General features: G+C 39.9%; 12 protein-coding genes and 1 long non-coding RNA gene across 17 annotated transcripts in view; 8 read left to right on the forward strand and 5 right to left on the reverse strand.

Moving 5' to 3' along the window:
- The first annotated feature begins 52,481 nt into the window (after window positions 1–52,481).
- Window positions 52,482–58,829, forward strand: LOC127369551 (regulator of G-protein signaling 20). Of its 4 annotated transcripts, none has more exons than XM_051411031.1 (5): window positions 52,482–52,643; window positions 53,853–54,013; window positions 56,516–56,599; window positions 56,710–56,944; window positions 57,898–58,829. In XM_051411031.1, the coding sequence occupies exons 1-5, from the start codon at window positions 52,545–52,547 to the stop codon at window positions 58,084–58,086; spliced, it is 768 nt and encodes a 255-aa protein (XP_051266991.1). In that variant the 5' UTR covers window positions 52,482–52,544; the 3' UTR covers window positions 58,087–58,829. The 4 variants fall into 4 exon arrangements, with proteins under 4 accessions (XP_051266991.1, XP_051266994.1, XP_051266992.1 ...); XM_051411034.1 differs by having other exon boundaries at window positions 52,616–52,635; XM_051411032.1 differs by lacking the exon at window positions 52,482–52,643 and adding an exon at window positions 53,116–53,309.
- A 657-nt stretch (window positions 58,830–59,486) lies between these two features.
- On the reverse strand, window positions 59,487–62,930 carry lypla1 (lysophospholipase 1). Its single transcript, XM_051411035.1, has 9 exons — window positions 62,591–62,930; window positions 62,397–62,428; window positions 62,202–62,267; window positions 61,980–62,027; window positions 61,818–61,888; window positions 61,624–61,697; window positions 60,475–60,576; window positions 60,004–60,180; window positions 59,487–59,908 (listed from the first exon to the last, which is right to left on the reverse strand). The coding sequence occupies exons 1-9, from the start codon at window positions 62,657–62,659 to the stop codon at window positions 59,849–59,851; spliced, it is 699 nt and encodes a 232-aa protein (XP_051266995.1). The 5' UTR covers window positions 62,660–62,930; the 3' UTR covers window positions 59,487–59,848.
- Window positions 62,931–63,406: 476 nt separating this feature from the next.
- On the forward strand, window positions 63,407–66,280 carry mrpl15 (mitochondrial ribosomal protein L15). Its single transcript, XM_051411202.1, has 5 exons — window positions 63,407–63,581; window positions 63,694–63,851; window positions 64,746–64,911; window positions 65,605–65,728; window positions 65,816–66,280. Exons 1-5 carry the CDS (start codon window positions 63,477–63,479, stop codon window positions 66,151–66,153), a joined length of 891 nt encoding a protein of 296 aa, XP_051267162.1. The 5' UTR covers window positions 63,407–63,476; the 3' UTR covers window positions 66,154–66,280.
- Window positions 66,281–72,428: 6,148 nt separating this feature from the next.
- sox32 (SRY-box transcription factor 32) lies at window positions 72,429–73,902 on the forward strand. The gene is made up of 2 exons (XM_051410792.1): window positions 72,429–72,798; window positions 73,064–73,902. Exons 1-2 carry the CDS (start codon window positions 72,498–72,500, stop codon window positions 73,744–73,746), a joined length of 984 nt encoding a protein of 327 aa, XP_051266752.1. The 5' UTR covers window positions 72,429–72,497; the 3' UTR covers window positions 73,747–73,902.
- A 23,525-nt stretch (window positions 73,903–97,427) lies between these two features.
- sox17 (SRY-box transcription factor 17) lies at window positions 97,428–99,538 on the forward strand. The gene is made up of 2 exons (XM_051411217.1): window positions 97,428–97,919; window positions 98,284–99,538. Exons 1-2 carry the CDS (start codon window positions 97,622–97,624, stop codon window positions 99,177–99,179), a joined length of 1,194 nt encoding a protein of 397 aa, XP_051267177.1. The 5' UTR covers window positions 97,428–97,621; the 3' UTR covers window positions 99,180–99,538.
- A 14,444-nt stretch (window positions 99,539–113,982) lies between these two features.
- Window positions 113,983–117,500, forward strand: LOC127369662 (oxygen-regulated protein 1). The gene is made up of 4 exons (XM_051411230.1): window positions 113,983–114,050; window positions 115,116–115,770; window positions 116,493–116,640; window positions 117,041–117,500. Exons 1-4 carry the CDS (start codon window positions 114,010–114,012, stop codon window positions 117,418–117,420), a joined length of 1,224 nt encoding a protein of 407 aa, XP_051267190.1. The 5' UTR covers window positions 113,983–114,009; the 3' UTR covers window positions 117,421–117,500.
- An 8,170-nt stretch (window positions 117,501–125,670) lies between these two features.
- On the reverse strand, window positions 125,671–137,454 carry LOC127369345 (uncharacterized). The gene is given in 11 exon segments (XM_051410604.1): window positions 125,671–127,172; window positions 127,279–127,463; window positions 127,587–127,730; window positions 128,261–128,350; window positions 129,010–129,141; window positions 129,409–129,517; window positions 129,619–129,694; window positions 130,022–130,121; window positions 130,213–130,671; window positions 130,673–136,640; window positions 137,346–137,454. Coding segments are annotated over 10 exon segments (7,431 nt in total). The 5' UTR covers window position 136,640; window positions 137,346–137,454; the 3' UTR covers window positions 125,671–127,003.
- A 1,808-nt stretch (window positions 137,455–139,262) lies between these two features.
- On the reverse strand, window positions 139,263–156,858 carry vps41 (VPS41 subunit of HOPS complex). Its single transcript, XM_051411043.1, has 28 exons — window positions 156,642–156,858; window positions 156,253–156,291; window positions 152,000–152,107; window positions 150,450–150,527; window positions 148,471–148,545; window positions 147,398–147,460; window positions 147,212–147,277; window positions 145,440–145,559; window positions 145,216–145,362; window positions 145,042–145,108; window positions 144,454–144,551; window positions 144,233–144,362; window positions 143,983–144,098; window positions 143,768–143,886; window positions 143,328–143,409; window positions 143,138–143,230; window positions 142,905–143,032; window positions 142,507–142,651; window positions 142,317–142,358; window positions 142,174–142,224; window positions 141,944–142,081; window positions 141,812–141,866; window positions 141,582–141,722; window positions 141,313–141,449; window positions 140,028–140,127; window positions 139,878–139,922; window positions 139,714–139,793; window positions 139,263–139,610 (listed from the first exon to the last, which is right to left on the reverse strand). Exons 1-28 carry the CDS (start codon window positions 156,660–156,662, stop codon window positions 139,530–139,532), a joined length of 2,565 nt encoding a protein of 854 aa, XP_051267003.1. The 5' UTR covers window positions 156,663–156,858; the 3' UTR covers window positions 139,263–139,529.
- Window positions 156,859–156,965: 107 nt separating this feature from the next.
- Window positions 156,966–233,550, forward strand: pou6f2 (POU class 6 homeobox 2). 2 transcript variants are annotated; one of them, XM_051411233.1, is made up of 11 exons: window positions 156,966–157,159; window positions 159,630–159,732; window positions 165,636–165,823; window positions 179,669–179,766; window positions 185,194–185,413; window positions 200,598–200,929; window positions 213,450–213,581; window positions 218,821–219,030; window positions 220,904–221,045; window positions 224,731–224,899; window positions 229,846–233,550. In XM_051411233.1, the coding sequence occupies exons 2-11, from the start codon at window positions 159,719–159,721 to the stop codon at window positions 230,351–230,353; spliced, it is 2,013 nt and encodes a 670-aa protein (XP_051267193.1). In that variant the 5' UTR covers window positions 156,966–157,159; window positions 159,630–159,718; the 3' UTR covers window positions 230,354–233,550. The 2 variants fall into 2 exon arrangements, with proteins under 2 accessions (XP_051267193.1, XP_051267194.1); XM_051411234.1 differs by lacking the exons at window positions 156,966–157,159; window positions 159,630–159,732 and adding an exon at window positions 164,527–164,701.
- LOC127369667 (uncharacterized) lies at window positions 185,323–191,817 on the reverse strand. The gene is made up of 3 exons (XR_007886096.1): window positions 191,674–191,817; window positions 189,714–189,803; window positions 185,323–185,406 (listed from the first exon to the last, which is right to left on the reverse strand). It is a non-coding gene; the product is annotated as an uncharacterized LOC127369667 (long non-coding RNA).
- An 11,828-nt stretch (window positions 233,551–245,378) lies between the features above and the next one.
- On the forward strand, window positions 245,379–247,838 carry otulina (OTU deubiquitinase with linear linkage specificity a). The gene is made up of 3 exons (XM_051411204.1): window positions 245,379–245,622; window positions 246,045–246,166; window positions 247,199–247,838. The coding sequence occupies exons 1-3, from the start codon at window positions 245,509–245,511 to the stop codon at window positions 247,620–247,622; spliced, it is 660 nt and encodes a 219-aa protein (XP_051267164.1). The 5' UTR covers window positions 245,379–245,508; the 3' UTR covers window positions 247,623–247,838.
- Window positions 247,724–261,149, forward strand: LOC127369811 (uncharacterized). The gene is made up of 13 exons (XM_051411547.1): window positions 247,724–247,739; window positions 248,671–248,867; window positions 248,977–249,036; window positions 249,479–249,777; window positions 250,728–251,420; window positions 252,963–253,160; window positions 253,454–253,777; window positions 255,152–255,216; window positions 255,420–255,526; window positions 255,640–255,783; window positions 256,483–256,614; window positions 258,165–258,434; window positions 258,975–261,149. The coding sequence occupies exons 1-13, from the start codon at window positions 247,724–247,726 to the stop codon at window positions 259,179–259,181; spliced, it is 2,712 nt and encodes a 903-aa protein (XP_051267507.1). The 3' UTR covers window positions 259,182–261,149.
- Window positions 261,150–261,560: 411 nt separating this feature from the next.
- The window catches only part of ankha (ANKH inorganic pyrophosphate transport regulator a), a 13,496-nt gene continuing 2,323 nt past the window's right edge, over window positions 261,561–272,733 (reverse strand). Inside the window, exons 3-12 of the mRNA XM_051410468.1 lie at window positions 272,675–272,733; window positions 272,335–272,418; window positions 272,046–272,216; window positions 271,697–271,831; window positions 270,877–270,969; window positions 270,687–270,779; window positions 266,374–266,503; window positions 266,110–266,233; window positions 265,752–265,851; window positions 261,561–262,506 (exon numbers count right to left, since the gene is read on the reverse strand). The exon at window positions 272,675–272,733 is cut by the window's right edge and continues 60 nt beyond it. Coding sequence (XP_051266428.1) covers window positions 262,378–262,506; window positions 265,752–265,851; window positions 266,110–266,233; window positions 266,374–266,503; window positions 270,687–270,779; window positions 270,877–270,969; window positions 271,697–271,831; window positions 272,046–272,216; window positions 272,335–272,418; window positions 272,675–272,733 — 1,118 coding nt within the window. The 3' untranslated portion in view covers window positions 261,561–262,377. The remainder of the gene's footprint in view (window positions 262,507–265,751; window positions 265,852–266,109; window positions 266,234–266,373; window positions 266,504–270,686; window positions 270,780–270,876; window positions 270,970–271,696; window positions 271,832–272,045; window positions 272,217–272,334; window positions 272,419–272,674) is intronic.

Consider the following 272,733-nt stretch of genomic DNA (forward strand, 5'->3'; position numbering starts at 1 on the left):
ATAACCAGCAAAATGATAAAAGTGAAGTGATAAAACAATAAAATAAATAAAATACAATAATTAATTAAATAGATAAGAAGCAATAACTAAGTAAAATTAGTAACTTTAGAATAAGATGTCGCAGATTTATTTGTTTTTTGATCAAATAAAAGGAATATATGTATTCATGTATGTAATATATACAACATTAATAATTAACATGAACATAAATATTTCCTTATTGGTTGTAATAATGATTTATGATAATTTTGGTCTTTTTTCACCGTTATTAATGTGAAAAAATGGCTGTTTTTGCAATTATTTATTATTTTTATACATAGAGAATTGTGTTTGTGCCCTAAACAATGAGCAAGTATGTCAACAGTTGTTTACTGTTACCTTATTCTGTCAAAGTAAGGATTATTCTTATCAGTTCTGTTTTGTTCGTCATGTTGTATTTAATTACATTATATCATATTCTTTAGTTGTATCAAAGACTTTAAGGCTGCACTGACTCCAGGGTCACATGAAACAATCAGACTAAAAATAATTAACTTACAAATGTTTACATTCGATGCATTAGGGCGATGCTTTGTGTGAATATTATGCAACAGAGATTTATAGAGTATCAGAACGTGACTCATCCTCAGCATGTCATCGGTTGGCGAACTAACCGATCTACTACAGTGAGACTAATGTCTGGAGATATAAAAAGGTCTCATTTGCTGATACCTCAAGGCCCCTCGGGAACTCATGGATCTGCGAGCTTCTGTCAGTAATTATGGTGAATATAAGGAGAAAAACCAATGAAAAGTCAAAAGTCATTACTGCAGCAAGAAAATTATTTAAACAGTTTTGCTGCCGACTTAAACTAAGTAATGAATGAGCTCATTTCTGTGCCGCTGCTTTCACTAAAAAAATTTTAATAGCTGGAAATGTCAGCAATCGGGTCAATTACTTGGAGCTCAAGTCAAGTTAAGGAAATTGAAAAGTCTCCACAGATATATATTTTCTTAACCCTAATTGTTGTTAATTTTGTTAGAACCAGTAACTTTCAACACATTTCTTAAGCTTATGAGCCAATGTGATCATGCAGCGAGTTTATATTCTCCTGAAGCTAGAAACCGGAGAGCTGATCTTTGAGTGCGCTGCATGTTAATTAGACAACTTCCTTTTAGTGTGACAGCTCAAAATTTTCTGGCTCCACAAAGTCATTACTTCATTTGTCTTCCATGGAGTGGCTGGTCCACTGTGCCAACAGCAGACTTTCCTTTATTTTAGTGGCACAAGTAATACAGACTGAACCTGGCTGGGGCTCAGAATAAAAATGTGAATTCTTGAAAAAGGAAGAAAAAACAACACAGCCTCCACTTGGTCAAAGTACAGTGTTAGAGCATCCCCAGTGTCCCTTTGAGGAGAGGAAAATGAAACTGGGAAAACTGCTTCTCACCCAGTGAATCCTGGAATAGGCTACAGTCCTGAATAGAAATGAGCTGGTATAAAAAATTTATTGAATGAAGGAAGACAAATGAAGTCAGAAGAAGGGAAGAAACTTTTACATTATGTTGAGTTTGGGTAGTTTGTCTTGTGCAATTATCCATCTGCTGCATACAGACAGTTGATGATAATAATAATAATAATAATAATAATTCTGCCTGTCATCACAGGTTGCAGGTTGAACTAAGAGTCTTATGGCACCTTAACATCACCTGTGTTGTGTTGCAGAATATAAGCTAGCATATAGAAGAAATAATTAATATATTAAATCACTATACAGTCAACAGAGTGTTATTTGTGCTGCAGACATGCCTGAAAACTGACCCTCTGGCAGGATTATTGAAGGGAGGGTTGGGATTAGATTATTTGGGGCTAGCACATTAAATCAGCGCATCTAGGCCGACTACATGTGTTGAATGCAGCCTACAGCGTTACAGCAGTATAACTGTTATATGTATAACTTTGTCCTGGAGTAGCTAAGTAGGCCTAACATTTCTGCAACTTGAGATGTCAGTTTATTCCTGAAAGATCATAATGACTATAACAAGCAGCAGTTTCAGCATTTAACAGCATTGCACATGAGAGAATGTGACTATATAAACGGTCACATGGCTGTTTAAGGCCTCACGTGATGCAGCAGGTATGAACAGAAGGTCTCTGTTGGGTGCTGATGATCAGATTGTACCCAATTATAAAGATTTTTTTAATTAGAAAACAACTAATAGAAATAAATTATGTTAATTATCATAAGGAAGCAAACTGGAGGAGAGAGGGGCAAAATGCAGAACTGTATTTCATTCATTCATTTAATCAATTTATATTACAATAACAATTATTTTCAAATATATATATATATATACATATACATATATATGTCTTGAACTGAATATTTCACTAGCCAGAGGGCTAGAGGCTGGCTAAAAATACATTTTCAGTAGTTGTTCACTTCCCCTCGACACTTGCCCTCAGGGGAATCCCCACTGCGACTGTAAGTGTTGTTCCATTTGTCTCAAAAACTGAATTGAACTCGGTGACATCGACCCTCTGCGGGCTGAGTTGAATGATGGCCACTCCAGATGTGTATATCACCCACAGTGCATTGCAGTTGTGCATCTGGTGCAGTGATTAGATGATATAATGTATGTCTGGTTATTTTGTTTACTTAATCAATTCACATTAATGCTCTCATGCTCTCAGTGACAATGCCAGTGTAGTGTTTCTTTATTCAATGTTTACCATGTTTACCGTCTTAGTTTGTGTGGTAGCGTGATAACGTTTGAGAAAGTCAAGTTATTAAAATGTATCTTACGGGGGACATGCATGTCTGTAAATTTCACTTTGTTGTTGTTTTACTTAAAACCCACAAATGTCAACCTCCCGTTGGCTCTAGAGGAAGTCATTAGGCTTGTCATAGCAATCCATATAATAGTTATTAAGATATTTGGGACCATAACAGTGGACCACAGTGCCGTCCTCAGAGCCACGCTCCTAGCATTGGTGACAGTTATATAACAGGTCAACATGAGTTTAATTTTCAAATCTTAGACGTTGTTGTTGTAGAACTAGATCTTTGCTTTAATCTTTACTGTAGACCTCTGCTGTAATCATCTGCACACATCTGTCCGGGGATGAGTTGCAGAGCAGTGGTTCGACAAAGAGACCTTCCTTTATCCAAACAAATCCAATTCAAACTCTGTGTTGGCAAACATCCAGCTGAAGTGTCACTGAATCTGTACCACTTCCAGGACCTTGGCTCTCCCAACAAGCCCTGACCTCTGACCCCCAATGCAGAGGGGCAAGGTCAAGATAATTTCACCTTAGGAATCAATACAACATCACATTAATAACTTTAAATTCAATCCTTTCCTCCACGAAGACTAATACTCTGCTGAGCTTAAGGAAAGTACTTGTTTCTATGCGAACAGACACAATGTCTCTCTGTAAGTGAATATCCACAGAGAGGGATTAAATAGATTTAGAAGAAGATTACTTTGAAAGTCTGTGCTCACCAACGAGCAGCGTCAGACGCGACTCGCGCTATTTAGAGAGTGAATACAGAAAACCTGATTTGTAGCACAAATGTTTTGAAATTCCACCATCCTACAATGTTTACAAATCAAAATAAACACAAAATGCAATAAATATTCTTAATAGCTTCTTTCAGCATGACAGCTCCAACTTATTGATATTTTTAAACCCGAGTACCAAGACTCAGTGGTGTGAAAACGCTTTGATCCAGGTCTGACGGGAGGGATAATTTATCTTGCTGTTTACTAATGTTCAACACTGATGATGATATTCACAGTTTGCTCATAATTTGCAGCTTTTGCGTGTGGGAGTCCGGTGGAGTATCTTTCACAGCTTCGTCCGAACTCACAGGCATGAAAGGACAGATGGACGACCTAACGTGGTTTTTTTGCGCTTTGTTTCAGCCCGCGCAGAGACGTGAGTGGGTCAAAAAGGGCTCTTGGATCTAATTTAAGTTTCTGTCTTTGAAATTATGTAAGCAGAGTGATGAATTTACATTTTGCTGCCCTGATTTGTTTTTTTTTGTGTGTGTGTAAAAGGATTTCTGAGACATACCAATTAAAGTATGGAAACCCTTTCCCAAAAAGAGACAGAAAGAGACTTGAGATTGACAGAAAAGGAAGAATTGCAAGAAAAATGCAATTACTGTTCTCTGCAAAAAAGTCACACAAAGTCTGTCAAAAGTTTATAGCCCTGCTTGTTAATGTCCTTAGGCCATTACTGCACGCTCACGCCCACAAACCATCCTCATTTTTGTTTAATCAAAACCTCACCGTGCTTCTGCATCTTCTTCGTCATTAAAACGTGGATATTATGTATTGAATATTGATAGTTTTTCTTCATTCCTCCAGCCGACTGTGTTTTGTTTTGTGTTTTGTTTTTCTAAATCACCACTAACAGTAATAGCTGTTGTCACTATTTGACACCTGGTAACACCTCAGCTCTCTCTTTTGTGTGTGCTTTGTATGGAATGAATAAGCATCTATCTACAGTGCTTCACCTGGTAAAACGATGCAGAGACGGAAAATGTGTAGGTTCACAGAGCAGCTATTCTCAGCTGGAGGTTTTCCCTGCAGGATTAAGACAGTATATGTGGGAAACTGAGCATGTTGTTCTTGCTGTTGTAGAGAGTTCCTCCCAACATGGAGTAGGTAGTAATCCATTTTTGTGTTATTGGAAAAAATACTCCAAGGTTGAAACTCACATAAATTGTGTCTTGCAAGCTGTGTTCTTCCATCTAAGCAGTTCATTTCAAGGATGCGATCACACTGATCTGTCAGAGTGCTCTGAAATATAGCGGAGACTGTTGCTCCAAACCTGTTTTTTTTTATATAGAATTTGAATACACGTCTCATTGATTCAACTTGTTAAACAATGGGTCTCATTTGCCAAACACATCAGCAAGTAAAAACTCTGTGTTTGTTTGCAGAAATGGACACAAAAGTCTGGAAAAGCCTGATTCGTTATTGTCCAGCAGGGTTAGGATTAGCCAGGATTTTAGAAATACTGAGGTCATGAGTCCAAATTTGTCCACAGGAAATGTTTGACTTGCAACTTGCAAAGAAACAAAACACTTTCATGAACAAGGAAAATGAGGTAGTTTCCACAAGTATCCCAAAAGGATGTATTTACATTCAAGTGGCAAAGTCATCGCTGTTCAATTCCTGTTTGCTACCAACAGTCAACATTGGTTTCTTCTAACCATGACTGGTCACTCCTTAACCTTATGTACTTATTTTAAAGTCCAGATGAAACCTTTAACCTTTTAGGATTACATACCATATACCATACGTCATGTTGTAACCCCATTTAACAAAGTATGTCAAAAAATGTGCAGAAAAATCTATTTCTTTGTATTTTTTCAAAATGTGATGTGTGCTTATGTAAGCATGAACCAATCAATTTCAACCAATGACTGTTCCAATGATTCACCCATCAATCAGTCTTCAACTTTTAGCCATACAGAACTAAGATAGATTAGTTAGCCAGCTAGAAACAGCGTGGCTCTCTACCGGAGCTCACTGATTACTGTACAAAAGCACAACTTTATCAGTGATTTGGGTCTCCCAGTGAACACAACCTCCAAGACAGACGCACGGCAGTTTGACGACAGCGGTCCCGAGGTGATTTACAGAGTTTCAGGATGAACGTGTTGGTAATAATTGCCACTAACGGTAATGTTGGGTGTCGTTAGCTACCCTCTGTACTTTATTCCCTGACGTCAAACTGGCCTCCATCAGCGACGGATGCTGCATTGGGTCCCGGTCTGGCCAAAGAGTAGAGATATTACGTTAGTAAGTTATTTTTTTTAAGTCCAAACCTTTACCAAAGCATCACATCATGAAACAATTATTTTTCAGATGTAATGTGTATTATGGAAAGCACAGAAAAATGATGGCGTCAGATGTAACAGGCTGTTACAAGCAACACATTTTGATGTTTAATTTGGAGGACTTGCTGTCGTTAACTATTCAATTTTCATGTTATTTCCTTTAACAAGCCTGTCTCCTTTAAATTACATTCATATTGTTTTTGCAATTACATTTTGATGGCAAATGTGATTGCTGCCTGCATAATGTTCACAGGCATTACCTCAGATATGAAAATGCTGCTATTTTTACTGCACTGAAGTAAAGAGGAGGTTTGGACGAGGAGGCGGAGAACTGTGTCACCAGACGCCTACATGTGGTCAGGTTTAGGCAGAATTATAACCACAAGATTGTAGTATTGGTTAAAGTTTAATAAGGTAAACAGTTCACACTTCATCATATCCTAACTTTAAAGTGTCTTGCAGGAACATACCCATAAAATAGTCTTCTCATGCTTTAGCTGGAGGGAAACCAATGAAATACAGTACAGTGCAGATATGTTCACAACATATTTTGTGACTTGCCACAAACGTTAATTAATAACATTTTGTCATTATGTTGATAACACATTGCAAATTAGTATGATATAAACATAATTTCTAGGAGGTTGCCTTACATGATTGCTGTCTTTAATTGTGTGTCAAAGCCATCTCCACGCTGCCAGGAGTAGTTGACAGAAACCCAAAATATCTTTTAATAACATGATTTTGTTTTAATTAAAAAACTTCTAAAGGAAAGATACTTACTCGGCTTTAAAGTACCAGTTTACAGGATTTAGTGACATCTAATGGAGAAGTTTCAGATTGCAACTAACTGAACACAGCTGGCATCTGTGTTTGACAACCTGTATTCAAACTCACAAAGAATGGGAAAGCCCCAATATAGTAGTAACAGAAAGACAATGATTTCTATATTCAGATGTTTATAGATTAATTTAAACATTCCTATGATTATTATATAAACTTTCTGCTAATAGATCCTCCGAAATGTTACACACTGGACCTTTGAAAATATTTAGCAGAATTTATTGAATGTAAACTCCAAACACAGATATTTTGATCTGGTTTTAGCTGTTCAAATGTGAGGATTTTTTGCTTTTCTTTGTCATATATGATAGTAGGCAAAAATGTCTTTGAGTTTTGGACTGTCGGTTAGACAAAACAAGCTATTTGTAGTTGCCACTTTGGCTAAATTGTGATGGCCGATTTTACTGCTTTTTATAAATGAATAAATGTATTTATCAAGGAAAATAAATGTAAAAAAAAAATCACATTTTCATCATTAGTTACAATCGTTAGTCTACCCCAATCCTTAAATTCTCATAAAACACAGAGGGTATGAAACTCTGGTATCCTCTGTAGAAGTTGTAGCCCTGAACTCTTTACAATAACTGAATCACAGACACTACTCGTTGAAAAATCATGATGTAACAAGAAAAATTGGTTAGATTATTTTATATATAATATATTATGCTTTGCTATATTATTTATTAGCTTAGCATAATATAAAAAAAACAGAAGGAGAGTTCTACTGTCAAATTTCAGTGGCTTGAAAAAGCCTTGAAAATGGAATTTACTATCATATTTCCTGATCACACACAGATATGTGAATGCAACAAAAGTCCCCTTTAATGCACACTCATACTGTACTGTAGGTGTTTATGTGATCCACCTTGAGGTATGGAGCCAGCAGGGCACACTGTTTTTGATCAATGACCCGGAGGAGCAGCCGATCAGCTCCAAAAATGCTGAATGTGCACTGTGAGTGAGTGGGACATTTACAATCAATGGCCGAGGGATTGCGCTGCTCACAGTCGGTCCTCTACATCAAAGAGAGAGAGAGGACCAAAGTTGGAGAATATAGGGGTTGATGTAGTGAAAAAGTTGGAGACGGAGGCAGGAGTGATGGAAGGTTTGGGAAGAGGCCAGAAACGATGAGGTAGGTGAGGACGAGAGACTTTTACTGACAGAGAAAAATCATTACTCATAATCTTTGTGCCCGGACGTAAATTAAAGCCCTAACTTTTATAAAAAAAATTACTTTATGTTAGATTTGCTGAAACTTTCACTATATCCAGACAGGAGAACATGAGACAGATAATCTGTGATAAAAATCATTTTAGTGCTCCTAATAACATTTGAATCTGAAAAAGAAAACAACCGATCACAGACGAGAGAGGTTGTTTGTAGAGTCTAATTTCCAGGTCGTCAAGTATCAACGCTTTTTGTTGCTGGCTTGAAGACGAATTCTTACATAACGGTTCTTTAAGACTGAATCTTGACAATTTTATATACTGTAACATTATACTCAACCATACAGAACAACTTGTTTTAAAGGGGAATTCTGGTTTATTATCACCTGGGTCATATATTTGATGTTCTATAATAATAATGATATTGTACAGAGTAAGTTAATTCTGAGATCTGGGAACATAACTACATTGTTTAAATTATGATTTTTTTGGGGGGAACTCACAATAAAACACATAAAACATGTTTAAAGTTGAGGCAGCAGTGGACGAGATATGACTCCTACAATGAATGCAACAATGAAACCTCCCCTGCCTCCTAAATGCCCACTGGGCTGGCTGGTTATTTCTTTATTGTTATTTTCATTTGCTTGAACTATCATGAAAAACATCCATTACTGATTCACATGAACAGTACCTAATGTAAAGTATCAGAAGCATACTGTTTGCTGCAAAAAAAATATTACAAACCTGTTTTTTAAACATTTTTCAGTGAATAAAATAGTGAATGATGAAAAGTTCTCATGTGAATATAATGATATTTAAAAACAAATCAAGAGACAGATCACAAACCCACTGGAGCCTGATATTACACAGAGAAACATCAACACTGTGTAGAAATCTTCTCACAGCGGCAGACATGCTCTCTGTACTGAATGATTTGCCCCTCGGTCTTAAAACTTGTTTAGCACTGGCAGCTAGTATGGAAGCTCCCTGCAGACCCAGCTGTGTTCGCTGAGTGTTTCACTAAAGCCTTTATGCATTCTGTCAAATATAATCCCGATCCATTCTGCAGCAAGGACTGTGCCTCCCACAGTGCGAGGTGTCCCGGCCCCTCCTCTGCACGTCCTCCATGGTGCATTGAAGCTCCTCTCTGTGATCTTCCACCAATAGTCAGCAGGGGAACAGCCGGCTTTTTTGATGGATGCCTGCGACTTAATGAGAAGTTAGAGCTGTCAATAGACACGATCAATAGGCATGGCGAGGCATATCTCAGCAGCTTCACTTCACAAACCCCCTCGATTCAGAGCCATGTAGTTGTACCCCCCATGCACATGTAAATACATGCATTCATACACATACAGAGCTCTCAGCAGACTTGGCCTTGATTACTGTGAAACTGAATACATCAATGGACATGTGGGTTTAAAGCCAATGCACCATAGTGAAATCTAATTTGGTGCATAACAGGAGGTTTCTATATTTGTGTTTCTCTTATATTACCGGTTCCCAGCCCTTTTTCCTTTCCCCTTTTCTATCATTTATTAAACTGGTTACCCTTATTAAGTGACATATTTTATGGATCATTTATATTATATTAAAAACTGTACAATTAACCAAAACAGTGAACTCAGTCACTGCAAGAAGTTTGTGTAAAATTAGTGAATTTTAAGCAGATTATTTCAATCATACAGACAAATTCTGTGTTTTCCTTTTAAGTCAGATTTCCGTACACCCCTAAAATCAAAAAGACCTTGCAACCCCCTCCCCATGAAGCTTTGGCAACCACTAGTGAAGGCCCTGACCTCCAGGTTTTAGAATCACTGACTTACAGAAAGGTTCTTGTTTTTTTTTGTTTTTTTTACTGTTTTCCACTGGGAAAGTAGAAGCTGGCCAAATTCCCAACAGACGTTTACTTTTTATGCATGCCATTTGAACAGCTGAGGAGTGATACTGGCAAGGTCCTGTGCTTTCTCTGTTGGGAATATGCTGTTAATGTTCACAGGAGGCCGTCTCGTTATGTCTCTTTTTCGTGGCTCCAGATGGGAAATGTCCAGACTGTCAGAACTCAGAGCAAAAAATCTGACAGAAAAAAAGATCACTTATTTAATGAACAATTTTGTGTGCTGGCCAAAAAAAGAAATGGCGTCAGTATCAAAAACGCTGTTTGAGAACGTCATAGTGTGTGCCTTAACTGCAGAACATGTCTTCAATTAAAACAAACACTCACAGAAATGAATTACCTCAGTCACAATACAGGACTTGCTGATGTGTTATGTGACATACTGGAACACATGGTGTCTTTTTGCATTTGGCATCAGGTGCGTATTCGTGCTCTGTTTGGGTTTCTATGAAGATTCAAGTGGTGGAAACAGATGGTAAAATTATTGAAAACATCAGTCACAGAGAAATAACCTTGGCTCTTTAGCATTCATCACATTTATTGGTTAATCATTTCCCCAAACAAACCGGAAACATGATTGTGATTACCAATCTCCCAACGCAGACATTAATATATGCAGCAAAAGAAATCCGAAGCAGTTTTTCCAAGAAGGATGACACTAATTACAACTAGCTCTGTGACCTGTAGACATGTTTTTATTACCAGTTTACAAGGCCTTTAATGGTTTAACATCCCCAGCTGACTCCTTCTCCTTCTACACACCAACCACTTAGACCTTGTAGGTCATCAAGTACTGAGGTATTGAACGCAACCTGTGTAATGGGCTGCTCATATGTGATACACAACAAAATGTAGACTCACCTTTTTAATCTTGTTTGCTTGGTACTTATTTTTATTTAATTCTATGTATCACTTTTGATTTTGTATGTATCATTATTGGGATTTTGTTGTTGTTGTTGTTGTCAAAAACTTTCATATATTTATCAATGACAAGGATACACGCAACATCCATACAACAAAACTTGACAATACGAGGGAGAACCACTGAGACAAAAGCAACATGATAACTGCAAAGCCAATCTAGTACAAAGAGATAGCTCTGCACAATTACTACCTCTCAGAGAAAATGAAATAATTACAACACAACAAACTTGCTTCTGTTAAAATTGGGAATGGACGACTCTGTTCAGCAATATCGCATCTTTTAATTTAAGAGAAAAACAAACGTATATTAAGCTTTTTCATGTGTAAACAGATACAATCTTAACATTGAAATATAATATTGAAATGTGTATTATTATTTTCTGCAGTCTGAAAGCCTGACCTGTCATGCCACCACTGCTTGATACTGTTCTCTATATTAAACTTGTTCCACATGCCAAGTTCCACATAAAGATGATGCTCAGATGACTGCCTGAAATAATGATGTCTGTCTGAAAAGAGCAACTCTCTGGTGTGGTGACATTTCTTGTAACAAGTAAGACAAGACAAACAATTATTTCTTGTAGCCACCCTTCATATATTTGGGCAGTGAAGTGTCATGCATGGCTGAATATGAAACAATAAGGGCAAATAGAAGGACCCTTGGTACACAGCACTCACACAGCATGTAATTGTTGTTGTGTTTAGTGACAGTTGCAGCTTGAAAACTGGACTGCAGATTCATAATTTGGGTTTATGCTGAAGATGAAAAGAGGCTGTCCACATCCTTTCCAAAGCTCTGTGCTTCCACGGCAGATCCACACTGACACTCGTCTGAGATGTTACAAAAATAAATGGTGCGGGGCACTATTCAAAACATTATAGGGAACAATCAGAGGAAACCGGTGGTGCAAGTTGGATTTTTTTAAAACAGAGCTGTCAAACATAATCAAATGAAACTGCCTTCACTGACAATGAAACTGGGTCCAATAGCTTTTTTCTTACTTTTGACAACATTCACTCACTTCACACAATGATTGGCCAGCTGTGTGACTTCTCCTGTGTATAAATGAATGCAACACCATGAACGCCTCAAAATAAAGACTGTCTGACAATGGGTGAGTTTACATCCACTTATTTGTTATGGGCATTTCAAACACCTGAGTGGAAACATGAAAGGTTTTTGGTAAAAAAACAAACAAAAAAAAAAAAACGTTATTACGCTCAGCTGAGGTGGAAAACTTGATCAAGAAAAGCAAAATGTGACAAAGTGCAATTAATAAATCATGAAATACGGAACATGTGACTTAGATATCCACTGAAGCTTTCACTCGGGGGAGATCAGAACATCAGATCTATACAGGAATGAGGAAACTGTAACATTCTTCAAATGAATACATGCCAACAAACCTAAATGCCATATTTCCAATAAGCTTTTCACATTTTCCACCATTTGAGGTTCGACTTCTCTTTAAATTTCGTCTTTTAGTTGCCCTTTCTTCTTCTCCAATGGTTTAATAGCAACCGAACAATTACCGCCACCAAATCTTTACCTTGATGCGTTCAACTCTCTTTGACATTCAGCCCCAGATATTAATAACAGGGGAGAGACTGACCAACTGTTTAGGTTAAATTGCTGAGAATTTCCCGCAGTTTTTATAATTGCCAATCTTCTTCCCTCCATTGCCACAGTCTGATCTGCCCACCTGCTACGAGACATATCATTTATAGGTCAGACACATGCATCCGGCGCAGTGTGTTCTGTTTTTTTCCTATTTTTTAGGGTGCATGTGTGCATCAGAGCAGCTCCCTCCCTCATCTACAGATGGGTTCACACAGTCACTGACACACCAGACAGATGGAGGTGGTGATGTGGTCTGTAGGGTGCATGGTGAATCACTTGCTGCTCAGTTGCATCCAAGTTTCCATGACATCCTAGCAGTCACACCAGAGTGAGTGGTGACCTTTTAGAAATGATTATTACAATAGACGCTCTGCTAATTGGCGCTTACACCGTAAATGGATACAAGATTCTGACTTTATAAAATTTGTAGGAGAACACATTGATTTCTACTTCTTAATAAATACAGATCAAACAACTGCAGCCATTAGGTGGGAAGCTTTTAAAGCATATATTAGAGGACAAATGATAAGCTTCACCAGCTCTAAATGTAACAAATTCAAACAAACAATGAATGAATTAGACACTAAAATAAGAGAATTAGAGAGAGAAGTTATCATAGATGATTCAACAAAAAAAAAAAAAAACAGGAATTACTGACCCTTAAGGCTAAATACGAGGAGCTTTCTATGCTTAAGGCCGAAGATGGTTTAATAAGATTGAAACAAACTTTTATGATCAGGGTGAAAAGCCGTGTAAACTGCTAGCTTGGCAGATAAAGAAACTTGAATCTGACAGAGCCATTAATATAATTAGGAACGAACAAGGAGAATTATCTACGGATCCCACAGAAATTAATATCACCTTTGTCTCATATTATAAAACCCTTTAAAAATCTGACAGCCCACTAGACCTGGTAAACCAAAATAGTTTCCTGGATGGATTGGTCTTTCCCTGTATTTCTGAGGGTACAAAAACTGAATTGGAGAGGGAATTAAATTTGAATGACATCTCTAACACCATTACAAACATAAGAGGAGGTAAGGCTTCGGGTCCAGACGGGCTTCCGATAGATATTTACAAGTTATTTAAAGCAAAATTAATAGCCCCATTATTAGATGTTTATTTGGAATCTTTTAAAACAGGATGCCTCCCTGCTTCATTACGTAGTTCTCTGATCACTCTTATTCTAAAACCAGGCAAAGTGTCAACCGAAAGCAGTTCTTACAGACCCATATCACTTTTAAATTCTGATTCAAAGATTATAGCTAAGGTTCTGGCTATGAGACTGGAGAGGGTTCTACCAGCCATTATACATGTAGACCAGAATGGTTTTGTGCAAAATTGTCAGGGGTTCCACAATGTGAGGAGAGTTCTTAATATAATCCACAAATGTGACGAGTCCCCTGATATTATCACTCGACGCGGAAAAGGCGTTCGACCGAGTCGAATGGCCCTATCTACTCGAGGTGCTTAAGCGTTTTGGATTTGGTGATTACTTTCATAGATGGGTTGAAATTTTACTTGTTGATTTCTGACTTCTGCAATGGTATCTACTAATAACCTCATCTCTCAGCCTTTTGAGTTATTTCGAGGCACAAGGCAAGGGTCACCAATTTCACCTCTACTATTTGTAATAGCCATGAAACCTTTAGCAATAGCGATTAGATCACAACCCTCAATCCATGGTATTAGGATATGGTACACAATAAAGCAATGTAAGCTGATACTATTGTGTTTTTATCACATCTTGCAGAATCAATACCATCTCTCTTGGAGTTGTTCAATCAATTTGGTGGTATCTCTGGGTTCAAAGTGAACGAAGAAAAGTCATCTATTATGTTTTTAAATGTAAACAAGAGGAAGAAACCAGTAGTATCCCACCCATTTGTGAATGCCACAGAGGGATTTAAATATTTGGGCATCAGAATAACTCCAAAGATAAGTAATCTTAGCTCAGCCAATTATGAGCCCATAGTAGTAGAGGTGTCAGAAGAGATAACTAGGTGGACAACACTGCCGCTCTCTTTACTGGGAAGAATAAACAAAGTAAAGATGACTATATTACCTAAATTTTTATAGATTTTTCAGTCACTTCCGCTGGCCCCTCCTGCTTCCTTTTTTTCCTAAGACCAGAAAGCTTCTTTCTAATTTCATCTGGAACAATAGGAAGCCAAGACTCAGACTCTCCCTCTTATATTTACCTTATGATAGGGGAGGGCTACAATTGCCAAATCTAGAATGGTATTATTGGGCTGCTCAGTTGAGGACAACAATATTTTGGTTTTCGAAAGATGTTTTCTTGCCCTGGTTAGAAATTGAAAAACTGTCCTCAAAAGGTTTGTCATTGAATAGCTATCTATACTCAGCATCTTTTAAAACATTAAAGAAAAGTACTACTAATCCTTTTGTAAAAAACACTATTGTTGTTTGGCATGAAGTACAAAAAAATGTTGGATGACTCTCCAGGGTTGTCCTGTTTCTCCCCAATCTGGGGTAATGAACACTTCGCCCCGGCTAAGAATGACATGGGTTTTAAGGCATGGTGGAATAAGGGCATAGTGAAACTACAGGATGTATATGAGGATTATACTCTAATGTCATTCAATGAGTTAAAGGAAAAGTTTGATATACCGCAGAAACACTTCTTTAAGTATTTACAACTTAGAAGTTTTATTCTGGAACACTTAAACAATTCAGTGCAACAACCTCCATTCTCCATCTTAGAAACACATGTTACAAAAAATGGTTTCGGTAGAAGACTGGTCTCCCGGTTTTATAACATGTTGGTTGAAAACCATAAGGAAAACTCTGATAGTAAAAGACAGGAGTGGATACGTGACTTACAAGAAGATATTTCACTTATTGAATGGAGTAAAATATGTTTAAAAACACACACTCAAACCATCAGCACTCGATTGAGAATGATACAATTTAATTGGACAATGCGGACATACATCTCCCCTGTACAATTTAATAAATTTGATCCTAATATACTTGATCTATGTTATAAGTGTAATAGTCACCATGGTACATTATATCACTCATCAGCTCGTGAAGAAGAGACCTATAAATGAAAAGAACAAAATAAATAATCCATAAATTCGAGCTCAGAAACAAACGTCAATAAACAAAACTCAAATGTGAAAATGAGATTAGCACAGTTTTATCATGCCTGCACCATAATTATTGCTTTATAATGTGGCTGCTTAATAATTAATGCTCTATAACACATGCTTTAAGAGTAAATGTGTGTTTGTTGGAGGTGGCTCATAGTTCATCACCAAATGAATCGCCCCGTCAGAGGAATTAACATGATAAATCACTCTGACGCTGTGCTTGTGAGGCTGCGGGCTGTTTTTCCATTCTGCACTTAATAACTTACGGCTGGAGTAGCACTGATTTGACTTTACATTTTATAATAGAGGCACTGAGGCTAATGCTGCTGTGCATTAGGCCAAGAGAATAAGTGTGATCAGCCTGAAAAAGCTTTTGTGTTGCCACGTTATTAATATGGTTTCATCAACACCTCTGTTGATGCACTGAAGCTTTCGGGGCATTATCTGCGACACTGAAACATATTAGTAAGAGTCTGTGACATTGTGCTGCTGGGTGTTAATGGCTCCATTACAGTAGATCAGTTACCTGGGAGAAAATGAATGCAATTTTAATATTTGTCCTGATATGTCCTCAAACCTGAGGGAAACAGCTATGTAATCAGAAATAAGAAAAAAAACAAACAAACACTTTATTATTTTCAGGTGTTTTTACCAGCTTGGTAACTGGAAAACCAACAAAGATATTCCTTTAATGTTGCTCTTATTGTTGTGAATGATGTTCTGGTGCAGAGTTTGTTTTCAGCATGGTACTGTTACTGCACAACATGAACTACAGGACTTTTTTTTAGCTTGTGTCGTGGCTCTAGGGAAGGCAGTGTTGGCAGTGTTGGTCCAGACTTAAAGCTCTATATTGGATTAAATGCCACTAGAGTAATGGGAAGAGTTATTTTGAGCACCCCTGGTTCTCGAATTAAAAGTTCCATTTATTTGTCAACCCGGCCTCTGCTTCAAAATATATCGCTGTAGGTATCTTTCTAGGGTTATTTCTGGACGTGCACACCGTCAAAGTCAGCTGACGTACTGTAATGAGGTAGAAAGTCCACATATGGAGGTGGTGGGGTGGATGGATGGCTCAAACAATCATTGGACCCAGGAGACCACCGTTCATGTCCTGGGTGAAACCAACCGTAAACATTCTTTGAAGTAATATATGTAAGTTACGTCAGGTATGTCACATAATTTCGGTTGTATTCATGTACTTAAATGACATCCTGTACGTTATTTATGATCTTTTCTTAATCCTAACCGAGTATTTTTTGTGGCTAATCCTAACCAAACTACACCCGTTTCACGTTATGTTGCTTTATTTTGAAAGAGCCAGAAATGACAGTGACACAACATTTAAGCTATCGAAGGGCTACTGACCAAGCTGCAGTATTTGACGAGTTGGGAGTGAAAGCATGTTGCATTTATTCCCACAGACAATGCTTCGTGACTCACAGTTGGTGCCCTTCTCTGTGCTGGACGGACATGAAACTCTTCCTGTTGAATCATCGGTACAAAAAGAAATGAACAACTGCTTTAGAAAATATCCGGTTCTTTAATGAAACAGTTGAAAGTACAAGCATGTGTACGTAAAAACTTTGGTTGGTGCATTTCAGCAAAAAATACCCGATCACACATAATGTTGTCATGTGTGCTGCTAATGGTCGGTAGAATCACACTGGTGAAACAAACTTCAGGTTTATAGCAACATTTTGGCACCAGAACATTGTTAAAAACAATTAGTTTGAAGAATACCAGAGGGTTGAATCATTAATTTAATGAAGTGAATGAATTAGGGTGTAATATTGTCCTGGTGTATGTATTCAAGGGTTAATGAATCTCTCTAGTTATTTTGTAAATTAGGCACAAGTGCAAAGTTGCTTCCAACTTCCCAAATTTGAACATACAAAAAAACTGCAACTGTGCTATAAAGCTACAGGATGTTTTTCAGACACATACTTATGTTCTCTGGCTGTGCTACCATCAAAACTTAGAATACTTACACACAATGAAGCAAACCTAATGATCCATCCCCCCCCATATGGATCATTAAAGTTTGAATCCAGAAGCATACAATGCTGGAAACTGACATTTCCAAATGTGACTTCAGTCATTTCCTCTCATTCATTAGACAGCTGCTTCTGGGAAACTGCGGGGAACTGGACAGGCAAATATTAATACATATATCTCGGCAGAGGAGGATGTTAAAGGTGTTGGAAGTGCATTTCTATTAAGTCCTGCCAGCAGCACCTAAATTATCAGACCATAAAGACAGGCAGCGGCACTGTGAAGGCTGGTTTGGCGTGTAGCTATAGATTCATGCTCAGCTTTACAACCACTAAAATCAGAGCAGAGTGACAGAAGCTCATTGATTGCCATATGGAAAGCAAGAGTGCACTACATTTGGTTTAAATGGTGCATTGCGAATGAATAATTTTAACTGGTTACAGCACACAGAGAAGTCTAAGTCAGACGGCTCATGCCTTACTAGTACCAATTAAGAAGCACCTTGAGCTACAGCTTAATGAAGTACCTAGTGTAATACAAATAGCCTGTGTAGTGTAGAGTTGTCACATGAAGTTTGACCATGAACAAACCTTTTTCTCCCCAGCACCAAAAAAGTGCTTTGATCCTAAAAGCTCTGCAAATGACAGGCTCATTAAATGCACTGCACACTTTGTATGCAGCTTCTCAGCCAGAACAATATTTTAAAACAACTAACCAGGAGAAACTAGTTACAGGCTGCTTTTGTATTCAAAAATCAACCTCTTCAATATAGCAAAAAATGCTTTTAGTGTGTTGTTTTTATATTTCTGTACCAAACACTCTAATGTACATTTAAAAATGGATGTTTTCTGCTTTTTCTCAAATGATCCCTGAAGGGAAATCCTTTCTGATTAGTCTCAGAGTGCGATGGAGCTTTTAGGCGTTCGGCGTCTTCATTGTCAGCGGGCTGTGAACCAGACCTGTACACGTGATTGAAGAGTCAACCTGCTGCCTTTGCAAACTCTCCCCGCAGGGCTGTCAGACCAAAACCCAATTTGAGCCCCATTTCTGTCATTTGTAACCAGAGAGCCATCCTACATCCTCATAATCCTCTATCTGAGCTCCGTATATGACACTGATAAATCAGACTGAACTGCTTCAGCCACATTGAGACAAATTAAGGTTGGAGGTATTATGAAATGTCCATTGTCAAGATGACTTTCTCCTGACCTCATGTTTATCTGTCCAGCTGAGCCAGATCACCACAAGTAAGGCGAGGACTGAGGAACATAAGGCACCAGTGATGGAAGGTCACATATGTGGTGTTTGAGACAGAACTGAAATTAATTAAAAAGCTAAGTATATATACAGTATATATTGTCTATTTTCACCCCCTCTGGTCAGCTTGGTGCAGCATGTGAATGGGTATATTTTATATTCTCTAAGGTGTTTTGTGAGCAAACTGGTGAATGATGAATGCATTCAAATTAGATGGAGATTACAAGAAAGGCATTAGACAGAGAAAAGAAGCACTGAATAGAAGCACTGGTTTTTGAAGGTAATCACGGCCAGCAGGATATTTGCAGCAGAAGGAATAACAGCAGTTAAATTATTCATTTCAAGTACTGCCTTTATGTATGTGTACGCTCAATCTGACAAGGCATACACTCTGAAAGCATGACGGCAATGTCAGACTGGAGAGATCCAATATTTACCTGACATCAATATTCAAAAGAAGATGGATGATAATTCAATATGAGAAGATTTCAGACTTAACTGCTTCTATTTTTTGGCAGTGCAGCTCATCAACACAGTGCAATGCAGAAATACTCTGTGTACACATGAAAACATTGGTGCACATTAAAACTTGATCTGTGTTATATTAGTTGCTTTATTTCAGCAGATAACCATTAAGCTTCAGACTTATTCAGCTTCAAAAGGGGGCAGAACCTTGGCTGCAATCTTATCAAACCATGGATGTATAAAAACTGGAGTCTGTGTCTACGATGGCGCCTCTTAAAGTTGCTAATTGACCCTTCCTAAGTCCCGTCACTTTTGGATCCTCCTGTGCTCCTTTGTTTCTGTACTCAGATATGCTATATGCCGTCTATGTTGACAGGACAACCACATTTTAAGTCACATCCTCACGTGTTAAGTTAACTTATGTTACCAAAATGCGATCATCAATTGTTAGCTTGTTCGTAGCTAACTTAAGGTGTGATTATACGTCGCTTTTATCTTTAAACCATCTTTAAAATGTGGTTGTCTTTTCAACACAGACGAGCGGATCACATAGCATATCTGAGTACAGGATCGGAGAAAGTTGACCGAGGCTTGTTCAACTTTAATTGGAGCACAGAGCAAAAAGGGGCGGGACTTAGGGAGGCACATATGAATGACTTTCAAATGTTAGTGGGCCGAATGCATCACATTTTGGTTATATGAAGTCATTTTCGGGTGTTTGTGGCATGTATTTATTGTTTTATAAGTTTTCTTTTTCTAATGGTTGTAATAGCAAAAGTCTGTTTGAGGCGGTGCGTGTCGGGATCCTACTCTACAATATAATAAGTGCGACTACTCAAAACCTCAAGAAGTGCGTCCGGCTTTGAAGTCAATTTGAAATAGTGGTCAAACTTTGTAATGACAGCTGTATCCAGTTCCCACTTAATACATCCATGTGGCCACTATGCCAGAATCACCCCTGCGCTGTCCCTGAGGCTTGGCTCCAACGGTTTACTCAAGTACTGTACTTAAACAAATTAGAGGTACTTTACTTCAGTCAAATAGGCAAATCATGTGCTTTTTACTACAGTACAGTTTTCTTACAGCTGTAGTTAAACATTTTCATCCCTTTCCTGACCAGTGAAAACCCCAAATGTGGTGATTTTGAGTGTTAAACTGTATGGTATTAAAAGAGAGGGTAATTAAATAATTTCATTACCGAAATGGATGAATAACCATAATTTTAAAACATGAGCATGATAAATAATTTCATCCATATTAGTGAGGCTCTAGTTATGGCCTAATTAACCAGATTTCTCTGCAAAGTATAGAATATTTACCGATCAGCCCCATACGCAGCAAACTGTGATGCACTGTGTGTGACTGATACCTTTCTATTTGAACCAGCATTAACCTTTTCAGCCATTTGAGCTGCAGTAGCTCGTCTGTCTCCGGTTATTTTCTTTCCTTGGACCACTTTTGATAAGTACTGACCACTGCAGACCGGGAATACCCCACAAGAGCTGCATTTTTGGAGATGCTATGACCCAGTCGTCTAGCCATCACAATTTGGCCCTTGTCAAAGTCGCTTAAATCCTCACCCTGCCCATTTTTCCTGCTTCTAACACATCAACTTTGAGGACAAAATGTTCACTTGCTGCCTAATATATCCCACCCACTGACAGGTGCCACGATAACCAGATAATCAGTGCAATTCACTTCAAAAGACAGTGGTCATAATGTTACGGCTGATCGGTGTATGTCCTTTTTCGTTTCAAAATCATGATGTCTTTTTTGCTACTAATCTTTTTTTTGCTACTGCAACAGTGATTAAAATTATCAACTATAATTGATCACGCTGTCTTGTTATCTACAATCTACCTGTTTAAAAGCTGCAGAACAATGTGACTCCTCCAGAGCATAAAAGCAACACCCAGCCGCCCAACAACCGACTGATCTCAGGAGGGGAGGAGGAAGAGGAGAAAGAACAGATCATTCCCCTGTGAAATGTTCTTTGAAGCTACAACAGAAGGATGAAGCAGTGGCCTCACGGGAATCCCCACTGCAGTGTCCTATACATTTATTTCACTTTTCATCCAGGAATACAGGGAGGGTGAGAGTGAGACATTACCTTTTTTCTTCCACAGAGTGAGACCCTGCTCATTTTTTAACTTCACGTCCCCTCTGGGTTAAGTTAAATTGTTATTTTTGCTCCTGACAGGAAGCCTTAAATCTAGTCATAATGGACAGTCACGATGTGATAAATCATACTAAAAGCGAACACATAGTCACTTCTCTTAGAAACAGAGTTCTCTGGGGCATCCTAAAGCCAAATCAGTTTCTCAGTTCAAGGAGAGCAAATTTTCAAATTCACAGCCTTAAATTGTGCAAACAGATTACATTTAGACCACACTGTGTCTCTTCATCTGAGTCAAAATGGACAAAGACATGAGGCAAACAACATATTTAGAGCAGCAGTACCTCTTAAAAGACCTCTTTTAAAGACAAAAGTACAAAAAGTACAAGCACAAACATCCACGGCTGTGAAGTAATCAGCGTGCTCCAGCTCTCCTTTGTTCTCTGCAAGTTCTTTGCTCACTTCTCTCTCCCCGTGCTACTGAAACTTCCAGGCACTTCTCAGGAGGCTGGAAAAGTGTTCATTTTGATCTAGTTGGTAATATTTGGAGTCATTTTCCGCAGTGTTCCTTTCTAAAGCCCAGCTGCTCCGACAATTAAATCTAAACATGGATTCGACACATCAGCTGCATCTGCTGCTGAGCGGTGAGGAGTTTGGCTCCAATAGTCCTGGCTCTCATCTGGTCGTTCACTGCTCCAACCATCATTGCAGAGAGTGCTTCTGGAGGATGATAGCATGGTGTGCCAATGTGAACAGAGAGACTGAAGGAGGGTCTGAATACAGCGGAGAAGGATTAAAAGATTTGAAAAAGGTGACATCAAAACTTTTTTTTCACAGATGTCAGAAAATAGTTAAAAATAAAAATGTTCAGAGTCTAAAGTGTAAATCTGGGGAGGCTCAATTTAAACATTTGAGTATTTACTGCAAAACATATGCTGGTCATGAACTGTAGGGCATGAAATTGTTCACAGTCACTGGACAGAAATACTGTATGTGTAAAAGCCAAGCATTTAAACAGTACTGTGAGGTATAAACCTATCCAAACATTTTGGCAGGCACACTTGTGGAGTCCTTCTAGATAACCAAATGGATTATCGTCTGAGATCCTGACTCATTGTCTGCCTTGTTCTGGCTGATACTAAAGCCTGCTGCTGAATAGGGGAGAGCAATTTTGTTACAGAATCGACTTCCACAAAGACCTTTGGGATAATGGGAAACCTGAAATAATCAACAACCTGGCTAGTCTACACACAAATGGCCTGTTTTCATCACGTCCTGGGTTCAGGTCAGGACGAGGTCTATTTTTAATCACTCTGCTGGTCACCTTTCATTAAGGCCGAAATCATAATCACAGACCGGCCTGAACAACCTCGGTGAGTCTGATAGCCCTGATGAACCTCCACTGCACAGTCCACCTCTGCTGTGTTGCAGAATACACATAATATATATATATATATATATATATATATATTTAAATATATGATCTGATCACAATTCTGTATATGTGAGGATCAAATTCATCTCTGTATCTTGTACCACGTAGATGCCTGTAGTTCATGCGTGCTTTAGTGTATGTTATAGGTCTAGTGTGTGATTTCTGTTGGTGCTAGTCATTGTGTCATCACCTTGTCGTGTACAATATTACACTACCAAACTTTAAAAAGAAAACACACCGTTGGTCTCACACAATGAACGTTCACAGTCTGTGTTCGCTCTGCTCAGTGTTTATTTGCTACCCGCAGTGGAGCCGTCACATCGCGTTCTTATTCGGGGATGAGTGTGTGGCAGTTTTGGTTCACGTGACTGTAGCTTTAAGGTGGGACGCGTCAACGCCTTTATCATTCTTACTGATATGACGAGTTTGGTGACTTCAACCAGAACAGACCTATAATGAGTCTGGGTTTGTGTACAGGGCCTTTAATTCTAAATAATTTAACCAAATGTATATTTTGTTAATTTCAACCGTTTTAACCAGAGAGCACCAAAATTAAGATATTTTTTTAGGTACCTTTAGAGCTCCGTTCCCATTTGGTGCCGAGCAGCAAACTAAGTGGAGACTTTTAGAGACTTCTTGTGGTTAATCCATCACTGTGAATAAACCGCAGTGGTGTAATTACTTTGCTTTCAAAAGGAGCCGACCATGCTGAGAAGCATGACAAGACACTTTTTTACTTCAGCTGTCTAAACCCTTCTCTGATTTTCATAGTTTTGTGTCCAAAATAAATCTAATAGCAAATACTATAATCTGATTAAAGCACTGGAAAATGATCTACAGCCGTGTGAGGCAGTGAGGTAATGGAGGGAAAGAGCAAAAACTAGAGTCGCGCTGGAAATGTATTTCAGGAAGACATCGCATGTCAGGGGAAGGAGATAAAAGCTGAGCTAAAACAAAGACTCACTAAGACCATAAACAGAGGAAGGTGCAGGAGATAAAATAAAGTGTTTTTAATTCACATTTTCAGTTTGCACATCAGATCTGTGGGGAGCGATGATCAGACTGAAACTTTTCCTCAAATGAATACATTAGGCAAACAATACTTTTTCCACAGTTTGCAAACTGCTGGGAATTAGTGGGAAAAAGTGTTTAAAGGGAATTCCTGCAGTGTTGAAATTTAGATGGTGCTCTTTTAATTATGTCATCGTGTTGAGCCATCTTCTTCTACAATGGTTTAATGACACCTAAGGGGAGGTTTAGCACCACCAGTTGTTTATCTCGATGAAGCAACGCATAATATTTGCATTACAGTTGTGGAAACGCATTAATTTGCATTTACTTCTGCCAAATTTCTGGAAATTCTGTTAAAATTTGCACCACATTTGGTTGATAAACCTGACTATATTTAACAGCATGTGTTAGGATAGAAATGAATACTTGTGCTCCACTGAGTGCACCAGCCAATTTGACATTAAAAAACAGGAAGTCAACAAAAACTTGTTTTGCTTAAGCAGCAAAATGAAGTGAATGGCTTAAAATTAGATTAGCTGAAACCAAAGTGAAGTCCTCCACACATGATGACCACCAGAGCAATTAGATTAGCAGAGTGAAGAGGTAAGAGTGGCTCATTGTGTCATTAGTCATCAACAAAATAAACCAACAGGTGACTTTTTTTTAACCAATTAACATTTCTAACTCCAGTGCCCAGAAAATGTCAGTAAACATTGACTCAGTTAACACATTTTAATGGTAATGCTGTTTCCTTGAACTGTTCATCAAATAAACTTGTGTCCTCAGATATTTTATCATACTCTTGTTAAAAAGGACTCCTAGAGAAATTCAAGTTAATTCCATTTTTATTCACTTCCACGTGAAATCTATTCCACCAGGTTTAAAGTTACACACTTAAAGCAAAGAGGAGGGGAGTTGTATAATATATTCAACGTCTATCTTTGGTGGTATGTCAGATAGTGCCAGTGGTACAGTAGGTGCACACTGTATCTACACTGCAACATCAATCACAAACTGAGCTATGAATAGTACAGTGAAAACTAAAACACCAGAAGTCATTACAGATGCATGTTTCACAGCATATTCATAAGACATTTCTGCACAATATGACTAACTCCGTATATGTGAGCAATCGGGGCAGATGTGAGTGAGCGAGTGGGGTGGAGACTGATCAGAGTACCAGGTGCAGCCCATGAGGATGAGGAGCCACACCTGTTGCCAATTAGGCTCTTTGTATATTTGTTGGTGGAGTACTGACGGCAGGAAGACATGTAATCATACACCTGAAAGCATTAAACGCCGTCGACTAAAGTGTTGCACTGACAGCGCAGATTTGATTTTGTTTTGTTAATTGATTTGTGTTGAGCAAAGAGCTGCAGGTGCTAATCAGGATGCCTTTTTCTCACAGTTTTCCTGTTTGGAAGTTAAACATTTGGCACTTTTTAGAAGTTTTTCTGCAATTATTCTTTATTTAACTTTGATGGAATAAAATGATTTATCAACTGGCTTTGGCTTTTGATCAACCTGATTGACTTTAGAGTATTTATGTAAATAGTTTTACCATCACACGTCCATGACCTCACTTAAATATCACGTCTCATTTGACTGCATGCAACATTAGCTTATATTAGTGAACCGCAATGTGAAGTTGAATTACCATAAACCTTGAGTTAAAAGCAGGGTCCCAATTAGAGGCAGGGCCACTTTAGTAGCCTGGTGTGTCCACATATTTCCTCAAATAAAAGCAGGTCTCAATTAGAGGCCTTGGATTCTCAAAAAAGTCTTTGGATGTATAAATTGTCTACACAAATATAAAAGTCTTAAACTTTTGTCAATATGGATGTGAAACACATTAAATGAGTTAGATTCTCCACAATTGAATCATTCAGTTCATTTTATGGAAACTGTGAGCACCAGTGAGCAAGAGTTTTGTACAAAAAGAATTAAATGCCTCTCCCATATAGATGCCTGTTCCTAATAAAGGCAGGTTGAGTTCAGCGATTGTACCAAATAAAAGCCCGGGCTATTGAAGACGTAGAGTAAACAGGTTTTGAAATGAAGGGTATAAAAAAAAAGGAGTAACTCTTTTAAAGGTCCAATAGTTTCCTATAATTTCTAACTGTAAATTCATAGAAACCTAAAAAAAAAAAAAAAAGGATTATCTTCTTAAAGCAGCAACAAGGAACTTTTATTTTATTTTATTCTGGCGGTCCCTGTGAACCAAAAGCATTTCAAGGGGAACCCAACAGGACTCCATACAGAGGCATCAATATTCAACTGAGGCTGTTTCATAGGCAGTTAAAAACTCCTTGTAGTAGGTTTAAGTAACAGGAGAACTTGGTAAACATGTCAGTGTGTACCAAGTGAGAGTGTTAACGATGATTGAACCTGGGTATTTGTAGCATATATAACAATAGATTTCACCTCTTGACCCTCAGTGATGCTCCGAGTGGGAGGAGGATGGCAGCTTAAGTCTGCGCACGTGTCTTTTGACTTTTTGCACCAGTTTGATAATAATCAATCACAGGGACATGACATGATAGCAGGTATGATGGTCACCATTTTGATTTAGCATGTTAGCTTGCTAACATTTGCAATTAGTACAACTGAGACTGATGAGTGCCATTTGTCTTTCAAGGAGACAAATTACAAATTCAACCAATGTCTGTTTGATATTTCAGTTCTTTCCTTGAAATATCCTTGAAAATTATTCAGAATTTGTGGTTCCATAAAAATAAAACATTAAAAAACAAAACTGCGCCCGATTTATTGGCCTAATTACAAAGTGCTTCATTTTAAACTCCAGCTGCCTCATTCAGTTTTCAGGAAAAAAATATTTATACAGTAAACTGATGTTAATGCACAAGTAATTTTTTGTGACATTTAAAAAAATAGATCCATTTTAATGAAGCTGAAAGTCAAGGTCACATCATCTTGGCTGCATCCTGGCTCCATAATTCTGATCTATAATTTCAATTTGAAGCAGAAGGTTGAAGTCGAACATCACACACGGAGGGATCAAATGTAAATCACTTGGATTTCCATCAGGGAGAGAGGGACAGATGGGCTGGCTTATTCAAAGATATGTGATGTTTTTATCATCTCATGTGGTCGAGAAAAGACTTCATCACCGGTTTCCAGAGGACGTAAAGATGATTTTGAGATTAAAATATAAAAACTAAAGGTGTGTTTTCACTTTAATATGTACATATGTTACATAATACAGTTAAATTTCTTATGACAAACAATTAAGATATTTTAATTAATGTATTTATCCCTCCTAAAGTCATTTCAGATGTATTTCATCTTCATGGAGGCAGATGTTCCTCCGATTCGTTGCCGTTCACACTTCTACCAGCATGCGTGACACACTTGCCCCTATTCTTAACTATGACGAACCAACCAAAACATCACATCCCACACAGTAACACATGCAATCAGTCGGAGGCCAGAGGTGAATTGGAGACAGCAGGCATTACTCTTACTAATAAGCCCTGTCAAAGTGGAACACACCACGCATCCATCAGCAAGTGACAAACCTGCCTACCTTGAATGTCTGAAACAAGCAGGACGATGTCTGTTAAAATAAATGGTCTCTTAAGGAATAAAGTTTCTCTCAGTTACTGCTGAGTTTGAGTCACCTGAGATATTCTGTGATATTGGAGTTGATCCGTCTGCACACGACTCCCCACAAATGCTCAGAATGGACTGAAATAACATCGCATCGAGTCCCTCATCCTGTCATAGTGCGTCTTTCCAGGGGATTAATTGATCCTCATTTGGTTCAAAGCCTAAAACACAAAAACTTTGGACTATTTCATATTTTATTGTTGTGTAACACTGAATCTGAAAAACCTGATCAACAAAAAGACTTTAAATTATTAATGGACTATATTATTAGTACACTAAATGTTTTAAAAACTCATGACGACATTTATATAATCATATATAACACGTATAGTATAAATATAATACATATATAATTATACATTTTATGTTGTTTTATCTGTTAAGCATTTAAAAGCATAAACTTTTTATATTATTATATGTTTCTAAACTTCTGTTCAGTCACTCATTTAGCCATATAAAAATTTACAGCTAGTTACAACTATACGCATATTGTGTTGTATGAAATTAATTTATTATATATCGTTTAGTATAGGGATTAAAATGTATCTTCTATTTTAATGATCCTGAACTTTACATGTTACAGCAGCTAAAGAGGTAGGTAAAGGAACTAAAATATAAAACATAACAAAATAAAAAACCTAAAAAGCAATAGACTTAATATACATTTGACCATGTATGAGTTGTGTATTATGCAAACATCTGTGTACAAATTAATTCCAAATACATTAATTTACATGTGAATCATCCATTCAGCATTTTAAATTTACATTTTAAACATGTTTTAACCATAATAATCAGAAGATAAAGAGACTGTCATGTGTGGAGGTTGTTGGGGATCACAGAAAATGTCAACGATTGTCTTCTTTTAATATGGAGATGTCCACACTGCTCCGGTACACCTAACACATGACAGCTTGTTTGATATTTTCATTATTGACGTTTTTCGTAAACAGGATCCTTGTTTAGGTTCTTGAGGATGAACAGGAGGGCCATGTTTACTGCATCCTCTACAGACCTGTTGGCTCTGTAGTTGTACCATTGACAGTGTACATCGAGCAACCATTACATTATTACCACCTGGGCCCCCTGGGGGTCATAATGTTATGCAGCCCCATACCAACAAACTGTGATGCACTGTGTGTTCTGACTCTTTTCTATCAGAACCTGCATGAACTTTTTCAGCAGTTTGAGCTACAGTAGCTCGTCTGTTGGATCGGACCACACGGGCCAGCTTTTGCTCCCCACGTGCATCAATGAGCCTTGTTTCAGGTTCACTAGTTTTCCTTCCTTGGACCACTTTTGATAGGTACTGACCACTGCAGACCTTTGATGATTAAGCAGGGTTTGCTTTAGGTTGTGGCTACCTTGTGATTGACCGGTTATTCTCAGTGAGTCTGTCCAGCCATCGCACAAAACTCACTGTCAAACTAGTGCTGATTGAATATGAATCAAGATTTGGTAAATAGTAAATGGGCCTGTATTTGTATAGCGCCTTTCTAGTCTTCTGACCACTCAAAGCGCTTTTACACTACGTGCCATATTCACCCTTACACACATTCACACAGTGATGGCAAAGCCCATCGGACAGGAACTCATTTGTGTACGTTCACACACTGATGACACAGCATCGGGAGCAATTTGTGGTTTAGTATCTTGCTCAAGGATACTTCGACATGCGGCAGGGAGGAGCTGGGGATCGAACCAACAACCTTCTGATTAGTGGATGACACTCGTTTCACAAATATATTTCAGTGCACTGTATATCTGTAATATGAGATTGTGTGTGTGACCAGGCGAGCTGCCATTGTTTCCTGCTACGGACAAGTCCAAACTGCACAGCTCAACTCGCAGTACATCACCTCCGCTGGTTCCGACAAACTGTCGACAAACTTCATTACGGTACTCCACAAACCAATGGGTGAAGTCACGATAGAGTTGAACCACAGGACTGACTTCATACCACAGAGGTCAGGGCGGCAGGTCTTAAGTTACTGAGGCCTGAGCGCCTTGGTTGGAGGTTTTGATGCAGGCTGGGACGTGGCATGTCTCCAGTGAAGTGATGAAGATGTCAATGAACACTGGAGACAGCTGATCTGCACAGTGCTTTCACAGAGTGTGATCCAGTTCTGCCTTTATTTGATAGATGTTACCTGAATAATGTTTATATATTGAGTGTCAATGATGAGCCTCAACAAATACCCGATGTGGCTGCATGCATGATGTGGACAGCTGACATTTTGAAAGATATTGAGTTGTAAACATCAATTTCAGGCTATGTTCGGATGAGAATTCATGTGGATCACCTGCTGTCAGAAAACAACAATAATTGAGCAAATAACTCATCCAGTCAGGTCCAGGCAGACGGGCAAAACATAGTGTCTTGTCAGTAAAAACACATCAATAATGATGCTAATATCCTTCTTGCTCATCCATGCTTCAGAGATTGGATCTATAAATCCATTCGTCTGTATTCAAACCAAACAAGTGGAAAGTGCTGAGGTCTGCATCCTCAGTTATTTATTGATTTTATAATTTAATTATCAAATTTTTATTCTTTTTCAGGGTCAAACTCAGAGATTCTGTGATACATTGCATGAGCTCGAACTATGAATTATTTATGAGCATCAGCACTATTGTTCGCCATCAACCTGCTTCATATTTCTGAAGACCTTGTGGGGCCAGAGGCTGCTCAGACTGGTCTTTAGGCTAATGGAGGTGACGACCAGCAGGTACCACCATACTAATGGTCATCAGCCTGACAGGCAGCCCGCTAATAGGGGCTGTATCCCTCGTCAAGATACCTGACTGACCTTACATGCTTTGAACTACATGCCTGAGGCAATTATAGGATCGTTTAGTCCAAAGTCTCTGGAAAACATTTATCACCCAGAAACACACTTTCAGTGCCTCAGGAGTTCACGTATGGGTTTAGATCAGCGTGAGTCATCATTAAAAACATCATCACTGATTTAATTGACAAGAAGGTAAAGAAGTTTTCTGGATAGCGTCGTGATCCCTGAACGTTATTGTGATGATGTATTTCAGAGAGCTGTGTCAGTTCTCAGTTCAGGGACCTGAATCATATATATTCAAGCAGAGAGCAGCGCGTCAGAGGTAAGTGGAAGCCAGCTCTGTATGATTGAAGTGCCAGCATCTCCATGACGTTTATTAACCCTTTGGATCAGCTCAAATAATAAAATATGTGTTGGAGTGGTTTAAAAATTGGATCAGAATGTGAGATTAAGAATCAAATTATCAGATTGGGTTTGTAAATGTGATAAAAATTAATTGTCATAAAACAGATTAAACATTACACATTTATCACCAAGGAAATAAACAAATGCACACAAATTAAAATATGGACATGTAGAAACACAAAACTAACAAGTTTAACTGTAAACATCATATAAAATAAACAGTTTCTTATTACGGTGTTACATGAAAATGAAACATGACACTAAGTGAAACGTTAAAATCATGATATTTTACGGTAAACACAATATTACTATATATATTTGGCCCTTTTTGTGTCTTCTTGTGTGCTGTGTGATTCACCTGAGGGCCCGGTGTGTTCCCAGGTTATTTAATCCCGGTTGCGGTGCAGCTCTCTCTCTTTCACAGTCTGCTCTGCTGGCCTTGGTACATCCTCTCCTCTCCCTATAGGTACCCGTTTGTTTGCTTTAGTGTGTCATAAGTTTATCCTTATGCCATTACATCAACACTCTACACCTTAATAATCCTAATTTTGACCAACTTGGTTCAATATAAGATCTTGTTGTTTAACCTTTATTGTGGCCTAAGAGCTGGGTCGTAACAGTACTCACTAAAATACAAAAATATATTTAAAGTATATAACTAAAGTTTGTACTCCTCTTCAGATTTAAAAGTACCATATCTTTTATCCTTGACTGTATTTTGACCTTGTATTATACCTACGCTCTCTCTCTCTCTCTCTCTCTAACAAGGTAGATGGAATAAAAAGTCTTGTTCAGTCACATATAAACACTCAAAAACCGTCGGCCAAGTTAAAAAGCAACTTAATGTAATAGGCAAAGTGTCTGGAAAGGCAGACAGGAGAGGAAGAGTAGCTGGGATGGCTCATTAAACAATGAGGCAAGGAAAGAAGTTGGGAGGTTTTCAATGAGGGTTATTGGGGAACAGGAAGCAGGTGCACTGGTGGGTGTTGGGATCAGTTGACTGGAACCTGCGGGAACCCTGAGGTCAACTTCTGGTCAGATGTGAAACAGTGCCGATAGGTGACTGGCAGACAAATCAGACAGGAGGGGAAAAAAAAAAAAACACTCTTCTCACTCCTTATTTGTTCTACAAGCAGAGGAACTCCTGATTGACTCCAAAAAGTTACAGCTGCAGGTTTCTTCTTCAGGCTCTTTCACTCTGACTGCTACAACATTAATCAATTCCTTTTAAATGACCTCATCAATCACAGGCAACCCACAACCAATAACACAGGTGTAACAATCTGTCTTCAGACTGGGAGGTGAACTGTTAGTCTATATGAGGATTGTTTGTTTTGTGTTTTCCCTTTTCTAAAGTGCTGTATTATAGTTATAGAAAGTGTCTGCTGATGATGGACGTGTTTGTGCTCGCCTCAGCTGATATATACAGTGGACACGAGTGGAGTAACCGCCTGTATTAGTCCTGAATAAAGGGTCCAGTGTGTAACATTTAGGATGATCTATTGGCAGAAATTGAATATAATAAATGTGTTTTTGTATGTGTGTATAATCACCTGGATATAGGAATTGTTATGTTTTTGTTACCTTAGAATGAGCCATTTATATCTACAGATGTCCCCTTTCCTGGAGTCCTCAATGATGAAAACTGCCATGTTTCTACGGACAAACCAAGCCCTGGCTCTAGACAGAGGTGCTCATGTTTTCATGATGTTTTATAACTAAGTTCGGAAACAAAGACCACGCCCTGCAATCACCTCATTTCCGCTCAATCTTACTTAAGCACACCTTATCTGTTCACTCCCTCCTTGACTCATTTTCCACATCCCTCCCACCCAAACCCTTTCTTTTTCTCTCCCTCTCTTATTCAAATACAGAAACCACTGGGGCTCTCTACAAGAGATACGAAGAGACAGCTTCCCCACTCAGTGTCTCGCAACCCACTCAGTTCCCTCTTACATCACGCCAAACCCCTCCATCCATTCATCCATCTGCCAACCGACCTTCATTCCTCCGACCGTCATTCCTCGACCCTACCTCCATCCCTCATCCCTTCACCCTTGACCCCTCAGTATACCACATTGGTTCACATTTGTTCATTATGTGTAATAAACTTTTCTTATTTCATACATTCGATGGTGTGGTCGTTGTTAGTGAAACGCCTTTACGCAACCATCACACTAAAAAGTAGGGATGTCACGTGAACGAATAATTCGGTACAATACTTTTGATTCATTGTTGAGTTATATGTATATATTCTTTAGTGTGTTGTTGCTACTACCTTTTTTTAAACTTATGTGAAGTGTGTTTGAGTTTCTAGAAAAGTTTAATATTTATTATTATTATTACCAAGTTGATGTCAATGTTTTGAAAACAATACTTGTTTTTCTACAGTACTGTAAGTAGCATACGTACCAGGGAATCAATTAATCAATCAAGTCTAGTTGATTGCAGAGAAACACAGACAGACGCTGTATGGCGTAGATACAGCGTTTATTAAGAGTGAACACATCAGCTGGTGCAGATGTCATTTGGTACCATGTTGGTTTTCTATTGCTTAACAACGAGCCTCGTCCACACGTGGCTTCTCAGCTGTACACAGAAGGAATCAAACAGTTGTTTGCTGCTAAAGTAAGGTTTCAAGTTTCATATATATAGCCTTTAAATAGATTTAGTTTTACAGCTTCTCTTCTAATAAAACTACACTATAACAAAGTGGACCAGGAGAGCTTTAGCAGTAAATAAGGTCTGATAACTTACTTTTGTGTTCTTTTATTCAGTGTCAAGCGTCTGCCCCACAAAATCAACATCACTCAGGACAAACGTTGGCTTCACTGCAAATGAGGATTTGTTTGTGTTTTTATCTCCTACAAATACTACTGTAAGTGCTGGGTTAATGTGTGCACTAACCTGTACACAGCATACATTAAAGTCCCTGGGGCATTTGCTTAAACTCAATTTCAGACTGAGAGGCAGCTAAACAGCATTTACATTTACCCTTCTCTATACCTTGTTATGTGTGTATTCTCCCCAGCCTGCAGCTCTTGTAATGTCAGCACCAACTATTGAAGTTATGCTCTGTTGAAAGGCCCTAATGAAAACAAGTTATCACAGAGAACTACAGAGAACTTACCTGAAGGTTGTTCACTGGATCAGGCAGAATCCAGAACGACCAAGCTCAGGAAAACTATGAATCGCAAACTGAAAATAAGAAACACAAGCAATAAAGCTAAAGCTGTGATTTTAGATGTACACACTGTAAGTTTCTGTCATATTTTGGAATGAAATCAAGTTTTTATGGGAGGGTTTGTGATCCCATGTTTCTGTTCAATTTACAGTTAAATGTTTTTATTCTACTGGTTAGAGTTGAGCTTGTACTCCTCGATGCTCCTGGGTTTGAAATTGTGGCTTGAGCAGGGCCTTAGGGAGTTTGCATGTTCTCCCTGTGTTTGCGTGGGTTTCCCCCACCATCACAACATGTGTATTATTTCTGTATAAATTCTCCAATCGGTGCCTTTGACCAAGGCACTAAGCTTAGATTTGGAGTTGGTCCCCAGGTGCAACACAGTGATTGTCCTCCAAGTCTTGGGGAAGGGTCAAACACAGAGAATTAATTTCCCTATGGGGATCAATCAATAACTTAACTTCCGATCAACCTATATCAATTAATGCTTAAATGATCAACTTCAGATTGAAGTAAGTAGTTCAAGCTGTAGCTTTTAACAGATGAAATTAACCTCAAAATAAACAGGTATAAATATTTAGTAGAAACTATTATATATGTAAAGTCTGAACTTATAAGCTAATGCATCTTGCTCCACATCTCTTGTGTTTCAAAAGGCTGGTAAAATGAACACATTCCTACTTTAACTTATTGTTTGTTGTAGAATTAATGAAGGTATAAAATATAGCAAAAATATATGTTTGTTTGTGTCTAGTCTGAAAACTCTCATAAAAGTACATTATTCACATCGTATAAACTACGCTTGTTTGTTCAGGGTTGGTCTCAGAGGGCTGCTGCACCCCCTCAGTTCTTTAAATGAAGTCATTAATGTCGGATTGATTTCCTGTGTTTGAAGTATGGCCACTGCAAAAGGAGACTAAGCTTAATTATTCAAATATACAAAAAATCTGAATTATTCAAACCCTGGCTGATTCATACACTGCTGGTCTGATTGTAAATGGATTCACCATAAAAAATATCTCAATCAACAGCAGATTATTTATTGGTTTCTGATGATAAACTCTTCAGATCTTTACAAAGAAGCATAATCTCCCAGTGCTGGTTTACAGTAATACTGAAAATTGCTTTTTTTCCCCCCTTCCTACACTGTGTAATATTTTTTCTGCCCCAGAAGTTATCGGCAGCAAAAATCCTATTTACTGTTTACCTTTTCCTACTGCACTGTTACCTTTGAGGGCTGAAGTGTGCTCTGGAAGATGAACCGGCTCCGGGTAATTGGTTACCTCTTCCAGGATATTACAAGGGACAAACATCCAGAATCCACCAAGGTGAATCCCTTTGCAAAGTAAAATCAATGCTTCCACAGCAAAACACAGCAAAGACGGTTTATATATAATCAATAAACTGTGTTCTGGCTTTCTTTCTTTCTTTCTTTCTTTCTTTCTTTCTTTCTTTCTTTCTTTCACGCTTTAATTACCTCATCTCTATCTGCCCTGCCTTGGGCTCCAATGGGATCCCACTCAGTTACTGTCAGTCATGTCATGTCAGCTCATTTGGAAGTGATTGAAGCCGACATCCTAGGTGTGCTGGACCGAATGGCCTTTCCCTCGCACAGCGGAGAAGAAAATCAAACAGCTGCCACAGTGCAGGAGGAGAGAGGCTTTAAACGGATCAGATAACCACACTTGCAGGCAGAGGTCACATCAATCGACCTAATCTCCCAGGGGACATCAGGAGGGGTTTGACAAATGTTAATTAGAAGCTTTTTTTGTGTGTCTTAATTGTCTTTTAAAGAGGATGCTTTGATGATTATGGCTCAATTCATCACATAGCCCTGCAACCTTTTGATGGGCGCTGCTCCAAAAATGATGTGCTAATTTCAAATCAACCACAAGATTAAACATTCACCAAATTCAATATACAGACGTGTATTGATGGCATCTGTTTAATAATAGCTACAAAACTAAACTAAAATGTTAAATTGTGAGCACAAAGTGGAGAATAATGAAACATTATGTAAGTTTTCTACAATAAAACAACAGCTTCAAATCATTTTAATGCTACACTGAACTGTAATAAAGTGACTGGTGCCTCTGTCATTCCCACTCTGTACCCTGTACGCCTTTTGGTTTTGGGTTGTGTAACGCGTCACACACCACCAACCATGTCACTGATTTTGGTAGAGTGGTGCCGGCATTGTGCCAGAAGGCAAGCGGCCAATGTGACAGGGCAATGCAGCTTCTAGGTCATAGCTAACTGCAGAGGGGAAGAGACCTTAGAGGACGACAGGGTAAAACTAAGTAAAGGAAAGAGAGGCCGCCGGACAAGAGTAAATCTCAGAATGCTGTTCTTCTTGCTGTTGGACTAGTTGGTAATATTAGCTGCTTGCTATGTACTTGCTTGATGTTTGGATGTGTTAGCAAAGTGATCGACTGGCTAGTTTTTGATCATAAGTAATGTAATCATAACTAATGCATGTGTACATTTGTCTATATTTACTTCAGTGGTATTGCAGCCAATACCGAATCTTAATGTTGCTTTAAGAAAGAACAACAACAACTTATTTTAGTTGTGTCAAATGTTCACACAGTTCCTCTGAGGACTTTTCCTAAAAAAGAAGTTCAGTCAGATATCGTTGGTGCTTTCCTTTGTGCAGGATTGATCAGTGTGGTAATCTGTGCAGCACGGTGAACCTGCCAGAGGGCAAAGGTAAGTTCAGAGGATCAAAATATATAAAAAAGGGCCGTCCACTCATCATCAACTCTTTGAAGACATTTGGTTACCTTTTCTGTCTGTTACTCAACCAGGAAGTCTTTTTTAATACAGCTGCATTCAAAGCAACTTAAGCTTCAATAATATGTGCTTTGATCCAGTTTAAATCTGATAATTAACATGATTTTTTTGTGTGTTTTTAAAAGAAAATCTGCCAATTAAGGTCCGATAGATACGTGGGAAGAAGAAATCTGTGGGGCTTTCCATAACATTAAATATAGTTGTTAGTCGTTAACAGGTTAATAAATCAATAGATCTGTGAAAGGAGCTCACTCAGACACAGAACAGAGCTAACAGAGACAGTTCATAACATTTCGTTTTGAACTTGTTTCATGAAACTCGTCGTCCAGCCAGAAAGCAAATGAGTTCCAGAGACTTTGATCACAAACCTAATTAATTACAATTATATTTGACTTCAGGCTAAATAGATTGGTTGCCGTTTTTTCAAAGTGGTAAATATTTTAGATGGTTCTCCCCCTCACAGCTCACACTCTTCCTCCCCCTCCATCCCTTCAGCGAGGCGAGTATGTGTGAAGTCTGGTGTTCAGCAATTTATACTTCTCCCAAAAACTCCTCTCTTTGCCTGTGCCCACTCTCCCACACACCACCACGGATCAGATGTGTCTTGATTTCAGGAGCTCGTCTGGGATACATCCACACTGGTCTGCTCACAAACTCCAAAATATAGACCCTGCTCAGCGGGGGAGGAAGTTTTCAGATCCTTTCCTCAAGTAAAAGTGGTAATACTATACATTATACTATTATATGTAGTATAACTCATCAATTGAGGCATATGTTTAAGACAGGTCAGCAACATTTACAGTAAAAAGAGCAGTATCTGTATGGCAGCGGTGTTGGTTGTGAAAGCAAACAAATCTGTCCATGAACTATTAAATTCTCTATTTTCCTATCTGGAATCCATAGCTAGCCTATACAGCGGGTAAAATAAGAATTGAACACGTCACCATTTTTCACCAGATATCGGTAACAACCCAATCCACACGTGCAAAAAAACCCAAATAAATCATTTCAGAAATTAAAGTTATGTGTAATAAAATGGAATGACACCGGGAAAAAGTATTGAACACGCTTACTGAAATTTATTTAATACTTTGTACAAAAGCCTTTGTTGGTAATGACAGCTTCAAGATGCCTCCTGTATGGAGAAACTAGTCACATGCATTGCTCAGGTGTGATTTTGGCCCAGTCTTCTGCACAAAAAGTCTTCAAATCTTGAGGTTTCCGTAGGCCCCTTCTATGAACTCTGATCTTTAGTTCTTTCCATAGATTTTCTATTGGATTCAAGTCAGGTGATTGGCTGGGCCATTCTAGCAGCTTTATTTTCTTTCTGTGAGAGTTTCCTTGGCTGTGTGTTTGGGATCATTGTCTTGCAGAAATTAACTAACGTTATCTTTCAACCATAATGTGTGCTACCAAACAAAGACACATACTCTCCACTAGAGCCGCTGACGGCCGCCGACTCCAATGTGCTTCTCCATGCTCCCCTTGGCTGCACTGTCAGAAACTTCTGAGAGTTAACGTAAATATGACGTAACAACGTACACGTCCCAAACAGATAAGATCACAACAATAACATGTCTTCATAAACCACCCTTGTTCGTCTTCATACAATATGTTGGGAAGTTGCAGTAAATATCAATACAATATGTTCTATCCCTTTGTGTTGTGTCTCTCCTTCGTCTGTTCAGATAACTGAACATTTTGTGAGTCTCAAGGCATTGTCAGCCTTTATATCTCATTTGTAAATGCTTAATAAGCCATAGATAGTGCTCACTTTAGATAAGCTCGTGCAAAATACTTAATTAACGAGTAGTAAGTGCTTTGTAACTGTGAATTCCTGCATTAATCACTGTTTATAGGCCATCATTAGAAAATGAATTTGTTGTGAGTTTTATAGAACATCTGCTAACACAGTCACTAATCATTAATACATGTCTGAATAGTGGATGTGCAAGTGCATGCAGAAATGTACAGTACAATGGAGAGTAAAACATTTATAACTGTGATTATAAACCACATAGTAATGAGTATTTACAGCAGAATCATGCTTTATAAATGATGAATTCAGTATTTACTAATCCATAACTAATGTGCTTATCAATGATGAATAAAACATTTTTAACTGTGTTTATAAACTACATACTAATGTGTATTCATGCGTTATAAATGATGAATTCATTATTTATTCATGCTTAACTAATGCTTAATAGTGTGTACTCATTATAAAGTGTTACCGATGCATATTCATTTTCTCTCAATCAGTTAAGTGACTAATCATTCCAGCTGTACAGAAAGTTGTCTGTGACCTGTTTAACTACATCCCATCGCTGCCCCTGCTGCCCGATATATACGTTTGTCTGTGAGGGATCATTCGTGTAGTGTCCACTGAGAACGGGACAACTTTTGTGGATTTTAAATGTATTATTAGCTTTAACTGACTCCAGGCAGAGGTAAAAAATTTGATTACAGCTGCAATAATGACAGACGTCTTTACGTTACATAACATTTACCAGACTTGTAGGTACACAGCTGTCATAAAGCAATGGTGATTTGTTCTGAACTGCATACATCTTCTGTCTCTCTCTCTCTGTCATTACTTTCTAAGATGTAATCCTGACATGGCTGCAATTATTTCTCTACTTTGATGTAAATGGTCTCAGATAGGCCTGCCTGCATGTTCGACTTGATTGAAAGACAAGGCAGTAAGAGCAATTTAAATGACAAACTGGGCTTTGTATAGGTACAGACTAAAGGGGAAGATTTTGGTGTGACTCACCGCCTGGAAATGATGTGGGACAAAACTCAACCCATCACAGTCAAGAGAGAGATGCCTGATATAGCTCATCAAAGCACAGCTCATCAAACGGATTCAACTGACAGAAAGGACTCAGAATCACAAAGACAACAGAAGATCAAAGACACCCTGATTACAGGTTTAAGATATCAAAGATTTGAATTAGAGTGCCATTGGTGATATTTCCGTACTGATACAACACGTGTTAAGTAACAGACTAAAAATGGAAAAGGTAAACTCTGCTCAGGGGAAGTCAACTTTGCTCGAGTCACAAGTTTGTCAATTTTTAACATTTTGACAGAATAATATTTAAATTAGATCAAACTTCTATCAATATCTCTTCAGTTAAATGGAAGAAAATAGTATTCAAGTTCTTGTCCGGAGTTAGAAATGTGAAGTCAAACATCAATTCAAGGTTTTAAGGTGGATTAGCTGCACTATCATGGCCATTTGCAGTGACTTCCTGAAGGGGAAGGAGGTTTCCAGGCAAACAGCGGCTTTTGTTTTTGTACAAATATTATTATTTGAAGGAATCAGAATATAAAATTTTTTTATTCCGCAAACTGCAAGTTAATATTAATATTTTAAACTAGTTGCATAATCACTATAAACTGATATAAAATAAATAAATACTATTATTAAAATAGATATTTATCGAATGGTCGATTGCACAAGAAACAAATTGGTTACAGTTTGTTTAAGCTTCCCACTGTATGGTGGTATATGGAACATAAATATCATATGGTAAATTAAAAAAGGGTATACTTGGTTCATCAGCATTATGTGTTAGTATGCTTAAATTTGCTAATTAGCACTGATAACAAATGTCATTAGTTTCGTAGTTATGTGGTTATAATCAAAAGTATTGGACAGAATTGGTCGGATGCAAAGTCGAGAGATCACCCAAAAAAGATCTCTAGCCAGTGTTTGGTTTGTCCGTTTATCGTCTACTGTAGAAACATGTCGGACTCTGGAGATAACAACAGCTCATTCTAAGTTAACGAAAACACAATAATTCATATTTTAAGCTGATTATACAAAATGAAAACAAACTCATGAATATTATATTCCATTAATGCCAATAAATCCTCCTAAATGTTTCACATTGCATCTCTAAATAGTCCACTGTCTCTCTCTTTCAGCCGTTTGAGGGCAAGTTTATCAAGTCTACAAAACAACTTTTATCTTTTATTGCACTTTACAACATTACAACATTTCTCAAAACTCTAATTACATTCAACCTGGAACAAACTTCACTTCTCTATTATTGTATTTATTTTCCATTTTGTGCCTCTCTTCACCTTGTTTTGATTGATGTTTTCATATTGTATTTAGACATAATATTCGGTGGGAACATCAAGGTGGTCTTAATGGGATTTTGCCTAATAAACAACTAAATCTAATATTATTTCTGCTCTGCTGTTGTGGGATATTTTGACTGGTTTTATTTGTCAATATGAATGATGAATTCTGCTTTATTATGCCGCTTTGACTTTTAATTTTTCAAAACTTCATAACTGAACAGTGAAAAATTGCGAGTCAGTGATTTTCATTTTGGTGATCTCTTGAGGTTTATAACTTCTAGATTATAACTCTCTCTCTCTCACACACATACACACACACACACACACACACACACACACACACTGTCAGTCAAAGACAATATACACCCAAAAGCAGATTTGATAACAGTCAGAGGATTTCTCCAAGGATGATGTATAAAACCAGCATAGCTGCTGGAATCTCATTAAATTAGATTATTCTCCTCTTCTATTTTATAGCTCCTATTAAACCCAGAGCAGTAAAATCAGTGAGTGGACGTAATAATTGGTCCTACACTAACATCCCTCCTGGCTGTTGCAGTATTTTTAGACACTTGGTCCCAACAGGTATGTAAAACAGATCTGACAGTCATCAGACCAGATCTGCTCTGACAGCTCCTCAGCCTTTCCCAGGTGTGCTGGATTTATTACAGGGAGATTTGGATCATCATTCCCACGCATGACTGGGTTAAAAAAGGACTGGTGACAATAATGATGGTGCATCAGGAGAGACAGATTCATTTTTAAAAAACATAAATCATGAATCTGAGAAATTCAATGACAGCATGCTCATTTCAAGCTAAAATGGTTACATCTAGGCAAAATGTCAAATCTATTTCAAATTAAAATGTCTGAATGTTGATATTCAGTTTGTTTATATTAGGTTTACTGCACAGAGCGAAGCATGAATAGTGTAAAAGGGCCATATTTTATTAAACATGTGTATGCTGAACATAAGTCTGCATGCACAGTCAGCAAGGCTCAACATTGCAATAATATCTGCAGTTGAGCAGGTTTAATGGTAACTGTGTTCACCATTGTAGTCAGTACATGCTAATATTTGCCAACTACCACTAAACATAAAGCACAGGATGTTAGGAAGTCATTAGTGCTGCAGGTATTTAGTCATAAACCAAAGTATTGGACACTGGATGTAAAATTAAGTGATCCCCAGAGTGATTACAGTTCATCCTGAGGGTGACGTCAATGTCTGCACCATATTATATGACAACCTCTCCATTAGTTTTTGAGACATTTCACCCCAAACCATGAATGTCAACTTCCTGGTGGAGCTAAAGGAAGTCAGAAGATGACTATAGTTGTTAGGATATATTATCAGGGAACCACGAATGTATGTACAACATGTCAATCCATTCAGTAGATGTTGAGATATTCCCAGCAGAATCTTTTTTTTTTTTGCACACATACAAATAATTTGACTCTGGTTTCATGTTGCTCTCACACAGGAAGAGGCATGCATACTTGTTTCTGTAGCATGTTACTTTATATACATAGGTGGATATGACAGTATGTACAGTATACATAGATTTGTGTTCTATATATTGTCAATTTACAAATCCTCTTCCATTGAACTGCATGCTTTCTCTTGTCCTGAATAGTGTTTATTAAATGGAAAACCAATATATGTGTTTCCAGGTGATGATTCTGGTGTTTAGTTTAAAGTAATAAAACCATAAAATTAAGAAGAAGGCAGAGAAAATACTGTATAATGTACTGTGAAGAAGGCCGCGGTCCTCCATTTATACTGGTGTGCAGCAGGCAAATATTTTTGGACATGATTGTGGCATTTCCTTGGGCAAAATGTCTCAGCTTTAGTCACACTGTGGATATTGTAAACACGAGAAAAGACTCTGAAAGATGCACTCTGTGGGAAGAAATCTTGGCTGCTTTGATTAAAAAAAAACACCTCTCCACCTCCTCTGTTTCGTAATGTGCTAACTTTTCATTTATATATCGCCTTTGTTACTTCTGCTTATGGCTCCTGCTAATTAAACATTAAGAAATGTGATATGCAGCAACAAGATCTTTGATCTCTTCCGTCAATGTTCACAGCTGTGCTTTATGTTTGAACATGAAGAAAACATCTCGTCTAGTAGCAAAACTGTGTAATTATCTTCCTTTCTTAACACCTTTTAATAATAGATAGGCAGGCTTCTACATTGGTTTCTGCATTGATGCACGCACTAGATATAAAACAATGGGTCATAAACACATTTCATATTCATTTGATTGCTTTTGAATGAAGATAATTGGAAGGCCAAAGACCAAGACGGGATTAGTAACCCTCTTAACCTCCTTTCAAACAAAAAGAAAAGTCGGAAGTATTCTTTTGACTCACATCTGCATTTATTTCTTGAGCCGATCTCCAACGCTGATTCATCTGCTTAAATGACTTGAGCATACAAAAAGGCTGCCCTCGCTCTCGCTCACAGCTCAATCAGACGGTTATTCAACTGAACAGAGACCGAACAGCCAGAGGATTATAAAAGAGCGAGGTCTCACATCAGTGGCTGCCAGCATATGTGGTCAGTGCTACCTTTCATTAACCTCTGTAAATAATGTTAAAAAGAGGATTGTACTAACTCCTCTTATCCCAGCTCAAACATTGAACATTTGATTTTCCTGATGAATCACAAACAGTTTGAACCAGAAGAGGATTCCCGTGGTTACGCCATCATCTTTTCCAAATCACCAGTAACACAAATGTGGTGACAAAAGCTATCAGCATATTTTTAAGCTTTCAAGTCTTTATGAAATCAAAGAGTCACTAAGTGCGTTTCCATCCAGCTTTTTTCCAATTTGTGCCTAAAAATCCTTCCAGAAAAAAGAGCCAAAATACCACAAATAAGTTGTACGCTTGGCTGAGGTGGTAAAAGACTATTAGCATGCGCCCAACTCCTAATATTTGCATAACAGTAGTGGGTGGAAAACTTGGCATTTTATTCAGCTGCTTTTCTGGAAATTTCTGCTAAATTTGGATGGAAACTTGGCTAATGATCAACTCACAATTGATGCAGTAGTCAGTACCTATCAAAAGTGGTTCAAGGGAGGAAAAGCGGTGAACCGGAGACAGGGTCATGGGGGGCCGAGGCTCAATGCTGCACGTGGGGAGTGAAGGCTGCCCCGTGTGGTCCGATCCAACAGACGAGCTACTGTAGCTCAAACTGCTGAAAAGGTTAAAGCTGGTTCTGATAGAAAGGTGTCAGAACACACAGTGCAGTATGATTTAGAAACTTGAAGCCACCAGTGCACAGAAACCTAAAATGGACTTTACAGTGAAGTAGGAGACATCTTGTGTCCAGCAGCAAAACTTTAGAAATAAACAAAATATGCATTTTCATAAATTCTGGGATTTTTAATAAGGTAGAAGGAGTAGATGTAAGGATTTTTAATGTATCCTTTATAGTATAATTTCTTTGTGGGGGAAAAACATACATCAATTATTGTTCTAAGTAGACTATTATGTCTGGAGGGGATCTCTAAGTGAATCATCTCTTTTATCTCTGGAAAAGACAAAGCCATTTCATGTCATCAGTAAAAGAAACTTCCTTTCTACAATTGATATCATTCTGTAAATAAAAATATGGAGATCTAAAAATAGTAATTAACCGTAAACAGTGGTTAGCAAAGATCTTGAGTGACATTTAAGTTTTGAAGTCCTGGAGAGAGTAAAAACGGTGCCTCGAGAAATAAACATCCTATTTCTGCAATTAGAATCAAAAATCAAAAGAAAGACATTTTACACTGAATATGAATCACCATGACTCACTGTGCAGGATAAAAACCACAACAAACAACTAAAGAATCGTGGCTTTGGACATCTCGTTGCAAAAAAGTACTAAAGCAGATTCTGCATCCATAAATAGAATTGACTCCCGAGCAGCTGTGAAGTTATCCAGTAAGCCACATTGCAGGCTCATACTATAAAACACTGCAGCACAAAAGCTCTTTCCACTCCACCACCTTCACCCAGCCACCTTCCCTGTTAATACCTCTCTTTGGAACAATTCATTTACCTCTCCAACCTCTTGATAATGAAGGAAAATTGATTCAAACGACAGCAAAAGAGCGGACTCCCTCTTTGGGGAGCTTTAAAGTTGACAAATAACTCGTCCATTTGTGCTATTTTTGGAGCAAGCTGGGATTCAAAGGAGCTTGGGATTCAACAGAGAGCTAAAGAGGGAAGGAAAATGATACTTTTACCTAGATGTTATATTTATAAAAAAACATTTCTGTCATTAAAGCCATTTGTTGCTGTTGCCATGTAGAGGTGATGGAGTAAATGACCCATTGCATGTGTGTGGGCATGTATCTGCCACCCGGAGGCCTCCTGCTCCTTTTGTCATAAACAAACTGCTGAAAATAAAAGGAAAATGCCAAATGGTGTTAGCTGTGAATTACCTACTGTGCTGTGGGCGCTCGTGATGATGCAACCCGGCAGCTCTCCAGGCGGCAGAATAAAGGATCGTACAGCGACTGAGTGCAGGAGGGACTTTGCTTCCAGCATTAAAGGATGGTACAGACATACAGTGCCAAAACACATTTGGTAAAAAACTAAGCTAAGACTGGAATCTGGCGGTTTTACTTTATAGTTCAAAATATTGTGCCACAGAAATTTACCAGTTTCTTAGAAAACAGGATGAATTTGCAGGATTTGCATTGTGAATTACTTGATTTATTTATTTATAAATATTAATGCATATTCATACATGATGAACAACAACAACCTAGCAAAACACATGAACATTTTTTAACTATTATGGGTTTTAAATAAAGTAAAGTTTGTATGAGACAGATCAGTAGATTGCATTGCTCTTGCAGCCTGTGCAGAAAGCAGAGTACAGTATCTGCATTTTTAAGCATTATTCAGGTTCAATGGCAAAGATATTTTTGGTACAATAAAGGCATAAAAATGAAGGCATTACAACACATTTATATCCATATTTCTATTTGATATCGAGCCTGAAAACTTCCATACTGCTCTTTCCCTTTGTAGGGCAGCATATGAAATATAGCTACTATAGCTACTGGGGAAATGAAGGTAACACGTGCAGCTTCTGGTAACACAGGAGGCAGTTTAACATCTACTATATCTCTCTCCGGCAATGAATGAAGAAGATGGATCCCTGACAAATCCTAAAATATGAAACCAACTGGCATGAAGTAGTTGGAAGGACAGACACCATTCTTTTTATTGCCTTAGTGCAGCAGTATATCAGCAAGCCATCACTGTCCAATTATTTTGGAGGAACACGTTCCATTTCTCCCACCCTTCATTTTATTCCTGAGAGATTTCTAATTAGTTGCAGTATTTTCCAAGTCGCTGTCTGCAGGAGACGGGTTAAGCCTTGAAACAGAGTAATGGATGTGGAAGAACATTAAACCTTTACCGGCTTCCAGATAGACGTTAAATACGGTTTCAGTTTCCCAGGTGTTTGAAGAAAAAAAATCAAAGAATCAGCGAGACCAGCTTTTTCCAATTTTGTATTTTCACGTGTTTCCCCTTTAGACTTCCTGTGGACGCTGGTGCTGTTTGGCAGCGAATGAGACGTGAATATGATGTTACTCCAGCCCTCGTCACTCCATTACCTGCTCTCTGTGCTTCTCATTACAGCCTCTTCCCCTGGGAGTGCAGACACCACATGCACTCTGACTGCAGGGCTATTGTGTTAGATTATGCTAATGTCAGGTGTTCCTGTTAGTGTTCTCCCCTGAGTGTATGTACTGTACAAGAAAATAGCACTTTAAATACTTAGAGGGGACAAAAGCAGTTGACGGAGCATCTAAAATCACATCATATAAGTTATTGGATGTATGTTATTAGTCCTCCACAGAAAATCTGAATAATGGATTGAATTTATCTAAACACTAGGACTGGATTATGTAAAACATGTTGATTAATTTAGTGCTTGTGCAAAATCTATAGATTACGATTGGACTGTATGTTGAATGATTTGAGTTCAAGTGCTTTTGGTCTGGAGCGATGCTTTATAGTAAAGGAAATCTTAATGCATGATATTTGATATCAGGGTTCTTCAGCCACTTGGTTTAGGCCTGAAATTAATTAGTGTCTACTCATGAAATATTATGAATATATATATTACCTTAGTGTGGACGTTTCTAAAGCCTGAAGAGGTAAAAGTAATAAGTGTTTCATAAAGATTAAGCCAAACTTCAGAAGAAAATTAGATAAACATAAGAGATTTTTTTTCACTTCCCTCAGATTTATCTTCCCCAGGTTGGGAAATTCTGCTTTAGACAATGTTTCAGACTGTGTGGCAACAGTTGGTGGAAGACCATTTCCTGTTTCAACACAACAATGCCCCTGTGCACAAAGCCACAGAAAATAGTTTTCCCAGTCTGGTGTGGAAGAACTTAACCGGCCTGATCCCAGAAGCTCAACTCCATCCAGCACCAGCTGTCAGCCAGGCTTCATCGGCCGACATCAGCAATCGACCTCATCAATACTCATGTGGCTGAATGACAGAAAGTTCCTGCAGCCAGATTCAGAAATGTGGTGGAAAACCTTCACAGGGGAGTGGATGCTGTTATTGCAGCAGATGAATGTCACATAAGGGTGTAATGATTGGTTGTCCACATGTTACTTTGTTACTCTACAACATACACTATGCATGTAGAAATACAGTACAAGTCTGCGAGCAGGGATCTAGCAGGTCTAGGAAGCTTTATTCACTATGCATGCAGGAGGAGCACATATTGTACAAAAGGAAGTCAGGAAACATACATTTTTAATCCAAGTCCTGAATGAAAAATAAAAGTTTAATGCTCTTCTGCAAATCCTAGAAAGGTAATATTCATCATCGTGACTCCACCTCCCTGCTGCAAAGAATCATATGCATGATGTTCACTGAGTGTCTGTCACAGCATATTGCTTTCCCCCAACAAACTGCAAACAAATAACTCCTTGAAAATGACAGCTGTAACCAGAACTTTGGACATCGACGGGGGTCCTGAAGGAAAACAAATTATGACAAATGAAAGTGAATTAAGCTGAATGATGTCGCCCCTCTGTTGAGGCGTATGCAGATGGCATTTGTCTGTTTCTCTCTCCGGCAAGCAAATGACAATACATATAGTATAGTCGCTTGCAGCTGGTTGAAATCATTGCAAAGCAATTTCCCCCAGTTTGAAAGCTTTGCTCTGAGTTAAATTGGATATCAGCTGCAATTCATTGATGGTGGCAAAATTATTTCTAAATGTGTATTGAAGTTTAAATTGGAAAAAAAACTGCCCCTGATCAATAAACGATTATGATGAGTCATTTTAAGTTAAGCTTGACTCGATTAAATGCTGAATGCAATTTTAATTTGAGGTTTGTTTAATAATTCAAAGGCAGCAGGGTCTTATAATGACTAATCAAAAACTGTGCCTACTTGCAGTTACACTTAACTTTAACTCTATTTAGGGTAAATTAACACTTAAAGCACCTTTAATCAATATTTTAGAATAAAAAAGCATCATATCACAATAAGAAAACAATGTGATAATGATAAAGATTTCTCTCATAGCTGCTCTCTTCACCTTTACGGAGCTTTATAGTGAGTTTCAGCTCATTTTGTAGCTTTCTGGATGCATATTTAATGTTTTATTCACTCACCACTCTGATTATGTTGTTTTTATGTGCAGCAGGAAGCTTTTCACAGTAGAAAAAGCTCTTAAAAACCACTGTACACTGACAGGACAGCTGACAGTTAGAGACTAGCTGGTGAACATAGTGGAGCTCTGAGCAGCTGAGAGGTGCTAGTAGGTGTATATTGTTACCTTTGGACACAGCTAGGTTAGTTGCTTCGCCGTTTTCAGGCTTTAAGCTCAGCTAAGCCAACCATCTGCTGCCTGTAGCTTTGTATTTAACGGACATTACAGTGGAAGTGGTAGAGTCTTCTCATCTAACAAGAATACGTGTATTTTCACAAAATGTCAAACTATTCCTTTAACAGTCAATTTAGTTAGCAGAACGCAGGAGTTGCTGGTCCACTGCTGCCTCGGTCAGTGTGTTCGCGTTCTTGTGTGACTTTGGTGTTTTAATGTGTTATTTTGAATCTGAACTGTTGTTATTTGCTGCAAATCGAGGCGGCACTAACCAGCAAACTCCCGTGTTCTGCTAACTAAATTGACTGTTTTGTAAAAAGGGGTCTGGTGGCTTTGAAGACAGCATCTTCTACGTAACAGTAGCCAGTATTAGCTCAGTTGTCCTGGAGGGTGAAGTGGAAGTATATTTTTTAAATACATAAACACTTTATTAATATATGTTCGATATAAAAGCACAGGAGAAATTATAAATTATTGAGGAAAAAGTAATAAACCATGATTTTATTGTTCATGTGCTGCTTATAAATTCTGAATAAAGATGTTTAAAATAAAGTGCACATCAAATATCTGGACCGTCACTATAACTTTTTTGTCCTTCCTATCTCTCCCGTGGTTAATGACCTGCTTCTGCTGAGTCAGACTGATACAACTGGTTTGGAAAGGGTAAAAAAAATCTCTCAGTCAGACCGTATGCTTCAACAGTGTAAGTGATTTATCTGAGGACATATCCAGATGTCCTCACCTCTCACTGTGTTGTGCAGCAGAGCCCCTTGGTGCCTCCCATCTTACTCAGATATCCAACAGTCGAGCACGGCCAAGTTATGGAGTATAAGAGGAAGCATTTAATCAACTGCATAAAAAATGAAGAGGAGTCATTACAGCGGAAACCTCTGTGGCTCTGCGATAAACTCTGGAGGGAGGCTCACACTGTGCAACGCAAAAAAAAAAAAAAAAGAGTGAAAACCGATTGCTTTTGAGCCTCAAACTCATTAAAAGATTTTCACTCACTGCCAAAAGCAGGAATAATGACTAGTAATGAATCCAGCTCCAGACTGGGAAAATGGGAAACATAATAACTGGAGTGAATGTAACTGCACATATCCACTGAGTTGTAAACGGCCCGAGCAGACAGCCCGGTTGGCTGATTTACAGAATGTGTTCTGGAAGGCTGGATCTTCTTTCGTCCAAGGATGCGAGCTCTGAAACTGATACCGTATTGAATTTTAGAAAACGATACACATACAGTAGAGCTAGATTTGCTGACAATATATATAGGTGAAAAGATTAAAAGATTCACACGTGTGCTTATATGTTTCAGGGATAGATTACACCATCTCTTCAGGGAGCAAGGGGTCCATTTAAGAGGCAATTCCTTTCAAAGATTTCTACGGATACGAGATGTATGATTTATTATAAAGGCTTTGAGAGGGCGACTTCTCTGTATATTGCATTTGTTTTATAGCTCACACACGCACAAAGTGGAAGGCGATGGATATTCCTCCTCTGCCGCAATCACCATTTAGCATATTTCCAATGGCGTATTTGCAACTTCAGCTGCAGACGGGTAAATCTTGTTCAACAATATGTGCTGTGCAGTGAACTCTGGGAGCAGGAATTAGAAAATGTATTCAATTTGATTAGTTTTCCTCCTCTATGTGTGTGTGGAAGATAGTAGATATGTATATATGTATGTGGCTGCACTGCAGTGAGATACAGAAGTTCTGCTTTGGTCAGATTATCCAGAGTTATAACACTGAACTAACACTTTCATGGAGGGATAGCTGCTGTCTGTGACTACAAACAAACAGCATCTAAAATGAATTTAACACTTTTAATTAGTGATCAGTTTACTCGTGTAGAAGGGATCTTGGGGGGTTTTTGACAAAATGAGGAGTTTTACATACATAAATTAAACATGACCGGTTATTTAAGGCTGAGTCTGATATTTTGAACTCAGTGTATTTAAAGTTTTGGCTTCTTTTTTTGGTGATAAACAAATTTAATCAAACAGCATTTCAGTAGCGGAAGAAGATCTTTCACTTGAGTAAATGTAAAAATACTCTACAGAGGACAAACATAAAGTACTGGTTCTGCAGAATTACATATGATATACAGTAGATTCTCATATATTACCTTATGAGATTGTAGCCTGTTGTATTTATAGTTGCAGGTGGTTGAGTTGGAGCTAATTTTAACCGTTTTGTCACCTCCAGAGGGTCACAGAATAAAACAGACAGGTTGTGAGATGATTAATCGGGTATAAAGGTTTATGTATTAAATCTATACACACTTATTTGTTGCCATTATTAAATCAATATTACCTCTTAAAAACGTCCTCTTTTAGAAGCAGAGGTCTAAAATAAACAACAAAAGTCCAGAGAAAAGCTAAAACAATTAGACGATTAATCCATTAGTCAATATACAGGAAATTAATCAATAAGTCACTTTTTAAGGCAACAAAAGGCAAAGAAAAGTGAATATTTGCTTCTTTTTCTCTGTTTTATACCCAAATATCTTTGGACTGTTGCACTGTGGGAATCTTTCATGATTTGCTGACATTGTTTATACAAACGATCAATAAGTTAATCAAGAAAATAATCCTTACATTAATCAATAATGGAAATAATTATTATGTGTTGTGAGATCATTAATCTGTTGGAGAAAGTTAATTTTGGTTGCCATGTGAGAAGTTTAAAGGTTGAATGTCTCTTTGATGTAACCTCATAAACAACTGAAGTGGGACAAGGGGCCAAATATAACTTAAAAATAACTACTAACGATGGCTGTCAAATAAATGTAGTAGAAAACTGACTACAATGGAAAAACTTACTTAACATAAAGTAACTTGTAACTGGTTAATACTGACGACTCTATATTATTAAACATCAGCGAGAAGATTGGCTATTTAAGTTATTCTTAATGCCTGCCACTGTGTTGGATTCCCCTTGAAATCAATGAAACGAAGCAGCGTAAACACTACCGCTTTTGTCCACAGGGGCCGCCAGAATCAACACAAAAAGAAAGTTTCTTGTTGCTGCTTTATAGTCTCAATAAATGTCCACCACAGCAGCATTTAGACTGTGTAGGCAGATAAACTTGACCAGAAAAGAAAAGAAAAAAGAAATAGAATAGGTTTCATTTATTATTCATAAATAAATAAATAATCTGAAACACTTTTGCCGGTTCTTTAGAAATGTCTAAGAGAGGTGGAGTTCACTAAGGAGGAGCTCATTCGATCCATTTCTCCAGCCCTGCGGGGAGCCCGAGAGCACCACACTGGCTCACCTCCACACACACACACACACACACACACACACACACACACACACACACACACACACACAGAGAGAGAGAGAGAGAGAGAGTCCTGAAGGCCAAACAGAGACCATGCAGTGTTTTTGGTTTATAATTCAGTTTGAAGAATCTCTGTTTTCTTAACACTCACATCATCACTTGTTTTCTTCATCCTTTTATCTGGGCCCCAGCAAAAAGCCCCCCCCCCCAAATATGCGTGTTTAAACGGATCGCTACTGCCCTCTGGTGGACGCATGCGCTACTGGCTCTCCAGGGTCTCATGAGGGGGAGCTGTAGATGCAGATGCGGGGAATTTGGGGTTTCCAGATGTTTGGATGAATTATTCAGAGCCTCGGCGTCCAGAACTTCTTCCCATCTACCCAAGTAAAGTTTAAAAGGAATGCATTTCCAAAAAAACTGACAGCTTGACATCCAGGAATCATGAAGCTGCGTTGCAATATTGATACATTCCTGAATCGTTATGCTGTTTTATGAATGATCCCTCATAAGGGTTTAATTGTGGGAGCAAAAAATAGGTACTTTCATCACAATTTATTGGAAAATGAACCCCAGTACCTGAAAGTGCATTTATAATACAACAACAACTTATCTCCAAACGGAGAGTTACAGATCAGTAATCAATAATCTAATATCTAAACATCATCTGTGCATCTATGCGATCGTCTGTCAGCCTCCGTCTGTGCAGAAGAGGCCATTGCTGTAACAGACCGCGCGCACATTGTGTCCTGGCCGTAAACGCACGGGCGCAGAAAAATCTTTTCACACTTTGCAGGAGACGCATGCGCGTAGAGGAAAAACCAACTGGTTTGTGTCAAGTCGAGGCAGACGGATGTGATCGAGCCAAAAATCACCTGTATTCTGGCATTCATGGTGACACAGTGAGTACACGTTTATGTTTGACTGTTCGTGACAGTGAAGGCCTCTCAGGGATCAGCGTGAACCCTCGCGTTTGTGCATTTGTTTAAGGGGGGAGAGAGATGGGAGAGAGGATGTGGGGGGTTAAGGCGGATGAATTTCAGGATCCAGTGAGGCTGGGGCATCTTCATGTGGATATTCCAGCAAGCAGAAATAGTCAGGATTCATCTTCATGTTGTGATCTGCCACCAAAATGATAAAAATCATCAAATATTTGCAGATCTGCTGCTTTTTTTTTTTTTTTTTTTTTTTTGCTGCTGCTTTGCTTTGAAAGAAAGAATCTTCAGACTGTAAATTATCAGCTCATCTGATCAAATAATTTCATTATGTTTCTATAAATGGCTGCATGCTGCTTGCTTTCAGGGGGCTTGTCTTGAATCGACCATCGTGTGTGTGTGTGTGTGTGTGTGTGTGTGTGTGTGTGTGTGTGTGTGTGTGTGTGGCATCCTCCCGTGGATGCGACTGATGGATGCGATTGCTGCGGTCCAACAGTAACGCCTTGTCGCTATCATTACTGCTCATCCCTCATAGACACACAGAGAGAGAGGAAGAGGAGAGGAGAGAGGAGGAGGGCGGTTGTTGCTCATCACAATTTGGTTTTGTTACATTCAGCATGATCCAACAGACCGGTAGGACATTTGCCATTGGCTTTTTACGAGCAATTTGCATGGCTGATATATGAGCACCTAAACGCACCATACGTCTCGTTTCTTAATTCTAAAAATAAATAAATAAATAAAAAATAATGTCGATTTATTGACGTTGCATTGCACAGAAGTTGACCCCACGCATCATGGTCGTGAAGTGGCCGCACATTCCGCAGGACCTTCCGATACTGTTGGTTGAATTTGGTAATAATCATTAACAGGATGTGCGATTGCTTTATCGATCAGGTTTAATTCATTCTCTCTTCTTTTAGAGGAGGGGCGGGTGGGGGGGGGGGCTTCCTGGGTCTGCACGGCTCCTGTCAGATCTTTAATCTCTTGTGATTTCTTGCATCTTGTGATTGTGTGTGTGTGTGTGTGTGTGTGTGTGTGTGTGTGTGTGTGTGTGTGTTGATGTTCCATCTTAATGCGGTAATAATCTTCCAGTAAACCCCCCACCCCCTACCCTAACCACCTAACCCACCCTCCTCCCCGGCCTCCTCTCACTGTGGGTCTTTCTCCTCGCAGTCCATGGGCTCAGAGCGGGTGGAGATGCGTAAGAGACAGATGCAGGTTCATGAGGAAGCAGCTGCCAGTGTCCTCCAAGCGCGCCACAGAATGGGAAACACCCCCACCAACGCCTCAAACGCCTGCTGCTTCTGCTGGTGCTGCTGCTGTAGCTGCTCCTGGTAATAACACAGCTTCTTCCCACACAGCAGGGCTGGAGACAGGGAGATATGTGGTCTAAGGCTCCTTTACCGTCTCCAGCGAAGCCTTCTGAATGTCTGTTTTCTCCTGGAGAGAGGTTGAAATGATGCTGCTGCTCATTTGCTACCCATTCATCCATTATAGATAGCTGCTTGTTCTTCATTTGTCAGTGTTACCTCTTTTAGAGAGTACAAATACCTTTTTCTTCTGATTTATATAAGGTTATATAACTGCTGTACCATGTTTCTGAGGATAAATGCCCCTGTTTAAGAACCAGAGGCCCAGAGAAGAGCTGGAAATAGTTAATATGCAGGAAATTAAAAAGCAATAATTCAAACATGTCACTTTTTAAGGCAAGAAATGGCAAAATTAACAAATCAAATGTGAATATTTGCTCCTTTTTCTCTGTTTTAAACCCCAAATATCTCTGCGCTGTTGGACAAATTAAGGCACTGTGGGAATCTTTCGTGATTTTCTGACATTTTTTAGACAAAACAATCAATCAGTTAATCAAGGAAATAATCCGCAGATGAATCGATGATGGAAATAATCTTTAATTGCTGCCCTAGTCTACATACTTTTGTTGAGTCTTGCGTTCATGCTTTGGAAAATGTTGGCAGTAAATTAGATTTAGAGTTTACGCTGGTGGAACATTTGCAACACGTGTGAGTTTAATGATGTATTTAATCAGAGGAATTCTGTAGGCAGAAATTTGGTTTTCCAGATTTGTAATTTCTTCTTTTTTCTTCTTCTTTAAAAGTCCAGCGGGAAATCACACATTATGTACTGGACACTTACTAAATATAATGTGACACAGCAGCATACTGCATCATTTTATAACACGAAGATCTCCCTCTAGGCCTCATTTAGTAGTAGCAGCTCAATAGCGGATACGACTCCCTTGCTTGCTTCCTTGCTTCCGTCCTCCCACCCATTCAACAACACCGCAGCCCACGCCATCATCCCAGAAAAACAGAAACACAGTGGTCCTGTGACCCGCACTGGATCTCATTGGACGGAGGCCTCAGGGGTTTTAATCTGTTTTGGACTCATCAACCGTTTACTTGTGCTTCCTCTGAGAACAGCCAACCTGTTGTGTGCAGAACATGGCCATGTTAATTCACTCCACTGGGGATGAGTAATACGTTTTGTCTCTACATCTGTATCAATTCCATCTAATTGTTGCACAGCTACAACAGCCACATTCCCAGATGGGATGGCTCACAGTGGACTCTCACCTGAGCCAATTAGTCCGCGGCCAGCTGCTACATCAGGTGTTGGGGACATTTTAATTACGCACTGGAGATCCCCACAGGATGATGTGGACAGTTGACACACTTAACTATTTACGCCAGCGTTCCCAACGTTCCCAGTAGATTCATCTTGAATCTTCTGTAGGTCTTCTGTTATTTCAAACATGGAACAAACAACGTATTTGATTGATTGTTTCGCTGTAGTTGATATGCGACAATGTTGTTTCTGGGGCTGTTTTCATGGTTCGGGCTACATTCGAGTTTGACATTTTGGAAAAGGCTAAGTTCCTGAGGCTTTGTTGGGTGCAGAAGGCGCCCGGAGAAGTGTTATTTTTACTCTGTAATTTTGTATAGATAAATTAAACGAGATATAACATGTTAATACTGAGCTTTAGAGGCGCTGGTAGGCGTATTTTGTTACATTTGGACAGGGCCAGTCTAGGCTAACTCCAAAAGACAAAAAACATTTTCCAACCAGGCTGTAAACATGTTTATTTCTGCTGTAAAGTTGGGCATTTTAATCTCCAGCCTCAAGTGGCCGTTAAAGGAACTGCAGTATTTTGTTATTTCCGTGCCAGCCACAGAAGTTTACAGCTTGGTTGGCTCTGATTTCATACAGACATGAGAGCGTGATAAAGCTTCTCATCTCTCTCGCAGCAAGGATGCACACAAACGCATTTCCTTAATTGTCAAACTGTTCCTTCACAGGAAATCTTACATCTATAGTTTGCAATGATGTTTTGGACAATAACATGCTCCAGTAGTTTGGGGGAAGGTCTTTCCTGTTTCAACCTGACAATGACCCTGTGTGCAAAGTCTGATCTGTTTTTTGGGAGCTGAAAAACCTCACTGGCCTGAGTCCTGACATCAACGTACCCAACATCTCTTGGATGAAATGTAACATCAACTGTGAGTCAGGAACCCAAAATCAGTGCCCAACCTTCAGAGAAGAGTTATATATGTATATTAATACCAAAGGTTTAAGAATGAGTAGCTCAAACATCACATAAGAGTTTAATGTCCGTTGTCCACATACTTTTGGCCATTAAGTGTGATTTCATGTTCTAACCCACTGTATTATTTTTAGTAAGGAAAGGGTGACATTAAATGACTTGAGTTACTTTAAATGTTCTGTTTTAGTATCCTGGTGCCAAGTCAAACCTGGGTGACGAGCTATTTATGGCCTGTTGTTCGAAGCAAAACCAGTTTCTTTGTGTTTTTTCCCTCCAGTTTGACTGTTAGGAGTGAGGATGAGACAATACAGAGGTCCCCTTTTGAGCACAGGACAGAGGGAACCACTAACTGTGAAGAAAGGTAATGGCACTGTGACCCTTCCAAGAACCAGTCTTTTTATATGAAGTGCCATTACTGAGAGAATTAAATAACAATGAACCAATATGTGCGCTGTTCTTTTTACTTTTAAGCCCAAAGCCTACTCTGGATGACGCTCGCTCCTGGTCAATGTCTTTTGAGAAGGTGATGAAAAGTGCAGCGGGTCGCGGCTGCTTCAGGCAGTTCCTGCGGACGGAGTTCAGCGAGGAGAACATGATGTTCTGGCTCGCCTGCGAGGAGCTCAAAAAGGAGACCAACAAGACTGTGGTGGAGGAGAAAGTCCGTCAAATATACGAGGACTTCATCTCAATCCTTTCCCCTAAAGAGGTGAGCCGCCAAGGTTACAATAATTACAGTGCTGAAATTATTAGAATAATAGTCGATCGACAGATAATCAATCATCAACTAATTAAACAATCTAATTATAATGAAGTAAGTCATTAATCAAGGAAAAATGCTTTCTGGTGTCAGGTCCTTAAATGTGAGGACGTGCTGCTTTTCTCTTTTTTATATCAGTGTGCATTTAATGTGTTTGGGGGACTGTTTAAAGACATTATCTGAGGCTTTAGGAAATTGTGGTAACCATTTTCCAGTATTGTCTGACATCTTACAGACCTAACAAGATTAAAATAATAATTTAGGACTGAAATTAATTCTCATGATGGGTTAGGGTGAATTTGTTTTGTTCATACAATGTCAGAAAAAAAGAAGACATCTTCAAATTGATTGTTAACTGTCTGATCAACAGTCCAAAATCCCCAAAATATTCATTTAAAACTATAGTTTAGAGGCTCTGGTGGAGATACAGTAAGTGCTCTTGTGATCCTTCAGTGGCCCTGATAATTGTTAGGTGCTATGCCAGTAGTCCGAAAAATGTCCCATCGGGCCGAATGCTGACAGGTAGTTATTTTGAAAACAAACGGGCCATTGCTCCGAAGGCCCGTTGTTCCGAAAATACACACTCTGGTATCACCAACTTATGTAAGTAACTTAACTTACTTATAACTAATCTACTTATTTTAACCCAAATATAACTAAGATAAAAGGCCTTTGGAGCAGCAGGGCTGTCGGAAAAATCAACTTTCGGGTCCAACGATCAGTCCCCAATCACAGTCTAGCTAAACCTGATGATGCAATCAGGAGGAGGGCAGAAAATGAGCATTCAGATACCCTTTAATTTATTATTGGTGAAGAAACTGATCAATCAACTCTACACTTTTATCTCTACACGACGTGTTTGCATTTAACCGAGCTGCAACAATCTGCTTCATCTTCTCCAGGTCAGCTTGGATTCTCGCGTTCGAGAGGTGATAAACCGGAACATGCTGGAGCCGACCTCGCACACGTTCGAGGACGCTCAGCAGCAGATCTACACGCTGATGCAGAGAGACTCGTACCCCCGCTACATAAACTCAACTGCGTACACAGATCTGCTGAAGAGCCTGGAGGAGCCTCCCCCTGAGCCATAGACTCTCCACTGCCACACACTTAGCTTTTCAAAATGGCGCATGCGTCCCACCCGAAGGAGTTTTGTGTTCCTGCTGGAGTCCTGCTATTTAGAGAAAAGACAAGACAGGAAAATGAACACTACTTAAAAACCGGTCTTTATCCAGCTGTAACTGCTGTTTATTTACCCATGATTAGCTTACCAAAATACTTGGAGCAAACAAGAACAAATGCTACATGCAGCATCAGTTACTTGTTCGAAAACATATCTATATTTTTATATATTCCCTAGCGCTTGACATTGCACTTTTCTACCTTGTTTAATGAGGGAACGCATGTATCTGTGAGCACTGCATTTGTATTTAGGTATATTGTGAGCCTTAATGCATATCCAGTTCTTGTAGAAACTAGTAGGTTTTATTTAACAGTAACTTAAGAAGAAGGAAAGTGCCTTGGAATAAGATCTTCTACACTAGCACCTTTGGTCTAACATGAATGGTGCGACAATGACTTCATACGTTGGTGCTTTCAGCTCTTCTCAAAGATTAAAGTTTTTACAACTCAACGAGCTGATACCCGGAAATAGATCTTGTCTGTGTGTTTCAATACTGTGATATTAGTCATATTATATTTAATTTAAACAAAACAGGGAAAAAGAAACTGAATACATGACCATGACCACTGATATATTTGTGTATTTAAAAAGGAATTTGTGTGAAATAGCTATTTGAATTCTCACAAATTTAATAAAGCACAATCGTATGTTGTTCTTGCTGTTGTATGTTGTCAACATTCACGTAATATTCTTTCATATGGTACATGTAAAATGTTTTATATTTGCATATTATGCTGCTTTAATATTAAACTTTTAAAGGGGACCTATTAAGCTTTACCCCCGGGAGTTGGCCAGTCAGATAATAGAGGTAAGCCTTAAAGAGACAGGAGCTAAAAACAGCTTCAGAGAGCTGCATAAAGGGTCCGTATAAGATAAATAAGGAGTTTGTTGAACTGTGAATCATGGAGAATAGAAATATACAGCTGGAAATTAGCATAATATGTCCCATTTAATGTTATTTTTGCATAATGTGCTTTGTTTGAAAATGCTTTATGTTAAGATTTTGTGTAACTAATGAGATATTCTGCAGATTAGGGCTGCAAAAAATAATTATTCCCATTAAAATTAGCTTTTTTTTTTTCAATTCTTGTCAAAAATACTGAAAAATCTCCATCACATGTTACAACAAAGCCAAAATGTTACAATTACAATCATTTAAAAAAGCGAATTTGAGAAGCTGGAAGAAACAAATGTTTGTTTTTTTCTTGCTAAAATGCCTTAATTAAATGTGTTAATTAACCAACTAATAAACCTGTTTCAGCACTACAACACAGAGGCTACATTAATAAAAAATAAAATAAAAGAACATTTAACAACAGGCCATTTATTGTGAGATAGTCGGTATTAAACCATTTAGCCCTAGTCATTCCAATACATACGTTTCCCGCAGGAAATGGCTTGTCTCAATGACAAATATCTTAACAATCAAGCAACTAATGTTACTCTACTGTAACACTGAGTACTGGTGTGTGGCTCCAGGTCAGGATGCAGCCTCGTTTACAGTCATGCCTGCCCCGGGCTACCGTGTAGCCCCAGTCCTGTCTGGCTCTAAGAGTAGCAGCGTGGTTTTGTTGTCAAGTAAGTCAGTGGTTCCTCAAGGAGTCCCCTCACTGGAGTCAAGCCCAAAGGACTCGGATGTTGCTGTGCGGTCGTGCGTCTACTCCCGAAGTTCACTCGTCGCTGATGGCGGGAAGCTGCTTCTCTATGAATCGTTTAACATCCACCATTTCCTGCACGGATACAAAATAAGACATACATATATATTTATTTAATACAGGACGCAACTGGAGCTCCAGAGTCAACTTGTTCCCACCCATAAACTGACCTCTGGACAGGCGCTGTGAGGTAGACCTCGGTACGACTTGAAGGTGATGTTGGACGGATTGATGAGGCTTTTCATCTTCTCTGCTGTCTGGGTGCCAAACATAAAGGGGACCAGGGGGTCCGAATCCCCGTGGCATTGTAGGACATGCATGTCCTTGTTAGCACTGTTGGCGGAGGCCTGAGAATAGAAGAGATTAGGATTATTTTTATTATCTGATTATGACAGATTATGTCTTGGCTATGGGATATTCCGAAACCATAATTCAATTAAAAGAATAGTTAACAATAAAGTGAACATTAGGGGGGCCGCAGTTTTGAGGAATTACAAGATGGAACATTTAAATTTCAGATAAAATTATGAATCCGAGCTTTCAGCTGAACAATTCCTTTAAATGTACGTTTTAGTATTTACTGAACTTCTTCATTAGTGAATTTAATTTGCAATTTGTGTCGTGTTTTATTTATTTTTTACCTGAGGGAAGGACTTGCGGAGAGGGAGCCAGCAGCTGAGAGCGACCACACCAGCTATCTTCTGCTGGGTTGTCAAAGCCGTGTAGAGAGACAGTGCTCCACCCTGGAAAACACAAACAAACACATTTTGTACAAAAATACTCATCAAATATCTCCTGTGCCTATTATTAACGGACAAAAGGGCCTAAAAAAGAATCAGCATCCAAAGAATGGAGGTAATTTCAGGTTCCTATTGCATGAAAACAAACACATTTACTTATTCTTTTGTGATTTAACTCATTTGAAAAGTGTCCATCTGTTATTAAATGCTCACATCTTCTGGTGTGTGTGTGTGTGTGTGTGTGTGTGTGTGTGTGTGGGGGGGTGTGTCGCTGCTCAAACTGCACAGAGTGATAGTGACAGCTGATCCGTTGAATCACAGATTGATAGTGAAATTAGTAGTGTGGGGGGGGGGACTATTTCTTGGCCACGCACAGCAAACTTCCTAGAGTCTCTGCTGGTTGCCTGGCAACCGCTTTAGAGCCAAGAAACAGTCCTGCACATAAACCAGCGTAGAAACTGGTGAAATGGTGAATTGGTCGGCCTTTTTACACTTTGTGCGAATCACACAAACGAGATATAACACGTTAATAGTCGGCCTAAGAGGTGCCAGTGGACGAGAGCCAGGCTAGTTGTAGCTTGCTGGTTTTGCTTGAATGTGACACACCATTTCTGCCCAGTTCCCCTCATTAGATTGTGTTATATTCATGTGCTGTACGTTAAATAACTTAAGTGGGTTGTGGACATTCCTTCAACTATTATAAACAGTCACACTCACAGTTATTTATCAGTATTAACAACTGTAATCTCTTCAGATTTTGTGTTTCTTCTTTACAATTACCCATTTTCTTCTACGAATACTAGGGTAAACGTGTTTTTTGGAGCATTTAATTACCAGTCCTGTTTTTGTTTTGTTTTTTAAAATTGTATACATTAATATTTTAGAGCTCTGCCCCTTGAGAAAGCACTTGTGTGTGTGTGTGTGTGTGTGTGTGTGTGTGTGTGTGTATCTGTTGGGTTTGGTTATTCAAATGCATTATGTACACGAGCAGAGAATCACAAGAGAAAACAGTGTTATGTAACACATAATCTGCGTACATGCCACACTGACCTGTGAAAATCCACCCAGGATAATTCTGTGTGAAGGTATCCCATTCTTCACTTCTTGGTCTATCAAGGCTTTAACTGTGGGAAAAAAAAAAGACTTTAAGAAGCTCTTTAAGCAACAAACAAAGAGGCAGCAGATTCCTAATGCCACATTTAACAAAGTTAAAATGAATTATATATATACATATACAGACATACTGTTCTCTGAAGCTCTTTTAATTCCAGTCTCATCTTCATCTGCATCTGGGCTCAACCCGTAGATATCAAACCTAATACACAAGAGAAAATAACACTCATTATGCATGCAACAACCACCTTGTTTATTAATATATATATATGTTCAAATACTGTGACACTTACCAAGAAGGCATGGACATCCTCATGTTCAAGGAAACAGGCATGGTGGGACTGTAATAATGCACAAAACATATAAATGTTGATTTTACACCCTTTCAAATTATAATGGACGATGAAAAACTATATAAGCACTATAAATGAGGTGTTTTCAGACTTTTTTAAAAGACTTTCCCAACACTTGCAGACATCCCCTGTTATAATATTATATCTGCTGTGAATGCTTACGCGTGTGGACAGATGTATTTCACATGTGGTAGCCGGATGCCTGCGAAAGCTTCTGCCCATCCATGCCTGTCACATTGGACACAATCAAAACCTGCTTTAAATACAAGTGCATTGATCTCTTAAGAGCTTAGAGAGATTGACTGATACAGTTCTGCATTACCAAACGAGAAATAAAAACACATTTTCTTGACGTACCCCGTATCACCAAGGCCGTGCAGAAATATCACCTGTAAATAAAAACAAGGCAGGTACAGGCTTTTCTTTTAATACATCACATCTGGGTACTTATTGGAGCCTACACCTGCTTTATTTTTTTATTTTATTTATTTATTTATTTTTTTTTGGTCTAACTTTAACTACAAGACGTCAGTGTTGTCAGGTTAACTCACCGCTGCAGTGGCTTTACGGGCAGCAGGCACAATGGCAGGTAAAGGCGCTGACATGTTATTGCCGCACATACAGCGCAGAGGCAAAGATGTGTGAGGACAAGTTCGATACCAGCGCCAATCGGTGTCGATCTTGGTCCCTAAACCAAACCAAAACCGGCTGAAGGACAAGTGTGGACCGCAGTACTGGAGGTGAAGGTGCCTCCGCCGCTCGTACTACCGCTGCTGGTCGTGAATTTCTTTCTGGGAAGTTGAATTTTGTGGAAGAAGATAACACACACCGCCGGGTCACACTAACTTCACTCGTCGGAAGCGGCCGACAACGCTCGGTGGCCCCGCCCCCATGCCGCTCCGCGATTGGCTGGCGTTCGGAGTTCCGTTTGAAATACAAGGCAGCGATTGGTTGGTTGACGTGTCAGTGAGCGCCGCTTTAATCACGGTTAAATCCTCACGCCTCGGCATCTCAGGAAAACAGAGAATTCAGTCATATAACAACACAACTATAACGTTATACCACACATTTTATATGTATGGATTCAATTAAACATTTAATTAAACACCTTTGACACATTTTAAGGGGCAACCGCTTTTTTTTATTTGCCTTAATTACTGATTAAACTTTATATAACTATGTGTAATAGCTTTCCCACCTGTATTATACTCATATCTAATGACAATCACAAAAAAAAACCCGACATAAAAGGCTTCACAGCTCAATATCACACGCAATACCTTTTTTTTTTTTTTATATTTTTTTTTTGACGGTCGTGCTTTTATTTTGAAAACATCGCCGAACTAACAAGAAGCCCTTCCGCTCACCTCGATCACGTGACCCCCCCCTCCGTGTCCTTGCTGTGTTTGACACGTGAGCGGTCAGCCACAGAAAAACATGTCTTTCCCCAAAAAACCTGGAGGTAAAGCCCTGGATGTGTTACAGAGTCTGCCGCGGATCACTTTAGCCAACCTGCGGCCTGAACCCGGAGCCAAACAGCTGGTAGGCTCTTTTAAAACTGTCGTAGCTTTTCTTTTAGCAGCTAACAGAGCTACAGTTACAGGATACAAATGCTAAACCCTGTTTTTTTTTTTTGTTGTTTATTTAATTGTAGGAGAGGAGGAGGGGCAGAGGACAGCATGGGGGCAACAGAAGCGGCCGAGGGCATAAAGGAGAGCGGCAGAGAGGCACCCGGCCTCGGCTGGGGTTTGAGGGGGGTCAGACTCCCTTTTACCTCGCCATTCCGAAATACGGCTACAATGAAGGACACAGGTAAAAGCTGATCACTCCACCTCTCGAAGTGAACCGTAATCTGTAGTCTGTTATGTCGCCTGTCTGGTGAGCGAAGTGTTAAAACAGATTATGGATTACCAAGTTACCATTAAAGTGCTTGCAGAAAGTGACACCCTCTATGGTTTCCTCCTGTTGTCTCTGTCACAACACAGCCAGTGCATTCCTCTCATAGGCATTTAAACTGAGAATGGCCACTTCACTAATATTTGGGTGTTTATCACTACTACATCTGGGGGTCACACTCATATTCATAGCACTTGTAGTAGGAAGGAAGACTCCTAATTGTTCTTTTTCTCATATTAAAGGTCCAGTGTGTAACATTTAGGAATATAATGTTATTAAGAAGTGTTTTTATTAGTGTAAAATCACCTGAAAGTCACAAATCGTTTTTGTTATCGTAGAATGAGCAGGTCACCTTCTGTTGCATGTTAGCCCCAAACCATGGCTTTACATGGGGCTGTTGTGTGCTTTGCAGCCACCGTAGTTTTTCCTTCGCACTTGGAAAGTCAGGGGGGAAGCGAGTGTGTTGCTCTGTGCAACTGCACCACTAGATGCCACTAAATCCTACACACTGGAGCTTTAAGTGACACAGAAGAGCCAAAGGTACATTTCCATACCAGGATGTTCTGCTGCAACATTTCAGTCAGCTGCTCATAAATAAATAAATGAACCAACAACATACAGATATAATAGTGTCTAGGAGTGAGTGTAGTGTCTCTGCTGGTGCTGAACTTTCTACTGCATTTAAAATATGAAAGAAGTTTGTTTATCCTAAAGGAAATTAGTATTTTGTAGTTGTCGTACGGAGGGTTTTTGGTGATCACAGATTCATACTTTAACCAATAACAACAATGTTTGTGTGCTCTTCCTCAGCCGCCGTCCTCAGTACCAGCCTCTGTCGTTGAAACGGCTGCAATACCTGATTGATCTGGGTCGAGTGGACACGACCCAGCCCATAGACCTGACCCAGCTGGTCAATGCCAGAGGAGTGACAGTCCAGCCTCTGAAGAGGGACTTTGGAGTCCAGCTCATTGACGAGGTATCCGCTGCACGATCAAAGCACGTCGTTGATCGTGGACTTTTTCACACCGTGTGTTAGAGAGTTGTTCTCTCATCAACACTCCAGTTACTAGTTTCTGTCAACGCGAAACAACATTAGAGGAAAGATTTGGCTTATATTTAGGTTAAATAGGGAAACAGTGTTATTTTTGTTGAAAATTTGATTTTCTGGAGGCTGAATGTTGTACAATAAAACTTAAATATAATATAAGTGGGTGTTGAAGATAGATAGAGGGACTAGTAATTTTTTTGTGCTCCATGTTTAATGTTAAATGAGGCTTCAGAAATGTATTTACAAATGTGATCAGCTCAAAAAACATACTACTGTGTCCAAAGTGTTACAGCAAACATACATACATATCATCAGTAAAGCTTTCCCATTTGCTTTCTTATTACAATAAACATCCAGGTTATATAACTCCTATGAAACTACAAGGAAAGGACAAATGAATGACAGCAGATTAGGGATTTGGAGAGGGGGAAAAAAACAACTCAATTTAAAGTGTTTTGTTTTAATTCTGTTGCTCTTGTATCATCTTGTGCCAGTAGATGGCACCACATAACAATGTTGTCATACTGTCACAGATCAAGGTGTTGTTTTTTGACCCCTGTTTTTTTTTTCCCCTCCCTGCTCTGCCACAAGTTCACCCTTCATGTGCTTTCTCTGTTCCAGGGTGCAGATATCTTTGCAGCAAAAATCAACATTGAGGTTCAGAGAGCCTCTGAAGGAGCTATAGCTGCTATTGAGAGGAACGGAGGGGTCATCACTACCAGTTTCTATGATCCTATAAGTCTCGGTAACTCATGAATTATCCCCCACATTATAGCATCCATCTTGTGTATTTTAGATCATACTAAGAATATATTCTCTTGTTTTCTTGCAGGGATTCTCATCAAGCCTGTCCCATTCTTCTTGCGTGGGCAGCCTATCCCGAAGCGAATGCTACCAGGGGAGGATATGGTCCTGTATTACCAAGATGCTGAAAAACGGGGTTACTTGGCAAACCTGGAGAAGATCCAGCAGGCCCGGCTAGCCCTGGCACAGAAGTATGGATATATTTTGCCAGACATTTCAAAGGACGAACTGTATCACATGCTCTCCATGAGGAAGGATGTTCGACAGATCTTCTTTGGCCTCTCTCCAGGCTGGGTCGTTAACATGCCGGAGAAGAAGATTTTGAAACCCACTGATGAGAAACTGCTGAAATATTACAGTTCATAGGTGTGAGGCAAAGTAAAATCAATGCTTATGTATGCCAAAAGTACCTCGAAATGTGTGTAAAAAATTAAAAAAAGAAAGGCTTGACATGTTTCCATTTGATATTAAAACTGAATTAAGAATGATTAAACGTTATCTGGACATCTACATTTTTAAATACACTAATCACCAGAAGGAATTTGGTGCTATAAGTTTTACACAATATATTCATGACATAAGTTACAACCACGAGTGTTTCTTTGCTTTTGCTTGAGTGTCTGACGTCTGACGGCCTCGTGTCGGAACACAACTGGCCCGTGCGGCATGATGGAAGGAACGTGAACTGTAACAGGTGAGCGGGAAATAAGGAAAATAAGATAACTCAAAGAATGAAAACAGGAAACAGATGCCTAGTGATGTGTGTTACTTGTGAAATGGGTTGCCTAGGCCCTAGAAGGGGAGTTTGAAATTAGTCATAGGCAGCTGTATCCTGGTATGGACGTTCAAAAGGTCCCTCTCCCTCACCTTCCCCCTCCCCAACCCCTCTTGGAGTACAATCACAGGCAAACACATACATACAACTTTGCCTGGTTGTGCTTTAGAGGTGATGCCACGGAGAAATGTTTACACTTCGATATCCAAGGAAATCCCTGTGATTTAATCTTGACGTACTGTTTATCACCCATCTTTCTAATATCCACACTTTCACTTTAGAGTTTACACATTTCCAGTCTTTCTTTTATATAATGTACAATCTCATTAAGATGTTGAGATATTACAATCAACGCTTTATGGCGATTTACCCGCAGCCCGAACCAGAACGTACTCCTGTAGGTTTTGGTTGGATAATGGCCCCTACTTGTATTTGACCTCTCCATTACGCTCATGTTTATTTTTTGAAGTCAAAATGGCACACTCGCTATAAATAACTTGGTATTTTACGCAGATATTGTCTTAAGGGACGCTGCCATAGAATTTCTGCTGGTATAAAAACACTTTATCAAAGGAAGCATATGTTTGTGTGTGTGTGTGTGTGTGTGTGTGTGGTGTGTGTGTGTAAGACTGCAAGCATTGTGTTCCTATACAAAGTCCCCTCTGCTGGGTTACTTACTGGTAGACAGGTCCCAATTATGCAGGAATAAAAAGAAAAGTGACAAGAAAATAAATGATGCATCAAACTGTGAGTTAAACAGATTTTATAAAGTCAGTTTTTGCATTAAATTAAAGACAAACTGCCTTTTTTTAAAGGTGAATTTCTTACAGTATTTGTAAATTTCATAATTTGTTACCATGGAAGACAAAGGTCACACTTTGATGATTTTGCTTGTGGTTCCCTGAGTGTTTTCCTGAATCTCAAGTATCCAATAAACTACACAAGTAGTGGATACGTACACAGTCGGCCCTGCCAGGAAAACCAGCCCAAATCCTTACAGCATAATACTTTAAATAAATCACGCCACAGGAAAGAAACAGCACAATCATTGTTTATGGCAGAACTACAGTGCTTATCTTCAAAGCAGCAGATCCTTTTGAATTTGTATCAGGTCTCAGACGAGCAAAGGAGAGAATAAGAGTGAGCTCACACAGGCGACTGTGAATGTGTGGCTGCAGAAAAGTTTGCATAAAAGAAAAGCAGAAATCAAATCAAGTATTTAAGAATCATTCACTTTGGCTAAAAAGATTTGTTAGTCTGTTTTTGGGGAAGCATTTTATCTCTGGTTTCTTCTCCAAATAATCTAATGTCTGAGTCTAACCAGTTCACACTATTTAATTAAACCTTCAAGCAGTGAATTGCTGGAGCTGAGCAGGCTGGATTGTTTTGGTTATCTGCTGCCTTGAATGAGCCGTTTAAGACAGACACAGATATCATGGTGTCTCACAGGTCTCAGTCCATCTAATAATTAGGGTTAATTACAGCTAAATACAAGGGCTCTTCCACCTCTGTCTGCTGAGGGGAGACGTGTGGATCTGGTCTTGGATCAAGGTCAGGCTTATACATGGACTGTAAGGGGGGGGGGTTTGGAGTCCAATAACACCCAGAACTATCTGGACAATAAAATCCTTGGGAAGTCCTCAGATAAGACTCTTATCAGTAGCAGAATACAATTCCTAATTTACAAAGAATAAGGCTAGTTTTCTTTTTCTTTTTCAGCGTGAGTGGAGCTTTGCCTCGTTAGTCAGTCTCACTCTGAGCGAGCCTGTCTGATAGACAAATGAAATGAAATACAATTAGAGAGCAGTTTGACGAGAATGTAAAAAGGAGCCAGACGGAGGATTCGATGGGTGTTTTCTCAAATGAATCAAAATTCTGACTAAGGGCACATCGTTAGTCTTTTGTCGGCTGAATGATTATTCAAATTGGATTTTAGAGCTGCGATTAATGATTGTTTTCATTAGATTAACTGATTTGTTTGTCTATAAAATGTCAGAAAATATACATTTTTAAAGGCCCATCAAAAGTCCTTTACACATATTGATAGTAAAAAGTCATTTAAATTACTTTTTTTGTTTTTTTGTTTACTAATGTCATGTTCAAAGACAACAAATATGATGAATTTACAACAATTACAGCAGAGGAAAGCAGTAAATCTTCCCACTGTGAGACACAGTTATTAGTGAATGTTTGACATTTGTGCTTGATAAACGTGATAAATGATTAATCGGCTGTCAAAACCGGTTGCCAGTTTTTCAATCGATCAACTAAAAGATGCCACTCTTGTCCCTTCTCAGTTCTGAGTTCTGGTCATTGCACCACCTGGGCTTGAGCTGTGTTTGAAGTCTGGCTCAACCTTGGGCCCTGTTATCTCCGCTCAGAGGTGGGGGCATCATTGTGTTCTGCTAATGAGGCTACATTAAGCCTGTCTACACCAGGGGGCATGTAATCCTCTCAGCTGGCCTGACGTAAGGCCGGGCAGGGCGCTGTTTACACGGGGAGTGTGGAGGCTAGCACTCAGGACCCCGGGGCCACGAGTCTATGCTGGTTGAATCTGCTCAAACACGTGATTAAGAAGTAGAGGTGGAGAGAGAAGAGGGGGGGGGGGGGACACAGACCACTGCATAGAATGGTGTCTGAGTCTTGACAGAGTATATCTTGATGCTGGCCTGCTGTGCCCATACAATACAACACAATGCAATACAGTCCCTCGCTGCGAAGATCATGGTCACCTGACACAACAGCATTATATCCCCTTCACACCTTCCAGCTATGAAACAATGCAGCTCTTTATGAATGAACCACTGTAAGGAAAGTCGGTGGGTTGGCACTGAAGCGACTGAGGGCAGGTTTGGAATACAGTGCTTCATTATCGAAGGCCTCCTGCTTTACACTCCTGTGGTTTTTCTTCTAGTTTGCCGTTGGATAGACGTCTCCAAGTGAGAAAATCTTGCACTAAACATCCATAAATGTGAGAAAACAAGAGCTCGGAGTTAAAAATCTGCAGTCCGCACCTCGAAAGGGTGAGTTCAGGTGATCCAGCTCCCAGCAAACCATCCTTTTTTATGTATCATATCAGGGTCACGCATAAGTGCTCCAAATTCAGCCGATATTCAACCCCAAACGTCATCCAGAGTGGTCAAGAATCCCACGAGGGCCTTTTTTTTTGTAAATCCTGCTCAGGTCTTCGGTGCTCAGCTCTACCTGTGCCAGTCTGACCATCACTGATCCAAAGTGAAGGAGGAGAGGAGTGTCCCATATATAAGTTCTGTCCAATACAATGGCACATTGTGATCAGAAAGCCACTGAGGACAATCCCTATTGAGAAAAAGCACAGTGCCCATTCAGCTTGTTTGGCTGTGGGACAATGCAATGATACCCTACTGTCACCTCATAGATTAGGATTCATTAATAGAGCTGGAATAAAGGAAAAATAAAATAAATAAATACACATTTAAATGATCCTGGTGGTAAATTAACGCACAGAAAAACCTAATAAAACTTTATAATCCAGATATTAACACTGTCTAATATTTAGCCAGCTCAATTCACAGCTAAGCTCAGCCGAAACTGACGTTATTGTATTCACGCTGCGTCGTTCAAGCTAATTGATTAAATCCATTAGTGCTTCTCACAGCGCAATGGCGCGTGCGTCCCGTTTGACACCGCGGATGTGGATTCAACCTCTAAACCTGACAACATGGGAAGAAGAGGACCCCCCCTGCACACCCCCTCCTCCTCATCCTCCTCCTCTCTCACCCTCCTTTACCAAATACCAACAAAATATACATTAATGTGGATGAATAAATCTCTTTTACCTCTTTAAAACGTGTTTAAAAATGTCTTTGATTGATTTCCTGAGACGTTATCTCTCCAAGCCACATGCCTCTCTATCAGTTTCGACTGATACCAGGTTTTTTTTATTTGCCAAAGGGAGATGAGGAGCACAGTTTAAAAAAAAGAGCATACACCTTAATCAATTCTGTTACTGGATCTGCCAATGTCAGAGTATTGATCCGGCTTTTTGATTAAGATATGAAGCTCCATTTAGGCCTGATTTTGCAGGGTTATAAGTCCAAAAAATGCTCCCAGTGATGAGTTTAAAGTCTTATAAGTGGAGGGTTTTTCCTTGTGTATTAACCCTATCTGGCCCCATACCATAATACACACACACACACACACACACACACACACACACACACACACACACTCACAGTATTTACAGTTTAAAGGCCGGCACAGGTGCAGGTATTCCTCAGCCAGTCCGTGTATTGCAGATGTAAAGTCGCCGCTGGCACCATAATGGCATCTATTGTCTGTGTAATGTTTGTAAGACAGATATTCATTGAAACCACACAGAGGGGAAGCGAGCACCTGTAATGGCATCCTATTATATTAAAGTGGGATCACACGCCTTATAAGAGTTTCTGGAGAGATCATTAATGGCGGATACACAACGTTTAAAATCACTTTATTTTTTATTTATTTAATTTTTTGCAGCTTTTTATGGTTTAATATTTATATAATATGCTTGCTGTGCTTTTTTTTTAATATCACTATAATGTTGCAGTGATCTGTTGGCTTTCATAGCTTTATCTGCTTTATATGTAGGCTGTCTTATGCTTTGTGTCACAATAATAAAGCCATTATTTCCCATTAACACGTGTTTCAATGCTCAGAAATACGTTTATTCTCAACTGCATGGCATTTAATTCAAGATTTCCTGAAACTAAAACATTACTATAATATAAATAATTCCCAAATAACTGTGTCTGTCTACGAGAGAGAATGAAAGCCTCTTATAAATTCTAATTTCTTATAATATTTATAGGATAATTTAACCTTTTTTAATGTCTATTCGAGCTGTATTCTTGTAAATCAACAAATAAACTGACAGGCTGACAGAGACAACCATCCTGCTATAGTTTCTGTGAGTCTCAATCTCCGCTGCAGTTTTGACTCATTTCAATACACTTTTGTCTCTTTGATTTAGCTCTTCTGTTTCCTTTTGGGAAGTCAGACAGTTTATTTTTGGGGTGTATTATTCTCAGGTTTTTAATTCAAACCAGTTCAGTAAGAAATAAGCTATTTTAGTGTTATTCTGATGTCCTAATGGTGAGCTCATCACGCTCCTTTGTGCACACCTATCAGGGTTTTTTTTTCTTTTTTGTTGTGTGTTGAGCAAATATTTGTGCGCGGCAATCGTGTAATAAACGCGCCTTGATCATGTGTGTTTCAGTCCTGTAAAATGTACTTTGATAGAGACAGTGGATGGCCGATAAGATCTGAGAGCCACAATGTAATTAGTAACCAGCCCTGCCTCCTGAAAACTTTGATGTTCTCCTATCAATACCCTGCCTGCCTTTCAGGACCTATTGATTAGATTCCATTTCTCTCCAATAGGCAAAGCTGTAATTTGATTTTCCTAATATGGTTTTTAACAGAATCAAGACTGAAACCAGATTCCTTCAATTTAAAGAGACAGTCACACATGTCAGAGGCTTGATATCTATGCACAAATATATATATATAAATATAAAAGGTTCATAAACACAACCCACTGTTAAAATATTGGTCTGGAACAATAAAAAAAAGTAATATATGATCTAAATGTGCAGCTTATACAAATATATGTGTAAATCTGATAACATGGTGGCTTATTCAGTTAAATCTGGAGAATAAATTACATTATATAACATCTTAGTTGTATATTATGACTCATGACTCTTCCCATCTGAAGTTTCGTGGGGTCGTTGATTGGGGCGTCAGATGGGCCTATCACCGACCCGACAAAACACCTGGAATTCACACCTTAAATCCACTCCTCCCTGGCCTCCTATTGGTGGAGCGCCCGCATATAGCCGTCACTCTGCATCACCAGGAGTATGACAGCGGCCTGCAGCCGAGCCAAAACCACCAATCACCATCCGTAACCATGCGTTTCAGCCACGAACCCGCCGCTTTCCAGCTTTGCGCAAACGTGTTCGAAGGCGAAGACTCGGGCTCCGCAGACGGGGAGCAGATGACCGACGTGCGCTCGCCGTGTTCGGGGCCCTCCAGCCCGCTGTCCGTGAACTCGGACTCCAGCTGCACCAGCCCCGAGGCCAAGTCTGCCTCAGCACAGCAGAGGGTCAGGAGGCCCCTGAACGCCTTCATCATCTGGACTAAAGAGGAGCGCCGGCGGCTGGCGCATCTTAACCCAGACCTGGAGAACACGGATCTGAGCAAAATACTCGGTAAGACTTTGATTTACAGCCTAAATGATGATAATAGGACCAGTTGTTGATAGTTAATTGGAGATCTTGGAATGTTCCCTGCTAAACATATTAGAAATGTTTAATGTTTGTAGTTTTGTAATGTCTAATAAGGGGGAAACCTCAATAGTTCAAATGGATCTAGCATATAAAGTTTCAATCATAGCCCCAGAATATCTGATTATGTAAGTTTTTATTAGCTGTCATTGGTCAGTGGCAGATCATTAACCCCACTGTGCTCCTGCAGGAAAAACCTGGAAGGCCATGTCTCTGGCGGAGAAGCGTCCGTACATGCAGGAGGCCGAGCGCCTGAGGGTCCAGCACACCATCGACCACCCCAACTACAAGTACAGGCCCCGCAGGAGGAAGCAGCTGAAGAAGAGCTCCAAACCTCCGGGTGCAGAGGCCTCCTCTTCCCTCCCCTCGCTCTGCAGCCCGGGCTTCACGGCGCCCTACAACCTCACCTACCTGCTCCAGAACCAGCAGCAACACTACCCAAGCACCCCTGCTTTCCCACACTCCCCAGCTCACTTCACCCCTTTGCACAGCAGCTACTCAAACACTCCAGTTTATCCAGACGCGGCAGCAGACTCTTACCCAAACAAACCTGAGGTGTACCCGAACCCGCCTGCGTACCCTGCAGAGCCTCATATGTACTTTGGAGATCAGCATTGGCACATGCAGTATGGTTTCTCCGGCTCTGTTGGTCCCCATGTGGATCAGGGGGAGTCCAGGGTCTACGGGGGCCTGCTGTGTCCGGCTGGGCCCTCTTTAGAGTTTTACCTGGAACAGGTTCAGCTGGACATGCTGTACGATCTGGACCGCAGTGAGTTCGAACAGTACCTGGGTCCGACCCCTCACAGGCCTGAGTCAGTGGATCCCAGCAGCTATCAGCAGAGCAGCCACAGAGAGGGACGCTCGCTGTCTTGAAACTACTAAAACTGTATTTATTTAAATTATTTCAGCGTGTCATTTAATGACTGCTGGAAGTGTATATTGTGCATTTTGTTTTTGACAAGTTGTGTTCTTAAATACTTGTGTACTGTCCTACAATGTAATTAATGTATCAATAAATAATTAATTCAACTTACAATGTTCATGTCCTTGTTAATATAAAAAAAAATTTAAATTAACAGATTAAAACAATTAGAAATCCCTTTTATTTGTATATAACAGGTATTAAAAAGCCACTTAAGTGATTTAGAATCACACTTTCATAAAGGTCAATGCAGGGTCAAAAGTATACAGACTTTGGTTTTGAGGCTGCAAGAACACTGCATCCTACATTATGGCAACTTTTTGCAAATCTTATTGTTAGACTCTTCATGCAAATGTCCAAAAACCTCAACACCTTTAAATTTGACTTTTGACTGGTATCATCAGGGGTTATTTCAGGTTGAAACTGTCCTCTTTTGGAATCATTTTTATGTTTTTATTAATTAACTTTTTATATTATTGTTTTTATTTTGCATCCTGGGAGTTCACATACCGTTGAATTCTCAGCTGCACACTTCTAACCATAAAAAATCATAAAAAACTATAAATATATATTTTTGTTTAAGATTTTGACAACAGTTAGTCTCCCTAGTCAGCATTCATAAGCATAAACATGTAATAAATGATTTACAACACGTTATAATGTACTTGTGAGCAGACATACACGTTTATTAATTGTAATATAAATGTTTTTTAACTTGTCGACAATTCCTCCAGTGGGATTGGGGAAGTGCCTGCTGGTGTATAAACAGATAATGAATGACAATAAACAAAGTTATAATCATATATATATATTCATAAAGACTGAACAATATCCTTATATCTGCTGACAACTACATTATAATGTTATAAACTATTTATTCTATGTTTATATACTGCTTATAAATGGCACTTGCAGTAAAGTTGAACCAGAATCTTTGTGATTCTTCCCAGTTTCGAGTTGTTTTTTCCTCATAAGACTTTACGGTTATTGTATGGAACAAGGAATAAAAAAGCTCCACATTAAACCACATTAAACAGACTCCTCCTGACAAGTAAACTGATCTCGACGTCCACAACCGCCCTCCCCCGTTAAGATGACTGTGAATTATGTTAAATATCTGTTACATTAGACAATGTTGGAGCTATACTGCCCACCCTTTGGCAGAAGCCAAACTGTTGACACACTGTTTTATCTCCATCCTCATGTCTTTCTTGGCTCAGAGAGGGAAGTAGGGTGGGCGCCAGGGGCATAAACTTCCCAACTTCCTGTTTCATTTTAAAACATTTCACAAAGGCTCTAAAAATATGCCTAAAAATCGACATATCTCCAAACTCATTCGACTTTGGCTGCCAAATGTTTACCCATTTAGGAAAATGTTTACTTCCCTGTGCTGTATTTTCTGTGTCAGAGCCTCGAGGTTGAACTCTGTCCGGGACAGATATGAGATTGAGGCCCTTCAACATGTCAGGTGCTCCAAGGACGAAACCCTCCAATGCTCCCACACAGTAAAAAATAATGGGAACTTTTATTATTTAGCATTTCTTACTATAAATATATAAAAATACATTCGTTTTTCAACTGAACACACAGGTTTTTAATTATAAAGACTCTGGGATGTTCATTTAAAGTACACATTTATTATTTATCAGCATAGATTTATTTACAAATCTGTTTTTATGGACAAAAGCAATAAATAAAACCCAATTTTATATATAACATAACTAAGAAACATATTTAAAATATAAATAAATGTGAAATTTTTAATACAAACCTGCACAGTGTCAATCAGTTTCTTTTCTAACACACCTAAAAACCTTTTAGCGGTGGTGAACATGATGGATAAACACAACAAAAAGTCTGATAATATGCAGAACGATCTTTGTAAGAACAGACCAGACCTGCTTGTCAACAACAAAATGAAGCTTTCTGTACAGTTTAATCTGAACACAAAGTTTGCACCATATTCACTGATCAGATTGACGTCTGTCAGTGTTCACCTTCTCTCATCGTACTTTAATCTGTTTAAATAAGTGTCACTAATATCAGAAGTTTCACCTCAATAATGAAAAAAATCCCAAAAAGTCCAAATATTGTGAGTGATTTATTCATTTCAACAAATATACAATTATATAAAAACATTTGTTTTTTATTGTATTTACCACAATATATAATCAGAAAAGTATCTTCTTTATCCTTAAAGATTTATTGGTTTGTTGGTATGTTTTTTAAAATCATTACAGACTTTTTGGTGATATGAATTTACATAATTCTATAAATAAATAAATATGATGACCTCTGAAAAAGAAAACCATAAACAGGTCACATGCTGAGATGGATTTTTCTGCCCTTAACTTCCTAAAAATGTCATGTTTCTAAAAACCGCAGAGCATTTTGGGGGATTTCTGGGCTTGACACACTTCAACCAGCTGCCAGAGACGTCACTATCGGCTTGATTTCTTTAAGATAATAAGATTAGGATGTCACAACTTGAACTCCATCAAACAGTAGAGAGGACAGCAGCGTCTTTTAATGAGTCGGCAGAGAGAAATGTTGTGAGTCAGTGATGGAAATCAGATCTCGAGGTGTTGGGAGGAAATGAACGAGCCGAGGGAAGGATGACCTCGCTTGGACGAGGGAGCAGAAGAGCTGATTAGGAAAGTGAAGGGCTGCTGCAATCCAACGCCACCTGAATGAGCGGAAGAAATCTGACGTCAGTTCAATTCCCAAGACAATGTTACAAAACACACTGCAATGTGAAATGCAGAAATGTACTGCACTGCCAAATAATAACGTAAAATACACGTGACAATATGGAAATATTACTGGTTTATGTACTATCAGTCCCTGTTTTCCCTCTTTTAGTAGCTTGAACTCAAAGCTGTTAGTTCAACTTGTTGTTTTTCTCAAACTATGGCCCCTCAGCAACAATTAATGACCACTCGCAGGAACTTCCTGAAGGAAAAACAACGGGATGATATCAGTGCTTCAGGTGAAAATATCGTCAACAATAAACAGTGATGGAAATGGCAGCTGGACAAATCAGATATCTTTGTTACATTTATGAAACATGATTTGACAAATATTTATAATGCTGTGTTTTAACAGACTTCTGGTTTATTAGATAATATAAAAAACAACTGAAAGTGAACGTGGAAGAGGTTAGATTTTAGGGGCGCCCTGGTAGCTCACCTGGCCGAGTGTGGACCACATATCAAGTCCTCACTGCAGGGGTCCTGGTTTGAGTCTGCTTGCCCCCCTTTTGCTGCACATAATTCCTCTCTCTCTGTCTCTCTCTCTCTCTCTCTCTCTCTCCCCCCCTCCATTTCCTTTCTCTCTACTGAGCTGTCAAATAATATCCTTGCAAGGCAGCTGGACTTGCCAGGCTTCAATCTATGTGACCAAACTACAGTGGTACCAGCTCAATCAGCGACCTTTGAAGCAAGACTGGAGAGTATTTCTTTATTTAAATAAGAATAAAGATAAGCATTGAAGGCTTTTCTCGATGGTAAGTTTGCCACTGATAGATGGTGATTTACAGATGGTTCATCCAATCACCTGCTGAGTAAAGTGCATGCATGAACAGTTTCTTTTAAAAAGAAAGAAATACATCAAGATTTGTTTGTTTTTGTCTCTTTATCTGAATTACTAGTGGCTAAATGTTCTGAAGATGTAATTTGTTATTAAAACATAATCAAAATGACACTCTCAGGCCTTTCCCCAGATGTTTTAAAGGACCAGTGTGAAGGTTTTAGTGGCGTCTAGCGATGAAGTTACAGATTCCAACTAACTGAACACTGCTCGTGCCTGTATTTGGCTACTTGGGAATAAGAGCGGGTGGTAAAGGTGTGTGAAGGAGAAAACCCTATTTACAGCCAGTGTTTTGGTTTGTCCGTTCTGGGCTACTGTAGAAACATGGTGGATTCTTGGAAGGCGACCGGCACCGTCTGTAGATAAAAATGACTCATTCTATGGTAACAAAAACACAACAGTTCTTATTTTCAACTGATTACACACAAATGAAAACATACCTATAAATATTATATTACATTTCTATGTCACACTGGACCTTTAAGTGCAATAAGCACAAAAGAAATATAAACTGTTCATAGATTAAATGTCTTGTGAGTTCATGTCATCTCAATCCAGAGTTTATTTTTGTGAATGGATGCCTGCATCAGAAATCTGCTGGAAAGCTCACAGAGGCATGTTTGAGCTTATCACCGCCGAAGAATGTGAAGAATCTCAACATGTCAAACACGCTGTAATTCAGAGGAAACATTCCTCAGCCATAAAATACTTTCCTCGTTAGAGATTAAATATGTAAATATGCCAACTCTGTGTGGGTCTAATATTGACAGGCCACATAACTGGAGTTTATATTAAACCCTAAAATAGATTTGAGCTCTCTCACCTGTAACATTCTTGAGATTTTAGGAGCCATAATTAGGTTCTTCTTGTCTTCCCTCCTGCATGAAGGTCATCAATAGTTTCCTGTCCTGAGTGCAGTTTGGGTAAATTCGGGGCTGCTGTCTGCAGATAATGCTCATCCTAGTATTCTCCTGTAGGGAGGTCTGTCTCTCTGCAGCTCAGGAGGAAACTCAAACAGGAAGAGCACTGCGCTAAGATTCTCCACAGTTTCTTATCCTAAAGAAATAATGAGGCAAAGTGACTGGAAAATGTAATTCCATAACAACCTTGAGGCGTTCCCACGAGCTCAGGCTCATAAGAACAGAGGAAGTTAAATGTGTCTGTCTGATCACTTCATTATGTCAGTCTGCTCAACCTCTAATCAAGCACTAATTGGGCCTATCAGATTACTATAACCTCATCAGGCAAGTTTGCGTCTTCAGCAGTTGTGTTACTTCAGGGGTTCAGACATGTGCAGACTCAAGACTCTTTCACTTGAACTACTTTTCCAAGAAGAAATAATCCCTGTGAAGACCTTCAGTAACATTGTTTCTGGACATATTATATTTAATATTCTGTCTTTTGCATCAATAACTAAATTACCCTCCACTGTATTCATTCTAATCCCAGAGATTAATTAAACAAAAACTACTGAAACCAGGTGGAGAAAGTATTTAGTTTATTTTATTTTCAGTAAAAAGAACAAATACTGAACTGTAAAAATACTCTGCATTGATAATAATTCTTAAATTAAAGTAAGTATTATTAGCTAAATATACTTGATGCAGCTTCACGCCTCTGTGAGAATACATTATTATTATGTAACTAAATTAGTATTGTTAGTATAAGTAGTGTTTTATTGTTGTAGTGTGTCCTGGTGGAGCTACTTTTAACTACTTTGCTTGTTTAGTGTATAATAACACATATAATTAATCTGCAGTATAATATTCTCTGCTAAAATGTGTATGCACCATAAACAATATTAAATTCACCTCCACTGACAGCAGAAATCCCAGAAGTGGATATCTTAAAACCTGCCCCAAAATAAAACTAAAAACCATCTGCACTGCTAGATATCAATTTGGGTGAACTAACCCTTTAAATGCTTTGTCTTTAGTTATACTTTAAAGCCTTAAATGAGAAGGAGGAGATCTTATTCTGGTGGGCAGAAAGAAAGTGACAAAGAGCAACTGTTTTTTTTGTGTGTGTGGTTATTATGATGTCAGCCGCGTTTCCAGCCAAGAGACAGACAGTCGGTGACCGCCAGACAGATGATTACTGTAACAGGGTCCGACAGACACACTGAAGAGAATAGAGCAGTTGGGTGTGTCCCCGTGACCTGCTGGGCAGATACAATACTCTATCAGAGTCTCTTAGCAAAGAGACTAACGCCTGTCAACAAACACTCAGAGGATGATTAACACAAACACAATCCTCAAACTGGAGCGGAAGTGTTTGTGTCTGGGTTGTTTTTATATTTCTCTTTAGTATTTATTGTGACATAAAACTGTACATTTGTGGAGGTATTTTAACACGACAAACGCCCTCATCAGAATAAAACGCTGCGTGTTGTTCAGAGTCATTCCTACCAGATTATATTTTATGTGGAAATTACGTCACAGCTTCTTCCTCAGTGTCTTCTGGTGCTTTATGACTCAGTCTGTGAGTATGTCCATGAGTTTATCAGTAATGTGTGTGTGTGTGTGTGTGTGAGTGTGTGTGTGTGTGTGTGTGATATGAGAGTGTGTGTAATTGTTTTTGGATACTGATTAAATGATCATCCGCATACAGTGCTGAGACGCACCTATCAGAGCTTTTTCAGGACCGAATTGTATTTTAATTTACCGTTATTTGGTCACTGCTCCCTTTTCACTGGAATAAAACAACACAGCTTTAATGTGGGAAGTAAACTCCTCCTATGTACTCCTCACTCGCTAGTGTTGCTATTCAAGCTTTCTCTTCTCACAGTACACAAAATACATGACATATTTAATACTCTTTAGACATAGGTAAACAAAATCAGCTTTTCATTTCTGTCCAGCAACTGTTATTTTTACCATCTGAAATGTAAATAAATTAAGACTTTATTAGCTCTAAAACACTGTTTCTGGCTGACGTTTTAATTTATTTCTCACCTTAAAATGAGAAACCTGTAAAATGGGTTTTAAATATGGCAACATACATGATATCATGCTAAAAGTCTGAGGCTAAAGTTGGCATCCTCACATGTAGTAGATGTGGAGATAAAGAAATTAGCATTGTTAGCAATATTTTAAGTATCATAGGAAAAATGTAAGATCATATTGTTATTTTGTTCCTGTTTACATACTCAAGAAAGTGATTATTTGTGCTTTATTGTTTGTTTCAAGAGAAAAGTCCAGGATGAGGAGGACTAACTGATGCTTTTATCAAATGTAATGCTGGCTCGTGTAACGTTGGTATGATTATCTGGAATGTAAACCTTCCCTAATCCAATAAAGAGCACGGCAGAGCCACTACGTTAGTATAAACTCTCACAGCATCCAGGTCCGGTTCCCCCAATACGGGGAAATACTCACAAAATAATGACGTTATACTACTCGGCCTTGGAAATAATGCTATATTGTCATATAGGCAGAAAGCTAATTAGCCTTGCTAATGATTGCAGCTTAGAGCAGATAAACACACCGTTTAATCCGTTCTTTACACGTTTGCTCTGTGTTTTAGGTTTTAGGACGCATAGAAAAACAGTAACCACCCTCGACACTTTATAAATGCCACAATTTTGCTCTTAATACAAGCTGATGGACGCCACTTCAACGTGGAGAAAGCTTGATCTGCTGTGTGCTTAATTATGGTTGCAAAGCTATGACCGGACAATCACTGTTTAGTTGAATAGTTGGGTATGTTTTCACAGCTGTTAACAGTATATACAAGGTCGGTTAAGATCATTATTATTAATTGTAATTATAGCTTGTGTTAACGTGTTTTTTCATATTATGTTTATTAGACTGCGGGGGTCACTGAAGAGGTAAAATAATCAAAATAAATAAAACCTAATGCCGCTTTTTCAAATTTACATGTAATGTGAAGACGTGTGTGTTTGTATGTAACTTCCTATCATTTCCATACAGTGACACCACCAGCGTTACTGTGTTAAGATTACAGTCGATCCATCCCCTCAGTGTCTTCATCCGCCTTCCTCTGCCTTGTCAGTGGGCACCTGTTAGTTTGTGTTGAGGTGGCGTCTTTAACACCTCCGCTGATTGACTTAGCAGGCTAAAAGCCTAACAGCTCACCAGGCCCCTCAGCAGGTAGCGGACTGTGTGCACGCAGCAGGCTGGTGGCACCTGAGGGCCACGCATTGTGTGCTAAGCTGCTGCTGTAAAATCACTTTGGTTATAGTGCTCTGATATGGAGGTTACAGTGGGAAAAAAATAACTGAATTTAACAATCTTCACAGTTAGAACCCCCGCAAGGATTCCCAAGATGGGTCGTGAGATGGTTAACATGACAGGAAAGCAGAAAAGAACAGGTTTCTTCACAAAAGATTGTGTTTTATTCTTCAGAATTGCTTCTAATTTTTGCTTTTCTTATTTTCTATATTACAATAAAACAATGAAACTGTCTTTTGGTTGAGACATATGAAACAGGTGATGCTGGGTCACAAGCTTTGTTCAAAGGAATCACAAGGTAAAAAGGATGGGAACCAGTGCAGTGCTGATGTGTTTGCAGCCTACATCAAGTCACAATTACATCCTAAAACCAAGTCTGTGAGCCTCAGTTAAACAGGTTTGAGATAAAGTAATGAAGTCCAATTCAGGAGAAAAATGAGCATTGTATTCCAAATTTGATTATCTGTATTCCTTAACGCCATCTTCCAACTAACTTCCAACTAATTAACCCCATGGACATTTGAGAATAACTGCACAGGTTCCTTAAGATGTTACTGGTGGTTAAAATTTTCTTTTTGCAAACATATTAAGATTTGCAGGAAAAAGCTGGTTCAACACCCAGAAGATAAATGTGGCTCAAAATACACTACATAAGCCCAACATGTCAGAAAAGTGGTTTTGATTTCAGGCTCTGGCCCTGGCAGGTAACTCAGAGTAAACATTATTTGGTTTGATTGGCAGGTTATTGTTGAGTCTGTGTGGGTGTTGAGGAAGGTGGGACCTTCTCTCAGGACGTAGCCTCACTTCCCTCGCTCAGAGGCTCTCAGGAGGAGAGCAGTGTGCCTTTTAACTTTTTTATTTGTGCTGTGTTTGTTAAGGCCACATTCCCTGAGCCTGGCCTGCAACTTGTGTTATTCTTCCTGTGCTGTTTGCCCCACTCGCAGCTGGAAGGACAGGAAAACCGATCTGGAAAAGTACTTCATGTATGTCATCGGTGATTACAGGACGGCAGCACCCGCCTGTGCCTGGTATTGGCAGCCTCATGCCCGGGACTCATAGGGGCAGGGGCAGGCCTGAATAACACTGTCCCATGGGGGCAACCCCACACGCCCCTCCTCACTCAAGGCCTCGTTTCTGCTTCCATGCAAGGAACTCTGTGAGTCCTGCAGCCCTGTCAGCACTCTTCCTGTGGAGAAACTGTAGAGGAAGCTCCACCAGGCAGCCTGAGGTGGCCAGAAACCGCCACAACTTTCAATTTCTTTCTTTTATCTTTCCAGACTCTGCATAAACTGACCAAGTTACATTACAAACAAGAGTCTTGTGTTTAAAATCTTACTGAAAGTGAGACCATGTAACTTTTACTGAAGAGTGGCTACAAGAGACATTTGCAGGATAATAATACATGCTAAAACATAACTGTAGTACAAGTGAGTCATAAAGTGAACTGAGTCAGTAATTCCCATTACATAGCAACAGCTACCTGTCATACCAGCCCAAGTAAGGATGTAGGGGTAAAACCTTTGAGCATGTTTCATTTCTCATGAATACAAGTTCACTATTTAAAAGAGAAAATAATGTTTTATTTCTTCTTTTAAAAGTGACACAGTTTCTCTTTAAAGATCCAGTGTGTAACATTTAGGAGGATCTGTTGGATGAAAATATGAATTGTTATGTCAGAACGAGACGTTTTTTAGTTGAACCGTCCAGTACCGACAAACCCAAAACTGGCTCTAGATGGGGTCGGCTCCCTGATGCTTGGATGCAGAGGGTGAAGCCAGTAGGTTGCAATCCGCAACTAAACCGCTAGACGCCACTAAATCCTACACACTGGACCTTTAAGTAAAGGTATTATCATCAAACTGTACTGAAGTATCCAAAGTAAAAGTGATTACTGGATTATTTATCACCTATCCCAAAAGATAAAAGATAAAACCTATTCCCTACAGAATTATGAGAATCTTTAAAGAAGATAGAATAAGGGGTGCTCTAAAATCAACCTGCTGACTTCTATTAAAAAAGGTTTAAATGGTGTCAACGCAATAAAAGATATTCAGACTCTTCAGACACTTATTTTAAGATAATTGGGGAAACTTAATTGGTAAAAATGAGATTTTGCAGTGTATCTAGCAGTGCAGTAAAGTACAATATTTCCTTCTGTACGAGTGACTCAAAACTGTACATGAGTACTTAATTACTTTCCACCTTGAGTTATAAATGTTTGATTACATCAGATGCAACATATTCTCACAGATCCCCTTTTCATTGCTTCCTCTTTCCTCCGCTGCCACTTTTCCCAGGCAGAGGACCTAGAAGAGCAATCTAGGGGGATCAGGAATGACAAGGCAGTCCGGCCTCCCATTGTATGTGAGCGTTTACTCAGCATGGAAGAGCAAGGACAGTGAGGCTACAAGAATACAATAGGCTCATATTTATTTACTGCTTAGTGGCAGCAAGGGAGACCCCCCTAATAGCTGATAGCAACTTCACAGTAATAGACCTCTAATAAAGACCTCAGAGGGCAAGTAGAGGCCAGACTCTCTGGCTCTGTGCTGGGTAAAGGTATTTTGAAACGCCATTTAAAACACGATCAGCGAAATATTAAATCTGTTAACAAGACATGATTTTCTTCCCCGTTATTATATCATAATTATGAACTTTTAGTAACACAGTTTTCACCGAATGTACTGAACAGTTAGGGTTAAGAAAAGCTTTAAAAAACACAGATTGCATTTAAAATGTTCTTTTATTTATATCAGATGACATTCTTCCACACTGAGAACAATGCTACAATCACTGTTTCAGGATATTTCCCCACACAATCTGTGAATATATTACTGTCTATATATTGGAAACTGCTACCTTGCTTTATCATGGCCTCAAAAAGAGATCTCACAGGTCTGAAAGCAGCTCTCGTATTATTTTAAATAATATTTTTTTTGCATTTTACTTACAGTATTCCGAAAAAAAGAGGCAACCAGAAAACATGGCAAAGGAAAAAAATATAGTAATTTGATCCTGTAGAGAAAAATATATGTATACAGTACATTTATGTGCATGAGTATATATGTGTTTGTGTATGTGCAGATACTCTAGCCAGCAGCTTTAATCTTGTAACTAAAGGTGGGATTATGGAGGCATCTTGTCTTCTGTGTATTTTATCTAATAAAGTGTTTAAGAGCCTTAACAAGCTCTCTTTTTTTATGCTCAAGCCCCAGACCTCTAACTCTGGAGTTTATCATAGGAATGTTAGAATTAGTGATATTGTATATGACATACATGTGTGCAGATAGTGGGCAGCAAGGTCTTGTGTGTAATGCCTCTGAGCTCCAGTGGAGGGCTCCCTCTGTTGTACTGAGTCCATAATCCATCTGTAAATCACAGTAAAGCAGAAGTTCTGGATAAAATATGAACTTACATTTATTTTGTAATGTCAGATTCATTTCCCTGAAAACTCCACATGCAGAATAAAAAATACTGCACATACATACCCTCACAGTATTTTGGTCTAAAGGTCAAATCCCACAGTTTATATCCAGCTGATCTGTTATTTTTACAGCACAACCTGACACAGGCTTGACCATCATTCACACTTGTTTCCTTCCACGTTGTAATCTGACTGAGAAATGCCTGGAAATCGACCAAACCAGCGCCGACTATCTGACCTACATGACCGAGCCCCGAGCTGCCAGAAAATTAATTTTTCCGAGAGGCATTATGAGAGAGTGATGTATTGGTTGCCTTGATGCCTTGTGGGTGTAATTGTGAGAGCAGGGCTGAAGTTGAGTGGCTTTGATGCCCCGTCCGTCCCCTCCTCCAATCCCTGAGTTTCAGAGATTAACTCAGACACTGGATTAAAATCTCAAAATAGAGAAATCCTTTTTAGATGAACCGATTGATTAAAAAGGGGGAAAAGATGAGTGTGTGGTGGAACTGAGCCGCTGATATTCTCACCTGGGAGTTCTCCAGTGGTGAAAGTCAACTTGGAGCTCAGTGAAAACTCACCCAACCGTTTCAGACAGTTGATGCTTATAGTTGAAGTTAAGTTAAGAAACTTTTTGTGAGCTTGCATCTCCAATACTTGTACTTCACTGCGCGTCATTTGTCACTCGGGGATCGATTTGTCACCATTTTGGAAAATAGGTGTATCCGCTTTCTTGCTGAGATTCAGCTGAGGAGATATCACTGTCATATCTATGCATCAGAAACTACAGCCAGCAACTTATTTTAGCTTAGCATAAAGGCTGAAAACAGAGGGAAACAGCTAGTCAAGCAAACATGTCTACCCCTAAAGCTTACTAATGAACATATCGTGTTTTATTCAAACAAAAATAAACTGGTTTTATAGATTAAATAAAAAACATATAATTAGTTAAGTTGTCTCTTTTCCCTGTTTCCTCACTTTATGCTAAGCTAAGCTAACAGCTGGCTATGGCATTTTTATTGTACAGACATGAGAGAGGCATCTATCGTCTCTATGTCTCATTTAACTCTGCAAAAAATGTGTACTTCCCAAAAGTGTTTTTTCTCTGTGTTTTTCATGAATTTTGCCCACCAACAAATGTAGCTGTTAACAGCGGTGGTGCATTTTAAAAACCTTTTTCGGGTTCTTACAGTTTCATAATTGCATTTAGGTTTTTTATCTTTGGTATTTGCATGTGTGGTATTTACACACAGGGGCACACAGTTATTCACAAACCTCCGCTAGATTTCAACATAAAAAGAAACCAAAACCATCAATGAAACTACAAGACAACATCAACAAGGAACAGACACAAAACAAAATGCACAACAAATATCAATACCTGGTGCATGCTCAAACACAAACCTGCCTCCTCATGCACAGTTCAGTGTCAATAAACCCATTGAGCTCCCACTTGCTTTTAGCTGCTCTTTCATTTTGAACCATAACTGTTTGTTGCAGATTTGAGGGAAAGTAACAGATCTACATTTTCTTCTTGCTATACTGCTGGGTCTGGTGTTAACAGACAAAAGCCTGATGCTTGATATCGTCATTATTGTGTAGCCTGTTTGATTGCGGGAAGCAGGTGTATGTGAGTGTGGCCTTTCAGACCAAATTTAGTCATCCACTCACTTCCCCCTGGACCCCAGGTTCCCTCTGCGTTTCCCAGCAGAGCTCAGCCCTCCCTCCCGCCTGCAAGCATGAAACACAGTGCAGAGAGTTTATATCCAAACACCACATAAAACTGTATGTATATAGGATTTGAATGCATTTGCTAGGGTTTTTATTTTTAAAATGTCTTGTTTTTGCTGCTCCACTCTCCTCTCCTACATCTCTCTCTGCCCTCATCCCTCCGTCTCCCCTCTCTCCTTCCAGACCTAAGCTCTCTTCCTTCCTGCCCTCTCACAGCTTCCTGCTCCGGCTCTTATCACTCCAGAAAACGTGACACAGCCTCAGCCCAGTCAAACTAACACTAACCTCTGTAGTCCCCCTTTTCCTTGGCCATCACTGCCTTAAATGGAAGTATTCTGGCCCCTCTGGGGTCTAGGTGCCTGCAGGGGGGTGAGGGGATATCACAGAGGCCATGTCACCCATCTGGGCCAAATCTGTTAATGGACTTATTTATTATAAACAACATAGCCTGTACTTCACAGCCTACAGAGGAACAATAAACCTGAAGTGGCCAGGCGTGTTTTTATTTATGTATTTATTTATCTGAGAGGAAACCGTGGGTACATTGGGACATTATCAACTCATTCTCCTCCGAGGGGTTTTCCTCTGAGCTGAGGAAATCGTCAGCTTTGATTTACTCTGTAAATCTGTGCCTTATAATACAGCAGCAGGAGATCGCAAGAGGCTGTGAAGTCTGGTTTGTGGCGAAAATGTGCAGAATCATGCTCGAGCTGATGTAAACCCCTTGAATTTTCACGAACATCTTTAAGAAACAAGAAGAATTCCTTATTTCTGCTTTTGCCACCATGATGCAGCACAAATAAATGATCAAAATCTTCCTCTGCTTGGTGGATTTTTCTCAACATGTCACCTCTTTTTTAATAAACCCCCCCCCCTCTCACAGCGTGTAGTAGCATCTTGAGTAACATTATGGCTTGTAGACTTTATTTATTGTTGTTCTATGACACTGCTGCCAGATACAGGTCTGCTAAGGCATGATAGAGCCTGTGTTATTGTATGGCCACAAGGCCATCTGATAAGGCCCCATGCTCCACAGCCTGCAGCGATAACGCATGTTTTGGATGGTATCGAGCCAAAAAAGCTGAACCTGCCGCTGCACAGAATGCAACAATTACTGCAAAGTTCAAAGTCCACACTACGGGCATTGATCAGAATATCTGGATGCCATTTTTCAGCTGCGGAGAGCGTTCCTTTGGGTCTCCATTGTTTCACACACTGCAGCATGTCAGCATAGGTAACAGGCTTTTGTCTGGATGCAGTTAGTGATGATATCAGGAGGGACTTTCCCTGAGTTTCCTGATAGGAGCTTTTCCCATGTTATCATATAGGAATAGTCACAGGAGGGAATGCCGATCAGCTGACATTGATTGCAAAAATGTAACTGGTAGGAAAACACAACATAGAAGCTTTAAATCAGTTTTTCATTTGTTTTAATGTAATTAAATAATGCCATTTAGTCATTTAAGCATGAGTAATAATGTATTTCCAACACAGGCCTATAATAGTTGGACATTTTGGGAAATACATTATTTCTGTTAGACAACTAGATCGATACCACTCTCATGTCTGTGTGCTAAGTATGGAGCCAAGAGGCTTTAGCTTAGCATAAACCTTAGCTTGGCCACGCATTATGTTTTAGTTATCGATCCATTTCAATACTTTCACTTTCAATAACCTACGTTCCTCGACTACAGCGTCAAACTTACCCACTGACAAACTTGTAGTAAGCCACTGGTTGCATGGCACACCTCAGGAATTACAGAAACAAACATTACAGAAATGACATCCTGTCATCAATGCTCCGTACCACCACACCATATTAGTTCACATCCCATGTGAACAGTTAACCCGAAATAAATGTGTTAGCAAACTATTACCTATTTAGTCTCCTTACAGACACAGAGCAACATTAACATTCATTTGTTAGCTAGCATGTTATGGTTTTGTTGTGGTCCACTATATAACCTAGTGTAAAACCACAACTTGACTTATGTGTATGTGTGTACAATGTGTGAGCAATAGAGGTGCTGGTGGAAGGAACCATACTAGCTGTTTCCTCCTGTTTCAAGGCTTTATGCTAAGATAAACTAACAAGCTGCTGGCAGTAACATCTGATTTCTCATGCAGACACGAGTGCGGTATAAATCTCTCATCTGCATGTAAGCGATTATTTACTTAATAGCATATTTACTAAAATGTACTCCTTTGTTGAGGCTGCAGGGCAGGCTTTGGTGCAGTACAACCTCAGGTAGGGAGTGAGTAGATATTGATGATCCACACCATTGTGTGTAAATGAACTGAGGAGATAATCTCCATCAGATGAACTCAGACACTGAGAGGTTTAGTCAAACACAGGAACTCCTTGAAGTGGAAGATAGGCCAGATATGTGAGATAATGTATTGATAAAATGCTCCCAGGGCCGTACATTTCACTGTGAAATGACTGATTGTAGTCAAAACAGCGACAAGGTTTCATCTTAATGGAGTATTTTTAGAACATGATAATATCAGCCCTCGTGTTGTTCTCAAAAAGGAAATTTAAAAAAAGGTGAAAGCAAGATTTTCACACCTGAGGGTTGACTTCTATTTCCCCGATTCCATTGCTAACTTGACACCAGCCCGTCTTGTGATTTAGCTAATTTAATGGGGCATTAATTTGACGAGAAAAAAAACTATTTAACAAGAAATTCTGTGTGTGTGATTAAAGGTTGGTCAGTTATTCCTATCAATGCTGCTTGTTTCTATACAGCATTAGTGTAAAGGGAACAACGTTGGGAGGAAGCACTCACACACACAGTGCATTTCCTCCATAAAACCACAGCTGTGTGAAAACAACATGGTGCATTCCTCAGCCATTTCTCTCACTTTAACACAATAAAGGACGGCAGGGTCTGCGGAGTGCACCGTGGCCTCTAATGTACCTGCACCAGAGTTTAAAGAAGACTCAAGTTTGTGCCCGTTGTGCAGTTAACTTTTGCAATGACAGCATGATTATAAAAAAAAAAGTTACATCATTAATGCGGAGCGTAAAGATCAGAGCTGATATGGAAAAACTGTTTTAAGGAGCTTTTAACCGCAGTCCATTAAAGGAGAAGTTGCTGCGTCTATGAGGAAGTTCCAGCCATGAGTTTTGGAGTATTTGTTCTGTAATCTCCAGAAATGACGGCGCATTATTTCACTGTGAGAAAAAAACAATAAAAAGTCCAATGTAAACCAAGTCTTATGATTTTGTTTTCCACCGCAGCTCGGGATGAGTTTTGTGATCTTTTCTCTTATCTTCTGTCTGTGCAGCTCCCTTGCTTACCTCTATTGATCCAGATTCTTGCTAGGTGCGATGCCACTGATCACACACGCTATTATTGATCGACATTGGGCCGACACGGCGTCCAGTTAGCACCCCTCGGGGGTATCAGCGTTTTGTTCTGTGGCGACGCTTTAGCGCCTCGACAAGGCAAAGGCCACACATGAAAGGATACAGAGTGTTTGAGCGACCGAAGGAATCAATTCACGCCCTGATTGTCATATACAAAGGCCTCACTGTCTCTCCCCTCATTTCTAAAAAACATAGTCTAGAGAGTTTGATCAGTAATTAACTCATCACGAAGGCATCAAACACTGATTTTAAAGTCTAGATGTTGATACTGATTTCCATTTCTTGACAGTGAAAGCGCAGTCTCTTCAACCTGCATCTTCACGCTGCTGCAAAACAGATTAGATGAATTGAGGGACTTCTTTGGGCGGAGGGGTCAAAGGCAGGTCAAGTTGTGGACGGCAGTATTTATGTGGCTGGTGGCTGTCAGGAAAACAATAATGCAGCTTGGAGATAATCTATCATTTGTTCTCTCACCAATTCTTATGAAGCAATTCCTTATTTTACCATACAAAGACTACAAGTAAACTGCAGGAAAAACTGACTTTGGTGTTTATCTGTTTGGCTGGCTAAAAGTATTGTTGGCACGTAAGTGAGCTAGTTATTGTTTAGGAATATAATATCATCCCTTTGATGGTACAAAAATCAAATAAGTGGTTTATTATACACCTGTGATTTGTTTTCTAATGTCTGAAAGCATTTGTGGTTTTGTTCCCTTTAAAAAGAGCTTAAAAAAAGTTATTTCAGGCTCAAACTCATGTGTCAAGGACAGAAAGAAAAGAAAGACCCGAAATAGACAAGTCTTATCAGTTTGGGAATGGTCATAGCACCAGTAGGAACAATGCCGTGTCGAGATGGGAGCTGGGGTTGACCCTAATAATGCGACTGCTCCGTCAAGGAACCTGGAGAACAGGAAGCCCACCGTACCTCTGTCTTCATGGATAAAGTCATAAAAATGATAAACATGGGTCTCGACTAGCCTCCGTCAGGACAATGTGCTGGTCACCGGTGGGGAGGATTAGGGTCGGGCCAGTAAAAGTGAAGAGATGAAAGAGCTGCTCTCCCGTGTGGCTGACCTCCCTGTTCATTTCACTGAGGAAACCTGGGTTTCCCCTTCCCCCCCCACCCCGCTTACTAATGGCGATTCATCAGTCAATCAAGACCTTCTATTAATAGATTTTCTTCTCCCTGCGGTGCTGCTATAAAGAAGTGGGAACCCAGTTACAAATGAGTGAAAGTCACCCTGAGAGCAAGGGGGTGGAGTTAAAGGTTAAGTCAGTACGACTTGGATCTTCTTTTTAAAGGTTTGGCTAATGTTTCTATTGGTTAGAATAACACGGATGATCAAATAGGATGATCAAATAGGTGTTAAACAAACCCCCAGGTTAGCTAAACAGTAAAATAATGACCTAAACTTTTATTGTAAACATCCGTCACAGTCTACAGACTTCCTGTTTGACCTTAGACTTACTTTACTTGCCACAGTGCACCAATGTTGTAATGTGCTATGCTCAAATTAAGTGATTTAGATCATTGTTTGCCCAAAATATGTCCCATTGGACCGAGAGTCACTGCTCCAAAGGCCTTTTTTTCCCGAAAATACACACTGTACCTTGTGTTTTTTGTCCTTAATATGTTTGACATGCAGGAAAGAACAACGTCAGGTGACCTTCGTTGGGTGGCCTTCCTTTGTCGTTATGTTAACGATGAAAAACATGCGGTTTGGTTAGGTTTAGGTATCAAAACTACTTGGTTATGTTGAGAAAAAGATCATGGTTTGGGTTAAAATAAGTACGTACGTTGTGTATAAGTAAGTGATGCCAGAGTGTGTATTTTCATTTACCTTGGTTAAAGTCATTGTTTGACCTTTAGTGAAATAAACTTCACTACACCATTCTCGTGTCTGGAAGCTAAATGTGAAGCTTCATCCTTTAGAGGGTTAGCTTAGCTCAGCATAACTCAGTGCAGAGGGAACAGAATATACCTAACAACATCTATAAAGCTCACTAATTAACACATTACATCTCGCTTGTTCAGTCTGTGCAAAAACCAAAGTGTAAAATCTATTTGAGGTTGGCAGATTGTAGCTCCTCCCCCGTTTCCTGTCTTTATGCTAAGCTAAGCTAACAGGCTGAAGGCTGAAGTTTCATAGTTAGTGTGCAGATTGTATCACCAGCTTCCTTTAGCAAAGGCCCGGAGTTCCCATATTGCAAAATAAAAAAACCAACATTTGTGACATTTTCTCATAAACCATGATTTATGGTAATAAAACCAAAGCTTTTTTATATTTTATAAATAGAAATATGTATTCACAATTGACTCTTCTTATGTTTGAAGCCACAGACACTCAAAGCCTAACACGATATCCTTGACATCATAATTTTGTATTTCTGTATCCTCTAAGTCGCCTGAGTGAAACTACGGCACTATGGATGTTCTCAGGAAAGAGACTTTGATTATTTTACTTGTTGCTTCCGTTTTATTGTTGGCCGACCCCTGGCAGCTTGCAAACCCCGAGGTCACCACAACTTGTGGCGAAAGGTTTCCAAACATCCTCATGTTAGCATGACTAAAGGCATATTTAAGATTTGTCTTGGACCCGGCCTTCAGTAAAACAGACAGAGAATGAGGGCGAGACGAGAAGATAAGACGGATGCGCTCATCTCCAAACTGAGCAGCAGAGACAAACAAGAAATAGTTTTGTCATCAGAGCATCTTCATGAGGCGGGGGCAGGATGGTGCCGCAGAGGGGTGCAGGGTTGAAGATGTCCTCTTTGCTCAACGTGGAATGAACCGGCCAATAAACACAACAGGGTCGAGCAGATTCCCACCTGATTCCCAGCAGATCCTTGACAGATTAACGCCTCTAGAACAATGAGACGAGAGTGGAGACGGCTTCCTCTGTGTCCCTGCTTGTCTGCGGCAGACAACATCCCAGTGCTACCCTTTCTGCAGGGTTGTGGTGTGTGTGCTCCCGGGCAAGGAAACTTTCCCAGCAATCCCATGGGGGAGGGGGAAAACTATACCACCAAAAACACACATAAACATCTGCGTGCTCATGTGAGTGAGGCAATGGCGTGATCTTTTTTCTTTTTGCGTCATTTGCCAGAATTTCAAGTCCCCAATTTCTGTGACCAAAGAGGGACCCGGGGAAAGAACATTACCAAACACAGACTCTCACATCCTTTATGTGAGTGTAATTTAACCACCAACCTGTGGATGATCTCTCATATCTGCAATCTCCCTCGTGGGGTAATTTTCAGGTTACTAAACATCTATTTGGTTCTCAACAGGCTTTGACTGACAGATAAAGGCAGAATAGAAACAAATTTTAAATTCATGAGTGACATTATGAGTGTTGAAACTGGAAGTGTTCCAGCTTCTGGAAGAAAAAAAAAGGTGTGATTTCTATTTAGAGAATCAATCTCAGACAAGACGTTTCTTCCCTCCTTTCTCTCCTGCACACCTGTTCTGTGCTCCCCTCCTTAACCTCCTCGTTCTCTCCTCCTGATGAGCCCCTTCCCCCATCCTGAAACACCTCCTGCTCTCCAGAGCAGGTGTTGGAGGAAGTCATAGGCTAATCAGACAATCTAAACAATCACTATCTCACCACTGATAGTGGCAAATCTACACAATTCCAGTTGGGTCCAAGATTGTATACTTTACATGACACAGAACTATATCCTGGGTTTGATGTAGACTATCGGACTATTTTTGATCAATAGACCCTTTTAAAGGCTGTATTACATTGTTTTAAAAGTATGGAGAGGCCATATTTATGCAGTTTTCCTCAGCCCTAAGAACATTTTAGTGTTCTCATTGAGCTCATTGTTTTGGGCCTACAACTTTTTTTTTCAGCTTCACCGCTCTTATTAGCGTTGTTTCCCTTCGAAGGCAGGAAAAAAACCTCTGATAAACCCACCTTACACTACCTGCCCAGCATAAAGTGGCAGACAGACACAGTTAGCTACTAGCTAGTGAACATAGTGGAGCATTTAGGAGCTCAAAAGCAAGATATTTCCCTCAGGTTGGTGGAGACCAAAAGCAGAGCTAAAAGAGGGTGAATATTGGACTTACAATCTCCAAATGAATGTCTGCAGGATGAGTAAATGGTCAACTGTCTGCTGACATGTTAGCCATATCAAATGTTTAATAAGTTAATTGTTTAGTCTATAAAATGTCACAAATTGTGAAAAATGCTCATTGGCAATGAGTTTTTATCTCAGCATCTTCAAATGACTTGCTTTGTCCCGCCAGCAGCAGTCGACCAGTCAAATTCAAATTAACTTAAATCAACGATGACATGAGACAGAAAAATGAGACACTTGCAAATGTTTGGTATTTATTCATGATAAATGGCTTAAAGGTCCAACATTTAGGGAATCTATTGGCAGTTTATTAGGGTATTATCACCTGAAAAAAGGAATTGTTATGTTTTTGTTACCTTAGAATGAGCATTTTATATCAACAGACGCCACGGGTCGCCTTTCATGGACGCCTGAATGGACAAACCAAATACTGGCTCTAAATAGGGCCTTTAAATGATCAACTGATTAATTTTTAATAATAGAAGAAGCTGGAGACGTGTAAGATTTAAAGAATAGGGCAGAATACCCAAACATTTGCCGCTAATTAGCAGAGTATTGTTTAAACTCAGAACACTTTGCCCTTCTGTGTCTTTGTCCAGCTCAGGCCTTCGCAGCTCGAGTGGCTCAGGGGATCAGTGCAGAGTGCTAACATATATATATCTTCCGTCCCTGTGATTTAAACTAACACCACTGCCACGCAGCTCAGCACAAAGGAGCCAGCAAACACATTGTGCAATTCCCAAGAAAGCCACCCACAGACATTTATACAGCAAGACTGGCGACCAGCAGCTCAACTGCGTTTCAGAACTCACTTGGAAGGCGGACAGTTTGTGCTGCTACGCCAAGGACAGGAAGTGCTTGCAGAGGGACAGGAAGTGCTCACCGCTGCAGTAGCCGAGGCTGGAACTGAGATAATGCCATTGTGTAAGCAAGCCAAGTGACCTCTCCCTGAGCGCAGAGTCCAGAGGCTGGCGTCGAGAGCCCTGTCCCCCACCCAGCCCCAGACTCCCTAGGCACGGGGTGGGGGACTTGGTAGAGGGACAGGGGGAGGAATGGAGGGAGGAGGAGGGAGGAGGAGGGGGAGTATGAGGCGTGTCACCTCCCCTCCACTCCTTTGGGTTGACTCTGAACCTCACCTTGTAGAGGAAATGTGGCTACGACTCCAGACTTTATGACTTCTCCCATCAAAAGCCAGGATTTTTCACTCCCACAAAGTTAGTGAGAGAGAGAGAGAGAGAGAGGTGGCCAAGGCACACTCATAACCCACGCCCATGTCAACACACACACACACACACACACACACACACACACACACACACACACAGAGAGTCTCTCTTTCTCCACTCTCTTAGGATCGGAGGGGGAAAAACCTTATCAAGTCATCAGCGGTAAAATAGATGATGACAGTATTATAGTCCAGATCCTGTCCCATGCAGCGTTTGTCTGGACCTCCATTCCAAAACACCCTCCCACCAAACCCCCTAGAGGGTCACCCAGCGTGCTCTGGAGTCCCCGCTGGTGTCTGCACAGGGCACTAAAAGGTTGCATAAGCATCTCTCATATTTCTGTCAGCCGCTTTTGACGTGTCAGAGGGACCGTAACCCACAACGAGATGGGAACGGACCGAGAAAAGACGGAGCTGACAGGTTGAGGTCTGCTGGCTCTGATAAGAACCCCTGCAGCCTGTTGGTGATGTTTGGATTTCTGGCTTCAACAGGGGGGCTTCATTCTCCGCTACATAAACACTCTAAGTCTGGATATTTGAGGTGCAACAGGTTGCTTTAACCTTTCCCCCCCCTCCTGTATCACCGTCCTAGTCCGGCACAGCTGCTCCAAAAACAAGGAAACACATTCTCACACATTTCTGTAGCTTGCACGTGTGTCGTAGAGTTAATAGAGTTTATATTTGACTACGGGCTGATGTCATCTACACATACACCAGTATGAAGTATGAATGCTGCTCAGGGAAGCGTTCCAAAAGTTTCACCTCAAACTCAGGGTGAAACTGCTGTTGTCAAGTCTCAGGGAAGGATATTATTTTAGGTTTGAAGGCAGACTTATAAAGGATTATAAAGCATACAGTAAAGCAAATGAGCATCTAATGAGGGGAAAATAATTAGATTGAGACACAATAGTTCAGGTATTTGAAGTGACATGCGCTTTAAAGCTTTGTTGAAAGAGGCATAATAGCTGGGAATCAAATCCTGAGCACAAAAAAATAATCAATTATTATTTTTAGTCATCACAGACTTGGCATTATTTCCACTATGTACCTCTTTTATTTAATTCCTGTACAAATAAGCTGAGACAAAGGTATTTGGGCATTTGTCCAGACATTATCAGTTCTCATAAATGTGATACTGAAAAAAGTGTTTTACCCCCCCAGCTTAATCAATCCGCTGTTTGTTTAGTTCATTAACATCCCAGACCGACGTCTAGTCGGGTAAAGACAGTGTATCCACTTGAGAATCTGTTTTGACATTTGAACGCCACACCAGTATCACATAACATTTTACAGGTTTGAGTCAGACACTTGATCACTTTACAGCTATGTGATGGGTGTTTATTTAAGCTTTCTCCACTCGCACTGATTTCGCTTTTTAGGACATTTAAATCCTCAATTAGCGCCTTTTTTGTCCTTCTCATTAGGCTGCAATCAAAGAAAAGTCTCCATCGAGACGACCGTGCGTAAAAGTGGCGAATGAGGGAGCCATTAACTCCACGCGTAAACCTGATATTCAAGATTTAACACAGTTAAACTCCCCCAATACACAGACTGACGATCAAGTGTATTGATGTCTGAGCATTAGTGTCAGTCTAATGCAAGGGTGAGAATTAAAACTGGACCGTGTGGTTGTCCAAATAAACGTTATTGTGGATTAAATATTCCACCAGTTTCACCTCTTTACTTCAAAATAAAGAAATATACACACATTGTTGCTCTAAAGTCTGGAATTACATCTTAAGTGTTTAATGTCGCTATAAAAAATAATTCAATGTTTAAATCAATGTTATCTTCACATGAGCATATATTCTTATCAGGTAAACTTAGTTTTGCATCTATTTGAAATCTCACAGCTCTCTCCTCAGAGGGTCTCAGCTCTTCACACACAAGGGTCGGAGGCGGGGTGCTCGAAACTTTTTTACACCTTTGTAGTAGTGGGCACTCCCACCACATGGTGATTGGCTGCCTGTGAGTTTATAGCGCACCAACCTTCACATCCAGCGCTGAGTACTCGGTATCGTTCAGTCCACAAGACTCCTGGAAGTGGCCAATGGATGTGACTAATTATTTTCCATTCCAGCTTGAAAGCCAGAAATCTTGTTAAGTTATTATTATTTTTTCCTTTAAATCTATCTGGTCTCAGTGGTAGTGTGTTGTCGCCTCTGCGAGCTGTCCGGTGGCTCTCCAAAAAACCTCCCTGCTGGACAGAGATGAGTAGTCCCGATGCGGGTTACGCCAGCGACGATCAGACCCAGGCAAGGTGTACGATGTCAGTCATGATGCCTGGAATGGGACACTGCCAGTGGGCCGACCCTATCAGTCCTCTTGGGGACACCAAAGTGAAAAACGAGCCGTGCGCCTCCAGCTCCGGCAGCCAGAATCGCGGGAAGAGCGAGCCGCGGATCCGACGGCCCATGAACGCGTTTATGGTCTGGGCAAAGGATGAGCGCAAGAGACTGGCGCAGCAAAATCCGGACCTGCACAACGCCGAGCTGAGCAAAATGTTGGGTAAGTAATTTTATTTAATCAATCCCATGTTGCTCGCCTATTTGCCAAGTCTGTACATGTTATTATAGAGAGCTGTAACATCATTGTTACTGAATTTTAGGAGCCTGTAATTTGAATTTCATGTTTTTATTCTGCTAAAAAACACATGAATAGTTACTTATCAGTCAGTGCATTCATTGTTTAGGCAGCAGGTGGTGTTACTATGTCATTAAAAGTTACTGTGTCTGAGTTAAGCTGCACATGTAACCTGAAAAACCTGTCCATGCCCCCTAAAATGGCAACAAGCTATTTTTGTGTGCATCATCAGACTGCGTACAGTATCTGCTGACATATCATTGATGTGCACTGTCCTCTTGACCTGCAGGGAAATCGTGGAAAGCCCTTCCTGTCACAGAAAAGCAGCCCTTTGTGGAGGAGGCCGAGCGGCTGCGGGTTCAGCACATGCAGGATCACCCCAACTACAAGTACCGGCCCCGGCGCCGGAAGCAGGTGAAGAGGATTAAGAGGCTGGACTCTGGTTTTCTAGTGCACGGTGTGTCCGATCACCAGGCCCAGTCGATGTCCGGGGACGGCAGAGTGTGTGTGGAGAGCCTGGGCCTGGGCTACCACGAGCACGGCTTCCAGCTTCCTCCACAGCCGCTCAGCCACTACCGAGATGCTCAGGCTCTCGGAGGCCCCTCTTATGAAACCTACAACCTCCCAACCCCTGACACCTCTCCTCTGGACGCTGTAGAGTCAGACTCCATGTTTTTCCCTCCACATTCACAAGAGGACTGCCACATGATGCCTGCGTACGCTTACCACTCCCAGGTGGCAGAGTACCAGCCCCAGGACCCCCTCTCCAACCACCACAGCAATCCCATCCTGCACCGACACCCCACCTCGGCTCCAGAGCAGCCTGCCACCCTTCCCCCTTCCTACATGGGATGCCCCAACCCTCTGGCCATGTATTACACCCAGCACTGCAGTCCCAGCCACCCCAAGCGGCATCCTGGTGGGGCAGGACAGCTCTCCCCCCCTCCTGACTCCCACCCTCACTCAGCAGACAGCGTGGAGCAGATGCACCACTCTGAGCTGCTAGCCGAGGTGGACCGCAGCGAGTTCGAGCAGTATTTGAGTTCCTCTTCGGCGCGTGCGGACATGACAGGCTTGCCGTACGGGCCACATGAGGCTGGCATGCAAGGACCTGAAAGCCTCATATCATCGGTGCTGTCAGACGCCAGCACAGCTGTGTATTACTGTAGCTACAACAACTCCTAACCTCCTGCCCAGCCTGTTACCCCGCTGCAAGGACACTTGATCTGACCTCAAATCTCTGTAGCTAAATTTGAAACAAAAATGTTTTTGTTTTGTTTTTTTAAATTTGTTTTTCACTGCTAGCACAGAAGGTCCATGAGATTTTAAAAGGAAGCTTTGAAGAAGACTGTTGTACTGTATCTGTCTAAGAAAAGAATATTTTACACTGGTTTTAACTTTTTCCTTCCACCCTTGCAGGGATATGAATTCATTTTGTGATAATAAATATTGTACAGTCACTATTTTAAAGTTTATGTATATACTGAAGGTGGTTTTTTTTTTATACTTTTTGCACTTTCGAGAAATAAATTTTTGCAAATAGACTCATCCTCTCTTGTATTTATTATTCCACATTCTTTTGACAAAAATTCACTTTTTCAGATGTTTTTCCACGTGGCGCAGCATTACCGTTCATTCAGTGTTTTGTATTACATGGCACTATCTCTGTTAGTTTTTCCCACTTCCACATGGAGCTGAATGGGCTCCCAGAAGCACCAGTTGCTCACCTGGAAGCAGGGCAGCGACCCGGCATCCTGGCCCGGACAGAGTGGAGGTAATCTCTGTCTGCGTTACACATGGCGCCTTGTTTTCGCAGCATGGGAGCACAGTTTATGCTCCGGACATCCTGCCTCTAAATGATTTAGTCCCTTCTGATTAATGCTTGGGGTCATTAGAATTCACTGTGGTCTACTACACCTCTGTTAAACAATGGTGACACTTTATTTTGTGTATTTTCACAGTTGAACAGGAGGTGTATTTCAACATCCATCCACCCGCTATGTATAATAACACAGCAATGACATCAGGTTTTATTTCTGTGGGTACACTGATATACCCTGTGGTATATTTATATTTATAAACACCAGTCTGATGCTTCCTCATATATCAAATTTATCAGGTAAAAATCCTTAAGAGATCAGACCGAACCTTGAGGATAATTCATGGTATTTATAGCTGAGAAAGAGTCCCATTTTATAAATAGAGATTTCCCCTATTTTAAAAGGAAGAGGTTCTTCTCTGAGGGGTCAATCACCCTGACCCCACGATCCATTTTTAGCTCTTCAGAGGAAACATGTTCCAGAGGTGTATATGTTCATGTGCTTTGTTCATGCTGAATGTTTTTTAAATATTCTCTTATGTAGGAGAAGTAGTGGTTGAACCTCAAGGTAAATATTACTTGTTCTTCCCACGGTCGCAATAATGATGTCAGCTCTTGATGAAGTCAAGAAAATCTAAAAGAAATTAAACATTTTTGAGTCCAAACAAGTATGTCTCATATGTATAAAGTGTTGTCATGTCTTCTTTACTTCCCTCGTACCCAAACCTGACGTATTTCCCTTCAGGCCGTGCAGAACAATCCACTGTAATTGGTGTGAATGTGTTTAAATTCAGTCTGCAGCTGAGTGCCAGGTTTATCCTCCCTGTTGTTACAGCTAATGGGTGCATAACAACAGGCTCAGGCCACGATCCCCGAGGCATCAGCAGAGTGGGTGGGAGTCACCTGCACAGACTTAGGGAGAGGCAGACCCCCCATGTCAGCCTGTGATATTATCTCCTCTCGCTAATTGATCTGGGCTAATTGACGAGGAAGAAGCTCACTGAGTGAATATGGCTTTTTTTCAAGGTTTATCTTAAGGACACAGGAAGAAAGAATAAGATAAAGTTTTATTTATCCCTGGAGAGAATATTAGGTGTCGAAGCAGAAACAGAAAAATAATGAATGAAACACAGGAGGGGTTCAGGTAAGAGTACAGAACAGAAAAATAAAGTATCTTGATAATATTTATATGAGTTTATGACTTTAACTGGTGTGGGAGGAAAATACTCATGATTGTTGTTTTTTAGTTGAATTTAATGTATTTTACTGTTTAAATGTAAAGTGAGTATCTGGAGACCAAAAAAAACAAACAAACAAACAACAAAATCCATCCCCACATTCAAGGACTCAAAGGTTTTATTTGTTACATGTATTGAAGTGGGGCTACTCTTAAGACTAGTGTGACAAATAAGAGTTAGAAAAAAAGAAATATAAAGGTTAATTTGTCACAATTTAATTAAAGCACCATATATAGAAATATAAAGAGTAATGTAACTCAGTTCTTTAAATACAATACAGTTTGTGTTTTCTTCTGTTGATATTTTCATACAGTTTCATATAATGTATACAGTACAATATAGGTACTTGTATTTTAGTCATGCAATCATATTGTCTGCATTAATAATGTCAGACAAAAACAGTAAAGTAAAGTAAATATACATGTTTATATATAGAATATACAGTACACGTTTCCCTTAACGTCACTTTTTCCATATGAATCCTGATGAGAAAATAAATATTGTTTTTATTTTGTGTGTCTGTGTTTAAAGTTATTGACAGTATTTACATTTGTAAGCAGCACTAAGTTGTTTCCAGGCAAAAGCAAGACATTCAGTCAGCAGAGAGAGCACAGCTCAAAGCTCAGGAAATCAGGGCTTTCATGGTGTTCCCATTGCTGAGGTAGTGTGTGTGTGTGTGTGTGTGTGTGTGTGTGTGTGTGTGTGTGTGTGTGTGTGTGTGTGTGTGTGTGTGTGTGTGTGTGTGTGTCCTGGGGCCTTGCTGCCAGCAGTCTGCAGAGAGCCACTCAGAGATTACAGCAGGACGGTCGGCTACATTAACACAGCAGCACTTAATCATGGCACTGCCCTAATCTCATCTCAGGTAGCTGCCTTTCACAAACACGCCGACAAACGCGGCTTCATTTACCCACAAAAGCCAGTCACTGTTTTACTTCATTCAGCCTCCAATCAACCATCAATGTCGGCTTCATTTGACCGACTCAGGTGCAAAAACTAGTGAAGCTCAGTTTAGAGGGTTTATTCTAATGTGACGTGTGGTTAAATTCCCTGTACATCCCAAATAAACACAGAACATACAGATACTACACGCCCTCTATTTGATTCTCTTTCTCGTAACTTTATGCCATTCAGAAACAAGGAGAGCACAAAAAAGTGAATTGATTTTAAAATGTGGGATGCAGTAGAGACTGATTGCTCCATACGATCACTTCTGGAAAAGAGGATCTACACTAAAAGGCAGCGCTCATTAAAGAAAGAATAAACAAGGGCCAGAAGGGGTTTTCCACAAATTGGCAAACCCACATCTGCTCACATTTATAGCTAATAACTAATCAAAGGTTAAGTAAATGATTTATTAAGCATTAATAAAGCCTTTAATTACAACTTAAAACCTCTTTTGTGCCTAATTAGAAAGTGGTGCACAGTTAATGTTATTTATCAAGGGTGTTGATAAATGTTTGGTATTATTATAAACTGAATATCTTCGTGGTTTGAAATGGACCAAAAAAAAGAACTTTGGGCTCTTTTATTTGATCAGATGTAAAATAATGGTTAGTTCAAGCCTTAAACTCAAATTATAAGGACATTCAGCAAAAAAATCAATCATAAAAGTCAAGATATTTAGTGCGTGTTCATGTATTCTTTGCATTAACGGCAACAGCACAGGCTTCGTCTCAAGTTACTATGACAACAAAACACACGTGCCTATAAGACAACCTCAAAAAAAATCTGCATGTTGTGTTTGAAGAGTAATGCACACACATAAATAAAAAAATGTAAAAAGCTACGTCGAGGTGAAGGTTCTAGTTTCGGACACAGAGAGGCTGCGAGGGCCCAAACTGATTAAGTCATTGATAGCAGATTGCAAATACAGCATGTGAGACAGCTGCAGGAGAGGGTGTGTCTCTTGTCTAAAGCAGGGCTGGTTGCTCATAATCCCAGGCATATGCTGTCCCTCTCTGGCCCGCTTTTATGGTCTCTGCCTGTCACACCACCGTCCAGTTGTGCTCCCACTATATATAGTGGATCCAGTCAATCTCCACTCGACGCTGTGACTCAATAGTTTATTTTCCTCCTGATTCCAGTTCTGCTTTTGTCACACGTGCGGTTATAAATAGTTGATAAATTGAACAGGTACCCCCCCACACACACACACTTTTTGTGGCAAGATGTCAGCTGCTGCGTCAAACTTCACAGGGATTATTCACAAATGGTTTTTGAAGTATTTTTATTGCACCGAAAGCTATAGTACAGTAACATAAGGTGCAACACGATTTAACAGCTTTGCATCAGAGAACACGTTGTTCATTTCAGATGTAAAAATCTTAATTCTTGGGTTCATACTGAATGGTGGTTTAGATTCTGTGTTGTTTATCTCTGCACTTTTTGTGCTTTATTGTATTGCTAATTGATTTTAAGTGATTAGTACCCTGCTGGGATGATTAACCACACCTGCCACCATACTTTTGTTGCATGGAGTAAGTGTCAATCTGCCACAAAAAAGGTTCCCGTCCTAAAGCACAACTCAAGTTTTAGAACTTTTAGAAATCTGGGACTTTTTTTTTTTCCAAAAGCATCATAAAATGAGTGAAACATACATTTTATCATCAGTGTTATCTAAAACACATAACAAACAAAGCCATCAAACCAACTCATAGCAAATTAAATTAAAAATGTACCTGAACAAGACACATAACACATAGAAATTGTTGATTTTTGGTTAAATTCTGTCTCATTTAAGGCTTTACAGTGTAGTTCTATGTACGATATGTATGTAATTTAGATTTGTACCAAACATTAACAGACAATATATTTAGTATGAATTCTAAAATACAAGTGAGGTTGTATAAAATAAGTTTTAGGAAGAGTTGCAGCCATAAAAATCTACTGATATATTCATTTTCACACTTCACACAAATGGCCCATATGTTTGCTATAGCTTACAACATTTAATCTAACTTGAATTTATTAAAGGATAAAGTGTGAAAAACTGAATAAATGTTTAAAACCAAATGTAATTTACTATCAACAAAATACGTTATAGTGAAAGAAAAAGTGTAAAATTTAAAGAAGATATCAAGTTGCGACACAAATTAATGCAAGAAGAGAAAGAGAAGCGAGGCCTGATTATAAAATGTGTGTCTGGTGCCAGAGGACATTTTTCAAGCTGGCTGGCACATTTGTTTCAAAGTCAGGAATTGAGTCAGGGAGCTGAATCAACTCCAGGCCTCTCCTGATCAGCTCAGTGCTCCTCGTTCTTTTGTTTGAATCCCCTTGTGGCATCCAGGACAATTTTTAGCTCATGTCCAGGCGGGCGGGTAGTATAAGATGACTACATCAGCAGTCAGTTTCCTCTCCACTGTGTTTTTCTTTTGGGAGGCTTGAAGGTGTTGGCAGAGCAGACCTACAGTCACATTTTGGTCTCTTTAAGTCTTGTGTCCCCCTGTTACGGGGTTGAGTGTTGGCTCTGGACTTCCCTTCCTAGGAAACATAAGGAAAGTGAGCAATGCTGTAGCGAAGGACACAGTGCACTGTGACTAACTAACCAGAATGACTAATGAGACTTTATAGCTATTACCAAGGAAAAAGCAATGAATTCTTTGACTCTATTTTTTTTTAACAACAATTTTAATATGTTCTTTTAATACAAAAATATACTATTAAGACTATTTGAGCCTGCTGTAACACCTCAACACAATTTGAGAGTGCATCCAAAACTAGATGGCAAACATTAAAATGGTTGAAATGTATAGCTAAAAGAAATGAATAAATTGTTGAATAAGTTAGATAAAAGTAATGTATGTGAATGGATGCTGAAGTAATGGATAAAACTATTTAATAACCAAGATACAGAACCACTGATTAACTGATTAAAGATTGAATTGATTAAAACTGAATGAATTCAGTGGCAGTAACGTGGCCCACTCAGAGGCTCAGCTGAGGTGCGGTTCAGAAGATAAATGCGGACCATTGTCTGTCCGTGTTTTTGTCTTTCTGGGGATCGTTGAATCTTTCAGAGAGCACCTGTCCCCACTTCCTGGTTCCGATGACTCCTGTTTGCTCCATCTATGAAAGATTGGCTGGGAACATCCTCTATCCGAGAGGAAGCCATGCTCTGTGAAATTCACACCACCACTCGCACCATTTTGGGAATCACCGGTAGGATTTCCTAAAAAAATAAAAATACATAAAAATATAGTCTAAATAAAGATGGGAGAGGGCAGAGTGTCATGACCCGGGTCAACTATTCTTTGTTGTCTCATTGTATTTGTGTGAATGAGTCTGTATGTGCATGTTTGTGAGCACAATTCTTCTTATTGTCATTCAATAAAAACACTATATGTGCAGATTTTGTGTTCATTATATAGTAGATGAATTACATTTCACCATGTTTGTGTAAGCTTCTGTTTGCTGTTATTTAGATTTTAAGTGAACTTAATGTTTAATTGTTGAACAGTTTCTCCATCTCTAGGTCAGGATGTTGTTTTATAAGAGATAATGGGAAATTTTGTATTGATATTCACTTAATATACAGTTTTTCTTTAATAAAATAATGAATTAAATTGTAATTTCTGTTGCTCCATCCTTTAAAAAGTCTTAAAGTCCAACATCCCAAATTTACATGACGACTTCCACACTCACTGATTTCTGGTTTTATGAGAATTTTGGGACCTAAAATGTATGTAAAAAACGTTGAATAAAACCTAGTTGCGGTATAATATTTTTAGATACGTGTTTAAATTGAGTGAACCATACAGCCAGAACAATGTCTAGACACTGTTTGGTATTTTTCTTTTTCAATAACACAATCAGTCTGAAAGCTGTCTCTTAGACAGGAAGTGTATTTGTGCGCATGTTATTGGATTATGAACTTCAAACAAATATCAAACACATTTCTACTGAAGCAACAAACAGTCTACTTCCAGTTCCCCAAAAGCTGACAGCGTGTTCCTCCCACTTGCAGGTCCTGTCTCCTCTTTGTGGGCCTGCCTTGTCAGTAACAGATAACAATCTGTAACGCAATCGTACTCTCAAATGTTTCGTGCTTTTAAATATCTGAAAACTGAAATTCTGATTTAATGTATTTTTCTTGATTTTGAAAGTTGCTGGTTTCCAGATGCAGTAAAAGAGGTCAGTTGCACTGTCGGTTGTTGCCACCAGGGGTCAGCTGTGCACAGGACTACATGAAGCTCACTGTCAAATTAAACCTTCACCAGGTGTGGGTCTGTAAAAATAAAATAAAGAATAATGTAATAATTGACTGGCAGTGTGGTAAAAATAGAATAAAAATGTTTTTCTAATCAGGATGATATGTAAACTCTAAAATCGTGGATAATTAATATAATAAAAACATCATATTATTAGATTTACTGGTCTTTTTCTTTTGGCCCTGTTGGTAAATTAAATATATAATTTTTTAAATGTGCAATAAAGTTAATCTATTATTCCTTAAATGTTGGTTTATTGTTGAAAATAACCAGTTATACTGTAAAATGTATGAAAACGTGTACAAAGTCTGATTTATCAGCTAAGAATTTTGATTAGATTAATAGATTAATCATTTAAAGGGATATGTTTCTTGCATGATTGACTAATCATTGCGTAACCATTGATTATACAATATTATGTCCCTTTCCTGGAATACAATATTGACCTTTGGTGGGAATCATGAATAGACCTTGACTTTTTCTCAGTAAAAACCATGTTTACTCCAACCATAACAGCTTCTTTTTGCATTTACAAAACAAACTACTGCTCTAACCACATGACATTATTTCATAACACTGTGTAAGTGCATCAAACAGCAAGCAAAGTCAGTCCTTGGAAAAATGTAAGAGACTGAGGGAAGGTGAGAGCATGTGAGCCTGCTGTGAGTCCCATATGGATCCAGGTGAGGTGACGTGGTCCAGTAATCCCTGACAGAAGTCCTGCTGTGCAGTCACGCACCGGCGGGTATTTCAGGCTCCAGCTTCAGCCATTAGTTGTAGTGTGGGGGGGGGGGATCATAAACAACAACTGTAAGTTATCATAAACAACAACTGTATCATAATTACATAAGAGGGGGTTCATAAAATGTCATAATGTGTGAACAGCGAGCAGAGGTGGATCTGGAGGAAGAAGGTGGAGGCTTTAAGGGGTAAAATATATGCTGATTTAAGTGAAAGCAATGAAATATGTCAATATTTGCTTGGAAAAGTCCCCAAATGTAGATATTTGAGCTCAAAAACATTATATTATAGTGGCACATTAGTAAAGCATTAAATAGAAATATCTAAAAGTGGTGTTAGAAATCAATAAATTGTTTTATTTACAAATCTTCTAAAATTATTCCTTTATAATTGAACTTAAGCTTTAAAATATGGCCATGACAGATCATTACATTATATGTGTTAATTTCTGTTTTTTTAAATGTGTATACTGTGTCGAATTTGACAGCATTTGACACAAAATTTGAAGTTTGTGGAAAATGTGCAGATTGTCTAATAATATATATACATATACTGTATAAAACAAAACTTCATGTCAGTTTAGAAATACAAATGAATTCTGGAAATGTTTATAAGATTAATATTTTCTATTGTTTCTGATGAACAAAGAGAAACACCATGCTTATAAAATGCATTATGTATAGCTTTGTTATGTCTTATTTTGACATAGACATGGTTGTAGGACCCCTTACAAAGGTTTAAAATAACATTAGTTAAATAATAACATTATTATATTGCCGTACGACTTGCACAGATGTTATAGTAAGGCTCATATAATGTAATAACCAGTAATTATTAGCACAAAACACAATGCTTTTCTTCCTGCAGAGGTCCTCTCCTGTGTTTTGTTAATGTAATATCTAAAATATTGAGGTGTGTGTGTGTGTGTGTATCTGGACGGGTGTGTATACATACTTGAGCTGCTTCTGATTATTGTCTGATGACCCTTTAGTGGCTCCATCTACGGTGAGGACGTGAGCAATACTGTCGGCTATGACTGGGATTCCCAACAATATAAAACACTCTTTATTTAGTCACAGAAACGTGGAGAAAAGTCCTCTGAACGTTGTACAATTTTGTGATATCATCAAAGCTATGTTTCCAGGTTTTGTCCTCTGTTTTCCTGAACGTTGTAAAAAGAAAATCAGAGGGAGATTGTAGCTGTAAAATTCATGGGTGGATTGTAGTATTGTTACATTTATAATCTGTACTGATGATCTGTAACGTTTCCCTTTACGACTATTTCTGTCCACTTTGTTGTGTGAATATATGAGCTACCCTCCCAGACATAATAATGATTATTTCTTATTTAAAAAATCTATATTAACCCAAATATTCAACATGCAAATCCTCAGCAAGTAAGTAGGTAAATTCTGCAAATTAAAACGATTTATTTTGAAAGGGTGTCTTGCAGCATCCTCCAGCAGCTCACAGTTGTCCACATTATACATGCAACCATCACAAAACCAAGATTACAGCAGCAATACTGTGAATGTAATTTCTTTCAGTTAACACAATTCAACAGCTGAACTGGAAAGAGAAGTTGAATTTCTTTTTTTAGCTCGAAGCAAAAGTACAATACGTGATTTAAATATTAGTGAAGTAGAAAAAGAGTCACAACAACAGCTACTTTGTCACTGTGAAAGTGACGGTAACTTACAACAGAGTAAAGGACAATAAAGACATGTTGTGGCATGTTTTTTAAGTGTTATAGGGCTGTAAGACATTTAAATGTCTTACAGCAACCTTTTTTATATTGATATTAATATTTAAAAACATCCTACCGATCAATCTCTGTGATCTTCCTCAAACTTAGTGCCCAATCTTTCTTCACAGGAGGGGGCTTCCTCACAGATTTCCTTTACCACTGAAAGATAAATATAATTCCTCATCTGGCCATAACTGTTAGTTAATCAGTAGTAGTTGAGTATAATAATTAATCTTTTTAAAAAAAGTATCAACATAACTTAATAAAAAACAACTATGAGGATATGAATAAAGCCAACACGGGTACATTTCACCTATACAGAATTCCCTTATGGTATATATGCATACAATGGACACCATCTCCATTGAAATTGATGGAGGCGCTAACCTGTTTGTGAACCCTGTACAGCAGGAACACTGATCTTTAACAGCCCACAGAGACGAGTCAAACAGTGGGCGACTCAGATTCACCACATCCTTTTGTTGTCGGGTTGAGCGAATGTCAAGGCCAGCTCAATAAGTCTTTATCTTGGCTCTTGTGTGTGTGTGTCTGTGTGTGTGTGTGTGTGTGTGTGTGTGTGTGTGTGTGTGTGTGTGAGCCAGCCAGTGTATATGAATAAAAGAGAGAGGAGAAATAATGACTACGTGCACATTCCTGTGTGAATGCCCACTGGTAAATGTGTGCATGTATGAATGTGTGTGTGCTTGCAAAACAGTACAGTGCATGTGCTGTTTGCAGCAGTCTGGAAAGTCCATTTGTGCGGCGGTCAGGATGCCAGTGTCTCACACAGGGAGGCCGCCTGTCTCGCCCTCTCCACTCCACTCAGCTCTGTCGCTCAGTGACTGACCCTTAATCAGAGGAAGGTTGTCTGATGCGAGCACAGACGGATAAATCACTCCTCACCCCGGGCTGCTATCTGGGCCGCGTGTAGCCAGGTTGTCCCGTCAGCGGACTGGCTCTCCGCCCGGGCCCTCCAAAGCTAACAGCCATGTGGTATTGAGCCCTTTGGTGAGGAGGACCCTGCCTGCCTCTGCCCCCTGGAGAATAATAGTCCACATTCTGTGCATATCTGTATTTAATAGCTGTTCAGAGGCTTGCTTGTTGATATACTGTATCATCACAATCTGCTGACATTCAAAAGACACCGACTTGCATTGTTTTTTGTTTGTAGTATGCCACTTTGTTTCCTTCATATGTTTATTTTTTAATTTCACATTGTCCTGTTCCTGTAGCCTTCATGATGTTGTAATGTAATGTTTTTTTTTTTTATTATTATCTGTGTTTTTATTGTCAATACTAAAATATACTGGATATATACTGATAAATGTTTTGGGTGATTTTAGTAACTATACTACTATATAATAAATGTAGTGGAGACAACAAAGTACAACAGGCTATATTTCCCTCTATAGTGGAGTAAAAGGTAGCATAAAATATTATATATATAAATACATATATAAGTATTCTCTTAAAACTTAAAAAGATCTGTGTATATGTATGCCAGTTAGTTGAGGCTAACAGTTAGCTAATGTTAGTTAATTACTTAACCAACTAATGTTTTAACAGTAGACATTTTCAACCTCTCTTATTATTGAAATATGGGAAGTCAGATAATAAATAAACAAGTCTACAGTTTTATAAATAAAAAATCTATTAAAAAAAAGTTATATTTATTCAAGAAATGGTTATATAATGTACAATTACTCTAAATTATTGTTAATTCCTGCTAACACTTCTTAAAAACATAGAACTAAGCAACATATTTTATGGTTAATTCATATTACATTCAAAACTGTTCAATTAACCCAAACAGTGAACTCAGTAACTGCAAGAAGTTTATGTAAAACAAGTGATTTGGATGAATTTTGAGCAGCTTATTTTCCTGTTTAGGGAACTTTTTATGTTCTTTGTCTGTATGATGTATTCTTTTTTATAATTTTTAACAATCATACAGATTTAATATGCTTCTTTTCTTGACAAATTCAGTGTTTTCTTGTCCCTGATGCTTGGCCATTGTTCTATTAGACGTTTTTCATGAACCTTTCTACACATAAGTGAACCAAATGCTGAGATATAGGTCTGTATATGTTCTGTATTGTTGTCTTACACCCCTTTAAAGGCTGGGAGGCGCTGTTATATGTAAGCTGTAAACCTTTTCTTTGTATCTGTATTGTTCTTATTTCTTAGATTGCAGAGAAATTGTACTTTTTTTTAAGGATACTTATATAACGTATATAGGAATACTTTATCTTAAAGTACCCCAATACTTCAAAACATGCTCAGGTACTTTCCACCGCTGGCAATAACCAACACTTTTTTTAATGTTTGCCATCGAACAATTAAAGCAGATGCCGTTGAGAGAAGAAAGAGACTAAGAAAGCGAAAATAATGTGCAAACAATCAGCCCAAGCCCCTGATCGTAATTACCAAAGAATTGTGGTCAGTTTGAGTGCAACCTAATTGAATAATGGTCATATCAGTGAACAAGTGGGAGTGTGGAGTGATTTACCGCACAGAGAAGCGTGCTTATCTTTCCCTCTGTCCCATGCAGGAAACACTGGGATGTCACCAGGCAGATTAAAAGCTTGGCACAGCTGATACGGAGCGCTCAAAATGGATGGGGTGGGGACCTCTGACTGCTGTGTGAGGGGTTTTGTAGGGGAGGAGACAGGCGGTGGTGTGACCTTATGAGTCCTGTTTGGCAGGGATTCATTCAAAATCTGGGAATTCCACTGGAAGTTAGGAGGGGAAAAAAGATGTAACATCATGTAACTTGAATGGAATTTTGAATAGTAAGCATATCTTTGGCTCGGCGTCTGCCAAGCCATGTTTTTTTTTTTTTTTGAGCTCACATTAAACTTGCCCTCAAAGGAAAACTGGAATTGACCAACATTCCTCTATATGTTTAGGAATTCTGTAAGAATGGAGGGTTTTTTTGGGTGCAAGAAAAGTAAAAAAAAAAGAGATAATATATGCAGGATCAGCTGCCTTGCTTTTTAATCAGAGTGAATGTTTAAAAGAACTGCTGTTGTTCACAGTGCAGCTGTATCGCTCATAATTGAATTCCTGACAGCTGCAATGTTTGGAATTTTAACCAGTTCTTACGAGGGCCCACTAAAACGAGCCGGGCGTTTTAGCTACGGAGGCTAAACGTGGCACAACATCAGAGCAAACCTGCTGTCATTTTCTATGTAGCCACCAATGTATTTCTGCCCTTTTAAGCCGGGCGCTGACTGGGGCTAGCTAGAGAGACTCTTTGCCTCTCGAATTGAGGCAATATATGCAGACTGAAGAGAGGTGCTTGATGGGAACACAGGCAGACAGATCTGGAGGAGCAGCTGCACGGAGGACGCTGGGCCAAATATAGAAAGGGGACAAGGGCCAAAACATATCACACATTTTTTCCCATTAACAGCATAGGTTTGAATCTAACTTGGCGCCAATTAGTTGCACTATAGGCGCAAAGGATTTAAAAATAGAGCATGGCAGGGGTGACAATACACCCGGAACGCAGAGACAGATATCTCTGTCATGGTGGCGTGTGATTTCACGTGTAATCATGTGAAGGAAAAATAACAGTATTCATATCGCCAGCTGGTTCGTTATAACTCTGTGACGTGGAAGGTTATGTGACAAATGGAGCTTCAGACATTTGTTGCTATTACCTGTCATGCTACTTTGAGTGCGGGGCCTCAGCTCGGGGGGGGCTATTTTCATTCTGATTTTGGTATGTGTGGCAGGATCTGTGCCGCTGTATCAGTGCGACCAGCCGTTTTTTCCTTTCCATTTTTAACAGCTTGGTTTCAACATTTTCTTGTCTCTTATCTCTAGAGTGAAGGGCTGGAATGAGGGGCATGCAGGCTTCGGGCCTACCTGTTTACTCTGAGGGCTTCCTCCATTGTCCCCCAACCCCCCCCCCACCAGTTTCCTTTGAAGGATTTTTCACATTTTTGTGCTCGTTGTTGTTTTGGGAACAGGTCATGAGCTAGGCACATGGGGCATTCCTGAATCTCTGTCTGGTCAGGCTCAGCAGGAATTCTTTCCTACCGCACATATCGTCTCTTTGGTACACACCTGAGATATTTTTACAGCCGTAAACTAAAGAGTATAACAGAGTGTCATCACTTTATCCTTTTATACTGAGCTGAAACCTGATAACTTTTATATATTCCCTTGATTCCCTAACTTCAGCCTCCGGTTTACTGTGGAATGAAGTTATCCGTTGTTGACTTAATCCCTTTCGCTACAGAAATAGCCTCAGTTTTGGTAACTGTTATGCAACTCGTGATATGGTTAAGCATATACATGACCGGCTAATACCCTCAGTAATACAGTTCAACCTAATCTACTGGACTCCACTACCCTTCTAAATGTAATTGTATTTCTAGGACGAGCGTGTGTATTTTTGTCGGCACTGTAAGACTGTCAACATGTGTTTGCTATTAAAGGAATGTTAAGGAATGATATTTTTAAATGTCTTTTTTTATACTAAGATGTACTGTCTGTGGTTAGATCACAGTCTCAATCTCCAAAAACAACTCTCTGATATAACTTCTTTGTCCATCAATCTGATTTCTCATTATTGATAGGTGCTGAGGTAAATGTTCACTCCTCTCAAGCGCCTTCCTCAAAGGGTCCTGCTAATGGAGAGGCCCTTAATCCTTATTATCTAAAGAGGTCCTCAATGAGATTACACACCCTGCACGAATATTACAACTGGACAACAATTTACCATCTGCTGCTCTCATTTTAATTCGTATAACCTTCTGCAGGTGCGGGTTGTGCTCTTATTTAGGCCTTAAAAAAAAAGCTAAACACAAGTACAAAAACATTAAAAGATGCTTTGCTGTACGTTGATATAAAATCACTATAAAAACTAGTGTCAATTAAATGTCCTTTAAGAACACAAAAAGAAGGTTTTGAGAGTGAAATATTTTCATTTTTCACTTGAATCTCATTGTAAGAGTGTTTTTATTTATTTATTCATTTAGTTTTTGCTCTGTACAAATGTGCTTCAGGTCTATTTAACATATAATTAAAGAGTCTCAGGTCCTTATCCCACCTCTTCGCCCTGCTATAACAGCTCTACATCCAACTGTGTGACACACCTTTCTGAAGAGGATTTCCAAGCACTGCACTTGCAGTGGAGATTAACTTTGTGCAAAGATTAAGCAAATTAACCATGATGGAGTCTCCCGAAATAAACTGTTGCTGTCCAGTTAGTTCAACAGCAGTCATCATGTAGAGCACGGAATAACATTTCATGGATCCTTTCAAAGCGGTTGGGAATTTTATGATGCCGACGTAGGTGAGTTCACTTAAAAATCTGGCAATTTTGTTGTGTATGCATTCACTGCGTTGAACTTGTTTACTGCCTCCAGTTATAATCTGTGGTTATGTGTTACACCGGCATTAGAAAGCCCATAAACATACATTTGAACTAGATCTGTTTTATTAACAGTTACTACAAATATTTCATCCTGAATGTGAAATAAATAATAATCTAATGTTTGTATATTGTCAAATAATACCAAAACTGCTACTACTACTAACCACCAATACTAAATAATACATCTGAAATGGCTTTGATCAACTTTTAAAATTTAATATGACATTTTTTTTATCACATTTAATAAAATCTGTTTTAATGAATAATGTTCTATAATTTATCACTTAGATTTTCATGTGAAATTCACAAAAATGTAGCTATTCAATGTCTAAAAAATCTATATTTGAATGTTTTGAGACCAGTTATCTAATACAACAGACGACTTCTGTTTCATAAAGTATATCAATTCAATTCTATGTCAATGTATGCATTTACTATATTAAAAGCTTAATACTGAAGTCTGGTATAAAAGTATTTATATAACCTTATGATTATGATAAAATAAATACTGGGTACAGTAAATACTAGCGACAGAGAATAATCTGTCAAACATTTCTGTATCGCTTTTTTCTGTATCTGTATCATCTGTGTTGTTGAAACTCAGGTAATGCTATTCATGTGGCAGGTTTCCTAGAATCGAGGTCATGTTACCTCATGGCCACAGTCGTACGAAGTAAACAACATATGTTCGTAAGACGTCATTCAGCTGTTTATACATTATACATTACTTAGGTTGTCTTGAACATGTTGTTATGTTTGTGTGTCAACCCAACTGCAGAAACCCTTTTCATTGTATATTTATAAAATTAAAGATTATTGTTTACAGTTAATTGATTCTGAGGAGAAAGCTTTTCTGATAAGGAATAAAAAAAAACGCTTGTTATTTCACCATTTGCTTTGTCATTTATTATACAGAACTTCAACTTCAACTCTGTGTTTCTACTAAATATCTAATTCTTTATCTTTTTCTCCCCTTTCAGCAAATCAACAATGATAAATGAGATGGGCCTTTTGAGGATCCTCCCTGATCAGTCATCAGGGAGTGGACACTCCTGTGGCACCCCACGCCACCCAAGCATCATCGACCCAATTCTATCAAAGCGCGTCTGCTTCTACAAAAGTGGAGACCCTCAGTTCAATGGTCTGCGCATGGTCATCAACAACCGCACCTTTAAAACATTTGATGCGCTCCTGGACAGTCTCTCTAAAAAGGTTCCCCTGCCGTTTGGGGTGAGGAACATTACCACTCCCCGGGGGGTTCATGCAGTCTATACTTTGGATGAACTGGAGGATGGGAAATCCTACATCTGCTCTGACAGCCGTAAGGTAAAACCTATCAACCTGGCCATGGCGAGGAAGAAGCCGCCGCCCTGGTACCATGCCAGGCCTGTTAGCTCCCGCCGTCGGACTGTACAGCAGGCCAGGTTTTTCCCCGGCCAGAACATCCACAAGAACGAACTGGTGGTTGTGCGCACACCGAAGAGGCTACTGGTTTTTCGCAATGGTGACCCTACCGTAAAACACACTGTGGTGGTTCACAAGAGGACTACGCCGACTTTTCAGTCCATCCTGGAATATATTTCAGAGCTGCTGCTGTTTCATGTGGTGAAATTACACACATCTGATGGCAGACGTGTGAGTGTTCTCCTCTGTCAATGCAACATGGAATACAATTAGTTTCCCAAAAAAAACAGGATTTTACAAGCACTATAGAGTGACAAGTTACTAAAAAAAACACTACACAGTAACTTCAAATGCAGAGAAACCAAAGAAAACTGAAAGCATGTTGTAGAGATTAACAAACTGAATGATAGAGCCATTCGAGCCCAAACTGATATCTAAAAGCACACAGCACACTCCATGACCGTATTATTACATCATAGTTTTATATATTAAGACTATATTTGAAAAGATAGGTCGACCATTTTCTATTTTAAAATCCTTCAAGGATACATGGACATTCCCCTAATGTTCAGATACAATGCGAGTGTATATAAGTTTAGGTTTTGGTAGGTGTTAGTTATAAAAGACTGGTTTAAACCTTGTCTGTAAATAACCGTCATGAGGAGAGAAAGTGTTAAGCTCCTTTAGCAACTCACCCTAATACATAGAAAGGCATTCTGGGACACTGTATTGTAAGGCATGTAAATTCAGTTAATTATTTAAAAAGATAATTTAATCTTGTCAGACATATTGGTACATGCATTTCATTTGCAATTATGTATAATTACTCCCTAACATATTTGGATTCTGGGTTTAATTTTTTTTTTTCTATTCTACCTATTATATCTAGTGCTAACACAGTGAAATGTTATTAGAGTGATAAAAACCTTATTTTTTTCTACTCTCTTCTGCAGGTGGATGGTCTTGCAGGCTTGATACTGTGTTCTGGCATCGTAGTGGCTGCAGGCAGGGAACCATTCAGGTCTGCAAACTACAATGCACAGAAATCACCAGCTCCAACATTGTTGCCTACCAAACGAATGGGTCGCAGAAAACTAAACCGTAAGTTTATATAAGAATAATTTTTTTGATGGATCTCTATACAATCCTTTTGTTTTATTTAGTTGATGAGAACATTCTCATTAATGGACCCGTAACTGTATGACACATACGGTGTGTAGTAATCTACCTGCTCTCATGGGATGAAGATTGGGAAAGTGCTGAGGCAGTGATATTATGCATAATACCGTGGATGACCTACATGCACTGTCTATGTGGCTGTCAACTATTCTTCATGAGTTGTAAATAGTTCTACTATCTTTCTAACTTTTGTTTTTTCTCTTTATTATCCTTTCATGCTTCCTGGATTTCCTCTTCAATCCTTGCCTGAAATATTTGGACATTTTGTACTTACATCTCTACCCTTTTTATACCTGAATGGCTCTTTTAACCTACTGAAAAGGTAAAAAGAAGTCTCTATCATACACTTCGAGGTCAAGAAAATTCTCCCCGTCATCTGAGAGGTACATCGTGAATCAGATCCATGACTCCATTGCAGAGAGTTCATGCGACCTACCCAGTAACCCCACAAACTCTATTGAATTGGAGTTGGGTCATAAATTAAAGTCAGTAGCAGAAACTGAGGGTGACACCTGCCCTGATGATGGAGCTGGAGGGCAGGACAGCTTGCTGCCCACAGACGACGACATTGAGAAGTCCTTTCGAGTAAACCAAGATGGTAGCATGACAGTGGAGATGAGGGTGCGGCTTACAATTAAAGGAAGAGGAAACCATCCATTGGACGACCACCCTGACACGCTCAAGTGTAGCCAATCAGCTTAATGCGAGCTGTTTACCGGAGTCTGAGGCAGAACAGGAGATCGGCTCTCTAAAATCAGACTCACTGGATTTACAAAGTCCTGCTGCCTCCATCGACACCATCAACAAGGATAAAACTGAAGATAACAATGACGAAGATCCACCATCACTGGGCAACGGAGCTTTCAGTGAGAGTAACAATGAAGAAGATTATGTCAAAGCTCAGACGGACGTGACATCCCCTAGTAGAGCTCCTACACCAGGGCACAAGCAAATTAGAAAAAAACAAGCCTCTATGGAGAGCATAAAATCAGTGATGGCAGAGGGGATTCAAGAAGGTATGTTTGATTCTTACTCCTACAGACAACAGACAGAACATGGAGCCATGACAGAGAAGTATTGCATGGTCAAACAGAGTAGCACTAAACCAGTGCCCAAACCTAGACAATTTTGCTCTGTGGATTCCTACAATGTAAACAGCAGAAATGTATCCACATTCAAATCTGAGATGACTGAAATGCTACAGATTGAATCCAGCGGAGAGGAGGTCACTGAAACTGTCCTACACATATATGAACAGCAGACCTGCCAGGATAATTTCTTTGCAAACCTTTGTGCACAGGGTATGTCTGCTCCCGGGGTTCCGTTTTGCAGGCCAGCTACCTCAGGAACTGGACAGTTCTCCAATAATGAGTTTGAACCCGAGCTCTGGAGACCATCAACAGCTTCTGAATCAATAAGCATCTGGAGGGCTGAGAGCATGTCAGTAACATCTGATTTAACATTGCCCTCACTGAAGACTGGTGCAGTTCAAGCAACAAAAGCTCAGCAACGATTCCCAAAGCCCACTAAAGGCAAAGACAAGACCCACCAAAGAGAGGTCAATATCGATAAGAGAATATCCTCGAAACCCAAAGTGATCAACAAACGCCTTCATCGGGTTAAGTCACCAGGGAAAAGACAAAAAGAAAATTCTTCAGAAGCAACCGAGAACCGTAAGAAAGCAAAAACTTTCTCCAGTGCTGGGTTCATTAAGAAAATTTATGGGAATAAGTCTATATCAGCAAAAAGCACGATGAAGCTTAGAAAGGGACCAACACAAAATGCATATGGGGATGTTACGACAAAGAACTCACAACAGTGGGATAATACAATAAAATGTATTCTCAAAGACCCAGATATACCATCAGCACAGAAAGAAAATACAAATGAGATGGTTTCTGAATGTTGCGGGCTGAATGTTGCCCCCAATGAATTAAGCCAACCACGGGCAATACTGACACGTCAGACATCAGTGCATCAGGAGAAAAAGAACAAAAACGAGTCCTATGATGTGAATGAAAGCATGTCACTGCCTCCTTTTAACTCGTCTAGCTCTGTTACTAATGAATATGTGGAAAACTGGCTAGAGAAAGCCCATCTTAACCCCACAGCCTTGCCAGAGGAGGACAGTAAAAAATCTGAAGCAGTTAATCTTGTACAGACAGGAAATGGCAGGCGTGGAAAGTCTGAAAATGAGGATGGCTTGATGATTGTGGCAGAGAAGGTAAAGTGTTCGGAGGAAACATCAGAAATACAAACATGTCAAACTCTCAAAACTAACCTACTGCCTGAGAATGTGCAAGGAGGTTCTGTCAAACAAAGAATCAAATCTTTTGAAAACAAATCAAGTCCATCAATGGAGAAAACCACAGTCAATCAGCAAGTCGCCCCTAGTCATACAACCACTACAAACACAGAAAACTACAATAGTTTAGCTCAGAATAATATAGATGAAATAAAGCCTCTCTCAAATAGTTACTGTTCTGAAACGATTCCACAAACAAGTAAGATCTCAACAGAAATGCCACCAGGCAGTGAAGTGGAAAATAAATCAAGTTCAATCAAAATCTCACTTCAAAAAGCAACACCTTCCAATACGCTTTCAATGGAGCTACCACCACCACCACCTGCTGAAAACACAGAGCTATCCAACAATGAATATTGTGTGATGGATGCATCCTCAGTGGTCAGCAGCCCATTATACAGGTTATCATCAATGAGCAGTCAAATGACAGATAATCATCCATCACCCATCAGTCCTAAATCTGACAAGGCCGTTTCACCTACAGACCACACAATGGAAATGACAACATCAATTCAGACTGACATTCCTTCCACACAGGGGGAAGCACCATTACCAAGAACTCCATCTATTAAAAGGGCCCCTTTGGTCAGTAATCTGTCCCTTGACAGGAAAATGTCTCTCAGAAAGGCTCATCTGGATAAATATACATTATGTAGTGATGCCACTTCAGAGACAACCACATCAACTACTCCCATCAACATAGTGGCTGATAATGTGTTGCCAAAAAGCAACTGTCCAACAGGGACACAACAGCCCAGGGAAATGCCGCCAGAAGAAAGACAGCAATCAAACAGCATGTTAGATTTGAAATATAGTCTGTCATGTTGTACTTCTCCTACTCCTGCTAGTTTAACATCTGAAGAGAGAATGTCATCAGCCAGTATTCCATCAAGTGAGGCTCCAACACCGAGTGATCTTTCATTTAAAGAGACAAAAACAAATGAAACAGCACTTTTAACTCAAAAAGAGGCATCATCACCCAAACCCTTGGTGAAAAAGGTAAAAATTATGAGCAGTCCATCTCCAGAGAGAAAACCCCAACCGAAGAAATTCTCTTCTGAGCTTCCTCATTACTCTCCAAAATTATCAGCAATACATAATCACCCTCCAGATAAAACTGTGTCACCAAATATTGGAATACAAAAACATGCAACAGCAAATGCTAGCCCCTCCACTGAGAGAAAGCACACACTTTACAAACCTAAATTTCAAAAGAGACATTCTCCATATTCTCAGTCTCTGGACATGGTGTCACCGCCTGTCAGACGCAAGTCAAATAGAAAGTTGCTCTCTAGTAATATCTCCTCAGGCTCAGACAATTCATCAGAGCCGATAACTAAGACACAAAGGAACACATCATCTGAAACAAAGCATCTACAAACACCACAGTCAATAAAACCAGCAACTGAACTGGACAAGCCACTAACTTCTCACACTCTTATGCCATTGGAAGCTGAACAGAGTGATGACAATAAGGTGAATAAGACAGATGACCTTATAACAGCAGGTCAAGACAAATCCATGACAGAAACACAAATAATGCCACAGCCATTAACAATCGCAAATCAGCCAAACATGAAACCCGTGCTTGAGGAGATTTGCTACTCAATAAAGTCAATTAGACAAATTACACAGAACAAACGTCCATCATGTCTAGAAAGGTCCAACAGCCTGCCTGACTTCTCTTCTCATGTGGCCTCTACATTTGGCTCATCATCTAAAGCTCTCCTTGCTTTCTTGTCCGTCATGACCCTAAAGGAAGGCATAACTAACCAAAATATGGATGAGCTGAATGCAAACAATGTCAGCTGCGCTGAAGCTTTAAAAATGATTGATTCTCTCAGAGAAATTGCAAGCATTGAGGATTCCCACAAGTTAAAAGTTAGTTTGTCAAATTTACAGAAGTCAGCTTCAAAGCAGCTCCTTCAAAGTTGGAAGGGCTTTCAGGAACTCAGTGACAAATGTCGAAGCTCAACACCAAAGAGTTCAGAGCAAGGACACATAACCGAGGCAAGTCCTGAAAGCGACTGTGACATTGATGAAAATGTTATTGATGAGATCATGGATAACCTTGACATACCTGATAAGCTCAAGGAGGAATTGGCCTCTCTTTCAGTGGGTGTCAAAAGTGACAATGAGGAAGAGATGTCTGCCAGGATTATTGAGAAAGTGGAACTGTCACCCGAAGATAACGGTAATGCCAAGATATCCCATTTCTCGACAGAAGATGCTGTTAATGGGAGGGATGTCACTCAAGATGAGAAAGCTAATGTTGATGTGAGCTCCATCATTAAAAAATTTACAGACATTTACCAACCAAAACAATCCAGCATGGGTAGTATAACAGAGAAGCACAACCCTAAAGACAAGGACAGCAAATATGGGCAGAATGGTGTGGCCACATGTCCACCAGCTGAACCAAATGATGAACAGATACCTGACAAAAGGCAGCTTTACAGTGCAGTACAGTTGGTAAAAGAGAATGGGGAGGGTATGCACTCATGTAGCGATGCAGGAAGTCCAGAAAGTCAGGGAGAACAAAATCAGCAGCAATGCCACGATGAAGACAAATCAAACATGAATGGAGTGGTCAGCAGCAAGAAAAAACTTGAACAAGACAGTTGTACCTCTGAGGTAAAGGAGCCAGACATGGAAAGTAATCAGCTGCAGATGCATAGTGAGGAAAGCCTGAGTATCCCTGAGAATGAGCATACCCATGATGACGAGTCAGATTTAGAAAAGGAAGGGCAGAACATGTCGAGTGCCAATAAAGATTCAGAGCAGAAAGTAAGCCGTGAACCAAGAGTATCTAGCTCAGAAGCAGGCGAGCAACAAAGTTCAGAAGAGGAACCAGAAGTTGAATGTGAGGGGATACAACAGGAGAATGGAGAAAGTGATGACTTGTCCAACCCTGAAAGTCACTCTGAGGAGGAAGAGGACAAGCAAACAAGTTCCAATTACTATGCCGAACTGAGTGTAAAAGGGAACGAAAGAATATCCAGACCAGATAGTCAAAACAAGTCTTTGTCAGTGGAAGAGCAACCAGAAGTTGAATGTAAGGAACTAGGCAACAAAGAGGCTCTGTCTAACCCTGCAAGTCCATCTAACTCAGAAAAAGAAGAGCAGGGTCAAGCAGGCTGTATCGGACTGAAAGTCAGTATTGACGAAAGCACATGTAACTCAGATGTGGATGAGCCATCTTCAGAGGAAGAACAGCCTGAGGCACAATGTAAAAAACTGAAGGTTATCATAGAGGAAAGCTTGTCTGGCAATACGGAAGAGCAGGAGAGTGCGGAGGAGGAAGAACACCTTGAAGATATCCCAGATCAAACAAAACTACGTAAAGAGTTACAGGCTTTGATAGAAGAGACGGATGAGGACAAGGTCAGCTCAGACGATGAGGACACACATGCTGATAAAATTTGGGATAAGACAAAGAGTCAGGATATTGTAGAGGGAGATCTAAGCAATTTAATAGAAAATCAGGATCCATGCACCAAAAAAGAGAATAGCAGTTTCAGATTTAATACAGATGAGGATAGTGGGAATGACCACAGCAGCTGTGAAGAACATGTAGAGGTAGAGCAACCAAAAGTCGAAGATGAACAGATAAGCAGCTCAGTTGAAGAAGAATTAAGCTACTATGAAAAAGAGTCCTGCTCAGAGGAAGAACATACTGACGTGGACAGATACACAGAAGAGAGCCATACAGAATATCAGGAAGCTCCTGCATTGGAAACACTGTGTAAAGTTACAAAATGTGAAAAGGCTGTGGAAGAACTCAGAAATCAATCTGAAGAAATAATATCCCAATCTATCGCACAGAGAGTAACTCTTCTGAAAAAGCAGGTTGCTGATGCCCAGAAGAAGAAAAATACAACAGAAAGTTCTCTCATGAGGCATTTTTCACCAGGAAATGCTCCTCCTGAGACGGATGTTGAGGATTCACCCTCTGAATTGCCCACATCTGAGTCGGCTCTCAGCAGCCGATCAGCTCCTCAGTCATCATTGTCTTTCAGCTATGATTCCAGTGGTGTTATAACCACAGAGCCTGAGGGCAACAGGGTCAGATCCATCAGGGAAATGTTCCTGGCAAAGAGTGCCTCAGATATCCAGCACGGACACAAACGTTTTCCAAGCCCAAAGATATCAGAGCGGTCCGAGTTAAGAGCAGAGACCTCAGCTAGTGGTGGGTATCAGTCTCAGACTTCAAGTGAGTTGTCTAGCGGCGAAGATGATTCCTCACGCAAATCTATCACTAAAGGCTTTGTGAGAAGAACAATTGAAAGGCTTTATGGCAAGAAAGATTCAAATCATGATGAGGAAGAAAGTGAAAGGCCCCCATCTGCGCAAAAACAGAAAAAGAAAGAAGATTCAAGCATTTTCTCTCCCTTCCACATAGCCCGGTCCAAAGCAGTGTCTGAGCTGTCTTACTTCAATTCCACTAATGCGCTGGGCACCTTAAGTGAAGCAACACGATGCATTGCTTTTAATGCACAAGTCGGGCCTGAAGACAGCATCCCTATTGATAACAGACGTTGGCTCCTTAGAGAGAACACGCTGATTAGAAAGTCTGTTTCAGACCCAGTTGGAATAAACAAAACCTTCACAAACTCTCCTCAAGGCGAAGGAGCGTGTGAGGATACGGAAGAGAAAACCTCATATTCCCATGCAAGCACAAAGTCTGAACTGGAAGACAAGAAGTCATTTTCAAGGAAGTGCACCTACTTTTCTTTGCCCCATGCTAGTGACTCAGACGCATGTCAGGATGACATGAGCACAGTTAGCAAGGGCAGCGCGAATGGTGACAGCGTCACAGATACAAAGGACAATTCAGAGGACACTAAAATGTGGGCAGAGAGGAATGGCGGGCTTCCTGGTCTTGGTGTTACTGACTTTAAAATGATGGATAACAAAGTGCACCCGCTGACTGAACTTCCGCCTGATGGTGAGGTTGTAGTTGCGCAGCCTGGGAGAGGTCAGGGTGTTATGAACAGAAGGCTTCAGGAGCCTGATATGTTGGACTTACTGTACAATTTTTGTGGTCAGAATTGTCCCATCCTGTGAGGGCAATTCTTTTAGCTATATAACACAATCACAAAACAAGGACTAAGGACTTTTTTTGTCTAAATAACTGTACATTGTTGGGCTACAGTATAATATATTGTCTTTGGTGCCTACATTTTGATGTTGCCATAGCCTTGGCATAATACACTATCATATGTCAATCCATTTGAGGTAACTGCCGAATGTGTAACAATGTGTCTCAGATGCACAAGCCAATGGATCAACCTTTCATCAACCTTTATATTTTATTATGTATGTTAAGAGCTTGTGATCGATTTGTCAGTTTATGCTCCTTGTTTATTGTAAAATTAGTGAATGTGTTTTTGTTACATCTTGATTGTGTATTTGCCATGCACACTCCAGAGCAGCTCTTTCTTCTTATAGGTTGCCTGTCAACAGAACAAGTACCCAGAGCATTACTGTAATCTTGTTTTAAAACTCTTAAAACCAATCAAGTCCCCTGCAGATGTCAGGCAACAAGGCCAATCCCCACCGCACTGAGTGAACGGGGTCAGTTTGTGGTCGCAGCTCGTGGTCGCAGCTCAAGGTTAGCAGAGTTCAGGTTAAAAAAATAAACTGATTATGACACAGGTTGTATGCAGATTGTTTAAATTGTCAGTAATTGCTCAATGTGGTGCTCAATTTAACGTAATTTTGTATATTGTCTAAATTGTAAATAAGACATTTGATTTTCACTAAGTAACCATAGAATAACACATATTTATAATAGCCTGACCTTTATAATTAGGATAAATGGTTTTCAATGTGGCAGCTGTAACAATTCTGTTAAAACTGATATGGAAGAATAAAATTGTATTTACAAATGTTGGTTTTCTCTTTTCCTTTGTAATAATGTGTTTCCAGAATAAATTCTGTCCAAATCATCTCCATGGTTCCTGGATTGGATTGAAAATACCAGTGCATTTAGTCTCACAGGGAAAACCAGATGATCGAGACTTATCCTAGTGTCAGTAAAAGTCAAAAGGCCAAGGTGACGGTTGCGTTGAAGATACCTTAGGAAGCTCAACTCAGTTGTTTTCTCCTGCTGATCAGTATCAGATCTCTGAGGAGGAGCGGAGGCCTCTTGTTTTCTCACTCTCCGTCTGAGGAAGTATCCATGTTGTTCTAAGGTTGTTTTGTTTCTCAGAAGTTGCCATCGAGTTGGCCCGTGTTGTGACAGGAGTGTCGAGGAATGCACTAAGAAGGGAGTGTTTACATCTGCAACTACAAAGAGAAAACGTGACAGCCAGAGAATTCCCACATTTGACATCTTTCACATCTCAAACGTGTACATACATTTGCTGTTAATAACTGCAATTTATATATATTTTTTTAGAATTTAACATTATCTAGGTAAAGAATATTTTTATGTAAAACTAAAGCATGGTAAAATCTTCTAAATATGACTGACACACAAATGTTTACAACAACAGTGTCCACTAGATGGCATTAGTGAACAACACAACAATGACTGGAGAGGGTCAATATGTGGTAAAGGGGTCACTAGTAGGTTTACAAGCCTAGCTCAGCACATAATCAATTACTGTGTCTTCCAAGAAAGGAAACCAATGACGCAAAAAAAAGTTTTAAACTGTTTATTATTTAAATAAATATTTACACAACAGCTTCGTATAAATCAAAGTTCTTTTTCTTACACAACACATCTTTCTAAAAGCAACTGTTTAACAAGAAGGAAGGAGAAAATAAGGGATGGATTACAATGATACTGTAAATCTGTGTTGAGAGAGGCAGAGATTCATCTCACCCCCTCCCCCTGTAGATCACTGATTTAACACCTGAGCCTTAAGACCTTGCTCATCTTTCATTATACATTTTGTTATAGTATGCATTAATCTACATGATAATTTGATATACATTTTAATTTGTTGTTACTAAGGAATAGGAGGATGATACTCTACACTAACTCATTAAAAAGCCATAACGTATGGCTAGAAAAAAAGAAAATTAAAACAAATCGGCATCTTAAGTCACACATTATTCATTCAGGCACAAACAAAGCAATAGACAGCCTCGGTGAAATTAAAATACATCACTCATACAGTATAGGCTACAATGCCCTGCTAAATGGTGTACAGTATATGGCTCAGCTTGGAAAACTAAACATTTCAGGCAAGGTGATCTAAGAAAATTAGAGCACACAATTAATGCCCAAGCTACAGTTCTAACCCACATCTCCTCAATAAGACTGCAGGAATGAGTCCCTCTGGTTAAATCACCTGGTTTAGATGAAATGTTGCAATAACTATAATGACAATAAAGACAGTGAAATCATGGGGACTGATGTGGAAAACCTTCGACCTTTAACGCCAAGCAGAGACCTTTGAGCATTATCCATGTTGCTTAAACAACAGTTTGAGACTCTGGCAGCATCACTGTAACTGTAAAGAGATGAGCATGGAAAAAAACCAAAACAATGTACACATAGTTTACCACAGCATTTAAGTGAAAAACATTAAAACAAAAATGAGGACAAAACTCTAAAATAACTTTTATTTAACGCAGTCGGTTGATTTTATGCTTCTCAGGGATTTAAAAGAAACAACGAAAATGCTCTTTGTTTTCTATTGCTGTCAGGTCATGCATGTAAACTCCATACGTCTAATAAAACCAATTGTTTACTTAAAAATTGTATAAAGAAAATACTCTTTTTTTTTCAAAATACTATTCAGGGAGGGATTAAAGGGTGAATTAATAACATTTTTCAACAACACCTTGTTGTTTTCATCCTGAGATTTAAACCAATGTGTGTCCTCTCCAAGGAGTAATTTTACAGTTTTTTTTTTAAATTGTTATGCAAATACAGATTCTGCATCAGACACTGTTTAGTGATAGTGCGTCCTGTTGTTCAGTGAGCATCTTGGTTAAATCCATTGTTACCTTTCCTGAAGACTGTCATACTGCACCCGTTTTGGGCTGGGACGAGTGTGTTCCACTCACAAAGTTATAAACCAAAAACTGAGAAGTGCCAAAATATTTTGTGGCAAAGAGTTTCCCATCAGGAGTGGGGTCGGAGAAAGCGATCTCATCTTTGCTCAGGTATGAACCGTATATGAAGTTGTTCCTGCGCAAGAAAACAAAAACAAAACAAAAAAATCAATGTCAGTTATGTTCAATTTGTTTTGAGATGATATGACATAAAATCTTGGTTGCTTTGAAGACACACTGACCTGAGGCACTCGAGCATGCGCGAGGCGATGCCCTGGCGTCTCATCATGCTGACGACCCAGATGCGGCTGATGCCACAGATGGCTGGCTCCGGCGTTGTGGAGCAGCACCAAGCTCTCTGACGCTCAAACATCACCTTCTCTCCCTCTGAACCGTCTGGTACGGGCTCCTCAATCACCCTGAACCCCTGTGGAGATTCACACGGCTCACTATACTGATGCTGTCTGTTCTTGGTTTGTTTTTACATTAAACTAAAATATATCTGTGAGGACAAATATCTCATGGCTGATATTAGATTGCAGTCTCTTACCTCTTGTATGTGCTCTGCTATAAGGCATCCACCCACTTTCTTGTCATTGGAGATGAAGAGGAAGGTCTTGGTCTGAGAGGGACACTTGGTCTCCACCTGCTGGAAGCCGAGGTCATTGTCCACCATCTCCCTGATCTCCTCAACCTGAGAAACAAACAGTTGCATGACTGGGTAATATGTATTCAGACCTTTGGACAGACTAGATTATGACAGTTTGCCATTTGAATGATATCATATGTGTACCAGACTGCAGTTTATGTTTGCACAATGTTTTACATAAGCTGACTATAAAATTCAGATTTACAGTCGTTTATATGAGTTACTGCATATCACAGACTGTGGCTGTACTGTGATACAAAACGGGACACTAGTCGCCATCGTATTGTCTTTAATTTGATTGCTGATAGTGTTGTCCTCCGTGACTTTAACACCAGTGTAACTTAAATATTTATTAAGCCCAAACTCACCAATTTATCATCTGACAACTTACAACCTCTTTTCTTCAACCCCTGATAAAGGCTCTAAAGCATTAAGTATATTTAGAACAAAAAACAGTGTTTCTTTTACTATTCTAATTTTTCTGAGGGATCATAGCAATTAGTGTACATAACAAAAAAAAATATTTCTTTAGTGGGGCTGCATCAGTGATGTCGTCTTTGGTGTAAAGGTCGTACCTTCTTCAGAGCATATTTGGGATCATCTGGCAGGACAAGAATGATCTTCCCATCAGGATACTCTCCCAGAATCCTCTCTTTTTTCCATCCCTGAAAAAAAAAAGAAGAGAAATAATGGAGCATTTAAGTAAGAGAAAGCAGCATTTTTCCATCTCAATGAAGCATTCGTGTTCTTTATTTGCTATATATGTAGTAACGTAGTAGTAACCTCCTATGTGCTCTACATTACAGTTAAAACTGCAACAGATTGTTCTACTTTTTCTTAATTCATATGGCTGTATAGCTACATTTGACACTTGTTTGCACTATATATAATAGTATATATAATAACTTTATGAGACAAAGTTCTGTTGATTAACTTTAATGGTGTTGAGAATCAGAACAAATCTGTAAGATATGCTTCCGAGCCAATACTGAGGAGGCACCCACTCACACTGACACCTGCAGTATCATCTCTTGCTGAATGTACCACACTGCAGTCGGACTCAAACTCATGGCCATTTATTTGGTATGCATCGAAGTTCATGTTCTTATGTGTCCAAATAAACTAACTAACTCACTCAACTGAACAAAAACTAACCAGGCTACAGTTCAAATGAACTACTCAACACACGCTCGGTGTGAATGCTCGCTCTGTGTATTTTTAGGAAAAGCGTGGAACAATCTGTGTATTGCCCTGATGAGTCAATATTGTGAGACAGTAGGCAGGACAAATAATAGACGTGTAATTTAAGGAAACTTCCTCTCACCACATATTTGACAGCGCTGATGAACTGGTTGTGGAAGAGTAAATGTTGAGATTCATCTTCAGGGTTGGCAGCAGAGTAGAGCATCCCACACACACCGCAGGCCACTGCTCCAAAATGCTTCTGTCCTGCATCCTACGAGACAAAGAAAAAACAGCTTCTTACCACTCCTTACATCGAAATACAGCCTACAGATGGATATAAGGAATTTATTCAGCTAATCCTCAGCGATGTTGAACAGCACAGAAGGCCTCAACCTGCAATGTCTTTACTTGATATACTTCCTCTTTACAACAGCAACTTAAAGTCCGACCTCCAGTTTACTTGCAATACAACATACTGATGATAGTCTGAAGGGCTCGGATGCACAGGATTCCTGACATTTAAAAGGAATTCACTCACAATAATGGTTTGGGTGCCATCTTTGTCAGCATCCTTTAGCTTCTTGACTTCTTTTTGCAGACAGGCATCAGAGAGAGGAGCCCCACCATCTTGTGGCTTTGCTGCTCTGCTATGATACAAACACACATCATATTAGTTCAGGTTTCTATTGACACAAGGAAAAACAAGTCAAATTACTTGAAAAACGGCCATTAGGATGAAACTTCTTACTCTTGACAAGGTTTTTCTGATGTCTTCTCGGCCGCCTTCAATGTGTCTGTCTTAATCCCTGGAGACAGAGCGCTGACTGTAAGAAAAGGTACGACTCTTACACAGTTTTGTACAGGCAGTCAAAGTTGTTTTTGAACACTTTACACTACCTCCATTTTATAACACATAAACACAAATAATAACACAGTGACATGATGAAAATCAAGAACATAAATTAAATTCTTTAACTAGCAACTGTGCCATGATATTCAACAGATTTCTTGATAATTCATAATTGCATTTCTGACATAGTGGAATGTTTTCCTCTTAGATTTCATAATCTTGAAGAGTGAATCAGTCCTGTATTTAGTAATATCACAACATGACAGACGTTTACATAAATCATATGCAAATAAATACATACCTGCAGGCTTTTCTTCACACTGCTGAGTGTCATCAGACACTTTCGAGCTCACTGCAGAGGCAATCGAAGAGGTGGAAGCTGTAAGCGGATCAGCTGCATCCTACATAAGAAAGAGAGAAGGGGTAAGTAACATCTTTAATAACATTGCAGTTTGTGACACATATTATTGCATAATTTGTTTTTAAAGTTACCTTGCATTTGAGGTCTAGTGATGGTGATGGATTTATGGTTTTCTGAGACGTTGAACCAACATTGGCCTTCGGAGCAGCAGGCTTCGTCTCAGATGTGGTTGCACCGGCAGGATGAGATGATGCTGAAGTAGACTGCTTGAGCTGAGCACTTCCACTACCAGTAGGCCTTAACTGAGGTGAAGCAGAAGCAGCTGGTTTGGACTGACCTGGAGCCGGGGAAGCTTTTGACTGAGGTGTCATCAAAACAGGAGGCTTTAACGGAGCTTTAGCTGAAGGAGCAGCTTTGGAAGAGGCAGCGGCAGCAGCTGTGGCCTTTGTCTGCGCTGTTGTTGTAACGGCAGGCTTTGTCTGCGCTGTAGCTGCACCAGTGTGCTTTGACTGACCTGAGATCTGTCCAGCAGGTGTGGTTGGAGCTTTAAGTTTTGCCTGGTTGGAAAGTGGTGATGAAACTGGGAGTTTAGATTGAGCTGAGGGATTTAACTGAACGTTCGGTCGTGCTCCCCTGCGTGGGCCTTGACTGAGGACCGGGTCTTGTCGGAGTCACTGGTAAGGGGTCATCATCTAGCTCAAAGTCATCAAAGGAATACTTGGGTCTGGGTCTGTATGGCTTGTACTCAACAGGCTTCTGTTTCTGAGCATTAAGCCCGTTGGGCATGGGAGGGGGTACGGCTGGGAGGGTCCTCTTGGCTGCTGATCTGGTAACTTTTGGGGCTGGCCCCGGAGAAGGGGTTGCTTTAGGAGTCTGAGCCTTACTTTGCCTTGTAGATTTACGGGTTTCTGTATTGGGAGGCCCAGTTTTGGAGGCTTCAGTTTTGGTAGGTTCGGGTTTAGTGGGTTCGGTTTTGACAGGTTCGGGTTTAGTGGGTTCGGTTTGGGAGGTTTCTGTTTTAGTGGGTTCAGCCTTAGGAGTTTCAACCTTGGGAACTTCTGCTTTCGGTGTTGCAGGCTTGCTAGTTGATGCGGGACTTGGGAGAGGGGATTTAGATGGACTGGCCGCAGTTGGAGGAGCCGTGGTCACGGGACTCATTGAAAATGGAGAGGATGCAGACAGGGGTCCTTGCCAGTCTAGGTCTGAAAACATCTGATTTGCTTGGTCAGATTTAAGTTTCTTTACACGTGCCCAAGACATCTTCTCTCTCTGAAGTTCAACCTGTCTCAGTCTTTGATATCTAGTTAGCTTCTTTTTCTCATGGGCCTTCAGTGGCACTGAAACCTGTGTGATGAAGAAACGCCTCTTTTGGGGCTCTGCAGCAGGCTTTGCCTCGACTGAATCAGCTGTTGAAGGCTGGGCCACAGATGCCTCCTCAGCAGGGGTCACCGAAGCGGAGCACCCTTCTGGTCCAGCAGGAGTAGCAACATTAACAGTGTCGGCATCCTTCGTGTTAACAGGTGGACTTTCCTTCTTGCTGGCTTCGCTCTTGGCTGCCGCCTCTGCTGCTGCAGTTGCTGCTGCTGCTGCTGCAGCCGCCGCCGCCACCGCCGCTGCTTGTTTTTCTTCCTCTATCCTCTTCAGCAACATGCTATCTGTGGCAATGTCCTCTGCGATTTCCTGACACAGGGCTAACAGGTTCAGCTGCTGTCTGTTTGCTGTTCTCTTAGACGCTGCAGCCTTTTGCTCAGCCAGAGCTGCCAGACGGGCTTTGGTTCTGGCCTGCGTGTTCATTTCTTGTTTCTTGGGTTTTTCTGCTTGCTGTCCTTTTTTATCATCTCCAGCCTTTTCGGCTGAGTTGTTTTGGTTCAAGCTGGTCCCACAAGTGTCATCTTTATTTTTCTCATTAACCTTTTCCTCTGAGGTTTCAGGAGGGACTGCCTCAGGCGTTTCCTGTGGTTTTTCTATTATGGTAATGTCACTATCTTCATCATTCTCTTCCTCCGCTACAACAATCTCACGACCTATCTCTATATCCTCCAGAATCTGCACTTCTGGTAGGTCCAAGTTTCCCTCTGCGTTCTCTACCGCCAGTGCATTACAGTCTTCATTTATGACTTGAACATGAGAGCTTACCATATCAGTCTCTGAGGTATTAACATCCATCATGTCAGATGATGGCTGCTGACAATGGTCAGAATTTTGGATAACTTCAACACTTTCCACAGCTGAAATTTCTGTCTCAAGCCTGGTCCCCTGATCTAATCCCTCACTTGAATTGGTCACTGTAGCATCTTTGACCTCGCCGGTTGTCTGACATTGCTGCACTTCTGCCTCAGTGAACGCGGCTTGTTGGGAACTGTTTAAAATCCTTTGATTTTCCACTTCACCTGCCAGTGCACTGTCTGGATTCACCTGCTCTGAAAGCGAGACCGACAACCCTGATTCGGCTGCTGCTTGAGTGACAATATCAAAGTGAATTTCACTCTGTGGGACCGGTTCCAAGATCACAAACTCCTCAGATGTACTATCTGGTATTTCAACTTCACTGGTGGCTGTAGTTGTTGTCACGGTGACATCTGCGACCTCCTGAAGCCCAGTGTCCTCCTGCACCTGTTCGGAAAACTCTGTGGCACTGACGCAGTCTGGATACCCATTACTTTCACTTTTTTCTGTCACATCTTCTGACTGGCCATCTGGCGTGCTGATGTCATCGCTAGAGCTGATCACAGCAACTTGTTTCACATCCACACTCTGCTCCAACTGTGCAGAGACACAACTATCTGGCACACTGATGGTTTGTACTTCCATTTCAACTCCTTGGCTGTCTGAGACACTAATTTGTTGTTCAACACTTTCCTCTTTTTCCAGCTGTTGGTTACAAATTTCTCTGTTTTCTTCATTAGTAGATGAATCTCCTTCCATCTGCTGGCTCTCCGGGTTCTGCAGGTCTAATAAAGACACACCATCGTGGTCCAGTGCTGCTGTAGAAATATCTCTATCATCACTACTCTCTGGACTACTAATAGGCTCATACACTACCTGGTGTTCAGGAATCTCAACCTCTGACTGATTAACCGTCTTAATCTGCTCCTCTGAAGCCTGAATTACAATATCAATGTCATCTGGTTGGCCGCAAACAAAAACTATTACTTCATTGCTTCCAGTTCCTTCTCTTTGTCCAATATTACTGACCGTTTTGTCAGCCTTATCAGATGTGATTGAAATGATTGCAACTTCTTCTTCGACCTCATTCATCACTTGCCTCCCAGTTTCCTCTTCTAATGCAGAATCTGCCCTTTCTATTGATCCACTTATTACATCCATATCCGCTTGAATATGCTCTGCACTATGCTCCGTCTGCTTGTTTTCATTATCCTTACTTTCGGAATTAGCCATTGGAAGAGGTTTGTGGATTTCATTTGATAAGGCCATACGGGGTGCATTGACTTCCCCCATCCCTTGGTTTTGCTGTTCGGTTGTAGGGGCCGCATTAGAAATCTCTTCTGCCGTTATTGTAGTTTCCATATTTATCTGAACCTCTGGAACATCAACACATTCAGCAGTGTGCTTGTCTTCATCGTCCTTACTCTCACAACTTGCAGTCACAAGATCTTTTTGAACTCCTGTGTTGAGTTCACTGACCTCCAGGCTCCCCGGGCTTTGTATTTCCACTGTAGATGGTGGACTAGAAACTTCCTCTGGTGTTGTTGTTGTTTGCACATCCATTTCTACTTGATTCTCAGTAGCACCCACACATGTTGCGCTACCCTCGTCCTTGTTTTCTTCACTCTCATTATTGGCAATGCTAAAATCTTTCTGTACTTCAATGTCTGCAGTGAGTCCATTGATCTCCTGACCTCTCTGGTTTTGTGTTTCTACTGTTGTTGTTGGATCAGAAATCTCCTCTGGTGTTGCCTCCATCTGCAAATCCATTTCTCTTTTATTCTCAGTTGCACTCACACATTCAGTGACATTTCCATTATTCTCAAGAGTCTGAATCATTAGATCTTCTTGTACTTTTTCAGATATGTCTGTTGCAGGTTCAGTGACTTCTTGGCTCTTCTGGACCTGTGTTTCTACTGTAGGTGCAATGTTAGAAATCTCCTCTGGCGTTGTCGTCTGCATGTCCACTTCAACCCTGCTCTGACAATTTGCAACCAGATGTGTCTGTACTTTATGGGATATGTCTGTGGTGCGTTCACTGGCTTCTGGGCACTCCTGGCTTTGTACTTCCATTGTAGAAGCAGGATGAGAAATCTCTGATGCCACTGTAGTGTGCCCCTCACGTCCACTAGTACATTCAAAGTCCACCTCGTCTTCATTTTCAATCGTTACATCTTGATGAGCGTCAGTAGATATGTCTGTGGTAAGTTCACTGACTTCCTGGCTGCTGTGGCTTTTCACTGTAGGTGCTGGGTTAGAAATCTCTAATGTCAGTGTCTGCATTTCCACTTTGTTCTGACTCTCTGGTCCACTCGCGTTCACCTCGTCTTCATTTTCCATGATTTTAGAATTTACCACACCATCGTCATTAAATTGTGTAGATATGTCTGAAACATGTTCACTCACTTCTTGGCTTTGTATTTCCACTGCAACGCCGTGATTAGAAATCTCCTGCTGTTCATCTCCTGACATTGCTGAAGCCTGTCTATCCACTTTGATTGCAGTGGCACATTCAAAGTTCGTCCCCTCTTCTTTTTCTATACTTGAAGGAATTTCTTTGACTTCAACAGGCATTACTGTAGTGTGGTCATTTACTTTGTGGTTCTCCTGGTTTTGCGTATCCTCTTTAGGTGCTGAGTCAGACCTCTCCTCTGATGTTATTTTAGTCTGCATGTCCATGTCTACCTCACCCTCTGAGACTGTGACACTATCAGAGAGCACCTCTCTTTGATTTTGCTCATGAACAGCCTCACGATCTGGCGTCAGTATTTCAGTACAGCTGTCAGTCGTCTTGTCTGTCACCTCTCGGCTCAGCTGTAGCTCTGCTAAAGGGCCAGGACCAGCGACATTCTGGGTTGACAGGAACTCGACATCTTTCTTTTCACTTTCTTCAAGCTTTACTTCAGACTTCCTGGCGAGTTTGTTCACACCGTCACAGGAGTTGGTAATTGTATCTTGCACTTCATGGCTCACTCGATCCTGCAGGTGTTCAGATTTCGATTGCTCTTTGAAGGTAACTTGAATTTTGAAACTGAGGTCTGTTTGAGTTTCTGGATTGCCAACAGACTCGGTTGCTGTTATGTTTTCCTCAGTCTGAATCTCTGGATTACTGTCCGCTACCAGGATCTCTTCTGGTGCAGAGTTTGTTTGGTTTGGCAATGCTTTATCTTCTATACCTACATCGCTACGGCCTGCGGAGATACCGGCTGCTTCAATCACTCCCTGCACTTTATGCTCTCCTTCCACACCTTTACATTTTATATCCAGCTTTATCTCCTCAGAAACAGACGCTGGGGTCTCCTTTGTTTCAATTTTACTGCTCACATCTGTCTGACTTCTACGAGTTGAGTCTGTCCTTTCATCTGTCTGTGCTTCACCTTCGGAGCCTGGATTTAGCTCTCCAGAATGAGAATATAGTGTTTCCATTGACAAAGCTAGTGTCTCATTATCTACATCCTTTTGGCTTTTGATGAACTCTGCAGCGTCCTTCTTTTCATTTTCTGCCTCAGATGTGATGCAAGGTGTATCTGAAGCTGTTGCAGCACAGTCTAAAATTTCTCTGCGTGATGCTAATGCTTCATTATCTAAGAGCTTTTGGCTTTCTACATTTTTAAATTCCCCCTGTTTACTGTCATCAGCTGCAAATTCGTTGCTAGCATTTGCACTCCCTGGGTCAGAGACTAAAGTCTCCTTCGAGTCTGCTTGTGTTGCATCAAGCGAAATTTCTGGTCTCTCTTGTTCAGTGACAGATTCGGCTTTATCGTCCTGATTAGCATCACTCAAGCTTTGAATACTTGACGAATCTGAAAATCTACCATAATTGTGGTCCATCTGAACAGGATCTGTAAGTGCAGACGGGGATCCTTGGCTCATCTCCTGGGGGTCCGAAGACGACTCCTCAGCCTTGCGCTTAGCCTTGACTCGATTTGAATATTTTCTGATGCAGCGGGCCTTGTCGCCGTCGCCCCTCTCTCTAAAGAGGTCAGTCTTACCACCATCACTGCTCAACTCATCCTCGGACTCCGTGGAGGCCGTTCGCTTCAGGGAAGATTTGGAGTTAGCTATCTGCGAGGGAGCTTCTCCGCAGGAGGCACTTGTGGCTTTCAGGAGCTTGGCTTTGTTGACAGGTGGGTCAGAAATGGTTTTGCTGGAATCCTTTGGAGGAGAACTCTGTTTGGATGACTTGGCTGGTTTATTTCCCCCTTCCACCGAGGCAGACAACTTTTTCTTAGTCCGCGGGGCTGCTGTATTTTCTCGCGTATTTCCTGTTTTAAGGGACCTATTATTGGCAGCTGGTGCAGTTTTGGATGGCAGAGCCTCCCCATCCTCATCCAACTTCCTCATCTTGGGCTGAGAATCATGAGGAGCTGGTCCTCTCTTTGGGGCTGGCATTCTGTACAACATACAAAACACACACACACACACAAAAAAAAATAGAGTTATCACAGCAAGTAATAAACAAATAAAAAGACAGAACAACCGCAACTTAATCTTTAAATTACTACTTAATAAAGTTGGCTACGAGTAACAACCCTCCCTGCAGTTATCTCTTTTCCTCGTAGGTGTAGTAATGTGACCACACATCCAAACGACAAGACAAATAACATATCCACTAAGTAAATTAGTACGAACTACAACTCTTGCCTGCTTCCCCCCCCCTCCTCTAACTAATAAGCAACAAGGCTGGCTAACGCTTGGACACAAACAGGGACAAATCGCAGTTAAACTCGGCGGCTAGCGAGTCACACAATGTACGATCCGACATCCACTCACTCATTCGCCGTCTACATAAACGACCTTAAAGGCTGCCTCGGCGGCGGACGGAGGTTGTTGTCACCAGGAGTTGTGCGGACAGAAACAACAAACGGTCAGTTAGCTAGCTTTCTCACACACACACACACATACACACACACACACACATATATACACACACACAGATACACACTGTGGCTATGTGCTAACAGCTAGCAGCAGCCAACTCGCAACAACTGAGCGAGCCGAGAGTCTCTCGTTGTCAGCGGAAACAGCAGCCAGGCAACCGGAGCGCGGAGAGAAGAGAGGAAGGGTAAAGGTGGAGACGGTCGTCAGTGTAACTCACTTTGATGTTTTCTTTTTCAACAACAGCTGTTTTATTTTTTTTTTTTTGTTTTTTTTTTTTTTTTTTCCTCTCTCTCTCTCTCTGTGTGAATAAAAATTAACTGTACTTCCGGAGAGAGACGGCGGATGTGACGTGGCAAGCCCTCGAGTCACACGCTGAGAAATCGAGATTTGTTAAGTTTTGTGGTTTTTTATTTATTTATTTATTTATTTATTTATGGGAGCTTATTTGACACAGCTTTCTCAAAATATAACTTATATTTATATAACAAAAGTTTCTTAATTTATTATCTCGTTATTTTTTTGAGATTCTAAGTCAAAATATCGAGAAAACTTCTAATTATTCTGAGATACTTGAGATGCTGAGTCATTATTTTAAGATGCTATGTCATTATTTTAAGCTGCTTAGTCATTATTTTAAGATACTAAGTCATTATTTTAAGATGCTAAGTCATTATTTTAAGCTGCTTAGTCATTAATTTAAGATGCTAAGTCATTATTTTAAGATGCTAAGTCATTATTTTGAGATGCTAAGTCATTATTTTGAGATGCTTAGTCATTAATTTAAGATACTAAGTCATTTTTTTGAGATACTAAGTCATTATTTTGAGATGCTAAGTCAATATCCTGAGAAATTTTCTCATGATTTTGGGATCAAAAAGTCAAAATATTAACAACGTTTCTCATTATTCTGAGATAAGTCATTATTTTGAGATGCTTAGTCATTATTTTGAAATGCTTAGTCATTATTTTGAGATGCTTAGTCATCATTTTGAGATGCTTAGTCGTTATTTTGAGATGCTAAGTCATTGTTTTGGGATGCTTAGTCATTATTTTGAGATGCTAAGTCAAAATATTAAGAAAGTTTCTCATTGATTTGAGATGCTAAGTCAATATTCATATTCATACCATTATTTTGGGATACTAAGTCAAAATATTGAGTTTTTCATTATTTCGAGGTGTTAAGTCATCATTTTGAAATGCTGAGTCAGAAATACTTTATTGATACCGTTGGAAATCTGTTGAAATTTGTCAAAATATTGATAAAAGCTTCTCATTATAATGATTTACACATTTTATTTTTTCTGCCACATTGGTGGAAATGGGTTTTCATATTAGGGGTATTTTACTTTATTTATTTATCAGAGACAAACAAAACACACTAATGGTTGTAATGTAAATGTGCCAGATTTAAACTAAGTTAAAAGTGACTAATAACCAATATACAGACTAAAAGGCAAAACACAGACTGCATGTAAAATATATTTTGAATAAACAACCTTCTTTACGTTTTTCATTTAATATTTTGTGTGATTATGACAAACACATTTACAAAATACTTTAACTTTACACGTTTTTAATTCTACATACACACCATAAGGAAATGAATATAAAAGCTCAGTGAAGACCAAGAGGTCATTAAACTTTTACCTTTTCTAAGATTAAAATGGCTCTGATGAATAGAAACACTCTCTGGTATGTTTCCACTGATTTAAATGAGTACATTACAGTGCAGATGCCAGGAAGTCTCCAAGACTCCATACATCAAATATAATATAGTGTCAGCTCAACAACAACCCTCCCATTAGCCGATATATACCCACCACACTGCCAAAGCTTACACAGAGTTGAGTGTATGGCTCTTCTCCATTTTCCAACACACGTATCAAGAAACTGAGACACTCCAAGGTCTTCTAACCTGAGCGACAGTCTGAATTGTCTCACGATGCCCCTCTTGAGTCATTCAACAGATGATTTAACAGTGATTCAGCAGTTTCAGATACACATTTCACTACTTTTTAAACAACTTCTGAGCAGGCTTTTAAATAAATTCTTCTTTAATTGATTGATTTGACAGGATGGTCTTTAAAGTGGGTTATAGAGAAGATATGCATAATTATCACACACAAACCACGAGCAGTTTTTATGCGATTTTATTTTTCAAACGTTGCAGACATTTCATCACCAAATCACATTAGCGGAACAAGTACAGCACTTTATAGTTGTTAGATGTAAATATACAGAGATAATCCAATGGAAATGTTTTGCATTTTTGCTCGTGTACAGTTTACTGACCGCGGGGAAAGTGATATTCATTGATCAATGCACTGACAGCAAAGGGAAAGCAACAGTGGGGAGGGGAGGGGAAGCTTCAGTAATAACATTGTGAGTGCAAACATTAGCGTTACTTTTTCATCTCCAGGATTCCACTTCCTGGTCCGCGCCGCTTCGCACTGCAGATGTTACAAAACTGAACCCCGGGAATCTGAAACGGGAAGGAGGGAAAAGATAGAGGAGTCTCAACGTATGAGTTAAAATAGAATAGAGACTGGAGAAACATGACACAGACTACAGGGAGGTTTTCTTACTGTTCCTGAAGATGGTAAACATTCCTTGTGAAACATGTGTCTGCAGTGAAACACCACCACGCTGAAGGGTTTGGCCATGTCTGAAACACAGGCGTGACGAATTTATAGCTTTCAAATGCAAAACAGAGTTAAAATACTTGCATACAACTGCATAGAAAACCCACCTGATGGTAAAATTGTGGCATGACACGATTCGCAAATGTTCTCCTCTGAAAAGAAAACCAACATAAGTTACAGTGGTCTTGTATAATTACAGTTTAAAAATGACTTCTCCGTTGCTTCTGCTTCATGAACGCAAAGAAAAGTGTACCTACCGTCGACCCGGACTCCTTTCATCTGTGTTCGGTGCATCTTCTGGAGCAGAGAGAGGGAGTCGGCCACCAGGATCTTCTTACATCCTTCCCTCAAAAGAATCTTAGAAGCAGGAAAACAAAGAGTTGGTTAATAAAGAAAACAACATGATGAATAGCTCTTAAATTAAGTTCAATGTCTCATTATTTCCCCTGCTTAAATCACCCTAATTATTTCTAAATGGAGCTACAGAGGTTATACAATCCACACATGAATAGCGAAATTAGGTTACATAGCAAAATCATTGCTCCCCCAGTATGAAAAAATATATTTGACCCTTTTATTATACTTGTGTATTAAAGGACCAATGTGTAGGATTCAGTCTTCTAAATGTGTAGGAGAAACTACGGTGGCTGCGAAAACTCACAAACGTTCCCCATCTAAGACCAGTGTTTAGTTTGTCTGTTCTGGGCTACTGTAACATGGCAGATTTGCCATTTTCCCACTCCCTCGGTAGATAAAAACGACTCATTTAAGGTAACAAAAACACAATGATTCTTATATTCAGGTGACTACAGATCCCCAACGGCCGTCACTCTGACAAACAATTAACTCCAGACACACAGTGTCAGGAACAATCCCTGTGCAATAACCCTGGGACTCTAACATCTACTGCACCTGTAAACTATTTATTAATTTTCTTCATTGTTGAAATTCTATAATTCAAACACATCTACCCATACTGGGGCTGGCTATATATACACTGTCATATCCACCTACCTCATGTATATAACTGTATAACTGTATAACTATATAAATGTGTAACTATACATAGGACAACAAACCCAACAAAATAGACATTAACTTCTGTTTGTTTATGCTGTTAGTCTGTGTATGTACATTGAGAGAGTCAGATCCCTTGTATGTGTGCACATACCTGGCCAATAAAAGTGATGTTTCTGATTCTATACACTAATTGAAACATACCAATGAATATTATCTTCAATTTCTGCCAATAGTTCATCCTAAATGTTACACACTTGACCTTTAATACAGTGAGAAATGTTCAGTAAACTCCATTCCTTCAAAAGAAAGCCTTTAAATCTTTTGCTCCACTTACACTGAACCTGCAGCAGCAGGATACAGAACAGAATCATTGATTTCAAAGTATTAATGCAACCCCCAACTGACTGTACTGTTACCTAAGTCGAACAAGAGAAACTCTTTAAACTGATTTTATTCCTTCATCATAGAAGACTTCAAGTGTAAAAAAAAAAAGTAAGATAATCTTAGTGAAACATATCTAACCTGTAGATTGTAGTCCTGGAGGATTTTTACAAGTGAATCTCTGAGGTTTGGGATCTCCATGCCCTCTTTAATGCGATGGATGAGCAGGATCGGATCCACATGGGTACCAATGTTATTAAGGAGGCCAGTGATGAATGCTGGGGACCCAACAGTAGACAGACAGAAACAAAGGGATAATATGAAAGTGAGAATATGACAAAGACAGACAGAATCAAATGAAGGACAAGCAGAGGATTAGAAAAACAAGTCAATAGGAGGCTGAATCATACGTGGTTTGTCAATAGAGTAAGAGATGAGATCCTCCCAGAGCTCTGCATCGTCCTGTTCTTTGGCAAACTCTATGGCCTTGTCCACGTCCTCCAGCTCCTCCATGATCATCTGCAGAGCTCGTCTGCAGTTCCCCATCCTGCCTGGGGGGACACACTAGCTGGATTAGTTTGCTTTTAATCATTTAAAGCACGCTTAAAAGTAGGAAAACAGACCTTAACTAACAACTTACTGAGCAGGAAGACAGTCTCCTCTACAAAGTTCCTCTGCTGACAAACCTCAAGAGCCTGAGAGGAAAAGACAGAAAAGTCTTGTAGCTTCTGGAAACTTGGATGTGCGGTAGGATGACATGTAAGAATTGTACCTTTTCGAGAGGGCAGTGCGTGCTGTCTCTCAGGAAAGGTAAGAGATTCGGCCGGTCATATTCGGCATACAGGACAATCTGTCTCTCGTGGTATTTCTGGCCTTTGTGGTGGTCCCGTTTGAACAATTTATGGAGGTACTGTGGGGAAAAAGGATGAGTCAAATCACTTCTGAATTCAATTTTGAGAGTTAATGTGATTTATATTTAAAGTTACACATATCTTAACTCACCACATGCAGAAGCTCGGGCCTGTCTGCTAATTCTTCCACCACCCTGTCCGTCTGTGAGCACAGAGAAGAGAACCAGGATCAGCGGGCAGGAGGTTTTAATCAGATCTTTTAATGAAAAACTAACAGACGTGAGGTGCACTTACTGATAACTTGTCTTCATTGTCGAGCAGCATGTCAACAGCTTTCTGACAAGGTAAATTTAAAGTAAATGTCAGTCAAACGGGGAAAACAAATCGGATTACGATGCTGCTGGTCTTTCTTTGATTGTCTTTCTTAAAAAAGAAAGTAAACATGGCAATAAAATGTGTTTTCAGTCCATTATCAGGCTTTTACCTCTTTGTCAAAGTCCATGAGGAGTACAATCTTGTCCTCTATGGAAGAGAAAAGGTTGTGTTTGTGGATCAGCTGGTAAACGTCTTTATGCCTCAGTCTCAGGTAGATCTCTAAGGCTCTGTCGTACCGCTGGTCGTATGTGTACCTGCAACAGCATCAAACACCAACAAGTTACTTTATACAGGTTGACTTTCTGTCAGTTTCTTCAAGTCATTGGAAGTATTAATTCTTCAGTGAATACATATCTGCATGCAAATATTGTGCAACCGAGCATTGTTTTATCTCCAGTCTAGATCCTAAAACTAAATACGTGATACTGAATTCCATACAAATGTGTATAAGATGTTGAGATACAAACTATTTATTCAATTGGTGCAGTAATGCACGTGTTCACTCACAGTTCAGCCAACGTGGTGAGCAAGGTTCTGTTAGTGGGGTCCCTCTTCAGGTGGTCGGTGACCGCCTGAACAATCGCCATGTTATTATAAAGCTCTCCAGGCCATTCACGGATCAGTGTGGCAAAACCCTTTTTTGGTGGACAGCACAGGAAGTGGGACAAACCATTAGCTTACGACCAACCAGCGGACACTAGATTTGTCACAGGATGTCAAGACTATCGGGGACAAAGTACCTCATAATCAGTTTTGAGAAATTCATGCAAGATCATTTCATAGATGGCCGGTCTGAGGCGCAGATCCCCTCTGGGTAAGTACTGACTGATGGCCTGAAATCAGATAGCGGAGGACCAATATTGATGAGAGACTGATACTGGAATAAAAAAAAAGAGAGACAACACTTCTGAACCAGAGTCCCCGACCTACCTTCAACTGTCCGATGGTCTTGAACCTGTATACTTCATTTTCCCACAGTTCCATGTTTTTCCCAAGCACCTTTTGACACTTCCTGAATTTAGAAAAAGTCATTAACATACAGTATATAAACTATATGGTCTTTGTGCTTAAAAGTTAGTTGGTGGATTTAAGCTCCACTTACTGGTTAAAGCTCTGGACAAAGTTAGTAAGTTTTCTATAGTATTTCTAGTTGAATGTGTATTGCATACTTAATATCCACACTTGGGTCTGTATCATAGATAATTAAAATCTTATCTTATCTGTTCAGTAACCCTTGACAAAATAATGACATTTTTCATTGCAATAAATTGGGATTATATTGAAGAGTTTTCCCTCTTTCGACAACTTTAAATGAATATTTGAATATCCCACACACACACACACACACACACACAGAACATCAACCCTACCTCGCAGCATTATCATAGTCTCCTTTCTCCACTAAGTGGTTGATGTAAGCCATCCCAATTTTCTGAACGTCGTGCCTCTTGATGTTTTTGAAGCTGATCTCTGCAGCCATCAGTGCCTCCTGTCACAGTGAAACCACATTAACAGGACACACAGTTAAAACTATAATTGTTCACTGTAACCTTTTGCAGCGTTCATAAAACTCGACAGCACAAACCTCATATTTCTTCTTTTCAAGCAGCCAATCGATGTGGTCATCTTGGTCTCGCTCCTTGGCCACAACGATGTCTTTGGGACTGATGATGTAGAAGAGCGACTCTCCCTCAGAATGCTCTGTTAATGAAAATACATTTATGCCTCCGCGTATTGCGCATTACAGCTGACATTTGATAGTCGATGCATAATGAAATCAGAGCGCAGTAAATGGCTGCGTGACATTTCTCCGAGGGCTGTTTTTATAGTCTCACCGAGGCGGTAGTCTCTGCACTCATTGTCTTGGAAGTTGCGCACGGTCAGCGCGTCTGAAGAGATCTCCTCGCAGCCTTCAGGGAGAGGCTGGATGATGTCGAGACGAGGCCGCGCACGGAAATCCTCATCCTGCAAATACACACACAATGAGTAAAAAAAAAACATTTTCTACCACATTTGCCCCGTTAATATGTACGTTAAAGAAGTGGCCATTAATTACCATGTGATCAGAGTTCTCCTTCACAAAGTACAGGGTGACGAGCTGATCTGCCAGCGGCGCCAGACCGCTGATGAAGAACTCGGTCTCAAATGCAGACACTGTTTGGGAAAAGACACAGAAACCAAAACAAAGAGGATCAAAGATACAATCTTCTTCTTAAAGTGCATTTAATCCATTTGTAACTTAATATTGATATTCTATATCCTGAACTGCCATGGCTACCATTTAGACTTCACACAACCAGAATGTGAGGTCCTCTTCTACTGTCCTCTTCTGCTACTCTCTGTTGATCACTCACACAAATTCCAGCGCATTTATCACAGTAGGCCGATGAAATGACTGGCATCCAGATTAATAACCCTTTTATTGTATAACTTACCTTGAGTTAAGTTATTTTTTCTAAGTGTCATCTAGTTTTATTCTCGCTTTACTTTGTATTTCATTTCACTATAATGGTTAGCTGTTCTGCCTTCATGTTTCAAAGCACTTTGTATTGCTTTTGTTTTCATAAAACCTTTGTTGCAACCTTTGTTCATAAATAAAGTTTATTATCAAATAGTTTATTAGAATGTGCGGTGTATTTTATACCTATTTCCACATAGCGGCTGGGCAGATCTCTCATCTCAGTAGGATTTCGCTCTTTCACAACACAAATCTGAGGAGAAATAAGAAAATACAGAAAGTTTGGAAAAACTGGAATCTAGTATCTGTAATGTCAATCTTATCAATAATAATCAATTTAAATAGAAAAGTAGCAAAAACCTTAATGGAAGTCCCCCAGCCAACAATGAGAGTGGTGTTGTCTTTCCAACACAGGCTGCATGGGTACATGTCAGGCCTCAGACTGACATTATCCCGCAGCACATTTGTGATCCGCTGTTTTGTACTGATATCATAGATTTTGACGCCCTAGAAGAAACCAAACATTCAGCATTTTCACAATCAGTACAGTACTTTTTTATTGACGTCTCTGACAGATCACTCACCACATTGTTGGCCCAGGCAATGAGGTTAGCTCTCCACTGGATATTAGTGATTGAGCCCTCGCCTTCATGGAGAACAGACGTCTTCCAGCGGTTCAACCAGTTTCTTTCGTACAGGAGCAGCTTTGGGAAAAGAAAACAGGAACATATTAAATACTGCGCAGTTTTCATCTCAGCACCTCAAGGAGTGCAGTTGTGCAACCCCGCCTACAGAGGGCAGTAGATGAACAGCACATTACACAGGAGCAGCCAGGCAGGAGCTGTGTCTGGAGAAAAGGGAGAAACAGCCTTATAGATTTAACTTAAACTGTTGGGAACTTTCTCATTCACACTGCAAATGATGAAGTAAAACCTGACTTTGGTTCTTATATGAAGATCTTAATTCCACTTCAGAGCATTTGCGCACAAAGACAATGAAGACAGATTGTTCATTAGACTCCGTCTAAGTGAGAAAGCTTCACATTAGCTTCACATTCAGCAGTGGGAGAAGTAATTTTACAGTTTCACACGGTCGACGTAATTTGCAAGTAGAAGATGGTGTGAAAGCCATAAAGAAAGGGTTGAAAACTTGATGCATTACAAGCTTGATTTCATACATCCCTCTTACTTATATCATAATGGCTACACGGCACTTATTGTAGTCTCTGTGAGTGGTGTAAAGTATAGAAACAACTATTTAAATTATTTAAATTAAACATTATGTTTTCATGCTATGTATATTTACCTCTCAGAGAGGTGTGGAAGCTCAGTGCGAGTGTGTTTTTAACCACAATGCACTGTGGCACCAAGGTGGTCACAGAACTATTTTATAAATTGCAGTTTAATGTTCAGGCCTTGTATTGTACATGCTGTAGAGGACAAAGCCTGTCATTCACATTCCCTGCATTGTTACTGTCTTTACTATATAAACTGATACAACCCCCCCCCCAAAAAAGGTGCATAATATTACCAAGGATACCGAGAGAAGGTTGTATCGGCTCTTTAATTCAGCAGTTGGGCTATGTTAATAAACCGTTTGCTTTACAAAGAGATGATATGACAAAAGAACTGTGGAGACAAAATTGAATTTCCTTTGACAGGATGTGGCTCCCGTTGAGGCTTATTGATTTTCATCACAGGCACATTGTGGAGGCCTTCACAACTTGGAACTGAGAGGAATCAGCGGCAATTGAAAGAAAATGGCAAAGTAACACTAACAATGGGGTTTCATAAAAAAGTTGTTTTTCCTCACCCCTGTTGTATAAATGTCAGTATACTTTATTTATGGATAGTTCTGCAATGACGCTACTTCCGAGCGGTTTATAGTTGTGGGCAGTAATTGGCGTGTGGTAATAGGTAGCTGGTTTTACTTCCAAAACACAAAATGACAAGTCTAATGTCTACGATGCTTTTCACCTTCCGTTGTGACATACCTACCAGAGACAACTTTCAGGAGAGAGATCACTGTATGCGCCCGGAAATCATAAGACTATGTACCCTCTTGATAATGACATCTACTTGCTGTGCTTGTGAAGCATTGCCTTTCAAACACTGTTGAGCGAACAGCACTTTGTGAAAATGGGCAGCTCTCCCGAGAGCACTCCAGCAAAGAGACAAGAAAGTAAGAGCCTTTCACACCAGACAAAGACCTGTACATCGGCTTCAGCTGAGCCAAAGTGAGGAGGTTTGCAGGATTAGGTTTCACCCGGACACAATCAGGATGAATTATTGTGGCAGGAAATGTCTAAAACTGTATATAATGACAGCACGAGTAAAAAAGTGCGACTCAAACCTACCTTGTTGCCCCCAGTGACAAACTGTTTGTAGTTTGATCTTGTGAACTGTGGGTGTAAAGCCACCACCTGCAAAACAATACATGACAGGCAGATTAGACTACATAGGTTTTACTGTTCTGGAGAGTCCACATTTGCAGGTAATAGCCGGCAGATGAATGCTAAGACACTATTTTGATAAGAACTTACTTTGATGGGACAGTCAAAGTTCTCATGGAAGCCCTCTCTTGTATAGAGACCAAACACTTGCACCTGGAACAGAGATGAGACGGCAAGAACGGCAAGCAAAGGTGAATAACTCAAAATTTCTCCTTTAATTGCTGCCTCTGCAACTATCTGAGGCCAGCGGGGGGAATTGTGGTCAGAAAAGACTTTGATTGGCTCCCTACTTCTCCGCTGGGTCACCAATTAGTGGACAAGTTGATTCTTTGAACCCTGCAGGGTTTAGAAACAGGAGTCCTCATATTGGACTCAGTTGGCTACAACAAACTCTAATGTACCATTAGAGTCCATGACACCCAGTCTCTCTTCATCTAAAGGCTCCAAAAAAAAAAAAAGGCATTTTTTAAAAAGTAGGGGAATAATATAAAACTCTGATTCAATCTCTTCTTTGGAACCGCACCAGCGATTAAGGATTAAGTTAGATTTTTAAAGGATTAACAGCCAACTGAATTGGTTGAGGGCAAACAATTGCTGTAGCATTGATTTTAATTGTCTGCTCCACTTTTTGTGTGACAAGATCTTGTTTTTTTTTTTTTTGCCACCAGAGTGCTAGAAGTGAGTGGGGGGGGGGGGGATATCAGAGAGCATATCTTGACTGCGAAATCCATGAAGGATGGTGGTAATGATGAGAAGAGACAAGATAACAGCAAGGTGGAGAACATGGGAGAGGGTATCCATAGACGGCTGATGGCTGACTGACAGCTCAACGGATCTGAGTGCAAGCCTTCTTTCCCCTACTCTTCAAAATTGGTACAAGCTTTTTATAAATTCTTGCATCATGAAAAAAATATGGGTTTATGTGTAGATATGGTGACGATAAAACTTCAGGTTAATGCTCCGACTGTGGGAATAACTGCAGTCGAAAAAATCCACTACCAAGTTCCACATCATTAGCATAAAGCCGAAGACTGATAAGATGACTTTTATATGAAACTGAGGATGAATTATGAAAGATGAGAAACACTGATTGGTGATTTTATTTTTTTCTTGCTGCAGGCCCAAGGATCAGTAACCGGCGCTGATGAGTAGAGAGATCTCACCTTCCCATCCTCGGAGCAGATGCCCACATGCTCTCCACTTTCATCCAGACTGATCTGGTTGATCTTCACTGAACTCTGCGGAGACACAATATCAAGGCATCTTTTTTTAGAGGCGGGCGAATATCTTTGTGGCCGGTAAAATGTTGCTGGATGACATTTTACCCCACTAAGTGAAATGCCAGAAAAAGCGGAAGGCAAAAAAAATTTGAGTATGTAATGGATGCATAGTCCCATATGTGTCAATGCACAGAGCGTGGCATTAACACGGTGAAGGTTAGGGGGTCCCAATTCACCGCTGATGCTTTCATGACACTATAGCAGCTCTTTAGATAAAAGGATCAACAAAATGGCATAAATTAGAGCAAATGTTACTTACAAACCATCCCTAAAGGGTTGACTGTGCCTCTGTGTAGACTAAAGGAGAAAAAGTTCTTTACTTATCATATATTTACACTTTCTCCAGCTTCACCTTGTTATCTTATTCTGGCTTTTCACTTAAAAAAGGGCCAGTGTGTAAGATTTAGTGGCATCTAGCTGCATAGTTGCAGACTGTAACTCCCTTGCTTCACTCTCCTCTTTTAGGTGCAACAGAGAAAGTACAGTGGCTCCTAAATGTGCAAAAAATGCTCCAATCTAGAGCCAGTGTTTGGTTTGGGCTACTGTAGGAACACGGTGGTCTCCATGAAAGGCGACCAGTAGATAAAAACATGGAATTCTAAGGTAACAAAAACATAATAATTCTTAATTTATTGTTTAGGTGTTTATACACTAATAAAAACATACCTGTGAATATTATATTCAATCTCTGCCAATAGATCCTCTTAAATGTTACACACTGGACCTTTCATTCTGACTACTTAATGTTGAAACAACGTCACAAATCCATCAGTCAGAGCTCAGCGGTGTCTCTTCTATTCAGGGAAACACCTTCCTTGTTTCTTTCAGGCAATGACTGATAAACTGGCAGTAAGTTCTTTAGGTGAGTAGCACTTGAATCAATGTGCTCAGCAGGGTCACTACAGTTAGAAGCACGAGTGCAGGTAAATTAATGTAAAACGGCCCTTTTGTGTCAGTCAAATCAGCCTTGATTACTGATTTTTTTCTTTTGACTTGCAAATTAGATTATTGCTCCGAACTCATTCCCTTTGGGTCAAGTGAGCAGAAATGTATGGGGGAATGTAAAATTGTGGGACTATATCAGACTGCTGCTTATAAATCCAACACATTGTAAAGGTCTCCTTGTGCATACAGGATCTAAAATCAGGATCAGTGTCCCCAAGGAACTCTCATTCTGCTCATTGTGGTTAAAAAGTGCTTCTGCGATGTTTTTGAGAAGAATCTGACAATACAATCCAAACATGAGGAGTGGTAAAAGGTTGGTGGTCGTTTGACATTTTGGGAATATTATTTGCTTTATTGCAAGGAGTTAAATGAGAAGATCGATTAATCACTAGGCTACAGCCAGCAGCTGATTCGCCTACCTCAGCTTCAAAAACTGCAAGTAAGCACAAGATAGTGAATAAGCATATTTCCAAAAATTTCAAACTAGTCCTTTAACGCTCACATTTATCAGAGGAGGGAGGAACATTACTTACATCTCTTGAGGCACATATCAGTACAGAAAGTTAGGTAATAGGATACATTTATAATGAAACACATAATTATATAAAAACTCCAATTCAAGAGAAGGTTTATTATTCGTTTGGTAATACATAAAGACAACTAAACGTAAAGAAAACTACTATATAAACTATGTTTTAGGCTAAACGCTAATGCTAGAATGTCAACATGCTCACAATGACAATGTTAAAGTTAATGCTAATGTCAAATAAATATAATATTGTTAAACAGGTCTAATGTTTACCTGTTGAGCATGCTAGCATGCTAGCATTTGATAATTAGCATTTACCACAAAGTCTTTATCATTATTTATTTAATGGCTAAAATCATTATATTGTAAAGGATTTTAATGTACTCACAATTTCAAACTTCTGAGTTACATTTCCTTGGATGTCCAGCAGGAACACCTTTCCAAAATGGGTGCCCAGGGCGAGGAACTGCAAAGGGATAAATGTAATGTAAATCAAACCAGAACACACTTGAAACAAATTCAAGATTTTGGAAGAAATCTTGTGCTGATGAAGGCTGTGGAAGGGGATAAAAAAAAAAAAATACTTTGTGGAGCTGGAGCGACATGGGCAGAGTGGGGATTGGGTGAGCTTGGAGGCAAAACTGTGAAATTGCAGGGGGTGGAAAAGCCCTATTTATTAAAGCATACAGTGTGAAATGGCATTTTTTTTTCTTAAATTAAAATGCTTAAGCATAATAAATGCACTGTACATCTGACTTCTTCCCATGCTCCCCAATCACCTCCCTGCCCAGCACAGAGCTATTATTTCTGCTGAGCAGCAACTGGTTTCTGTGTTTTGTGCTTCAACAAAAGTGCATGTGTGAATGTGTGCGTGTGTGTGTGTGTGTGTGTGTGTGCGCGTGAGTCCACCGGGACAAAAAAATTATAGAAACAGGGGGCTTTTGGCATTAGATTAAGTGTGTGTTCTTCCACCCCAGCCTCTGCTCCATGCCCTCCTCCTAATCCCCCTCCCTTCTAGACCAGCATGTGGATGTGCGGCGAGCCCACCATGCTTCAGTGCAGTCTATAATGAAATGCTTATATTTACAGGCACAGCTGAGCATGTCAGACAGAGCCCCTGCAATCTCCCCAAATAAAATAACCAAAAATAAATAAATAAAGGGTTCAACCTTGTGAGGCGGAGCGACTTTTAAAGGGATTTATCAGAATGGAATTGTTCAAATGAAATTCCGATTCAGACACTTAAAATATGAGGCAACATAAGGCAATATGTGCTGTCGGTGGCTTTAAGGTTGTGGGAGTTTGCCGCGGCGGAAGGGGGGGGGGCTGGTGTGACCACACAGGTAGCTGGATGGCAGAAGGTACACAAGCTACAGAAATCCCAGGAAGAAAGACAGTCAGATCAAATTTAGAATTTCAGCAAAGCAATGTCTCTCGCTGTGGCACAGTTGTTATTTTGAGGTTAAAAAAAAAAGAGGGTGTGGGAGGAGGGAGGGGTCCAAATCCTCAAAGTAAAAATAAATAAATGAAAATCAATAGCGGTTAATAAAACATCAGGTGAGGAGACATAACTGGTCGTGACTTTTGCTCTGCTCAGGCGTGCATGTGTGCTGCTGGTGCCACAACGACTAACCATCTCGCCGAGAGTGGCCCTCTTAAAAATATCAACATTCGACAAAACAGACAGAGAGGAGCGGAAAAAAATACGTATGTGTGGGAATAAAAGGAGGGGAAGACAATGGCGACTGGTGCCTTTTGATGCACCTCCCTGAGAGGAGGGGAAGGTGAGAAAAGAATGGGCTGCCTTTACAGATTGAACAGAGGGGATGAAAACCAACTTTGAAGAGGACATCTCTCAAATGTACAGAAACATTGTACTTGAGATGGGTGGACTTCAGAGCTGAAATGCCCTTGTGGGTGGAAGATTATAACCTCTACCTTGTCATGGACGGTCATGCAGCTGGCTGCATCCTTCTGCAGGATTTCTGTCACCCCATTGGAGAGCCTCTCGTACTTCAGCTTGGGCTCCTCCTCGCTGTCCTCCTCCTGGTGGAGAAAGTAAACTTTTATTGTTTAAAAGGTGTTCATTACAACAGCAAAGTGTCCTCTCACAAATGTTATAGTTCACAATGTTTTATGAAAGTCCTCCTGAAATGTCCACCTCATGTCATTTAAATCCTGTACTGTCTTAAAATACAAGGTTAAAGGGAGTGACAATGTGCTACTCAACTTAAAGGTACCCTGTAGAGTTTCTGACCACTAGTGGTGGTTTGGAGCAATGTTTGCGAGTGGAGGTCCCTGTTTTGTTTGTTTGTTTGTTTGTTGTTGTTGAGGACGCGAGAGCCAAGATTACTTTCTACAATTGCCTTCACAATATTCCTGCTGAGAGATGGTGGCAGTAACATGCCAAAAAAACGAACCAGCAAAGGCAGTGGGGACGAAGACTGCCAGCTAGTAAACATGATTAAATAATTCCTGATTTTAAATACTTGAAAAATCTACTGTGTAAGAAGGAAATACATCATCTGTGTGTCGAGGATAATGTTGGTTTCTAACTACATGATACATTTGTCAATAGAATTTAGTAAAACTATAACACGCTATCATCTCAATGCTAAAGCAGCGGACGAACAAGTTATGACTCAGCCCTACACGGTGATGTATTTTAAGATATATGAGCCAATCTGTGCAGAAAGTAAAATATCAGACCATCTTCATTTAACTTGAACAGAAAAACAAAACGAATGTGCTGATCAATTAATTAATCATTTTGTCTATAAAGTGTAAAAAAAAAAAGGCATTTTAATATCTGAGAACCCAACCCAAGGGTTTAAAACCTAAATATATTTAGTTAACTATCATAACTGACAAAGAAACGTATCTAAGCCTCACATTTGAAAAATTATAAAATTATAAAACAATTATCAAAATAGTTGCCGCACAATTTTCTGTTGATCAACTCATTGTTTCAGCTCTACATTCACTAAAACATATAATACTACTGTATAAAACAGATGACAAACAGGGGGTCCTTCATAATCTTCTGCAGCATTCCTTCAACAACCTGCAGCAAAAAGCAATAAGTAACAAATACCTTTCGGGAAGCTGATTTTACATCCACAATGCTCAACATCATGTCGGTGAGCAAGAGACTGAACCCAGCAGGAACACACTAATGGCCCAATTCTACACATATTCTGGCCTCTTCAAAGAAATTCATATGTCCTGCATGTGTGTATCAGGAGATATATGCACAAAGACAAATTTCCATTACCTATCCATGAAATGCGGCATTAAGTTATTTTTTCATGAGACTGTTCATCCCCCAGTGACATACATGAATTTAGTCATTTCATAAAGCAAACTTAAGGTATTCTACTGTGTTACTCTTTCCAGCGTGAGCCAACATTTGCGGCCAGTCACAGCCTGAATATTACTCATAATTCAGTTTATAACCAATGCTGCACAGTCTCTGGCTGCCCAGAGGGTGCATCAACTCAAAACATTGTCTGCCATTATGTGCTACTGGGTTGGAGGTGGGGGACAATAGCGTGGAAAAAATGTTATTTTCAAAAACAATCCTTTCCCACTCAACAACGCCATATCTAGGCTATTTCCTGTGTATTCTGGTTGTGAGATTTCTGATGCGAGGGCATTTGTCACGGGTTTCCAAGGTGTATCAAACAACAAAGGCAAACTTCATTCCCCAGAGAGCAACTACCTATTTTAAAACTTTTGCCATCTCTTGTAAGTTGCCTTCTGTTTTGTCAACTACTGAGCTGGTCTTTGTGTTCTAACCATTTTCGCCATATTCTTTGCCCATTGCCTTTAGTTAATACACAGGCTGAACCAAGCCTTCTGTCTACAGTAAGGACAACATTTTGCTTTCAAATACACACTGAGGACCACACTACCTTTATCATTTAGGATGACAAAGGAGGACATCTCCTCTTCAATTTTAAGAAGAAATACTGAATCATCCTGCCACCCACCCCTCTATTTGTTTCTGTCTCAAACACAATGTACACATGAGTGACAATATAAAAAAGAGGAATGTAGGTACCTTTGTGTTATTCTTTAATTTTCTACCTATCGTTTGTGCTTTTTAGGACAATAGTTATTATATAAAAGCATATTCTATGACATAATTTCTTTTAAGTTGATCTGGCCTTTGTGTTGTAACCATTTGTGCCATATTATTTACCTGTTGGCAGTTGAGATACAACAGGCCGTAAAGGAAGAGTGAACTACTTACAAATTTACATTAAGGTTAAACAGGAGGACATGCTTCCTTATACATTAGGAAATAAATTAATCCAGTCCTCCACCCACCTCAGCACATTTCTCTGAGGTTTAGAAAAAGGGCTGCACAATTAATAGAAATATTATTGAAATTGCAATACGGCCAAGTGCAATATGTAAATCACAAGAGCTGTAATGTTTTGATAAAGGTAAAATGTGTGACAAAACAGCCTTATAGTGAAGTACTGTAGTGCTACAGAGGGGCACTGGTCTACAAAGCTCTCCAGATTTAAGACAACATGTCACAAATCTCACATCATCATGATTTTAATAGTTGTTGTTTTTTGTGAAAATTCAATTTGTGATGCAAAACTGATCAAATATGAACAAAATATCTGTCAAAATAATCACAATGTGATGTGTTTTACCACATCTCATTGGCCTTAAAAAAACCTTCCCCCTGTGAATAATGTAATTTAAGAGAAAAAAAAAATACTGATTCAAGCAGTCACAGACGACACTTCATTTTAGAGCTGTGCCAGCGATGAAGAAAGGTCTGGCTGAACCCATTATGATTCTGGTATGGGGGGGGACAAAACATTTTTTTTGGCTTGTTTGTGTTTCTTTAAACCAATCACAATCGTCCTGGGTGGCAGTAAGCCCAGGATGCAGCATCGGAGTTAAAATAGTATCGGAAGATAGCGGAAGGGGAGGAGACCTATACCAAAAACCTAGTTCAGTACTGGCTGATGATTCTCATGTCCAGTATGAATGTGTAAAGGTAAATCTGATGAATTTGTTTCAGTGTTAAAGTGATGAAGAGGAGGTGCAATAAGTCTGTTACCTTATCATGTGTCCGCTGCTGCGAGAGGTTTGATCCAGTGCACTCCAGACTTAAAATAAAACCTCTTCCCTTGACTACGTGAATGGTTCAGGGATCAAAACAAAACAAGCAAGACACAAAGACCAAAAAAAAACACTCACAACCACTCTTATCACTGTATTTATGTCAAATCAGACTAGTCTGGCCAAATTACAAAGGTAGTGAAGGGCATGTCACTGACTTTTAGGACAATTTTTTATCCAGCTCATTTCTTCTGTGAGTGTTGAGCACACAGACTCCTCAGTGCCTTTATCCAGTGAGGATGCTGTCAATCAGCAGCAGCAGACACTGAGCAAGCTACATTATATTGCAGCCTTCGAAGTAAATAATCAGCTGCCACTTGGAGGAGACACACAATTTCATTCCCTGGCGCTTGTTTCCCTGTGAGTGCTTATGTCCGACAGTACCAGACACACTGCGGACAGACAGAAAACAGGATGTAGGAGCTCTTTCTATTTGCAAGCCCAGAATTTACTCCTTTACCTCCTGCTCACTCTTAACTGCGTTCTTCTGAGAGGTGCAAGCGTCCGCTGCAGCCTCGCCCTGATATTTCATTCTATCCTCAGCTTCCTATAAAGACAAACTCCTTCCTTCCTTCCTTGCCAGGCTGATGTGTAAAGCTATATTTTATTTAGCCTACTTGTGATTCTCAGAAGCACAAGTGTACTGTAACGTGCCCGAGCTCAGTCATAATATTGATGGATCTGGAAAGGTATCTGTAATTCATGAGTGTTTGACACCTCTCAAAACCTGACAAAGATCCTTCTGGGATCAAGCTGGGTTGATAAAGGCTGGCTATGTATTACAGTCCTTTCAGTAGGCAGTCAGCTTTATTTGAGTTCAAAAATCACCCATGCTTGACAGAAGTATGCACACCTCTGTCAACAGCAATATGTTGCTGTTGATGCATTTCTAAATCGACATACTGGTGCAACGGCATGACATTTTAAGGTGTAATTTCTCTTTTACCTCTATATAAAACCTCCTTTTCACAGTTTTTTCTTGTTGTTGTTGTTGTTGTTGTTGTAGGAGAAAAAGCACAAACAGACATTAATGTGTTTCTTACCTCAGACTCATCTGTGAATTCCTCACTCTGTTTCCTGCCCTGTAGGAAGAGACATTTTGAATGGGATTGCAGCAATCTGACACTACATGTTTCTTCGTATATTTAAGCACCACAGCATACAGTAGTGGCACACTGCAAGCTTGCGTGCATTGGAATATAATCTACCTCAAACACAGCCTGTGGAGATGCTACTATAATATCTGATTTTAAAATCAATGTAAAGCTATATTCACGTCACACACGCACAATACACTGTTAAATAACAAGTTGCATTACATGAAAAGGCAGCTGACACTATCAACAGATCCCAATTCGTGTTTATTTTGATGTTTACACGCATATAAACACCAACATTAGCCAACTAGCTGACGTTAGCATGCAGTGCTTACCTGCTCCTCCACTTCCGCCATTGTTATTAAGCTGTATCCAAGGGCAACCGTTATACTATGTCACTACGCGTTCAGATAATCACATGTTAAACCTGCGCAACAATTAGGTCTACTTAAAATATCTTAAAAAATACCCACTATAGACGTTTTTTAATTTATGTTTGTTATCGCAGCTTCCTCCCTCTGTCACAAGTTAAATCACATGACTGGGACGCAGCCGTGAGGCATTATGGGTGTTGGAGTCTTTGCCGACAGAGAGTCGACACACCAACCGTCGAAAAGGCGAGTTTGTGACAGTAATTAACGTTAAAGAGCAGCAGACTTTAGATAAATGTGTGTTTTTACCGTCGTATTTACATTCGGCGAAAGCTTTAACGACTTTTAAACTATTTTTTTTTTACGATTTATGAACTTTATTTTTTCACTTGTGCTCGTATTTGAGACGTTAACTGGCAAAGTTATGGAAAAGTGGCTTTTCTCAACACCAGCTCAAGAGACTTATAAGTCTCAAAGTACAGGTAGGATGTTTTCTACACCACATATCATATTTCACAGAGGTTTTATTACTTCATTTTAAACAATTAATCCAATAAATTAACATTTCCAAGTGGATAAAACAGTTGATGGTGGTGGAAGAAGTGTCAGGTTGCATAACATGGGAAAACACCTGCATGTAGTGTCTGGGAACAAGTCCAGATACATAAAATAATGGATTAATAAGGGTGTAATCTTTGTTTTAGAGTAACTAACTACTAATAATAACTGTTATAAAAAGTATCTCCAAATATATTATCAAAAGTGCATTGTTATATGGCTCTTTGAGTAAAGAAAAGACCTTTCAGTATGTATAATATCATAAAAATACAACCTCAGATCACTGTGATTTAACTCTTTTATGGAAACTAAACGTCCCTGAACTCTTGGCAGAGGAAATGTGGTCCAGACTCTTAATAAATTCCTCACTCCAAATACAATATTACATAGATACTACAATATAAAACATTAAAATAGACATTTATCCATCCATTTCTCATGTATTCTTTAAATGCACTCTGGTTTGAAGTTGCTTTATTGCTTTATTTTAAGCTTTAACAGAGTTGTAATGCTGAATCCACTGACAATGATCTCAAACTTATGTGTCTTATTGGCAAATATCACATCCATAAGGCTATAACGCTTCCAACCACAGCTATTCATCTTTTCTTGTGTTGAACTACAATATCTATTGGACTGTTTCTAATTATTAACAAAGGGGGAAGCTATAAAATCTCTAAAATAAACGGAAAATGAATAGATAAAACAATAAAACAACTGTTATATATGTTCTTTCTTTTTGTTGTTATGTCTAATTGGTTAATGGTGGTGGGTTAAAATCCATTGAAATACCTGTACAATATAGTGGATAAGGATTACATTTAAAGCCTTATTCTGTATTATTTCTGTTTTTTCTACTGCCCCATCTCCACTGGGGGCGCTTTTTTCATCTTTCATTCATCTCGTTGTACTGCCCCTCCAACCCATCTTCAACCTGCTGGCTTCTGTAGTCTTTTCCTGAGTTTTGTTCCACACAGAAATTAATGGGAAGTTAATTTCGTTGTTTTTTAAGAACAGAAACAGGAACCATACAGCAGAAATTCAGGTACAAGCTACAAAAGTATAGTGAAAGCTGATGATGATGATGATGATGATGATGATAAATGGCGATAAATGGCACTGTTTCTCTTCTTATTGCTTGCACATCCACAGGACTATCAGGGGCTTATTTTAGATCAGAAGTGCCCAAATGTTTTCCCTTAGAGGCACAAACCTGAGACATAATGGTAAAAAAGTAAACACTGTTGTATTATACAGATGATGAATGGCACTAGGATCCCAATTTACCTCAATTGACTGGATTCCTGCGTGTGTCCCTCTGTCCCAGAGCTCAGATTATAAATAATAAATAAATTCGGGTCCTGCATATTTAAAGAAAATCTGATTATAAACATTATACAGCTGTTTATATTATATATACATTTAAATTATCTTATCTTTGGGCCGCTTTCTGTGCCACCTTAAAGTGAGTACTGGCCTCAGCCTGGCCATCCTTGTAAGTAAAAGTAACTAAATACCTTTAAGTTACTCAAATACAGTTTTTTAAGTACTTTTGTGGTGTTTTACTTGAGTATTTTCTACAATTCAGTGAGATACATTTCATACTTTCTACCCCACTATGTTTATCTAAGAGCTTGTTACTGCTTACTTTGCAGATTCATATTTCCCATAAACAACTTATAATAAGCTCATGAAATACAATGTATTGTTAGAATGAACTACTGTACATAAAGTAGTTCATAACTGCACCACCCCAGCCGGCCACAACATTACAATACTACGCATAAATGTATCCAGTAGTAAAGATAGATATATAATGAAACATCCCCGTTGATAATCCTGATCCATAATGCAAATTTAAGTACATTTTACTGGTAATAGGCTACTTTAATACTTTTATTAGTAGTTTGAATGCAGGACTTTCATTTGTAATGGAGTATTTTTTACATATTGCAACTTCTATTAAAATCAATGATCTGAATACTGCTTCCAACCACTGAACAGTACAGTAATATTAAGTCCTGCATTATTATAAGTAGCCTATTATTGGCAAAATATACATGCAACAGTGTTTCAGCTGGTCAAGGTAAAGCTCATTTTCACAGTACATTATATATTATATATTTTTTTAACCTGATCAAGCTTTATATGTAAAATCTGCTTGTGCAAACTGTAAGATACAGTAAATAAGGTGGCCTTAAAAGTACAATATTCCCCTTTAAAGATGTAGAAGGATACATTTTCTATGCAGTACTTGAATAAATGTACTTATTGGTTTCCACCACTTGATAAACAAAATCCCTCTGTATCAAAGACACATTCAAATGTATCTGGAAGTCTGTGTTCGTGCTGTTAAAGAAAGTCAGTTATCTTATTGGTTTTGTATATTTCCAGACATTCCTGGACTCCAATGAATCCCTCCGATACTAGTCGACTCTCCTGGTCCCGCTTCCCCCCGCTGACAGCTGCTTGCCAGAGTCCAGATGAATGCCAAAAGGTATGATTTGCCTCTTCTTTATTGAGATTGTCTCACACCCCCATCTTGCCTCATCCATCCTCAGGAGAATCCTAATGCACTGATACCAAGGGGGAATAATTTTTTTTTCTTTACAATCTACTTAGCAATGATTTATTGATTGCGGCTTCCACCCTCACAGAGAATTACCGATCCTTTTTGGGAAATCAGATTTTCACACCTTTTGTGAGTGTGTATGTGGCGCGGGGTCTCCAGAGACAGTGTGAGGGGGGGACTGACTTTGAGGAGCAGCGGTGTGTGAATCTCTGCGGTGTCACTCCTCTCGTATGTGCCCAACGGATGGCCCTGTGATTCTCTGCTGCTCTCTCTATAGTTTTGCATTATTTATCGGTTGATAAATACAGTGTCCGAGCTCCATTTCAATATGTTTTCATCCCCTTTCAAAACCTATAAAAAACACGATTCGCCCCCACTCTCATATCATAAGCACGCAGGAGCCCCTCTAAGCATTTCATAGGAGAAGAAAAAAAAAGAGGAAAATAATAAAAACAACCCCTTGCCCTCATAGGAGGAGTCAGATTAGTGTGCTGAAAGCTTTGATGCTCCAGAATGTCAGCTCCGTGGATCGATCTAGCAAAAAACACACACACACCTGACCAATCAGAGGCATCTGTCTGTTGTGGACCTGCTGGGCACCGTGGTTTACAAGCTTCAAAGAGCTCCTTTTAATACACTGCTTTGATAGCCCTCAGCCTTCACTGACCCGCCGACCGTCCACTGGGGAGCATTTTAGCTTTAGTGGAGTAGAGACGGATAACTGCTGATCATATTAATGAGTATGCAAAATAAAATAAAAAATCACCTCAAATCTTGACTACTCATACTACAGGCCTGCTATTCCAAAAGACTGTATGCAGAGAGACAGCTAGTACTAATAGATACAATAATACAAACTAACAGAAATTATTAATAGCACTTGTTTACATCTGCATGCATGGAGGTGGTTTTAGTGAAATTGGCACTGAACTACACAAAGATCCATTTACCATGAGAGAGCACAGTTTGGTTAATAACCCTAAGGGGGAGACAAATCATCATCTACCATACCACATTAGCCACTGAGGTCTTGGGATTATTTCCCAATACAGTAGGGTAAAACAACAGAGCAGTTATTAATTATTGTTAGGATTTATATCTTCAAATAAAATTGCATTTTTGTTTGTTTTGAGTTGCTCTAAAGTGCAGTTAAATCAACATTATAGTTTGGAGGAGGGAAATATTTCTTCTTAAAACACCAGTATGTTTGTCTTATTTTAACATACAGTCATTTTGTGGTGTAAAACATTCCTTAACTACATATTAGAGCTCAATAAACCTTCATTTTACATTTAGTTTCAGATTCATTCCTGGTAAACTAAATAAAGGAGTGAGTGAAAAGGTGACACATTGAACTCATTTTACAGTGGGATTGAAAGCAGTTTTCTTCTGGCCAATATCAGATATTAATTTTGGCATTCCTTGCATTACTCAGGTCATTACGATTGCATTACAAGAAATGCGAACTCATTAGGTTCCTGCAGAAAAACAAGTCAGCTAATGACTGTATGCATTTATTGCTTTTAAGCCAGTAGGCCACAGAGACCAGTGATAATGAGCTTTGAAAGAAAAAAAAGCTGCCGTAGATTGATTGCAGACAATAAACGATTTGTGTACTGATGATTTTTGTATTTGTACTTGGAATACATTTGTTATCTCATGAAGTCATGTAACCTTGACAGGGTAAACACATGATCTGACGATGATGCATTACGTTGAGACTGTTTGTACGAACATAGGAAGCCTGAACGAGAAGTCTGACACATGATGAGTTGTATTTTGGGTAGGTTTTAAACCTTATTGTTATCTAGTTCAGGGTCACAGGTGTGCTAAAGCCTGTCCCAGCATGCACTGGGTACAAGGAAAATGGACATACTAATACAGAGCAGGTTTACAATATGAGAAAGAGAAAATTAAGTATATACAAAACATCAGTGCTAAAAATTGTTCGAGTGTGTTGTTGTTGTGTTCTTCCTGCAGAAAGGAGAGGCAGCAAGGGGAAGCTGCAAAATTACACTAATTGTAGCTGGTGGTGAGACAGGTTGAGGAAGATATTGGAAAACAAAAAAGTAACTATATTGAATCTTTTTCGTTTTGTTTGTGAAGTTTTATTGTCACTGGCAGCTTGTGTGAGAGAAAGTTTTATAAGTGCTATGTAGGGCTGCAGCTAACAGTCATTTCTATAGTTGATCAATCTTATTTTCTCAATTAATCGATGAATTAATTTGTCCAGGTAATAGTGAAAAAAGCCTGTTATAATAATCCACTCATCCATCGCAAGGTGACATATTCATCTTACTTGTTTTATTTGAGAGTCCAAAATACATGTCGTATACAACATCAAAAGTATCTCACGTAGCAAATGTCTTAAAAAATACCTAAAGCGACTCATGGATTAATCAAGTAGTCATTAAATCTCTGCTGGTGTGTAGCTGGACCCTCTTCAGCTACTTCTGTGGCCTTACTTTTGTCTTCACCATATAACTACAACATCATTGTAACATCAAACTATTAATAATTTACCCAGCAGTTTGAAGGGTGTGTGTCAGTGGATGTAGTGCGTACTTTCCCCCCGTTAGTACTATTTTTCATTACTAACTTTGTATGTATGAACACAGCTATAGATTCCACGATGTAGTGCTCCAGCTGTTTGGATATTCCCTCTTGAATCCTGGTATAAATATTAGAGATCACTGTGAATAAGATAAAAACAATATTATGACAATAACGATGAGTATTGATTATTTTTTTAAACTTCTGTTCAATAACCAGAGGAACCGTGAGTGTCGGAGTGGAAGTGGTGCTGCAGTTGGGCTGAAACCCCTCACCTAGTGTCCCCTCACGCTGGGACAGCACTGGTGAGACCACTAGCTATTAGCGTGGATATCTGATGACGCTCGGGACTCTCTGGTAACCACTGATTATTCGGCCACTGGGGGTGTTTGGTGAGCAGGAGGCAGAGTGGGGATCAAGTGCTTTTTCTTGTTCCTGCAACCTGTTCCTGAGCTGTGGCCAGACTGAGTGAACAGGGAAGAAATGAGACAAACCTTCTCCCTCATATCTGCTCCCGCCAACCTTCTTACAACACACACACACACACACACACACACACACACACACACACACACACACACACACATGCACAAACTCACATTATTGTCTTAACCAGAGGTCTGAGGGTTACTTTAAAAAATGAAGCTAATCCGTTACACACCCACCGCTTGGAATCAGTAATGTAATCTCTTATGGTAATTTTTTAAATATCACTTTTTATTAGGGATTTTTCTGCAATAAGATTAGAGTTATCCCATTACGTGTAATTGCATTACTCCCTGAGCTTAAATTAATAAACACGCCCAATTTGGTGGCAGGATTGCAAATAGGCAAAGCTGGCTGTTTTGAAATGAAGTAATTAACAGCTGCGTAAGATGGTGAGAGATGTGTTGCCCCCTTATCCTCGAGCCTCAGAGGCCAGGGGAAGATTAGAGCTCTGATCTCATTCCCAGCACTTGTTTGGAGTCTGTCAGGAAGAGAAATGCCAGCATTAGAGAGGTACCGCCACACTCCTGATATGATGAAATAAGGAGAAAAGGGGAAAGGGAAAAAGATGGAGGGATGGACAGAAAGGACCCTGCCCTTCTCTGAAGTGTCAGTAGCTTGTTTATTCTATTTTTCATCATAGCTGCTGGGGCAAAGATTCCCATTTTTCCTTTATTTCTTTCCCCCCACCTCGTAACAAAAACCACTGCTCTCATTTTTTATAGGTCTTGCAAACTCTCATGCCCCAGTGAAAATTACATTGTGAAACGGTAGAAATTTCAGGGCTGCCTGTGCTCTGCCCCTGTCCCTCTGAGCTTTCAAACAGTCAACAGACTGTGAAGAATAAATAATAAAAAACTATTGATTATTTTGATGACTGCAAGATTCAATTAGGTATTAATTTTGCCCTCCAGTGGACCTATCAAGCAACTCAAAGGAGAGGAGGCAGGAGGTGGGGGTGGACCCAAATGCATGCAGAGTGTGGCCAGGCTCAGACAGAGGGGAAAATGTGTTTACCTCGGCGGGCAGAGAGGTGCATTGATGCGCAGTGTCCCACATTTAAGTGCTCCACAAATGAAGCCCTGATGACTAGTGACATTGTTACCAGGGATATGAGTATTGACCAGCCGGCTCACGTTTTTAACGACAGCTTAAACTATTTCTATTGATTAACATTTTCATAGATTATCATGTGTCATATCAAAGAGGGCTGTTCCCCGTGATGAGCACATTAAAAAGGCCCCTCTGGGCAGGAACTCATCGACCACCCTGATAGAAGTGGGGAGGGTGTTGATGGGTGCAGGGGCAAGATAAGACTCACCCCCCTCTCCTTTTTTTTCTCCTTTTTGTGTGCCTATATGTGCTGGTCACCTGTCCTTTTACTCAGATATATTTAGGTTGGACTTGATTCATAAATAAGAAAGAGGAACGTTGTCCTGCTGCTCTGTGTCTGTGTCTCAGAGCCTGAGGTGGGGTGAACACTGTCTGAGGAGCTCTCCAGTCAGGGGACACAAGGGGGAAGAGACAGAGGGAGTAAAGGTGGGAGGGAGTGTGTGTGTGTGTGTGTGTGTGTGTGTGTGTGTGTTGTGTGTGTGAGGGAGAGGGAGAAGGAGGGAGGAGGTGACATCTCCACTGCCTGTCTTAGGAAGCAACCTCAGGCTTGAACCTGTGGTGGCCACTCAGATACACGAAGGTTGAGTTGGCTGCTTCTGGTTCAGTAGAAAGCATGTGCTAGCTGGTGTCTGCACTGTGGTGGCATGTTGTAGCTGCTGTTTGACTGACTTCAACATTTGGACTTTCTGAAAACTCTTTCTTTCTTTTTTTTTAAATTCTTTTCTTCCGGGGCTTTGTTTAGGTAAGGTCAGTTTTATAACAGCTATTTGGAAACTTTCCCTTTTAATGTCTATAAAAGTAAAAACAAATCTATTAATCGTATGTAAAGTGCAAGTTCCAATAGATAAAGTGTCCTGATGGAAACATTAAAACCTCTGATGGCATTCATAAAATGCTTTTTAAACCGTGATGTTTCGGTTTATTTCAAAGTTCTTAATTTTCACTTTGGTGAATTTTCTCCTATTTCAAGACGTTCAGACAGATAATACTCCAATCTCTAATCTCTACTGTAATCATGTAACTGCTGTTCATTCTTGGTTCTAAGTGCTGACAAAAAAAATTAAAATAATTGGGAGAAAAATTTGGGAACATCAGTGACTTCATCTCTTGTTTAAATCAGGCCTGAAGTTCGTGTTGGCTCACACTCTGCTGCAAGATGTCACCTTTGATCTCATTTTGTGTGCCCAAATATGTGTAAATTGATATAATCACTGGTGTGTATTTCCACTCATGTCTTCAGATGTGGAATTATATTTATTTCATTTATTTATCAGCGCTCAGCCAATGGACCCTCTTTGTAGACTGCTGTCAGCTTAGTGTTTGCTGAAGATGAGGCACATGTCAGGTAGTAATGAGCCCTTGGAGATGGATGTATCACCGTTTTAGGACTGCAGGGTATAATGGTAAAGCCACGCGATCCGTAACAGTTCTTCACCAGGCAGCAGCCGGCAGCATCAGCGGGGTAGCACCAGCCTCAGATAAAAGAGAGAGCTGGAGAGGGAGGGAGCGGGAGAGAGAGGGAGAGTGATGAGTGAGCAATAGAAAGGAGAAGCTGGGTAGAGAGAGTGAGTAGAGACATAGAGAAGGAGCCGGTGAGGGTGAGACGCCGAAGCACATCTAACCAGGGGTGTTTTCTCTTTTTTTTCTCCTCCCTGTTTCCCACCTGGGCTCCCCAGCTCCCTCCAGGATCCGATGATTACAGGGCAGCTGAGCAAGCCGCTGCTCTCCCTGCGCAGCGACATGAGCGCGGCAGAACTCCGGGCGGACGACAAAGCGGCCACCCCAGACAGCGATCTGAACGACGAGCCCCTGCTGCTGCCCTCCGAGGCCACGGACAGAGAGGGCACTCCCAATAAGCTGTACGGTAAGTCGGCTCACGCCACCCGTTTTGTGCCTTTTCCTCCATAAAGCTGCTGGTTGAGGTCTGTTTTAGGCAGCGGTGAGGTGAAACCAGAGGGCTTCCAGTGCTGGGACAGGTGTCAGCAGTGTCAGGCAGCGAACTAAGTTTAAGTGCAATGAGCAAGTCAATGTTTGGCTCCTCTAAAGCTTGGATATCTTTTTAAATTGTGTTTCATGTCATTTTCTGTGTGGGAAGACGTTTCGTGCACCTTCAGACGCTCAGTTGATTTTTGTAGGGGACAGTCTGGTTAGTTGAAAGTGTATTGACAATACAACAGGTAATTATATTGTGGTTTCTTCTGATGATACGGCACACTTTTATTGCAATGTCTGTCCTAAAAACGTACTCAGTTTTGATGCTTCATCACTGCTGTTTATTTTATTGCAGCTTCTTTGCATGACTTTTTATGTGGAATATTATTATATTTAAAAGTTTAACTGACCCTTAAAAATATATATTTGACCTGTCAGGATATTTAGCTTCAACCCCACCTTCACAACACTGGTGGTGTTTGGTAATATTATGTACTTTTTCCTTAATTCAGATGGAGAAAATGTCACATTTGTCATTTGAACATGAATTATAATCGCAAAATATTCAGATAATTAAAACTTAAAACCTCTACTTTATGTCAAATGTTGTATTTTACATCAGTACATCAGATATATTATTATTGTTCTATATAATTGCAGTGGTTTATCTTCTTACTGTTATTTATTTTCAGTTTTCATTCGTTATTTTTAGTCTTTTGGCATCTTCAGTTGCAAATTATCTTCAAAATTAGCCAATTTCTATATCAGCATGCCTCATTATTTTTGCAGTTATCTCATTAATTGAGTGTTCACACTCTATTTTGGTATTTTGCCTAAATCAGTATGTGTGTGTGTGTGTGTGTGTGTGTGTTTTTATTTATTATGAGCTGTTTCAGTCATGTGGACTAATTCAATCCCTGTGCCTTGTTACGAATCAATAAGCATAATGATATAAATTACTATTTTATTACATTTATTAATTATTTATTGTAATGAGAAAGGTAATTTAGCCCTTAAGTTGTTGTTTTTTCTTGAGATGCTTTTATTGGAGAGATTTTATAATCGTTAGAATCAGAAATAAGTACAAACTGAATATTTGTATTTACATCAGATTTCAGTTTCCAGTAACAGCAGATTTAAGAGATGTGTCCTTGTGGAGAGAGCTAAAGCATTTAAACTTGAATTTGTATATTTCATTTCAAGGCAATTATTAGCATGTTTGCAATGTATCCCATCTCTACTAAACAAACAATTCCCTTTGTTTTTATTTGCTTAATATCAGTAGAAAGCTTCATAGAAGAGACCTTTCAAAATATTGTGTGAAACAAATTTGAAGGACTTCTTATTAAAGAGCTGATTTGCTTCACATATCCTTATTATCAATTACCACTGCTGTCCAAGTTTTAACATTATTATTATAGTATTTGTTTTGTATGTGGATGTAAGGGGACAAGTGACAGAAAATATCCTCTCTAGTGGTTTTAGATGTTGGTTTCTGCTCTGTTTATTTATACAAACTATCTCCTCTGCTTGTGATGTGTTTTTCTGTTTTTCTATTTTGAAAGTGTAAACTGTGTGTTTATTTGTGTACGTGCACGCCTTTGTGTGTACGTATGTTAGACTTTGGCGTATAATTGTTTTATTGCTGGTTATGAATTTATACTGCAGTAAACAGTGCATGTTTTGGGTTTTTTTTTTTTGAGATTTTAATGAGAGTTGTTATTGTGTGTGTGTGTGTGTGTGTGTGTGTGTGTGTGTGTGTGTGTGTGTGTGTGTGTGTGTTTTCTTGGGATACTATAGTGCCCATATACTGAGCTTGCCAAACATTTGTGAACGAAATAAAATAAGAGTTTGGAGGAGGGATAGCCAAATATCACTCTCAAACCTCATCAGCGAGAGTTCAGCTGTCTTGTAAATCCTTATTTCAAGAATAAGCCGAGGCTAGAGTCTTCTAAACAAGGACTGTGTACTGCAGGATTTGTCTCAGAAGTGTTGCAATTTGGTTTAATAAGCATCAAGTCTCTCTTCGTTTCTGATCTGTCTCTATCTGACTCATCTCCTGCTGCTGACTTTCTACTTTTTGCTCCTCTTTTTCTCTCGTGCACGTTCACTTAAATGTTGTTTAAATGCTTTGCTGTTTATTTATATTTGCAGCTATTTTAGTTTTACACCAATAATGAGACTTTGTTAAAGAGAAATTATTTAGGAAAACATGAAATTATGTAACATGTCGCTAATTTCTTAGATTTTTAGTGTCTGTTTTGTTCTCGGTTTTTCTTTGATGGCACGTCTTAATGCTGCACGTGGCTGGTCAGAGCCGCTCCAGTGTAACTTGTGAATTTTGGGGGGAATGGTTTCTCTCTGGCCGATGGCAGAGCCCTGGGCTTTGCCAGCGGCAGGTTTGGTTTGGGAACCACTGCCCACATGACCTGTCAGAGAGAAAAGCAGGGAGTGATGAGGAGACGTAGCATAGTCGTGTCTTCTGCTTGGGGTGATAAGAAGTAAGAATGAGAGGGAGAGTTGAAGAAGACAGACTCAGCATCTTTTTATACGTTTCCTTAAATGCCACCAGACAGAAGGGGTGATGGTGACTGTTTGCTAAATTTTATTTTACTTAAGGATGGTAGTCTCCTTGTTGCAATTGTTTTGTTTGGTGTTTAGTTGAGCTTTGAATTAACATTTTGGAAACTTTCACATTTTAATTACAGTTGATGGATAATGTTACCCGCCATATGAGTGGAGTTGGGTCTGTGAAGCCTCCAGAAAAACCAATTGAGCGTAACACGTGTTGCCATAAAGGTATGCAATTTCCACGCAATGAGACGCAATGTTTTTGGTATTTTGACCCTTTGCATAACTAATCAATTTATGAAAACAAACATTTTAGACAGTAATTACGATCTTCAGGTTTGATACATTGGTTGGATTTCATGTTGTAGTTAATGGAGCCACATTTGCTTGCATTTGTGATTGCAGTGAACCCTCGTGGTTGCAAGGATACTGTATTAAGTTTGCTGTTCTCACCACTATATTATCATCATGAATGCCACGGATATGAAAACAACCCTGAATTGAGCCTTTAAACTAGGCCTTACATTATTCAGTGGTTTTCTTTATGTGGTTCTGAACTGATTCTTTCCCTTTTCTCTTGCGTTGTGGTGAAGAAGCAAGGGAAGAAAACTTTGGATTCCTCTGTTTCAGAGTATAGAAAAATGAAAACTTTGTTCTGTTACTTTGCATAATCTCTCTGATACAATGCTCCAATTTCATGATTGACATTTCGCACGCGAACCAACACGTTTATGACATGCACAGAATAACAGTACACACTTGTAGTTTCAATGAAATGCAAATCATTGTGAGACTTAATTTGCTCCCCTAGAATTCAAGTATTACTGTATCTATCGTGTCGACAGAACAAAGCCATCTTGACTAATTTTAGAATAGTTGTATTACGTGCTCATTCATAACGCAGCTAGTTGAAAGTGTGCATCTTTTGACTGATGATTGAAACCTGTAAGCCTTCTGCTGAGGACGACCTACGGCTAATTAGTTGTATACTACCGGAAAATACATGGAGTTGTAGACGATCTCTTGTCTCTGGGGCTTCTTTTGTACAAAAGCTGTGATAAATATGCAACTCTCTAACAATACTGAGCACTTTTGAATCATCATTGCTGCAGTAATTATGCAGTCACCTATGAACTTTGATATAGCTGCGTGTCTTCTTTGTGCCATATACGCGTTTTTATATTTAAGAGCCTACCACAACTTTTCCTCCCCACAGAGTTGATGTATGACTTTAGTTTGTTGCTAGTATGAGAAGACGTCGGTGGGAGACAATGACAGTAGCGGTCATGTTTGTCTACAGTAAATTGTCCACCTTCTACACCCACCACATGCTTACTGCAGTGGTGAAAGGGTCGTTCTCCTCCTAAAAGCTTGCCTGTGCAAATAGTCTTCCACTTCAGCTAACAGGGGCTACGAGGCACCACAAACATCCTGCCGCCTTGTATTTATTCCAAGTAGAAGTGGACATTAGGTGGGAAAGCTGTGGTTAGTAGGGCAAGCAATTTTTTCAAAGGACGAGATGGTGTTGGATGCGTACAGTTTCTGTCTTCTCTTCTCAAGCAAATCTCCCCCTTTCAGACATCAACAGACAAGATAATAAGACACTCAGAGCACAATTCCGTATTATATTCAGCAACCAAAGGCTCATCTCTTGTCAGTTTGCATTTACTCTCCCAAGGATGTGACGCTTCTATCATCATGCTGTCAAAGAGAGCCTGGCTGGAACGACAGGAGCACTCATTTCATACACTTACTGTCTACATGAAATGGTCTGCACTTATACGAATTCTGCCAAAATGGTGGAACATTTTCACAAAGGTCACCTAGAGACCCCCCTCCCCAAAATGAATCTTTCATTGATTCCTGGTATTGGAGGTCATTCAGAACAAAAAGTCCACGCTGAATGCCACATCTGCTGTAATGCTGCAACTTGTTTTTGTGTATTCAAGGCTTGTTAGGGTTCACTTATTATCAGATCGCTGGATTAGGGAACTTAATTTCATCTGGACTATGCGTGGACTAGTTACTCACATAGGAACATCTTTATTGTTGCAGTACTTCTACTTAAATGTAGCTTTACATCTGTTTTATTTTTATTTCGTGGTTGTGCATCTCAGATTTTGAGTTCTTGGGTTTTTTATCTAGTATTTAACTTATTGTAAGTGACCAAATTCCTTTTAATGAACGTCAAAGATGTGAGTTTCCATAATTAATGAGATGGATTTATTTATTTTCCATTGTGCATAGGAATAGCTACTCACAGCTGGAAAAGATGTAAGCTAATAGTTTTACTGTGGTGAGACAGCTTCAAGAATACCTGGAAAACACATAAGAAAAGTATTAAATCTCTCTTCAATCTAAAAAGTTTCAAAATTATTTTTTTTGTATAGTAACATATTTTGGATATTAAGTGCATACTTTATTATATTATTATAATGTGTTGATATGGGACAAAACTACTGTCTTTCGTGGAAAAGTCTCTTTTGCGTTTTCAAATTCATACACACATGTAGACACACAAAGAGCCACGCACACACACACACACACACACACACTGCTGCAGGCACGAGTTCTTATTATTTTTGTGTAATCAGCTTAGTGAGCAGGATGCATGGTGGGATAGGCTGCTTGCTGATGCAAAGAGCCTCGTAATGTTGTGTGGTGAGGTTAAGTAATAAAGTGGCGCAAACCCAGTGCTGAATGGGCCACGCTGAGTAAATAAGAGTGGATAAAGGAGACGGAGGGAGAACAAGTCTCTCCCCAGGAGGTGGATCTCATTATAGGGATTTCAGCTGTCTGCGCAAACTTGAAAACAAGCTTAATGCATGCCTATAAAGCAGGTGTAATACATTTGCTAATGTGCCCGCAGTGCCCATGGCTACAGCAATACAATCACTGCGTGGCATGGAGGACAGGGAGGATGAACACAAGGCTGATGTCTTGTTTTCGATGCAAACAGCAACAAAGGTCATCAGGTTTCACGGATGCTTGGTTATGCAGAAATGACTTTGAGCAACACATAGAACTTCAAAAAACTGACAATATAATTCTCCCTGTTGCTTGTATATTTAAAGTTAAGAAGGTTATTCGCGCCTTGTCTAGAAAGTATTCCGAGGAAAAGCGCATTACAAGTTCTGTAAGGTGGATAGCTGTGGAGAAAATAAATTGAATTTCAATATGTATTTATTTTAGTCTTACACTATCTTTAGGTTGCGAAATCATTTTCAAAAAACTTGTATGTTGTGTAGCTTGTGCTCCATAACCAATATCAATAAGCCTTTCATGTAGAGCTAACAAAGACGCATCACATCTCCTGGCACGGACACGGTTGGTGTTGAGATGTAATTGAAGCTTCAAGGGTCACATTTTTGGAATAGAAATTACAGTCTTGTCTTTGACTTGTGTGGCGTGAACCAGAGATGCATCCCACAGCCCTTGTGTCCTTCACAAGCCTTTATTATTTATAACGCTCGCTCTTTGAGCAATGACCAGTACTAATGCATAACCTTCTGTCCTTCTGGCTGATTCGCTTCCTTTGAAACCAAAGATTGAGGCAGGAGAAGTGGGTGTATGGTGGATGAGGCAGGGGTGTGGGCGGGCAGGAGAGGGGGGGAGCTAGTATAGGGCAGTAGAGATCCAGGCTATCGAGAAGTTATTATGTTTTCTCCCTTTATATCTGAGGATGTGGAATAACACTGTGATGATTCTTTTCTCCAGAATAGAGTTATGTGCTTCAAAGCAATACTATTTCCTGACGTCCCTCCTTCCACTATTTGTCTGCTCCACAAGAATAATGTGCTGGGAGGGGTGGGGTGGGGTAGTTGTCTTTTAGCTGCATGATTATTTGGTTGTTTCCACCTTTACTCACTCAGTTCTGTAAATATCACTGCAACAGGAGAACACAGTAACGACTAATAGAGGACTTTGTTCAGATAAACTCGTTTCTAGATAAACTCTGTTTAGCTCAGGTTCAGTGGAGGTAAAGATATACTCTTGTGCAGCTCGTACCACCTGATGTTATCCTATCGTGATTGAGCCTATGCTGCGGCGCTGGGGTGATCCATTGTTATTATACCTCTATGACAGAAGGAACGGGTGAGGAGGCGAGAGGAGAGGAGGCTTTGAGGGGCAAGGGGTGGAAAGTGGGACATAGGCAGCATTAGTGCCGGATAGCCTGGGGGGCCCAGGCTGATGTGTCAGGCATGACATGTGGGTGTCTAGCCCCCCCCACACTCACAGAAATACACACACACACACACTGGACTGCCCTCGCACCCCACTGGCTACTTCTACATGTCCTGCAGTTGACCAGATGCAACACAGGATGGGCAAAAAGATGCTGTTTTTAACGTGATTACTGTTGGAATATACCAGAGTGAAGGTCAACTGCAACTTTTTTATTATTTTTTGTTATCGATTACATTCATTCTGCTAAATGTTGCAACATAGTCAGAAATGTCTATTCCAGTTCTCCAGAGCCCAAGGTGACATTGATTCATTGTTTTACAAGCAAACAGAAGAAAAATTAAAGACTTCAAATGATTATTCAGTGGGAAAATCGTTCTTGACTAATCAAGAACTAAAGGACTAATTGATTTAGTTTTTGACTAATTGACTGAGGTGTTACAGCACTAGTCAAAAAAATGATCAAAAAAACTTCCATTTAGAGTTTGTAACTATGGAGCTTTGTGCAATTAGATGTTATTTTCATGATTAATCATTGAAATGTATTGTCTATAAAACGTAAACATAAATTAGTAAAGAATGTACATCACTATTTCCAAAGAAAAGTGATTGTTTCATCCACCCAACAGTCCAAAATCCAAATATATTTACTTCACATGATGTAAAACCCAGAAAACCTGCAACAAGCTCATAGTGGAGAAGCTAGAAACAAAACAAATGTTCGACATTTCTTTCTGGAAAATGAACTTGATTGATTATCCAAAACAAAGAATTTTCTGTGATCAACCAAGTGATTAATAATCATTTTCAACTCTAGTCATGAGAGCCTTGGGTTTTGTACACAGTACATACAAAGATGTATGACAGAGTAAGAGGAAGGCCTTTATCCAGCACAGGCTCGCAGGCTGCCGGCAGCAGAATCCTATTTACAGCAAATATCATTTAAGTAATTTAGGAGGAGGAGCGATGGTGAAGCAGGCATCTCCTAAAAGGCTTACAGCTCTCTAAAGCTGGTCTTCATCTCAGCGTTCCGCCTTCGCTGATGGCCGTAAAAGGATGAAAAATAATTTGGATTGTTATTTGCCTCTTTCAACCCTGAGCTAATCAGGTTGACATTGCTTTGGGAATGAGGAGGACGCACCATAACAGATGTGCTCATGTGCAAAGTGTCCCGAAGTCCCCTGTGAGGATGTAACACAAAAGCTCTCTTCTCCCCTCCCTCCCTCCATCCCTCTTCCCCTTCTCCATCCTCCTCTCTTCATCACACCATCTCTCCTTCTTGACCTTTGAAATGGGCATTGCCTCTTCTCACCAATTTACCTCCCTCTGGTCCCTCTTGTGCTTGTGCTGCTTCCATCTCCACTCCAGCATCAAGGGAGAGACAGGTAAGAGCTGGGGCAGAGCACTCTCATGTCAAAGAGCCTTTTGGTGAAGACCTGTGGCCACGAGTGAGAGCATAAGTGTTAGAGCACAGGGTCCTTACTACTTTAAGCATCGTTTGCATGCAGATTCTCCACCCATTCATCAGAAACTGGGGGCTTACTTCTACAAACTGAAGTGTACTATTTCCTCTTGTTTACATGTAAAAACCTGCAGCCTGTGGGGACATCTATTATATCCATTTCTTCTCCGCCTGCCCTTCTTCTTCTTCTTCTTCTGTCCTCTGAGTCTTCCCTCCTCTGCTTATAGCTTAACAATCACCTCAGAAATAGTCCCAGAACTGCTGAGGTGTAAAATCCTTTCTGTTCGGCACACTCCATGGCACCACCTCCTATGTAATTCCTTGACTCCATAATTCCACTTTGTGGCAGAATAATGAATGAGATAGATTTTTTTTCTCCCCCTCCCCTGTAAGGTCTACGCCCTCGCGCGATGAGGAATCAGGCTTTAATGTTTGGGGGCCCGGAGAGATTGCCGTGGCCTCTTCTCCCTCTTGCCCTGTGCCGGGCTCTTAATTAAGGAAATGACAGCTTTCCTAGCAGCAGCAGAAGCCATAATGTAGCTAATAGTGTTACAGGCAGCCACTCAAAAGTCAGTCTCTGGTGATTTTCTATCCCCAGAAACACTATTGAGCTATCCTTAGCAGCTTCTCCACCCTGGCCTCTAAACAGAGTATTACTTCCCTGCTGGCCCAGAGGGAGCCATCTGACTAAGAGCACCTGGAGTTATTGGCAGCAGATTATGCCCTGTGTTATTGTTGAGGGCTTTGGAGGGAGTAATGAAACACTGCGCTAAATCACTGGTGATTTTGGCTCTCTTGCATTCTACAAGGAGTTAAGTAAATCACTATAAAGCCTACACTGCATGTTTTAGGTCACTCTCTTCCATACAGCACCATGCTTTGTATGTAGCATTACTTTTTGGACTTTTTCTCTCCAGACTGCTTCAGATAGAAATAGAAGTGAAATGATCTGTCGCTCTACATTTTCTCTCTCTCTCTCGGTTCTCTCCGCAATGCCACATCAACTTTCCAAGTGGTATTAACAAAATCAATGGTCAAACAATCTGGGACAATTGGTTGTATATTGATGGAATTAAACCTCGTGTATGATGTGGCTTGTTGTTTATCTGGGCCCAGTCTTTACGCTCCAACAGCTCACAGACCGCTGTCCAACAAACACTCTGAATCAACGGCACAAACACACGTTTGAGGATGAAAATTATATTACTGTGCATGTTTTCTTGTGCTATAATTACCTCTGCTTCAATAATTCAATTTATCATAATAATTAAGAATGTAATTAACTTATAATCTTCAGTCTTTTTTTAAATGTGTTCACATGTGAAATTATTTTTCATGGATTAGATTTCAGTGGCAAAATGATTGACAACATCTTAATAGCAAACACATGCACTCAGCCAGACATTTTCAAAAGGACCATTATAAAAACGGGGCTTGGCTGTTCATTCTGAATAGGCTGAATCGTTACCAGGCCTCTCTCGTACATTTGACAACTTACATAATGCATTTCCACTAAAATAGCTTAAGTGTTAAAGCTTCTTTTATGGGCAAAAATTGATTCATGAATGCACTGAGGCGAAAGCTAACATGAACACAAAGCTTTCAATAACACCCATTTTATTCAGACTGTCAATGTATGAAGCGGTTGCATTAGACAAGGTGGCATGCTGATTGCTTTATGAAATCCAGGCTAATTGTTTTGTGGTGTAGTCCTTGGGGCACCCTGCATTAAGACAGGCCGAATGAAGTCAAATAAATATAGCTCTTTGCCCCCCCACCACCCTTCAACAACCCAACACGTACACACACACTGTACAGAGAGACCTTCTGCCTTGTGTGGCATTGAAAGTCGCTCTCCAGTGGCCACTTTGGTGATCAATGAAAGAGAATTTATATAGCAGTGGATATTGGCAATATTTCCATGACATAAGTCAGATCAAATTGCACTCTGTGCCCTGTAATAAATGTAATTATTTCACTTTGTACTAAAAGAGTATTTTCACCAAAGATCATGCCACTGTCAGAATGAGTGCGGAATTTGTACTCTTGTAATTTAGTTCATCCTGTTACTTTCAGTCAAGGCTATGAAGAACACGTGTGTATATTAAGTGTTTTTTGTTATTCAGAATAAAGATTTACAGGCACTTGAGATGAAGCTTGATGTCCTAGATAAATGCAAAGCTATGTTGAATGTACATCGCCTGTTCTTTTATCCATTTGTCCTCTTCTTTCATCTCTCCTCACATCAATACGTCCATTCATTACATTTTATCCATTGTATAACCTGTGTATAATCATGACATCAAAGGACTTTCTTTTGAGTAAAGTTTCTCTTTTTTCCTCCTGTATATAGTATTAATCTTCATCTGGAAATCCATTTAAGAATCATTCACGTTGGCTAAGTACATTTTTTAAAAGAAAAGCAAAACATGTACAAAGATTCTAGTAATAAAAAAGAATTGGAGATTGACTCCCTGGATATTTCTCCTGTCAGCTATTTAATTTAGTTAAAGAAATTACACAAATCCTTTGGGGGAAGATGTGCATGTGTATTTATTTATTATTGATTTTCCCCCCTGCGATAAACGTGTTAACGTTACAGATATTTGCAAGGGGATGAAGCTTTCTAAGTTATTGTGAAATGATGCAATGAAAGGCATCAAATAATCGTTATTCAGAAAGTCTCCCACACTGTTTATCAGATAGAATACATTATTCACAACCAATATTTTAACTACAGTCGTGAGCTGTGCTGTTTGGAGCCTATTGCTGATATTATAAAGTCTCATTCCTTCATTATAGCCGAATCTCTTAATTTAGCTAATTGGCTTTGTTATGATGATAACTAGATAATTCACTGGTGTAGAAGTTGTTCAGCAGCACTGCTGGGTTTATTATTGTTATCACAGTGTGGCAGCTGCATTTAGAGAATTGCCTCTGAGATGGTGGAAAAGTTTGAGTTGCTGTAAATGAAAATCAGACCATTTCAAGTCAGCAGGAAAGAAATTACTTTAATTTGATAACATCCAGAGTGAGAATTAACTGCTTAGAGACTATACCTCTAATTAAATCAAGTAAAAAATGTATGGCCTCATAATATCCACCCTCAAAATAAATGTGAAATTATACAGCAGATTATAATAATATAGTACTTTATCTGCAGCTTTATTTTGCCTCTAATACAAGCCACAGCGTCTTTCCTGTATGCTCAGATTGATCTTAATTCCAGATACTGAGGGCACAGGGTGGGGCTGTGCACAATGTGATCCATAATGGGTGAAATAATTGGTGAAAAGAGACTGGCTTGTCAAAATAACCACTGCGTTGCGAGGTTGATAAGCGAGAGGATGTGGACCTTCATCCAGAAGCAGGGCCAGCCAGCCAGCCAGCCAGAGGTAGAAACCAGCTAGAAAAAGCAGGCTTCCCCTTGGGCTTTCACATCAACCATCAAATGCTTGAGGTTTCTTAGGTCATGCCATTCACCAATTATTTGGATTTTATGTAAAGATGAAATGATTTTAGTTGGCGGAGGGGAGTTTAAAATGTAATGCATAAATATACTTGACAGGCAATGAGATCTTGCTGGCAAGGCTATTCAATAGTACGTTTTGTATGATGCTTTTATAAAAGGACTAGAAACCACTGCATGCCCTGTATGTTTAACAAGAAAAAGCCTATTCATCCTTGAATAAAAAGACACAATACACCAGGGCTTTATTCTTTATTTAAAAGCTGCGATATTCCATTTAAGAAAATCGATCATACAGTGGAAATGTGATTACATTTTTTTAATTCATTGCCAACAATGTGCGGTGTAACGAGGTTGTGTGGCCTTCAAACGCGTTTCCACATGGTTGGCTTGACTTCATCCACAAAATCCACTTTATTCAGAGGAAGAGCTGTTTTATGAAGGCCACAATACATTTAAAAAAGATGTTTTATTCACTTTTTATTAGGGTTTTTGTATCATACATTCAAAGCAAAATCATGCTTATTAAATCACTGATGACACGTAACCTTTTTGTAAAATGATCGCGTTGGTATTTTTTAAATAAATAAGTCAATGTTATTGTGCTTGTAAATTGACTTAACAGGAGTGCCAAGCACTCATCTGCACTTAAATATATCCGTAGAAGAAGGAGAAGAAGAAGAAGAAGAAGAAGAAGAAAGAGAAAACAACCCAATCACTAGATGTTGATTCAAATGGTTTTGAAATGATTGAATTGCTGGTTATGATGGGAAAAGACAAACTCCCTACAAACACTCAATCAGAGCCATACAAAATATAGTACAAAAAAAAAGACAACTTGATAGAGATGTTTTCAAAGATGCTTAAATACTTTGGATAACTGCTTGAAGGTCGAGGACATATTCACATAGGTTGAGGCTAATGTTGTAAAACACTGAGGTTGGCATCAATTGAAGGCCTGAATTTGTCATTGGTGCAGAGATGAATGAGCGAGATGAATCAGTGGGTAGACTTTTTGCGCTGAATTGACAACCAGTCACCACAATGCCACATTTTTGCCGCACTACAACCTCACCTTCACCAGCTTATTCAAAAGAAGTTCGTCCCTTTAACCACGAAACATCTTTTAAGCGTTCCCCGTGAAGATCAGTGTGACCTTGTCAATTTGTTTAGTATTGTGTTTCAGTAAAATTGTTAAAAAGTGATCTTTGGTTTGTCCACATTCCCAAGACTATTGTTGAGGTTTAAGTTTGCACACTTTCTTGCTTCAGAAAGATCCAGGTGCCCTTTCACATTAACTTGTTCCAGTAATTTTTAGTCAGGTGGTACTGTATTTTCCTTCCAGACAGTCATTTTGGTGAAAAACATCTCAGCGATATTTCATTTTTCTGACAGTTCTTTCTGCAAGATTTACTCGTCTTTGCACTCGACAAGCCTTTGTGTCAACAGTGAGGGCATCGTGCCATCTCGATATCTGCGGGGTCAAAGGGTGAGGGTCAAAGCAGCCTTTCGGACCTTTTAGGGCAGTCCACACTGCGGTGCACTGCTGAGAGATTCTGTTAGATAGGGATTGCTATGATATCCAATCGTCTGTGTCCTTTATTTTCCCTGCAGCCATCAGCAAGCTTATTATCATGTCCCTGTCTGCTCCGCTCCACTCTGCCCTCATAGCAAACAGGTCTAATTGTGTCTCGTAGCTGCAGGCTCAGAGCGGAGGGGGGGGGAGTGGGTTTAGATGAGTGATACTCAGTGATGTAAATGGCTGAATAATATGGCCCGAGCGTTTGTGGTGGAGCTCTATCTCTCAGCGGTAATCTAGGCCATCGGGGACCCGCCAGTATGCATCATCCCCCATCAATGAGCCTCTCCGCTGGTTGGTAATTTATTCACTGCTACAGCGGTTATTGATAAAGCACTTAAATACAAATTCCCCTTCTTTCCCAACTGCCCTCCTCTGCGCCGTGCGACGCTCTGTGTTGTAATATCACAGCGTGGTCTGTGTTGTCTGTTTATCTACTTATATTGTCTGTGTTGATCTAAGGTGTTCTCTGTGTTTTCTCTTTCTACTTTTCTGACTGTTGCTCTCCCAGGAGCTCGTGACGGTTCGGTCCAGTCTGACGCCAGCAGCAGTCCCTCTGAACTGAGTCAACTGGGCCAGTCCCACCCAGCATACCCAATGGGTCCACAGGTGAGTCAGGGGATCTGCAACAAAACGAAGCCAAACTTAAAACACTCTGTTTAATCAGTGATAATGTGAACACATAAGCTCAGATTTTGATTGAGGCAGGAAGTTTGCAGAAGAGGTATGATGCCTGTCCTCAGCTATAACAGTTGAGTCACCCTCTTTTATGTAAAACTCACAGAGGTCTGGAGAAAGTTAACATAAACATGTAAAGGAAACTGGCATAATAAGATGTTAGACACACAAATGTAAAAGAGTTTGTGCTCTTGGACCCAGTATTTTCAAGCAGCAGTGTCAGTTGTGTGCAGCCAAGGGTAACCGTGTCATATAGAAGCACACAAACAACAAAAGTTGGAGAAGAAGTTGCAAAAAGAATCAATTTATTATCTCTTGATCTGCCATTGTTGTTTGTCTGCCTATTTATTGCCCCTGAAAACTTCAAATCTTCAAAGTATTCCTTTAAAACATACGAACTATTGTCACATTTATTCACATGTAATACATTGATTCTTTTTTCCTCTAATTATACCGTCCATCTTGAGGCAGCCTTTGATTGGCTGTGAGTTTGGAAATGCCTGTCTTCTAAAAGAGGACTTCTTGTTTGATTTTGGTTGGTTATAAGTTCTTCACAGTCTTTTTAATGGCTTTAACTATTTTGACCCTATTTTTACTCATTTCAAACCTCTAAAAATTACTGCGAAACATTGAACAGATCTAGGGAAAAAGCTGCCAGCCTCATCTGGTTTCAAACACCTGCTCCACACCTAGAGGAGTTAAGAAGGAAAGGGACACTGGTATATAATACTTATATCAAATCCAGTGAAAAAATGTGTTATTGTAAGTAGGTCAAAATGCCTCCATCTGACTGTGTTGACCGTCCCTCATCAAATAACCTTAATATAGGAACAATGTAGACTGTATGAAATCAAAATTCCCGTTTTAAGCACTTTCTGAGTTTCTGTGCTGAACAATCTCCACTGGTTTGACTGTAGCAGTCTCACACCGTAACCATCAGTGTGTGATACAGTAATGATGATAAATGATCGGACAAACCGGGGCCGGGTGCATGAGAAGTCAAGGGAGGACCGAGTTCTCTGATTGGTTGGCTTAAGTATCCTTCTTTTTGATGATGAGCGGTCCGACGTTGTCTCCGGTCCCCTCGTTGTGTTTGTGGGCTCCGTCGCATTTTTCTGCCTCCATGAGAACACGCTGCTCTTTTTTTATCCATTCGATGACCACTGCTGCACACGTGGAGAATGAAAGCACTCGAAAGAGCCAATCTAAGTTTGTAGTGAGTAATTTGAAAGATTGACAGTTTACTCTGATCACAGCCATAATGGGAGTTACATTAAAGTGTTTGCATGGCCGTTTCAGTAATAAAATCACTGTCTTAGTCTTGTTACATTCACATCCTCTCAGTGCATGTGGTGAGTGAAACCAAAAACATAAAACACCCTCACTGACGCTGAATAATTTTCAGCTAAAATGTGAAATCGTAAAGTATTTTGTCATCACACATCATCTTCACATGTAATTGAGTTGTGGCACTAATGAGCTGATAATACCGGCCTTGTCAAAACAAGCAGGGGAGCAAAGAGCCCGAGCCTGCAGCCCTGTTAATAGCTCAATCAGGAATTGTCCTATCTGATTGGATTTATTGGCCTGGTGGCTCGGCGATGTTTAATGAACATCTATCTCATTAGTGTTGCTCAATGTCACCGCTCAACACGCACAAGCACACACACAGAGAGCGTCAGGTTTCCTCCACCCTCTTTAATAAGGCCATTCTCTCTGCACTCAGTGTTACTCAATGACAGTCAATCCTCATCAGGATAAACAAAAGAGGAAACACGAGAGGGGGGGAGAGCCGTTTCAGTTCTGTCGGGCAGGTTTGTGGGGAGAGAAATCCCCAGTGAAAGTCAATCTGCTGCAAGTGGAGATAAAAAATGAGCTTAATTAAAAGCACTTTTCTGATTACAGATACCCTCGCTGGTCAAAGCCACTGTTTGGGTAATAGATAAGAAATAAACACAAAAGAGAAGGCATCTCGAGCAGGCAGCAGTTAGAGTCTGAGCCTCAGCAGGCGGCTCTCAACAGTCACCATCTAATATATTAATGCTGTCAGTACAGTCACTGTGAAGCTAACACTTTTCAGAAACAAAGGCGCTCCGCATGCCATACCCAATTCTCTTGTTCCAGGATCAATATGTTTTGATAGATTCTCGCTCCAGAGCCGGATATTGTTCGAACAACCATTATCCGATGGTAGTTTACCCAACATGAATCCACCTTCCTTCTGTTTCCCACTCGCAGTTAGGATGACAAAAGTCTGCTATCTGGGTGATTATGGGCAATTTCTCAGTGCCAGAGCTGCCAAGCAGATAGAAGGGCCTATTCTCCCCTGATGGGCAGAGAGGCTGGGTACCACATCCAGTCCTGAGCAGGGCTGCTTCCCCATTCAGATCCCAACACACACCCAGTCTGTGCATCCGTGTGGCCCCTAGGAGAGCGCTTCTCAACACGCAGCTGTCAGGCCTGCCAAGCAAACTGTACAACAGCTTTTCCAACAGCACCTATGGAGAGGAGGAGTGAGAGTTTCAGGCAAAAAGGCAAAAGGTGCTTGAAACTGCTTGTAAATCTAGATGAGTGATGCTGGAGATTCCCGTAGTAAAAGCTTGCTGTGTGGCTGCAGAGTTGAGCTAATTATATTCACTCTAAATTTATTCTTATCTCTGATTTTGATGTGTGCACATACAGCGTTCTCACCTCAGATGAAGATAATAATCAGTCTTAAACTGGCACAACAAACAGCCTAAAGACTAAGAACTCTTCCTTAAACAAAAAAAATCTCTTTAAAAAAGTGTTCTCTCTGCTGCTTGTGTGCCTAACAGCTGCCTGTTTCTCTAAAGCTGCCTGTAATGATAAATAAATCAGGGCTACATCTGATAATTGCAGGATTGTCTTTTAATGTTATTCCCTTATATGTGAGGCTGTCTTTGCTGTCAAGCCTGGCAATCTCATTTTGTTTGACTCCGAGATGAAATGTTCAAAGAGTGTCTTTGATTATATGCTGCTTCAAATCAAGATTACATTTAGTTTAAAATGCGAGATTAAACATATGTCACTTGCAGCTAACAAACGGGTTGCCTTTGTTATTGTCCTTTGAGGATTCTTTGAGCTCCCGAATTATTAATTCATTTTTTAAAGTTAATGGCAAATGTCATTTTGAATGCTCTCAGAAGCGTCAGATATTGTCATTTGTTATGTACTGTTGTTGCGTATCAAAGCCAATGTTGAGAAAGAGGAATCCTATAGCGTGTGTGTGATTACTCTTGCCAGCAACAATCGTCACTCTGTGCCTTTTTATTCTTTTAACAGCTTAGAAACACAAACAGGTATTCATTCGTCTCTCACTGCAGATATTTCACCCTGAGATCTCTCCATGCTCTGTGGCTTTAAACCCACATGACCTCGTACCTCTTAAACTGTGATCACATGTATGTCGGAGTAGGTGCAGGCATTCTACACCATGCAGGGTTATCACAGTGACACGCCTGTCACCCAGGAGCACCAGGCTTGGGAGCATGGTGGGGTCTTCGCACCAGTCAGCCCGCTCCGCATCCTGTGCAAGCTGCAGACACACCATGCAAAACAGAAGCAGATAGCTGACAATTGGAGTTAAAGGCTTGTGAACGTAAGTCACAGAGTCAACACAGTGCAGCCAGGCTTACCTAGCAACGTCTAAAGGCTGCTTTACTGTGGACGCAACACAAGCTGACAATGTACTTTTATTAAATTTTATTCCAAACAATTCAATTCGATGTTTAAACAGTAATTTTGTTGGATTTTGCAGCATCTTCGGTATCTCCTGTCTCGTACCTCGTGTGTAAATTCAGTTTGACATGCTCAAACGCTGACATAATTTGAAAAGGGTTTTATCAGAATGAATGAAATTTAAGATGTCATTCCCTGCGTATTCATGGAGATTTCAGCCACGGTACAAACCTTCCCACTTGTGGCTCAAAGCTCTTAAAAGAAAAAAAGGTGTATTTCCAAACCCACTTCCTCGGAAAATACATTTGACGAGATCTTCTACTGTGTAAAATATCTCGGAGCGATACTTCTGATAACGTATCTTTTCCTCTTTGGGTATGACTGCACAGATTCCGCTTTAGCTAATATGAATGAATGGATACATGAAGAGACGAGAGTGATGTGTTATATCCCTCATCAAAAGAGTGAAGTACTGCTACTTTCTTTTTTTCCCCGAAAAGCACTGTGTATTTCAGGCACATTTCTGTGGTACCACAGATTTGTTCAATGGGATGAAACATAAATCACTCTGCATCTCTGTGAAAGAAAAAATGTGCAGCTCTTTCACAAAGATAGGATTTGATCTCTGTCAGTACCAACGGCAGTGTGTTTTTACTGTCAGTCTGTGACACAGCAAAGCCTAGAATTAATCTGCAAAACAACTGCATTCGTCAGAAAACATTGATTAGTGATACAGTCGCTACTGCTGTACTTGTCTCAATTAAGCATCCCAGGATAGAAAATAGTGTAAATACATCAACTAAATGGGATGCCTTTAGGAGTGTTCAACAACACACAAGTAATGACAGGTGATAATTCAGTTATTGACTACAGAGTAATCTTATGTCATCATTCTACAAAATTCTGGGATTAATGATTTTGAGCAAGCTGTAGTTAAAAACAAAATAAACTTGAGTTTGGTCTCATGTGATAACTTACAGTGATTCTTCATGATTTAAACCAGCGTTACGTACAAGAGTACATTAATGGTATTTTGCCTTAATGTTAGATGTTACTGTAATCGACTACATTACCTAATATTGTTTTCGTATTAGAGGAAACACTTTATATTTACATTTAACTTTGGGCATGTTTAGCTTCTGTAATGTGACATATTTTCGCACGTGGATGAGTTTTAGTTACTAGAGAGCTAAAAAGAGGGGCGTGTCTTAGTGAAAACGGTGACACACAGTACCAAACTGTGGAGGGAGCTGCAGACGATCGTTGGCCTCCACGTACGCCTCCCTCACCTGAGCTGTTAAACTAGGAATCAGGAAATATTTAGCATGTAATGAGACAGGTAACTGAACAATAAACACAAGAACACAGGATTAGAAGTTATTTCTAATCTGTATTTGTATTTGTATAAAATGTGAGATAGTTGAGAATTTACTTTCATATAATTTTCTTTTATGTACCTCAAATATGGTAATGTAATTTGTCTGTCATTAAAAGTAATCACATTACAAGCAGTAATGTAATTTAGCTTACAGTATAAGAAGGACCAAAATGTTCAGGACGACACAATAAAGATATATTTGGTCATATAAAAACCGTCTATAATGATAAACTACCCATCTGTGCTTATATAACCAATGATGCTATGCATGTGTGTTTCAGTCTCTCCTGGTGGCCCAGCAGCTGGCCAACGCAGTAGGCGGCGTAATGTCCGGGGCCACGCCAGGCATGAACCAGCCCATCCTCATCCCCTTCAACGCAGGCGGACACCTGGGCGGGCAGCAGGGCCTTGTTCTCTCTCTGCCCACAGCCAACATCCAGAGCCTGGTGGCTGCTGCTGCTGCAGGGGGCATCATGACGCTCCCCCTCCAGAACCTGCAAGGTAAGAAAGAGGGCCAAGTAGAAATACAGTTATTGAAAAAAACCCGTTGACAAAACAGGGTCAACATGATATCCCAGAAAGAAAGTCGCAAATAATTCTTCTACTGTAGGAAGCTGATGGATGTTCTGAAAAGACTCACGGTCATGTAACACTAATGAAGGTTTTTCTGTATTATACATATGGAACACATCATAGAACATGAGACACCAGGAACTATTAGCAATAAATACAACAAACATTGATCCCAACAACAGTTTGTTTTACGTTCATTTTATTACATGGAACTGTTTGTTTTTTTGTTTTGTTTTTCTTTAATAAAATGCTTTGCAAAGCTTTTGAGCAGGTAAGAATCCTTCAGGGGTTTGTATCCCAAAAAGCCGCTATCCTCAACTTGCCCAGAGGAACAACCGTATTAATTACAGGTCAACGTTTTGCAGTGCAGCGCAAAAGCACTTTATGCCTCTTTCCTGTGCATAAGAGTGCACTGTACTTCACTTTTTTATCTCTTTTCCACCTCATCTGTCCATCCACATGGCTGTACTTATCTTTGCCTTTTAAACTTTAATGCCCAAGTGTTCTCTTTTGATCATAGTTGTAAATGGTTTTCATTTTAATGTTTAAAACATTGTCTCTTTTATACCATTAGATTGAGGGATGGATGGGGAAACCGTCAGTCATGAATCTTGGATGAGAGAGCTGCACTAATGTAAAAAGATGCCAGGCTACATGTAAAGCAGTGTGTTTTTAGGATGGAGATTACAATAATGCCAGTGCAGCACAAAGTGCAGGGGAAGGCTCCCTTCATATGGGGAAATGGATGGACAGATGCCCTGAGTGAGGAAATGTGAAGGTAGAAGCCTAATGGACACAAACATGCATAAATAACAGCAGCCACCGCTGTGGGCAGAGCTTTTAATAAACCCACATCTATCCAGTGAGCCCTTCAATGTATCCATCAGTAGTGGACGATAATGGGCCCAGCAGGCCAGTCTGACTCACACTTCAACAGATCTTACTCCTGGCGCATGAGGGACAACCCAGAGGCCTCAGTGATCTGATGAACTGATCGACAAACACATTGTCAGGGTGTCAGAACGCCAAAACAAACACCTCTCAGTCATCCTTATTGTCCACTACTAAACAAACCAACAGGCAGTCTGAAATCCAGTGTTCTCATAAAATTCTCCATCTATGAAAGATAGCAAAAAAAAAAACTGTTGTGGAGAAATGCCTCTGTGGCAGATCTTTTTTTAAGCGTGCGGACTGACAGACTGCCTGTTCGCACGTCCTCTTATCTGAAGGGGATGCATTGAAGGGACCTCCATGGAGAGAAAGTGACACAAGTCACGAGTGAAGCTAAATGTCTTGACTGTGTCCGGGCCCCTCTGGCCACGCAGCGCTCCTCCACTCTCCCCTGTCTGAGTTCATCACAGCTCCGCTGAATGAGGCCTGCTGGCACAGCACCTCTGTCAGACAACTGCAACTCTAGCCTCTGCCCCTGCGTCCCCCACGCTTCCCCTCCCTTCCCCTCCGGGTCTCCAGGCCTGATTAATCACACATATAATACAGCGCTGCGCTGTCGCCAGGGAGCAGTCAGCTCATTTCACGACCTCAGGAGCAAGTGTGCTTTACAGCACTCACGCTGCTAGCTAATTAGCGTCAGATCAGACACAAGACAACTGTGAGGCACAGTAATGAGACTCCAGGAGGAGCCCAGCCAATGGCTGTATTTAAATGTAATGAGGCGGCTAATGACCAACTAATAAGGCTGTTTGTCTTGGGGAATGGGCGGTTGAGGGTGGAGGAATTGTATTCTATGAGACTACAAGCCGACATGCTTATACTGTAGTCTCTTTGTAAGAATGAAATGTTTAATAATCAGTTATATTAGATACAAATTAGGTTGTTCAGTCCAATTTGTTCTTGCATTTCGTACATTTTCATATTCAGCTTTAATGAGGGATATTAAATGAAAAGACGAAATCAGAACAAACAGGGACAACAGCATCTTTGATCACAGGTTTTGATCATGCTAATCAAAGCTGGCGCTGTGAGAATAAATGTTGACAGAAGAGAACCGGCTGGACTGCTGTGAGCTTTAGGAGGGCAGCTCTCTCAGACTGTGATGAATAACTATCACTGTAATGGGGTTGTGCTATAAAGTTGGAGCGGTTGCTTAAATAAAACTGAGCAGCATCTTGTGGCAGACTCAGTAAACACAGGCACCAGTGTAACTGGTTATTTGTCAGAATGATTTATGCCTGCAAACATGCAGTAAAAACAAATTCCCAATGAAACTAAACAAGGGAGAAAGTTATCTTTTGTGACAGAGTGCACACAATTCTAGCTGACTTCACAGAGGCAAAAACTAGGTTGGGTCATGCTAGAGGTCTGTAAATATGACGGCTCATAAGAATAAAAAAATAAATCATACATGATTTTCACAATTTCGAATATAAGTACGTACAGCTGATGCAGGCAAAACGTGCAGATTATTGTTGTTCGATATAATGCTAACTTTCTGCTGCATTTTTAATAGGTTTAGATTTCACGTGATTTTATAACAAGCAAAGCATGATTACCATACTTGTAAAACTAGTTGTATCAAAGCACTGTACATGCAATGCCCAATGGGAGGAAGCAGAACAAAGTCTCATCTGTCTACTCCTCTTCTCTATGACTCACTCAAAGGTAATGCAAGAAGCTAGTTTACTGGAGCTCTTTCATATTAATAAGCATATCCCATCTTATTTGCTCTCAGCAGAAAGCCAGGCAGCGCATCACATCAGAGAACTGAGTTCTAATGGTGAGGTGAGAGCATTGTTCCTCTGTACTCGTCCGCAGGAAACACAAAACAGCACTCAAGCTTCCCGATAAAGGTCGACATCCCACTCACCTGCAGTAATGAGACCCGATGTCAATGCCAATCAAAGGCATGTCTGCCGTTTTTTGATGAAAACGCTCAGCGGTGTCGTTCGCCGGTTGCGGGTGTTGGCATGATACAAATTAGGGAAATCACTGTGCTCATTACACCACCAAAGGGTGGGCTCCTGGGGGGGGAAGAACCAAATGTTTCCACACTAGTTAGATATGTCAGACTGCATCTCTTCTGCCTCAGCTGACTGCTGCTCCTTTAAGAGGTTAGATCACCGGGCCGGGCCACTGACTTAACCTCTGTGTGCTGTGGGAATGCCTCTGTGTCCCTTTACCCATTATATTATCGGAGATGGAGAATTCAAAGCATCCTTTTTGGGCTTGTTATAGCTGCACCGGTTGCTCATTGTGGGCTTCTTTTTCTCATGTGTGTATTTGTCGAATCATTTTGGGATGAGGAAAGAAATAAGCCATTGTTTTTGTGCACATTCAGCCAGTAGAGGAGTACATTAAGAGGACCCAGTGCAAGCAGTCCACATTTCCTCACATCAACATCTGCCATCTTAACACAATAGAGGCCAAACCCATCCCTTCTCCCTTATCGCTGTTTAATTTGAGGTGTTCTCAAGCAGTATGTATTCCACGTCGTCCTTTAATGATTTAACTTTGCTGTGGTTGTAAGATGAGTCGCAGGGGAGAGAGCTGCATTAAATAAATAACAGTGATAAAATGTAGACCTCATACATTTCAAAGCTAATGCAACTAGCGGTGCAATAGGAGCAGCTGCACACAGTCCTGGAGCGGTAATTTGATTGATTTGTTGTGACAGCAGCCAAATAATTGAGAGTGAGAGGTGCTGCTGGAGATGAAGCGCAGGCAGAGGCAGGTTCGCCAGGCAGTCCCAGCAGATATGGCACCCGGGTTCTCATCTCTGCCATTGATATCTGCCAGTGGTTTATTGTTTGTCTTCAATAAGCAGCTTGGAAACGTGTGGGGTTACTGGCTTTGTGACAGTTTGGCGACGGAAAGGAGAAAAAAATCACCAATCAAAATGTACAGAGGAGCGATGAGAGGGTTCGAATCAAACACACACGATTTACACTCGGGATGATGCGCAGGTTTACTGTACATGCACACACAGACACTCCCATGAGACTCATGATTTATACTCTGATGTCTTTTTTGAAGTGGAGATGTAAGTAAATTTTACCCCCTGTTGTTTCACTTGTTGCAGACACGCTGATGATTTGTTCTGAATTCACGTTACATATATTTCATAATTGCACAAAAATAACAGTACAAATTATTCACGTTGTATTTGAATATACAGTAGGTTTTTTTTTATGTATGCATCCCAAGATATTTATATTTTATATAAATATATATATATATCTTTTCTGTTTACAGTTGTACTGTTTGTCTTAACCTTCTGGCTCTTGACTCATGTTTTGTTTCTGTGGATGGTGGCAGTGTCACTCTGGCTCAGCCATGCCACAGGACAGCACGCTGCCAGAGCCTGAAATAGAAAGAAAGAAAAGAAAAAGGGGGGGAGGATGAGTCTTTATGGCGGTGTGGAGGAGGACAATAATATTGTTAATCAGATGTGGCTGTGTCTGCTCCTCCACAGCAAACCCTGACATCTGCCCTCACTGGTAAACACTGAGGGAGGCTTTTTGCAAACCTCCTGCCATAAACACACATACAAGACGGTCTCTCGACATTACACACTGTTGCTGTTTGCTGCACCGTGAATGCAGAGAGTGTAATGCATTTATTTAAGTGGATTTTGTCGTAGAAGTGTAGTAGGCGAGGATAGGTTTCCCAATTAGAAGTCTGAATGTTAATATGACAAATTCTCAAATTAGCTTCCAATTACATGAATGATTAGGAACATGTAAAATTGTTCCATTTTAATCCAGCTGTTTTCTATTCCCTTAGCTCCTGAGCTATAACAGATTACCTTCTGCCTGGTGTAATTAAGTTTTTAATGTGAAACATGCACGTGCGTTTTGTCTTCTCAACCAAATTAACAGTTTACTTGAAAAATATTACAAGTTATGTGAGCATTTTTTAAATAAAAGCTCAATTATCTGAAGCTTTGCTAAAATCGTCTGCACGCTGATATCCTTAATAACTATTCAGTATCTAAGATTGTTGCATATATTGATTGGATATCCCCCAACAATCATGCACAATCAATACAGTTAATCTTTTCATCATCACATAATCAGCATATTGTTCCTGTTGAGTAGACCAGTCGATCACAAGTCTTAGGGAGCACTGAATCTGATATAAATTACAATACATAATGCTGTATTGTTTTCATGATATTTCAACACTTGTAAAACGCTTCCAGTAAATGCCTTGACCACTTGGCCCTGGAGTTGTTTTGTAGAAATTACATCTCACTTTTTCTTTTTTTTTTCCTCTCCCTTTTCCTGGCCAGACTGTTTCCGAAAGATTTGCTAAAGGTCTGCCATATTGCTGAGGCGCAATTCAGAAGCTTTCAGCAACAATCTGTAGTCAAGCATTTTAAATGAAAATTGATTTGTGATTTACATGGTCAGTGAGGGGAAAATGAACTTATGAAATGTTGTAAATGAAATATTAGACAAGGTGCAGTGGGAGAGAGCAGACAGAGATGGTAATCTTGTGGAACTGGAATTCCCGCCTGGCAGAACTGGGTGACATTTTACATTTATCTGTGTTCTGCATGAATTGTAATGTTAATGGTAATTTTATGGGACTGAACCGGAATGAAAATGGTGTTATCACCGATTGCTTCAAATGTGGAATTGTGTAAAGTAGCACAGCTGCATCCTTTATTTCCCATTCCCCAGCAATGTGAGTTATTGCATGATCTGTTCTCTGAGGTTGAATGTGTGTATTCAGCCTGTTTTTATCAGTCGGTTCTACTCACAGCGCCTTATATCACACACCTTTGCCACAGGATGAAATACACAAACTGCTTTATTTTGATATTAGTATAAATGCCACATTTCTATGTGAATGTTTCTCACATTTATTCAGCAGGTCTTTGTTTTTGTTAGTGAGTCCCTGTGAATTTGCATCACAGGTACTATGTATGAAAGATTGAATAGGATGTTAATGGCCGTTTCCTCTCATTGTATTGTTGGCATGACTTTGTTATATTAATTTTTTTGTGTCTAGAGGAATGTTTTCATATAAATAATCTACTTAAAGTGCAGTAAAAAATGTGATATATCCTCACTTTCAATATAACTGTATATAACATTATAATGTAAACTAACATATTGTCAATATGGATCTATCACAGACTTAATAATACAAGCAAATCAATGTAGCATTACGCTACAATCAATACTGCTTACACTCAGACCAGATGTTCTAATTTTGATCGATACCTTGTGCAGTGAATGTTTCCTATTCCCACTCTGGCCGTGTGCAGCATGTATGGATTTTCATAGAGCTCACTCTTCCATGTTTGAAAGCAAAAAGAACCAAAGAAAGAACAAACAAAGTGATCCTGCAGCAGCAGAAGCTGTGGGAGTCTGGGAGCCAGCCTGGATCACACAGAGGTCATTTTTAAACACGGCTCTCCAGTTCCCCGTCTGTGAAACCAAAGAGTCCGCGGTGACATTTGTCAGCAGATGGTATGGAACCAAACCCCTCACCAGCCGGGACGTCTCAGCTCCTGCTAAAAGCTATCTGTGGTTACTAATTGCTGACCAGGGCCTAATTACCTTAATTAATGGTCGAGGTATCTGGGGGCCAGATTTGTGGGGGCTTTTATCAGTATCAGTGCAGCTTAAAAGGTCCCGTAGGAGGCCTGAGGAGCGTGTAAGTCCCGTGGGTGCTATTTCTAGACTAACTGCAGACACATCACAGATGGATCCTGTGGCATCAGTACAGGACGGCATGTTTGGAGAGAGATATCTGTTACTTACAGATCATAAGTAAGCCTCACCAAGAACATATCAGGCTAGAGAGGGGGGAAAAAAGGCTTTTCCTGCCTCTCTTTCTGAATATATTTTCTACTTCTCTCTCTCCTACACGCGAGCCTGTTTCCTGAATTACACTGCCGTAATTCACAATGACAAAGTAGACTTAGCACCTTTTTCCACAGACCGTGGGGGGTTTTGTTCAGTGAGCTCTCACTGTGAAATTAGCCCTGGTACTTTCATTTTCCAGCTGCAGTGAAATGGTTAAAAGACACAGATCAGCCAGTATGAAAATAGAACTGATTCAACAAAATCTGCTGCTTCCCCTTGCTTGCTCCTCACCCATCCAGCAAAAAAAAAACCCTCCCTCCTCCCCTCCACCCCATTCTTCCTCTTACCCCACCTTTTTCTTTTTTCTCAGCTACTATCCCATCCTCACCCCCTCCCCCAACCCCGTCAGGCACCTTGTCCGCATCTGGAGAAGGCTTGTAAGTTTCGGGTGCATACATTTCTTTTGATGATATATTGTCCCGGTGCGGAATTTCATTTACTGCCGCTGCCCTTTGCTGAACCTGTTGCTAGTCAGTGAGCACGATAAGCGTATAAGTAGCATGCTACTTCATTCATCATACATCGTTCTGGGCTCTCAAATATCTCATATGCGATTCAGGAAGAAACTACTAAACCGGCACAAAGGATCCCACCAGGATCAGCTGAGGTTCCATTAAACACTGTGTACAAAATAGCGCACACTTGGTAGTTATTATCAAATACACATTTTCAGCGTTGCATGTACAAAACATTAGCCTTCATTTCGTGGTGTACACGTTGTTTATGTAGCAGTGGGAAAATGTATCTCAAGTGCGGTGCTCGTGTAGTACATAATTCCATTCACATTGCATTTTGAATGCATGCATTTTGAAATCTGTTTTTTCCCTCAATCATAGTGGCTGCTCTGTGTTGTATTAAACAGCATTAATAATCACAAGAGGCTCAGTGTCACTCAGAAGTCTCCACATCACTAAGGCAGACAGTGTTGTGCTGCTGGGCATGTTGTGCTGTGTGAAAGTGCTTACACGCTCCCTCAGACAACCAAAGGGAATAATTAAAGACAGAAGATGGAGGCAGAAGAATGGAAAGCAAATCCCATTGTTTGGGGTTATTTCATCCCACTGAATTTCTTTTTCTCACTTTCTTTTCGTTCTCTTCTCACATTCCTCCCCAAATGCACTGTGGGTATGTGGCACGCTATCAAAAGCATATGTAAGCGAAGCAGCGCAGAACAAAAGCCCTATGATGTCCTCCTCATGCCCACATTGTCTTTTGATTATTCTACAATCATTTTATATCTGTGTAAGTTGGAAAGGAAGGGAAGGCTTAATAACCCCATAATATACAATACTTTAGCTGCTCAGAAACCGCAACGCAAGACGTGATTTAGACGATTTGAAAACAAGCTTGCTTATTCATGATTTGTTCTCGTTTTCTCTAATGGCGTAATTTCTTCAAGCCCTCAATATCCGAGCTGTTACCAAAATAATCCACAATGAAATTCAAATTTAAGGTGAACTAGACTATTAGGCCAACTCTACTCCACTCCATTTCCAGAGCAGTAAATGTAGCCCCTCAATCTCTCGCAGCTTTTACTGTCAGTCAGAGAGCACTCAGTCATCTCCGTGCATCAGGCCCGCAATATTGATTTTTCCACCCACTGAAACAGCCGCATGAACATAAATTTTGCATGAGGCTTTTACTCGCGGCCTCTGCTTTGGTCTGACGACACATGATGGGACCATGAACACGCTGTAATAACCCAGTCTGTCCTGCCAGGCAGACAGGCTCTTTTTTCTTAAAGAAGGGAGGGGGTCCGGCAGCTTCTGGACTCTGAAGGACAAAAGCGAAGGACCCCTTACTGGGCACCACAGTGCTACACAGTGTCCACATAGTATGAAATCAGAGTGAAACCATGTCCAAAAACAGGGAAAGCTCTCAGTGTATACATGAGATGTAGCTGGTTTGGTTTTGTTCTGAGGTGTTGGCGATAACAGTATAGTTAGATTTAATTAAATCATTTCTTTTAATGTGATTTCTTGAAAATGTAAAGCATTGAAACTTCTAGAAAATGCATAAAAAACAATGAATTAACTACATCTTGAGGTTTCTAATCATAAATCTTTCAAATGCTTCATGTAATTGAATAAGGTTTTGTCCCAAAGAACTACATCTGCAAAGATTTTTAGTTTTAGACCTACATAAAAACAGATGCCTTGTGCCCTGGAGGGCCAAGTGTTTGCAGATTTTTCTTAAAATCAGACACTGCACCAACTAATTTTACTGATTAACAAACCCTGGAGTAGAGAGAGTTCAGCTAAGCTAGGAAATTAACTTTTGTAGTCTAACTCATTAGCACATATTTTGATCGCACAGGTTGGTATTAAAAAGTAGAAAAGGCTACAATTTAGAGTAATCATTATATGTTTTCTCTCAGGAAGGAAATCATGAAATTAAAATAGATCTTACTGTGACCCCCTGGAACTCTCTCAAGGGCCCCTAGAGGTCCCTGGACCACACTTTGAAAATCAATAACCTAGCGTAAGCAACACCAAAAGGGCAACATTATCGAGCACACAGGGATTTTCTTGTATGTGTAACATCTCCATGGAGAGGATTTGATTCTTTGAAATGCTTCCCCCAGAGTGAGAATTCTACAACACAGCTTGATATTGCCTTGCATCACAAAGTGAAAGCATTATCTCTGGATCCCTACAAGCGATGTGGTTTACTCTCTAAAACCCTGTGGCTCCGCGACTCCGCTCAAATCTTAACTGCCTATATTTTTTTTGTAGTCGCTGAGTTCCTCCTGCAGCAGGACTGAAACAGTGATATTGCCTGCTGTTGCTCTGAGTAATGTTTTTATTCAGTAGATCACCACTTCCTTTAACGTTTCATTTTCTCTATGTTTATTCCACCCGTTGCCAAGGCAGGAATCTGTTTTCCGTTCCTTTAACATGATTACCATTTGCATGGACTCACTGGTAACTCAAATGTGTGTTCCAGGTTGTGTTAAGAAAACCTGTGAAACCTTTGTTTGTCTTTAGCCGGTGAAATTCCAACTTTGCTTTGGGTGTGCCTTCCAATATTAAAATACATTAAACCATATTCAAATATGTTACTAGTACAGTGCATTTACTCATTGTACTTGTAAGTATGCATTTTAAATACATCTATTTTATGCCACTTTATACTTCTTCTTCACCACATTTCAGACATAGATATTGTACTTTTTTTTACCCCGCTGCATTTATTTGACAGCTGTAAGAATGAAACACAGTACACAGTAAAAAATGATCCAATTTGCATTATGAGTACTACTACGTTTGATACTTTAAGTATGTTTTTAAAGCAGGGATTTCACTTGTAATGGTGTATTTATATTGTAGTATTGCTACTTTTGCCACTGGTGATGAGCCAGTTAAGTGAACTTAAGTTGCTAAATATAAAATTTTGGTAATTTATTCATTGTCTTTGTTATTTATGAAGCAAATTCCAAAAGTTAACGTTAAATTCTCAACACATTGCTTGCAATTCTTTATTTTTTTTGTCTTTTTTCAACACACATTTGAGCCTAGTTGTAAAAGTTTATGGTTTATAGACTAAACAATATATAGAAAGAACACAACTGACAGATTGATGGTTAATTAAAGTAATTCATGTTTCGTGACATGTAACAAGTGACTAACGGTGATAAAAGTTAACAGTGGAAGTAAAGAAATGAGTGCAGAAGCAGTGATGTTATCCACTTCATCAGTGTACAAGTGCTCCGATCTAATCCGCAGAGTAAAAATGACCTTCCTTTGACCACCTTTGTAATTACCAGATCTCATAGAGTCTAAATCTCCTTACCTCCAGTGGAGTAATTATCAGTGTGACTCACTGAAAAGGCAATTGAGACAGTGGTTTATGGACTCCCATAGTGGAACGTGAGGCAGAGCAGTAATGGGGAGCTTTGTTTGTCCCCTCTCACCTCTCTTATTAGTGACTGACAGCTGTGTTTAGACTAGAGCAGTTGCTAAAAATACAAGGTGGCTCACATTGGACAATTTCATTACCTCCTGACAGGCTCCTCCGCAGCTTCTGATTAGCTCTTAATTTACAGCACTCCTAAATGATGGCAAAGACATTCAGACGGTATAACAGCAGTTAGGGATGATTTGAGTTGACATTTTTCTGTTCTCAGTTTAATTATGTATCTGAGCTGAGTAGAAAAAGGTGATGCACATATTCCAACTATGTGAACTACTTCAAAAAGCAATAACCTTATCTTTAAGAAAGTCATACAATGCACATATACTTATAATTGACTGATTTTACACAAAAGCCACTAAAGATTTTATTCATTTTTGTGAACTCAGTACATTTATGTTCAAGGTTTGTGGATTATGTTTTCCTTTTTGATGACCAGAAAACTTGAATTCGTTCGACATGAGATGATCTCTCGCCTTCTCCTGACCATACTTTATGCTGCATGGAGTACACACAGTTTGATGGTATGAAAGATAGTCCTTAGTCCTTTTGAGATTACTGTTACACTGCAGTCATTCTTCATGTTGGCCTTGGCTGGCCCTTTTCTAAGGGCTATAATATGATGAGCATTTGTTCACATTTGCTTTCTAGACAGCTTAAATGTATCAGTAGATGTTTCTGTATTTCTTTTAATGCCATAAATGTAGAGTATCAGTTAGTATGACATTAATCAGATATGTCATGTAGTGTGTATCAAGTATAACTCCAACTTGTGCAGTAGTCGAAACACTCATTGTGACATATACAGTACTGTGCGTTTGTGGTTAGTTTTCCAGCATTGATATCCTGGGTTGGTTGGTTCCTTAAATTTCACCTGAAGAAATGTAAAAAAAAACGTGCGTCCTGGCGACACCTGTACACAAACATGCACACACACCAACAATGTATAAGATAACTCATGGGGAAGAGTTGTAAACGTAGGTGTTGTGCATTGAGAGGAAAACAAGGAGTCAAGCTCGAATCAGCCCCAGAGAGAAAAGTGCCGTAATAGGGGGGTTGGCAGAGACTACTGAGATAGCGCTGGTAATGAGAGAGCAGGCTGCTCCCCCTCCCCACCCACCCCTTCACTTCTCAACCGCACAGGAAACAAAAATAGCATTTTGTCTGACGAATGAGCCGGCTTTGACCTAGCCTTTCGACCTCTGACAATCAGTCTCGCTTCGTCCTCCAGTACTTCAGAAGCCAGGGCCGGGACAGTCAAAGATAACAGTTGATTTCTTCTGTGGCACTAAAGCACAAAAAAAATAAAAAGAGCTCTGAAGAGAGATGGCAGACAGTTCTTCAAAGCACTGAGGTTGGAGGCCTCAGATTCTCAGTGCTGGTGTTTCATAGTCCCAAATGATTGTTGTTAAATGTCTAAATGGAGCACAAAATGCCACAGTTCAGCTTGTATCTGGTCATTTAGCTGCGTGACTCTCCTCTATGATCTGGCTCATTCCTCATTATAAACATTAACATAGGCAGAGTTGTGACAGCAGTGAAAGTGGGACCCGTGCTCCTACACCCCTCGGGCGTGATGACTAAGTGGGAGCGCTGCTTGCCTCGCAGTCGGAGGACTAGTGAATATGAAACACAACAAAGAGACAGTGGGAGATATAATGAGCACTATAGGATCCCGGCACCCTCTTGCCCTCTCTCCATCATAAGTGAAGCTCCCACTCTCATCCTTCGGCCCCGTGTCTGCTGGAGGAAGGAGCACAAACAATTAGCTGAGACAAGCCGTTTGGATTATGTGCTCAACCAAAGCAATCAGACAGCTGTGGTTAAAAGAATGAGCTTCAGAATGCCAGTTGCCCAGTTAGAGGGGAAGGGAGGGTCAGTGGTCCTGACAGTCTTAACAAGATGACAGAATTTATAAAGCACTGCTGTTAAAGAATATAGTACCTGCGGTGTAGCCCTTATAATAAGGCCACATGGGGCTTCTTCCATATTCCCTCTGTATTTGTTTTCTTTTGCCTCATATTTTTTGTTGTACCTCTTGTTCCTCGGCGTAATGGTTGGCGCTGCAGGAAATTCTCCAATCGTCTTTGATCTTCGCCTGGTTTCGATAATTTTCTGACAGAAATCTCATTTTATCCCCCTTTTGTTTTCTGTTGTCTTTGTTCCCTTTTATTCCATCTTTAAAATAGGGCTCAACATTTTGTCGTTTGCGTAGTTGCAAAAGGAAAAGAGCCGGGTCCTGTCAGGGGCTCAGCGCTTGCTAGACAACTTGCCCCAACATTTCAAGTGAGAATTGGACTCTCGCCGTTTGCACAGATGATATATAATTCATGGTGGGGGTGTGAGAGAGGTGTCAATGTGTCAGGAGGTAGAAGAAATGTAAAAGTGTACTGTTTACTGGCTTTTCTTTGGCTGTGCTTCGGCAGAGAGAGGAAAGAGGAGGATGATCTGATCTTCATCAAATGTTCATCTGTGCCTGTCCTGGAGTCGTAGTGGCCGCACTAATCAAAGACTTGTCTGCCCTGATGTTTTATTCATCTTTTATGAGGCAACCATACTTAAATTATTTAAGTGCATTGATTCTGTATGTATACAAGCTTGTCTACGCCCGTGTTCACAATTGTTTGGCTGCGTTATCAATAGATGTTCACAAACACGCTTTTGAACCAGCATTTGTTATTCAGTCCTTTGTGTTTTTCATTTTAATAGTGTGTAGTTTCTCATAATGCTGAAGATATTAGATTGAAGTGAGGGGTCTTTCATCATATAGATACATTATGTGTTGCAATTAGGGAGTTTGAACACAGGTAGAGGCATTTTTTATTTTATTTATATCATCGAGGAATTCCTGGAGAGAATCTGTTTCATTCAATTAGTTTTAGAGAGAGACAGTTGTAGAAAATACGCAATAAACTTGATTTTCATTAAGCATGATTGATTTTAAAAACTTTTTTTAATCATTAATTTTGAGAAGTATCTCAACCCTGCCTTTTCTCAGTTAAAGGGAATATTGTCTCAATATCTTTCTGCTTGGCAGTCTAGTGTGTGAAGTCCAGTCAAATATCAACAATCAGATTGTGTCTCGTCCCCTCCGAGTTTGTATCATGTTTTAATCCACAGAAAATCAGGTTGGATCCTGCCATGGTCATCTGTTGTATTCATGCTTTTGTTTTCTTTACAAAGCTGTGTAACATCACAGGGTCAAAGCCAACAGCACAAACTCAGATTAACTGTGGTAGTCATTGTAGGAACAATATATTCTAAAGTTTAGAGTCACCAGTTTGTTTGTTTTTTATTTTAAGCCTTTTGCATTTAGCGTGACCTGTGAGTAACCTTTTTGTGTCACTGAACACATACGACTGTTTTGCTATATAGAATATAGTTTCTTTCAAGGATTTTCTGACTTTAAAAAAAAAAGGCTGTCAAGATTTTTCTGTATGTGAGCAAAGGTATAAAAAACCTTTCTATCCACCAAATCTGTATGGAAACTCAGTTTGTCCTTTTTCTATTTAAGGAGCTGTGAAGGTCAGCTTAGATGATGTTTTTTAGCCCAATTCTCCACATATGGTATTACGGTTGACACCTTTAGTAGACATTATTTGTTGTCTGTGTTGTGGTATGGATTTCTACTGACATTCAAACACATTGTGTGTGTGTGGGTGAACTGATGAGCCACCAAACTCTGTATTCAGATGTTTTTGAGTGAACTACCATAGAAAATTACCATGAAGTTAGATATTTTTACATTTATTTGATATTTTTTGTATTATATCTGAGATGGACATTGTGAGTCCATGGGAGTATTTGCATTCTGGTGTGGCTGCAGCTTGGCTCAGCCAGAGTGTTCATCGTTTTTTTAAACAGCATAAAAATTTAAATGTAGAAATGAGGTTCTAATGGCGTGCCATTATTGGATCCAATTAGTTAATGGGTTTATTTCTGAAGTCTTCCAGTGAAGATGGATGTCTCTTTCCTATGAGATTTTAATCCATTAAACCAAAGATTCTGACATTCTCCAAGTGACAATGAAGACTTTTGGCTCCAGAGAGAGCAATTATATCAGTCAAGCTTGATAGCTTTGTCCTCCAACTAAATTAAATTCACTGACTCTATCATGCAGGGTAAAAGCCCTGGAGGACCTTGTTGTGACTTCATGTTATTTACATGTCTCTCACTGTTCACCGTATGCATCCCACACCTCCATGTGTACATGTATTGCTATCTGAGGTGTGAGCGTATATTTTCCAAATAATGAGGGTTTTTTGTTTATGCGCCAGAACACATGTTGTCTCACTCTCACTCATTTGTGTTTGTGTCTCAAGCACAAAGAGGAATCAAACAACTCGCTGTCCTTTCCTCAACAGCTACCTCATCACTGAACTCCCAGCTCCAACACCTGCAGCAGCTCCAACAGATGCAGCAGCACCACCACCACCAGCAGCAGCAGCAGCAGCAACAGCAACATCAGCAGCAACAGCAGCAACACCATCACCAACAGACCCACTCCCACACCCAGAACCAGCTGCCATCCCAGCATCACATGACTCCACCCAGCCAGCAGCAGACCTCTGTCCCGTCTCCAGGCTCTGCCTGCTCCTCTGCCTCTGGACAACTGCAGCAGTCCCCGCCACACCGGCCTAACCAGTCGCCAGCCCGCAGTCTCCCTTCGCCCGTCACCCCGCCCATGCCTTTGCCGGTGAGTCTGCACCAATCCAACGCTTTCTCCTAAACTCAACAGTCTCTTTTTTTGTGCTTGTGTGTGTTTTTCAATTTAAAACTTGCATCTCTCATTGTGTGCAACTGATTGGGATCATATTTCATAGGTTGTGACTACTTATCTAACTCTTAGCTCTAATTTGAGATGTCCAACAGTATCATTAGTAATACCAATGCAGTATGTAAGATTGCTGCATCATATTTTGCATATTCACTTGTTAATGATCTTTAGTGCCAGCAGCTGTGCACAGATAGACTCTCTACCTACCTATTAATATAATCTTTCATGGACACACTGGATGAAGTATATCACATGAACCATAAAAAACACCCAGCTAACTAGTCTTTATATTCTATTAAAAATACATTCATAAACATTACAAATTAGATTTGTACTTCCTGTAATTCCCTGGAGAGCTGAAGTGTGCATCTGACTGGTGTCATTGTTGATGTGATTTTGGGCCGGTCAACCTTGAGAAAACACCTTGTTTGTATACACAATTTTTGATTCTCTGTCAGCGCTTGATCTTTATCAAGTGGCAGCGTTTGAATGGAGGCTGGCAGCTCTTCTGTCTATGTTGAGCTATTAGAATATGCATCTTGTTGCTGAAACCTTGACGCACTTGAGCATATCAAACCTCACAACCAGGCAAGAACCACAATTCACATCCTCCTACGGCAGATTCAGGAGGGATTCTGAGGTTATCTAACCTTGGGCTTTCCGGTCGTAATCAGTCCTGTAATCTTTGCTGCTCTTCCTACTCAACCTCCTTTTTAGTCACTTTGTCTGTCCATCCATCTCTTCCCTTCTGTCCGTCTGGCTGTCACTGTGTGACGATAATAACCTATTTTATATCCCTGTGGTTTCATTTCTGGTGGAGACTGGCCTGGGTCGCCTTTCTGTCCCTGGTCACATTCATCAGCGTCAGACCCTTATTGGGTTGTGGTGCAACCTTCTTTATGGCCAGGATGAGTTGGGCTATTTGTTTCCCCCCTTGCAGCCCTCTCCGGCCCTGTCACGGCCTAGTGAGACTCAGCAGGAAAAACAGCCTCTGGATTTAATGGGCTCCAAAGGCTAGCCGCTACATCGCACCAAACACACTGTCCAGTCTGACTGTGGATAAAAGGGCAGCTGACCAACACACAGATTCACACATTAGGCTTGCATCAACGTACAAACCCTTAAAGCAGACACTTTACAATCAGACTGTCACACCTATACGTTTCTGATTTGCAAGGAAAACCACTACTTTGTTGAATTTCATAGACTCTGAATGTCTTCCTCAGACACACAATGGCAGCAGGAACAGGGTTGTTTTAAAATAACTGCAGTGAGACAACTGAGACCCTTCGCTTTATATAGATTGTCTTCTTCTAAAAGAAGCAGTGAGGCTGATTATGATGACTGAGGACAGACCTCCTTGAGGGGGGCCAAAGGGGCCACATCAGGTGTCATTAAGATATTGCCTCATCAAATAGGATTATGTGTTTGTGTGTGTTTGTGTGTGTGTGTGTGTTTGTGTGTGTGTGTGTGTGTGTGTGTGTGTGTGTGTGTTTGTGTGGAGAAGCAGAATGGCCGTAAAAGGTTTAGTTTCTCTGGGTCAGCGCTGGTGTTTCAAAGCTCGTGTCACCCAGCGAGGGGCTCGCCCAAGGACAGGCCGCAGCCTCGGCACCCACTCAGGGCTGCAATAGGATTTAAACAGCAGCTCCGCCTCTCTCCACTGCCTGGGGTCAGTGATTGGATTTTCAGTCCCAGATTCACTGAGCATCTCGCGGGTTAATTCACATAAGTTTTTAATTCAGGGAGAGTCCCTGAGCACAAACACATGTGAATTGTTTCTGTGATCGGCCTTTTGTATGTTTTTAATTGAAGACACAGAAGGGCATTTCTTGTGTTTCCACGCTTCACGCAGAGGAACTGGTCTGTGCAGTAAAGTCGAGTCATAATTACCATAATACAATCAGCATTACACAGATAACACCCCTATTTCCTGCTTTCATTATTCTGACGCGCAGAATCACCCAGCCATTCAACTATTTGCTGAAAATACAGCGCAGAGCTGCAGAGAGAGACAAACACTCATTATGTTCCAATTAATGTCCCATTGTAATTCTCTTCTCATGGGAGGTGTGTGATATTCCCGTAAACCCATAGTGAGGAAATCCTGAGCATTCATTACATCCCCAGTGTTTTTAGTGTTTGGTGTTTTTAATTTGTGAGACAAAATTCATTAATTGGCTCATTAATATCCCTATTAGAATACAAATCACACCACAACAGACTGTGTCCCCTTGAGTCAATGGTCTAAACTCAGATTACTGCAGCTAATTTGGGTAAATGGAGTAAGAATTTACCTTTCTTCCCCGCCCACACTCTCTTTGCTCCCCAACATGCAGAGTACAGTGAGATGCAGCCTGTGGCTGCCTGAAATAGCCACCACAGTGATGACAAATAGACGGGGGAAGATTATAAAATTTGCTTAAGTGTGTTAATGGGCTGATTGCGGGAGCCCGCTGGATTTTGCTGGAAGTTGATTGATTAGAGCTGCGGGTTTTCTCCACGCCCGGAGAGCTCAGGGATTTGACGGGGTAAAGGCGCTCGCCAAGTCTGTTACACCGGAATTGATCTTAATTAGATCTGAAAGACCTGCCACAGCAGAATGGTCGCGGCGATTAAAATGAAAAACAGGAGAAATTACTGATCAAATTAATCATAATGTCGGGCTACAGCTGTAGGTCTGGTGTAATTTGCCACTCCAGTGAGTTACATCAGCCCAGGCAGGGAGAGGAGAGGCAGTACATACTGATCCGTGGCAGCGGGAAGCTTAGGCCAGCCTATCAACTCTCTTATTCCAGCTTGTATGCCCCAGACCTTCCTCACCCAGCTGCGCCATCCAGTGGAGCCCCAACATCTCCTTCTCTTTCTGTAGCTCTGATCTAATTAGTCGCTTTTTATTGCCTTTTTTTTTTTTTTTTTTTGCCAAATCCTTCTACATAATGTCTTTCTCCCTCCGGGAGCTGCATCTTCGACAGCGTTGCTGCGCTGTCTCTCTGCTGTTCTTGTCATGGCTGTCTTGTCACCAGCATGTTGTGTGTTAGCTAATAGCCTCTGACCTTGGTCCAGTGTCTGGCTGGCTGGTTTTTGGGGGGCCTGGCGGAGATGGAGGCGTCCTGTCTTCCCCCTCCGCCAGACTCCTGCCGTCTGTCTGTGTGTCTGTCTCTACTCCCCTTCGCAGTTGTCTCCTTGATCGCTGTCAGAGCCCCACACTGGGCCTGTCCACTCTCCATCCACACACTCATAGGGGTAATTACAGCCTAGGGGCCTGCCTCCTATCCCTGTGCTCCACAATTTACCACCAAAGCGTCCACAGACATCTCTCTTCTTCCCCACTGCACCCCGACATCACAGGACCGCAGGGCCTCAGACCCACAAGTGCTGCAATTACCTGAGCCTCTCCTCTATCCTTTTCTCTCTCTCCCGTCTCTCTTTTCCCTCTTTCTTGCCCTCTCTCTCCTCTCTCCCCCTTGGCTCCCTCACTATTCCCTGGCAATCAGCCTTCATTAGAAGCCTCTGGTGAAAACCCATCGTCACCAAGGTCAGCGGCTGCCAACCACAACGGCCTTTCAGAGGCCTGGCTGTCTGCACTCTTCGTCTCTCCTCACCTCCTTGCCATTCTCCACCTCTTCCTCCTCCCCCCTCCCCATTCGCTCCACCATCCTCCTCCAGTCTCGGGCCCATCTCTGCTGCTTTTGTCTCCAGCTGAGGCCCCTTCAGACACTCATGTCACTGTTTTCCGCTGCAGTGCACTTTTACTTATGTCAACCGCTGTTAAAATCACCACTGTCCAATTTGCTCTAAATGTGTCTTTTTTTATGGGCGGTGGGGGTCTCTCCCATTATATTAACATGTGTATTAAATGAGCCTTGCACATCGATTAATTGATTTTCCAGATCAGCCCCACGTCAATTCAATTTAGCAAAGCGGGCCACCATCATTCCACGGGGTATTAAATCAAAATTAAAATGACATGCTCAAACGTAGACCCAATGGCTCATACTGTGGCTTGTCGATGAAACTGGCAACGCTTAAGTTGAGGAAAGAGTCCATTATCTATCTTATGTCTCATAACTCAACTGTGGTGTCTGTGGTTTGGAAAAAGATCTCAGAGTTTATTAATAGAAACATAATTTTACATCTTTTTTTTAGCTGATTTCTTCCAGTAAACTACCATGTGCAATATAATTGTTTGTTTTGACATTTTATATATATATATATATATATATATATATATATATATATATATATATATACTTAAAGTTTGCAATGTGCTCATAAAAGCTGAACACATGTCATTTTAAAATGACAAAATGGTGTGTTTATTCAAGTTCACTCCGAGAGATGTGGTCATACCTAATAATGAGAGAAAGTTTTCCCTATTCTGATATATTTTTCAGACATATCTTATTATCTATAACTTTGACTGTTTTAAGAACAGAAAATTCACATTAAATAAATGGATGTAGGATTTTTCCACACGTTAAAAAAACATTCAGGCCACCATGTTGGACATAAATTGTCATCAAACATAATTAATGGTTTAATTAAGGTGAGTAAATAAATGTGGAAGTCAAAAGTGGAGAATCTTAGGGGGGTGGGGTTATGCTGGGGACATCAAAATTCAGTATTTCCTGAAATCTTGAATATGGCTCCGGGTTGGTCGTGTCCTTGTATGTAACATTTATCTTCATGTGAAGTTGCTATGATGTCGTGCACAGCCTCACAGCTGCCCATTATCCACGGCAACACCTGTTTTATAATCACAATTTTCTAATAAAACTTTTAAATATGTATAAATGGTATTTGGTGCCAGCCTGTGTGTTTAAATGGCTGTGTGCTGCTAGTGTTGGCTGTGTGGTTTAGAGCATGAACAGGCCCTCAGCTCTCCAGCAGCTCAGCCTAGCCTCTTATTAATGCACAGGAGATCCGGCTCTTAAGAAGGCAGAAAATTGCCTTACATAACAAGCGCTCCACAATTTAGAAATACAAATGTGCACTGTTGACTGAAGCAGAAAATAAGACTGTTGCCCATCAACAGAACCACATTTCATATGAATAATTATAAAGCATGGGAGCTAGATGAGGAAAACAACCTGACCATGACAGCTCTACTACTTTTATTTACTTCAAATGAGGGATTAGGCAGGAAGAAAATCTACAGACTTAAGGACCAACGATGAGCCCTGAATTTATAAGTAAGAAACTTAAATTTATCATATTTCAGAGGCATTATTTGGAAAACTGTGAAGGCACTTTCACTTTTAAAAATCACACCTACAGCCTGTCTCACACTTCCTTTTTGGCTTTTCTGGTTTTGCTGGGGTTTCAGACCTCACCAAGTTGATATTTTCTTCGCATTTGAGGTCTGCGATTCTTCTAAACCGTGCCCCGTTACTCTTGTGGTGGGCAGAGGGCTTCCAGCTCAGACACCCAGCAGAAAGGCACAGCTCCCTGATCAGCCCACATGCACATTGGGGGCAACACGCATTAGACGCCCACAGGGGAGCCCTCGGATGGAGCTCCAAGCTAGGGCTCACCTAACAGTGGATAAGGAATAGGGTTTCTTTAATTATGAGGCAGGGCTATGACATTGAGTTCCCCCCTTCCTCCTCCAGCAGGCTCCCAGACACTGTCTAAGTGCTCCGCTCCGCTGAGGAGGCCAGTCCCCCCGCGGGGCGCGATTCCACTGCCTGTAATTTCTGATGCCCATTAGTGACCGCAAACAGAGCACCGGGTTCACACAAGGAATACAGCCGCGCAGCGCTGCCACGCTGTAAAAAGACCCTTCTAATGCAATGTTATTGCATTATGCCCTCCTCATAGACCAAGTCAAAAGTCCCATTTGTGGTCCCTGCAGAATATTATCAGAAATTCTTCTCCACAGTGTTTTCGTGGTTAGCGGAGACTAGATTTGGTAAATATTTTCCAAAGTACATATTGTGGGCCATATGAATTGAAATTCCTCTAAACTGTACTCTGCTGCTTTGAACTCTCTTTTGCATTTTCCTTTTTTTCCCCCCTGGTGGGTGATTTTATGCCCTTTTTCATTAGTAGTGGGAATGTGCAATTGATGGTTTTGTAAATAGACTCAACTATAATGCAAGAACAGTGTATTTCCTTAAGTCAACTCCTCAAAGAGGGGAGCCTCAGAAGTCAAAACTCAGGCAATCAATACAAATATGGCTGTAAATGTCATCAATTCATCTCTCCACTTATGCTGATTTAGCTTGTGCCAACGTTTGTGTTATATTATTATATATATTTATTTGGGAGGAAAAGTGAGAGGAAGACAGTGAAGCAGAGAGACATAGAGGGAGGGGAGGGAGGGAGGCGGATTTATCGATCAAGGGTGACCACATCTTAGCCACAGAGCCCCTCTCTCGTGATTAATCTTAGGGCTTAGAGTTGGCCAATGACACATGACAGGCCTCCCCCTCAAACTCCTCCATTTCTCTTCATTACTGGCCGTATTTTTGGACACCACAGTGGAGAGTAATCATTTACCTTTATTGTGTTTATAAAGCTGCGGCATGGATGACCCTTCCTATATTGAATTGAGGACATCAAAAGATCACTGGACATTGATTAGGAGGATATTAAAGTCATTCAAATGCTATATTTATATGTCAAACAACAAGCAGAGTGAAAAGAGTCTGCATTTCCACCGAAACGAAAACAAATGGGATGTAGTCAGTGCAATGGAAGTACAACTCCTAAAATCAAGAAATATGTTTTATTACGTATTGAATATCTGAGATAATTGTCATCCAGAGGCTGAGGAGGGTCTTTGATAATACAGCAAAAATAATGGTGTTCCTAATTTCTTCATAGTCTGATCTCCTGACTCCAATGATTTTATTTTTCATTTACTCACAGCAACCAAAGAAACGTGGCAAGGTATCCACTTTAAAGTCATAGCCAGAGCAGCAGTAGATTTACTGCAAGACCGGTTTAACGCTGCTATGATTTCCAACCCAACACTAGTATGGTACAGAAATAACTGCACCAAATATGTCACATCATGAGCTGAAATGGTCAGCAGTTTCTTGTAGATACTTAATCACCAAGTAGTTTCAAATTTAATACATCTGGAAACAGCTAAATATTATAGATCATTCCTCAGGAAGAGAAATAGTGTAAGAGGAATGTAGTATAACTTATATTTTTACTCGCAGAGTGTCCCCTAACCAGAGGAAATATACTGCTGCTGTGATTGATGACAAAGAACCCACTCTGAACCTCTGCGCCTCACAATTATCAACAAATGGGCTAGAGCAGATTTTATGTAATGATTAAAGCTGCTGTTAATTTCACATGAAGGTAATGAGTGGGGAGATTGACGGCCACTGTCCGGCACTCCATCATCCCTTTATAGTTAGTTTAAACGTTTTCACGACTCTTTTCCTCCTTCATTTGCATTTTGCCTCATTAGATATGGCCATTTCTGAGGCCGCCCGCGATATCCATTTCCTGGAGTTAATGCATTTTATTTGATCAGCCAAACCTCCTCAGTTAACTAGCTGTCATTCTGGCGTTTCGTATGACATCACTCCATTAGCACCCACCATGCCACCTCAGCCACCTCCACATCCACACCCGCTGCCACCACCATCCCTCCACTGCCTTAAGCAATTACAATGTCCGACCGTCACCAGATGCAGCGTTATTGTATTTTGCCGGGTGTTATCTGCCCCAGTTGTTCTATCCGTCTTTCACTTCCCAATATTTTTCCTCAAGAATGGCTCTTTTTGGGGTTTATTTTTCACAACGGCTGGAGCAGAGGCCCAGTGGTGAGCAATAGTCGGCGCTCAGAGGGCTCAGAGTGCACGACCACAGTGCGAAGCCCTGCTAACCAAGGGACCAGAGGTGTTTTGGAGGGCCTAATGGCATTTTGATGTTCATGAGCACAGCGGATGTGAGGGAGGGGAGACAGGGAGGTGGGGAAGAGGCCGTTTTTGGGGGGGAGGAGGAGGAGAGTCAGCAGAGGACTGTCAGCGGAAGACTAGCCGAGTCCTGACAGACAGAGAACGTGTTTTCTCATGTCACAGCTGATTACATTCACTCCGGAGTGGGAAAAGAGCAGGAGGAGACAGAGATGTGGGCTCGGGATGAACGAGGGAAACTTCCACGTTGTTCCAAAGATAAAGGACATTTTTCTCAGAAACAATACTGCTATTGACTGTTGATTTACACTGTTTGTCCCACTTTGACGCACTTTTTGCTGAATTCTAGGCAGTAAAGTATGTAGACTTTGGTACATCTCACATCAGCTTCTATCATTTTCCACCTGTAATCAATCTGAGATACTTTTTAAAAAAGGAAAAGCTGTTTGTTTCAGTCACTTTCTGGATAAAAGTTGGCATATAGCCGCTTTCATTGTCAATTAAAAACATTACTGACCACTAACTTGCTTAATCATTCTCTTTGGTTTTATATTCTCTTTAATTTTTTCTCTGATATATTAGATAAATGTTGGACTCCGTCGTTGAATCATAGATGAGCAGAAAATAAGTTTTACACGGCCGCTGAAGCCTGAGCGTAGACAAATCTGCCCGCCTGCTGGTGTCTGCACCACTTTGTCCATTTATCTTTGCTCTTTTTTTGGTCCTGTGCCGGCCCAGAACAAAAAAAGCAATTAAGTTTCAAACGGCCACATGAAAAGAGCAAAACCAAGAATAAACTCCAGTTAGTTTGTGTCAGACAATTTTGGTTTCCAGGGGTCTCTCCACGGTTTGCGGGGACGCTAGTTTTCCCTCTATTCCTGAGATTACACGGGTTGCTGCACCAGGTGACCCTCATGGTCAAACAGGCAACAAAGAGCCTGGCGGAGTTTAGATTCCACCCCTCTCTTCACACCGTAAAGCGAAAAGATGCATTTTTAACAATTTGCAGGCTTTTTTTCCCCCTCTCACAGACCTTTATTTTGTGTTTGTTGATCCCTGTGTAGCCCCCATATATTTGGCTATATTAAACCGTGATAGTGCGGAGAGTGATAGCAGTTGTGGCGACTTAAAGGTGACAACACAATGTCACATGATATAATGGAGGCAGTGCGAAGGTTTTGCTGCTATACGACACAAAGAATGTGTTATAGTTCTACATTACTTGAACTGAATTGAAACATATCTTTATCAAATACATTGACAGTTTATTTCTGCATCCCAACACTCGTGTGTCTGACCAGAGTCGTCTATGCTGCTGAAAATCCTCTTGACGCCCTTTTCACTGGGAATGAAAAGAATGAAACACAATGGTTAACATGCAGGCTCTGCAAACTGGAAGATCACTGTTTATCTCCTCCAACACATGCAATCAGTACAAATGCTAGGCCAGGTCTGTCATTTTGTGCCTCCCGCCGAGGTGTTGAGAGGAGTCACCGTGGCGGAAAATCACCTGTTTAGGTGTTGAACACAGCCTCGCCTCTCCTTATTCCTGGCTCTCCTTTCAACTGCTATCCATATTACCCAGTGCCAGGAGATGCAGCAATGAAGCCTGCTCTCTTTTCACCTAGATTTACCAGAATAACATAGCATCTGAAAGGGCTATCATCTAATGAAACACAATGATAATATTTCAAATAAATCTGAAAGCTTCTCCAACAACCTATCACTCACACAATGACACAGAGCACAACAGATTTTCAGGGAGACTCTGTGTGTGCTCGCCTGAGAAGATCACATTATCTGTGTGTTCATCTGTGGCCTCTGTTTAGCTGTGTTTAACTGGCCATGTTGGCTTTTCTCTGTGTTTCCATTCACTATCACAACACCCATAATACTGTGTTTTTACCAGCGTGGATTTAAGACCTCCTTTGTCAGCACTTAAGAAGGTATTTTATATTCTCAAAACATAAACTAGCACAGTAGCCAATCCAGGTTTTATTTTCTTCATCTCTAGTACTACTACTCCAGTCATAAGTGGAGGGAAATTATCTATTGAGTGTCGGTTCTCTTATATCAACATCCAGCAATGAAAATTCCTCCTCCTATCTGTCACCGCAAAGTGATCACATCTTATTATGGGATTTTAAAGAGAGTGGTGTCAATGTGCATTATAATGCTAAATGGTAAAGAATTACTAATGTGTTGGCCAATCCATCTTTGGTGGCTATTTTAAATAAAACAAGATTTAACAACTAAGAAAGCTAAGAGATGTTTCCTTTTAGCTGCTGCTCTTTTAAAACATCTTCATCTGATTCTAAAAGTTTCTCAGAACAAAAGTATGAGATAACATTTGTCTTTGAGCAGAGAAACAGTCAGAGATGATTGTTTCTTTCTCTGTCTCTTTCAACAAAATTACCCTTTTATCATCTTCCACTGTGATAAATACGTATTTATCACCACAGTGTGCACATTGTGGGCTATTGTGATAATGATGGTAATACAAACGAAACATAAACTATAATGTAACCATTTGTACGTTTATCAATATATTTAAATCAGTTATAGCAATTATTGCCACAATATTATTAAGGATATTTTTGCAAATTGATATACGCGTTTCCGAAATCACATCTTGGAATCATTATTTTATATATTATATTATTTTATATATATTTATTTTTAGATAACATAAATGTATAGATTGATAACATGGTCAGATAATTTCACCATCTGATGATTCTGCTAAAAATTAATACTGTTGTTTGATCAGCCAGGCTTAATAAAAATTACTGTTTCATACTGTATTGCACTGTACAGTCAAATGAGACCTCTAAATTAATTAAAGTTTCACTATTTAGCAAAACATATTGGGTAAAGGACAGTTTGGTTGTTTTATTGGAAGAAGACTAATCTTCTTTTACAAGATACAATATTAAACTCTTATCTTTTAAAATACAAAATCCTTTCAGAAAACAGAAATGTGTTGGGATGTTATGTTAATTACCACATACAGTAATTTCCCTTAATTGTTAGTTAGTCGTTACTTAGTGTGCCCAAATTAGCCAAAATACTATACCATAATATATATAAGTTAGGGAACTTCCTCTCAGATCTTGCAGTTTAATTCCAGCTTTACTGAAGTTCTGCTGTCCTTCTACTTTTGCATGTTAAGACAGAATTCGAACATCTGAGACGTTGGGATTTCCGAAGGACAACTGCTGGACACATAAAAGACAATCTTGCGATTATCGGGGAAAACTGGATGACTTTCAGACGAGAGGAGGCAATATCAATCACGGCCAATTTGAGGCCACCAACATGAAATATGATTTCATAAGACAAATGCAGTGTCATTCTTAATGTGCTTAACCTTTACTGTCAATGAAAAAGTATTGATCGCTCTGTGGCATTTTTTCATCATTTGATTTCAGAAAGTGTAATAATATATGGTGGTGGGGTACGATAAAAGATGAATGGCAACTGAATGATCTCAGATGAACAAAGCTGAATTCCCTGCAGAGTACAGAGAGTGTGGAGACGGTGCTTTCAATAACAGAATTTCTTTCACCAGCACATAGTATTTTACATAAACTTAACAATATATGAAACACTTGATGTTGTTTTAAACCTTCTATATAAACTCTACTTTTAATTTCAGCAGTTTTCTTTGAATGTAGCCACCAGTATTAGCAGCAGGGAGCAGGCAGTCTGCTCCAAAAGCAGTGTTTCTATTATTTCTCTATTCTGTTGAGTAATTGGGAGGTCTCCTATCTCTTCTTGGTCTTTGATCTACTTACTCAACCTAATAAGACTTTGCTCTGCTGCACTACAACCAAATCAGCAGTGCATTTTCAGCCCCCTAATAAGTGGTTAGCTTGATTTATATGGGTAATCTCGTCGATGTGGCGGGGCTCTACAACCTCTCCCTGATGCAAGGAGCCTCTTTTCACAACCACAGGCCAGACCAGATGAGTCCATTACAGCTGGGGGTAAAAATGGTCATTTTAACCCTCCTCTCCTTCAAAAGTAACAGTGTGCTAGAGCATTATGACGCAGGAGGAATTCTTAGTCGAAGCATATCGAAGGGGTTGGCAATACAGTGATGCATGGCCACACTGCTCGGCTCTATTGTGAGCGGGATGCTGTTGGGCCATTGCTGCGGGTGGAGAGACTCGCTTCGGCCCGTGGGGAGCCCCGGGGGCCAGAGGAAGCACTTAGAGTGGTAAAATGGCCACTTATTCACAGCCACCGTCCCGTTCTCACTGCTCCTCCCAACCCTCGAGCCTCCCACTGGGTTCGGGAGCACAGACCTCTGGGAACTGTATGATGGACTGCATAGCCCTCTATACTGGACTATACAGACCTCACTGCAGTTAGCCTATTCTGGCCTTCAGCAACAAAGAATGGGAGTGTGAAGGCCCCCCCACACACACACACCTCCACACACCGAGACTTCCTGAACCGGCTCTCTTAGGAATTTGCATTACACCGGTACATGTCTCCACGATTGATATAAACAGATGCAGTTTTTTGACGAATGATTTCCTTGCCCTCACCAGCTGAATCCACTGGCCAGCCAGGTAGCAGCAGCAGCAGCCATGGGATCCATCGCCGGTTCTCAGGTGTTTGGAAACACCCTGTCAAACCTGCAAGGAGCCACCGGACAGCTGGTCACCAACGCACAAGGACAGGTGAGTGCTCTATACTGGACACCAAACAAAAAAACGATCATTTATACATACGGTTAATAAAATCCTGTAGCGGGAAAACAGTTTCCTTGGTAACAGGTTTGTAAGAGACGTTGCTGGAAACATCTATCATGTATGACTGCAGTTCCAAATAAAACATTTGTATAGTATTTCTGATCCTTCCTCATGGATTTCCAGTGGTGGGTCTGCGTGTTGTGTTTGGAGCTGTTTGTCTACACTCTAGTAGCCACCCCACCATATATTAAGCTTTTTGGGAATAAACAAAGCCCTTCTTTCTCTTATCCGCATGCGCCTGTCGCAGTAAAACGCTGACCTTGTCATATTTACAGGGTGGCTGCAGAATTGTTCCATCAGTAGCCAGAGGCTTGAACGATGATGCTTGTCATTGTGGGACCCTATCTAATGAATCATCTTATCGCAGGTGCACACGGCACATATTAAAGGAAAATTGTATGGACAATGTGCCCTTTCATGCCACTCTGTGTTATTTACCTTAACCCCTGTTTCATCTTTCAACACTTGCACTGTCCTTACTGTAAACTTAACACAAATATGGTGAAACCAAAGACAGGTGACATTTCTTAGGACTAGAAAACATGCGAAAACATCTCGATTTTTAATGTTAAATGTGACATTTAGCCTACTGGAGTAAAGTATCGGTACCACCAGTGTGACCATGCCTCATTGTCTACAGTAAAGTGTTGTCCGGGCGCTTGATGCTAAACGTCGCTAATGAGACAGTATGGACTTCCCTGGCTCACAAGGTGCCTGGAGCACTGGGGACAGATCACTGTGGATATGGACTTGATGGGATGCTCTGTGCTTTTGTAGTGTCTTGGCGGCTGACAGCCCCTGACATAATCAGGTCACAGAGACGGTCAAAGCCTTGGGCTACAGCCTTTGCTCCCCACCTCATTATTCCATAGCATTATTCAGACGGAGGGCTCTGAAACATGCACTACCCTATCAGAAGGTCCCGTACCCCCCTCCCCCCAACACTGAGGAGATTATACAGGCTAATACATACCCCAAACAAGGTTGGAGGTCCACGAAACACGCTCTGAGAACTTATGTCAGCGTGGAAAAGCTACAAAACAGGAGGCAGTGGAGCAGCTTTTATCAAATTTTAGTTTGCATTGCTGGAGTTTTTCTTTCATCCCTTCAGGGTAGCGTTTGATTGGAATTTCGGGGAAACAATCTGTATCATCAGTGCACTCCAAGAGTAAAGAGTCACCTTTCCTTGAATGTAAAACATACTATACAGTCTTTGACCTCATAATTTCTTCTACAACTCCGTCAAAAGACCTTTTCATAAGCAAGAGCTCTGGGGACCTTGAAAAGTGCCAGGTTTGATGAACGTTTGGAGTTCAATATGTTTTTAAACCTTAATTATATTGGCCCCAGCCTTTTTATTCTCCAAGGAGAATCAATGAGGCTCTTTTGTCCTCGCTACGTCTACAACAGTGATTAAAGCTGTGGATAAAAGCCAGAATATTGTTAAGTCACTCTCACTCCTGAGATTTCTTTCCTTTATGAATCTAAGGCATTTTTGTCAACATCTTCTATTCAGTGCAAATTCTCACTTTTCCTTTAATATGGCAGTAAAAATATGTTGGGAAAAGGAGACATAAAGGGATGTTTTATGTAGTGTACCGTACGTCCTGAAAGGTGTAGTTGAATTGGTTTGTGTATGTGTGTGTGTGTGTGTGTGTGTGTGTGTGTGTTAAATCCCAGTTTAGTAATCCCAGGTTCTTTAGCTTTGTGTATGGACATCCTCTCCTTACTGAACTCGGGCTGTCAGGCCATCAATCCCTTTTACTCCCAGCATTCCCAGTCCCTAGGGTGGATGGTGGTGGCACTAATGCAGACACAGAGGACAACAGGTAAAGAACATGCACGGTTAACCTGCAAAGCAAGTTAGCCTGTGAAGTGAGTGAAGCTGAACCACAACACCAATGTGCCCTGTGTGTTGATAAAAGCTTTTAACCCTTAGATCCTGTGTTACATCAGTGTAAACTGCTATTGACCTCGTAATTGTAAATCTACTGTAGGCTGCAGCTATTGATTATTTTCAGTATCAATCTGTCAATGGCCTACAAGCTTCTAGATTGCTTGTTTTGCCCGACTCCAAAAACTAAAGGTATAATATTAACGATGATATAAAACACGGAAAGGCGACAGATTATAGCATTTGAGATGATGCAAATATCTCATGTTTGACGTTTTTGTTGGATAAATAATTTATGCAATTAACCAGTTATTAAGTTTATTATTTATTAAGTTAAGTTTTTGATCAAGTTTCTTTTGATCAACTAATTTCTGTTCATTTCTGTCATTTCTGCACTAATCTACTGAACCTGCATCTTGTTGTATATTTGATAAATACAACAAAAGCTGTTAAATAAATAGAAAAGATCTGCCACCCCGGCCCTAGGAAATCTCCTGTCCAGTGTACCATTATGAGTCTGCTGTTTTAGGCTTTGATTTGCTCTGAATGTTAGGTTTTTTTGGACTTTGGACCAAACTTCCCAAACATTTTCCCTCTTGGGTCTCAATTCACCGCATGAACAGTGGAGGAGAGAAAATGGGCAGAGATATTGCCTGGCGACCATGGCTAAAGACACAGATTGCCCTGGCTGGAGAGATGAGATGACATTTCTGTGGAAACAAGAGCAGCATAATCTTAATGAGTTCTGCTGGGTGGAGAGAGGCACGTTACTCACATGTCATACAAACTGGAGCGGGAAGCAAACACAGGAAGCCAAATAAAGGAGAAGAAATTGAGGAGAGGGACTTAGCAGTGAATAAGGTTCTGATGGCTGCTTATTTATGAAATGGTGGTGCAATAAAATTGCACCCGAAGAAATGGAAATGATTGCACAGTTGGACCAGTTGTAGAGACAGAACATCCTGCTGGTTGATTAGGAGTACTGCAGGTTTTCGAAGCACAAGCTCACCAAATTTGAGCTGTGCAACCTTCTCATGTGTACAAATACTAATATTATCGGTAGAAACATGAGGAATGAATAGCAAGACCTGTGTGTTGATGGGAATTGTTTGTCAAACCTTGGAAACTTGGCTTAGTTTGAGGTTTATACATTACAGTTAGTGATTTTTATGAATCAAACAGAAGCATACAGCGGGAAATGATCTTAATATGTTTATAGTTGGGTATTTTTTTATTTTTGGATTAGCACCAAAAGGTACAGTACAGCACTTGTTTTGATACCTTAGCGTGGAGAATATAAACATGTTGCCAAATTGCAAAATGCATCAGTGTTAAATAAATAACTTTGCCTGAATGAAATTATATGCTAAAGTAAACATTGATTTAGTTCTGTTGAAATAATAAATCAACCTAAGAATCTGACCAATCATTGTTTACAGATGTGTCTTTGTTGATATTCAAAAAGTATTTAGGTTTGATATCCAGGCTTAATTATCTTACAGTAAACCATAAACTCAAGCCCCCCAAATACAGTATATATGACAAAGTTTTACCTCCTGTCTATAAATCAACACTCAAACAGTTCAATGCTCTACAAACTCTACTCCTCCAGCCCCAGAAGAGCTTTCAGACACTGCCATGAAACATCTGCCTCAGATAGTCAGATAGAGAAGTATCGCACGGTGCGACGGGGACGAGAGCTCCGCTGTCACTTGCCTGCTCTTTTATTATGCTTATAGAACAACCACTTAGTCCAATGACGATGAATAATTGAGCGGAACAAGTTCCCTGCCACAGTGGCATGCAAAGCGGGATCAGTGGGACTCAGGAGACAAGAGCGTCAGGCAGGGCAATAAAATATGCTAAGTGGCAGGAGAGCATTACAGGGAATTTGTAAAGCTGCCGCGGAGAGAGAGATAAATTATCTCTCCCCTAATGCGAAGCAACGTAAGCAAATGAGCCGTGGCAGGGATGAATTACAGATTGTCGGCCCACCTTTCTCTCACTGATCCCTCCCTATTATGTCAAAGAGACGGGGGGGAGAGAGAGAGAGGAGGAGGAGGCGAACCACAGGCTGAAACACATCAGCAGTGGTGGCGATAGAGACTAGGGAGCCAGAACATGCTTGGTTAATGTTACGTAGAAGCTGTTTGTAGTTTTGTGTTGCTTTGGGTTGAGGTGTAGAAGATTGTACTAAAATATAAACTTAAAGAAGAAGAAGAGGGCAATTTTTGCAAAAGTAGCTCTTTGCCCGGTTGCCAAATAACAGAATTTAAAATGATGGGCATCTCATCCATGTTGAGCTGCTCTCTGGTGTAATGAGGCTTGGTGGAGGAGCGATGTCAGCGGGGTGGGGGGGTGGGGGGGGTACCGGGGCGATGGCTGCTCAGGAGCTGCTCAGAACCAGTCCCCAGATGACATTAACCTTCATCATGGTGAAGAGGCGCTAAGACCCCCCTAAAGCGCCACTCTTGGCCACACTCTGGCAGCTCTGAGAGCTAAAACGCTGCAGTGACACTCTGCCGCCCCCTTTGATCTGCCCTTCCTGATTACAGCCACAGAGGAGAGCAAAGCAGGGGCTAGAGGGGTGTGGAGGAGGGGTGAAGTACCCCTGGGACCCTAAGAGTTGAATTAGAAACACAGCGTCCTGTCTCACTCTCTGATGCTCCTCCTTTTCTCCCTCTTATTTTTTCTTTTCTTGCTCTTTCTTTCCACTTCTTCCTTTCTGCCTGTGTGTATAAGAGAGAGAGAGAGGGTGAAATGGGGGTCTCTGTCTCTCAGCAGCCTCCCTCCTTCTCACCAGAGACAGACAAAGACACTTAGACACACACAGTCACACATACGCACACACTCATCCCGGTCTTGGCCTGGTGATGGATAATACAGTCAGTGGTGTGCACCATCACACACACAGGTATTCAGCGCTGACCTTTGCAGTGCGCTCCCAGCAGTCTGCTTTGGCTTCACTTGCTCTCGCCTGTAAAACCACGTCAGTGACAGATGATCAGTGGACACTTGTGCATGTTTCTCTCTCTCAGAATCATACACACGGACCAACTGGAAAGCTGAGAGCTCTGATTAGCCTCGTAACGCGGCAAAATGACCGGCTCAGGCTTTGTTTCTGATCACACACAAACCCCCCCCCCAAAAAAAAAAGCCTCACAGTGGCAGAGATCATTAAGACCGATACCTCCAGTAGCGTTTACCCTCTCTGCTCCATCTTCTTTTTAAAACCGCCCAGCTGATTTTGTCTTCTCTCTACCCCCTTTGTAGATAATTGGAACAATCCCACTGATGCCCAACTCTGCAGGGCCCTCCAGCCAATCAGGGGGTGGCAACCCAGCACTGCAGGTACAGCCAATTACACCTCAGCTTCTGACCAACGCTCAAGGCCAGATCATCGCCACGGTGATCGGCAATCAGATCCTGCCTGTCATCAACACCCAGGGAATCACGCTGTCACCAATCAAGCCTGGACAGCAGGTAACATATACACTGATGCACAAACACACACACACACACATATATAGAGGAAGATATCTTGTAGAGCAGCTTATTATATACTTGAACTGATGTTTCAACAGCGATCAAGAGCTGACTTTAAAGCCGTTGAATGAGCAACACCTAGTGGAGTCAGACTGGAGCTCTGTTTATTTCTGAAAGCAATATTCCAGCGCTGCTAGTCAGGTCTGCTTTATGCTAAACACCTCATATTTCTCCTGCTTCAACACTCATAACGCTCATTTGCATCATTCAGCTTGGAAAATTGTAGCTTTTGGTACAATTGTTCGCATTGTGTGTATGTTTGTGAATGCTTCTGTGTGTGTGTGTGTGTGTGTGTGTGTGTGTGTGTGTGTGGCATGCTTCGAAGGCACTTGTCAGCCAACCTTTCAGACTCCGCGCCCCTGCAGAGCCCAAACCAGAAAAAAAAACAAAAACAAAGCAACACTTTTCATCACCCCACTTAAAACTCAAACACTCCTGCCTCTGCTCTCCACCTCTTTCCGTTCCACTCTCCCTCCCTCCCTCTTCTCTTTCCTCAATCACACTCTCCAGTCTTATGATTTGTCCTCTCTGACCTGAACAAGAAGGATTTTGTTTTGATTTAAAGGAATAAAACACACAAGTTCCCTTTCTTTTCTGCTTTTTTTTTTTTTTTTTTTTTAAGTTTGTACTGTAAGTGTAGAAACTCAAGCTCAAACATCATCTCCTTCCAATTTGAGGATCTATACGGCGCGCACACAAGCCTGGAGTCAGATGCATGCACACAACAATGAAAATGTTATTGACTTGATAATGGTGATGTCAGCGCAGAATTACAGAGTAAAAGTTCACATTGAAGGCCTGTACAGTGCAGAATGGATGAACTCTCAGCAGATGGACACCTAATTGTGGCTCCCCGAAAACACCAGATCACACTCTCGAATGAATTAATGCATTTGTGATAATGTTTATGCTTTTGTCTCCACTTCAAAGCCCGCATGTACACATTGTTCCACGGGCATAATTTACGGTTGTCAGAGCCTGCGAGTCTAGAATATTTCCAGTGAAGCTAGATAATTCTCCGAGCCTGTCAACAGTCCTGACAGTGTGTGCATCGCTGTTGACACCCCCCACCATCCAAACAAACACATGCCACAGAGAAAATAATTAATTGCAAAGAAGGAGAAGGAGAAGCCGGCCTAGCTTATAGCGGAGACAGCTTTTCACTTTAAAAGTGAAGACGTACCATCTTGATCTTGTAAAAGCAATTCAAATGTGCATAAAACATGAAAATACATCGTTTTTTTTCGCCATCAGAGCACGTAGCTTTGTGGATCATGAATTATGTTTGATACGGGGACTTGCTGTGTCCACATGTTTTTCTTTCAGATTCAGGCTGCCATTATTAGCATCCTCTCGGGTCTGATGACGAGAGAGAAGACTCTAATTGTCATGAGCGGTTTTCTTGTTTTTTAACTGATTTAACTGCAGAGAAGCTCATAGAGAGAAAGTGGGGTACCTGAGTTGACTCTCCTGTAATGGTTAACCACCTCTGTAGTCTATTGAGCAGACTATTGATGCTGTATTCTGCTGTCAGTCTAAATACTGCAGGCAGTGATTAACATTATTCATCATCCGGTACAAGGTAAATCTCATTAGATTCAGCTTCTAAGTGGCTAATTTAATAGCTGTTGATTGGTTGATTAGATTTAATATTATAGCTCAACCACCATAATGACATGATGACTATAAATGCTGATTATTGTGATGATGTGCAGGAGGGAATAATGGATATTCTTCTGTACAGCACGCTGTCAATATATTGTATCAGCTCTGTGTGTGTGTGTGTGTGTGTGTGTGCTTGTGTGTCCAGCAGCAGGGTCAGACAGGCCCCGCATCGTCTCAGCCCAACCTGCTCCACATGCCCCACAGACAGAGTCCCCTCCACCAGGCCTCTTCCTCCTCCTCCACCTCCTCCTCTTCCTCGGCTCTCAGCGTGGGGCAGCTGGTCAGCAGTAAGTGTCCGACACAGCTCACAAAAACACAACATGCCTTCAAAACATCCAGAATACAATTCACTGACTCTTGTAGCGTTGATATGACAGTGAATGTGCATTAAAGGGTAAGGTCAAGGGTTATTTCCTAGAACAGCTGGGCACGGTGGCTTTTAGCAAACGTAATCAAAACAGGAGGAAGTAGTGCATTTGGGGACTATTTTCAGCAGTGGATTAACACACATTTGGTGCTTAAATGAGCAGCGGGACCTTGTACTTTGACTCACAATAAACTACAGTGTGAGTGTTCAGCAACAATGGAGCTCTCTCTAAGATTAGTGGAGTCGATTCATTGTTGGTTTTGGTCTTTTCATGGGATTTGTTGACAATGAAAACCAGATGTAACCTTTAAAATAAGTGAAACAATCTGCCAGTCCAGTGAGAATAGTTACATCATCTCTGATGTAAAGCAGTTTCTCTAAAGCATTTTCTTCTTCAGGAGCAGATCAAGACACTCAATTCTTTCAATAAGTTGACTTTTATTGGAGATAGTTTTTACTTTGTATCTATTTTCTTACTTTACTTTAAGAAAATACGATGACAATAATGAATGAAATCACAGATAAAAATCTTGGTAAGAGTGAGATTTATTATCTAGTTATATCAAATATAGACAGAAAGTACATGATACACAGACCCACTCTGAACTGATTCATTGGAACGACTTTCCACTGAATAATTATTATCCAGAGTGACAGAGACACAGTTTTTTGTTTAGTTTTTAATGTTACGAGTATCACAAATTAAATTCAGTTGATCTCCATTGTATTGAGGTCTGCATGAGTAGATATCAGACTAGAAACAACGCCTCAAGATTCAACAGTGGCGGTCGCTCAGTGTCTACATTACTCTCAGTGACGACAGCCTTTGACTGATCCCCGCCTCCTACAATTGTTATATTTTTTCTCTGACTGTCAATTCTTTGGTTTATTAGACAATCTAAAGTGGCCTGTGTTATGTATAATGAACATAAGTTTCATTCTCCCAATGCGGGGGCCCTTGGCAGAGCCTTATAAATCACTGGGCCACAGCCTGTCAGCATGCAGCTATTGCCTTTAAAAACTCTGTTTTATTCAGATAAATTTCATTTGTCAGAGTCGATTCTCCTAAACTCCATGTAAACTCATTTTAAAGGCAGCCACAATGCCACTGAATTTAATAAAAAACAAGTCGCCATTGATCAACTTGTTGTAGACACCGTGTTTAGTTTGTGTTTACTTGTAGCTGGGAAGATATCTTATAAACCGTTTTTGAGTCTGCACAAAATCTTTGTGGCTCAGTTCTGAGGTTAAATAGAATTAATGCTTTATGCTGAGTATGAGTCATATCACTTTCTCTCAATATCACTTACAGTGTACATACACGAAGCAAAATCACATGACAGAATCAGAGACGTCTGCTGAGAAGATGAAATGTCATTGTGTTCACTGGCCACAAACAAAGTGCCACAAACAGATATAAAAAAAAAAACTGAGAATTTCTGTTACTGTTATTTAAAATAATCAGATGGGAAAATGTCAATCAGAAAGAAGAATGTCAGCGATATTTTACCTTGAGGTTGTATTGTTTTATTTTAACGTTTATTTGTCCAGAGAAAGTTGACTGAACTTTTTTTTTTACCCAACTTTAACCCTCATTTCACCACAACAACCACAGTCTTCTATTAGTCTCCAGTGAGCAGCTGCACTGGAATAAAATAGAGGTTGAAGTGCCTTGCTTAAGGGCACTTATACCCCCATTTACAGCTGGCAATAATATGCCGTCTGTATCTGCATATGCTGTCTGGATAAGTAGCGTTGTCTGTGCAGTGTGACCACATTCGGCAATAACATACGCAATATGTTTTTATGTTGAAGTCCAACATTTACTGCAGATAATTCTCTGTAGATTCATCTCTACGAGGGATTGTTGCCATTTGATACGTAAAAAAATATAAATTCTAGTTGTTCTACTACTACACTAACACATAGTTGTCACTAAAAGTGATTTAACAATTAAATGATTCTCGCTAATTGATATGTGATGACAGAACTGACATAACAAGGATCCTTATTAATACCAGGTGTAAATGCAAAGAGCTGTCTTTATCACAGCTCACATGTTAAGGTGCATATAAAGCAGAGCTTCACTTATTCTCACATTTTCTAACTGGTGGGTTGCAGCTATAAACTTTATCATCATTTAGTCTAATTCAGGTACATTATGAACGTTTCTACAAAAAGAAAAACTCCTTAAGTGAAGGACAGACAGAGATTAAAAACTTTGTCTGGCACATTGGGTGCCATTAAGTCCTGGCTCATAATAGACGAGTCGTACCTGTAATTTATGAAGGTTTTTCTCATTTCACTTTTCAGAAGAGAACTTGTTATTGTCCTTGCTGTGAAGAAAAGTAAAGAAAAGCTTTTGGAGGCTCCAGAAATCGTCTCCATTGTTTCAGTGTTTTTTAATTTGTCTTTTAAAACATTTAATTCTGTTTGTTTTGTGAAAGCTTTACTCCACCGTTCATTATTGCAAAATAAATCAAGCTTTAGGGTTTAAATCTTAAATCATGTTTGGGTTTGCGACTTAATGTCTACAGACAAATAATGGATCCAGAGTTTAGACCAGTTGAGCACCGCCGCTCTAGAGTGCCATTAGTCTTTCAAACCACTGAGTAAATAGACTCTGTTGGGAATGATGAAGAGATGCTCATCAATGTGGAGATGATGGGACCCGAAGCTGTGAGTGCTCATCCCTCCCATTTAGTCGTCTTTGAGTCTCTAGTCCCTCGTCTTCCAAGTGTTCACACGTCTGGAGCATGCCGCACACGCTACACGTCACTTATGAGGCACAACGAGATGGCAGGCCCATAGATTTTTGCTTAAATACGCTTGGAGGATTCCTTTAATAATTCATTGATAATGACCAAGATGAATAATTCAGAGGCACAAACTTTGCTTTAGTAAGCAGGATGCCAGGGCACCTGACATTGATGTACAATGTGAAATCACTTTTTATTAGCGGGGAAATTCTTCAAAATGATTCAGTGAAGTTTTTCAGATCTGCTCAAATGCGGAGATTCACAAACAGCATTTCTTTGTATAAAGAGAGTTCTCTCTGTGTGTGTTCCTCTGCACGAGGCTCGCTGGTGGTTTGAAGGCCTGAACTGTCTTCGCCAGCGGTCAGATGGATAAAATAATGTCTTTATACATTATTTAATATTTATTTGAGAGTGCTAGCTTTAGAATATGTGTATTCATACAGAAAGCTAGAAGAGAGATAGAAGAAAAAGAGCCACAGTATCTGCTGTGTGTCTGCTCAAGATCTATCCATCTATTGAATTAACAAGCTCTGTGTCGTATGGTTTTGTCCATATTGCTTTTGTGTGTGAGATAAAAGATTTACACTTGCAAGTCAGAGCCATGACATGCCTGCATTCACACCTCAGATGAATTTATTCTTCAAATATCTCTCAGATACATGCAGTTTACCACACAAGGGCAAAGAGAAATAATAAGTTCTGACCCAGAGCAGGACTACTTTTTTGTTGTTTAGAGACGATCATGATCACATATGTCTGGGTGTTTGCTTCATTCACTCTGGAAAATGAGGTAAGCGACGGGGGAGCAGAGGGCTAATAAAATGAGATGTGTGTGTTGTATTGTAGACCCGCAGACCGCCCCCAGCGAGGTGGACGGGGTCAATCTGGAGGAGATTCGTGAATTCGCCAAAGCATTCAAGATCCGCCGGCTGTCCCTGGGCCTGACACAGACTCAGGTGGGCCAGGCGCTCAGCGCTGCCGAGGGGCCGGCGTACAGCCAGTCTGCCATCTGCAGGTAAGAACAAACAAAGAGGGTAAAAGTCTAACAATAAAGGGTTCATTATATCTGACCAGTGTGTCCTAATTCTGTCAAATGAGAGCAGATGAAGTCGTGCAGCCTCACTGAGTTGTCTGGTGCTCATAACTGCCATCCATTTTTCATTCCGTGTTTTAACAGACATTATTAAGATATTAAAATACATAATTGACTATCACCACCCTGACAAACGAAGCTCTCATGTCTGTACTTACCCACCTTCCTCTCACTTCCCTCTCACCCGCTGACATGACAGCCTCGCGTTACTTATGCAAAATACATACAAAGTATTACACGAAGCACTTAAAGCATTTAATAATTTCTAAGGCCCGTTGCCGGTCGCTCCGCTTGAACATGAGAGAGCTTGACGGCGATGATCTGTTAATAAGATTGCCATGTTTTACTGCTGCCACGAGGACAGTTTAGTCATAAATGGTGCATTATATATTCATCAGACAATCAGACAATCAGTGTTTCATCCGTCCTGCTGTTCCACTTGACTAACATTTTGCAAGAGGATGCCAAAGGAGCCATATTTCCCTTTCAAGTCAGAAAAGTTGGGCTACATCATGCCCAAATATGACATTTTTAAGAGAAACCAATAGTAAAATCAGTAATTTTCCAATATAAAACAGCATTTTAAGTGTATGATTAATTAAAATGTTTACAAATGGAAGTTAATGTTCTAAAAATCGAATTAAAGGATCCATTTTTGACAACTTAACACAGAATTTAACACAATCAAAGCCAGTTTCTCCCATTTTCAGCTTAATATTCCTATCACCGTATTAATTTTAATGTCCCTCTGCATGCATGTGCTTTGCCGACGACCTGTACTGTTTATGTGACGCGCCGCTGCCACGCACTTTTAAAAATTTCATCACATCAACATCAAACGGGTGATAAAATGTGAAACAGTACAGGGTCCAGGGTTCTTATGAGGCCCAGCCATCTCTGACTAATGTTTAAAGTCTTAAAATCACACATGAAATATTTACAGCCAGGAATAATTCAAATATTTATAACATACATTAAAAGCCATTAGCTTCAAAAATAAACACTCTGTGGGCTGCTATTCATGCCGTTAAGACAATTTTTTTTTTTTGTATGACATCGGACATGACATCCTGATGTTTTAAGTAGAGGGGCAAACTTCACATGCTTTAGTTTAGTTAACATCAACATAGACATGAAGTTTGAGGAGAAGCGGGACGTCACGGTAGCTCTGGGGCTCCGACTCTGAACCCAGACAGTGAACAGACACTGACAGATGCTTCCATCTTGTCTCCTTTCATTGCTCAGTATGTTTCCAGGGACTTTATTAGTTTATCTTAACAGGCACATGTATTACATGAGGGCATCATCAAACCAATGATGTACCAGTGTGTCGTCCTGTGGCCTTAAATTTGGTCAGGTTTGGCTAATATGGGTATTAAAAAACACAAAATATTCTGATTTAAAACTTTAAAACTTCTCATTATTATTACATTATTAACATAGTAAATGTGTTATAACTTGTCTTTCACACTGCTGAGAATTCAAAGTCCCATTATAAACTCTTAGATTGCTTTCCTCAGTTAAATCTTTAAAGAGACACATCTGACTCAGCATAAATAACTTACATACACAGCTTATAAAAACATAAACAGACATATTTTATCAATAGCCCTGAGTAGTGCTAGACAATAAACTTAAATTACTGATCTTATAAACCTCTTATAGATTCAAATATACTTATATCACAAGTGCAGGGATATTGCAATGCCTTTACAACATTATTAATAACAATAATAATAATAAACTTTTTATGTAGCACAATTTGTGTGTAAAATGCAACACAAAGCCATGAAAAACAATTCTTTTCAAACATATATTAAAAAAACGTTCTATAAAATCATTTTTTATTAAACAAAAGAAGCCAAACATCTTAAATCAGTCAGTGTTTCATGTTTTTCACAACATAAAGCGGCTTTACAAGAACTTAAAGCCTTTAATGCCAGCTCTCAGTGTTTGACTGCAGGGTTTTAGCGATATACATTAAATACTTTATTACAGTATTTTTAATTTATATTATTATATCACTATATATATATTCATAAAATACATGTTTGGAGAACGAGTTGAGAAATTGTTACTGGACAAAATAACCAGACATGAATGTCCAGATACACCAGATCACATTTATTTCAAAGTCATATAAAAACGATTTTGCCATAAAAACGTCTCGTTCAATGATTCAGTGAGTTACTAATACAACAGAAACCACAATATAGTTTAGAATAACATATTGTCTCACTATAAATATTGTTATATCACCCTTTCCTCCCTGACAGTTTTCAATAAATGTCTATAAACAAACAGTAGCTTTATCTTTAACTGTAATTAAACAGTACAAATGTAACACAAGCGAACCAACATGACATGATTTACTGTCTTCATATACTGTAGATTTTAGGTCATGCTGGCTTATACCTCTCACACAGCTCTCACTGGTCCATGACTGTAAACCCCTCAGGGAGACTGTAACATACAGCAGCCTCCTAAGGTACTTTTAAGAAGAGCCAGAGAGGCTGGAGGTGCATTCAGGGCCATTTCTCCCTCGTGCTGATGCACTAGTGGAGGGAGTGCATACTCCAGCTGAGCAGCTCTCAACTCATTTTAGTATCTTCGCTTCCTGTTGATCCATGAAATGTCCTGTCTCTGGTGACTCCTCATATTTACTAATGTATTCCCCGCAGTATGGAGCCCTCCTCTTTCCACTGTTTAGGAGGAGGACGCGGGTTATAAATAATACCGCCTGTCGACAAGGAGGAAAGCACCAACGAGGTGTAGAAACAGAGGAAGTTCATGCATGCATGGGCATCTCGCCCCTCGCTGTTGTCTGCAGCCGCTCACCTCGCCATTAAAAATGTCTTGTGTGCATTGTTTGTTCCACAGAGAGCCAGAGAGACTCCTTGTAGATCTCTGCTGTCTTTTTCCATCAGAGATGTCAGTTCAGGAGTGGTTTTACTAAAAGCATTCACACACGTCACACTCATGTTTGTCCCAAAAAACACTGAAAACCTCCCCGATTAATAGGCATGTGATGTTAAATGAAGATTTCACTGTCTGTTTTTGTAGATATTCTGCATCCCAGAGGACAATTTAGTCACATAAAACCAGAATCTCACACACACACCATTTAAAACAATCAAATAACAATAAATATTATTTAAAGTATCAGAGGAATCATAGATGAATGCGATCTAACTTGCAGTTGTGTTGCAGTACACTCCAGTGGTAAGTCTGATGTTTCAACCAGGCAGTTTCAGGACTCACTGGAGTCCTGATGTGCTCCTTCAATTAAAAACACATGGGACAGCCCACAATGTGTTATGTAACTGTTACAACTGTCATTAGTTCGGTCTAACAAGAACTTTACCGAATATTTTCCTGACAAAATTGGCGAAAAAACAACAATTAACCCCAAAGAATGTTAGATCAGTTAAGCGACAATTATTTCCCAGTCTGTAAATAATAGAGCCAGACAAACATTTACTGTCAGCGTTTAAAGTTGATTACAGTTTCTTTAAATTCAGTCCGTCAATTAATCATGTTAACGTGTGAATCACCATAAATACAAAATGTCTAAAACAACATAACAACTTATAAGAATCTGCAGGTTTCTTCATTAGCAGACATTTTTTCATTGGTGTAAAATCCCCTGAAAATAAGAATCGTTGTGTTTTTGTTATTTTAGAGTCATTTTATTTACGTATGGACCAGCCATGTTTCTACAGTAGCCCAGAACGGACAAAACCAAACACTCTGGCTCACGTTTTTTTGTAGTTCCTCCTACATAGTTGAAAGGCTGAGTTGTGATGAAACTTCACCGCTACGCACTGGTCCTTTAAAAGATCCATATATAAAAGTCTGGGTGAAAAATAAATATAAATGTAAGTATTGACCTCATAGCTCCATTAATTTACTATGTCAAATACAGTTTTTAAGGATTTTGTTTGTATCTGTAGCCATAAAACCTCTAAACAAAATTAACATTTTCTCCTAAGTCAGCATACTTACTAATTGACATTACAGGCACGAGAGGAATTCATCACTTTACTGTCAAACACAAAACCATCGTCTTCCTCATATCTAACTCTAACCCCACACACGGTATCTGTATCTGTTCATATCGCAGTAAAAAAGCACCCGACAAAGTCACTGAGCTGCCAACTCTTAGTGTTTTTAGAGAAAGCTTCATTCTCCATTCTTACCTGCGACTTGCTAAAATGCCGAGTATACGTGGAGTCAGAATTATGTGTAAAGTTGCAGGAACTTTCAGGATTAGAGTGTGTAAATGTATTCTCATTAAATATAAAATGAGACGTTGTTAGAGGATGAAAGAAAGTTTGAAAAATGTATTAAATGTACATTTTGATTAATAATTCAAGCTTTTTTTTCTATTTTTTTTGTAAATAAATGATGGTGCCATATTTAACTGCATGCATTAGTGGAGTTTTTGGTTTTTATCACCTGAGGAAAAGAAGAAATGGGATATTTGGGAGTAATTGTTGTTATTTCTGTTGATTTTAATTTATTTTTCCTTTTTAAGTACATTTAGTTAGATGTTTTTGTATGTTTTTGGTTCAACTGGAGCTGATTTAGCCATCGGCGATATCTCCTTGCTCCACTATTGCCAATTTGGGACAGAGAACCACAACCTTCTCCAGAAAATTAACACACTACTGGCAACCGTCACCTCCAGCTGCTGCAGCTGAGGTGTTTTCCAGGTGCTGAATACAGTGGAGTTTGGCTCGGATGTGTACCTGGACGTTAGTCTCAGTCCCTGTGGCATTCTGGTTGAGGAGACTAAAAGGCAGGCAGCTTATCCCTTGTTCTGGCAGGGCACCTAAGTAAGATTCTTTTTTCTCAATTCTCCCCAGACACACCATCCTGAGAAGCCACTTTTTCCTACCACAGGAAGCCCAAGAGAACACTATAGGTAGCAGTCTGACAGGAAAACTGAACCCTGGCCTTTTATATCCTGCCAGGTTTGAGAAGTTGGACATCACCCCTAAAAGCGCCCAGAAGATTAAGCCCGTTCTGGAGCGCTGGATGGCCGAGGCTGAAGCCCGCCACCGATCCGGCATGCAGAACCTGACTGAGTTTATCGGCAGCGAGCCTTCCAAAAAACGCAAGCGGAGGACCTCTTTCACCCCGCAGGCGCTCGAGATCCTCAACAGCCACTTTGAGAAGAACACACACCCCTCCGGACAGGAAATGACGGAAATAGCCGAGAAACTGAACTACGACCGGGAGGTGGTGCGTGTCTGGTTCTGCAACAAGAGGCAAGCCTTGAAAAACACAATAAAGCGTTTGAAACAGCCCGACCTCGGCCCGGCTGCGCCAATGGACCCTCTCACTGATTCTCTAGAGGAGCTCCCGAAATGAACGAGCTCTCCTTCGACTTAAAATAAAATAAAATAAGATAAAAAAAAAAAAAAGAGGAGTGGAAAAGTGGCAGCCATTTTAAAAACAACAAAAGGTTGGATGAACTCGTCTCGAAATGAGAACTGAGAAACGATCCCGAGTCACCCTGGAATGGACAGTCGTGAGTTTGCAAAACAAAAACTATGTGTTGTCAGTGTGATTACCACAGCTATGTAAATGACCTTGGCGAAAACCAAAAACCATGAAAAAAGAGATTAATATCTTGAGAATTATGTAAAAACATACGGTGTGCTGTTTCAAAGAGTTTTAGATTCTGGCCTTACAGACCAGACTATCGCCCAAATTTTGGTTCCCACGAGGAGGGATTTAGTAAAGAGATCATACCAAATCAAAAACACTATTTACCAAAGTCTGTTGCATCTGAGTACTAAGAATAATTTTGTAATGTAAATGTGCTCTAAATTTTTACATTTGTACTGGCAAAAATCTAAAGCTATATGTGTGAGGTTGAGTATACATTTTATCTTTGTCTTCGCTTACTTTTTCCTTCATTGTTTGTATGTAAATATCTTTAAAAAAGAACCAAAAAAAAATGGGAAAAAAAAAACAAAAAACAAACGCTGTCTTCGAATTGAAATCACACCGATAAAGTTTCTCTTTTGGACGAAGAAAAAAAAAAAAGATAATTTAACCTTTGCTGTTGAACAATTGCATAATAATGTCGTTTTTTGCCTCTGATTTGTGTTTCATCTGCAAATATTTTCAGTCACGGTGTAACTTTGTACAACTTTTACAGGTATTTATTAATGATCTCATGAGATTGTTTCAGAGGACGGACGGAGGCGGGGAGAGTACATTAAGGGACTTTTCACATGATGATGATGATGATGATGATGATGAGGGGTTTCAGTGTCTGTCAAAGTCTACTGCAGCTTTGTTTTGAGCTACTGTGTCGATCTGTTGCCAAAGCCTGATAGCCAAAGAACACATACCTTTCAGCTCAAGGACTGGTGAAGATTTTACCTTTTCCATTTATTTTGGCTTTTCCTCCTCCCCCCCCTCCTCTTTTTTCTAAAGTGTTTCACTCTGTGGGTCAATTTTAACAACAACAACAAAAAACAAAAACAAAAAAACACACTATCATGTCAAACAGCTGCAACAGTGAGTCTCTTTCACGGCAATATAGAAAAAGAGTTTCTTTTTAAGTTTTCCTCTGCATGCTTCAACTCAAACCACATGACGGAGGATTATTAATGATGATATGACCCAAAATTAACATTATTACCTGAATATCAGTAAAAATAACACATTGTTTTACACGTTAAACCCTTTAATTAAGGCCTAAAATCAAATAAACGCGTGGTTGAAGCCTGTTTGTTGCCACTGACTAAACTACTGAGCTCATTCCAGTTCAGCTGTTGTTGTGTTTTTTTATAAACCTGAAAAGATAAATGTTGTTTTCTTTTATATTCTGCATCCATCAGCTCAGTGAAGGTTTACAGATGTTACAATCAACCATTTTTTAATGCGTTTGATTGATTTCTACTGCAGTAAAATGCTTTAAAAGGTTCATTTCCAGAGATTATCTTCAAAGATTTCATGTATTTGTGGTTATTTGTGATGGAAATCTACATAGAAATTGTTCATTTTACATATTACTTTGTGAGAAATGTCAATATTATATAAAGAAAACCCCACAAATATTTGGATTTCACAAAAAAAAAACCCTCACAGGAAAAATAATAAAAAAAAAAGAGGTGAATGTTGAGAATAAGTGTCACATGTCAGAACGAGTGAACTTAATTTGAAGTGAGGTGAAATTTGATGCAATTTATTCAGAATCATGTGTCTGCTCGATATCTGTCCTTCCATGTCACATTGGTTATCTCAGTCTTTCAGTCCCCTGTGCACTGCTGTGTTCTTCTTCACTGCCTGTAAAACACACACACACACACACACACACACACACACACACACTCGGTAAATGTTAGAAAAACACACGAAGAAGCTTTACATGTATTCCTAAATTCCTTTTGGTGCACAGAGACTTTTTTTAATATAATTTTTATGATATATTCAAGTATTTAAACTTAATTTCCATTCGTCTTTTTCTCTTTTTTAATTGTATTTTCATCCTTTTTAATCAGATTTGATGTATTTTTTTTTTTTATGTTACTTCCAGTATTTAATTCAGGCAAATCTTTTGGCCAAGAAACTACATGTCTGCATCCACCCACCAGACAAACATGTGAGAGAGAGAGTGAGAAAGCAGCAGGCTCCTGTGGATCTGTTATGAGGCTTAACAATAAAGCTGTAACCAAAAACCAAAAAAAAAAAAAAAAAAAAAACTAAATAAATAAAATAAAACGAAGACACAGGAAGGAGTTACGCCTTCACTCAACTTTTCAATGCTGGACCAAAGCTCTATAGTTATGCACATTGTACAGAGAAATAGATTCATGATGTTGACAATCTTTTAAAAAAAATCCGAGATAGAAAAAAAAGAAATTGAAAGAGTTAGAAATGTACAGTAAGTTCATCCAAGGTTTACCTCAGTACTGTTCTTGTGAGAATCATACTTAAACGCCATACAAGCAGCAGCAGGTCAGAAGAGGAAAAAAAAACGATTACTCTACACTGTGTGTGTGTGTCGGTGTTCACCTTCGATGTGGAGGTTTTTTTATTTATTATTACGTGACACATGATTGTTTTTGTTTCTTCGTGAAGTGGTTTTCCTGAGCCACACGTGACTCTCTGGTCATTTTTTATTTATTTATTTATTTAATATTGTCGTATTATTTCTCATCTTCGTCGTTGGTGTTTTCACCTCTCAGTTGTCACAGAACCTGTAGACCCTGCGTAGAGGAAAAAGGAGATTACAGTAACGTTGCTCTTAACCCAATTAGGATGATTTTAGTGAATCAACCTTTAAAAATGCTTTTTGTGAAATTTTACTAACACAAACAAACTGGTTTGATGTTTTGTTAATAGACGAAGAACTCGAAACCAAAGCCGAAGAGCCTGCAGAGGTTGGTTTTAATTTTTTTATAGACTGAAAACTGTACTTAATCTATAGAGCAATATCTGTTTGGTCAGTTAAGCAGCACTTTGTGTATTTCCAACAAAACAAAAAAAAGCTTCAAGTATGTCACATTGATTTGTACCATAATTAGTAATAAACAATTGTTTGACATGAATTTTGTGTGTTTCAGAATTATTTTTTTAAAGATTTTCTTTGATTTTTTGAGGATTTTTATACAATAGAAATGTATAATTTTGGGATATTTTACCCTGGTTGTAATCTGTAAATGAAAAATATGATTAACATATCTCTGAACTGGATGTATTCAGTTTATTATTCCACACGATTTATAAATGTGTGCATGTGACTGAATGGATGTTAAATGAGCTAAACCGAGTTAAAATGGAGAAAACCCTAAAAGCTAGCAGTTAACTGTCTCAGCTTTTGACTCTAGTGGAATAAGCCAACTCTAAATGACATATTAAAGTATCTTATATTGTAGATAAATGTGTTAATAAATGTATATGTCAGGTATTATTCCACAGAACTTCATAAGGCTAAAGCTAAATTCAGTTTTGATGGGAAATAAATGATAACGAGAGTCGACGTTAACTGTTGTGCTCATGTGATTTGGTGTGGCTACCTAGCTCTAAATCGAATATTAAAAATATACTGAACTGTAGATTAATTAATTTATTACAGTTTTGGAGATTGGTTATTAAATTAAACGAGACAGAAGCTAAATTCCCCCCCAAAAAAAACTAATCTCGGTTAAACTCGTGCTAACGGTTGCTAGCTCAGCAGAGCAGCGGCCAACTCGGCTTTTAACTCAATTTATGCAATTTAGGGAGTTTAAACCATAAATCAGATATTTAAAGGTGTCAAATTGTACATATATTTATCATTAATGTCCAATATACTGTGAATATTAACAGTGGACAGACATTAACAAAGCAGCGATGCATTTAATCCCTATAGAAACTCATTTAATGATATAATATAATGAGTTTATATTTTGTATTTCACTTTAAAACGTGATATAAGTAATACGAGAACAGCTTGCTGTAGAGTTCAAAGATTTCAGTAACATACAAATATTCTAAAAAAAAAACATCTCTGACTTCTCTTTTCATCTTTTCAGCTCCACACATAAACACGTTTATTGAAAACGTTAAAGTAAAATCAAAACTTGCTCCGGACTTTCTCTCTCGGCGAGGTCACGGTCGAGTGCACTTTTTTGCACACGGCTTCGTATTTAAGACGTTATTCGACATTTAACCCGTCGCTGGTGACACATGAATGCATGTGAAGTGAATATTTGATGTGCTTAATGAGAGAAAAGGGGCTACAGAAAGGAGCCTTTACATACAATATTTAGCTATTTATTTAGATTTCCTTGGGGTCAGTGGAGAAGAATACATGTCAGGTTTGCTTCTCATCAAAGCTTCATGTGTTTGCCTCCACCAAATAACAACAAGACAAGTGTAAAGAAAAAGAAATATATAAATAAACCGGGGGGGGAGCCTTTTGAAACTAAACTCAAAAGTTTGATACGGCTTCCCTGTCCATGATGCCTTTGAAAAACGGGCAGGCTGCTGGAAAAGAAAGTAGTAAATAAATAAATAATAATAATAAAAAGCACAGACAACATAAATTATTAACATTAGACTGAAAACTGATGTTCAAGATGCTTTTTCGTCTTCCTTTCAGCTCTCTCTCTCTCTCTCTCTCCCTTCATTTCAAAACACTGGATGTATTTTTGAGTGGTGATGGCTGAGGTGTACGCAGCTCGAGTGAGTTATTTGATGTTCTTTTGTTGTCTATTTTCATTGTCTTTCCCATTAACAATGTAATTGTGCAGATGCAGCTCCTGACCCATATCTGTTTTCTCAAACTGTTTGTATTTCTGCTGCTGATAAAAGTTTACTTTTCCATTGTCTCTCCGCAGCAGCTTTTTGAATGAAGACAGGAAAACCCTTATGCAGGATTATAGAGTAAACGTCAGGGTTGGAGCTTTTTATCAATCCTTCTTGGAGGAAAAAAATGTCTCGTGCACAAAAGTTTTGTCCCTATTTGTGTACAAGTTTTACAGTATCCTACATTTAACAACTTATTTATACAAGGAAGTAGCGTCCTGTTCCTGGAAGCTCTTCACACTTCATGCATTCATTTGTAGAACAAACATTAGTAAAGAAGACACTTTACCAATCAAAAACTCATCTAACATATCCCCAATCTACAGTTTATGACCTGTGTACAATAATATTAGTTCAATAAGCTTTTTTTTCTAAAAGAACAGGTGTAAATAATAAGATTAATATTATTAATAACACCTTTTTCTAGAATGTGAACGAGAGAAATGGCCTATTAGTCAGTTAATTAAACTCTATTTCGCACTTTTTATACATTTTAATTGATGATTCAGCAAAGTTTTATTCATAAATCCCCAAAATCACACGTTTAGCTCAGATTAACTTTTTAATATTTTATACATTTTGACAATATTTGACCAGAAATACCCAAATAATAACCAGGAATTAACTAAACTGGCTACTTTTAATCCAACACTGTACTTAACTACAAGTTTGTGGTATATTAGTTGAGCATTAATGCTACTTTATACCTTCACAGATTAAGATTTTACATAAAGAAACGTCTGATGCATTGTTGAAAATTAAACTAGTGGTTCCTGTGTTTGAGGCAGCGGTTTCTAGTTTCCACTCTTTATATTTGTTTATTGCTGAAGGCCAGAAGAGGTCAAACTCTCACATAAAGACGGGAGAATTGTCCAAAAACTGAAAACAAATGCACGTATGAGAACTTTGTTTTTCCTCTTTCCTTCCACATTAATCATATAGTTAAAGCTACAGCAGTAATAATGAGTACTTTTGATACTTTAAGTACTTTTTGCTGTGTTAGTTTTACACTATTTAAAGTTGGATTTTAAATGTATGACTTTACTTTACTGCAGAATATCTTTTACAGTGTGGTGTGAGATTTAGGAAGATCAATTGGTAGAAATATTATTGTTTTTATAAGAATATAATCAACTGAAAATAAGAGTTGTTGTGTTTTCGTTACTTTAAAATAGGTTTTTATCTACAGACGCTGCAGGTCGACCTTCCAAGGAAGCCGTCCATATTTCTACAGTAGCCCAGAACGGACAAAGCAGAGCACCGGCTCTAAATAAGGCTGTTTTTGACGCATTTCATGGCCACCGTAGTTTCTCCTTTGCACTTACAAAGGGAGGGTGAAGTGAGGGAGTTGCAACACAGCTAGAAGCCACTAAATCCTTCACACTGGACCTTAAAGTGAAAGATCTTCCACCCTGTTCTTCATGTGCTCGGTGACTTTTGATGAACTGTTCTGTTGAGTAACTCATGCAGACAATCAGGGGGCCCAAAGGCTCCAGGGACCACCATTAGTTTCTTTTAATTTGAATAATTGCAGATTTGTTTGGTAGTTTTGTTAATAGTCACTTAAGAATAAATGAATATATAGGATATGTGCCGTGTTAGCACAATATAAAGTGAAATAAAGGCACTAAAACTAGATTTTAAGTTGGGGAGCCCCACTATAATTGAGTTCTGTGTATTTGTATACATATTATTCCAAACTAGATCAGGCTGTACAATCATAAATCAAACATTACATCAATAAATAAAAGTAAAGTAAGTAAACGTGTAATAAGTGAAAGTTCCTGGCAGTTCAAAGCGATCCAGTCGGAGTTAAAAATACAGAATCAAACTCTTTTTGTTCAAAGAGGAGTGGACAAGCAACAATTTCTTTTTCTTTTCTTTACTTAGTGGAGATCTAAGAGCGGTATACAGCAGTTAGAGGATTCACACCAAAGCCTTTGTGCTGTATGATGTTTCTGGACTCCTGTACAGTATATAAGAGTTTTGATCTCTGGATTTTGTGCTTTATTGTTATTTTCTGAACCTACAGAGGCCCACAGGAGCAGCTGAGGTCTCCTTAAGAGGGATTTAAAGTGAACTAGAAGTCCTTTTTATTCGTGTCGCTCCATCTCTCCCTCTATATATAAATATATATTTATTTTTTCCTAAACAGAATCAAAGCAAAGACTCCAGTTTTCAGCCGACTGTCTGACTTGTTGCAATAAAACATTTCAACCTGCAACCACCTGAAATTGTCCTGAATGGGGGGGGGAGGAATAGAAATATTATGACATGTCGGCGCTCCAAATGGATTATGTTTCAATATCAGGCAGGACACAGAAACAGTGAGGTGGAGGGAGAGAGTGCATGTGTTGGATGCAGATGGTTTTAAATTGCTGCCTTTGTTTTCCATCAGGCATGAAGCATTCACTTTCCTTATCTTTCAGACAATGCGCGGTGGGCTGATGTTCTGGGTAAATGAACTGTCTGTATATCCCTCACCCTCCGCTCCTCCGCCTTCTTGTTTTCACTTCCTCCTCAAGGTTGAGATGTTGGTACACTGACTGTGAAGCCCGAGCTGTTCAGGCGTCTCCCACTTTACTGCTCTGCACACCCAGATGCCTCTGGGGGTGCAATTACCAATCCTCACATGCAATCGGGGTTGGCCATGCATATGATCCCTTTTGCTTTCACTGGTTGTTTCTGGGGGGTTTTTCTGTCTTTTTTTTAGTATTATTAGCAATGGCACAGTGTGAGGTATTTGCAGGTAGAGGAGTTAATAGCCCAGGTCTTTACAGAGACACCTGTCTGACTTGAGCAGCTGATTGCATCGACACATAGTCCATTTAACTTTCTAGAAGCTGAGTTTTTTGAATGCATGTCTTTAGGCTGTGATGTCTCTGTTTTCTACCTGAACTCTGCTCAGTGTTTCTGTGCAGGAATCTTTTCCCAAAAGTCTCGTAAACACACAGGTGGGAGTGTACGAGCTGCTGTTACACACCCGCTTTCCACCCGGCTCCTGTACGTACAGTCGACACTGTACGTAGATGAGACTTTTTGCACGCGTAGTAGTGTAGGCTGACTCTATTCAGCTACAGACAGTTCACTCAGGTGGGCAGGTTTATTTATTGTTGACTGTTGTTGAATCCTGAACAGAACCAGTTCAAGAACCAGAGTCAGTTTGGTGGAAAAGGAGTTCTCCTGGTCCACATTTCTCTTCCCAATAGTTCCTGTTTGGAGCCACGATTACGATTATGTCTTTGAACCATTCATTTTACCTCCGCTTACTCTGCTGCATCACATTTTAGCTCCTGACTAATCATAGATGTGTATATCTTTTGCACTGTGGTCATGAACGTAGCTACGTGGCAGACTGATAGAAAACAAAATATGACAGGAAATGCAAAACATATTTTGAGTTATATTTCAGCTATATTTTTTAAAGTAAATTTAATAGTGTTATAATAATTTATTTTAACCTTTTGAAATATATTTCAGAGATTCCTCCACCAACACCAGAGTCATTCTATGTAACGGCCAGCAGGGGGAGCTCCATTAGCTGCAATAAAAACCGATACCATGCAGTCTAATGGAGAAATGAGCCCACTTCTCACTTGATTTATGAGCTCAGTAAACAGTTTCCTAATGAGTTTATGGTCTTAATCTCTTCTTCCATACAGCATGATGTTCATTTAGTAAATTATGGTCCCATTTAGAGTAAAATAGGCGATAAATCAGGGTATGCTTTAGGGCGTGGCTACTTTGTGATAAGTCATCCTCAGTGAGTTCGTCCAGCTTAGCGCTTGAAACTCAGACCAAACTGTCCAAACTAGGCAGTGCTGATCAAATATTAAGCATGATTCTGTTACTGCGTTGCCTATTTCTCACCTAAAATCTTATCAGAAACATATTTTAGTGAACTGTTTATCTGGTATACGGGATTATGTGTGTGACCAGGCGAGCCGCCGCTGTGTCCAGCCAATGAAAGCAGCTCTACGTCACTAGAGACAGCTGGCATACCACCAGTGGTTTGAGAACCAGAGCCTTCTATATTGTTGAAGATAAAAGAAAGTAATCAATAAACTTTGTTTAAAAGTCCACACTGAGCTCTGATGGCTTGTAGCCATATACGTACTGAATGCACTTCTTTTGAATACAGTAAACATACACTAAGAAACACGAGCAATCATAACCACCATTACAAAAATGTCTTTATAAAATCTTTGTCAGTGAATAGTGTATTTACCGTCCAAGACAGAGTCTGTATTCAATCAATAGCTCGACGCTTGTAGCTGCCTGTAAAAAAGATTATGGCTCTTTTTGTGTTGACCTTGAGGATGAACAGCATTATTACGGCGTTTTATACGACACATTACATTACGTCTGTTTTTTAAAAAGCATTTTCAACCTCAAATTCTTCAGGTTGGAAACAGGTTTTTATCCTCAAAGGAGAGAAAAACCTTTATCATAAACAAATCTGTTAGATGAATCCTGACTTCTCTGACTTATTTTCTGCTTTCACGCCGACGCTCCGCGTACAAGAACGAGTGTGTTGTATTTTACATGATGACATCTCATAGTACAAAATGTTAGATATAAACTTATAAACTCAACTCTGCTTTGAGCTTCTGAATTTAAGAAAATGATAAGGAGATTATTGATTTTGACTTTTTTTAAATTTGTAATTCCACTTAATTAAATTCATTTATGCAGAAAATTACAGTCAAGCTGAGTATCAATTTATGTGATTTGGTGTGATTAAGCTGCCTCTAAATCAAATATTCATGTGTATTATTGTAGATTGATTAATTATTGATTCTTATAATCTATAACTATTAATAGCCAGACAGAAATTCTGCATTATTCCCTGTTAAGGAGTATATTTTCTTTTAAATAATAGTTCAAATGGACAAGATAGGTGAACTAACACATTTTGTTTGGAGGTACTAATTATCAAAATTCACTATTTAGGTCTTATTTAGTTTCTTAATTAGTACAAACAGTCATAAAATTAATTAAATCTCTAACTGTTGCTGCTCAGCCTTAAAACTTTAACTTTCTTCATCCATTTTTAGTCTCAGTTTCACCGCTTCTGTCGTTGCTCTGCCTATGTAGAGCAGCCAAATGGACACTGCTTTGTACGGGGTCACGAGGTCGGGAACCACTTTTTATAGCATTTTGTACGACATCAGTCAGTGTCAGTGGATCAAGAAGCTTTTGGAGATGATTTAAACAGATTCTCTCCTCTCTCATTTGCAGCTTGAATAAAACTGAGCGCCAGAACTTTTGAGCCGCGGTTAACCTGCAAAACACCACAGAAAAAGATGTAAAAAAAAACCTGTATCTGTACTCAGGGGCCGCACGTTTTATGCAGCTTTGTGCTTCTACTCGACTACAGCTCTGATTTTACTCATTTGTCTGACAGATTTAGTTACTTTTGAGAATATTTTATACCTTTTCTGTCCAGTTAAATTTGTGATTTTTTTAAAGTTTCCGAACTTGAGGATTAAGTTGATAAAAATTCTTCTACTTCTTAAGCTGAAAAATGTTTTTAAATCCTCTTGTATCAGCTGGAAAATTGTCACAAAGCTGAAAACAGGACATTTTTTAAGAGATACGTGTTTCTCACAGGGCGCCACAAACATAAGATCTTATATAATATGATGCACTGCTGTAGATTAAACAACCCAACAGTGTATAAAGTACAGTAGTTTAAAATAAGCTCAACCTTAAACATCTACAGTAAATCCAAAAACAGCATATATATATATATATATATAATAGTAAAACACAGATTTTATTGCATAATAAGTAATTTTAAAGTATATTTTGCTGATGATACTATTCCTAAGGTTTTGAATACAGTACTTCTACTTGTAGTGGAGAATCCTCACACTGTGATATTAGTATATTTACTGACATATAGGATCTAAGTACTTCAGCTCCAGTGCTGCAACCCTGCCAATGTATAATAATATCAGTGATCACTACAAAATGTGCTGCTTAATCAAAAAATATGAGCACATAGAATCATCGCACCACATTCAGCCTGAAAAAAAAAAAAAAACTGGGATGATTATGAGTTAAAAGCAGCAGATGAAAAGTGAAATAGTTTCCTCTCCTGTCAGGTAGTTTGTAAGCAGCGCATGGAAAAACCCTTTGGCAAAGTGCAACTCTCTCTGCACATGGGTCATCGCAAGCTTTAAGAGCTAGAGGAAAATAACCGGCCCTGCCCTCCATCATCCTCTCATCCTCCTGACCTCTACGTACGGTATAGTATACTTACAGCACATGCAGAGAGAGAGGGAGAGAGGAGGGGGGGAGAAAAGAGAATGATTGCATATCTGAAGGCATCAAGAGAGCAGATATGGATGGGAGAGGAGTGACATGGTCGGACACATCTTTGCTTTCTTATTAGCGAGGGCCTGTACGGACACTTTGGTCCTTTTTTATGGGGGCCGTGATGAAACCCCTCTTCGTGCATCCGCGGAAAATGGCCAGGGGAAATCACAGATGAGAATCACTCAAAGACAGGGAGATGTCAACAGGCACATAATGATAGCTGATGGCCCCAGAACACTCTCCCCTTTTCCCTCTCAGCCTTACCTGCCCAAGTTGCACTATACTAGAAAACATAATTAGAGGTAAAACAGAGAGACGGAAGCTTTATCTCTGTGTTTTCTGTAAGCAATGCTCTTTGTTTTATACATCTGGGAGTCCTTTTTTTTCCTCCTCTCCTTCCAAATCTCTCTTTCACTTCATGGAGAGGAGGAGGAGGAGGAGGAGAGCTCCCTCTGTGAGATGCCAAGGTGCTCCCAGTCCATTGTGCTGCTGGCTGTCAGGTTAAATTAGGGAGTACAGGCTCCGTGAGTGTAAAAAAATCAATACTTGATGGAAGATTGCTCCCCGGAAAATCTGTTTTGATTCCAGGATTAATTCTTGACCAAAGGCTCCAGCAAAATGACATGCCATTAGCCTGAAAATGAACACATTCTGCAGTGGAAATTGGATGGAAATGTGTCAGGTGATTGCCCCGGCTAGTTGTTTTGACTCTTTGAGCGAGGGGACTGAAGGTGTGGCTGCCCGTGAATGAGGCCTCCATTTCCAGAGCGGAGACAACTCCACCGTGGCCTCGGAGTGGTCTCAAGGCCATTGTTGTCCGGCGGCTGCAAATGCCTTCCAACAAGGTGAAAAGGCATTTGCCTAGCCGTCCCTCCTCCTCCTCCTCCTCCTCCTCCTCCTCCTCCTCCTTGTTCTCCTGTGTTTTCCATAAAGTGGAAGCAAGAATGAGAAAACCTTAAAATAAAACAATGATTTCTTTTTTGTCTTCCTCTCTTTACTCGACAGCGAGGATAAAAAAAAAAGAAGGGGGGAGGTGAGATGTATTATTGATAAGTGAATAATGTGTTTGTCAGGACGGATGACATTTTCTCCTTTGAAAACTTAAACAGGAAGCTGTAAAGATGCACCGGACAGTGATTGAAGCATTCAGGCTGCACTAAAAATGCAGCACGGATTGATAAAAAACAACAACAGACATGATTTCTGACATCCTGACAACATGTTTCTGACCAAAAAGCATGTAAGATTCATATATTTTTTTGTCAGTAATGTTAAATTGCCTCCATGTTTTGATTATCAGCTGTAGATGTGTTCAGAAAGAGAAGCATCAGTGTGGAATATTATTATTTTTAATGGAAATGTTTTTGATTTCTTGTCTAAAACGTGGATCTTTATAATGTAAAATAACATATAATGTTTATTTTGTGTAATTCTGCTTAACTAAAATTGGAAATTTTGCCAATCAACCACCAATTATTACTAATTATGAAGTTGTACTATTCAAATGAGCATATACTGTGAATTCAAACCCATTTAACATGTCATTTTCAACACTTTTGAGATGCATAAACTGTATAAATAAACAATTTTTAAGCTTTTTTTTTTAGATAATTTAAAGATTATTTATTTATTTTTTTAACTCATAATCATTTTCTTTATGTGAAAACCCTAAAAATCACCAAATATGGAGACACGTGGTTTCACACAGTGGTTTTCCATGTTTCATCTAAACCTTGTTGTTGTGCTTTGAATCGTGACTTTACACTTTCTTTCTTTTTGTGCCGTGGAAAACATTTTTAAGAAAAACATCTTCCACCAAACATTTGGAGCCTAAAACAAAAAACGATGTGCGTTTTATTGTATTAATTATTTATGTCTCTATTTATTTAAAAACAAAACAAACAATATAAAGTCACAGCTGCTGTTGGGGGGGGATACAAACTCTGAGACAGAAATAAAACACACGAGGAGACAAAATCACCAAGTTTACAATGAAGAAGATGATGATGATGATGAAGATGAGTGGTAAAGCTAAAACTAGATTATGTGTTTATGGGTTAAATAGATTTTCCCATTATCTGTAAACTCTCAGATGCTTGAGGATGTTTGATGTTGTGGATCTGACTCTGTTTTACAGCGAGCCACCAGCGCCCCCTGCAGGACCCACAGTGTGTTACTACCTGCTGTCGGTAGGTGGCAGTACAGACACACACACACACACACACACACACACACACACACACACACAGAGAGAGGAGGAAGTGAGCATTAAAGGAAAAATACAAACTAAAAGAAAATAGTAGCTTCAAATTGTGCAAAAAACAGTTGGCAGGACTAAAAAAAAAACACAATAAAATAAAAATCTCAGGAAAATTGTTCAAATTGTGTCATTTAAATTGACACTTTCAATTTAATTTAACATTTAATTCATAAATTTTATGTCTTTCACTCTTTTTTTACGTTTCTTAGAGTTTTTTTGCACAAATTCATGTAAGAAAACAACGGACGTCCTTTTAATCAATCAAAATTAAAATTATATTAATGTAATTGGTTTCAACATGAGTCGGATATCAAACTTCAAATAGATCCATTTGTGAACATTTTCCACTTTAATTAAACAAAATTAATTAATTGTCACTGGTCCAACTCAACAAAAGTCACGTGTGGTCGCCCTGATTTCCACTGGTTGAATGAAACTAACTACATTTACTCAATTACTGTACCAAAGTAACATTTTTAGATACTTTTCTGCATTAAAATAATAACATACGACATCATCAGCAACCATTTATTAATTTATTCAGTATAATAAGGACTCTGAGAGAGTCTGAGATGTCCTAACATGACCACCATACCTATGATAACGCCTTTTACTTCAGCTAACAACACAACCTTTATTCTGGAGAAACCTAAAAACTATTAAAGGTATTAAAAAGTTAAATTATTGGATGTTCATGTGATGAGCTGGAAGAGGTTGAACATGAACTGACCTCCATTGTAAGTAAGTTTAATATTTTAAATTACTTAAAATTGATGAAAGTTTGAATAACCAAAGGCATAAATGAGTAGTTGAGAGTTGAAAATGCATTAAAAAAAACTGTATAAATGTGTGAATTTGTAACATTTTGTCCATTATTTATATTATAACCTTTGTAGAATATTAAAGTATGAATAAGGAAAATAAATAGATAGATAATCGAGCACTTTTTAGATTGTTGAGTCTCCTCACAGAGTCCCAAAACGTCTGTAATTGACAATCAGCTATCTTATCTATCGGCTCTGATTGGTTGTTTTCATTCGGGCCCGGTGGGTTCTCGCAGACACCGTTAGGAGAACTAGAACCAACCAGAGGAACCACAGATTATCTGTCTAACGTCAGGATATATAAAGAAATGATTCAGCAAATAAAAAAACCTACTGCAGCTTCAATGTGGATTTTCTCTTTGTGGCACTGGGCTGAGTTGTAGGAGGTTAAATTTAGGGATTTAAGAGGAATTCACATTAAAATGATTAATTAATTGTTTATTGTTGACCTTTTTAAGGGTTTTTAATGGAATATAAACATAAACAAGAACAGCTGTTAGGAGTGGATAAAGTATAAGTTAGGTTAGGTTTGTTTTGTTTTGTTTATTGTTGTTGTTTTTAAGTAAATAAATCTATTTTTCTGGTTCACACTCCGGAGCAGAAGGTGGCGGTAATGCGCCAATAAGCTGCCAACCGCCGTAAAACTAGAAGAAGAAGAAGAAGAAGAAGAGGCGCAGCGTAATGACGTCCATTAGCTAGGACGTTACAGTGGGCTAACGGCTGTCAGTCAGGTAGCGGAGAGGCTCCTGACGTATAAACAGACCGTTAAACTATATTAAAATACAGTTTTTATATGTTATAAAGTCGCCATGTCTTGGGTTAAAGCTGTTCCGTTCGGTGGAGAAGATGTCTTCGACGAGAATGCGGACGACATCAGCCTGCTGAGCCGAGAGTGGACGACCAACATGAAGAGGAGAGTCCGGGTAAAGCTAGTGTGGCTAATGCTAACGAGCTAGTGTGGCTAATGCTAACGAGCTAATGTGGCTAATGCTAGCGAGCTAATGTGGCTAATGCTAGTGAGCTAATGTGGCTAATGCTAACGAGCTAGTGTGGCTAATGCTAACGAGCTAATGTGGCTAATGCTAGTGAGCTAATGTTGCTAATGCTAATGTGGCTAATACTAATGAGCTAATGTGGCTAACGAGCTAATGTGGCTAATGCTAATGAGCTAACCAACTGCCAAAAAAAAAAAAAAAAAAAGTGTTTGACTTTAATATTTTGCTTTAAATGTTATATATTATATATTTCTGGCTGTATGTTTGTAGTAGCTGCTCTCGGTTCTGTGTTAGTGTGTTTTAATGTGTTTTAATGTGTTTTAATGTGTTTTAATGTTTACCGCGGATAGGACGGGTATGTGGACGGAGTGGATGCCGGGGAGGAGGCCTCTCTTCAGGCCGGGTTCAACCAGGGGTTCCGGGAAGGAGCAGCTCAGACTGCCGCTGTGGGCCGTCTCAAAGGAATATTAAGGTAAAAACCATCATATAATTTATACAATATGTGGTATATTTAATGATTAATGTGGGTTAGGAAATAAGAATGGATGTTACATAAAATTAGGTTTATTTTTCAGACTTTATAGTATAAAAACTGGATATTTTTACCTCTTTACGCCCCTAAAAAGTGATTAAAATGACACAATCCAAGAAAGAAAAGTCATTATTATACGTTGTGTTCGCATTAAGCCTCATTAAATCACACAGAACTCATTAAAATAATCCTCCTGATAATATAAGGGACATTTCTGAGCTACAAACTTATGAATTGTGCCACAATTTATATTTAAAAGTCGATTATTAGTGACAATATTTTATGTATGGCCAAATGCTTTTTATTCCATCTGAATTAAGCAGCTACCAAGTTTCTGTGTCAACACCATAAATTATACTTTTTATCGTTACCCTTAGAGGAATACAAACACGTTTGTACACAAAAGAAGCCAAATATCTTTAAAGTTACATGTTTCCTGTTGTAAACTAAATAAAGTTAAAACTATAGAAGTAAACACAAAATGTGAATTTAAGCAAGCAGGTGTGACACTTTTGGTAACATAAATAAATAACATTTAGCAAAGACATGGCATTAACTTTGGGAAATTGTATTTATGTCACAATATTTTCATATATATGTATTTTAATGGAGTCCTGTGTTTACTATTAGGGGCAGAACAGTTTTTATTGTAAATTAATCCTCCATAAAAGCTTGTAAAACTTATCCATATTCATATTATTGTGGGGTTTTTTTGTATCTGGTTAAATATTAAAAATCACACAGCTCATATATATGAAAAAGCTACTTGGTTATTAAGATGATTTCTTTCTTCTGCCCTGCTCTTCAGTTTCCATACACTCTTTTTAAAAACACCCCTACGTGTAACATTTCTGCCTCTTTCCTGCACAGAAACGTCCTGAGCCTCTTTTGTTCTGGTTATTATTAAAGACTCTTTTCTCTCTCTGTGCCATTGTGTCTGACACTGTTGCCTCTTTGTTTGTCACGTCGCAGCGCTGTATGGTGCTGGTGCCAGATTCAACATCCGGAAAGCCCCGTCCCAGCCTCTGTGACCGACCTCCTGCGGCGGGTTTCACAGCACGAAGAGGCGGTGCTGGACGGCATCAGGAAGACGTTGGAGAATCCTCCTCCCAGCGTGAGCTCCGTCTCTGACAGCATGGAGGATCTGGAGGTGCAGCAGGCAGATTCAGGCTGCTGTGGGGAGGGATGTAGAGAAACAGACTGCTGCAGGGGAGGAGAGAAAATGGACCTGGACGGTTCTCAACAGCAACAAAAGCCCTGTTCTGGGTCCACTGACTGCTCCTCCGGCTTAAGCGAAAGCCTGAACTTCCTCCTGCAGCGCTGCGTGGATCTCGTGTCAGAGCTCGAACTCCCGCAGGAGCTGATCAGTCACATACAGGAGCTGCAGAACATGTAGTGGTTGAACGTCAGGGAACAGAATCACAGCGGTTTTGGGACAATACGAGGACACGAACTATGAAACAAACGGGTTTTAGTGTAAACTCCTTACACACGGCTATGAAGTATATTGGATGTAAATAATGTTTAATATTTAATTTCTGAATTTGTATAAAATGGTTGAAGAATATTTGAAAATAAAAACTGATCTATTTTCTTGCCCGTCTAAATGAAATCTTTACATTAACTCTTATTTATTATTGGCTGTATATATATTTATATATTTATATATTTTGTAATGAAGAATTATTTTGTTGTCTCAGAAATGTTTCGTTTCTTTTTGGTTGGATGTGAAATTACAGTCATAACGAGAGTGAGAAGTGGATCGGGGGATTCCTGAAACCTACCATGACACTGTGAATCAATGTTATATAATATCAATAAATCAATAAATTATTACCATGATGCTTAAACAGTTTAGCAGAGTATTTCCCTCCCACTGAGAGTTTTAAGAGTTGATTTGTTTTCTTTGTTATTTGAGATTGTGGACAACTTTCTCCCCTCTAATAGTTCCCTCAATATTAAATGACTGTTAATAATAATAATAATAATGAAAACATTACTTTATTACCACACTAATGAAAACTGTTATGAGTATCATTTTCTTATCAAGTAAAATGTCAAGTTTCATTGACGTAACAGGACAAAAAGAACCTCCCTTGCCCACGTTCCTTGTAGCCAGAAATGTTCCACGTTTACATTTAATAAGGCTGCAACTGACTAATCCCATTATCAGCTCATCTCTTAATTACTTTATTAAATTAACTGAAATAAAATAAGAACTGTTCTACAAGATAATAAAGTTAAAGTAATCACATTACATTCTGCTTTTTTCTTACATAATCAATAACAATATATATAATATATATATATTTATTGATTTCTCTAACCCACCAATCCAACCATATGATTTAACACTTCCCAGTTTCTGACCTCGCTTTTATTTTTCGACGTCTCCCCCTGAACGCACCGCGGGGTGAACGCAAGTAACGCGGGTTTCCGAGCAGCACCTGAACGCCGCACAACTCCGCGGCTCACACACGGGCGTGACGTCACGCGCTCGGACCGTGCCGCGACCCGCTGCTCCGGCTATGCTAGCGGGGTTCGCGCCGACACATGTTACCGCACAAAACACCGCGAATACCCGCCGCTGGTTGACCGCACGGTAGTGAGCGACGGTTGCGGTGTCTGCGGGAGGTTTCCGGTGTGTCGGTTGTTTACTGTCGGTTGTTTGTATTTGTAAGTTTATACCTTTTGAGCTAGCTGGGGGGGGCTAGCTCACTTAAGCTTGTTTGTATTTATTTGTTTTGCAGCTGCAGATTAAAAGTGAAAGCGGAAATCGGAGCTTCGTGACTTTGCCTCTAAATCAAAAGGTATGTTTATCTATTTTTAAAATGTGATTATTGTTAATACAAGGATCGATGAACGTGAAAAGCTGCTTTCATTATCGATACTTCCTTGTTGTTGTTACATTAACAGGGTGCAGCTGTTATTTAAGGTAATGTTTTTACAATACGTGCACCATATTCTCATTTAATCACATTTCAAACTGTGTTATTAAACATTAAGTCTCTTCAGACCAACATATGTGTTAGCTGTTAACTAAATATTGAGAATTTAAAGAGCTATAAACTTTAATACCTGATAGAATAACATTTAGTGTTCACCTCTTTTGACAATATTTGGCTCACCTAGTGGTTTAAATATTTGCATTAACTAAACTTCCTAATCGGGGTCACATAATTAACAGTAGCAGAGAGGAGTGTGTTAATCACTCACACATTGTGTATCACCGTTCCTTCCTGGCTCTTGCAGCAGCTCCACCTTCGTCATCATGGACTCCTGAAGTCTTCAGGGTTCAGCGACTCGTCAGGTCGCTCTCGGAGGTTGTTTCTGGACCAGAGGTCGACCGTTCAGCCCTACGTCCTGTCCGACCTCCCGAGCAGACGGAGCGTTTGGGGACAGATGGGGAGCAGCTGCTGTCACGCTGAAAGTCCCTGTGGCAGTGCGGAGGAAAGAAGTGTTCTGCTGAAGAATGACTCGAAGACCACGACGGCCACAGGCGATACGACTGTGGTGGGCACTTGTGGTCCTGAAGGAGATGACGAGATGAGGTGAGATCACCACTTTCAGTAACGGTTCCCTTTGTTGTGTTGTTGTTTATTTAATCTCAGCGTCACTAACACGATCTGGTGATATAGTGTTTATTAATGCGGACTTCAGGGGAAAAGGGAAGACGTAAGTTTAAACCTGTTGGTCGGCAGCAGGTTACACCCTCAAAGGTGGTGTCACAGATGTAGAAAAGAGAGTGGAGTAAACCGAGACAGAGATTTGGCTCAGAGACAGCCGCCAACAAATATATATTTAAATAACATAATACAAAAATCATAAAATCAAATACAGCAGTGAATAAAAAAAAAACAGTTGACTCGCAGGCTGATGTCCCTCCTGGCGTTGTCATTTCTCTCACAGCCCACTCAGGGAAAAATCTAATATCGTTTAAGTTTACATCGCTGACACAGAAATCTCACAAATTTCCCGCTACGGTTTTTTTGTTTTTCATACTGAGATCGTAGCAAATGTCAGCGCTGACTCACTAATGGGGCCCTTTCTACAGAGACTTGTCAACATTGAAACCAACTGAGACGTTTTGTGTTCTGTCTGTCTGTGGAAATATTGTATTCAAATGTTGGTTTAGGCCGGACAGAAAGTTGATTGAAGAGTGCGTAGGGTGTGTTAGTGCTTAGGTGCCTTAATGGGGTGAGGGGACTTCCCGAGGGCTTAAAGGTTTTCAGGAAGAGACATCATCGGTGGTTAGTGCAAAGAGATACAACAGAAAGATGACTGATTATAGATTACGTACCTCCTCCACATTTGCAGTACAGAAAGAATCATGAAACATCTCATCTCTGATCACATATCTGCTCATGAAAAAATCCTGTTTCTCATTGTTATATTAGATCATTAAAGCTGCGACTGAGGTGGGGTTTTAATTTAAGGTTTGAAAAGATGCTTTTGTTGTTTGATGTGACATTGCTCATTCTCTCTGTGTTATGTCACTCAGGAAAACGCCTGATGATAATAATATAAAGGTGGAGGTGAAGGCCGAGGAGGTGAAGGTGAAGGCTGAGGCTGTGGAGGTGAAGGCTGTGGAGGTGAAGGCTGAGGCTGTGGAGGTGAAGGCTGTGCAAGTGAAGCAGAGTCCTGAGGTTGGAGACTCGGAGCCCAATAACACTCAGGAGAATAGAGCCTTGCAGGAGGTGGTCAAACAAAAGGCGACACCTTCTCCGAGGAAAGGGTCCGAACCCGAAGAAAACTCCTCCAGAGCACAAGATGAAGATGCAAAAAACCGCCCTGCAGGCAGTGAAGAAGCTGAACTTCTGCAATGCACTTTAAACTCCCCGCAGAAAGCCGCAGCTGATTGGCAGGTTTTTAAAGCTACAAATGCGGCGCCAAAAGAAGAAAATCCAGCCTCAACGCAGGACAAAATCCCCGATATCGCCTCACTAACAGCCGAGACAGTTTGCCCTGAAAACCATACTGAGATAAACACAACAAGCGAGCACATTACATTGGCCAACGCTCATGATAATGATGAAGAAGCAGGCTCCGAGGTCACCGCTGACAGCACTGTAGCCGAGCCATCTGGGGAGTTTCCTCAAAATAATGAAGCGTTATCTGCGCCAAACACAGCAGCTTGTCAGGTGTCGTCCATCTCTGTGGTCAGTCAGGAGATCGACAAAGAGTCTCCGAGCTGGTGAGTCACGAAAGTTTCAGTTTCTGATGTTGGATGGAAAAATACAACGACATATCATTAAGGTTGAATTGGAATATGTACAATTAGAGCTAAGCAATTAATATGTATTTTTATCATATATAACATATATTATTCTGATTACGGTTTCATATTTTTAAAATTAAATGTACAGTGTGTAAGTTCTGCCACTAGGGGGTCTCCCATTATCAAATCGGTGACAAAAGACGAAGTTTAGTGATGTTGTGAAGCAGCGTGGGTAGCATCGCCGTCACTGCAGTCAGCTTCTGACAGTTAGGTTTCCTTCACTGTTCGTTGTTCAGGAGGTTCGTACAGGAGCTGAATTATCTGCAGAGATCTCCTCTTCTTCAGAAAAAACAGATTCAGTGATTAAAACCGGTAAAGCTTCACCTTAAAAGTCAGGGTTTTTCCGATGCTGTTCGGTGGACAAGTGACACCCCGGGACGCCCAATGACCAGAATCCTTCATCTGGTTAAAACATGCAGTTAAAAAGGACCAAGATCTAAACAGTGGATGGTAAAAATGTGGCTTAAAACTGGATAAAAAGCCAATTTATGACATCTTCTGACAGACAACCACAAGGCTGACGAAGCACGAAGGGGATATGATGTGTGTTATTATGTGGTATCTTTAAAAATGAGGTGTGGCATAGATGATGAACATTTTTCTGATGAATTATTTGATCATTTTACTTCTTTAGTTCACTTAACCATATTCAAATAAAACAGAGAAGGAATAATTACTCTTCTGTTGAACACCAGAACAAAACACCAGAACCTACAACGATATTTTTCACCTCAAAAGAAAGAAGATACCATAGAGTATGTTTATACTGGAAGAAACTATCATTGCATTCACAGTATTTTCACAGGTTGTCAGGTTGGTCAATGTACAATAAACTGTACAGGTATACAAACACTGCCGTACCGAGGTCATCATCTCTTAATTAATCATTATCCCTTTTATATCTACGGCTGTATCAGGCCATCAAGGGCAGCGTTGCAAAGTCAACAAGCAGTATTGCTTAATGGCAGTATTATATTTGTTAATCATCAATGTGATGAGTAGAACTGCACAATTTATCGAAATAATATTGAAATTACCAAATGGACAAGCACGATATCCAAATAACAGAAGCTGCAGAACGACATTATAATGAAGTAATGTAGTATATTGTGAGATCCCCTGACCTACTAATCTTCAAAACATGTTTGTTTGTTACAGACCTGAACAAATATCACATCATCATTGTGATTTTTACAGTGAAAATGAAAATTGTGATGCAAAAATCATCATTCACGAATCACAATAAGTCTTAATTACTCCTGTATGATTCTTTACCATATCATGCAGCCCCAGTGATGAGATGAGGGTGATAAACCTGCATTAATACGCTGATCTTACAGGAATATACAGAGATAAAAGAATCCATATCACCCAACCAGCCTCTGTATCAGTGGTGTGTATCAGTATAGATTCTGCTGTATATAAATGAATATCTTTCTCCTGTCATCCTGTGTCTAGTGCTGTGACAGAGCATTCAGAGAATGGGAGTTCTTCAGTGTGCGATGAGGCCGGTCCTGAAGTCATAAAAAGCCATGATGTCTCCGAGTCTTCTCCGGGATCCGAGCCCTCAGGACTCAACCACAGCGGTGAGGAACGAAGCGCCGCCAACTTTGTCGGGCAGCCAGAGACCACTGCACCGCCAGACGCCAGCGAGAGGTCAGTTGGTTCAGAGTTTGTGATATCAAAATAAGGCACTTGTTTACATAAACTGTGTACTTTTGTGTTTTTGATAGCCTCCCTTTGACCACTAGGGGGCATATAGACACCACCAGCTTGTGGCAGCAGACTCCTACATAAATATTTATACAACTAAACAAATGTTTTATGATTTAAAACGTCATTTAAGTGGCTCTTTTTCTGTAAATCTTATAAGATGGGTTAAAGACATAGATGGTAATCTTTTGATTTAAAGCAGGATGAATAACGATAAAGATGTTTTCTCTCTCCAGCTCAAAGTCAAATCAGGATGCAAAGCCAGATCTTGAGTGTGCGACGATGAGCTCGAAGGAGGTCACTTCCTCGGAGAGCATCATTGGGGAGAAAAGGAAAGACCACGACAAAGATGGAGATGTTCCCGTAGCGAAGGAGGACGAAGAGATCAAGGAGGAGGTGGAAAACACTCCCGCAGAGGCCGAGACCGAGGCTGGGAATGCTGAGATCCCAGAGTTAACTGGAAAAGAGGAGCTGTCAGGGAGCACATCCACCGGTGTAACAGCTGACGAGATATCCGTCACAGAGAATGAAGACTCTGCTGAAGATGGCTTGGGGAACAGGTTTGTCATGATCATTTTTCACACATCATGTGTTTTAATGGGTGTATCTGTCGAAAGAGTCGCAACACAGGAAGGCACTGTTGAAAACTGTGTGGCATTGTAGACTCAGCACCATGTGTTTAGTCTTCAGCTCTGAGAGATCTTACGCGTCATCATCCCCAGAGTGCGTGTGTTATTGCCACAGAGTAACCACTGAGAATACACAGTTCTCAAATGGGATTTTGGTGTCAAAACACGAGAAAATACAAATTATGTCGATATTTTAGGCATTTATCGTGAAGGTTTGGAAGATTAGCAAACAAACTGAAGGATCATTTTTAGTTCATCGTGATTTTTAAGCATAAGGTCGGTGTTTTACTGTATATATTTTAGACTGTATGACAATGTACTGATGCACACACTGAAATCATTTCACCAAGTTTTATATAGAAGAAAAAGAACCACAAACAAAACGAGCAGCACTAAATGCTTTTTGTTTGCATAAACATCAAAATAATAACATAGAAAATACCTCATGTAAAGATATTAAAAATCAAATTACACAACCGACCAGATTTTAAAATGTGAAAAATATGTAAGTTGGATGAGTAAACTACATGAAAACCACATTATATTGTGCAATGGGCAAAAGAGTCTGGAGATGTACAGCAGCAGAACGACGTGTTGTGTTCCTACGCTGAGACACAGACAAACCATCACATTTCCCCCATTTTGAAATCATTGAGCTAAAAGTAAAACATGACTCATAAGAAATTTAAAGTTTTGCCCCCCTTTTGATTTTCTGCAGACAAGGTGACCATCTATGGTCATGTTTTCCCCAAAATACGACCACACTTTAAGACTTATTTCATCTTTGGAGCACTGTCACTGTCTTCCGCCACGTCTAAACACAGTGCAACAGATTCGTTCCTACTGAAGACCTAACTCTTTTGCTCCGTTACAAACATGCATTTGTGTATTTTATTTATAAAAGATAGGTGGGCAACTATGTTTTTATCAAATGTTATTTACACAGGAGGAAATACAGAACGGAGACCCGACTAAATTAACTATTTTTAGCGGCAGATTAAAACCAATTTGGTGCTGGTGAGTATTTACAGCAGCAGGACGGACTATGTGGGATTTACTCAAAATAAACTACCCATGTTCACTGAAAGGAAGGAACGTGTCACCCAGGGCAACAGAGTGTCTCACTGATTTGTTTTTTAATAGTTTTTAAACAGTAATGGATCTGTGTGGCACAGGAAAGAGATTTTAGGATGAACTTGTTAGTAGGATTTGTCTTCTTTTATAAGGATTTGTTGACAGTAAGAAAAATATAAATCATTGTCAGTCTTAAGTGTTTTTTTGTTTTTTTTCATTCTTCCTTTTCAGTGAGGAAGACTTGTACAGAGGAGCCGAGGAGCTGTCAGCATCGCAAACAAATAAACCAGGAACACGTCAGTACATCCAAATCACTCATCTGTGTTTGTGTTTTGTCATGTAAAATACAGACAGTAGTCCTTCTGTTTTGTCCATCGTTGTGTGTCTTATTCTCCTCTCTCTCTCTCTCTCTCTCTCTCTCTCTCTCTCTCTCTCTCTCTCTCTCTCTCTCTCTCTCTCTCTCTCTCTCTCTCTCTCTCTCTCTGTCTGTCTGTCTCAGATTTAAAGGTGGAGGACAGATGTAGTTTGGCCCCAGCCGTGGACATTCTGTCTTACAGTGAGAGAGAGTGGAAAGGAAACACTGCCAAAAGTGCTCTCATTAGAAAGGTCGGTGCCTGTAGCTCTCTGGGAAGAAGTGTTTCAGATTAAAGGTGTTTTTTTTTTTTTCTCTTCACGTTAATGGCTAAGACGTCCTGTGGTGTCCCTGTGTGCCGCTGCAGGGTTATGAAGAGATGTCCCAGAGGTTTGGCAGCTTGAGGAGAGTGAGGGGAGACAACTACTGTGCCCTCAGAGCGACACTGTTCCAGGTGCTCTCCCACAGCACCCAGCTGCCCTCATGGCTGCAGGAGGAGGACGTTATTATGGTAAACGCTCACGTAACGAGGTGGTATTACTTGACCGTTAGCTACGGCCCCCGTGCCCCTCGCCGTTGCTACGCTTCGAACAGTCTGTTCAGACAGCACGTATTACAGTTTACAGTGATGGAGGTGAATATAGCATTGAAATCTTTTGTAATTTAACAATGGGTCGTTGATTTCACACAGTTACTAGAAAGTCGGGCTGCACAATTATCGTAGTATGGCCAAGTGCAATATCCAAATTGAGGAAGCTGCATTATAATGAAGTGCTGTAATGCTGTAGAGATGCCCTGGCCTACAAATCTTGTTCTCTACATGTAAGAAAACATGTTTGGTTGCTACTGCAGACCTCAACAAATGTCACATCTTCATGATTGTAATAGTTTTTTCAGTAATAAATAAAATTGTGATGCAAAAATCCTGATTCCCACTAATCGAAATGACAGTATTTTAGCCGCTGACCATCCATTTTGCTGTCTTAAATATCCACTTGATGGCTAAATACATCAACGTTATATTGTGCTGAAAGACTGAGGCTAAGGCTACATGAATTTCAGCATCCACATGGGTTGATAGTCCGTGTAGAAGACATGGGATTAAAGCCTTGTTGTTGTTTCGTCCATGTTCAAACAATGTCAGTGCTTCAGTTCCCTTCAACACAGCTGAAATTACGTCTTAGCATTTTAATTCTCTGTGTGTTTACAGCTGCCGGAGCAACTTGAGGCCCAGAAAGGTCTGATAAGTCAGTGGACATTTCCTGGAGAATGCCTGCAGGGAGATGGGACAGGAGATGCCACACTGCAGCTAAAAGGCTACATGGAGCTTCTCAGAAATAAGGTACAAATCTGCTCGGAAACATGTGAGAAAGTATTTTAAAAGACGGAGCGAGTAAACCGCAGCACTATTTTTATGCCATCCGTGGACACTGAGGGTATTGATATTCATCCACGGAGCTTTTAGATGTGATTGCTACCATATGTTAAAGGGAGGTAGTCTTCTAAATGCTGCACTGCTCAGTCTCTCGTGGCTTTTTTTTTTTTGTTTTTGGTCTGTGTGTCATTAACGCACAGCCTAGTAATTCCCCTAAAGGATCTGGAGGGATAGATGGACCCTCAGCCTCAAAAGAAACCGTTCTAACCACAGTTACTGTAACAGAATGAGGCCCCAGACATTCACTGTCGCTGGTGTGTTTCGCCTTATGAGAGGTAACTGTGTGCTGGTTTTGTGCCTGACATTGTGGATTCCATATATTTGCATTAGGAATAGACTGTGTTATTCTGGGCTGTGTACATGAATGCAGAGAATGGGAGGGCTGGACCTCCTTACAATAGCCCCTGAGTAAAAAACACTTTGGTGGAACTGATTTTGTCTGATGATCTTTCAGGTTGTAGTTTCGGTTGTGGTGAAAACAAAATATTCCATGAATGCCATATGTTAGACTGGAATTGAATAAATAACTACACATTCTTTCTACATTCCTGAACGGCAAAGAATAGTCAAATAGTTTATTTAAACCTGTATGAATATTAATTGTATAAAAATCTAATAACGTATCAGTTATGAATTGTGGAGAACCGAATTGATCTAACGATGTGCAGCATTTCAATAATGACACAACGTGTTTCGTATGTACAATCTAAGCAGCAAGTGGGCAACCTATTGTGCTTTAAGAGGGTTTATACATCCAAAGAACCTCTATAAAAACCAGACCTTGCGTCTAATTGAGACCTGCGTTTATTTGTCAAACCAGATTAAAATTTGTCAGATTCTATAATATTTGCTGTGGGGAAACGGAGGATGAATCCCAGTGTTTTGGTGTCCTCCTGGCCTTTAATCTACCGCCTCCATCAGGCCAAAATGCTCAGAGGATATGTGGGACTGATTGATATTGTCTTGAATGATCGAATAATTGATTGGTCTATAAAATGTCTATGTTGCTTGTCTTGTGCAACAAACATCCCAGAACTTAAAGATCTTCAACTAACCATCACATAAGACAAAGAAGAGAGTAAATGGACCTAGGTAACATTTGTATTTTTGGTTGGAAAAAATAAAATGACTTAAAAGATGAATCAGTCCTATTTCCTAATCGACTAATAGATTGTTTCAGCTCTGCTTCCACGCTTCAAATAATTATGGTCTTTCCTCTTGTACCATTCTCTGGACAGACATTACCGGGGCTGCAGCTGCTGAATATTTTTCATTATTCAGTCAATTTTTATTCATTGATTAATAATTTAAGCTAGAAAATATAAAAAATAATGAGTCATAAATTATGCTTTTTTTTTTTTTTTTTTAGAAAACTGCAGCAAATCCTCACATTTGTAAAGCCATAAGTGATTAAATGCAAACTAGTTATTGATTCATTTCATTGATTGGTCTTACAGTGGCAGGCAGCAGTGGACTGCCCCTCGGCTGTGGAGCGGCAGCAGCTGTGCGAGCAAGTGTTTCAGGGAGGAGAAGAGGAGCTGGGGCTGCTGGAGGCGCTGAAGCTGCTGATGCTGGGCAGAGCGGCGGAGCTGCACGGCTGCATGCAGACCGGCGAAGACGTCCCGCTCTTCTGCTGGCTGCTGTTCGCCAGGGACACGTCCGACTGCCCGCGCTCCTTCCTCTCCAACCACCTCAGCCACGTGGGCCTCAGTGCCGGGCTGGAGCAGGTAGGAGAAACCCAGGGCAGACTCACTCGAACAGGCGTTTAAAGACCTGTACTGAATGTTTTACTGGCTGTGTACAGGAGCTTTTATATGAACCGTTTATGGTAAATAATAACTTAGTAGCAAGTAGCTGCTGGGATTTTCTTGACCTTTTGAATCCAGCAATACATTTCTGCTAAATAAACCATTGTCATGCTTTAACAAGAAAAACAAAGATGTCATGATTGGGCGTGTAACATTCTCATGATCTGAAACCTGAATAGTAAAACAAGCCGGCGCTTGTGTTGTTTTCTCTGTTGTTTGAGCTGTAATGTCGCCGCATCATCAGCCCCCCGGGGGTGAGGAGGTTTCAGGAAGGTGCAGAGCGAGTTTAATTGTTATTTTCACTCTTTTTAATTAAAGCTTTTACTGGCACGGTTTCCTTAGAAAGACAAAGAAACCCCACCCTTAAGTATCATGTGCTTGAGCAGCTGATGTAAGAAGCACGCATTCTGTAGCCGTGCAATTATCTCACAGCTTTTTTCTTTTTTGCCTTTCGTGCAGGTGGAGATGTTCCTGCTGGGCTACGCCTTGCAGTGCACCATTCAAGTTTACAGACTGTACAAGGCCGACACGGAGGAGTTTGTCACCTATTACCCAGACGACCATAAGGACGACTGGCCGTCCGTGTGCCTCGTCACAGAGGACGATCGCCACTACAATGTGCCAGTCGTAGACGCCGCAGAACACGAGGAGCTCGACTCGAGCTGATCGTTCGCTGCAGAGAAATCTCCTGCCATACAAACACTCCTCAGGTCGATCATGATTAATAGAGTTACGCCAATTAAAGGGATAGTTTGACATTTTGGGTTCAGTGAGAAGATTGATATCACTCAGTCTGTCCATTAAAGATGAAGGTACAGCTAGCTTAGCTTAGCACAAAGTCTGGAAATGGGAGGGAAACAGGTGGCCTTGCTCTGTCCTAAGGTAATAAAATCAGCCTGGCAGCACCTCTCTGGCTCATTAGTTAACAGGTTGTATCTTGTTTGTAAGATTTGTTGTTGTCTGAACAAAAAGTGAAGGGCAAAAATGACACATTGTGGTTTTACAGACTTTCCCTTCACCGTGAGGTTAAACAAACAAGATCAAACGTGATAATTAGTCAGCTTTAGAACTACTGGTAGGTGGATTTTATTACCTTAGGACAGAACAAATTCCCTCCAGTCTTTGTGCTATAAGAGTTATTATAGTTTTATATTTTTCATTAGTTTTAATTTGTTTTTAATTCAGTTTAGTTTCCAGCGTGGGTTTGTTCATATCAGTTTACTTTTTTGTTGTTTAAAAATGTTAGTTTAGAATTAGTTTTAGGGCTTTTTATATTGTCATATAAAGGGGTGTTTATCAGGGGCAAGATTTAAGAAGTTCAATAGAGGTATTACAAAACAAGCACATCGACAGTCTCAATAAACATACGCACTGATGCCTGGTCAGGGTTGCTGTGTTGACAAATTTGACCAAATTGAGACTAAAACTGAAGATATTTTTATTTTATTTTAGTTAGTTTTGTACATACAAAGTCTAGTCTGTTTTGTCCCCCCTAGTTTAACCTTGGTGATAAGCTAACTGGCTGCTAGTGTTTGCTTCATACTTTGCGTACAGACATGAGAAGCGTATCGATCTTCTTCCTCGCGACAAGAAAGCAAATAAGCATACCATCCCAAATGTCTATTCCTTTAACAATATGCTGATTTGAGACCCTGTACAAGATGTGGTTTACACACATTTGTACACACTGTACTGTATACAGAGTTTTCTATTTGGGTGTGTGTACATATATGTGCATCTGATATTGCAGGATCATCTCAGTTGAGTCCCAAATTAGTTTGAAGGACAAGTTTTTCTGAGCAATCCTGATTTAAAAAACAAACAAACAGTGGAGCTGCCAACAGCAGCCAAAGTGATGAGATGGTTGGTGTTTACACTGGAATCCGAGTGCTTTGATTTGTGTATTTATTATTTTTCATAATGTCGGGGGGGGGAAAAAAAAGAAGAAAAAAGCATCTTAAATTAAGAAGACTGGAAGTCGTAGGTGAAACGACTGAATCAGTCAGTGAAAGGTTAGATGATTTATCAGGTTTAACAACAGCTCACACCAGATGACGATTGGAAGACTTAATCGCAGCCTCTGTGTCAGAGGATTTGTGGTGGTCTGTGTGTGTGTGTGTGTTTGAAACTGTGTGTGTGTCAAACTCAATGTGTAACATGTTGCCTTTAACCAAGCTGTTCTGAAGGGAAAGAAACGTGCCAATATTGCTGCAAATACTGGCAACAGTCCCCAACCACCAGCCACTGGATTCAGTAGTAAACGCCCGCTTGGTCCTCCATGTTGCCTTAGAAATAATGCACAATAAGAATGAATGTTGGTCAGTAGTGATAAGAGGCCATTTCCTCGCCCTGATTCCAGAGCAGGTGAGAGTGATACGTTAACAGTAAAACATTGATTATGCCATTTGCAGGAATGTTCTTTGTTGTGTAAGATTTGTTTGGATGGCAAAATTATGGTAAAAGTTTTTTTCTCTCTTTTGGTTTAATCAGCTTGATACTTTTTTGACTGAGAACTATAAAGATGATTTTGAACTGAGGTTTCAGAAGTTCACTACAGGAAATGACATCTGTTTGGACATCTGTTCTGTAAAATGGTTTTTTGGTTGAATACAAAAGGCTTTTTCCTACGCTCTATCTGTGGTTGATGTTGTTTGTATGTTTTAGCCGCCGTACCCATCCAAAACAAGTCTATCTGGATTTCTGTTAAACAGGTCTGGGGGTCAAAGATAAGCATGTAGGATAACATACCAAACATTTTTTTTTTTTTACTTTTTGGGGAAATGAGACATTTGTTCATGCATAACATCAAGAACTGGAAACACTTGGTATCAATAACATGCTTTATGGTTATTTCTGCGTTCCGTCACCAAGACTGATTTGTGTAAAAGAGAAGGGTTACAACTTAAATCATTTTCTATGTATCGGGTCATTTAAAGGACAAAAGAAAAAGGGTTGATTTTGCGGTTACTATTATCTTTAAGCTTACAGCAGCGAGGTTAAACTACAAGGACCTTTTAAAGCCAATGTAAAAACAAACCACAAGGGTTAATAATAAAGCAATTTATTTGCCAAATAAGAATGCCTATACAGTATATACAGTACATACGACAGTCTGAATACTACCAGGAAAATGCTTGGCAAAACAAAAGTAGATGGACTCCCAGACTGTATGGAAAGTGGACAATCATAACTGTATTCTGTAACACACGCAATGATATAACGAGGGATTCCTGACCCCTCTGAGCAATTAAATATACACATTGCATTACCTATATAAAACAACAATAATCTGTACACCAATGTATGTAAAATACGATTGCACAACCCAACAAGTCCCACAATATGTCTATATTTGAATTCAAGCAAGGCCTTGCTTAGTCTTGATAAAATAACATAAAATAATGAACTCCGTAATTTGGCAACTCCACTATCACTCGACAGATGTTTCATTCTTGCTGCGGAGGAGGAAAAGTTCTCCTGTGTCGTTTTTTTTTTTCCCCTTGTTTACCAGTCAGTAGACACATGAAAGTGGTTAATACACCCGCTGATGTGAAGATGCAAAACTATAAGAACGGATGAAAAGGATCGGAAGACGAAGGTATTTACACGGATGAATGAACACTTGGAGGTGCATGGCTTTCTTTACAGTGTGCGTTTTAATGGTGTGTAGGTCGACGTGAAGAAGACCTCGTCACTCTTATTCAAAGTTTAGTCTGTCGGGAGAACCTCTGAAACCAAACCATACTCGGGGTCCTCTCTCCTCTCCAGCACTACACTCAGCGGTCTCCTCTTCAGCAAAGTTCCCACGTGGAGGTCAGCTTTACCTCCCTCGCCTCTTCCCTTCCTCTCCCCCCCCCTCAGTTCACTCCTGTTCCTCCTCCTCCTCCTGGAGCTCCTCGATGGCGTCCATCTGAGTCCTGGAGCACACCTCGCTCATCGGGGCAGAGTCCTCGCCCTCCACCACCAGCTCGTTGGACATCTCGTTGTTTTTCTGCGGGAAACGGCGAACAAGAAAGAAATTGAAACCACATAATCCTTAAAAGTCAGGGAGGAAAAGTAGAACCGGCGCTGCCAAAAAACTGCAACTGAGACGATTGTTGTGCTAATCTAATACTCGATAAGCTGCAAAATAGATGAACACAGTAAAACAGTGAGTAATCCGGTCCTCACGTGAAGATGGAAGTATTTAGGAGCATGCAGGACATCCTGAACCCGATAACCTCGCTGGGTTATGCTTCTGGTTATTAGCACCGACTCGCTACAAACTGCGATTACAGTAAACAGCCAGATTAATATGATGCATTCAGAGTGCTGATGGAGAAGGTTGCTGCTCTGTGTGCACTCACTGAAAAAGGGAATTCCCCTAGTGGAAAGATAGAAACAGGATTTTTTTTAGACTCTAAATGGAGTATATTGTGTACTTTCTTGCTGAGATTTAGATAAGATCTGTGTTCAGCTGATTCATTATCATTTTCATTCACGTCTGCAATTTGTCATGTTTCTCCGCACATTCCTTCAAGGTTTTTCCTTTAATTTGTCACTCGTCTGCAGAGGCTGGTCAACTTCGCACAAAGACTGGAAAAAAGTGGAATCAGCGAGTCCAAAGGTCAGAGAGTACGCCTACAAGCACCTCATTCAGGGCTGGAAACTTTTTTCCTCAGTGTCCTGCAACTGTCCCAAATTTTACTTTCAGCTGTCCCGAACTGAAAGGTTTCTTTCATTCTCCCTAATGAATATAATTCAATAACTTTGTTTCGGTAACTCCCGTCATTCATCGACTGACTCTGGTCCGCCATGGAAGTTCTTCTAGTTGCACTTAAATCTAAAAGAAACACCACAATCTGTTTTCATTATTCTTTTAGTCATTGGTTGAGTTACTGTTTCTTGTTTATCTCTAACTGTTTGATCACTAAATGCATCACTGTACACTGCAGTGCAAACGCAAACCTGTTTCTGACCAATACACAGAGTTGGAAAGAAATCATTTTACAAACTCATTACAGCGGCATCGTATATTTTAAGTTAAAAAAAGTTCTTAAATATTTACAAAGGGAGCGAGAATACAAAACAAACTATTTAAATATTTACAAGCTCAAACTAATTATTTACATATAGGCTAAAGGAAGACTCTAATCCAGGTATCTGGAGGGAAAAGGTGTGCCTCATCTAATGACTGCCTCCACACGGCACAAGATTTTGTTTAAGTGCACAAAGGATTCATGGTTAAATTTGAAAGAAATTGCCACCTCACATTTTCCGAATTTAAAACATGTAACAGTTAAAATAATGATATATGCCATGACCCATAAACTAACTTGGTAATGACACATTTCTCTTCAGTCAGACAGGACATTGTAATTTTGTGTGCTGCACTAAAGTTACTACAAAGAGCTTTTAACTGTTGTGAAACGGTCTCAATCTAATTTGGATGCCTTTATATGACTTACATAAGCAAAAGAGGCCATCAGAAAGAACATTGGCTATTTCTAGTTATTCTATATCTTCTTTTTTTGTAAGCTTTAGCCTCATATTGTACAGATGTGAAAATGGTATCAATCTTTTTATCTAACTCTCAGCAAGAATGTGTATTTCCCAAAATGTCGACTACCTCTTCTTTTGACTGAAAAATCTATTTTAAAACATTACACAACTTGCTGTTCTTTAACATAACCCTGTAATATATAATAAATAATAAAAGAATTACAGACGCTGCCAGTAACAAGATAATTGTTCTGACTACTGGGCAAGATTATTCTTTCAACGAACAAAGCTTCCTGACAATCAGTGAGACAGTAGAAAGCTGTAAAGGCTCTATTATACAAACTGTTCCTGTATATCATCTTTTTTGTCACTTAAATACAAATTTCCATAATAAAGACAAACACACCAGCTCTGTAGATACAGTTGTATGCGGACGTTTGGCCACCCCTTGACCAGTAATAATTTGGTGGGTTTTTTTCATTATAAAGATGTAAGCGCAGCCTCTCGAGGGCAAACATTCGTGCATTTCATAGATTGAACAAAAATAAAAACATAATTGTGGCATGTGTGAGAGTTTGGGCAACCTACACTGTCAGTACTTAGTAAGCCCCTCCCAGCAGATATTACAGTTTGCCAGGTTTTCTGGGATTTTGTCCCATTCTTCCTCGCAAAAGGCTCCTAGTTCTGTAATATTCTTGCATGCACAGCTCTTTCAGGATCTACCGACAGATTGTCAATGATATTTAAGTCAGGGGACTGCGAGGGACTCTTGAGGTAGTTAATGTGGATTTCGAGGTATGTTGAGGATCATTATCCTGTTGTAGAAGCCATCTTCTTTTCAGCTGTTTTTACAGTTACTGTGATGTTTGCTTTCAGGATTTGTTGGTATTTAGTGGAATCTTCCCTCCACCCGTCCAGTGTTTGCTGTGCCACTGGCTGCAACACAACCATAAAATATGATAGATCCACCCTCCTTTTTTCTCCAAACAGCTCTTTGGTGATTGTGGCCAAAGAGTTCTATTTTAAACTTCATCAGTCCACAGCACTTGTTTCTAACATGCATCAGGCCTCTGTAGAGGTTGCATACTTCTGATGTTATGATGTGGATGCAGGCACGGTTCTGTCTTCTTTGATTTGCCTTTCTGACCAGCATACGAACAGTCCTCTCTGACACCGTAGAAACTGCACGCTGACCACGCTTTGCTTTCTTTTTGTAGCCTTCTCCTGCATTGTGGACATCAATGGGCATCAATAACTCTCATTTTCAGTCTTACACAGCTGCTTAAGAGGATGGTTGAGGAGTGTTCACACAATGTTTGAAGAGTCAGAGTATTTGTAAAGGGTTGAAATTAGCACAAGTGGACTTCTCTTCCAATGTAAATGACAAACATTTACATACCTTCAGGCCTAACGAGCTGATGAAGGTTGGAGACCTTGTAAAAAGACTGCAGAACTCACAGGTTGCCCAAACTTTTACACACAGCACAATAATCTTTTTTTTTTGTTTGATTTGTGAAATAAAACAACACAATGCATGAATGTTTTGCTTTGAAAAGAAAGGTTTTAGAGGTCTTTTTTCTTGCATGTATTCATAATGGATTTCTTTCAGCTGGATTCCTTTTCAAACTAAACAGGTTGTACAAAATAATGGAGGGACACACCTGATTCAAAATGGCTGCAGATGCGATTTGCAGAAAGCACGGAATAAGGTGTGTGCCCTCACGTTTGCAATGACCTCAACCCAGGTGTTCTCACCTGTTGTCGATAAACATAGCAGGCTGCTATGGCAACCATTGTCGACTCTCCTATGAAACCGGCCAGGAGGGATCCAACCCCGAGTGTGGCCCCGTGAACCCTGAAATACAAAAGGATTGTATAAAGTTCTCAGTTGCAGCTGCCTTTGATTCTTAAATTATGTAACAGTTTTATTGGTGTGGAAGTGAACCCGCCTCCTGTTTGATCTTTTCAGGAATAAAACAGAATATAAAAAACATAAAACAGACATATTTTACCAGAATAACACACTGTATGAATGAATGAATGAATTACAGTAAGCCTGAGTCACAGTGCTGACCTTGTGACCCTGACAGTGTTCTCTGAAGTGTTGACTTACCCCATATAAGGCAGAACAACTAGACTGGTGATGAGGACAATGATGCGGAGAACCGAGCTGGGGGCCAGCACAAAGGTCTTTTTCAGGGTCATGAGCCATCCAGTCAAATGAGCCCGAACAGTCACTGCAAACACACACACACACACACACACAAAGTGGAAACATCACCCCACTGGTCCAAGCTACGCCCCGGGTTAAAGCCACAGCAGGAAGGAAAATCCAGCTGGGCTGCAATGCTGAAAAACATCTAATTGAGTGTCTTACCTGGCAGGGGAAAAAAGGAGAAAATTCGGAGCGGGACCACACACAGCTCAGCGAAATTAAAATCCACTCCAATGACATCAACCAGGATCTTCTCTGATACATGGGGACTCCAAAACACCACAAAGCAAAGCTGGACACAAAATTAACAAAAGCAAATTAATTTTTGCGTTCGCTGCACCACAATAGAGTCGGCCTGCACGCCTCATTAGATTTCATTAGTTCATTAACTCAAGGAGATTCGGACTGAATGTGGGCCTTTGAAGCTCCCATAACACAAGCAAAGCGAGCAAACGCATGACAATGTTATTGTTTCTAGAAGCAGTTGCTGAGGCACGTGCAACATTTACCACAGCATATCAAAGCTATGACGGTATCATAAGCACATTACAGGCTGTTGAACAGTATAAACCTGTCTGATCTGAACATGAAGAATACATCAATTTGTTTAAAATTGTATAATGACTCTTTAACGAGTCCTTGGTCATTTGTACTTTATTCTCAGTTGGTCTGTGGAACCAGTCCACTATCAACAAAGTTGCCTTGCATGACAGTCATTTATAAACACTAGCCCTCACTGAAACCTTGATACATAAAAAAAAAAACACACCAATCACGTTTACTGCTTCCCCTCTATGAAACCATTCCTGATTTGAATACCTTGCAATTTGCTGCAGTCTCAATCTCTTTTATTGTTACTGACTCTCCACAGGGTCAGTTTTTGTTGATGAGCTGGACACGGTGTTGTCTTCCATCACTAAAAAACTGGCTGAGGTAACATGGTAACCAATCCTGAACCCAAGTTCAAGTTGAAAACTGCAGCTATGTCTCACTACTATCTTTCCTATGCAAAGTTCTACTTTAAACCCTGAGGTCTCTTTTTGTTGGACAGCAGTCTCTGGCACTGTAAATCATCAAATCATCCAGTCTGAACACTACCTAGATGTATCTGGTTTGAGCTCCTTTAAAGTGACATGGCAAGGAAAGACTGCAACACTTCCTTTCCACTGGGATACCACAAGGGTCAGTACTTGCTCCCTTTGTCTTATAAATATTCACCACATACCTTGGTACGATTATCTTGTAACATGTTTTTTTTTTTTTGCTATGCTGATGATACCCAGCTTTATCTGTCATTCCTGCCAGACTGTTTTACCGCAGATTTCAGGCCGCCTTAATGATGTCTCAAAATGGATGATGGAACGCCACCCTCGACTCAATCTCTAAGTTAACTAAGTTAACTCCCAGTGATCTCATCCAGCCCTTCCGTCCAGCACATCATTAGTATCAAGCTCAGCTATGCCTCACTCTCACCAATAAACTCTGCAAGAAATCTGGGCATCCTAACTGACAACCAATCTTGTCACTCAGTCACGTTGCTTCACACTATATAACATCAGGTCCTATCTGACTGAGTAGGCTGCACGACTACTTGTACAGGCACTGCTCATCTCTCGCCTTGACTACTGTAATGCCCTTTATGTACAGTAAAACCTCTGCAAATGGTCTAAAATGTCAACCAACCAACAGCTTATCACTACACTTTTTTCATTACTCTACACTGGCTCCCTGTCGCTCCCAAATTCAGGTTTTTGAGCCTTCTCGTTCACTAAGCAGTAAATCTCAATTCAAACTCTTCCCCTGTATGGTCCCTCTGCGATGGAACAAGTTACCAAACACAATATGGTAAGCAGAATCTCTGTCTGTCTTCAAAATTTCAAGGATACTTTCTCACATAATATGCTTCTCAGCTTTATCTTTCTCTATTTACCTTCTAACCTTGTGGCACTTCTATCGGATGGAACGTGGAAATTAGTGTTGCTGCATTCTCTGAGGCTTCTCCTCGATCTACTGTGGCTTGGACTGTATCTCATTTGTTTGGACAAAAGCGTCTGCAAAATGAATACATTTAAAATTATTTTATGCTGCCGGTACTTAGTCATACTTTATGGTGAGAAAAGAAAACTGAAACAAAAATTGTCCAGAGTTATTCCATAAACATCTCACCATCTCTCTCAAGATTTACATATGTAGCAGGAAATGATGAATATCTCAAAAGCTTTTGATGTGGTTCTGTGGCTTTTGATCCCCTAAACCAAAATATAGGAATAGATTACTTGCAAATGATGATTTCATTTGGTATCACCTTACCAGCTATCATTACTTTAGCAAGATGGAGGAACATAATAACTAATTTGTGTGGCTCGACCGAAACCACCGTCTCCCCTGACTCAGCTGTGGTTTTTCTAAACAAGGTGACACATCCACACTCACTGTCTCGACATCCTAAACACAGTCCGTTTTCATAAAAGGAAATTATTTGTTACAGAACATAACTCAGTTCCTTTCCCAAATACACTCTGTCTACCTCCTCTGCTGTTTTTCATTCTGCTGTCCTTCATCTGTAATCAGAACAAGCCCTGGCATGCTGGCTGTCAGCTTGTGTTTTCAACACCGCTACAGGCCGTACCTATCTGCCTGTTGTGCTATGTCGAGCACACACCCTCACATACATGTTTACAGCACTGGGATTCCACATCTGGTGTGCCATTCTCCTCCTACTCCTCCTCCTCCTCCTCCTAAAAGACCCAACCTTGGCCACAAACTTCCTGTTTTTCTTATCCAAGCTTTTAAGACAACTAACTGGGGCAAAGTCTCCTTCTTAACAGAAATTCACTTTGCATCATTGTATTAATGTTGATTAGAAGGCAAATATGATCAGAGAGACTGGATAGTTATGCCAGCAGATCTGCAAGAACACTTTATGATCCACACAGTTTGCTGAAAAACAAAAACCCTCTGCAGCACCGTACATGATGTGACTGCAGCACTCATTACTTAGCAGATAAGTTCACCTGCGAGGGGCTTTTGGAATGTGTTAACTGATATGTTTTATGTGAATGCCTGTTTTATTAAGCTGTTAAAGCTTGGGTGGGAGTGTTGGGGGGACACAAAAGCTCCTTAGCCTCTTCACAAATTCCACCCTAATGTGTCTCCCTCTCCCTGCAACCTGAAACCACGACAGGACGGCTAAGGAAAAGTACATTCAGTACACCAGGAACTAAGTTGTGAACCCCCATCACTTTGAACAGTAGTGTACAGCCGGACCAGCATGTTGAATGTTTGACGTTTTAGGAACTTCTAATGTTTCTATTTGTTTCTGAGAAAGCAGTCAGGGTTTAAAGATTATTTAGTGAAAAGCCACTGAGAGCATAGCCTCTAGCAAGCTTTGCAAAAAACATTGTCAAACATGTTTCTGCATCACACTGGACTAGTTATGTCAGTCTTGGAGCTGAACCCTGACCGACACACAGTATCTTCAAATCTGCGGAACAGAAGGATTAGAAAAAGGTAAACAAGCCTAGGTGTTTTGGGGAAGACAGTCTGCATGTTAGTTGTGCGTCTTAACATTATTTATCTTGTGTGTGCACTAAATCTAATATTAACAGCATGTGTAAAAATAGATTTCCAACCCCCCAAAAATAAGCCATAATGCATTTGCTATCAAAAAATACATGGGTGTGTTCAGTATAAATAGGGATTTTTAATGCATTTGTGAAAGAGAAACGACTTGATATGAGGTTGTTGTAGCACCGTGGTAGGACAACAGATAGCTACTATAGAAGAGGTCAAGTCTCAATGAAGGACACCTTAGGCTGTAAACAAATACTCTGCAAGTATAGGCCCAGCTCAGCCCATTATGAAAATGAATACTGAACTTCATGCTAGCAGTATCAATTACCAAGGTGGGTCTGTAACACTGTCTACATTACAGCAATACCTGAAAAGTAACTGGAAGGGTTTTTTTTTCTTATTTAAAAAAAAAAAACTTCCAAAGGGCTGCAACTTAAACTTATAGTACATTGTTTAAACAATAAAACATCAGAATATAGTCAAAGATGCCTCTCAGTTCCCCAGTGCCAAAGAGGATGACTTCAAATTGCTTATTTTGTCTGACCAATGGTCCAAATCCCAAATATATTAAATCTTTAATTGAATTCATAATGACATAACAAAGATAAAAGCTGAAAATCCTCACATTTCAGAAGCTAGAACAAAAATTTGATAGAAGTTTGATAGTTTTGCTTAATAATTGACAAAAGCTACAAAATGATTATCAAAATAGTTGCAGATTACTTTTCTGTTGACTGCCTTATCATTTCAGCTCCAAACCTCATCAACTTCTTATCATAAATTCCAGCCAGAAGTTGAGGATTGTTTCAGCACAGGCCACAATAACAAACCGTTAACCACACCTTCTTTTAGAAGGCCGAATTAAGTGACTGAAAAAGAAAAAGAATTCACCCTCATCTTACCGTGAGTGATAGAGCCAGACAGCAGAATGTAAACTTTTTAATATGTGACTTGGTGACAGGGCTGCCAGCGTTCATCTTGTTGCTGGGATTGTTCTGTTGGTAAGAGAGCAACATTAGTGGCATAAACAAACCCATATACAGTAAACAGTTACCACTGCAGCAATCACTAGTAGGGGGGAGTCTGGATTACCTTGTCAAAGGCAGGGTACACTGCTCTAAGTTCGGTTAACCAACCGTAGGGCATGTGACCCACAGGGTATGTGGCTGTGAGGACAGCCACGGCCTGGAATGACAAAGACAGGGCAGCTATAAGTCATCAGCACTCCACCACTTTAATGTTGAAAATACCACACGCAGCACACACAGCTAAATTAATGACAGGTGTCTAACAATAGCGGAACATGAAAGCGACACGTGTCAATCACTTTCCCAGCAGTGCACGTTTTTCACAAGTTTATGATTGGATAACGGCCTTGAGCTTGTTATTGTGTCCCACAAACAACAACGGGCAGTGTCAGGCTTTACGCAGGAACAGTAGGGCCATGTAGGAATGTTTTCACGCAGTGTAATCATGCCCTGAGTTTCACATGAACATGGTGAATCACCCAAACCACTGGCAGCCAGTGTTGTCAATGATTTCCAGTTCATTCTGGTAAACAGCTTTGTATTGTCTCTAGTAGTTAGGGTCTCTGTAAGCCAGAAAGCTCCAGAGGGAGTTTGTTAGCATCTGGCATTTCATCTGCAATAACTTGGGTGAAAACTGGCTTCACGTAGCTTTAAAGTCCCTCTTAATGACACTCTATATCGGAAAATAATCTATAATTGTACTAGTATTACAGTTAAGTCACTTGTGGCAGCTTTATTAGTGACATACGGATTAAATGTAAAAAAAAAAAAACTGAATTCTTCTTAGTCATACTACTAAGTCACAATGAGAAATGACAGTAAAATACTCTCTAGAAGACCAGTTCAGATACATTTGGTGAATTAAAAACTCTTTATACACCCACCTCTGTAGCATCAGAGGTCCCCTTGAGGTCGCGAGACACAAAGAGGTTGACGATGGGTCGGCTGATGCGCTGAGTGGCCAAGATGAGGGCCAGGGGCCACCAGAAACTCAGCATCTTTTTGATAGTGGCATCGCCCTGCAGGGATCAAAGACACGTCCAATAAATCCCTCTTGTTTTAGAAAAAGACAGGCTTATATCCTCATTCTGTTATTACAAAATTCACCATTCAAGCCCATTGGCCCCTTTTAGGTTCAGGCAGGTCAAATAGATCATGTATAAAACAACAGTTGAAGCCAATACCCTTCATTCATTTCTCATGTTTTTCCTTACAGAAGGAAGGAGCTCTTACCCCCACATCAAGCCCACTGGAGTCTGGGATGCTGTCGTGGACATTACAGTAGTAACCCAGACCGACGATGCTGAAACGGACCAAGGCACCCATATACAGGGAAAGGATTGGGATGAGTAAAGGCTCCACACATTCTAGGTTACTGTGGAGGAGAATGGCCACGAACACAATCTGCAGGAAAGAACAACAATAAAATAAAAAATAAAAAAATCAGACGATAAAACTTGAAAAATGAATTAAAATCTTCAAATATAGCCTACTTCCTTAGATTAAAATGAAGGATAATTACCTGGGCCACAACATCAGAGATTGAAGCTGAGCCTACTATGACGCTGTACTTGTGCTTGAGAAGTATCCCTGCATGAATCCATGCCTTCAAACAGAACAATGGACAGGGACGTTATGCCAAGACACCAAGCTTCAAACTAAAAAACAAAAGCTCTATTTCGGCAGTTTTGTCAACCACAGCTGGCTGGCAGGCAATATATATAACGGAGGAGAGACAGAGAGTAATGCAGGGAATACAACATCATTTGAAAACCAGCATGGACAGAGGATTATAAAAACTGATATTTATAGGTCAGATGTGGTTAAATCCATGATAAAATGTCTGACTTCTCAACACTCACCATTGCATCCAACAAAGGGAATGCAGCCAGGTATAAGAAAGCCCTTCTTGTCTTGTGCC

This window comes from Dicentrarchus labrax, unplaced genomic scaffold (assembly GCF_905237075.1).
Source record: "Dicentrarchus labrax unplaced genomic scaffold, dlabrax2021, whole genome shotgun sequence".
Classification (NCBI taxonomy): Eukaryota; Metazoa; Chordata; class Actinopteri; family Moronidae; genus Dicentrarchus; species Dicentrarchus labrax.

Coding starts and splice junctions, on each gene's coding strand:
- LOC127369551 (XM_051411031.1), top strand. CDS start 52,545: ATGCGCGTAGAGGAAAAACCAACTGGTTTGTGTCAAGTCGAGGCAGAC. Junction 52,644..53,852: donor CTGGCATTCATGGTGACACA/GTGAGTACACGT, acceptor TTCTCCTCGCAG/TCCATGGGCTCAGAGCGGGT. Junction 56,600..56,709: donor ACCACTAACTGTGAAGAAAG/GTAATGGCACTG, acceptor TTTACTTTTAAG/CCCAAAGCCTACTCTGGATG.
- lypla1 (XM_051411035.1), bottom strand. CDS start 62,659: ATGTGCGGCAATAACATGTCAGCGCCTTTACCTGCCATTGTGCCTGCT. Junction 61,698..61,817: donor TAAAAGAGCTTCAGAGAACA/GTATGTCTGTAT, acceptor TTTTTCCCACAG/TTAAAGCCTTGATAGACCAA. Junction 60,181..60,474: donor TCCGCAAGTCCTTCCCTCAG/GTAAAAAATAAA, acceptor TTCTATTCTCAG/GCCTCCGCCAACAGTGCTAA.
- mrpl15 (XM_051411202.1), top strand. CDS start 63,477: ATGTCTTTCCCCAAAAAACCTGGAGGTAAAGCCCTGGATGTGTTACAG. Junction 64,912..65,604: donor GAGTCCAGCTCATTGACGAG/GTATCCGCTGCA, acceptor TCTCTGTTCCAG/GGTGCAGATATCTTTGCAGC. Junction 65,729..65,815: donor CTATGATCCTATAAGTCTCG/GTAACTCATGAA, acceptor GTTTTCTTGCAG/GGATTCTCATCAAGCCTGTC.
- sox32 (XM_051410792.1), top strand. CDS start 72,498: ATGCGTTTCAGCCACGAACCCGCCGCTTTCCAGCTTTGCGCAAACGTG. Junction 72,799..73,063: donor GGATCTGAGCAAAATACTCG/GTAAGACTTTGA, acceptor GTGCTCCTGCAG/GAAAAACCTGGAAGGCCATG.
- sox17 (XM_051411217.1), top strand. CDS start 97,622: ATGAGTAGTCCCGATGCGGGTTACGCCAGCGACGATCAGACCCAGGCA. Junction 97,920..98,283: donor CGAGCTGAGCAAAATGTTGG/GTAAGTAATTTT, acceptor CTTGACCTGCAG/GGAAATCGTGGAAAGCCCTT.
- LOC127369662 (XM_051411230.1), top strand. CDS start 114,010: ATGGATCCTTTCAAAGCGGTTGGGAATTTTATGATGCCGAC. Junction 115,771..116,492: donor ACACATCTGATGGCAGACGT/GTGAGTGTTCTC, acceptor TCTCTTCTGCAG/GTGGATGGTCTTGCAGGCTT. Junction 116,641..117,040: donor GGGTCGCAGAAAACTAAACC/GTAAGTTTATAT, acceptor CCTACTGAAAAG/GTAAAAAGAAGTCTCTATCA.
- vps41 (XM_051411043.1), bottom strand. CDS start 156,662: ATGGCGGAAGTGGAGGAGCAG. Junction 144,363..144,453: donor AGGAGAACTCTGATCACATG/GTAATTAATGGC, acceptor GTGTATTTGCAG/GATGAGGATTTCCGTGCGCG. Junction 139,611..139,713: donor GTTTACCATCTTCAGGAACA/GTAAGAAAACCT, acceptor TTCCCGTTTCAG/ATTCCCGGGGTTCAGTTTTG.
- pou6f2 (XM_051411233.1), top strand. Junction 179,767..185,193: donor CATACCCAATGGGTCCACAG/GTGAGTCAGGGG, acceptor TGTGTGTTTCAG/TCTCTCCTGGTGGCCCAGCA. Junction 224,900..229,845: donor AGCCAGTCTGCCATCTGCAG/GTAAGAACAAAC, acceptor AATTCTCCCCAG/ACACACCATCCTGAGAAGCC.
- otulina (XM_051411204.1), top strand. CDS start 245,509: ATGTCTTGGGTTAAAGCTGTTCCGTTCGGTGGAGAAGATGTCTTCGAC. Junction 245,623..246,044: donor ACATGAAGAGGAGAGTCCGG/GTAAAGCTAGTG, acceptor TACCGCGGATAG/GACGGGTATGTGGACGGAGT. Junction 246,167..247,198: donor CGTCTCAAAGGAATATTAAG/GTAAAAACCATC, acceptor GTCACGTCGCAG/CGCTGTATGGTGCTGGTGCC.
- LOC127369811 (XM_051411547.1), top strand. Junction 253,778..255,151: donor GAAGATGGCTTGGGGAACAG/GTTTGTCATGAT, acceptor CTTCCTTTTCAG/TGAGGAAGACTTGTACAGAG. Junction 255,527..255,639: donor AAAGTGCTCTCATTAGAAAG/GTCGGTGCCTGT, acceptor GTGCCGCTGCAG/GGTTATGAAGAGATGTCCCA.